General features: G+C 42.6%; 4 protein-coding genes across 5 annotated transcripts in view; 3 read left to right on the forward strand and 1 right to left on the reverse strand.

The window, feature by feature from the left end:
• The window catches only part of LOC138784164 (uncharacterized), a 29121-nt gene extending 28938 nt beyond the window's left edge, over positions 1-183 (forward strand). The window contains exon 6 of the mRNA XM_069959676.1: positions 1-183. This exon is cut by the window's left edge and continues 559 nt beyond it. Coding sequence (XP_069815777.1) covers positions 1-183 — 183 coding nt within the window.
• A 2055-nt stretch (positions 184-2238) lies between these two features.
• On the reverse strand, positions 2239-9180 carry LOC138784165 (uncharacterized). The gene is made up of 6 exons (XM_069959677.1): positions 9091-9180; positions 7076-7176; positions 6818-6964; positions 4210-5232; positions 3742-3848; positions 2239-2387 (listed from the first exon to the last, which is right to left on the reverse strand). Exons 1-4 carry the CDS (start codon positions 9178-9180, stop codon positions 4344-4346), a joined length of 1227 nt encoding a protein of 408 aa, XP_069815778.1. The 3' UTR covers positions 2239-2387; positions 3742-3848; positions 4210-4343.
• A 14756-nt stretch (positions 9181-23936) lies between these two features.
• On the forward strand, positions 23937-210389 carry TMEFF1 (transmembrane protein with EGF like and two follistatin like domains 1). 2 transcript variants are annotated; one of them, XM_069960267.1, is made up of 10 exons: positions 23937-24434; positions 112049-112161; positions 119759-119888; positions 140527-140553; positions 156254-156350; positions 190431-190579; positions 192698-192763; positions 194293-194416; positions 207411-207569; positions 209050-210389. In XM_069960267.1, exons 1-10 carry the CDS (start codon positions 24272-24274, stop codon positions 209132-209134), a joined length of 1113 nt encoding a protein of 370 aa, XP_069816368.1. In that variant the 5' UTR covers positions 23937-24271; the 3' UTR covers positions 209135-210389. The 2 variants fall into 2 exon arrangements, with proteins under 2 accessions (XP_069816368.1, XP_069816370.1); XM_069960269.1 differs by lacking the exon at positions 23937-24434 and adding an exon at positions 28703-28861.
• A 436-nt stretch (positions 210390-210825) lies between these two features.
• On the forward strand, positions 210826-223787 carry CAVIN4 (caveolae associated protein 4). The gene is made up of 2 exons (XM_069958159.1): positions 210826-211326; positions 217425-223787. Exons 1-2 carry the CDS (start codon positions 210922-210924, stop codon positions 218073-218075), a joined length of 1056 nt encoding a protein of 351 aa, XP_069814260.1. The 5' UTR covers positions 210826-210921; the 3' UTR covers positions 218076-223787.
• The last annotated feature ends 1594 nt before the right edge of the window (positions 223788-225381 follow it).

Below are 225381 nucleotides of genomic sequence, written 5' to 3' on the forward strand. Positions count from 1 at the left end.
AAACCCTCTCAAATGAGTGCTAGTTCTGCTACTCGTAAAACATTTTTGGAGCTTTTAAATTCTCCGACTGAGCAATCCTCTTCAATCACCCAAATTACACATGCCTCACAGATGTACCAGCACACTAGTACTTCTGATGTTGGCCATTCTGAGGCCCCATACTCCTCTCCACTTCAATTTTAAAGTATTTGAAGTACTCACTGTTACACTAGGGAAGATGGCACTTTGAATAGGTAGATAATGTTGAGAGTTAAATTACTGTTATTATGCTATGTTAGCATATTGGTTTCTGTATATTTTTCTATGTGTCAGATAGTGTGTTATTATTGTGTGTGGAATAATCAGTGGACACTAGCCATGTAGTGGTGTGAAGTAAGGTACAGTAACACACTTCTGTGTTGTATATAGTGTGACTTATAGACCTAATAGATTGCTGCTGATATGCGGGAGCATGTAAATTTCACAAGTATAGCCGTATACCCACTGTTCACCACGTATCAAAATTTTATGTAAGTACAAAAATATAGTATGTTTGCAAAACCCCTACAATTTTTTAGCTAAACCCTGACTCAAAGTGCACTACTGTCTATGTGCCAGAGGTTACCCAAGGGAATACTAAATTAGGCTCTCTAAGAATATTAATATGGTATAGTATATATGGTCATGTAAATATGTTGGTTGTGAATAGTGATGTATACTGTCAGTATATACCACTATTCACAAACAACATATCTTCCTGACCATATATACACAATCATATACCTATTTATAGAGAGCCTACGTACTGTTAAATACCTCATTTACCTTAGCAAACTTTAATTCCAATATGGCAAATTTATCCTGGACAGACTTTGCAGACTGGTTAGGTCCAGCATTGGTGAAGTGGGTGGACAATGCCCAAACCGGGTATACCATGCAAAAGTCTCTGTTGTCCCTACTAAAAAAACAAATGTGGCCTGGAAAACACTTTCTCCTACGTGTATCATAATGTCTGTTGTCACTATATACAGCTTAGAAAATTTCTGACCTAATGCAATTACATGGCTAAAGTTCAGTTGTTTACTATTGGCAGAAAAGCCATTGGCCGTATTGTTAATGGGCCAATTTTGTGATACACTGTTTACATTTATTGAAATTCTGAGAGGGCAACTGCTATACATGTTACACTATTTCTGCAATGTCCCTGTTTTATTGCTCTAAGTAAACTTACCTTAGTAGACATAGGGTAAAGGTTGTATGGTTTAGACTTAAAAGAAGAGCGGACCGGGTACCTGTTAAAGTCCATCCGAAACCCATCGTAGCACATTGGATTAGTGGTGGCGGCTGAAGTTGGATAAAGCTCTACGGTTGTCTGAAAAACATGGATACAGCCATTGACTATATCCATGTTTTGCACCTATCCTTAGGGCTTCATCCAACGTCAGCAGTCAACGCTAAGCAAAGGGCCAAAATTCCACTACAGATGGGCTCTACCATGCTCCTGGATCGATCTTCTGTATTAGACTTGCATTGTGGCATAGGATTATTAGGGCCACATTGTATGTTTAGAAAAAAAGGTGTGCCAAGTGCATATTGCGCATCCTATGGTGTTATTCCAGTGTCTGATATTGCAGTAGACACAAGAGTGAAATTGTGCGATTGTGAAAGTACAGCCCATACGGGTACTGGTATAGTTTCTATTTTGTTGAGTGTTTTATTGTTTATTGTTTACTGAAATACCTGAGCTTAAAGTGCCTTCATTTTGTGCAGACTTGTCATAGTTTTTGTCCGCATGGCTGCCATTCTTCAGCTCACCACCAGACTGCTGAGGACTCCCCCATAATTACCCATTCCATGATGTGATGTCCCTTGATCTATTTCCATGTGGCAGACTTAACGAAGCTAAAGAGCAACGTACACATTATTGAAAATAGTTGAGATGAGTTCCATGGCCAGGACAGAGGAATCTTTTTAATTGTCTGGTTGGCCCTGGTGCTCACCTCTATTAGTTTGCCTCATGTTTGCCCTCAACTTTAGGCTTTCTATGGTGTTGCCGGGGATGGATTCAACAACCTGGTCTACTTAGGTATACTGTTTATGGTCAGCTCCACCAGCAACAATTGCGCCATACAAAATTTGGATTTCGGCTATCATTTTCCATAACACTGAGCCACGGTCAACCACCTTTTGGTTAATACCTAACACAGAAATACCCCCCATTCCCACTTCAGGAAGCTGAGACTTCAGTTTGTTAGGTATATAATTTTTTTTTTTAATAATCTGGACGTTGCCACTAAGACATGTGAAAAAAACAGTTAAAAATACATCTGCAAAATTGTTTGCCTTTCCTTTCTTCACATCATCTTTTCTAGAGCAAGGTAGCCATGCGACTGCAGACAATTTGTGATCTAGGAGAGAGGAAATGTCCTGTTAAATATATCAATACTTTTATGGTTAAAAATAAAAGTTACACCTGTGAGGAATGTTTTCTGGACTTACTAGTTTGTACTGTTTGTTTTGCAATAAAAATTTTTAAAAAATCAATTGTTGACCTATTTGTTTAGATACGGTATGGATGTACATTTTTTTTTTTTAATTGAGTGAATTTTACTTTGTTAATTGCTTGCCTACAGGTCAGGCCCCCTCCATATGTCCTGAAAAACCAACCGGATTTGCTATCAGAAAATCTTGGCGGGTTTGAGGAACCTGGGCGTTGTATTAGTCACGTACACCCTTCCGGATTTTTCCGGAAGGGTGTATGTTCTGGAAAATTAGACCTTGAGAAAATAGGACATGTTATATTTTTGTCAGGAATTGCGATCTGGACGCCCCCATAGAAGTCTATGGAAGCGAGGAAATCATGGGCACTTTCCTGATGTACATCAGGAAAGGGTGCGTGATTTTGGGTTGTTTGCGTGGCGGCTGGCACCCTGCAACCTCAGCCCAGCACCACGCAGCCCAAACATCATGCTGCCTGCCCCCTCCTGGACCTAAGGGCCCGTCGCTCTCACCTCCTCAACCACCCCACAGATGTCAACGCACGCAGCCCGTAAACTGACCACCCGCCTGGGCCAGACCAGACGCTGATTGTGAGATCCGGCCCCCTGAAACGGTGTCAACCTCCCCTCACCCCGGCTTGAACAGCGCCGGACAGGTAAGTCCCCCCCACCCTTCCCCCCCTCTCCGCCAAACTAAAACTCCTACCATGTCCTAAAGGTCATGATGGGAGTTGTACTTCTGCATACTGTGGGCATCCATGTTGAAGTACAACTCCCATCATGACCTCTCAGCAGATCATTATGGGAGTTGTACTTCTGCAAGCTGTGACCATTCCGTTTGCAGAACTATATCTCCCATCATGTCTATTATTGTCTTATCCATTGGGAAAACCTGAAGGTTTTTCCTGATGGTTTCCTGAAGGTAACAACGGATTACTGTCTAGAAATCCAGATACTTTCCTGATGGCATTTGAGGCCTCTTGATCAGGATTTCCTGACAGTCATAAATGACACAGACGTGTGAATGGGGCCTCACATTTTCACTATGGGTTCAGGGATGAATTGCGGCAAACCCCCCTTGGTGGTGCCTCTTACACATTTTGCTGCATCACAGCTTTGGTCCTGGGCCCATGTCCCCTGTTAATATCTTACGGTTGGACCGTTTCCAAAAAATCCATAGTGTTAGTCCACCCAAATTACCACCACATCAGAATGAAAAGCAATGCAGGTAGGTAAAATTTAGCCGTTCTAAAACACTACTCACCTAGTCAATTTATACTCCCCGACTCTCAACATATGTGTACTGTAGTAATACGGATGTAGGAGAAACCACGGTTAACTTATGCAACCTTTGGTGAGCAAACTGCTTACCTATATGGAAACAGAGGTAATATTTTACTTTACAAAGTGGAGTGACCAGCATGTTCTCCAGTTATTTAGTTAGGGTGTGTTTATAGATACAGATTGTTTGCTAGGGGCAACTGAGCCTGTTGCAAGTAATACCATGTTAGATAAATCTCCCCCAATGTGATCATAATATCAGAAAAATTTTGTAAATTAATCTGATATTTGCCACACTCTAGTACTACTGCATAACAAAATTTGATATTGTCCATTAGTTATTCAGTGTGGCAAATCTGTATGGCCATGGTTATAGGCAAACAGCGATTGCGTGATTATCAATTAGATAGTTAAGCAATGTTCATGTAATTTAGCAAAATTTATCACTTACCACGCTGTTTAGAGATGGATGTATCCACAAACTGCAGTCTTGGCTTGTAATTGAAAGGATTTTACTCTCAAACGTCCTCATAACAGCCTCCTGGTCCTGGTTTAGGATTGCCTCCTATGTGCCTACCGGATTGACTACTCATCACCAACACAGGAGTATTGCCAGGGCACGGCACCTTCGGAGCTCATGAAGTAGTCAGCGAACAGGTCTCGAGTACTTACCACCAAATTGGATGGATGATCCAGCTGCCAGTTGACAGCTGGATCTAGACAGGCTTGCTGGCCCTCCACAATTTCATCCAAGATGTTTCGCCTGGTGAAATTGTGGAGAACGCAACAAGCCTTGATGATATTGTCTACTGTCTGCACATCCAATTTGATGGTAGTAGTTAAGACCCGCCACTGACTAGTCATGATTCCAAAGGTGCATTCCACGACTCTACGTGCTCTGGACAGCCGAAAATTAAAAATTCGCTTCCGGGTATCGAGTTCTCTTCGTGGGTATGGGCGCAACAGGTTACTGAGTAATGGGAATGCCTCATCCGATACCATAACGAATGGAACTGGATCCGTGGTGCCCGGAAGTGGCTGATCGGCTGGGAGCCTTTCGCCCGCTCGGAGAATTTGCAGTCCAATCTGTGAGCTTTGCAGCACCCGAGAGTCCCCAGTACTGCCATAGGCACCAACATCAATGGCAACAAAACGACAGTGTGCATCAGCCACCGCCATCAAGACCACCGAAAAAAACTTCTTATAATTATAGAAGCGTGATCCTGAGTGCGGTGGCTGCTGCACCCTGACGTGTTTGCCATCAACTGCACCTAGGCAGTTTGGGAAATTGGCAACAGTCTGAAAGCCTGCTGCAACCTGTAGCCAAGTCTCCTCGGTAGGGCTAGGCATCACCATGGGCTGCAATTTCTGCCAGATGACGACGCATGTGCACTTCACAATTCCAGAGATGGTGGAAACACCAACTCGGAATTGAAAGTGTAGGGATGCAAAGCTCTCTCCTGTGGCTAAAAATCTGTTGATGAGAGTAGGGTTTTTTTGAGGGAAGAGAAAAAAAAAAGAAAAAAAGGCAAACTTAGTGAACACGAAAAATACACATATTTTCCTAATTTTGCACCATTTCTAAAGATAACAACTAGATGTGTGCAATACAATAAATGGGTAACGTGGTCCATTGGGTGGCAGAATGACACATGGTTTTTCGAACCCACACTGAACCAATGTAACCAAGCTACATAATTTTGGCCAGATTAAGGTTGGTGATAGAAAATGGAAAACTAGATGTACAGCCTCAGTTGAAACAATGACTTTACTATAACTAATTTAACCCAGGCACTTAGGGGGTGCCCATGTCAAAGGTAATTTTCCATTGTAAACTAGCTGCATATGAGGTGAACGTCTCTCTTGATTGTGTGGCAACCACTCAGATGTATGTATTTAAGGTACGTTAACAAGTGTGGCTTTTTTACCAGCTTTTGATGTGGTTGATTTTTTTTATAGGAAGGCAATAGTGCTATGGCCAGCATAGATCATGACCCCAGTCAGCAGCATAGTGGAAAGGTGACAGATAGTACTAATTAACGGCCCTCTTCTACAGGCCAAGCAAGGCCAGACCAACCATGTAAACAATAGGCGATATGCTGGTTTGGTGCTTGTTCACTTGTCCTATTCCATGGTCCGATGATAGTTCACCAAGAGCTGCTGGGACATTATTACTGTTGTCCTTGCAGGCCGTGCACCATATATTAACTGTCTGGACTTCTTATCCGGTACGTCTTCCTCCCCGGGTCCCGTGCACTAGTTTTCCAAAGTGGACTGTTAGCTGACAGGCCACTCAGCCAATCAAAGGCCGCGGTGGTCTCGGCCTGTGATTGGCTGAGCGCTGTGACAGCTGACAGGGCATTCTGAATGTAGAGCATGCGGGACGCAGGGAGGGAAACGGACTGGATGATTAAAAGGTAATGTATGGCGGACTTCTCAAATTGTTGGTAGGCCAGCGTGCACCGCTATTTGACCATAGCGAATTGCGGTGGTTGACCAATGATTTTAGGTCTGTAGCATAACAAACGATCAGCCAATGACACGATCATCGGCTGATTGTTATCTCTGTTGCAGCAAGCGACATTTTACCTAATTGGGCCAAATTACCAGCTTATCTCTCCTGTGGAATAGGGCCCTAAGTTTTTCCACCAAATAGTAGGAGATTGTTCAAACATGGGGTACCGTTTAACTGAATCAGTCCCCCCTGGCAACTAATGAAATCCAACTTTTCCGTTTTCATACCGTCTGACTGTGGAATTTGATTGTTTGCTTGTGACAAAAGGGCCAATTTCACTTCACACCATGTATGATAAAGCTCCTCCTTTATGTATCAGCGGCTTAATGTACTATTGTTTGCCAGTTGCTAGATGACGCCAATTTATATATAATTTAATTAACATCTGACTTTAATGGGCCTGCCAGTCGGGAAGACACCCACGACATTTATAAATCCCCACAGCTACCATCCCCTAGTACCCCACTTTAGTGGGACCTAAACATCTGTACAATATACGATACAGTCATGATACACATCATCATAAACTGAAAGCAAAACTCACCGCAAGGTGATGAGTAGTCTCTCCTCAGCACATATTGCCCGTCTCATATTTGTGTCCTCAAATGTTAATTCTGGACCCACCAGCCTCAGTAGGTCATCAAACTGCTGTACTGATATCCTGCAGTAATTTTTAAATTTATCGGGATATCTGTGAAGGGTTTAATTTTTATAGACATATATTAAAATTTGCACCTCTAGAACAAAATTTTCTCCACAGCCACTAACGTCTCCGTTAAGATAATTAACCTACACAACATACCTCCGCAAATTGACATACAGGCGGTGGAAGACTCCAAGACTGTCGTGCTCCTCTATTAAAGGATGAACCCAATAGCGTCGTGGCAGTCTTTGGATTCGTTCCTAAACATAATTACAAAACATAAGTTTAAGATTACACAACCAATACACATTACAATTACTAACCACTTCAAGACAGAGCACGTGGAAGCACCAATTTCCCGGTCAAATGAATGCACCTACACAGAGCGACTGACACATAATGACTCGATATACACACTACATACTAACGATTATTATCCCCACAGACAGCTCACCACATAATGACTCTATATACACATTATATACAGCAGAGTATTACAGCCACAGAATGACCACCCCATAATGACTGCATACCAGCTTATCGTTCATGGATCAAATACACAATTGCCTTAGTGAGATCGTAGTCAAAGCAACGGCCTCAGTGGTAATTTGCTGCAATTGCATAAGACTCATGAAGCCCCGAGAGTGGGTCCCATTTGTGCATGTAAATTATATTCCAGACCCCTCTGAGCCCACTAAATAGAATATATAATCCAGTAATTAGCCTGTTAGTTACCCCTACAACAAGTAGACAGTATCCACCCATGCAGACAGACCCCAGTATAGGTAATCTCCCTGTATGTCATATCCCCCCCTATAAAAGGCATCCCCTTCTCTAGCAGATACGTAGCTCAGATGTTTTACTCATGCCCAACCACCACTGCCATCCACCTTCTGCCCACGGTGAGTTAGCCCCTTCCCCAGTGGGGACAGTTGGGAGATATTAGGGGTGGAGGAGTTTCTATATCATGCATAATCCCCTCCAAATATAATGTTTAATGCATGGGGGAGGGGTACCTGTATGATACAGTACACCCCATCATCATATATTGGTCATGGCCAGGTTCCCATACATACAGAGGGGGAGGGTTTCTGTATGGGCTCCAGGCCCTGAACAGGGGGGGCAGTAGCATACAGGAAACCCTTCCCTGTATATGGTACAGTTGCATGTGTACTCTATATGGAGAGGTGGGTGGCTGTATGAGCATATGGTCCTGATGGGGGGGCCGTCCCTTTTTGTCCAGCCGCTCGGCTCCTTGCTTCTTTTGTGGAGCAGGGAAGCTGCTTGTGCCGCTCTGCTCCACTTATGAAGGAAGGAGATTTATAAAGTGACAGTGGGCCCCAGGGGGTGAGGGCACTGGGGAATTGGACAGTTTGGCCACCCCTAACAATGGCCATGGATAGGGGGAGAGAGGAGGAGAAGGTGGTGAGAGGAGGTGATGAGGGTGAGAGGAGGTGATGAGGGTGAGAGGAGGTGATGAGGGTGGGAGGAGATGATGGGGGGTGAGAGGAAGGAGTGAGGGCAGAGAGGCGGAGAAGGGGGCGTGGGGGAAGAGGAGGTGAAAGGGGGTTAAATTTGATGTGGGAGGCGCTGGTGGCTGGATGCTGCTGCGGAAAAGGAACAGAAGTTAGGGCCGTTACTATCAGCCGGGGACCACAGTAGGCGCTAATAGTGAGATCTGCCAAACTCCACTCAGCTTGCCATAGTACCCAGACTCCCCTCCCGCAAAGCTCTCTTCAGAAACCAGCATGGCACCCTCCGCATGGCAGTCCATCAATTGGGTCACAGGATTCACGATGCAAGTCTCTGTGGCATCTGTGAAGGAAGGGAAATCTGGGTACTATGGCAAGCCATGCAGGGTACAGCAGTGCCTCCCGTGGTCGCCGGCTGATAGGAATGGCCAAGAATTCTTGTGCTCCACCAACAAAATTACCCACACAGTATGCTAGTACCGGGGGTGAGCTGCTGCTAGAGGAAGGGAGATCAGAGCAAGGTGCGGGTACACTGCTGAGTGATAGCTGTGTCCCGGCACTTACACCAAGAGTTTATTTCTCAAGTTTCATTCACGGACATTTACCATTTGTGAAATAGTGTGCCTTGACAGTCCCCATATGTAATATGTCTCAACACAGGTCTTACAGTTGTGAGTGTATTTCAACTTCTTTAACATTTACCTCACAGTGGTCAGTCACCAGGCGCAATGCCAATTGAAGAAGCATTTTCAAGTAGGGCCTCCTCAAACGAAGAGGACGAATGACTGACATGATCGACCAAAAATTTTTGTGTGTGGTAACGTATGGTACACTTGCTACCTCACAAGCTCTCACAGGTAGAAAGACCCAATCCAGTCACGAATATTTTTTTTTTTCTAATCAACATCTATTCACTAATCTTTATTTAACCGACGATAACACTAATGTTAACATTATAATACGCAGAATTTTATAATCGCGAACCGCGGCTACACGCGATATTTCCGCAAAATAAACCGCACATATGTACCGTGCGGTTTAGATGCGATTTTTTGCGGAAAGCTCGCAGCTAATACGCCCGTGTGAAGCTACCCTTACGTAGTGTGAACATAGCCCAAGGTTGTAATTAATTGAAAGGTTGACAGTGAGCACTAACATTGTTCATAGAACATCTAGAAGTACCTTTTATTTTTTTTGTCTTCCAGCTTCTGTTAAACTAATGAAAGCATTAGACATAGTGGAGGTTTATTGATACATGATGTTCAGGGAATCTCTTGCTTTAAAAGTAACCTGAGTATTTCTAAAATAAGCTGAATAACAGAACATGCATTATAAATAGTGCTATTTCTATTCATGTTTAATATATAATCATGGTAACATCTTCTTATAGCAACTGCTATAAATATAGTTTTAATTGCTGTCACTAGATTTAGAATACCTTTTATTAAGACCGCCTCTGTTTAGCTTTTTATCTGAAAGCATTCCTCTTGGTTGCCAAATAACATACACATACAACCTGGCATAAAGAAAAGTGACACCATGATAATGAGTAGTTTACTATAGTGAGCATGATGCCAGATATTGTATTAGAATATATAGCTGTTGCATGGAGTGGCATTAAATTAAAGGGGTAGTGCGGCCCTAAAAAATTATTCACAGCTGCTCAGCCGCGATTGGCTGAGCATAACTGCGATTCGGCCGTGCGTCCGAAGATGACGTTTGGCACAAGATGGCGGACGGCCTCGTCACGGATCAGGTAATGTATAATGCACCACACACTTCCGGGTACACGGGTGGGGGTGGTGGGACACGGGGAAGGGGGCGATTCACAGACATAACATACATTACAAAGTTGTATAACTTTGTAATGTGTGTTATTCTGTGAATAATTTTTTAGAGCCACACTACCCCTTTAAATCATCAGTATGTGGTACAGTAGCTGTTCTGGCTAGCCTTCATTCAGCCTGTGTAGGGTGTTTTCCCTTGGAACACTTACGTTAAGTACTAACCACTGCATATTGTGAACACACAACAAGACCTGCTATTTTAGAGATGCTCTGACCCAGTTGTCTAGTCACCACAATTTGGCACTTGTCACATTTGCTCAGATCCTTACACTTGTGACCACTACCCACTTTCTTTGCTTGGGTAAGTATAGCTTACCCAACTGCAGAATAATTATTTATGTTAATGTGTTATGACCAGGGCATAGGCATGTCACTTATTACATATTATGCTGTTGTGGTACTTTGGGTTCATATATATTGGTTTCTCTTTTTATAGTATACAATTTAAACTCTCCCCCATAAAGCTCTCCACAGTGCTGCACTGCCTTTCGTCTCCTTCCATACCCGTCCACCACACTACCAAGATTGTGCTTTCAATGTATCTGTCAGTATCAGGTATGGCAAGAGGCAGTCAGACAAGACACAGACAGTGAGCCCTAAGCTGACCCCGCCCACTGTTCCTGCCTGCGTGCCATAAGTCCTAGACGACTGCGGACAACCACAATGACAGTCTCTATACTCAATAGGGTGAAACACAGGACAGCGACAGACAACAAATACAATGAATCCAAGGTCAACAATCCAGGTCGGTAACGGCGGGCAGCAGAAGTACAAGGTCGGCAGACAAGTCAGGTTAACGGGAACAAGCCAAGGGTCAGGGCAGGCAGCAAACAGGATAGAGTGGATACAAGCAGAGGTCAGAGTAAAGCACAGGGAAACAAACAGGAATCATTAGCCTAGTGGTTAAAGTAATCGCCAACATCTTGCTGTTGATCACCCAGACTATTGAGGAACCAGAAGTCCTATTAGACTAAGCGATTTTTAACAATTAAGGACTAACGATAAACGATTACAAATGAGATTGTTTATCTCTAACCTAACCTAAATCGTTAACCATATTGCACAGAATGATAGTCATTAGTTACGATCGTTACTATGATCCTTTCTGCGATCGTTACTATGTTCTTTTACTGCATCTGATCCCAGCCGCCGGACATTATACATTACCGGGTCCCCGTTCCTGCTTGCTTCAGGGCTCCCGGTGTCTTCACGGCCCGCCCGGCCAATCAGTGCGCTGCGGCAGGGCAGCGCACTGATTGGCTGGGCAGAACGTGTCGGGAGCCGCCGAAGCAAGCAGGAGCGGGGACCTGGTAATGTATATCCTGCCCGCCCCCCCTGCAGCCCCGATCGCCCCCCGCCCCCCCCCCCCGGCAGCATGATCACCCCCCGCGACCCCCGGCCGTACGATCGCCCCCCGCAGCCCCGATCGCCCCCCCGCAGCCCCCGGCCGCATGATCGCCCCCCTGCGATCGGGGCGATCGTGCGGCCGGGGGCTGCGGGGGGGATCATGCGGCCGGGGGCGATCGTGCGGCCGGGGGCTGCGGGGGGCAATCGTACGGCCGGGGGGTGCGGGGGGCGATCATGCTTGATCATGGCCATGTTTTTGTAGTGCTGGATAACCCCTTTAATGATTCTTCTCCTGGTCTTGAGGGACAGTAACTGCCAGTTCTTCTTCGTTTCAGTCACGTCCACGGAGCAATGTCAGTGGCAGACAGATGAGCAGTCACTTGTCTGGGGTCTTTTAAAACGGTTTATGGAAGGTTTTTTTTTTTAAAGATTTGTCTGTGAGCCAGATGCAGCCATCAAAAGAGCCATAGGTTTCTGACCCCTGCTATATGTGATGGCCTACCACTAAGCTGTTGGTGCCCCTTGTATTACTATTAGGAGGGACAGACTCTCAATGTAATACATACTTCATTGCAGGGTGTTTGGATAATTAAATGCTGCATTTACACGGAGCATATCGTTCATATTTTTGCAATAACAATCGCATAACACAGCAAACAATCAAGCGACGAGCGAAAAATCATTTATTTTGATCTTTTAACATCGTCGTTCGCTGTTTGCTAAAAATTCGCAGATCGCTTCGTGTAAACAGTCTTTCAAAGATTCACCCTATGTGAAAGATGGGCTTAAGTGATCTTAAAAACGATCGCAATAACAATTTTTCTTACAAATTTTTTAACGATTTTCTAACGATTTCGTTGTCTAAACACTGATCGTTATTAAAATCAAACCATTGCTTAAAAATCCTTAAACGATCAATTGGCAGAATTTTCGCTGCGTGTAAACGCAGCATAAATCTCTTACCTGCAGTCACAAGAAAAGGCCAGTAGTCCCAACCCCAATGCACCAAGCTGCCTCATTTACAGGTGTATCAAAACTCGTCTGATCATGTTTCTTCTGGCTTTGGAGCATTCACTGGTAATCTGAATAATGACTGATTTAGGGTACATTCACACGTGTGGTGTTTTCAGCTACATGTTTTTGACGCTGCATGTTTTAACTAGCATGGGTAAAGGCAAAAACATGCTGCTAGAACGCTGTACATGTGAATGTACCCCTAATTATAAAAACGTCAGGAAGTATGAGGGGATGAGCAATGGCTGTGGTAAGTTCACAGCTGTCTCTATTGTGATTTACTGAGCACAATTTCCATTCTTGTGTACTGACAGAAGACATCTAAACTGTGACGCTACAACTATTGTGATTGGGAAGACAATGGAGTGGTAAGGACAGATTGTTATGCTCCCTTTATAGAGGGGGGATGAGGACACAAGACAATGCTACAAATGGTACAAGCTGTCGGGGACAGGAGAGTGCACAGACCTTGTACAGTTCTATCAGCTGTTCCAACTCTTATTACTAGCACTTACAGCATTGATGTAACTACTCTTTATAGTACACATATATTCTTACAGTAATGTACCAGCTACCTGGCAAGGGAAGTAAATGGGGCACTATTTTGGAATGAAAATGTATGCTAAAAATGTTATCTACCTAAGACAACCCTTATTGTTGGTCAGCTTGCCTGTTGCTGCTGAGTTCTCAGAAGTGGATGCTGCTTTGGAAAATAGAGGTGGTGTGAAATCTAGGACCCCCACTCCCATTCCTGATATTGTAGAGGACCTGTCACCACTCCAGGCCTGTCTTTTGTAGCAGACACATGCTTTGTTCCTGAACATAACAATTCTGGAAGATCTTTTCCTATGTGATGTGTAATTCCTCTCTTTTTTTGAAAACTTAAGAAATACTAGCCAACTGGGTGCTGCGGTTTGGGGGGTGTCCCTACACAGTCTGGCAGTGTCAGTTCTGATTGGATAGTGTCAGACAGCACGCTCCCAACACCCATTTGGATATTAAGCCATACATTTCAGGTACAAATGAAAGCACATCACAGAGCTATAAGATCTTCCAGTACAGTTATAGAAATAATACTACATTTCTATCTTATGATTACTGCCATTTCTATAGGGTATTGGGTAATGGTAATATCCATTTGCACATAGAGGGAAATTTCAGTGTACTCACAGTTCTTGGCTTAAACATCTGCAAAGATTGTTGCAAATTTTTCCATACAAAGTGGCCACAACAGAAATATTATGTTCGGGGTATCTGTTCCCCCAAGTTATATGCAAAACAGCCCTGTGGTCATATAATTATAACTCCAATATCTGAAGGAAAAAAATGTCCACTAATGGGCACAGATAAAACGTCACTTTAAAATACAGTACCAATTATTAAAAACTATAGAACACACTCCTCAAAAATATTATGTGAATAGGTATGCTAGTCCAATGTAGTAAGGAAGCAGAAAAAATGATGGCCATAGTGGGCTGGATAGGAGCGTGCACTCTGATCTCTTCTTAGGAAGATACTAGCCCTGTCTTTTGAGGGCGCCCTTCTCCTTAACAGGGTGGCCTAGACCATGGTGGTAGTCCCTACCCTAACCTCAATGCTAGGAAAAAAAAACAAACAGGGTGTAATCACACGTCAATATGTTTACAAACAAAAGAGATAAGACACCACCAAGAACAATCCAATGGGTTTCCCCTGCCAAATAATGCAGATTCATCAGGTAGCAGTTGGTGTCAGGCAATTATTGGCAACAAGAAGCAAGTCAAATATCTACAATGGAGTACATTTACTGTCTATAACTTATGCATAAATCGTGACATAGATAGACTATGTCAGGATAGTAAGTGCAGATATATGATGCTAGATGCTTAGTGCCATGGAGACATTGTCGTAAGCAGTGCCACAATATGGTTATGAATTATGTAACAAAAGATAGACAAAACAGAAGTATATACAGATGGTATGTAGTCCTCTCAACTCCAGACAGTGGGATGTCAAGAGATGGTATTGCATGAATCATCTGTAGATATGATGATGCTCACACAAATAGGCAAATGCTTAACAGAGTCTTGGCATAGATACTGTTATCACAGCTAGGATACCAGCACATTGGTAAAGTGCACAAGCTTCACAGAGCCACGGTATGGGCACTGCCGTTGTAATAAACATATCAAATACAGTATACAATATAGTATTATAAAGTTAGGGAGCCAACAACAATAATGTGCTATGATAAGAGATACAGTGGTGCCTTGGATTACGAGCATAATACATTCCAGGACCGTGCTTGTAATCCAAATCCACTCTTAAACCAAAGCAAATTTTCCCCAGAAAAATTATTGAAATGCAGACAATTGGTTTCAAACCCCCAAAATCATTTTTTATTCAGAATAACACGTAAAACTAATGAAGCAAACATCTAGAAACAGCTGAATATGTTATATTATAAGTTAGTGTACAGTATAGCAATCATCATGTGGAGTATAATGTATAGTAAGTGCATAAACCTGATAACACAGCAGCAGTTTGTAGATACAGGATGGAGCTGCAGATCCCCATAATGCAGTAGTGCAGTACAACAGGCTAGAATAGAGAAGCAGGGCTGCTGTCAGAGGTCTGTGTGGTCACATGACAGTAATAGGGAAGGGGGTGTCCTGCATGGACCAATCAGGACTGACAGAGACTGTAGGGAGCATGAAGGAATGAGCAGGACATATGTGGGCACATACAGGCAGCGCACTCTGTCCAGGGAGAGAGGGGTTAAAGCTATGAATATATTACGTCTACATTCCTGTCCCCTGATGTAAGCCCCAGACTGAAGTGGATCTGCCATGATTTGTAAGGTGAGGGAGGCTTCCTAGGTCAGACTACAGTGCTGTAGACCCCGCTATGCAGACCATGTCCCTCCCCAACTCGCCCTCCCACCCAGTACAGGGAGCCCTGAAACCAAAGCAATGCTCTTAAAGTGACACTGTCACCCCCTTTGTGAATTCTGACATCTCTACACAGGTGTAAAGGGTTAATTTAGCGGTTTTCATACCTTATTTTATATCATACGTCATGGTGCTTGTTCAAGTAAAAAGTGATCTTTTATCAACAGCAGATTGTATTAAGTGGGCGTGGCTTGCTGCATTAGTGCCAATTAGCCCCGCCCACACCTGCACCGTTTACCCCCTTGACACCCATTGGTTGGTCGACATAAAGGGGGTGGGGTCTAGACCTTTCGGCCAGCCTGTTCCAATGGGCGGCGAGGTAGCAGGGCCAACTTTGGTGTTGTGGGCGGGGCTAAGTGGCACTAATGCCGTGAGGCCCCGCCCACTTAACACAATCTGCAGTTGATAAAAGATGACTTTTTACTTGAACAAGCACCATGACGTATGATATAAAATAAGGTATGAAAACCGCAAAATTTACCCATTACACCTGTGTAGAGATTTTAGAATGCAAAAAGGGGGTGACAGTGTCACTTTAAACCAAGTCACAATTTTTTAAAACTGTGAGCTCTTTTTGCAAAACGCTCTCAAAGCAAGTTACTCTTAAACCAAGGTTCGACTGTACTTATCAGGGCTTCCATCCCTATGTTCCCTCAGATGTGGCATGGATGATACAGATCCACGACCCTGTTGTCAGCATTCCTCCATATACTTGCCTGACACCAACTGATCTCTGATGAACCTGTGTTATTTGGCAGGAGAAACGCGATGGATTGTTCTTATCGGTGTCTATGTCTTTTGTGTGTAAATATATACACGTGTGAGTTCACCCTGTTTGTTGTTTTGTCCTTGCACTGAGGTTAAGGTAGGGACTGCCTCCGTGGTTGGGGCCACCATCGCCATAATTTTTTTCTCTCCCTTACTTGGTGGATTGGAGCATCACACATATTCACACTGAAATATTTTAGTGGAATCTTTTTCCACAAAAAACAGTACAGCTCTAAAATGGAAAATTAAAAATGTTATATCTCTTGGATCACAGAGAGATAAAAACAAAAAAACTAAAAAAGCCCAATTGTTAAGGGGTTAACCTGAAGACTTATTTTTTAATTAATATTTATTAGAAAATGAATAAATAAATAATGAATACTTATAGTTGTTTCTTCTGGACAGGGGTGCAAACTGCAATGTTTGAAGGGGTTATCCAGCGCTACAAAAACATGGCCACTTTCCCCCTACTGTTGTCTCCAGTTTGGATGGGGTTTTGAAACTCAGTTCCATTGAAGTAAATGGAGCTTAATTGCAAACTGCACCTGAACTGGAGACAACAGTAGGGGGAAAAGTGGCCATGTTTTTGTAGCGCTGGATAACCCCTTTAAGCTAGCAGCCTTCCTGATAAACAGATGTAAGAGAAGTAAAATATGTCACACCCAGTGGTTACTCTAAGGGTGCCTTCACACATACCGACTCGCAGCAAAAAACTCACTGCGAGTTTCTGCTACGAGCCGAGGTCCTGGAAGGCCCCTATGACTACATACAAGCAATGGTCTGAAAGACCGCTGCGTGTACGTAATGCAGCCGCCCCCTTAACCTCTTTGGCTCCCGCACCGATACCGCACTGCTGTCTCCATACATTACCTGGCTCTGGCTGCACGGGGTCCTGCTCTGCCGCCTGGCCAATCAGTGGCTGCGGCTGGGCAACACACTGATTGGCTGGGCGGCAGAGCAAGACGCCGGGACCCCGTGCAGCCAGAGCCAGGTAATGTATGGAGACAGCGGTGCGGGACCGGTGCGGGAGCCGAAGGGGTTAAGGGGGCAGCTGCATTACATACACGCAGCGGTCTTTCAGGACCTCGGCTCGTGGCAGAAACTCGCAGCGAGTTTTTTGTTGCGAGTCGGTATGTGTGAAGGCACCCTCAGAGTACTTTCACACACCAGATCTGCAGCAAATTTCACGCTGCAAATTGGCAGCAAAATCCGCTGCGGATCCATTGCCATTGCCAGTTCATCCCTATGAGAATATATATATAATAATGGCCCAAACATAGTCAATAGCTGACTATGTTCTGGCCATAATCTGTATGGGTCTGCTGCCAGTAAGTATGCTTTGGTATATGCTGGTAACCCTTTTTGACAGGATGTCACTATTTACCAATGGTTTGCTGTGTAGACACAGTTTGCACTTAGTAGATGTGGGGAGGACAGTGCGTCCGTCAGTGGTGGTGCCCGAGGTAGTGGTAATCTAGATAGATAGTAGAAAGGACCCAGCACTCACCAAATAGTTCTGCTAATTTATGATTTGATTTGATGTCTGTACACTAGACATCAGGTTGAGTAAGGATGCTTTTCAGCCAAGCATGGCCTTCATCAGCTTAAGGAGTACAGTACAGAGTGGTAACAAGCAGGTTTAAATGACAGCAAAAACCGCCAAATCACGTGGGCGGGGCAAATGTGATGATGTTATAGTGACACACAGTGTAAACAACATCAATAAATGGGAGAGGGCTGGGAAGGGTAAACAATAGTGAAACAGTAATGAGGGTGAATGAAACACTAGGAACAGTGCTGGAATATGGGATGAAATACAGAGACAAAAATATGCATCAACAATATGCATTAACATTGTGTTAGGTCATGTCCAAGGAGCAGAGCAGTAGAAGGGGACGGCCGGCTGTAGCGATTGCATCAGACAGCGTCAGTAACATCAGTAGGACAGGGGAGAAGCCAGGCTGCAGCGCTCCTGTCATAACTACCTAACTACAGCTACCTAAAGCTACCTACCTACAGCTACCTACCTACACCTACCTACAGCTACCTACAACTACCTACAGCTCCCTACATCTACCTACAACTACCTACCTGCTGATTGGAGGGGGTATGGTGTCTTTATTACCAGGCACAGGGACTTGTACTTGGCTTCACCAATTAAAGGAGAAGTCCGGCCAAAATTAATTTTTGATATGTTGTTACTTATGAAAAGTTATACAAATTTCTAATGTACATTAATTATGGGAAATGCACATATAGAGCTATTTCCCTTAATTTAGTAGATCAGGAAGTGTTAGAAATATCTCTGAAGAAGTGACGTCACGACCCAGGGTGTAATTCCTATGGAGTGTCCAGCAGGGGGCGCTCTCTATATAGAAGTCTATGGGACTTTATTGTTTCTATGGGTTTCTATGTAATGTAATGTAATGTAATGTAATGTAGTGTACAGTGCTTTATTGAATGAATACATCTATGGAATACTTTGGGGAGCAAGTGTCCTTGCTCCCCAAAGTATTGCATAAATGTATTCATTCAATACATTCAATACACAGTAAGCCCGCCGATCCGCCGCATTTCCGCCGAATTTCCGCCGATCCGCCACACGCTGATCCGCCGCATTCCCGCCGATCCGGACCATATACATTGAACTACAGCTCCCATCATCTGCTTCTAGTATGAACAGGTGATGGGAGCTGTAGTTGGGTAAGGGATATCACATGCCGCCGGGCGCAGGGGGGAGCCGCTCAGTACACAGGAGCGCTCCCCCCTCCTCCTTCCGTGATAACTTCCGCCTATACCAATGCTGACTCCCTGCCTGGCCGCCGCTCTCCGCTCACATATACCGGCTCCCGGCATCAGCGCGGACACCAGGATGCATCGGGAGCCGGTATGTATGGGGGGGAGAGCGGAGAGCGGCGGCCAGGCAGGGAGTCAGCATTGGTATAGGCGGAAGTTATCACGGAAGGAGGAGGAGGAGGGGGGAGCGCTCCTGTGTACTGAGCGGCTCCCCCCTGCGCCCGGCGGCATGTCATATCCATTACCCAGCTACAGCTCCCATCACCTGTTCATACTAGAAGCAGATGATGGGAGCTGTAGTTCAATGTATATGGTCCGGATCGGCGGGAATGCGGCGGATCAGCGTGTGGCGGATCGGCGGGAATGCGGCGGAAATTCGGCGGAAATGCGGCGGATCGGCGGGCTTACTGTGTATTGAATGTATTGAATGAATACATTTATGCAATACTTTGGGGAGCAAGGACACTTGCTCCCCAAAGTATTCCATAGATGTATTCATTCAATAAAGCACTGTACACTACATTACATTACATTACATTACATTACATTACATAGAAACCCATAGAAACAATAAAGTCCCATAGACTTCTATATAGAGAGCGCCCCCTGCTGGACACTCCATAGGAATTACACCCTGGGTCGTGACGTCACTTCTTCAGAGATATTTCTAACACTTCCTGATCTACTAAATTAAGGGAAATAGCTCTATATGTGCATTTCCCATAATTAATGTACATTAGAAATTTGTATAACTTTTCATAAGTAACAACATATCAAAAATTAATTTTGGCCGGACTTCTCCTTTAATCTTTACGTGTCAAAGAAAGCTAGATGTACAGAAGGGTCTATGTTATTTCTACAGCCACCCCCATCCACTCTTTCCTCTCTGTACAGCTTTCTGGCCACCCATTTACCCGTATTATTTATACCCCCCGTATCCCCTTATTATTTATATCCCCCTCCTCTTCTCTCCTATTGTTTTTTTTTTTTAAAGTGAGCAACTGCAATCAGAGAAGACATCACCTGTGAGTCATTAGTAACTGCACTGTAATCACTTATATAGTGTGCAGAGCCTGTGTACCATTGGTGTCTAAATGGGTCAGTATATGGTTTGCACTAGTGTACTGACACAGCCCTGCAGTCACTACAGTACATAAGCACAAACTTTTAAACTGCCTAGGAGCTCTCGAGAACATAAATGATGGGGGGTCCAGTCTGCAGAACACTCTCCGTGTATGGACAAAATTCTACAGATGTTTGAATGTCCCCTTAGTAACTACTGTATGTGGTGGTAATGGTGTTGCCACGGTGGGGTGATAATATTTGTTTCTTATATATAGGTATTATTGGTAATATTGTTCTTGGTTTTCTGGATTTGGTTACAGTGTGAGAGTATGGTGATAATATGGTTATCAGTGTGACGGTATGGTGATAATGTGGTAACAGTGTGACGGTATGGTGATAATATGGTAACAGTGTGACGGTATGGTGATAATATGGTAACAGAGTGGCGGTATGTGATAATATGGTAACAGTGTGACGGTATGGTGATAATATGCTAACAGTGTGACAGTATGGTGATAATATGGTAACAGTGTGACGGTAGGGTGATAATATGGTAACAGTGTGACAGTATGGTGATAATATGGTAACAGTGTGACGGTATGGTGATAATATGGTAACAGAGTGGTGGTATGTGATAATATGGTAACAGTGTGACGGTATGGTGATAATATGCTAACAGTGTGACAGTATGGTGATAATATGGTAACAGTGTGACGGTAGGGTGATAATATGGTAACAGTGTGACAGTATGGTGATAATATGGTAACAGTGTGACAGTATGGTGATAATATGGTAACAGTGTGACATATGGTGATAATATGGTAACAGTGTGACGGTATGGTGATATGGTAACAGTGTGACGGTATGGTGATAATATGGTAACAGTGACAGTACGGGGATAATATGGTAACAGTATGACGGTATGGTGATAATATGGTAACAGTGTGACGGTATGGTGATAATGTGGTAACAGTGTGACGGTATGGTGATAATATGGTAACAGTGACAGTACGGGGATAATATGGTAACAGTGTGACAGTATGGTGATAATATGGTAACAGTGTGACAGTATGGTGATAATATGGTAACAGTGTGACGGTATGGTGATAATATGGTAACAGTGTGACCGTATGGTGATAATATGGTAACAGTGTGACGGTAAGGTGATAATATGGTAACAGTGACAGTACGGGGATAATATGGTAACAGTGTGACAGTATGGTGATAATATGGTAACAGTGTGACGGTAGGGTGATAATATGGTAACAGTGTGACAGTATGGTGATAATATGGTAACAGTGTGACGGTATGGTGATAATATGGTAACAGTGTGACAGTATGGTGATAATATGGTAACAGTGTGACGGTAAGGTGATAATATGGTAACAGTGACAGTACGGGGATAATATGGTAACAGTGTGACAGTATGGTGATAATATGGTAACAGTGTGACGGTAGGGTGATAATATGGTAACAGTGTGACAGTATGGTGATAATATGGTAACAGTGTGACGGTAGGGTGATAATATGGTAACAGTGTGACAGTATGGTGAAAATATGGTAACAGTGTGACATATGGTGATTATATGGTAACAGTGTGACAGTATGGTGATAATATGGTAACAGTGTGACGGTATGGTGATAATATGGTAACAGTGTGACGGTAGGGTGATAATATGGTAACAGTGTGACAGTATGGTGAAAATATGGTAACAGTGTGACAGTATGGTGATAATATGGTAATAGTGTGACATATGGTGATAATATGGTAACAGTGTGACGGTATGGTGATAATATGGTAACAGTGTGACAGTATGGTGATAATATGGAAACAGTGTGACGGTATGGTGATAATATGGTAACAGTGTGACGGTATGGTGATAATATGGTAACAGTGTGACGGTATGGTGGTAATATGGTAACAGTGTGACGGTATGGTGGTAATATGGTAACAGTGTGGCGGTATGGTGATAATATGGTAACAGTGTGACATATGGTGATAATATGGTAACAGTGTGACGGTATGGTGGTAATATGGTAACAGTGTGGCGGTATGGTGATAATATGCTAACAGTGTGACAGTATGGTGATAATATGGTAACAGTGTGACGGTATGGTGATAATATGGTAACAGTGTGACGGTATGGTGATAATATGGTAACAGTGTGACGGTATGGTGGTAATATGGTAACAGTGTGACGGTATGGTGATAATATGGTAACAGTGTGACAGTATGGTGATAATATGGTAACAGTGTGACATATGGTGATAATATGGTAACAGTGTGACGGTATGGTGGTAATATGGTAACAGTGTGATGGTATGCTGATAATATGGTAACAGTGTGACGGTATGGTGATAATATGGTAACAGTGTGACGGTATGGTGATAATATGGTAACAGTGTGACGGTATGGTGATAATATGGTAGGGTAAATGTTTTTGTTCTATTCTCTATTAGTGATGTTCTGGGGTCACTTCCCTACACTGAGCCCCCACAGATCTATGTATTTTTATATGCCACAAAGCATCCAGTGTATAATACACATAGGACCCAACTACAACAGCTGCACTACACATAGGACCCAACTACAACAGCAGGCACTACAACTCTCAGCATTTACTGACAGTCTGCAGCCCTCAGGATATGCTGGGAGTTGTAGTACAGTAGTACAATCCTCTGATAACTGCCGCTGTAGACAGATGTTTTGCTGGACGTACCAGGCTGATGGTTGTCACCCACAGATTGCAGCCACCAGGAGACTCTGCACACAGAGATTTATTATAGGGTTGTCCTCTCAGAAACTACAACTCCCAGCATACCCTGAAAGCTGTATAAATGTAGGGGTTTCTCAGAGTTTTAGTTAGACTGAAAATGTTGTCCACAAGGGATTTGTAACAGATACAGAAGAATTCAGGAAAGGACGGGGTCAGCATGTTGTGTCTCACTGGTTGTATATTGGTGGATCCCAAGGATCATTTCCTCTGGTGGGCCCCAGGTACCCTTGTCCGACACTGTTATCACAACTCATTTGAAAATAATTTCCGGTGGGGGTCCCCCATGCCCCTGCTGGCTTTTAGAAAATACCGGACTTCTCCTTTAATATGGTGAAATTACTTGTGGAGAAACTGGAGGAGAACATATAAAATCCCCCCCCCCCCCCCTTAGTATTTCCATAAATAGTTTCTCAGGCTAGTACTCTCTGGTGTCAGCCATAGCACATACATTTATTTCTTTATTCATGGATGTGAATTAGCAAAAACATAAAAGCAGAAATGATATTGTACCACAGTTGTCTCTCTTTGATGTCAGCCGCATCATACCCAGTTGGGTGAATCTGATATCCTGCATATTGGCAGAAGGCTAGTAACACTAGTGGGGGTGACTGTGTTAGAAGAGCATACACTATAATACCTACCAATGCAATGGGTGCTATTCCCAGTATTATGTGGCCACCCAGGAGTTGTAGTGGTTAGCTCAGCTTCCCAGTGTAGCATTGATCATGTGACCCCCTCTCCAGTCATGTAGCATGCATGCACAGCTCAGTTCAGTAGTAAGTTCTTATGATGAACATCATGTGGGGTTTACTACAGGCTGCAAGGAGAGGCAAGGGGGCTGGAGTCACGTGGCCCCCCCTTCATCTTCTCCTCCTCCCCCTCCTCCTCCCCTCCCCTCCTGCCCCACTCGGTCTCTTTGTTGTTAGGAGAAGCCACACGTATTGCAACCATCTAGTGGCTGGTGACAGTCGCTCTGCTGCTTGGAACAATAAGCCGGGCGGGCGGGCGGTGAAGGGGCAATCAGGGAAGGGAGGGGCCCGGCAGCCGCCACTGGGAGGTAACACTGCTCCTTTCTCTCTAGCATGGTCCTGAGGATGGCTGACAGCCTCCTGTGAGGTGCTGGGGGAGGTGGACTGTGCCCTATGTGCTGCCCTGGACATCCCTGGCTCTTCTCATATCCCAGGAGTAACCGAGAGACGGCTGCGGGGGATGAAGAGTGAGAGCCCGCTGCTGCCGTGCGCCGTGTGCACTCATTGATGCTCGTGGCCTGCCCGAGCCTGCCGGTCCCCTGCTCTCTCCAGCCGCTTGTAGCCCCAGCAGCATCCCGCTCCTCCTCGCCATGGACGCCTCGTCCCCCCCTTCCTCCCGGCGGCTGGCACCTCTGGCTCTGTGGTCCACGTCTTCAGTGCTGGTCTTCTTCCTCGCCTTCTCCGGCGTCCAGGCGTCCAACCAGCTGCCCAGCGAGTGCCAGAACGGCAAAGGCAAGGGCATCAACTGCTCAGGTACCGTGCCCGTGCTTGTGTACCAGCCTAGCGGATGGCAGGCAGTGCTAGTGCTGGCTCTCCCCAGAGCTGCCTGGGGGTCCTCATATGTCTATCTATAGGTCCACATCTATCTATCTATATGTTCCCATATCTGTATCTATATTTTCTCATATCTCTACCTATATTTCCTCATATATCTATCTATAGGTCCCCATATATCTACCTATATTTCCTCATATATGTATCTATAGGTCCCCATATAGCTATCTATAGGTCCCCATATATGTATATATAGGTCCCCATCTATGTATCTATAGGTCCCCATATATGTATATATATAGGTCCCCATCTATGTATCTATAGGTCCTCATATATGTATCTATATGTCCTCATCTATGTATCTATATGTCCTCATCTATGTATCTATAGGTCCCCATATATGTATCTATAGGTCCTCATATATGTACTTATAGGTCCTCATCTATGTATCTACATGTCCTCATATATGTGTCTATAGGTCCCCATCTATGTATCTATAAGTCCCTATATATGTATCTTTAGGTCCCCATAGAAGCCCCACAAATCACATGGCAAATACCATCTGGCTGCTTCTATTATATCTGTGTACAAATGAATACTGTATCATTGTAAGAATTACACAATGTAACTGGGATGCCCCAGTCTTTAGACTATCTATGGCATATGTGAATATGGGAGCTTTTTTATATATGGATTTCTGCTCATAGGACTTCCTATTGTTTCAAATAAATAAATAAACCAGGGGTCCAGAGTGTAAGGCAGCAGCACTATTGTTTTGGTATATCCCTGTCTTTGTGAACAATAGGATGTGCGGCTCCCTGTGTGCTCTTCCAGTGTGTAGGCAGATGATCCATCAGAGCTTGGCCACTGGCAGGTGCATGGCAGGAGTCATTAATAAGCAAGCCGCACCCCTTGGTGGATTTTACTGGGCTCTTTCTGTCACTTTCTGGTGGAAGTGGCCAAATGAACCCGGAATTGGCCACGTGATGTGACCCTTAGTATTATGACAGAAAGCTGATTGTTGTGGGCACATAAAATAAATTATATGAAGCCTCAGCATCTGCTTCTGTCCAGTCATCATATGTCAGGGCTTTTGTGCCCATCAGAACCACAGTCCTGGTGCCAGTCATAGAAGGGTAACATTACATTGGGGAACTCTTCAATGTCCTCTGTTTAGGATTCATTGATGCATGCCTGTGCTGCTGCTGCTGTGTACTTGACTTAATATGAAGTTTTGGTCAAGCTCATTTATTCGTGTTGGGTTAATTTCTTTTCATCCCCTAAGGGGCGCTTAACAATGGCATAATAACTGCAACGTATGCTAATCACTCATAATGGTGGATTTCTTTATCAAAGTCTCCTGGATACAAGGCGTAACCTAATATGTATTAATGCAGGCACATAGAAGCCATGTAATTGAATGGAGTCATAAAATAAATATAGGACTGATTTGTTTCCCTCACTGGTAGGCAGAACCACTTTCATTGCTACGTGGATGTTATGCTTGTTGGCTGAAAATCAACATCTGTTAGCTTTGCTAGCATGTCAAATTTTATACAGAGAAATGAATCTATTTATTATTAGGGCTGTATTGTAGAGCAGGTATGTATTGTGGGGGATTCAAGCAAACGGATAGCTTTATTTCTGAACATATTTTATAATAAAAAAAAATGACATAAGAGATACGATTGGAAATAATTGTCCCATGTACAATTAAAAAACATAATTTACATATGTTGGAAAGCTAGATGACAACCAGTATGGTTACCCACAGCTGGGTTGTCCTAAGTAGAATATCAGCCTGTGTAGCTTCATGGGAGAAGATGGATGACTACATAGCTGGCTGGATTTGACATTTTAGAGTCTAGAAAAGCTAAGGTATATCCCCTGATGAAGACAGACAGTGGATAGGCCAGTGGTAGGGCTGGTAGATCATGTGCCCTTGGTGCTGTGTGCCATGGCGGGGATGTAACATGCCACTTTGCATTGTCCAGGATATTTAGATACAGGGGTAGAGCAATGACTGAACAATGTGAGGTAAAGCCTGAATGGTGAGGTGATAGTCTAGCAGTAATGACTTCTGGAGGAACACTCTATAACAATATTTTCTGCGTTTTACCCTTATATTACATCTGTATGAAGTGTCCTATTTCTCCCTTAGTTTTCCATACAGAGAGGTTATCAGGTTAGCAAGTTCCACTTATTAACAGCTGGGTTTAACACAGTATATAGGTCACTATTAAAATGTGTATGACTGTACCAGGAACAATTTATCCTATTTCCTACTGTGAAAACCTGCAAGGAGAAGCTTCTTTAATTCAAAGATTGACACTTTGCTCGGCTGGAAGGAAGTCTCAGCATGAACTGACCTTGTGGTCCCGGATTAGAAAATCAATCTGGAAAAAATTACTTTAAAGTTCAAATAACTGTATTAATAGTGCTTGAGGAAACATGATCTAATACAAGAATGATAAAGACAACTGCTTAACCTTTGTATAAGTGAACCCCCCCCCCCCAACTACATTTAAAGAGCATTTCCCCTAAAACAATAAAGTCTTTGAATTGTCCAGTTTTGGTCTTGAATTTTCTCTTGAGCTATATCCCAAATACCAATGTGCATAGAAAGCATGGGTTGTATCACTGCAGAGGAATCAGAGTAAGTTAGGTGACAACTCACGTAGCAGATGTAATTTTGGCCATATTGGTTGTCACCAGATTTAGCTATAACTGAAAATTGAGATTTTTACAATTCTATTAGGCCTGTTTTTCATACATTCTTATGTATGAGAAACATTGTTTCACGCTCAGGTTTTATCTACCATAGACCTGTCAGTTACCAGTTCTATTCCTCGTGAAAAAAAGGCAATTTGGTATCATATTTTCTTATGGAATATATGAATGAATCAAGGACTGGGTGTTTTGATTCCCCTTGTCAATAAGGCGAGTGTGTACACAGTCTGACAGTATCAGTGCATGGTGACACGCCTATTTGACATGCACAATTGTTCACTTATACATATGTCTCCCAGTCCCCTGCTGCTGCCAGTCCGTCGGTGCTTTGGTCACCATTGCTCACTGCTATAGGTGATGTGCTGAGATGCAGGAGATGTCTTATTTGCCGATCACTGACTACAGTGGTGACCTGCCTTAGCAAGTGATTGGCATTTCCTGTTTGTCAACACAGAATGGCAGCAGCAGGAATCAGGCAGCAGGTGAGAACTCATCATTTAAAAAAAAAATATTATTTTCTCAATGGAAGACGCTTTAAGGTTGCCTTTACACACCAGATCCGCAGCGTTTTTCACGCTGAGAAATCCGCTGCGGATCGAATGCCAGTTCATCTCTATGAGAATACATACTCACAGCTGGATGTCAAGTATGTAAGTTAACCCCCCCACACCGGCTGGAACATACATCACCTCCTCCCCGCTCTGGCTTGCTTCGGGGGCTCCCGGCGTCTGCTCGTCCCGCTTGGCTGAGCGGGACGTGCAGCCGAGAACCCCCTAAGAAAGCCAGAGTGGGGAGCAGGTGATGTATGCTCCGGCCGGTGTGGGGGGGTTAACTTACATACTCGCAGCGGGCAATCCCACTGTGATTACGTATTCTCATAGGGATGAACTGGCACTGGATCTGTTGCGGATTCGTTGTGTGTGAAGGCATCCTTAACAAAATCTGTTGAAAATGCATAAGCAGGTATTATTGTCAAAAGTCTCATTACACTGCATTGAATTTATTCTCATAAGGCTATGTTTGGGTCGCAGATTCCATTTTGGGCAAGAAATTGGAGCACAATGAACACCAATGGACCCTGAGAGTTCCTATTGGCCTAAATGGGGTCTGTCTGGTTTTTGTCTGGTGTTGATTTATTTAGCAGGATTTGACCAGACAAAAAATACTTTTTTTTTTGTCTTGTCTGATCCTGCTTAAGAAAGGAAATCTGAATCTGAAAAGAATAAGAAAACCCTCTTAAAGAGTTTGTCCAGAGACAGATTTTTCTATAAAAGCTTACAAAAAAACCATGTCATACTCATCTACCCCAATCCTCTACAGCTATTAATATCTCTTTGTCCCTACTTCGTTACCATGTTTTCCTAGTTTTTGTGATGTGCCCTCCCCACGAGAACAGCCACTCAGCCAGTCACTGACTGGGACAGGTCACTACTGTGACCAGTAATTGGCTGAACAGGCAGTTGTTATGGGAACAACGCATTATAGTAACCTGGTAGGTGAGGCCTGGGAGCCATCAGAATAGCAGTTCTCTGTTATCTGTTTAGCATCCTCAGCAGTTGCAATGTGTTTCCTGTACATTATTATAATTAAGGAAGAATTCATCTTCATAAGGAGATATCCATAATCGAGGCCTTGGTTGTACCATTTGACAACAGTAACCTGTGCTGAGTACTAAGGTGAATCTTCGGTGAATCTTTTGACATTACTCACCCTATCTAGAATATAAATGACAATAAGAAAGTTAATCCATCAATTGGTTGTTGTAAGATTAGAATCAGTGCAATGAGTATCTGAGAAGTGGCACATACATGGGGAGATATGGAAAACCTCTGGAGCATCAGAGAATTTTAGAGACCTGGTCTTAATAGTTGAATGGGTAACAGCGTCACTTTTATCCGTACCACTTTTCATACATTTCCTGTTAGACATTGCTATATAATAATATGTAATAAGTGGGTTTTATGGTAGTGGGATGTATTTATTTTCTCTTGGCAACAAAATTTACAACAATCATGTTGTTTCTTAAATCAGTGCGGTTTAAGTGAAGAACGCGTCCAAGATCCCAATGTGCAGTGGAAATGTTCTTTGCGCTTGAACAGCTCTAGACAGACCTCATTTGCAGTCTGTTTTGCCACCTGTTCTGTAGCTAAACAATATCCTTCCTATAGGTCTCAGTTTGAGCAGGTTTCATTTTACCAGCTTTTGTTAAATGGTAGTTACATGGTTTCAATTAGAGTGTTGACAGTCATCTCATACTGAGCATAGTGAAGTGTGAAGAATGCAGCACCAGAAAGCCTGCATATTTCTGTATAATGTACATAGCCATTAATCAATACCAAACATTTGCTAAAAACTCATATAGAACACAGACATTATTGAAAAAAAAAGGATAAGAAATATAAGCTGAAGCTTTTGGGCCCCAGTGCATAATCTATGACTGGGGTGATGTGAGATTTATACTAACGGAGCATTTGTGTCCCATTAAGCAGTAAGGCCTGGGTGTAACAGCTTACTTTCTTATCAATACTGCTCCCCAACACTCACTTCTTCCCTCTCAGCTTATCTTGGAACGTATACCTTTCAAGACAAGAGGGCACGTGTGCATGTGCAGTTATTGGTCATGTCCGCACATGATGCTTTCATTGTGCTATCACCCCCCCATCTCTTGTCTCAGAAGGTAGACTTTAAAGACACACAGACAGAGGAGGTTAGTGTCCAGGAACACAACAGTTTGCGAAACCCGAAACATCTGTCATTTGACTCCTGGTGGTGGGAGAAGTTGGATGCAACCCTAGGGCTGCCTGGAAACCTTGAATACAGCCTATGGCTGTGTAATGGGTCTAGGAGATAAATATAAATACCCCCCCCCCTCCCAACAGGTACCAATACAGAGAGTTATTTTAGCTTGGAAAACCTCTTTAAAGGACAACTCCCGCGGGACCCCAAAAAAAAAAAAAACACAGACACACACAGACACCATACTCACCATCTCTCCGGTGACGATCGCCACTCGATTCGCCCGCCGTCCGCCTCTCCGTCGCCGCCGTCCGCCATCCAGCGATGTCTCCGACTTCCGGGTCCAGGGGATGGAAAAGGCTGCCAGTGCGCTTGCGCACCGGCAGCCTTTTCATTGGCTGGAGCGCATCACATGGCTTCCAGCAAGCTCAGCCAATCAGGGCTGAGCAAGCTGGAAGCCATGTGATGCGCTCCAGCCAATGAAAAGGCTGCTGGTGCGCATGTGCACCAGCAGCCTTTTCATCCCCATTCACTTTGCATGAAGACGCCGAGGAGGAAGAAGACCCGGACCGCCCCTCGGCTCTGACGTCGTCGTCACCAGATGCCACCCCGGAGAAGAGGACCGTGACGATCGTAATAGGTAATGTATACATTCTTTAACTTCCGGGGTGGGGGGTCGGGGGTCCGAAAGTGGGGGAAGGGGGCCAGGCCGGGTATTTAACCACATTACAAAGTTATATAACTTTGTAATGTGTGTTAAATGAGCAAAAAAAAATTTTTGTGGGAGTTGTCCTTTAATGTCATGTTTCACGCTGAATTAAAGATTTAGACAACCCCTTTAAATTTGGTACAGAAGTCATGTATTACAAAAGCATGCTTAAACATTAAACCTAACTCTAATACCGTAACAAAATACAAATAATTATTACATATCTACATTACAGTATACACTTTACATTGTCTGCTATGGTTAATTGTAATGCGGGCACACCAGAATGCGCCCGCATTCCAATTAAAAAGAAATGAAGTTCATCCGACTGCTACTGCATTACGGGCCGGGGTCAACTTTATAGACATCGGTCGTTCTGTGACACGGCCACTGTCATACAGCGTGTGAACCCAGCCTAAAACAGCTTAGGCAAGATGGCAGCCCCTATAATAATGGACTACAACTAAAATTAAAACAATAACAATTAGAAAATAGAAACAGATGAGAAACAAGAACATATTCCAGTATCTGTATCCAGTTAGTAAAGACAAATCTAGGCAATACATTCTGCTTAAAAATTTATTATATTTCATTAATAAATTCTAGTACTTTATTTGTTAATCAGCTCAATAAGAACTGTATCTAGCAGCAGTTATTGGTTCCAAATCAGCTTTAGGCCATGTTCACACTTTGTATGAGACCGGCCGTTCCGTGACTCCGTCCAGGTCATGGAACGGCCGGTCTCAGCCCGGATCATCACGGCCGGTACTTAAGTACCGGCCGGATGATCTTTCCTCCGTGGAGCTCTGATGCGGGCGCATCGGCGCGCCCGCATCAGAGCTTCCCATAGCACACAGTGAAGCAAGTGGCCGGAACCGCTCGCTTCACTGTGTGAACTGACAGGTCCTTCTGTGGGAGGAATTCATTGAATTCCGTCTGCAAATAATGGACCTGTCAGTTGTTTGCGGCGCCGTATGGGAACCGTCCGGAGTGCACACGATGTGTGTACGCTCCGGCCAGGATCCCATAGCAAATAATGCTATGTTCCACCCCGCAACTCTACGGCTGTAGTTCTGCGGCGAGAACTTTGGCCGTAGATTTACGTAGTGTGAACATAGGATCCGCACCTACAGGATCCGCACCTACAGGATCCGCACCTACAGGATCCGCACCTACAGGATCCGCAGCAGATTTGATGGTGCAGATTTGATGCTGTGTTCAGTTAATTAAATGAAATCTGCTGCGGATCCGGTGTGAACGTACCAATAATGGTTTTGTCTTCTGCCTTACTTTTTGGGCCTGTTATTGTGTAAGTCTGGACCTACCAGGGGATTCACTACTCTACTTTGGTTAGCTCCATTTTGTCTCTCTTTTTGCAGCTCTTTTACTGTATATTGTACTCTGCATGTAGGGCCACTTGAGGTTTCCTAGCAGCCACTTGCCTTCTGGGTAACTACCAATTCATGTGGGGAGGATACCTTGAGCTACTTTCACTCATTCTAGGCTTTTTACAGTCACTTATAGTGAGACAATAGAAAATATGGGAAGATGGTGCGTGCATGCAGATTCAGGGTGCCAAGAATGCAGAATAAAAGGGAAATATGCAAAAAAATTCTATGTACTCCACTAGAAGTTTAGGGTAACACATTATATAGAAAGAAAACAAATACAAGATGATTTTGAATATGTTGGTCTTAGTATCAGATACCATGTAAAATATAATGCATTCCATATATCCCATATTGGTATAGCCAGTTCAAGTGCATTTGATAAATGGCAAAAAGCTAAATTCCAGAGAGGTTTTGTGTTATTTATAACTGCAACAGTGCTTTAAAGCGCTAAATAGTTGTGGCTTTTAGTGATCAATAATAGTGTACTCCTCCTCTCCTTCCTTCATAATACTCGTACATGAATCAAGGAAAAATCTCAATCCTCCATAACGGGGCATATGTAAAGTGAAAGGAAATTGACACCTGGAAGCTGAATTCTTAGCATGGACAGGTATGGGAGGGGGATATAAGGAGGTGTTACAGCTTGCTGCACAGCAGGAACTTGGGAAAGCCTCTTTGACTCTTGATACTGTAGAATAAAACTATTTTCTTTTCTTTCTTTTTTTTATTGTGGGGTCAGACCTGAAGGGCGCCCGACCCAGTGATTACACATCTTCCCTTACCGTCCACCCTTTCTCTTATTACCTCTCTCTTATTTTACTTATCTCAACCCAACGGGTGCCAGCATAACTGACCCCCCCCGCCGCACCAGGAGCCAGGGAGGCCCGACCATAATTGACCAGACCGAACCTTCTCCACCACCTCGTATTAGGCCAAAAATACGAATGTCCATTAAAGAAAAATCAAGTTAAACTTAAACACCCTCAACCAACCACTTTAAGCTCCATCCCTGCCAGCCCCATCCTTATCAAGGGCAACACTGATCTAAGATGGAGCAATTCTCAATCATTCCCATTATCCACGGACCCGCCACACAGGTCCCATGAACAACAGCCCTCTGCAATCCACGGGTTCCCACAGCCCATATATTATGGTCTGTAGTCTCCCCCAGACAGCCAGGTTAAGCACGTTTTCATCCATACAGACATTTCTTTACAAAATATTAGTATACCACTTGGCCTCATGCCTTGAGCCTCAGCCCACTCACTGCCGAGCTCACCGGCACAATCAGTTGCTAGTATTGTAATGGCAGATTGGAATGCACAATGACGCCCTAACTTGACCCCCCCCCCCCCCCCAAAACTACCAAATCTCCACTATATATATATCTAGCTACACAGCGCCCGGCAAGTACCCCACAGGTTACATTCCATTCCTTTATTACTATCATGTCATATTGTCACATATAGATTCAACTACCATAAACAATCTCTCTTTTCTACATTCTGGAAGCACAGCTGGATATATGAAAGGTACCATGTGTCTTCTTGCCCTAATAGCTATCTAACAGTTTCAGCAGTTTGATGTAGACTGCAGCTGACAGATTCCATTTAAAGTATGAAATTAGACTGTATTGTGAAGGTAGTTCTATTACAAGAATTGCAGCCAGTGTTGATTTTCTGTATAATAAATAGCTCATCTATTGTAATTCACTCATCCCATAATTATTTAGAGCCCATGCTGCATTATGTGTAGAAATCTACAGTACTATGTAGGCTTTCTGCTGCTTTCTATTACTGCTATTATATGTTTTTGCTTCTGTACAGTCAGCTTGTACTGTATTTGTTTTAGCTGACAAGAAAGAAAATGATGCTGTTACCCCCCATGGAAGTAAGAGACTTGTCTGAGTAAATGGCTTTTTAATCACTTCTTAGGCGAATTGAAAGGCAAATTTACTCAGATGCTTAGATTTTCTGTGTTTTCCCTGAGAAGATTGTTTTGAGGGACAACTTGCTTGGAGCTGTGAGCAATTATTGATTCTCTGCTTCAGTGAAGCTTTATGTCAGATCTTTTTTTATCAGCCAGCCAAGAAAGCAGGAGCGGACTGGGGTCCTTTGTTAGGCTGGAGACCAGGCCCGCTTTTTCCTTGAGGTCATTAGGTGGGATCATGTGCTGACTGATGTTGCTGCCAGCAGTTGCTTACTAATAATATATTTTATGTGACTATAGTATCTGTCACATGAGCGCTGTTCATGTCTATTTCTAATTCCAGCTGGATGGATTGTGTACAAAGCTCTGCCTGTTATGTAGATTGAAATATAGAATTTGTTTGGAGGTTGTAATAAAACCAATGTTTATATGCTAAGGTGTAAAAAAACATTTAAATCTAATATGGTTCTGTGGCATTATCATCAAGAAACTTTTACTCTCCAAAACCATCTCATTCCTAGTATGGTCATATAGCTAATAATATGGTGCAGGGCTCCAGATGGCTATTAGAATGATTGGGCAATCAGAAAAGGACCAATAATTTGCAAATGACAACAAGCAGCACTGCTGCCTTTCCTGGACTGTAGCTTAAAAAACATCAGTCTTTCTTGGTGCCACCTCTTTTCTGCTGTACTGCTGCTGCTGTTTCTTTCCTTTCTCCTCGCATAGTACCCTGCAAACCGAGTGTATCAGTTAACCCACGTGCCACCTATAATATAGTACATCTTCTATAACAGTGCCAGTCTGTTCAGTCCAGTGCACTCAGTCAAGTGCAGACATCCGCACTATGTCATTGGCATAACAGAGAGCAGTATGTGATCTCATGTGATTGGTAAGGATGAGCACAACTCGAGCATGGTCGAGTCCGATCGCTCGGTTATTGATTACCAGTGGCTGAAGAAGTTGGATGCCTTCCTAGGGAGTCTGCAAGCTCAAGTTGCGCTCATCTCTAGTGATTGGCCGAGAGAATGGAAGTGACAGAAGTAAGAGAACGGATGTCTAGGTGTTAGCACTGGTGGCGAAGGAATGCTGAGAGAGTGCTGAAAACACAGAGACCTTCCTGTATTACAGTGTCACCCCAGTACTGGATTCTTAGTTTACACTGCTTATTACTGTTCTGTAATGTCCTCCATCCTGCTGCTACCTTTGAGCATTTGCTGTAGAGAAGTAGGGAGGCAGGAACTCTTGTTGTTTGTGTATCCTGTCCATGGAAAAGATCTTAGTAGGTAGTCTCCACCCACTCTGGAGCTAGATAAGCTGTTAATTAGATATAGAGCTTGCAGAGGGGTAAAACAAGACAGAAAGTGGGCAAAAATAGTGTTTATTCCTCATGTACACAAAAAAACATGACAGTTTGTCTAGAAGTACAGGTATACTTTAATATTCTATACAATAAAGGAATGTACTTATGAAATAAAATTCCTTTAAATGACATTGTGCTTTGATGTTTGTCTATGCCCCATAAATTGCTTGTAATGGGCTTAGATAAGTAGTGCAATGATGAAAATGGTGGGATAATTCTGATTAGACTAAATTCACTAGTTAAAGTTTTGTGGAATTTTATGTCACTTTACTGTGATAATACCGTTGAGTATTGAATAATATAGGAAGGCTGTATTCTCTCCATAAACACCAACATATTATACACAATAGGAATACACAGATTTGATCCTATAACATGATTAACCTAAAGGAATATGATGGCGGCTTCTAAAGCCTTCTTAAAGGGGCTAGTTCCATAAATACAGGGAACTGAATGGACATTGGAAATAGGATAGCTATTTGCCTCACATCACTAGAGCTAACAGACATCTCAGAAACAGAATGGCACCATCTTCTGTCAGGCTAAATGGCCAAGCTGAAGATTCTGATAACCTGAAGTACCTCAATAAGACAGAAGAGTTTTTTTTAAACCATGTAGGTCACCAATCCCAGTCTTCTGTATAAAAAATGGTATTACCTTTAACCACGTCTGATACTTTTTTCCTCCATTATGATTTCAGCTCTGCGATTTGTGTAGCTATTAGGATTTATTTGCCACTTTAGTCCTTCAAAGTCTTATCCTCTTTGTAACATTCTGACTTTTTGAAATGAACACTTGACTTGTTCTCATTTCTACAATATCCCTGTAAAGATAGTAGCTTCAATAGGTAAAGCTTCCTGGATGTGAGCCACAGGGCCAGTAGGAAAGAGCCAGATAGAAGAGCTTCACCCCATGTCTTCAATTATTTACTATAACTTTTATCTGCTACACAAAGTCCCACAGTAATGACACTGTTTCCTGATTCTGCACACACAGAACACTGTGCTCATTATGTCTTCGTGTCACTGAATACAGTACAGTGCATTTGCATATGCTTTATATGATAGTTATCTCCAGTATCATAGATGTGATGAGCTCTGAGAACAGAATATAAAAAGTCAATTCATTTTTTCCAATAATTCTCAATAAAATATTGGTAATATTACATTACTAAATAGACATAGACAACATCTGTTTCATCATCTGTTCTTGCAAAAGACATGTACATACAGTGTATTCTAGAGGGTTTTTACACATTTCTAGCTGTCTCTGTAGGGGTATGCAAGGGGGCAGTCATAGTCAGACCCTACTCCCTAGGGAGCCCATAGGCTTTTCTATATATAAGAAGATCAGTAGATATATATTTGGCAGGGGGCGACCATGTTACACATTTTATGTTAGCGCTCAGGATCTTCATGTTACACCCCCCACATGCCATCTATAATAGTGTATTGTAAATCAACCCCCAGCACAGTGCCAGTCTGTTCTGTCTTGAGCACTTTCTCCGGCACCATGTCATGGCATATCAGAGAGGAATATGTATTGTCCAGTGATAGGCCAGGGAATTAAGGGAAGTTAACAGCCAATCTCTGATCACCATGTGCTGTGGGACCATGATGGGGCTCAGTAACAGCAGTGAGAGACCAACAATCACATTGTCGCCTCTCTGAAGGGTTCATCTTTCAGAACTATGTCATTTTTCATTTTATTCTTTTGAAGGTATAGATATGCTTCAGAATCAAATTGAATAACTTTAGGAAACGAAATATATCTACCAAATATAACATATTTTTGGACTGCACTTTATTTTGTTTTGTAGGGACAGTTCCCTTTACGAGGAACATGTTTTCATACCATGGTTATAATATATGGATGTAGATGGATAAAACTTGTACGACTAGGCTTAAAGGGTTCACTGCTTTGACAATTTCTTTTTGTTAAAAGGGTACCGTTACATATAAGCTGATCATTTCGCAACCTGCTACGAAGACCCTCTACTATCACCTGTAACTGGACATCAAGTGTTAAGGCCCTATTCCACGGAACGATTATCGTCCGTATTCGGCCGATATCGGCCGCTACGGACGATAATCGTCCCGTGGAATACAGTGCAACAATCAGCCGACATCGTTCATGTCGGCTGATCGTTGCAGTCGCTTGTTTTTCAACATGTTGAAAAACGAACGACTGATATAGCAGCGATCTGCTGCCGTCGCTCCGTTGAATAGGAGCGTCGGCAGCAGACGCTGCTATATCCTATGGGCTGCCCGGACGATCAGCGATCACCCGGGCAGCCCCCCCGCAGCTCCCCGCCGCCCCTCCCGCACTCACCCGCTCGCTGCAGCCGTGCTGAATAGCGGCGGCAGCGAGCGGGGAACGAGGAGCAAACGAGCGCTGAGAGCGCTCGTTTGCTCCTCTAAACGACCCGTGTAATAGGCCCTTTATATCAGAGTGGTAATGAAGTATTGAACAGTTCCCATTAAAATCAATAGGCTGACTGATCTCCAATCTCACTGATGAATAAGGGTTTGGAATGTGGGACCTTCCTTCCTTAGGGCCCTACTACATGGGGGGGGGATCAACAGTCCAGCAGACTGATAATGCCTTCTATAATAGGACTAGTGATCAGCCAACAAACGAGCAAAAAAAAAAAGCCCATTGGCATTTGGGGCCACTTTATATAGTAGGGGATTCTGGCTGATGGCTGATTGCAAAGAGGACAGTGCAGTTACCCCATTGTTTAGTAGGCTCTGTAAATAGGTGCTGATCTAAGCTATGCAGCAGCTTGGGCCATGTAATGCAGTTCTTACCTGGCAATTCCTTCATGGGATATCTGAAAATGTATTTAGTAAACCAGTGAACCCCTTTGAGATCCTACACTATTTATAATGTTTTCCTTTCACTCGATTACTGTTCACATGGTTGAGCTGCCTGTCCTCCCAGACACTTTAGGACAGGCTTTGTAATCCACACACACGACATATAGTAAATGAAATATTCAACTGATGTAACACTTATCTGAAGAGATTCTTTGGCCAAAAGCTTTGCTTCCTTATCGTACAAGCTCCTGCTCAACAGCTTTTAAGGATTCTGCTGATATTTCAGCTGTCAATGTCACTCAAACAGGCCAGGAGGAAAGATGCTATTGTATACCTCCCATCTCAGGGGGCCTATAGAAAGGGATTGCCTGCATGCTAATGATTACATCCATGGACTCTCCAGGGAATACAGCAAACCTTTACTTTCATCCCATTTCATATTAATCATTACCTTCCTGTGACCAGCTAATATTGAGCCAAAGTAGAACATGACATAAGACATCGTAATTTGTGACGAGTCAGCATGTTTTCATATATATAAATGAATGTTATTTAGGAGGGTGGAATTGTGACATTTACCTTTGTTTGCTTCAATATGGCGACTATGGTGCATTGTTAGTAATGGTGAGAATTACTATATAGTTTATAGTGACTTCTAAAAGAATCATATGACTGTGGTAAGGGTATGGTTAAATTAAACCACCCCATTAGACCCTACATTAAAGGGGTTATCCACCACTACAAAAACATGGCCACTTTCTTTCAGAGACAGCACCACTCTTGTCTCCAGTTCAGGTGTGATTTGCAATTAAGCTCCATTCACTTCAATAGAACCAAGCTGCAAACCCCACCCAAACTGGATATAAGAGCATTGCTGTCTCTGGAAGAAAGTGGGCATGTTTTTGTAGTGCTGGATAACCCCTTTAAGAACAGCATAGTATATCAGTTTGATTGTTTTCACAGTGTGTTCTTCAGACGTACATTCACATGTACTGTGTGCAGCGTGTTGCTGGTGTTTTGTCACCAAGAAATGAATAGTGTGAACATGCAATGTTTCTTTTTAAATGTTGGCACCTGAAGTAAAAAACATGTAGCTGAAAACACACAGTGCCAAACGCCAAACACGCTGAGAACACGGTGTGTGTGAATATACCCTTCAAAGGGTTCAGTACATTCATGTAATGTAGTTTATTTTGACTAAAACTCCCAGGAACATTGCATCTACACTACATTGCATTTACAGTATATTGCCTTGTTTTATTCAGGTATTTTTTAAAGAGACAATGGGCTAGTATGGCTTTAATGTCATTAAAGCTGTAATGGGACCTCTTTATTATAGTGACTAGTGGGGGTCCCAGACGTCCACCAACACATACTTATTTTCTGCATATATTATTGTGTGATAAATTGGTTCTGAATCATAGCATAAAGGGAACCTGTCAGGAGTGCTGCTGAAACCATCGGCACAGAGACAGGCTCCCTTATTACAGCTCACTCTGCTTTCCTTTTCCCTGACCCATGGTCTTCATTGATAGATCATTTCCAATACACAAACATGGAGACACCTGTCAATCAAGCCCTGTAGGGTGGGGAGAAAGGATCTAGTGATCATCCCAATGTCACAGCATTTCAGGTAAATCCTAATTTGTTGTAACAAGGAAGCCCGTACCTGTTCCATGCTGGGCTTGCCCTGACTGGTTCCCTATACACTTATACATTCACCTTGTAGAATCTCTTCATTGTGTAGATATTGGCTTGGTTTTATTTACATTGTATTTTTTCTGATGTTTAATATTTCTATAAATAACATCTGTACATACTAGTGGCAACAAGTGAATGCGTTCAAGGTATGGCTTCCACAAGCTGCATGTTTGCTAGGCTAAGCTACTCCATTCCAGCTGAATGCTTCCCAGTCACATTACATTTGAGAGGGTTTAGGGATGACGTATTCTTAAGAAAATTTAATAACTTCACTTGGGGAATGTATATTTAGTAACAATAACCTTTTATAACATATTAATATCAAGTTTAATCATGATATATTAATGCAGACGGTAAATCCTTCTCCTCAGATCACATTACATTGGGACTGTTCTTGAAGCCTAAAAATGTGGGTGTGAAAATAGATTTTTTTGCATTTTTGTTAGAAGATTCTCTCATTTTGACCATGAAGTGCCAGTTACAAAGAACTCACTGCTGCAGATTTACTAATCCTGCTTAGGCTGGGTTCAGATGTACTGCCTTCACAGTGGATTTCACACTGCAATATTCACTGTGAAATCCACTGTGATACTCTGTGTACAATTGCAGTCTATGACCCTGCATTCTAATCTGCTGCTTGAATTAGCTACCGGGCTGGTAAAAATAATAGACAGCATATGCTTACCTGCCCACGTTCCAGCTTCAATCTGGTTCCGTCTCATGGACAGCCCATCCAGCCCCTGCAGCCATTGATTAGCCGTCAGTGGACTGAAGCAGGACGGCCGGCAGTTAAGCATTTGCTCTTTTATTATTTTTACCAGCCCGGTTGCTAATTAGTTAAATATGGTAGCCTCAGCCTTAAATGGGGTATTCTCATCACCTAAACTTTTAGTAAATTATAAAAAATGCAAAAGTGAGCTTTCTAGAGGTGACACACGTCTCTAGGGTTTGTGGATTGTCTATGTAGGTGTGTATAAAGTTGGAGACACACTGATGCAGAGCTGATTCGGTTCTGCACCACTGCGTACTGACGTCAAATGGATTTTATGCTGTTCTAGACTTCCTCACAAAGATGTAGGAATTGGTAGAAGGAAACCTCAGTTTGCAGTTCATAGTGCTCAATAGCAATAGCAATAGCTGGAAAACTGGAAAGTACAGAAAGGTTAGGATATATTCCTACATGGCAGAGGTTTTTGCAACTGTGCCACTCCGCTGAATAAGTCTTGTAAAGTTAATGCACTCAATGCAGGCACTAACCCATTTAAAAGTATGGAATGGAGCTTTGAATCTCAGAAATTTTTAGCACGCATCTGCCACATGTGACCACATAACCCACTGGGTTTAGGCATATAGAGTTCATTCATATCTAGGTAAACTGGTGGTTAGAAGCACCAGCGATGTTATACAGAAGGTAAACAGATGAAGGCATGGAGCCACAATATGTAAAAAAAGGTGAAATCATTGTTGGAAAGCATGTACATGCCTAAAGCAGCAGGGGGCAGCAGAGAGTAGCTGCAGGAACTCCAGGACAAAATCAGATGACTGTTACCCACAAGTAAAGAAACGCTAATGAAAGTGGATGCTGGCCTAGGGTGCTGTGCTGCATAGTGCCAGGTGCCAAAGTTAGTCTGACTGCTTATTATACATCTATGTGTATGAAGCTCTGCAAATTAGACATTGTACGTTTTTATATTAAAGTATGTAGTGTGGCTCAGTATACAGAAAATTCTCTCAAGGGGATTTTCAGGAAAATGTAATATTTACATAGTTACATATAAAGTTACATAGTACTGTTGACAAAAGACATATTTCCATCAAGTTTAACCCTATGCCTCCTTGTGCAATAAATTGACAAAGGATATTGTTATCGCCCCCTGTTCTTTCAGCTTCCAAGGATGTCTCATTCCCCTGCTCAGATTAGTGATTGGATCAGGGAGCAGGATATCATTGGAAAAAGAAAGGACAGAAGCACAGTGCAAAACAGAAATTTTTAGTTGTTAGCACTAAACTTTTCTAGATCTGTCAAATAGTTACCTGCACAAAAAAACAAAACAAAAAAACCCTGCTATCAATGGTAGGTGTAATTGGTATTTTAAAGGACAACTCCAGCGATTAGCTTTTTTAGCTTATTTAACACCCATTACAAAGTTATATAGCTTTGTAACGTGTGTTAATTAGCTATGTGGCCCTGTTCCCTCTCTCCCACCCGTGACCCCCCTCCGCCAATCGGTCCATAGTGCCGTCCACAATTACAGGTCCGCAGTTGCAGACAGAACTAAGGACATGTGAATGAGGCCTAACACTGCATCTTGGGTTCTTAGCATGTCGGCCTCTGCAGTTAAATCTGGACAGGGAAATAAAATGTATTGTTCAAAACGGACAATTCTTTTTCATTGTGATAACTTTTTTTTTATTCATGTATAACTGTAGCTGCACAAATCGTGTACCATATTTCTCTACATGATACCACACAATTATGCGTCTTGGGGGTGTGACTATGTAGTCATAATTTTATGACCTATGAATACACCCATTTCATGTTCACCTTTTCTTGTCAAATTGCTGCAAACTTACCAAATTTTAGGTATTTTATAAATATTTGCCAGGTAGCAGAACATTGAGAAATTCTTAGTTATCCTAATGCATACAGCTACATCTCTTACACCCGGCCCTTACGTGGAATCTTTAGTTCATGAATGATGGTTAGACATAGAGTTACAAATAGGAAATTGAAAGTAGACCGTTTTGTTTGATCTATAGAAGTATCTAAGAATAATATATTCGTTCTCATAAATACCATAAAACTGAATGACTCTTTCTTTGCTAGGACAGCATCTCATAAGTATTCTCCACATAGTCTTGCAACCTGACACAGCTTGTTCCTTCAGGGATTATTATTGGCACAGTGTGTTTAAATATGTATATGCATGTTGTCTTCCTCTCCCAAAGAATATAAATTCTCATCCCAATTATCGTTCATGGTTCACCGCATTCTGCACTTTTAAGAACAGACCTCACCAATGAACCAAGACTGGCCAGGACATTTATCACCTGCTTGTTGATTCACCGTTGAAGCAAATTGGGCTACTAGGATTAATTCACGTCAGCTTGTTTTAAGTCAGTGAGCATAAATTTCTGTGTTTAGGATAAAAAAAAATCCACATAATTTAAAGTAGGATTTAATCTCCTGAGCTAATTGAAGAAGGTAATAAGTTATAAATTATTCTTGGTGAGCGTCCAGGACCATGTCAGATTGTTGTGAACAAGCTAATGCATGCTCTGTGCTCATTGTTCTATTAAGTTTCATTAGTCAGCAAATGCCATTTATTGGCCATACCATGAGAAGAATACTCAGCAAGGATTGTGTACCAAAATTGATGTATGCAGTATACCTCATAGTCTACTTTCTTTCACTTTAACCTTTTTTAGAATGTGCCTTAGAGTTCATTAAGACAGAAAGAAGAACTGATTAGCTAAAGCCTTGATATTATTCTTCATATGTGTGTAATTTAGCTTTAATATTGAATTTATTAACACTCATTTATTATTCATTCATCAATGAATAATTTATCAGACTGGAAATGCTTTTTGAGCAGCTTGCATTAGAAGTAAGTTAAGAAGTGTGACTTCATATGACATCATTGCAGAGTGACAGTCTTGCTTGTAGCATCCTGTGCCAAGAGCTATTTGCTTGGGATATAGTTTGCAGTGCCTTAACAATTATCATACTTAAAAAGGAAACTTTGGTATTACTTTGATCCAAGTATAAACTTTTTATGGTCTTAACATCAAGATGCTTGTAGTTGGAGTCATGGCATATAAACATCAAATGTCTTCTGCTTTTGATCCAGCCTTCAGGCACTGACACAAGTAGGGTAAGCAAATTAAAACTAAATACAGTACTTTGATGAATTGATGTTCTTCAAACTATCTCTTTAGTAGTCAATTTACAGATTTTTTACCAAATCTTGGAGAGATACATGAGTCATTCTCACAGATTTGTAGCCTTATAGTCTGAAGTCACTTCCTGGAACCCTGAAAATATGAATTTGGTATGATCAATTTCGATATATAGTTCGTTTACAACAGATCAATATTTTTGGTCCAATTTGCAAATTTAAAAGATCTAATGTAATTAAATTCATGTGATATGTTTTGTAAACTCTGTCGCTGGAATCACAGGCTGTGAATTAAAGTGTCACTGTCGTGAATTTTTTTTTTGCAGAAATCAATAGTCCAGGCGATTTTAAGAAACTTTGTAATTGGGTTTATTATCCGAAAAATGCATTTTTATCATGAAAAAGCAGTTTGAAGCTCTCCCCCCTGTCTTCATTGTTCTCCTATGGAGAGAGCTAAAGAAAAGACCAAAACAGGACAACAAAGAGTTAATCTACAAATACCTCACCCTGTATCTCCTCTGACCATCAGCACTGACCTCTCTGAGCTCAGATTACAGCTGTCACCCAGCTCCGTGCCTGTAATCCTCTGTTATCTCCTTTCTGCTGCCGGCTAACTCCCTCCTTCCTCCTCCCCCCTCCCCTCTCCCTAGAGCAGACAGGGGACGTCTCCTGCAACAAGTCACAATTTTCAGATTTTTCAGAGTGGATGAAAAAGAGGAAGGAGGGGGGGACCTGGGAAAAGGCTTTTTACATGCAGATAATGGCAGATTTGGCTAATAAACCCAATTACAAAGTTTCTTAAAATCGCCTGGACTATTGATTTCTGCAAAAAAAAAAAAAAATACGACAGTGACTCTTTAAGCCAAAAAGATTAACTTCTTGAACGTTAACTCTAGATTGGGATTTCTTCTGGTGATCATCATGGCCCCTGTTGGATCAGAATTGGGGGTAACTTGAGACCCATGCAAATAGGCCCAGCATGACTTGCATCAGCCATTTAAATTCTACACACTTCATGCCGGCATATTTTAGATTATTATATAATATGTCACCATATTTTACCGCACTAAGGAGCCACAAGGCTTCTCTCCATAATAGATCTTTTTGTTTTACTATGATACATGTTTTCTCATACCAATCAATAATAATCAATACAATGCACTTTTGATTATTTTTTTGTAGGAATTTTTGTAGCAAATGGCCATAATGTATTTTTTATCTTCTGAATTAGCAGTAGCAAAAGTAAATTTTTAGCTCTTCAATGGGTGGACCCATTAATAAAAAATTTTAAGAGTCTGAAAATGTTGATGAACTCCACTGATGTGCTAATAAACATGTGTTACGGTTAATGATATGCAAATGAAATTTATTTTTAACATACCCTGTCAACTCTGCATTTCTACTTATTATGTAAAGTAAATCAGCATTGAACTTGGCACTAATGGAGCACTAATGAAATTAGTTCATTAAGTAGTGCGTAGGAATTAAATATTAAATTTTGGTCCAATCCTATAACTATATCAGCATTCAGTTAGGTATATATTGTAACTAAATCGAACGGGAAACTGTGTGATGGTATATGCGTTAGCAGTCTGCCGATTAGATGCTGCAGCCGTCACTCAGAGCTAAAAAAGCAGCCAGGAACGTGTTCAATGCATGGTGCTTGGCACATTAAAACTAGGTTTTCACCGCCATTTAAACTGCCTAACCATTACAAGAGATGTGTTTACTTTGTTATCTTATACTTATTTTAATATAATAATAAAAAATAACCTATTACCTCCAGAAAAACCTTATGAATAAGAGAAGACTATACTAGTATATAACCTTTGTTAAATTTGTATAATTAGGGAAATTAAAGCACTAACCCTCAAATATTGTAATTCAGCCATGCCCCTATTAGGGTCCTATTTCACAGGCCGATGGGGGCCCGATCAACAATGTAAATGAGCACCGATTTGCTAGATTGGCTCGTTTACTGGGCCTATTCCACGGCCTGACAGTCATTAGCAGGGGCTGCAGGGACATCGTTACCGATGTCCTTGCAACTCTTGTTTCATACATTACCTGTCCAGGCGCAGGTCTTCTCCTTCTCCCCGTCCCGCGCCGCAGCAGCTTCGGAGCGGCCTGTCTGAACTGACAGACCGCTCAGCCAATCACTTTCCGCGGTGGTCCTGGAGCGCTCTGTCAGCTCAGACAGGCCACCCCGAAGCTGATGCTGCAGCCCGGGACCGGGAGGAGGAGAAGACCTGCGCCTGGACAGGTAATGTATGATGTTTGTGAAATCGGTGGTCGCCCGCCGCGCCCACTATTCCACGTAGCGATGCGCAGGTGGCGACCGATGATTTTAGGTTTGAACCTAAATGAACGATCAGCCGATGACACGATCGGCTGATCGTTCTCTCTATTCCACGGAGCAATAATCGGCCGAATTTGAGACTTTTTGCTTGAAAGCTGGAAGAATCCTCTTTGAGAAGCTGACTGTATGTGTAATGGATGTAAACAGAGGATGTGTGCTGCTGTCTTACTTCATGCTGATATTATTATATGAGCAGCAATATAATAAAGATGTATATGTATTATGGCACAGGAGGAGGTTAGAAGCAGCAGCAACAGAGGTAAGATCTGTCACAGCTTTCTCCTGTGTGGTTTAACCACTGCTGACTGTAAAGAAGATTCAACCACTGCTGACTGAAAGATGATTCCTTTACAATCTACTGTGTCCATGTCTAGCAGATTAACTATGTATCAGCTATGTTCTCTTCTAGCAGATTAACTTTTTACAAGCATCAACTGTATGTCTTCCTCCTTTAGCTGTACTAAATCACACACAGTGAAATCTCACTTGGCTTATATTTAATATTTCTGTATAAAATAAAGTTCAGGCTCTTGATGAGAGGGGAGGAGAATTTTCTCCTGAATTGAGTCTGCCTGATTCACCGGCCATTGGGATGAATTTGTGAAGTATTTACCTGGTTTTGATATAGAAGCTGATTCTACCATTGTATTCTATCGACCAGAAAGTCATAATCCTGCCACCACATCTGAACCCAAGGCTGCAGATTCAGAATGCTATAGAGCATCTCCTATACCTCCCAGAAAAGTAAAGGAGAGATTTTGATCTCTTTGCTAAAGTGAAAGTAAAACCTGTTTACCTCTAATACTGTAGGAAATCGCTGGATTTGTTAGCGATATGCATTTGGAAAACATATCACAATTTAAAGTGCTGTCACTTTTTTTCTGAACCAATAGTTTCTCTTTAAACTAGTAATATTAAATGGCTGTGTATTCATATTGTGGTTCATGAAAGTTGAGCTTAATTGCCTCATAGTGGTTTCACTGCCTACTCATGCACAGTCATATTAAGAATGTAAAAGCTAGGTCTTTAGGTAGTTTAGCCTTTTAAATATAATGCATTTTGTCACACTCTATGATTTAATAAATAAAAAAAATGTGTATTTCCTATTGTGTTTCTGAAATCTGATTCTCTTTTTTTATTCCATAAAATATCAATTACATAATTACAGTTAACATTTTGGTAATACAACCTTTATTTTTAGAACAGGTAAAATTAAAAATAATAGTAATAATAGTAATATTAAGTTGGAATTTTTATTTACATATGCTTTCCTTCCTTGCTCTTTCTACCATCGCTGGTCTTGTTGCACAGCCACTTCTTATGCTTGGGTTCAGACTGGTGAACAACTGGAGTTGGGCATAGCAAGGAAGGTAAGTATATGTTTTCTTATGTTTTCCCTTATTTTTAAATAAAAATTTGATATCATAATACCCCTTTAAGCACCAAATGCAAAAATATGAGCAGTCTGATCTATCTGTAAATATTTTAAGGTATATTATATTTGTGTCTTAATGGCTCAAATGGATGTATAAAAAATACCAAAATATTGATAAACTCTTTGTAATCCCAAATTACTCCAAACTGTGTTATTAAGTGTAGACATAGACTTAGAATATCTGGAATTAAGTGAAATATTAATTTTCCATCACCTTTATCCATATATAAACCATCCTATATAAATATTCCATCACCTTTATCAAAATCCAACAATTATGTATTAACTAGAAAATGTACCCGGCGCTGCCCGGGTATAAAGTGTCAGTGTGTTAATTAGATTTGTTCTAAGGTGCCCAGGAGGCCAAGCTAAAGGTATTATTTCATCTGAGTTAATCAGTGTAATTAGTGTATACCTGTAGTGCATAGTTGGAGGGGTTCTGTATACCCACAATGTATAGTTTTTAGGGGTCTCGCATATCTGTAGTGCATAGTTGGTAGGGCTGTATACCTATAGTGTATAGTTGGGGGGGTCCTGTATACCTGTAGTGTATAGTTGAGGGAGGTCCTGTATACCTGCAGTGTACAGTTGGGGAAGGTCCTGTATACCTGTACTCTATTGTTCGGGGGTCCTGTATACCTGTAGTATATAGTTGGTGCCGTATACCTGTAATGTATAGTTGGTAGAGGTCTTGTATACCTGTAGTTTATAGTTTGAGGGTCCTGGATACCTGTAGTGTATAATTGGTGGAGGTCTTGTATACCTGTAGTATATAGTTCGGGGGTCCTGTATACCTGTAGTGCATAGTTTGAGGGTCCTGTATAACTGTAGTATAGAGTTGGTGGAGGTCCTGTATACCTGTAGTGTATAGTTTGGGGTCCTATATACCTGTAGTATATAGTTGGTGGAGTTCCTGTATACCTGTAGCATATAGCTTTGGGGTCCTGTATACCTGTTGTATAGAGTTGGTGAAGGTGCTGTATACCTGTAGTATAGAGTTGGTGTAGGTCCTGTATACCTGTAGTGTATAGTTTTGAGGTCCTGTATACCTGTAGTGTATAGTTTGGGGTCCAATATACCTGTAGTATATAGTTGGTGGAGTTCCTGTATACTTGTAGTATATAGTTGGTGGAGGTCCTGTATACCTGAAGTATATAGTTGGTGGAGGTCCTGTATACCTGTAGTGTATAGTTTTGGGGTCCTGTATACCTGTAGTGTAAAGTTTGGGGTCCTGTATACCTGTAGTATATAGTTGGTGGAGGTCCCGTGCACCTGTAGTGTATAGTTTTGGGGTCCTGTATACTTGTAGTGTCCTGTATACCTGAAGGGTCGTATTTACCATTAGGCACCCATGGTCTGGTGCATAGGGTAGCACCTTTCAGTGGGGCAGTACCCTCCCATTCAGACTTGCCAGAAAATCTGGTTTCTTTTCGAGGGGGGTATGGCGGTATTGGTCAGGTCTGGTATAGCGGTGTTATCCAGTCACAGTATGGCGGTATTGGTCAGGTCTGGTATGGCAGTGTTATTCAGTCACAGTGTGTCGGTATTGGTCAGGTCTGGTGTGGCGGTGTTCTCCAGTTACAGTGTGGTGGTATTGGTCAGGTCTGGTATAGTGGTGTTATCCAGTCACAGTATGGCGGTATTGGTCAGGTGTGGTATGGCAGTGTTATCCAGTCACAGTATGGCAGTATTGGTCAGGTCTGGTATGGCAGTGTTATCCAGTCATAGTATGGCGGTATTGGTCAGGTCTGGTATGGCAGTGTTATCCAGTCACAGTATGGCGGTATTGGTCAGGTGTGGTATGACAGTGTTATCCAGTTACAGTATGGTGGTATTGGTCAGGTCTGGTATAGCAGTTTTTTCCAGTCATAGTATGATGGTATTGGTCAGGTGTGTTATGACAGTGTTACCCAGTCACAGTATGGTAGTTTTGGTCAGGTCTGGTGTGGCGGTATTATCCAGTCACGGTATGGTGGTATTGGACAGGTCTGGTATAGCGGTGTTATCAAGTCACAGTATGGCGGTATTGGTCAGGTCTGATATGATGGTGTTATCCAGTCACAGTATAACAGTATTGGTCAGGTCTGGTGTGGCGGTGTTACCCAGTCACAGTTTGGCAGTATTGGTCAGGTCTGGTATGACAGTGTTATCCAGCACAATATGGTGGTATTGGTCAGGTCTGGTGTGGCAGTGTTACCCAGTCACAGTTTGGTATACCTGTAGTGCCCTGTATATAGATGTACTGTATAGATGGAGTAGGGGGTCCTGTATACATGTACTGTATAGATGGAGTAGGGGGTCCTGTATACATGTACTGTATAGATGGTGTAGGGGGCCCTGTATATACCTGTACTGTATAGATGGAGTAGGGGGTCCTGTATACATGTACTGTATAGATGGAGTAGGGGGTCCTGTATACATGTACTGTATAGATGGAGTAGGGGGTCCTGTATACATGTACTGTATAGATGGAGTAGGGGGCCCTGTATACATGTACTGTATAGATGGAGTAGGGGGCCCTGTATACATGTACTGTATAGATGGAGTAGGGGGTTCTGTATACATGTACTGTATAGATGGAGTAGGGGGTCCTGTATACATGTACTGTATAGATGGAGTAGGGGGTCCTGTATACATGTACTGTATAGATGGAGTAGGGGCCCTGTATACATGTACTGTATAGATGGTGTAGGGGGCCCTGTATATACATGTACTGTATAGATGGAGTAGGGGGTCCTGTATACATGTACTGTATAGATGGAGTAGGGGGCCCTGTATACATGTACTGTATAGATGGAGTAGGGGGCCCTGTATACATGTACTGTATAGATGGAGTAGGGGGTCCTGTATACATGTACTGTATAGATGGAGTAGGGGCCCTGTATACATGTACTGTATAGATGGTGTAGGGGGCCCTGTATATACATGTACTGTATAGATGGAGTAGGGGGTCCTGTATACATGTACTGTATAGATGGAGTAGGGGCCCTGTATACATGTACTGTATAGATGGTGTAGGGGGCCCTGTATATACATGTACTGTATAGATGGAGTAGGGGGTCCTGTATACATGTACTGTATAGATGGAGTAGGGGGTCCTGTATACATGTACTGTATAGATGGAGTAGGGGGCCCTGTATATACATGTACTGTATAGATGGAGTAGGGGGTCTTCCAGTTATTTCTGTGGATGTTGTGAGGCAGCTTCCCTAGCAACCATTGCTCCCTGTGAAAATGAAAGCAGTAATCCTATTGGTTGCTAAGGCTCTAACTGCCGTGTCTGCTGCAGCTAATTATATCACTTGTGTTTGCAGTGAGGAGATTTTCCCATTCATCTCTATGGAGCACTCTTTCCCCTCCCCCTCCCCTCCTGTACTTCTGGCGGGGACGGGACCTTCGCAATAACCTTTCGGTTCAGGCGTTTGGAAGTCTATAGAGGACAGAGAGACAGACAGAAGGACAGACAGACTTTGATTTTTATGATATAGATGTGACCAGTGGAAGATCCTTTGCCAGGGAACATTTTAAAATAAAAAGTAAATAATCATAAAGTTAAGAATATTGCCCAAATATTTATTTAACACAAACTTGTCAGCTGTTTCATGCTGTCCGAACTGAAAGCAGCATGAAACAGGCATGGGCACCCTTATTACAATGTACTGATGATTTACTATGAAAGCTGAATCCATAGTTTTAAAGATTATTTGGGTATACAACCAAAGCAGGATCAGCCAAACTAAGCAAAGCATGACTATGTTCACATGTTGTTTTTTTCTGTCCTTTTTTATTCTCAAAATGATGTCCGTCATTTTGAGTACCAAATGATGTCCGTCATTTTGCGTTTTGGGCGCTCATCATGTGAACATAGCCCATATTTGACCCCAGCTCATGGTTTCTTTGAAATGGCGCAGCTTCCCCCCACTAACCTTGATTGATATATCTCTCCCTACACCCAAACAGCTGGTTTGGTGGTGAGAAGCCACAAGGGACTCTTTGATTACATGTGGCTCAGACTGCAAGAAGGTCATACAGGTTCCCCTTAATCATTGTTTTCAATGCCATATAATCTGTGCTTCTATTACACTAAATTTTTCATTATCAATCCAGAGAGAATACTTGGCAATCCAATCTTCATAAACTGAGTGAATATTTGTTCAAAATTCAGAGTGCAGCAATTCATAGGCACAACATTTCAGCAGCTACTTGCTGCCATTTTCAAGCATGGCAAATACCTGCCAAAACTTTGTGTCTATGGATTGCTGCACTATGAACTTTGTATTAATATTCACTAGTTTTTTTGAAGATTTGAGTGCTGTGGATTTTTTTCTCACTTAGAAAATGTACCTTCATAACACTGGGTACAAATAGAGCAAGAAGCCAAATATAGAGCTGTAATGGCGACAGACACTTTTAAAAACCAGTAGTTTGTGTAGGTAGGAGACTGTAGAAAAAAATTGCATTACCTTTATCCTACAATTTACATGGGAAAATAACACGGTGTACTAACACTCTGAGGATAATACTACAATTTAATTCTGGTTATAGGCTGGATGGATGGAGAACACATATAATAACAGGTTTTAAGTGAAACAGCACTAAATGCTTTGCCTTTCACCACTTTGCTTTGCTCAGTCATAATGTGGGATATGGGGAGGTAAAAATACATAAATACAATTATAGGTGTTACAGTTTTGCTTGCTATTTCCAACACATAGCCCCAAGGCTCTGCAGTCATTGATAATATATATATATATATATATATATATATATATATACATACACATTTTTCTTAGACTTTTATTAAACTTTTTCACCTTTTAATTTGGTAGTAACATTTATGCAAGATTTTATAATGACAATTCCTTACATTAGCTGATATGTTAAAGAGGTACCCCAGGCTAGGTGCATTTTTACTGTATGGCCGTGGAGGGGGTGGATGTAGACGCTGCCATCCACTTACCTTCCCGGTTCCAGCGCCGGGTCACGGATCGCGCTGCCTCATTTTACCGTCCTGTTGCCGCTTTGTGGTCTGAGCTGCAGCTTGAGACATGACGTCTCAAGGCCGCTCAGCCATTCAGTGGTCGTAGCGGAGTCCTGCCTCAAGCCACGTGATCCGAGACCTGTTGCTGGAACCGGTAAGGTAAATGGACAGCGGCGTCTATATCCACCCCCTTCCCAGCCATACAGTGAAAATACCCCTAGCCCGGAGTACCCATTTTTAAAGCGGTACTGTGGCCATTTAAGATTTTTTATATAGTGCTGGGGCTGCATAGAACATAATACACATGCAATTCTTACCTAACCATGCTTCCCCTGGGGTCCTCTGTCACTGCCTTCTCATTCCTTACTGGGCACTTTCTGTGCTACTTCCTAGATCAGCGTTTCCCAACCGGGGGGCCGAGAGAACCCACCAGGGATGCCACTGAATTCCGGTGGGAAATGTGACACTGTCCTTTTAATATTGCTAGAAGCTGCAGCTGCGCAGCTTCTAGGGATATACCGATCAGTTTGATGTTCCGCCCGCTCAAGCATTCAATTGAGCAGAATGTAGGAGTCTGGGTCCTGCTCCTACATTTACTCTCATAGGCGGCCGAAACTTCATGTCTACAGCCTATGGGATGCCAGGACGTGACCTCTCTAGCAGGTGTGATGATGTGACGTCATCACGCCTGCCGGAGGTTCTGTCCCCGTGGCTCACAGGATGGAGCCCAAAGAGAAAGCAGACCTGCTCCCTGCAGCCACACAGCCCAGATAAGGTGACTATGATGGGTTTTTTTTATTGGTGCACAGCAGGTGGGGTCACAGCATGGGGGACATTATTACAAGGGGAAGAGCAGGCAGGGGGCATTTATACTGAGGGGAAAAGCATGGGGGGCATTATTATGATGAAAGGCACACTAGGGTGTATATTATTACTATATGGAGGGCACAACAGTTGTCATTATTACTATGTGGGGGCACAGCATGGGGCATTATTAGTATAAGAGGCACAGCATGGGCATTATTACTATATTGAGGGCACAGCAGGGGTGTTATTACTTTATGGAGGGCTCAGCAGTGGGGGTATTGTTTCTACAGTATATGGAGGGCACATTAGGGGGAATTATTACTATATGGAGGGCACATTCGGGGCATTATTACTATGTGGAGGCACAGCATGGGGCATTATTAGTATAAGGGGCACATCACGGGGGATTATTAATGTATGGGGGTACACAGCATGGGACATTATTACTATGTGGGAGCACAGCAAGGTGGATTATTAGTATAAGGGGGCACATCAGGGGGCATTATTATTGTGTGGGAGTACACAGCAGTTCGGACGGCTATAGGAGGGAGAAAGGGAAGTTGCTAGAAATGTGCAGAGCCTAAGATGTCTGTCTGACAGGTTCTGAAGAGATGAATTGTAGCTGGAAGAAATCATCACGGCTGTCTGGACCGGATGGAGAGGAAAAGGGAAAGTAACGTCTCGGATGAAAGAAGACGTCACCTGTGAGTCACTAAATAGCGTTTTTTATGTTGCGTAGAACATTAGTTAGTAGGGGTGCACTGAGCTAAATTTTTTCTAAGGGGTGCCTCAAAGTGGGAAAGGTTGGGAAGCCCTGTCCTAGATGGACTCATCTTGGCAGTGACAACCTGCTCAGACAAGCACTGACTAAAGCAGAACAGCACCGCAGCCAGTGATTGGCAGAGCGAGCTGTCATTACAAAGATGCCCATTTTGGAAATTGCGGAGGGAATGTTTGAGGGAGACCCAAAAAGGACTCAGAAGGACCCCTGGGAGGGGATGTTTAGGTAAAAATGGGATGTTTATTTCTAAGCAAGAACAGCAATATATCAAAAATGTAAATGGACTGAGTACTTCTTTAATGCTTTGCAGCATGTAAGACTGACCATAACATTTATGACATTTATTTGTATCCAATTCTCTACTATATTAAAGGGAATAAGTTTCCCATTTCTAGAGATAAGAAAATAATAGGTGCTATTAATCTATTTTGCAAAACAATTGGTAACTTGAATAGCGTGTACATGACCTGCAGATTCATTACCTTTTCCTCCATTAGTGCTGTAGTATGTTGAACACATCCGAGCTGTCTGCTACTTAAAGTATCAATGTGTATGTGAGGTAAAGGTTAATGAATGATTATGCCATTACAAGCTCACCCGTCCTAAGAAGCCACTAAGCCCACAATGAATACAATTGATTGTAAGGGAAGTGTTTGACTTTCAGAGGGGAATCAAAGAGTATTAGGGAAAGTTTCCAGTTGTCTGTAGAAACTGTCATTGCAAGGCAATAGGGCAACCTTTACCCTGAAAACACATGGCTCATTAATATAACGGGACCTAAAATTTTATCATTAAACATTTTGACTTTTAATTGATTAAACTGAAAGCTGTAATGTGAAAAATGATTATGATGATTAGGAAATTATTTTGATCTGATCTCAACTCTACAGAAAGAAAAGTTAAAGAATCTCATTAAATCACTCAATGAAATTTGGTAATAAAAGCCTTAATTTTAATGCACTTGATCCTAGCTTTCACAGGGTTGTTTGGGCTATAAGCTTCCAGGCCTCTTATAGTAACATTTTAAGGCATATCTCCCCACAAATGTTCCACCTACTGCAGACACCCCAAAATTTTTGACTGTCCCCTATATCTTTTTGTTAAACGTTGGTATATAACACTTCCCTCCTTAATTTAGTACAGCATGCAAGCTCAGCCTAATGTGCCCTTCTATGGAGGAGTTGGGAAACCATTATTTTATGCGATGGGTAGAATTCATAGTAGTACAATACCAATATGGTGTATGTGATAGATCTCACAAGAAAGATGGCACTTTTTTCAGTTATAATATTGCAACCTTAACCATATCATTTCCTTTATATGCTTGTGCAGTATTAAGCTATATAGTAACTTGATTTATAAGTCCAATCTGTTTGTTATTCTTGTAGCATAATATTCAGTGATACGTCATTTACTGTTTAAAACCAGCTTATGAGACTTATGTCTTATGTACTTAAGGCCAATTGGATTAAATGGTTTTACATCTTTTACCAGACTAACAGATGTATACTAACACTCATAATCTTCTGAAAATCTTGATCTTGCACCATACTGGCTAGACAGCCTCCTCAGTGACTTTAAGGCAATGGGGGATATTTATCAAAGGGTGTAAAATTTAGACTGGTGCAAACTGCCCACACCAACCAATTACAGTTCCTCTTTCCTTTCACCAGAGCCTGGAAGCTGAGCTGTGATTGGCTGCTGTGGGCAGTTTGCACCAGTCTAAATTTTACACCCTTTGATAAATATCCCCCAGTGTGTCTTAACAGAATGACCTCTTGATAAAACCAAGTTTTCTTAATTTTAAACTTTATTGTTTTTTTATTTTTTTATTTTCCATATATATAGCATAGAATGGCATAGAATGTGTCCAAAGACCAGCTATAAAAATGGTTGAAAAAAAGTTTAGGTGTATCAGCTCACCTGATAGACATGAATTTAGCACAAATCTTAAGAGAGGGGTGCATGGATCCTAAGTTCCAGAAGAACTCAAGAGGACTAATGTGGGAATCCAGCACTCCAATTTGTGTTTCTTAAAAACCTGTAACTAGCTATTCCCGTGTTTTGAGACCTGCAACCGAGGCTCCACGGACCTTTCTTGCATATTTCTTTCTTGCATATTTAACCTTGTAACTTTATTCCACACAGGAACACACAGCATAACAACGCGTTTCGCGTTTGCGTGCTTAATCATGCCCTAAATACTGCTAGTGCATACACAGGTTAAAACCAGACATCATACAGTGTAATGAAAGCATAAAATGGGATATGTATGGTTTTTATTATTATAGGTTGTGGCATCTTATTTTTGGGAGGTAGTTTGTAATTTCAAGCTGTTTTGAGTGACACATTTTCACCAACATAGCTGTGTTATTGTAGTGAAGCTAAATGGGGTAGTGGAATAGTGTGGTGGCTCAACTTCTGTCAAGCTGTTTTAATGCCAGCACATTGCACTTCCACGTTTCAGTAGCCGTGCCATAAGGGACAGACTGGTTGTCAGTGACACATAACCTATAACAACTTCTACAAAGTTTTATATTTATTTGTCAGGCATCAAGTCTCTATAAACCAGCCTTTCTCACCTTGCTCAGGTCTTCAACTCTAATTTTTTTTTAACACTGAATAAACGGCAGAGAGTTGGCATAAGCCATGCAGAAAGAAATTGTAAGCACATCATTAAGATATACTTGGTTATATACTTGGATATAAATGGTTATTGAAAGATACAAAGAGTGTCTACAATATACAAAAGATTTTCATTTTTCCATCAGATTTATCCTTTAAATACACAGGTTACTGGCCTGAATACTCATCATTAGTCTTACTGCCATGTAACCTTCAGCCGATTGAACAACAATAAAAACAAGCACATTTTTTTCCCAGAGTAATACAATAGTAAATATTGAGTTTAGTGGCAGCAAAAAGGTTTTTCAAGCAAATCTGATTACAGAGGAAAGATACTTAGTGGAAGTCCATTGTTCCATTACCCTCAATGCTGTACTGATATATCTGAGGCTTCTTCATGGCATTGTGTAGCTAGCTCATTTACCAGGCATATTGCATATTTCAAGTGTAATAGAGGCAGAGTGACCTGCTGTCATGGAGCCCAATGTGAGCTCAACAGCTCACGATCACTTTCTATGCATGCAAGCATGAAATATAATTGGCATTCATTTTATACTTGTAGCTGCTAATGTTTGATGAAGAGGAGTACAGTAATGAAATAGGCACATTTAAATATAATACCATTACCTGAGCAGTAGAAAAAGTTGAACTGAAATTCAAAATTAATGAAAAAAAATGGTTTAATAATAGTATCTGCATATATATACACTCTGCTTGCTAACACAATGACTGGCTTTTAACATGTACCTGGTTTAATTGCTGTTGGATATCTCTTCGGACAGAAAAATCAATATGGCTGCTCAGCTGGTTGAAATCCCTTGGGCTTGTGGAAGCAGCTAGTCATCAGTAGGATGGGGGAAGGTTTTTCTTGCTGAATAAAATTCCGTCCTGCTGGGGCTATGTAGATGACTAACTTCATTTTATTACTGGAAATATTAAAACTTTTTTAAAGGTTGTTTTTGCTGTATACTATATTGTTCCCCTCTGTTCCTTTTCTCCTTCCTATTCAGTTTATCCCGACAGGTATGGGATCATGTAAAGAGCATGTGTATAAAAACCACTTCAGTTGCCATCTCCTGTGAAGTTGCTTAAAATTCTGTTCAGCGCTGTCTTATGCTCTGCCATCATGGTGTAGTCTGTCGAGGTAACTGACTAGTAAAATTAAAAAAATTACAAAAAGGATCAAAATAGTTGTCATATTTATTAGTGGTTCTTTAAGAAACAAGGATGGATGCAACTTATTAGTTTAAAGAACAAAGAAGTTTAAGAGTCACAATTATGTTTCTGGAAAACTTAACCAGTTAAAGGGGGTTATCCAAGCTCACAATAGCTGCTTTCCAGAAACGGCACCACTTGGGTGTGGTTTTATAGCTTAAAGTGACTCTGTACCTACAATCTGACCCCCCCCCCCCCCCCAAACCACTTGTACCGTCAGATAGCTTAGCTTAGTTAATTTACAAATCAAAATAAATTTCTGGCATCTGTTGATTGGAAAATATTTATTTCTTCTGAATAACCGTGTAAAAGGGTTATCCAGGATTAGAAAAAGAAACACAGCTACTTTCTTGCAAAAACAGCACCACCCCTGTCCTCAGGTTGTGTGATACTGCATTTTAGCTCCATTCACTTTTATTAAAGTGACTCTGTATCCACAATCTGCCCCCACCAAACTGCTTGTACCGTCAGATAGCAGCTTTTAATCCAACATCTGCTCTGGGGTCTGTTCAGCAGGTGATGCAGTTATTGTCCTAAAAAAACAACTTTTAAACTTGCAGCCCTGTGTCAAATTGACATGGCCTAGAGTGTCTGTACCCAATCTTGCACCGCCTCTCCGGCCCTCCTCCCCACCCTCCTCACCATAAGGAATGCCCCAGGCAGGATTGCAGTGTTCAGTCATGGTGTATAGGAGAAATGCTGGCCAGGGAGGGAGGGGAGGAGTGAAGGAGAGGTGGTGCAAGCCTAGGGCATAGACACTGTAGGCCACACCAATTTGACAAAGGGCTGAAAGTGTAAAAGTTGTTTTTTAGGACAATAACTGCATTCCCTGCCAAACAGACCCCAGAACAGATCTTGGATTAAAAGCAGCTATCTGACGGTACAAGCAGTTTGGTGGGGTCAGATTGTGGATACAGAGTCTCTTTAATGAAAGTGAATGAAGCTAAATTGCAGTACCACACAACCTGAGGACAGGGGGGGTGCTGTTTTTGCACGAAAGTAGCTATGTTTCTTTTTCTTATCCTGGATAACCCTTTTACATGGTTGTTCAGAAGAAATAAATATTTTCAAATCAACGGATGCCAGAAATTTTGATTTGTAAATTAACTATATAAAAAAATTCTAACTTTCCTGTAGTTATCAGTCACCGTATGCCCCAGAGGAATCCATATAATCCTTTCCTGATACAGTGCTCCCTGCTGTACTGTAAGCTTAATGTACAGGTAAATTACAAATATATATAACTTTCTCCCCAATTAATATTTTATCTCCTATGGAATACCAGTATAACCTAATTGGTTTCCATACTGTAATAATATTCTCCTGTGTAAGGTCCTAAATTGTAATACACGTAGAATAAATAAAATGTCAATTTACCCAGCTATAATCTTAAGATATCCTTTACATGGATTTTTTTCCAGGGCTGGACCTTTAGTAGATATACTAGAATCAATTTAGCAAATTTTGGAGTCACTTTAGAGCAATTGTATTGTAGAATATGAATGCACCTGAATGAATGACGATTCATCTGTAGACAACAGCATCTGTATTGGTGGTGACATATAATGTTGTTATATCAAACTTTAGATATGCATAGTGACATCCCAGGATTGTTTCTGTTAAGTTTCACAAAACATTGTTTTGTTCTTTATATTTGTGTCTATGTATTCATACTAAGTAGAAAAGTGTTCAGCATTGTTTACTGTAAGTAACTGTTCTAGAAGGTTTAGTGTGTCTTTAGTTTCTGCAGAGGTTTTTCTATAATTAACCATCAAAAAATAGATAGATAGATAGATAGATAGAAACAATGCTAACATTTACTTTTTGCAGCAATTAGACTGGATAGCAGTCATGGGCTATATGATTATATAATAATACTGAATATATACCTTGCAGATATCTGGCAAACTGTATGACATTCATTCTACCAAGATATTCTAACTTGATTTAATCTCTGCTGATGTAATTAGGTTATTGCAAAAGCACTGTTAAAGGGCCATTTCCTTGGCGACTAAGCACCAGAAAGAGCGGCTGTGCACTGCACACAGACTGATAAGCTAAAATTATTATGTTAATTTGTTTTCCCTAAGACCCATTGGCATCACAACATATGGGGTAAATTCGCCCCTGCGAGCCCCTGGGACGAAGGAATATTTAATGAAAAAATAACAATTAAATTTTAATCCCCTCCTCCATGAGGTATAAATAGGCTCCACCTCCCCCTAGACCTCAGTCTAATTATAAAGAAACATAAAACACAGGGAGGGAGTCTTGTGATGCCAATGGGTCTTAGGGAAAACAAATTAACATAATAATTTTAGCTTCCCTTACGTCCCATTGGCATCACAACATATGGGGAATTAGCAAGCATTATCCCCAATGGGCGGGTTATTTATTACGTCCGCATTAAGAACAGATCTTGCAAAGGTTGTTCTTGACAAGAAAGAAGTATCCAGCCTGAAATATCTCACAAAGGTTGTCAAAGACGACCAGGTAGCTGCCTGGCATATGTCCTCAAGTGGCACAGCGGCACGCTCTGCCCAAGTGGAGGCCACAGCTCTAGTAGAGTGAGCCCTGGTAAATTCTGGTGGATCCAGATCAGCAGAAGAGTAACATAAGGCAATGGAGTCACAGATCCATCTGGATATTGAAGGTTTTGAAGCCTTTCTCCCCTTGTTCTTTCCTGCGAAAGGGATAAAGAAATTCTCGTCTTTACGAAAATCACCTACTCTATGTAGATAGATCTTGATAGCTCTGGATACGTCCAATAAAGAAAGATCCAAGTCTTCTTTAGATGATCCAGTAGGAGAAAATACAGGCAATACTATTGGCTGGTTGATGTTGGCAAATGAAGCCACCATAGGCAGGAATCCTGGAAGGAACCTAAGGATAACTTTGTCTTGGGAAAAAGTCACGTATGGAGGTGCAGAGCCAAGGGCTTGAAGTTCTCCAACTCTCTTAGCAGAGGTAATGGCTAGTAAAAGAGAAACTTTCAATGTTAACTTGAAGTCTACTTCCTCCCAAGGCTTAAAGGGAGGAAGACACAGGCGTCTCAACACAAAGGATAAGTCCCATGGGTCTACCTGCTTTACCAGGTTAGGCCTAGTCTAGCCTTAACAAAATTCTTTACCTCCAAGATCTGAAAGAAACGTGAGTTTAGGTGTGCAGAGAGGGCTGCTATCTGCACCTTGATGGAACTAGGTTTTAATCCTTTATAGAAGCCTTCCTGTAAAAACTCCAATGACTGTGGAGTAGAAGGTTTAAGTCCATCAATACTCCTGCTTACACACCAATCTTGAAAATCTTCCAAATCCGTGCATAAGATTTATTTGTAGTGCAACTACGAGCGTGAGAAAGGGTATACTATACCTTCTCAGAAAAACTAGAGTCCAATACGGTCCTCTCAGTCTCCGAGCTGTCAAGCTGAGGCTGGAAAGATTCCTGCACAGATGTTGACCCTGGAATATTAGATCCGGATGCAGAGGTAATCTCCAAAATTCCCCTCTGCTCATATTCATGGGCAGGGTGAACCATGCCCTCTTCGGCCAGAAGGAAGTTATTATTATCACTGACAACTGATCTTCATCAAACTCTGGGAATCATGGCTATGGGAGGAAAGATATACGCCAGCTGGTATGTCCATGGTATTGTCATTGAGTCCACTACCGTGGGATTGTCTGCCCTGTAAAGGGAACAGAAATTCCTCAGTTTGGCATTGCTTGCTGATGCCATGAGGTCTCTCTGAGGAAGCCCCCACCTCTGGGTTAACTGAATGAACACTCTCCTTGAGAGAGACCATTCCCCCGGTAATGTCAGGCCTCGACTTAGTCAATCCGCCAATATATTGTCGACACCCCTGATATGAATCGCAGAGAGTCTGGTTATTCTGGTTTCTGCCCAACAGAAAAATCTTCTCTACTTCCCTGAGGAGAGAAGGGGATCTGGTACCTCCCTGTTTAGGTACGCCACACAGGTCATGTCGTTCATCCGGATTCTGACTGCTCTCTGTAAAATAGGAGGAAAAAAATGAAGAAGAGCTAGGTAAATCGCTCTAAGCTCCCTCACGTTGGAGGGCAGAGCGGATTCCTGTTGACTCCAAGATCCTGCAGTCGTGATGACTGTCAGATGAGCTCCCCAACCTGTTCCTGAAGCATCCGTCGTGATGGTTATCCAGTGTGGTTCTGAAAATAAACTCCATGTTTGACTTGTCTCCACCACATTAGAGAATGTCTTGTTTGAGTCGATAGAACATGCATCGCATCCAAGTCCTTCAGTCCTCGGTTCCATACTGTTAGTGCTTCTCTCTGAAGAAATCTCATGTGCCATAACGCCCATGGCACCGCGTCCGCAGCTGAGGCAAGGAGCCCTAAAAAGCGCATTTATGTTCTTATGGATACCTGACGAGGAGGAATTAGGAATTAAGTCTGATTTCTCTATGTTGATAAGCCAACCTAATTGTTGAAGTATGTCCTGGACATAGTTCAACTGAACTCTCAGAAGATCCTGAGTCTGAGTCATAATCAACCAATCATCCAGGTAAGGGATAACTTTATCCCCTGTAAATGGAAGCGAACCATCATGGTGACACTACCTTTGTGAAAACAAAGGGTGCGGAGGTATTCCGGGTGGAAGGACTTTGAATTGTAAGTGTCTTACCTTCCCCTGGATTTGGATGGTGAAGGCTCTCCTGTGAGCCTTCAGAATCGGTACATGAAGATATGCATCCGGTAGATCTATGGTGACCATAAAATCTCCCTCCTGGAGGATAGATTTTACCGATCTTATGTTCTCCATGTGGAAAGTCTTCTTTACGATGCATCTGTTGAGATATCGCAAATCTATAATAAGCCTCCAATTTCCGGATGGCTTCAGCACTAGTAACACTGGGGAGTAAACTCCCTGACCGATCTCTGATAGAGGAACATCCTCTAGAGCCTCAATGGAAAGGAGGCGAAGAATTTCTGTCTCTAGGACTAAGTGTCTTTCTGGCTTAAGATTTCTTGACAGAAGAAATCTTGGAGGAGGAAGAGATGATAAATGAAGGACATAACCATTTTGAATAATATTTAACACCCAGTGATCTTTTCTTAATTCTTCCCAGGCAGGGAGAAACAAACTCAGACGTGTTCCCACTGGACAGCTTCTGCGTCAGAAGTCTGGTTTCTTGTTGGTGTCCTTATTCTGCTGCTTCCCGGAACCTCTTCTGGAATAGTTTCTTCCTCGACCTCTGTACTGGTATCTCCCTTTGCCTTGCTGAGGAGATTTTGCTCTGCGAAAGGAATCACCGCTCTTATAGGACAATGGTAGGGACTTCCCCTCCTTGTCAGACAATTCCTCCATTAATTTATCCAGCTCAGAGCCAAACAGCCTACCTGGCTGGAACTCCATATTACAGAGCTGAATTTTGGAGTTAGCATCTCCAACCCAGGGTTTTAACCATAGCGCCCTTCGGCAGCGGTTGAGAGCGTACTAGTTTTTTTACGCTAACCTGGTTCCCTGAGATGCATCATCGCAGAGGAAGTCAATGGCCATAATGACCTTTTTTAAGGAGCGAAGGACCTTGTCCCTTCTAGCTCTACCTTCCAATTTTCCTGGACCTTGGTCAGCCATATTCTTAGGCTTCTAGAAACCTCAAAAGAAGAAATGGAGACTGCCCCTTGGGCTGCCGCTGCCGTATATGATCTCTTGAGGGCTACCTCCACCCTTCTATCCATCGGATCCTTAAGATTGGATCCGTCCTCCGCAGGCAGCACAGTACATTTTGACAGTTTGGCTATGGCCGGGTCCACCTTTGGAGGCTCAATCAAGTCCTTACATTGTTCTTCCTTGAGAACATATAAGGTCTTAAACCTCTTGCTCAAACCAGGAGCCTTTTCCGGTTCCTTCCATTCCGCCTGTAACATAGACAATGAAGTCTTACCCTACAGAAAAAGCCCTAGGCTTTTTTGAGGAGGACCAATCCTATCCTCTTCTATTTCCTCAGGGTGTATTTCAGCTTGCACAGCTTAGCAGAGCTTGTGAATTCTATCAGCTGTGAAATACCCCCTGAATAATTCTTTCTCATCTTCAGAAGTAGAAGAGGTTTCAGAAGAAGATGATGACTTAACTTCATCAATCACAGTAAACTGAAAATGACCATAATCCTACAGCCATAAAGTAATATACTCAAAGGCTGGGAGTAGAGAGAGAAATACTCCATTTGGTCTTTAACTTAGGACACGGGCGGCGATTCTCATTAGCCGCTAAAGTCTTTTGCACATAGTCCTTGACCCATACAACTACATCCTGAACATCAGGCTCCTCATAGGTTTAGGTCTGCATGAAGGACAGCGTACTTAGGCATTATAAATATTTTTAGGCATTCATAAATATTTTTATGAAAGAAAGGATGAATCTTATCTGGAAAAAATGATCCTCCTACGGTATCCATAGCCGTCAGGTAGTGGAGTCTCACACTCGGTACATGAAGTGCTTCCTTAGAAGGTCTTTTGCCAGCAGCAGGACTGGTCTCCATTTCAGACATCTGCAAATAATCAATGTATTACAATACATATAAACCACTAGCCTGGCTAGAGTGATATCGGAAAGAGACACTAGGTGGCAGCAACACTTACTTTTAAGTATATAGAAGAGAGATCACAGCACTTTGCACTCAGATGTTTTCTATTAGATCCAAATGAGCCACAGAAAATCCTTCCAGAGGAAGACAGCCAGACCTAGAGGTAGCAACAGCTTACCCTCTGCCTTGGACACACAGCTAATCCGGCATGCAGAGAGTGCGCCGCTGCCGGCCCCCGGAAGTGACATGACGCCGACGCCGCAGTGCTGAGACGCACGCAGCGCCGATGCGTTCCACAGTCGAACGCGACTGGAAGAAAAGCCAGCGGCTCGGGTGACACGCAGAGTGCGTTCCAAGAAGCACTAGGTAAGAAAAACTTAAAAGCTAAGACCTGCAGAAGCAAATATCAGGATACTACCTGGACACCGGCTCCAGCGGCATCCCAGCAATCATTACCTGGAGAGAAAACCTGAATGCAACAGGTTAACAAAGCATAAAAACGGAGGAGGGACAAAGTCCCCTAGGGCTAACAGCAACGAAGTAAAAAAAGACTGAGGTCTAGGGGGAGGTGGAGCCTATTTATACCTCATGGAGGAGGGGATTAAAATTTAATTGTTATTTTTTCATTAAATATTCCTTCGTCCCAGGGGCTCGCAGGGGCGAATTTACCCCATATGTTGTGATGCCAATGGGACGTAAGGGAACCTTGCTTTTGGCAAACATTTTTACATGAGGCTGATAGAAAATCTCAGATAAATGATAAACTGAGAACTCTCACATCAGACCAGGGAAGATAAAAATATGAAGCCTGTTTTAGGCAGATAACCAGGTGGAAGTGTATATATGCAGTGTTGCTTGCTATATACATGAAATTTTGCGGGCAAATGGCGATACCTCATGAATATGTAATTTTCTGCACAATGCTTATCTATGTTAGATTTAAAAGGATTTAAAAGGAAAAGACATCAGTTTTCCATATGCTTAATGCAGAGAATTCTGCTTTCTGTGTGCATGTTACATTTCATAATGGCTGGTTTCACCACTAAAGGCCCCTAAAGCATCCATGTAGGTTAAAGGAGAAGTCTGGTCACCAGGAAAAAAAATCCAAATGCTGGGTCAGGCCATATTAAGACGCTGTATGACACAGGCCTTTCCATTACCTGGCCGTGTCACGGAACGGCCGGTGTCAGATAAGATCATCCCAGCAAGTACTGCAGATGATCTTAAAGTGACACTGTCACCCCCTTTTGTGCATTCTGACATCTCTACACAAGTGTAAAGGGTAAATTTAGCAGTTTTCACACCTTATTTTATATCATAAGTCATGGTGCTTGTTCAAGTAAAAAGTGATCTTTTATGAACTGCAGATTGTGTTAAGTGGGCGGGGCCTCGCGGCATTAGCACCACTTAGCCCCGCCCACAACACACCGTTGACCACGCCCCCTTGGCGACCATTGGTGTGTCGACCTAGAGGGGGGTGGCGTCTAGACCTTAAGGTTAATAAAAAAAATGCAGTTAATAAAAGATGACTTTTTACTTGAACAAGCACCATGACGTATGATATAAAATAAGGTATGAAAACTGCTAAATTTACCCTTTACACCTATGTAGAGATGTCAGAATGCACAAAGGGGGTGACAGTGTCACTTTAAGCGCCGCTGAATTCTGATCCGGGCGCATCCGTCCATGCATGCATCAGAATTCCCCACACCACATGATAGAGCGTGCCGCTGAAGCCGGACGCTCCATTGTTTGCACTGATAGGGTTTTCTGCGGCTGCTATTTAATTGATTGTGGTCGCAGAAAACTGACATGTCAGTTTTCTACGGCGCCGCTAGGGATCCCGGCAGGAGTGTATGCTATGGGGGTATTTATGAAGACCAGTGTACAAGTATGACGGTGTTATATTAGGCCCCGCCCCCTTTTTCCTGGTAGGATTCACTAAGAGGTGCACGCTTCTTAGTGAATCCGGTCACCCGAACCTGCTCCCGGCGTGCTAAATCTACACCTGCTGGAAGCAGGTGTAGATTTGAATCATGATTTACGCCTGCGAGTAGGCATAAATTATGATAAATATGGCGCGGGAGGAGGTCTCACCTCCTCCCCATCTTGTCCCGCCCTCCAAGCTCCCCTAGCCCACCCAGCGGGGCGTATGGCAGGCGTACGCCAGGAAGAAGGGGCGAATCTGTACCTTCTCCCTGGCTTACGCCTCGGGCGGACATTTCAATAATGTCCCCCTAAGTGTATACACTTCGGCTGGGATTCCCTCAGCCTTCAGCACAATGTAGGTTCCGCACTCCCTGGCATACACCTTCCATACGAGCAGGGCGTATAGCAGGCGTACGCCAGGGAGAAGGGGGGAATATACACCTTCTCCCTGGCTTACGCCTCGGGCAGACTTTTCATAAATGTCCCCCTAAGTGTATACACTCCGGCCGGGATTCCCTCAGCCTTCAGCACAATGTAAGTTCCGCACTAATCACGGACGTTTTAACAATGGCCATGATTAGTACGGAACTTACATTGTGTGAACATAGCCTCAGGGGGGAACATAACAAACTATCCAGACTTACCTCTCCCTGTGCCTTGCAAGCACTGAATTGCCGCTTCGGGACCCTTCCCAGGCTCCGGGATCTCCTAAAAAGCCAACGTCAAAACTCGATGGACAACTTGATGGACAGCCCGCTCAGCCAGTCAGCGACTGGGGTGGGACCCCACTCCAATCACTGATTGGCTGAGCGGCCTGTCCATCACAGTTGTGATTTCATCAGAACTCGGGGAAATACCTTTATGTTCTCCCCTGCCCCTGCCTCCAGTCATATTATGTAAATGCCCAGACTTCTCCTTTAATGGTTTTAGGTTTAAGGAATTATATTTGTAATAAGAGAGGTGTTTTCTAGGGCTTTACCTGACTATTGGCATGGCTCAGTGTACATTTTTAATAGCTGTCCAGCTACTGTCAAGAAGGCTTGTCCAGCCATCAGCTATTCTTCCTGTTCTCCCAATACACACTCATGCTCAGGCCTTGTGTGCTTGTGTTATCAACAGAGAGAGGGGAGAATGCTTCCACTTATATGGCCTTAACCCCTTCCCGAATATGGACGTATTGACATGTCCTGCGGCGGTTGTGGAAGTCCAGAGAGGGTTCACTCTGTGACCTCGCTCTGCAGCCCATGACTGCCAGCGGCTATCAGTAACTGGGAACCACAGGTATTAGCTGGCGTGGCAGATCACCACGCCTGGCTAAATAAGCCATTTAAATGCAATGACGTTGATCCCGACTCGAGAATCCATAGATCTGGGCTGCAGTAGCCCAGAGTAATACAGCACTGATCTAACCCCCCCTTCCCCATTTTATAAATTATAGCCAGAAATATTAAATTATTGCTTTCCTGATCTTGAACAGTAAACAGTGTAATTGCAAAAACCCGCCAAAGTGCAAAATTCACGATTTTTTTGTCTTATGAAATCCAGCAAAATTTTAATAATTGTAAAGTTGCATATACACAAGCAAGCTACCGGTAAAAAGTACAGATCATGGCACAAAAAATGACACCTCACACAGCCCTATAGACCAAACAATAAAAGCGTTGTAAGGGTCAGAATAGAGCAATTTGAAGAACTTCTAGTTTTTTAAATAATGTTTTTTTTTTTGTTTTTTTTTAAATGCTTCAAATAACATAAGTTATGCAAGTTACATATCATTGTAATCGTACTGATTTGCATATAGATGACATGTCAGTTTTATGTCAATATTTTTTTTTTTTGCAAATGACAGGAACACTTTAATGGCCAATAATGCCGTTCACAGACCTTTACTAGAAGGTACATCATTTGTAGGTGCACACAGCCTTCATCACCTCCTCCACACCCTCTCTTGCTAATTATTAATCTTATTTGTAACATTGTGTTCATGAACCGAAAGGAACAGTGCAATAAGTGGCAGAAAGGGTAGAGCTGCAGTACGTAGAATTGTTGTAGCTCCTTTAACCCCTTAAGGACAGAGCCTGAAATGGCCTTAAGGACCGGAGCAAATTTTATGAATTTGACCAGTGTCACTTTATTCATTAATAACTTCGGGATGCTTTTACCTATCCGGCTGATTCTGAGATTGTTTTCTCGTGACATATTGTACTTCACATTTCTTGTAAATTGGAGTCGATACTTATAACGAATCTTTATGAAAAAACCCAAAATAGCGTGAAAAATTGTGAAAAAATGCATTTTTCCAACTTTAAAACTTTTCTGCTTATACAGAAAATGGTTATACCACATAAATTATATATTAAATAGCATTAGCAACATGTCTACTTTATGTTGGCGGCATTTATTAAACTATATTTCATTTTTTTTAGACAATAGGAAGCTTAAAACATTAGCAGCAAATTTCCAAATTTTCAGTAAAATTTCAAAATCAGATATTTTTAGGGAACTGTTCAGGTTTAAAGTGTATTTGAGGGGACTGTGTGTTAGAAAGCCTCACGAAGCACCCCATTTCAGAAACTGCACCCCCTAAACTCTGCAAAAGCACATCCAGAAAGTTTTTTAACCCTTTAGGGGAGTCACAGAAATAAAAGCTAAGTGTGTAAGAAATTTGAAAATTTTAATTTTCTGTGCAGAGATTTTATTGTAATCCAATATTTTTCATAATTATAAACCTATTACCAGAGAAATGCACCCCAATATTGATTGCCCCATTTCTGCAGTTTATAGAAATACCCCATATGTGGCCCTATTGCGCTATTTGACGCAACCACAAGCCTCAGATATAAGGGAGCGCCTAGTGAATTTCAATGGCTCCGTTATTTTTGGTCATTTTTGACTGTACCACTTCAGGTTGGCAGAGGCTCTGGGGTGCCAAAACCTAAAAAACACCCCTAAAGGGACACCATTTAGAAAACTACACCCCTCAAGGAATGTAACAAGGGGTGCGGTGAGCATCTGGACCCCACAGGTGCTTCACAGATTTTCCAAACAATATGGCTTGAAAAAAGACTAAAGTATTTTTTACACTAAAATGTTGTTCTAGCCTTCAATTTTTCATTTTCACAAAGGGATAAAAGGAAAAAAAAAACACAAAACATGTAGCACAGTTTCTCCCGAGTACGGAAATACCCCACATGTGGACATAAAGTGCCAAGCGGGCGCAGGACGAGCCTCCAAAGGGAAGGAGCGCCAATTGGCTTTTGGAAGCTGGATTTCACTGGAATGGATTTCAAGGGCCATGTCGCATTTACAGAGCCCTCGTGCTGCCAAGACACTGGAAACCCCCCACAAGTGACCCCATTCTGGAAACTACACCCCTCAAGGAATCTAACAAGGGGTGCAGTGAGCATATGGACCCCACTGGTGACGGGCACAAATGTGGAAAAATGTGACGTGAAAGTGAAAATTTTCATTTTTTCACTTTCATGGCACAAATGTGCCCGTCATCCAGGGGTCCATATCCTCACTGCACCCCTTGTTAGATTCCTTGAGGGGTGTAGTTTCCAGAATGGGGTCACTTGTGGGGGGTTTACAGTGTTTTGGCAGCACAAGGGCTCTGTAAATGCGACATGGCGTTCATCATCCATTCTAGCCAAATCCAACCTCTAAAATCCAAATGGCGCTCCTTCCCTTCGGAGGCTTGCCCTGCACCCACATGGCGCTTTATGTCCACATGTGGGGTATTTACGGACTCGGGGGAAATTGCTCTACACATTTTGTGTGTTTTTTTCTCTTTTAACCCCTTGTGAAAATGATAAATTCAAGGCTAGACCAACATTATAGTGTAAAAAATTTAATATTTCATTTTCACGCCACATTGTTCCACATTTGTGCCCGTCACCAGTGGGGTCCATATGCTGACTACACCCCTTGTTACATTCCTTGAGGGGTGTAGTTTCCATAATAGGGTCACTTGTGGGGGGTTTAACTGTCTTGGCAACACAGGGGCCTTTTGAATGCAACATGGCCCCTCGAAATCCATTCCATCCAAATCCAGCCTTCAAAAACCAAATGGCGCTCCTTCCCTTTGGAGGCTTACCCTGCACCCGCATGGCGCTTTATGTCCACATGTGGGGTATTTCCGTACTCAGGGGAAATTGCTCTACACATTGTGTTTTTTTTTATCTTTTAACCCCTTGTGAAAATGAAAAAATCAAGACAAGATCAATGATTTAGAGTAAAAATTTTAAAAAAATTACACTAAATGTTGGTCTAGCCTTGATTTTTTTCCATTTCCACAAGGGGTTAAAAAAGAAAATGAACACAAAACGTGTAGGGTAGTTTCCCCTGAGTACGAAAATACCCCACATGTGGACATAATTTGCCATATGGGCACAGGGCAAGTCACCAAAAGGACAGAGCGCCATTTAGAGGCTGGAATGGGGGATGGAGGCCATGTCGCAATTACAAAGCTCCTGTGCTGCCAGAACAGTAGAAACCCCCGACAAGTGACCCCATTCTGGAAACTACACCCCATAAGGAATCTAACAAGGGGTGCAGTGAGCATATGGACCCCACTAGTGATGGGCACATGTGTAGGACATGTGCCGTGAAAATAAAAAATACCATTTTTTTCATTTTCACGTCCCAAATGTGGCCGTCACCAGGGGGCCATATACCCGCTGCCCCACTTGTTAGATTCCTTATGGGGTGTAGTTTCCAGAATGGGGTCACTTGTGGGGGGTTTCTACTGTCCTGGCCGCACAGAGGCTTTGTAATTGCATCATGGCATCCTCTAATGAGAATGGCGGCCATACCTACTTAGCTGGGGAAAAGGGACAATTCTAATTTATTTGGGGGTATTAGGCCAATTATTAGTTTATAAGGTTGGAAATGACAGGTGTCCATCAAATTCAACCTGTGTTGATCCAGAGGAAGGCAAAAACCCCTCGTGAGGCAGACGACAGTAGCCTCATCACAGGGGAAAAATTCCTTCCCGACTCCATAATGGCGATCAGAATAATCCCCGGATCAACGTGACCCCTGAAATAGGAATAAGGGACAGAATTTAGATAATGTAGAACCCCAGTGACGTGTGGTGCGCCTTGAAGCGATCCTGTATGCAGAGGCCGGGGTGATCAGGACAGGTGTCACACTGGTAAATGGTGTCCTTCCTGATCCCCCTGTTACCCCACACTCTGCACTTCTTCTGGGGTCTCCCGTTCTCCAGTGTGGGGGACGTCACCTGGAAAATGTTGTCCTGGTGCGATACGGGGTCCTTCATATCCAGAAGTGCTGGGTCCGCTCCATGGCTACTAAATATTAGGGCGCTATTACTACTTCTGATATGTTCGGATCGTTCGGATCGAAGCTACAGTAGCTCGGGCAGCGAGGGACCGGAAGAGGGGGTGCTGGTATAAAGGTTATCCCCGTACGGGTGGTGGTGACCTTTATCCAGCAGTGGGAAGATCAGTTCCCGGACGATCTCCCCACTAACTCCGAGGATGGGGGGGGGGGCATCTGGCGGCTGGATTCGAGTGTCCCTTCCTTCATACACTCTAAGGGTACGTGCACACTGCGGAATCGCGAAGGATAACCCTTTGTGCATTCCGCAGTTGGCACCCGCCGGCGGACTGATGCAGGCGCACGTCTCCGTCCGTGTCGTAGACTCCATTCTATGCACGGGCGGATTCCGCTCTGCGTCCAACGTGTTGATGGAATGACGGATAATGGAATCCGCCCATGCATAGGATAGAGTCTATGACACAGGCGGAGACGCGCCCCTGCATCAGTCCCCCGGCGGGTGCCAGCTGCGGAATGCACGAAGGGTTATCCTTCGCCATTCCGCAGTGTGCACGTACCCTAAATCTGTAAGTGTACCCAGAGGTACTCTCACAGAGTTTGTAGAATTTCACGCCATACCGTCATCTCTTATTGGGACGGTACTGGCGGAAAAGACGTGTCTGGGGGGCAGCGTACGCTACGCTACCCCCAGACACGTCACTGGATGATGAGGATGAATGGAGGAAAGAAGGATCCCCCCAATTCATCCTCACTGGCTGTTTCGGTGTCGGAGGCAATAATAATGTATGCGTCCGACACCGAAAACACCCTGGGGGCCATCTTTATATGGGGATTGGTATATGGGGTATGTAGTGGTGTAGTGTAAAACTTTATTCAATGTAGTGTGGTGTAATGTAGTGTTTTTTTACGTGTTTTTTACAGTAAGTATACAAAAAAAACCTACGCCAAAAATGGTGTTGCTGATGAATGCCGCACTTATGTTCGGCACTTATAAGCAGACCGTGGCAGTAGGATATAAAAAAAAAACACCCTACGCCAAAAAGGAGGAGTTGCTGATTAGCAGCGCACTTTCGTGCGATGCTGATCAACACTCAGCGGCGATAGGGTGCAGAAAATAGAAAAAAAAAAAATTGGGAAAAAAATTTTTTTTTTTACTACATTCTGAACATCCCTGTAGTGGCTGATACGTGTATTACACTTATCAGCCGCTAGGGGGCAGCAGAGCGCAAGATCCAAAAATAGACGACGCTGGAGCCGGAAAAATACGAAAATAGACGACGCTGGAGCCGGAAAGAGACGATCGGGACTCACGGAAGAAGCCGAAGTCCCGACAAGATGAAGAGGACGCCGGGAACCCGGAAGACGCCGATCAGGACCCCGGGACAGGTGAGTAATGTACAAATACCTGCTCCGGACCCCTCAGCTACCTAGCTGAGGGGTCCGGAGCAGGTATTTATTACTTGTGGGGACTTTGATCGCCGTGAACGGCCGGCCGGCTGGCCGGCCGTTCACGGCGATCGGGACGGTGGTACCGTGACCACCATTACTTTTTACAGTAATGGCGGTCGGTGCCGTCCTCGGACAGCACCGACCGCCATTTTTTTCCGGGTCATCGGGCCACCGATGGCCCGGAAAGGTTCCGATCGCCGCTATGGGCTTATCAGCCAATAGCGGCGATCGTCGGCATGGGGGGGGTTAACAACCCTCCATGCCGACAGGGAGAGATGGCCTGCTATGTATTATAGCAGGCTATCTCCCCCGATCGGGACCCGGCCGGCCGCGGCGCCCGTTTAAAGGGATGACGTACCGGCACGTCATGGGTCCTTAAGTGACAGTGATCCATGACGTGCCGGTACGTCATGGGTCCTTAAGAGGTTAAAAAGTACAGTTTCTAAAGTTTATAAAATGAAACTTTATTAGTAAGTAAAGCTCCATCTGTGGCTGCAATTTATAGGATAGGCTGGTTACCTAGCTTTCATCATGATCCCACATCAAGCCATGTATCCATTGTATGGGGTGGCATTCTGTTTAATGAAATGTGATGTTCCATTACTCTGCAGCCATGATTTGCTAAAAGCTCTTGCCTTTGATGTCATTTACTTCCTATGTTATGACGGATTTGTTAGTTTTCCACTTTGTTATTTTTACATAGATGGAATTCTGTCTGTAGCTCATGATTTGAGATGCCTGGAGCTGTCCTTTACCTCTTGCCCCACACTTGAAGGAACTGGAGATAAAACAGTGGTACACATTCCCTTGCTTTACATCTATTATGTATGTGACACAGAACACTATACTTTTCATACCAGTCTTCACGTATTTACTTACATACAACTTCAGGACCTACAGACACAGATTCTTAATGGAAATTTGCTTGCATATCAAACTACAGAGCAAACGCCTCCTTATTTCATTCACTCAACACTCTCTAGATCATTTTCTTAAGGATCTAGACAAACAGTAACAGACTCAGCAGAAATCCTTGTTAAGTCCCAGAAGGACTTTAAATTTCCGCCTATTACCGTTCAGTGGTTTCACCTATTGATCTTCTAAAATAGCAGTATGTTGCTGGTGCCTGCTAATGTTGTGGCAATGAACAGAGCTCAATGGTTAATACAAAAAAACTGTTTCTGGACCAGAAAGCTCAACGGTAAGCTATTCTTATTCCATTTATGTTTCACAAAAAATAAACTATTCAAGCTTAAAGATATAACAGCTAAAATTCCGGTAATAGAGGCTTATTTTCTCTATAAGGATGCATAATGTGATAACTTGACATCTTCCTAAGACATATATACTGTACAGTAACACACTACAATATGATACCTATGAATTCACTTTGTCTTAGTTCATTCATGAATACGTTATTGTGGTCTTGTACATATTCTCATGTTTTACATTCACATAGCGACTCTGCTCTTTGAACTCTTTATTGGGAAATGTGTCACCACTAAAGATCCCGTTACATTAGAGTGTCATAGCAGTGTCCTAGTGAATAGAGCTGGTGTGCACAGTTATACCTACTAACTGGGCTCTAAAAGTGTCAATCAGAAGGCTTCATATAGATTACTATAAATACATATTACCTATTGGCTTCCTCTCACCTTTCAACAAAGATATCTCAAGATGACAGCTTATGTTCATACTCAATAATATCAAGGCATATGGCATATGTAATACTACACTTGCCATGAAGAGGTTTGTCTTCATAAAACAACCATTGGAGATGTCAGGCTACCCTGTTGCTCTTACTCCTACATCATGGAAAGACCTTTAGGATCTTATTCTGGGCTCCTGATCAGCACATTAAGAGGGGTTCCTGTTTATGGGTAGCTTTACACGTTCGGATCACAGTGGATTTCATGTTGCAAGTTCCCCAGCAAAATCTGTTGCGATTCCCGCAGTGGATACTGTACGTGATAAGCTACCCTAAATCTTCTAGTTCATGGTTTTGGACAGATTCTTATCTTGAATTGATAGACTTAAGTCCCTATTACACACGGCGGCAGCGAGCAGGTGCTGCTGCCACCACCCCTATTTCACAGAGCGATGACAACAGATCACTGCTATCCCAGTTGTTTGTCTTTCAACATGTTGAAAGACAAACGACAGCAACGGAACGGCCGGTCTCTCACAACGTGTGAACATTGCCTTAAACTGAATCTGTCAGCTGTAATTCATGTTTCAAACTGCAGACACTGTTAGGTCAAAAAGACACATGGTGCCATTTGTATATCCAGTTGAACACCGCTGTGACACTTTGGTGAATAACAGCATTTTTCTACGTTGTGGAAACACAGACAGATATATGAAAGGTACCATGTGTCTCCTTAACCTAACAGCTATCCAACAGTGTCAGCAGTTTAGAACCTGAATTGCAGCTGACAGATTCCTTTTAAGGGTGCCTTCACACGTACCGCATTGCTGCGTTTTCATCGCTGCGTCTTTTACAGCGCGTTTTGATTTTCACATGATTTTCATGTGAAAATCAAAACTGACATGTAAAAATCGCACCAAAACGCAGCGATAAAAACACAGCGTTAATTCGGTGATACGGTACGTGTGAAGCTACCCTAGAGAACAAAACTTGCATAAGCTTGGGGCATCTTTTTCAGATAGTGCTATATAAACTTCACATGCAAAAACTTTTGGGGGGAAAAAACTAAAAATGTAATGCAGTATGTTTTATATTTCACTACTGACTTTAACATGATATCTGGCCCCAGTGTTTTTATACTATAAAATTCACTGAAAAGAAAAAATATAATGTTTTTCAGGAAAATGCTGTGTGAGAAACCAGCTGTAGGGTATTCCTGCAATAACATTTTTAATCTAATCTTTCTTTGATTCTATATTTCAGAAGGGGGAAAGAATGGAAATAGATACTCCCATAGAGATCAGTCCCCTGCATATACTGAGACTTTCAGGGATTCCTGTTACACTAGCTACATAACACTTCTTTAACTCTATCCATGCCCTGACATCTTCATGCATGTACTTAGTTATTCTAGGAAAACCATGTGCTCTTTGTGTGAAAACCCTAGGTCCTATATTGCCCTATTAACTATAAAGCAAAAAGGTAGAAGTCAGAGTGGAAAGGAGGGGCTTGCATGGCGGGCTGAGAAGACGCACCGCGCTGAGCTCCTGCAGCCCTGACTAAAATCCTGACTGCCATCCTGATACCCGGCAACCAGAGTGGCACCCAGAAGCTGCCCCAGGTCCCCTGAACGTACCGGAAAGGGTCTGGAGTGTATGCCGACAACTAGAACGGCTCCATCCGGTCCTGTGCCTCTGCGGCCTTCCTGCTCCCTGGCTGCGGCCGCCATCTTCCCTGCTGGAGCGCGCCGGACGGACTCGGCATCGGCTGTCCGGGTCCTCGCTGGGCCGTTTTTCCTGCTGCTGAAGAAGATCGGAGGTGGGCTCTGTGGCGTCCGGATCCCGACTCTCCTTTGGAGGGGTCCTCCCGGTCCAACGGACCCGCCGCCATCTACCGCGAGCCTCCGCTTCTATCCTGCGCCCGGCAGTCTGTCACGTGACCGGCATCGCTCCGGAGCTGCGGTCGTCGCAGACAGAGGGATCTGAGGCGCTGGTGAGCAGGCTGGAACCTGCTGTCTTCCCCGATACCGAGTAGTGGCCGCCATCTTGAGACCGCGTGCAGCAGAGGCTGAAGGGGACAGTGCGGTGGTGAGTGGGACTGCTGTCCTTAGTGTGCAACTGACGTGCACATATAGTGTGCTCCTGTCCTGTGAGGCCCCGGACTGCTCGAGCTTTGCTGGCCCAGTCAGGTAGCCACTTGGCCCCCCTGTTCCCCTACCTCATCATTATAGTGGGAGAGACTGAGTGCCCACCTGCACGCTGCTACATAGGTGCCTGGTGACCCCAGCTATTGCCCGGTGCTGTGTACTGTATTGTGCTGCTGTAGTCTGCTACCCACAGCGAGTGACTGAGACCGTATTCCTGCTCCCTCTGCTGCCTGGGCAGTGCGTTTCAGATGAGAGGGAAGAGAAGTAGCAGGCGCAAGACTACACAAGGCGTGGACAATTCTGAGCCGGCTACTGTGGCTGCCTTGCATCCCGAAATTGACATGCATGCGGCTGAGGATGAGGCCGCAGGCTCCTCGAAACCTAAGGCGCAAATCGGAGCCAGAACAGCGCAGCGACTTGGGCAATTCTCTAGACCACATTCTCCTGAAAACTCACCGTCATCCCCGCTGTCTCTGTTTGAGGGATCTCCGAGCCCGTCGCCTCAGATGTCGCCGGCTGACCCCACTCAGGAGGCTTCTCAAATGGATCATAAATTTGCGGAAATCTTACAGGCCATTAATGTCTGCCAATCTACCCTGACGTCCAAAGTTGACGACCTAAAGCAGGACTTTACCATCATTAAACATGATCTCCAGAAGCTTCGGGAGCGCACTTCGGAGGTCGAAAGGCGCACCTCTGATCTGGAGGACACTCTGCGCCCTATCCCGGCGCAAATAGCAGACTTACAACGTTTGGTCTCACTGGCAGCTGACCGCTCAGATGACCTCGAAAATCGGCTGCGACGCAATAATATTAGGCTGGTGGGTCTCCCGGAGCGCTCTGAGGGAGCGGACACAGTCGCCTTCTTGGAGAATTGGCTGAAAGATATACTGGATCCATCGACCTTCTCCCCCCATTTTGCCATTGAAAGGGCTCATCGGGTCCCCTCAAGACCGGCTCCGCCTGGGGCTCCCCCGAGACCGCTGTTGGCCAAACTCCTCAATTTCAGAGATAGAGATGCTATATTAAGGGCGGTCAGGCTCAAGGGAGAGGTTATCTACAACAACACGAAGGTCTCCTTCTACCCTGACTTTTCAGTAGCGGTTCGGAAACAAAGGGCAAACTACACGGAAGTCCGCAAGATCCTTCGAGAAAAAGGCTTCTCATATGCAATGATCTTCCCGGCCAGACTGCGGGTAGTTGATGGACAGACCACCAGATTCTTCAACAACCCTGATGATGCTCTTGCTTGGGCACGGGCCGCAAGAGGGGGAAGAGTCGGGAGTCCGAGGCCTCTGAATCCGTGACCGTTACATGGGGCATAAATAATGCTATAACGAAATGTGCCTTTCTGTGTAGCTAGAGGTAAAGCTAGACTTAATAGTTAGGAGCTGTAGGAGCTAAGTATAAGTATATGTTTAGTTCAATATCTCCTTTTCATGTTAGCTGGTTGTGTTAGCTGACTCACTCTACTCTAGAGTTGTTGGGTATAGGTCTACACGAGTTGGGATTAGTGCTAGACAGGGTTCAGGATACCCCGTGGTATTCTATAGTTAGGAATGTTGTTGTTGTTTTGTGTTCCTCTATTAACGGTTGTTTTTTCCTTTTCCTTTTTATACATGCATAGGTGGAAGTCCTTGTCTGTGTGTGACTGGTGTGTGTTTGGTCTGCGACCTCCTGCTCCTCCTCCCGGCTCCAGGTATTTTGGGGTGGCGCCGGTGGTGCTGCCTCCCTCCTTTGGACGTGTATCCTGATGGCGGTCATTAAGGTATTGGCCTGGAATGTCCGTGGCCTTAATTCCAAATTCAAGAGAGCCGCTGTGATGGATTTCGTGAAGAAGTACAGCCCCCATGTGGTCTGTCTTCAGGAGACCCATCTCACTGGACAGAAAGTGTTAGCCCTGAGGAGGGCATGGATAGCGCATGGCTACCATGCCTCCTATTCTAATTACTCCCGTGGGGTTTCGATCCTGGTGGCCAAGTCGCTCCCGTTTACCGCTTGTAGGGTGGAATGTGACCATTATGGCCGCTATGTGATACTGCACGGGACGGCGGCTGGCTTTACGTTCACGTTGGTAGCTGTGTACGTCCCTCCCCCATTCCAAATCTCACTCCTTGAATCTGTCACTTCTATAATCTCCACGTTCCCTTCAGCCCCCACACTAGTGATCGGGGATTTTAATGCAGTGCCCAATCCCTCCCTGGATCGTATGTCTGGATGTGATCCTGCTAGTGGGTCGTTGACTTCCTGGTGTGATTCATTCGGCCTACACGATATATGGAGGTTAAAAAATCCTTCTGCTAGAGTCTACTCCTGTTACTCGGCCTCACACAAATCTTTATCCAGGATTGATTTGGCTATGGGGTCTCCAGATCTCCTTCCGCTGGTCTCTGATATTATGTATACTCCGAGAGGTATATCTGACCATTCAGCTATAGTTGTGGTCCTTCGGACTCAGCCTGCACCTCAGTCTAGACTGTGGCGTCTCCATCCGGCCTGGCTGCAGACTCCAGAGGTGACTGACGCAGTTCAGAGGGCCCATACTAATTACTGGGAGATCAATTCCTCTCACCCTAACCCTCATGTTAGATGGGATGCGTATAAAGCGGTGATCCGGGGGGCGTTCACATTGGGAATTGCTACTTTCCGGAAAAGACTACGCGCCCGGGAGGAAAAATTGGAGGGGAGACTGGAGGAGGCCGAAACTCGGTTCACCTCGGATCCAACGGAGTCTCACAGACGCGCATGGCTCCAACTACAGAGGGAGCATGTTCTTTTGCAAACTGACAAAACCAAGCGTCGTGTATTGTCCACTCAGGCCTCTGTGTTTGCCTTTGGGGACAGGAATGGTAAGCTCCTGGCTTATTTAGCCCATGCTGAGAGCCCATGCGCGTCTGTGCCCTGTATCTCCACGGGGGCTGGTTCTTTAATCTCTCATCCAGTCGCGGTGAATACTATCTTTAGAGATTACTATGCTGACTTATATGATACTCGTCTCCATTCTGATGGGGAGCATATTAAGACCTTCTTGGACTCTCTCCCCCTGTGGAGGCTGTCCGTGGAACAGGCGGCCGCCTTGGAGGCCCCCATCTCTCTGGAGGAGGTGGCCTCAGCTATCGCCTCCCTCCCTCCGGGTAAGACCCCGGGGTTGGATGGACTGGTAAATGATTGGTATGGAAGCCAAATAGAACTTCTAAGTCCGCATCTCCTCTCACTATTCACCGAGGCTTTGGAGATGGGTTCTCTCCCTGCTAGTATGAGAGAGGCCTTAATTGTAGTACTCCTCAAACCGGGGAAAGATCCCTTACTCCCTGACTCATACCGCCCCATATCTCTTCTCAACACTGACATTAAGGTCCTTGCCAAGATACTCTCCAATAGGCTGCGTGGAGTCATCTCCTCCTTAGTACACCCTGACCAATCCGGTTTTATGCCCGGTAAGGCTACGGACATTAATGTCAGAAGGTTATTTCTTAACATAGATGCCTGTAGACTGGGGCGTCAGTCGGGGTTCGTTCTCTCACTGGACACAAAAAAGGCATTCGATTCAGTCGAATGGCCTTATCTTTGGGAGGTGTTGAGAAGGTGCAATGTGGGCCCGGTTTTCCTGTCCTATATCCAGTTATTATATTCTGACCCCATAGCCCGCGTTAGGACAAATCTGGATGTCTCTGCCCCCTTCCCCCTACGTAGGGGCACAAGGCAGGGCTGCCCGTTGTCCCCATTCCTGTTCGCACTGGCCATAGAGCCCCTGGCTGTAGCAGTTAGACAACTAGTCTCTATCAGAGGGATCCCTCGTGGCTCCTTGGTGGAGAAAATCTCCTTGTATGCGGACGATGTCCTCCTCTATCTGGCGGATGATGGTCCGTCCCTCACTGCATTGTTGTCTCTATTGCAGCAGTTCGGGGCTTGCTCTGGGTTGTGTGTGAACTGGGATAAATCGCTCCTCTTCCCCCTTCCAGGTTCAGTGTCGTCGCCTCGGGCTTACCCTGTCCCCATCACTGTTGTCCAACAATTTAAGTATTTGGGAGTGGTAGTCTCCCAAGACGTCTCGGATTATAAAAAGTTGAATTTAGATCCCCTGCTAGCCCATACCGAGACTAAGCTGAAGCTGTGGGCGCCTCTCCCCCTCTCGCTTCTCGGGCGAATCAATATTGTTAAAATGATCTACCTCCCTAAATTCACCTATCTATTTCATAATTGCCCCACCCCCCTGTTGCTCTCTTACTTCAAACAACTGGATAGTGTCTTGCGGGCCTTCTACTGGCAGGGACAGTCCCCCCGCTTCAGCCTCCTTACCCTACAGGCACCCAAGGAGTGCGGTGGACTGGCCGCTCCTAATTTCTATGCTTATTATCTTGCCTCCCAGTTGGTTTATGCCCATTGGTGGCTGGACTTGGACTATAGCAACGCAGCCACGTCACTGTATGGGGCTCTAGCGGGTTCATATGAAGGACTGGCGAATTCGCTGTACAGATATAAAAAGCTGGGTGATGCTCCCCTGCTTCCGGTGAGGGCGGTGGTGGTGGCGTGGGCTCAGTCCCAGAGGAAATTGACTGATGCTACCTCTTGGTTGTCACAAAAAACTCCTCTGTGGTTGAATCCCCATTTGCCGCGCTTTGCCGGACACCCGGCGATGAGATATTGGACAGATAGGGGATTAAAATATCTGGGACAACTATTCTCTGGGTCGTCTGGGCTCCTGTCGGCTCGGGATCTGCAAACATCGCTGAACTGCCCTTCAATCCATCCATTTAGATACTTGCAGTTGGGACAGTTGGTGCGGGCTGAGTTTGGGACAAGTACTGTCTCCCTAGCGGAGTCTACTCTGGAGACCTTGTTGCGAACGGAGGATCTGGATAAACCCCTGACTAATATCTACGCCCTTCTTCAGTCTGTGAGCCAGAAACCATATGATAAAGCATATACTAAATGGCTAGCGGATATCCCTGAACTCACGGCTGATGACTGGGAGGATGTTACGGATTACTTTCTGTCCTCTGTTGTGAGTGCCCGAGATATTCTGATACAGTTCAGATTTTTGCACCGGGTCTATTACACCCCGGCCCGCTTGAAACTGTTGGGAATGGCATCTGATGACAACTGTTTCCGTTGCCAGAGTGACACGGGAACTTTCTTACACTCTGTGTTTTCGTGCCCTAAGGTGCTACCTTTCTGGTCCTCGGTACTATTGTTTTTACACCAACATTTTGAGTTTCCTAGGATTCTATCTCCCCAGGTATGTTTACTGGGTGTTATAGATACCGTGGTTTTTGGTACGTACCGGCGTCTTTTTTTCCGGATTTTATTATTTTGTGCCAGGAAGGTGGTGATTATGGCATGGAAGTCTCCTGAAACCCCGTCGCTCTCGCAATGGAAAACGCTAGTGAATTCCTATGTTCCCTTATATAGGGTGCTGTATCAAAAGAGGAACTGCCCAAAAAAATTCGATAAGGTCTGGTTGCAGTGGCTGGCGGTACCTGATACTGCTTCCCCGGTGCAGGTTTGATTGGAGGGACCAGTTCCCCCGCGGGGGTTGGGATGGGGGGGGCGGGTAGGTTGCAGTGTGTGGATGATGAATGAATGTGTTTGTGAGGTGTGGTTTGTTCTGTTAGTAGTGAGGCTTAGGAGTTGGGTCGCTCCATTCCTGCTAAACTCAGCTGATTGGGCTGCTACGAAGGACAGAACTTAGTCCTGGCCTTGAATATCCTGTTATACATACGGACTGTCGGCTAACAGGTTACGTTTTCTCTTTCAATCTCGTACATACCATCTGTGCAAAGCTGTAATGCCTACATGTACAATGTGCGACCCCGGGTCTATGGACAGCCTCTAGTTGGTTGTGTGAAACGTGCTATGCTATTGGATTGTTATTCCTTAAAATTGTAAAAATAAAACCTTTTAAAAAAAAAAGAAGTCAGAGTGGAAACCTTTGTGCCAGTGGTAATAATCTGGTGTATGATTTATGACAAGCTGAGACAGACACATACACAGTACATGTTTCCTGTATCAGTAGGATGATTTATTATTACTTTTTTAATACTGTGATCCCCTTGCCACTATATTCATGTGTTGCTCTGTTACTGCTTGAGGCTATGTTCACACTATGTATCAGTGCGGCTGTATTTTTTATGCGGCTGGAAATGTGCGGCTGAAACTACGGCCGTGGAAAAAAATAGACATGCGGCTGAAAACATACGGTCATTTACTTGGAAATCTGGTTCAACTAAAAATAACAAATAAAATCTTTAGAAACTGATGCAAACACCTCTGGATGCATCTGGGAAAGCAGGGAAACAGTTTACATGAATTGCTATTAACGGGGTTTGCGATCCTCTGCACTAATGCCGATGTCTCTCATGGTTAATATATTTAATTAATAAAACACATTTTTGTTGTAATAAAGTCCCTTTCATTGTTTAATAATTAAATTTAAACGAATCCATCATTTTGCAATTAAATATACTGTTGAAATAAATATATATATAAATAAATGTATATTTATATATATATTTATTTTTTGACAGTATATTTAATTGCACAATGATGGATTCATTTAAATTAAATTATTGAACAACGAAACTGATTTTATTACAACGAAAATGTGTTTTATTAAATAAATATTAATTAGTACAGGAAGCTCCATTAAGCGTTAATTCATATTGCCGGCAATAGAGCATTCTGTACTAATCATCACTTTACTGTAATGAAAACATCAAATGTTTCTTCTAATTATGTTATCACAATAGCATTATTAGAAGAAACATTTAGAATTATATGTGCGCTCAGCTGATTGGCTGATCGGCTGAGCGCACATATAAAGAGCCGGTCTGCAGTACAGTGACTTCATTGTGCTGCGGACCAGCGAAGAGGACACATCGGGGTGAGTATACAGCTCTCCCCACCCCCTCCCCAGCACTGCACCCATCCCAGTAAAGAAGGGGGGTCACTTAACCCCTTCCTTGCTGGGATGGGTGCAGTCTGACATCAGTCTGGCCCCCAAGGGGTTAAGGGAGGATGTATTGCATCCCCCTTAACGCCTTGGGGGCCAGACTGTAAGCAGCGATCTGTAAAGATGCTGCATACTGTAAGGAGCACAACACCGCTCACAATGATGGGTGTTGTGCTCCTGTTTGTGTGTTTTTTGTGTGTTTCTCCCTTTTTGTTTTTCAGATATCGGTATCCTGTGGATTACGTCGGATTCGGTGGACTACGTCGATGACCAGCCGTTGTTTGGTGTTTTTTTTTTAATAAAATGGTCAATGAGGGGTGTGGGGGTGTTTTTATTTGAATTAAAAAAAAATTTCACTTGTGTGTTGTCTTTATTTCTTTACTTTATAGATTTAGTAGTGGAAGCCGTCTAATAGACGGAATCCATTACTAAGTCGGGGCCTAGTGTTAGCCGGTATAAAATAGCTAACACTAACCCCCCATTATTACCCCAGTACCCAATGCCACCAGGGGTACTGGGAAGAGCCGGGTGCCAGTGGTCCCGGAGCATCAAAATCGGCGCTCCTGGACTGGGGCGGCAGCAGGCTGGTAAGATTTAGGCTGGGGAGGGCCTAAACCAATGGCTCTTCCCACCCTGGTGTTACCAGGCTGCTGTCGCTTGGTTTTTAACCCAGCTGGTTATAAAAATAGGGGGGACCCTATGCGTTTTAAAAAAAATAAATAAATAATTAAAAAAACACGCATAGGGTCCCCCCTATTTTTATAACCAGCCGGGTTAAAAACCAAGCGACAGCAGCCTGGTAACACCAGGGTGGGAAGAGCCATTAGTTTAGGCCCTCCCCAGCCTAAATCTTACCAGTCTGCTGCCAACCAGTCCAGGAGCGCCAATTTTGACGCTCCGGGACCACTGGCACCCGGCTCTTCCCTGTACCCCTGGTGGCATTGGGTACTGGGGTAATAATGGGGGGTTAGTGTTAGCCATTTTATACCGGCTAACACTAGGTCCCGACTTAGTAATGGATTCCGTCTATTAGACGGCTTCCACTACTAAGTCTATAAAGTAAAGAAATAAAGACAACACACAAGTGAAAATTATTTTTTATTCAAATAAAAACACCCCCACACCCCTCATTGACCATTTTATTAAAAAAAAAACACCAAACAACCGCCGGTCATCGATGTAGTCCACCGAATCCAACGTAATCCACAGGATACTGATATCTGAAAAACAAAAAGGGAGAAACACACAAAAAACACACAAACAGGAGCACAACACCCATCATTGTGAGCGGTGTTGTGCACCTTACAGTATGCAGCATCTTTACAGATCGCTGCTTACAGTCTGGCCCCCAAGGGGTTAAGGGAGGATGTATTGCATCCCCCTTAACCCCTTGGGGGCCAGACTGATGTCAGACTGCACCCATCCCAGCAAGGAAGGGGTTAAGTGACCCCCCTTCCTTACTGGGATGGGTGCAGTGCTGGGGAGGGGGTGGGGAGAGCTTTATACTCACCCCGATGTGTCCTCTTCGCTGGTCCGCAGCACAATGAAGTCACTGTACTGCGGACCGGCTCTTTATATGTGCGCTCAGCCGATCAGCCAATCAGCTGAGCACAAATATAATTCAAAATGTTTCTTCTAATAATGCTATTGTGATAACATAATTAGAAGAAACATTTGATGTTTTCATTAAAGTAAAGTGATGATTAGTACAGAATGCTCTATTGCCGGCAATATGAATTAACGGCTTAATGGAGCTTCCTGTGCTAATTAATATTTAATTAATAAAACACATTTTCGTTGTAATAAAATCAGTTTCGTTGTTCAATAATTTAATTCTAACGAATCCATCATTGTGCAATTAAATATACTGTCAAAAAATAAATATATATATATATATATATATATATATATAAATATACATTTATTTATATATATATATATTTATTTTAACAGTATATTTAATTGCACAATGATGGATTCGTTAGAATTAAATTATTGAACAACGAAAGGGACTTTATTACAAAGAAAATGTGTTTTATTAATTTAATATATTAACTATTAGAGGCATCGGCATTCGGCAATATTGCCGGCTATTTTTTAAGTACTCCGTACGGACTGCCTGTCAATCCACGGCCGTGAATTTGCACAGTTCCAGCCGCAAACAATGGTCTTGTTCATTTTTTACGGGTCCGTTTACGATCGGGCCGTAGGCTTATACATAGTGTGCACTGTGCAGCCGTATATCGTATACTTTCCAGCGTACACATGAACCGGAAAAATACGGCCGATGATTTACCGCCAGCAATACAGCAGCACAGATACATAGTGTGAACCTAGCCTAAATGTATTATTTTAAATTACTTTATTTTTTTTGGTTATTTTAAAGGTAATATGTAATCTGAAAATGACCAATTGTTTACATTAAGTTTTCTATGGTAAACATATATTTTTTGTTTTGTTTTTGGCAACATTATTTGTACTTTTCTATTTTACTATTTATATTATAAAATAATCCTAAACTTCTGCAGTTTTCATTCTGGCCACTTAGCCTAATAATAATAATAATAATAATAATAAAGGTAAAATTTTCTCCTGTTTCCTTACAGCCAGGATTTTAATGAAAATATCGAGGTGATACAGACACCTTAAAGTTATATTAGATTATTTGCGTATTTTCCATCCCATCTTTCTCCCCACACAATGCTGATCCACTGTGTATTAGAGACTCTGTATCCATCATCTTTGAAAACAGTATCCCTTTTGCAGCTCTTCAGGTTGAAGTGTTTTCTGTATAGTCTCACTGTCATTAGTCATCTCATAGCATATACTTTAGCTATAGAGCATTTTATACTCTCTAATTACCTACATATAAGCAGCAGCACATTAGAAATAAGGTGATGAACATGCTGCCATTATAAAAGCCCCAATGAACACATCTTAATTGCTCGCTGACCATTCCAAAGGCAACACTCCAAGACAGTAATCTTCATTACTCTCAGATGACAAGCACAGGCCATTATTCAGCTGTTTATAATCTACGATATACTGTAAAGATATCCCTGGGTATAATGTTTTCGAAATGTGGCTTAAACATTTCCAGTCTAAGTACAGTAGATGCATAATATCACTTTCATCTTTTTGTTTTTCTGATCTGATTTCATTTCTGATTAAAGGGGTTATCCAGTGCTACAAAAATATGGCCACTTTCTTACAGAGACAACACAACTCTTGTCTCCAGTTCAGGTGTTGTTTGCAATTAAGCACCAAAACCCCGCCCAAGCAGGAGACAAGAGCGGTGTTGTCTCTGAAAAAAAGTGGCCATGTTTTTATAGCGCTGGATAACCCCTTTAAGTGTCAGTTCACACTATGGAATATAAACAGTATTTCAAGTGGACCCTGCACCGCAGACCCTGCTTGTGGTTTTGCCTGTCCTATTATTTGAATAGGATGTCTCACACACACTCCGCCATCCGCCCAAAGATTCCCTCAACACTACTTACAAGCAAAGATTAATTTTTAAAGCATACCAAACAAAAGTATACATTCAAATGGTCTTTAACCCCTTCACATCAACAATACATTTATATACGTTGCTGCTGCAACAGGGGCATATATATATACACGTTCCTGACAGTGAGGGGCTTTTGATGTATGCGGGACTACTGCAGTGTGAGCGGTCGTGCACACATCAGTGTGTCCAGGGCAAGGGATAATGACAGGCAGCTGCGATCCTGCAGCTGCCTGCCATTAACCCCTTAAACACCGCAATTTATAGCGATTGAGGCGATATAGCCATACTGCAGGGGTCCTGATCGCTTGTACCGATGGGCGGGGGTAAGCCACATACCTCCATCCTGTCAGATCGGCCATCTGTGTATAGAGTCTGCTTTCAGGCAGGCTCCATTCACAGATCGCCGATAACAATGATCTATGCTATGCTATGGAATGGCATAGATCAGTACATGCAATCTAATGATTACATGTTTTACAGTGAAATATAAGTGTAATTAACAAAATAAGTTTTTAAAATGATTAAAAAAATCCTTATAAACCCCCCAATAAAAGTTTAAAGGGAACCAATCACTTAAAAAACGCAGGTAAAGCTATGGGAATGTGCTGTAGCAGCACCCAGCACACTACCCAAACATGCTTTTATACCCCCCGTCCCTGCAATGTACAAGCCAAAAACATACTTTATAAACTCGGCACCCTGTATGTAAATTACCCCCAAGTAGTCCTCCGGGCGGGGAGCTGCGGGCAAGTAGTCACGGTCCCTGGGCGTTCTGCAGTGCTAATCATGCCCCTCTGGGCGTGATTAGCCTGCATAATTGTGGCGGCGTCATCAGAGGCACGCTGTCTCTAACGTTAGCACGCCTACGTTCTTGCTGTGCCGCTCATGCGCAGTACAGCGGGTCCGGTCTGCGCCGTACTGCGCACGTGCAGACAGCCTCAAACTCATTGCTGGAGATCCGGCAATGAGTTTGAGGCTATTTTGCACCTGCGAAGTACGGCGCAGACCGGACCAGCTGTACTGCGCATGAGCGGCACAGCAAGAACGTAGGCGTGTTAACGTTAGAGACAGCGCGCTTTCCATGACGCCGCCACAATTATGCAGGCTAATCACGCCCAGAGGGGCGTGATTAGCACTGCAGAACGCCCAGGGACCGTGACTACTTGCCTGCAGCTCCCCGCCCAGAGGACTACTTGGGGGTAATTCACATACAGAGCGCCGAGTTTATAAAGTACGTTTTTGGCTTGTACATTGCAGGGACGGGGGGTATAAAAGCATGTTTGGGAAGTGTGCTGGGTGCTGCTACAGCACATTCCCATAGCTTTACATGCGTTTTTTAAGTGATTGGTTCCCTTTAATATACCTCCTTGCCTATTATAAAAATATGTAAAAAATAGTTGTCCGCTTAAAGTATAACATTATTGTTCCCACACAGTGAACAGCGTAAACAGTAAAAAAAAAAAAAAAAAACACCAGAATTGCTGATTTTTTTAAAATTATATATCAGGAAAAAATTTATACAAAGTGATCCAAATTTTTTTTTTTACACCAATATGATACTAACAAAAACTAGAGATCGTGGCACAAAAAATGACATCTTCAACCAGCCCTATAGGTGGAAAAATAAAAGGGCTATGGCTCTTAGAAAGCGGGGAGGAAAATTGCATTAATTTGACCTGGACATCCAGGCATCAATGACCTCGGTCATGAATAGCCATACTATTCTTATTTACTTTTGCTTGATATTAACAAACAGATATCTGTGTCTAATTTGCATATCTGTCTTTAGATCACTGTTAACTGAAATCCCATTGTAATTCTGTTTGACTAGCCTATATATTATTCATATAGCCTTATATATAACACTGGGTGACAGCCATGATTGATAACACTAGTCACTAATGTTCCCTTTCAAGTTGTTTTCTTTTAGTTGTAATATGCATAAGCAAAGCAGATGACAACACATCTGAAAAGCAATTCCGTTCCAGTGTAATTCATCATAGTCAGTTGTAGTTTTCTTCTGCATCTTATTGCCAGCACAGAAGACACCATATGTTGACAAACTCCAGACTTTTTGAGACCAGCATGTATCAAATGAGTAACTTAACAGAACAAATACTTGCAAAGAGGCACTATGTAAAAGCCAGATGACTGTGTTAGTAGAGTTCAGAAGACGTATCAGAAAACACTTCAAGGAGTGGAACATTTCCTATACAACACTCTTTGAGAGTGAAGCTGCTAAGTCTGGTGTTACCAGTCACTTTGCTGCAGAAAAGATTTTACTCAATTGCCACAAAAAGTCACCAGAAGTCATAATTTTATTCTTGGAAAGGCAGACCTCTTTTTTCTGGATGATTTTAGTAGTTCCAGTCATAATAATGTATTCAGCAACACTTAGCATAGCAATTAATGCAGCCTTACTGGAAGCAAATGAGAGGTCTGGAACAATAAATTCTGCCCTGAAGGACAGTGATGGAATGAGTGATGGAGGGAAGACTCCTGCCAGAGACACCATTACCGCCTGTCATCATACCAGGCTTCTGCTGTGTCGTGTAAAGTGGATGCATACAAAGGATGTTTGACATTCTAACCTCTGGACCATATATATATATATATATATATATATATATATATATATATATACATAATATGTCAGTCTGAATGCAGCGATATGCAGTTTACATAGATTTTCTAATGTTTTACTATTTTTTTGAGCAGTAAAACTTTTTTTTTAAAGATAGGTATGATTAAAATGGTCCTATTGTGACTCTTATAACGGTTTTAGTTTTTCACCTACTGAGCTGTATGTGGTGTCATTCTTGTGCCATGATCCCTAGTTTTTATTAATACCATATTTGTGTAGATAGGATGTATTGATCACTTTTTATTATTAAAAAAAAAATAAAACTTAATAAAAAATCTGCAATTCTGGCGTTTGTTTTTTTTAGCGCTTTTTGTTCACGCCATTCACTGTGCAGGAACAATAGTTTTATTTTAATATATCGGACAATTACGCATGCTATGACATAAAATGTTATTTTATTATTTTTATGTGTTTTATTTATAAAATATTAAAGGGGTGATTTCAATTTTTATTGGAGGAAAGGCTTTGGCATATTTTTAAAAACTTTTTTTTTTTTACACTTTTCAAGTACCTTTAAGGGATTATTACATGCAGTCATTAAATTGCATACACTGAATGATGTGATACCATAGGATAGTATTGATCACTGTAATCCGACTGCACGGAAGTAAGGAGAATACCTCTGGCAGTCAGGCAATTGCAGGGGACCCAATCGGTTAGTGACAGGAATGGCTGGACACAAAACAATAACTCACAGACTCATATGTAAGGGCTTATTCACATATTTCATAGTGCGTCCAGACTCATAATTACCGACAGCACATTCATTTAAATGGCCTGTTCACATGTTCCCATAGGTGTATGAGGCTGTGATCCTAATTCTCTATTGAACAGGTCAGTGCATTGCGGACACCCTGAATCTGCAGCGATGGACAGCCTACAGAATGTGTGAATGAGGCCTAACAGGGATTATGAGTTTAGGATGAAATACTCTTAGGATACTTTCACAAATACAGTATCGCAGCAGATTTCACCTTGCAAATTCCACAGTGAAATCTGCTGCAATACTATGTACTGTTCTCCCCTGCCCCTTAATCCACCGCTGCCTAGGTAATACATAACCCATCCCCGCTCAGGCCTGTTTCTCCAGCTCGCGGCTCCCTGACGTCCCGCTCAGCTAATCAGGGCACTGTTCTGCCGCAGCCAAGGCTGAGTGGGCCATCAGGGGCCAGGAACCGGAGAAGCAGGCCTGAGCACGGACGGGTAATGTATTAACCAGGCACAAGTGGGTTAAGGGGGCAGAGGGGCTATATTATTTTGATGCAGAAATCGCAACGTAAAATCCACTAAAATACTTTACGCGTGAAGGCACCTTAATTTACTGGTTAAATTCATTTTTTGGTGACCATCAGATACTGTATTTCTACCCATGTTACATCCAGTTACTGCCTATAGCTGCTCATTCACATGAATCTACACTTTCAGTAATCTAGTATTTTAGTATATTATAGCATATTGTTAATGGAAACAGAACATCAGTGGGCATTGGTTGTTTGCCATTGTACTCTCAATGATCTGGCACTCTTTTCTCTGTTAGATTTGGTGTCTAAGCTGAATATCTGATACATTTGTTACCGTTCTTTATATTGCTGAAGTGCCTTTTTGTGGCTGTAATCTGTATGGTAATAACTGCACTGTGTGCTCCAGTAGCAGTGTGTCTCACGAGTGTAGTACATTATATATAAGGGGCAGTGGCATTTTGCACCTCGACTCTTTGATTTATAAAGCTCTCTACAATGAAGAAAGCCTCCACAAATCAAATACAGCATTGTAAAGCAAATCTATCAAAGCGTCTTGAAAATATCTGCCTTTTAGAATAATGGATGGAGGAAATGTTTCTAACTACATGGTAAATCGAGACCTATGTGTATTTTAGAAGCAGTTTTATGGTTTTGCCATGTGTTTATGTTAGGTCTATAATCCATTAATCTTTTGACTACCATGAAATGTACAATTTATCCTTTAAGAACGGATTTAAGGACCAAAATGACATTATGTCCTTAAACAAAGCTCTATACTTTCCATTTACATTTCACTAGGACAAAGAGAATATGTTAAGACTTACTGTAGCCGGTATACTCCTTCTATGTGACAGCATATATATGTTTCCAGCAGTATTTTGGCCAGAATCTTTTCAAACAAAAACATTAGTGGAACTAAAAGAGCAAAATTATAATTGATAGATTTGCTCAGTTTTTGTGTTTTTGACCCACTCCTGGTTTTGGTTGAAAAAAAACTGACCAAAAGACCAAAAGAGAAAAATTCTATGTGTGAACTTCATTTATGGGAAGTCTCATTAGGTTATGTTCCTCCAACGTCATTTTAAAGCATAATAACGGCCATTGTTTGATAATGACGGCCATAAAAAATAATCATGATCATTATTGACAGCCATCATTGAAAATTAACAACTATTATTTTACATGAAAAAAACATTGTGAGAACATAGCCCATCTTAGACCTAAAGGGGAAAAGTTATCAAACATGGTGTAAAGTGAAACTGTCTCAGTTGCCCTTAGCAACCAATCAGATATAACCTTTCATTTTCCGAATAGTCTGTAAAGAATGAAAGGTGGAATATGATTGGTTGCTAGGGGCAACTGAGCCAGTTTCACTTTACACCAGTTTGATAAATCCTCCCCAAAGTGTTTACAGTTCAGTGGATAAAGAGAAATGACTGTATGGAGCTTTATGGAGAGATCATGTGCCTCAGTACTGACATTTTCTGAATGGTCTGAAGTTTGATTTGAATACCACATACAACCAGCTCTGTATTTGTGTGCTAGTGGTCTACAACATGTTCCAGTATCCTGGCATATATCAGTGTATTATGCATAGAAGTGATAGTAACCTGGCAGATCCTGCCTTCCAGTATAAGTTCCTGAAGATAGAGGACAAGAAAGACAGTAGTATCTTATTAAAATTCATATTGTGTTCTAAATTCATGCATTTATTAATTCAGATGTACGACTGACAAAGAGGGAGGCATCTTCCCAAACATCACTTGTGTATGCATTGCTTATGTCTCATGCTCTAATAAATACGCCACTTTAGGGCATTATGCCTCGTGGAATGCATTGATCTAGCTAAGTACTACAATCTTTGCGAAACAATTGAGATTTATATTGCGCTATAAACCTATACGCTTAGCAGGCATGGGAGTCATATTTGTGTAAATTGAGCTGGAATCCAGAAAACATAAAACAATATTTGCACTGAGCTTTGCTGTGTCCATAAGAAGTGATATCTATGATATGATAATTATATGTTTGTCCGAGTATCCAGGGCCTGGATTCCTAGAAGGGCCCTACTGCACAGACGTCGGGGCTCACCTGAGCATTCTCTGTTGAGCCCCTATGTTTGTGCTAAACTGCAGTCTGAGCGGGCCCACCAGCCAAACTAAGGCAGGGGACACCCACATAAGAAGCTAGTAAGAAGAGACATGCTGATCCGGTCCAATCCTGCACTGATTTGTATCTGTGACCATAACTACCTTGTTAATAACAAGAGTTTGCTACAATTCTCAAATTGCCCCACATTCATAACGTTCTCAGGGTATGATGAGAGTTATAGTTTGTGAAAGGACAACCCCTTGAGTTCCCTCCTCCCCAGTAGGCATTCCTCTGTATGTTAAACCTGGAGTTTATCTCCCCCCCACACACACACACCACAAACACCAATATAGTAGGGACATTACCCAATATAGTAGGGACACCAGTGTAGGTAATCCCCCCTTTACTTCCCCACACCCCACCAGATAGCATTTCCAATTTAGTCATCTGTACCAATAGTGCGGTATATCTGTCCTTGCATTGCAGTTGTGGTTGAACTACGTTTTGCAAGTAAAATAATGGATCTACACACAGCATTCACTATTGCTTCGGCCGCACGCTCCATTGTGTGAACTGACATGTCTCTGCGGCCACTATTTAATGAATAGCAGACGCAGAAAACGTACATGTCAGTTTTTTCGTGCGGCCGGATGTATACGCATAGTATACAGCATAGTATACGCTCAGGCTGGGATTCTATTCATTCAGATACAAAGGTTTGTTTAGCATAAATCACGGCTGTTGTTGCAAATTGCAACAACGGCCATGATTTATGCTAAACAAATGTTGTGTGAACATGGCCTTAGTCTGTCTCCTTTTTTACCTGCTACTGTAGAAGAGCAGTGTCAGGCCCCATGATGCAGGACAAACTAGAGAATCTATTCACAGCATGTAGCAGAGGCAGGCAGAGTCAGTGAGGTATATGATTCTGCAGCTTATCAGTATATGGACTCCCCTGTATTTCCTGGTCCATTGAGGTAGCAGCAGGTTTTTTTCCCAATGGAGAGACATACAGATAAAGCTGAGTGAGGATGGTATGTATCTGATATGTGATGTCATCATGCTGTTCAGAGGAAATTAGCTGACACAGGAAAAACCACATTTTGTTACTCAGAAAGCCATGTAAATTTCTGTCTGTCAAAGTAGTGGTCACATGACATTCAGTAATAAAACATATAGATGCCACTGAGCAGGAATGAAACAGGTGGCACTGCAGGAATACTAGTGGTAATTGTACATTATATGAGCAAAAAAGCTGAAGGAATTCCAAACATTAACATTTATGGCCATATCCATCTAATTAAAAATAAAAAAAGTTTGATCTGTAAATGTGATCTTACCACTAAGTCACTAAAACAAGTGCCCTTTGCTTTCTTTCTTGTTTCAATATTACTAACATACTTATATAAAAGGTGTCCAGACATGCTTCACCAGCTCTCATCTCTTACCTCCACTGTGTAAAACAGGAACCTCCTTTCCCTAAATTGTAGGGCATTCTAGCAGACACACCCTATAGGTAAACCATATAAGTATACCATGAATTTTTGAGTTTGGGGTACTCCATACTGTGCAGGCAGAATGTTAGGCTACATGTGACTCTAAGACAGAATGTCATGCAAATGTATTATACACCCTTAGTAAATTTTAGATCCATTTCAAGCAAACCTGATTCTCAGGGCACGTGTGACTTTCTAGCAAAAGCAATCAGTTGGTTACAACACATTGAAGAAGTACTGTGATTGTGCCCTTCATGCGCCAGCTGTTTGGCCTAATTGGCAGAGACCTGGCAATCACACAATCATCATAAACAAGTAAAACTCAAATTATTTTTAAACATTTTCATGGAAATGCAGACTCTGTTGAAACGTGAAAAGAAATTACCATCATTACATTCCCATTTTGCACCTTTCATTCTGGCATCATTACCTTTCCTTACTGCCTCTATGTTTAGTGTATTTGTATTGTTTCCTATCCAGAGTTTCATAGAAATTGGTTAGGGGCCGATTAACTCAGGGCAGCTCTGTCCTATTTATTCAGTCTTTTTTTGACCAAGCAGTAGTTTTGCAGTATCCCTTACATGTAATCCGTTCTAACTGCTACCCTGCTGGCACCCCGTTGTTTTGTTGCTTTAGCCTCCTGCCTTCCCTGATGTCAGCAACACCACATTCCCTTCCCTCATTCTTCTGAGTTTTCTGCTGACTTAATTAACATAGGTCTTTACCTTCATTGATGTGAAGCTTTCAGATGTTTTCGGTTTTTCAGTATTCCCAGAAATTAATTAAAACTGTGTAAAAGAAAAACTGTCTTTGTTGCTCATACTAACAAATAGCAGATTCTTTTAAATAACGTCCGTTCTGCCATGAACAACCATTATTAAACGCTACCTACGGCCGGAATTAATGATCATGACCGGCTGTAGGTAGAGTTAAACACAGACGTTGTTTGTACAGTGTGTGAACATAGGCTTAAACTGTCCTGTTAAAATTAAAGTGCACCTCCATTCATTATTCAGAAAAAAAAATAGTGCAGCACTAAGGATCTGGGAAGTAATTTGGAGAGGCACAACCCTCTATGTAAGGTCTCACAGTTGACAATGCATATCAAGCAAAAACCAAGCCATGTGATATAACATGGCCCAAACCTCTTAGTAAATGAGAGCTATTCTAATATATCAGCGTTTACAGAGCCTATTACACAGCTCAGTAAGTGTGCGGCCAGGGCTGCATGTGTACTTGTTTATCAGCTTAGAATATCTATATGACCAAAAGGCTATTAAAAAGGAGAAGTCTGGCCAAAATGATAAATCAGCTGCAGGCAGGGGAGTGCGGGAACATAATAAAGAAGCTCTACTTACGCATCACAGGCTCACTGACTGGCAGAAGGGCCAACTTAGCCAGTCAGTGGCTGCAGCTATGTCCCTTCCCAGTCACTGACTGGCTAAGCGGATGTTCCTAAGCCGGGTTGTGGCGTTGCAGGAGTGGGAGATCCAGGAGCCCGGCTGTGGTCAGTAAGTCAGTAAGAGCTTCTTTTTTATGTTTCAGCAATCCCACCTGCAGAGGATATTTCATTTTGATTAGACTTCTCCTTTAATACAGTCTTCTTTACAGAGGGAACTGAAAAAAAAAATTGGGAAAAAAATGCAACAAGAAGTTGAAATTGAATGACACTTTTTTAAAGATCGGATTTAAGTGCTCAACAAATGGCCTTCATACTCAGACCCAACCATCATTGGATCCTAAACAGAACTTGGATTCCTCAATAAAGACAATATGGTTGTAGTCTGTAGGAGGCTAGGTTTCTTATTCATGACACCATTGCAAAAGAAGACACCATGACACCAAATTGCCATCTGTTAAAGGGGTAGTGCGACGCAAACAGTTATTCACAAAATAACACACTTTACAAAGTTATACAACTTTGTAATGTGTGTTATGTATTTGAATGGCCCCCTTCCCCGTGTTTCCCCCCACTTACGCTAGACCCGGAAATGTGATGCATTATACTCACCGCATCTCGTGTTGACCGCCGTCCGCCATCTTGGGACAATGACGTAGGGAGGCCTGCCGAACCGCTCCATCCGTCCCTCATGCCGGCCCCCCTCTGCCACGTCATTAGCAGCTCAGCCGCGATTGGCTGAGCAGAACTGTGCTCAGCCAATCGCGGCTAAGCACAGTTATGGTGCGACAGAGGGGGGCCGGCATGAGGGACGGATGGAGCGCTTCGGCCGGCCTCCCGAAGACTACGTCATTGTCCCAAGATGGTGGACGGGGGTTGACGCAAGATGCGGTGAGTATAATGCACCACACTTGCGGGTCTAGCGTGGGTGGGGGGAAACACAGGGAAGGGGGCCATTTACATACATAACACACATTACAAAGTTGTACATGAGGATTTACATTTATTATAGTTCAGACATTACATCAGTCTTAGTTGGAGGCGAGTCCTCACCCGGAGGTGTTTGGAAACCACTTTATAGGGTTGTGTGTATATGTGTTGTTGTATTGAGATAGTTTCATGGCTTGAGAAAGGCTTGTCCGTTGTTACACAAGCCGAAACGCGTTGCCTCAATAAACCGCTACTTTGTATCATTATCCCACTGGTTGGATGTTGAATCTTGTGGACATCACAATACATCTGCGCCACGACACTTAAGGAGCACTTTGGAGGTTGGGGTCGGTCCTTTGACTCCCCTCAGAACTCTTATTAAAAAGTTGTATAACTTTGTAATGTGTTATTTTGTGAATAATTGTTTAGCGCCGCACTACCCCTTTAAGCACCTAAAAAAAAATTGTCCGCAAAGAGACAAGAGTGTACAATTTAAGTGCCATCTGTAGAGGGTAGAGGTGGTCTGTCTGGGCCATTTGGAGCCTGTGTGCTTTGTGTGCCTACATGTAACCACTGGTCCCAACACCTTTCAACAGCTTGGTCAGAGAAGCCTTGATGACAGGCAATTCATAGAAATAATATAGTGGTAGTCAGCTCACCTCTATGATAACACTATGGTCTCAGTTCATGAAGTGGGTGCACGGGTCATGATGGGTGCACGATAACAAATCGCAAGTCCAGAACAGAAAAGATGGTTAAGGGTCCCAGCACTGCAAGTTAAAATAATATTTCCTTTATTTCATCAAAAAATGTTTCTATGCATATTAGACCATGGTTAAGCACGCATGTGTGTAAAACGCATTGGTTTACTATGCAACATGACAAGTGATTTTATGTATTTTTTTATATGAAATATGAAAGGAAATATTATTTTAACGTGGAGTGCTGGGACCCTAACCCATCTTTTCAATTTTTCTAAATGACCATTCTGTTTTTCTTAGTCCAATAAGACAACCCATCTCAAAGTCTTTCAACTAGGCAAAATGCCATCCTCCTCTCCCAATACCAGCAGGTATAACAGGCGCAGCTACTCCCAACAGATGAAGTATAAAAAACTACTTTATTGAAATAATCAAAACATATATAAAAGGCTCAGCATTATGCATTTCTGGACCGGTCTCTTCATCAGATGCATCTTCAATAAAGTAGTTTTTTATACTTCATCTGTTGGGAGTAGCTGCGCCTGTTAATCCTGCTGGTATTGGGAGCGGAGGATGGCATCTTGTTACGGCCCTGGCATGGGTTTATGGATTATGGGTTTACGCATGGAGAGTTATGCCTCGATCTTGCACAACTGGTGAGAGGGGACCCGGTTTCACTCCGTTACTGGAATTTGATCCATCCTATTGCATCTGGTCCTGCACATGGAGCGCTGTCTTAGTTCTCTTTTACTATAACTAGGCAAAATATCTTCTATTGCATTGTAGAGGCATGTCTAGCAGTCAACAATCTCTTACCAAAAGGTACACTACTCAAAGTAGCCTCTGTGAGTTTATATTTATGGCAGTGGGGGAGCACATTTCTAGAGACAATGGAGAGCTGTCTTTTGTCAGACTCTCGTCTTCCACCCTTCCCCTGTACTGGCTCCTTGTGGTGTGCTTATCCTTCTATAGTCACCTCCGGGTGTCTTTCTGCGCCTACTGGAATTAGCTTACACAAGAAAGGCACGCCTACACTAAGGTGGTAATGTTCCCATTTAAGCCCACAGTCTCCGTTGTAGCTAGAAATGCAAATTCAATGAATAGAGTTCAAACAGGTAACTAAAAATCCGCTTTAATTATCCTTTGTGTTCTCCAAAAAAAGGTGGGTGGATTTTTTCAGCTAACACATGGAAGATGTAACAATCTGGAAAGACAATGTAATAACTGCTGGTCAATCTGGCTGCATCCCAATATTTACTAAAGAAAGCCTTTCCATATCAAATGTAAATACATACTCCAGCTTTCTTTTATTGAATTACATGAAATAGCCTTATAACTGGGTTGTTTACATGAATGTTCTGACTTCAAGAGGTTTTCCCCACAAATTATTATTAAATTACTCTGTTTGCTCAAGCAGAACATCATTTTTCAATTGATCTCATGGAAAAGTGTTCACCTATCAAGATATTTCTGTTACAAACTTGTTATAGGGTCTCCAGCTGTTCTTTTGATTCCTCCTGAAAATGTATATTTAATAAGGAGAATTTAGTATTGTTTTCTGACTGTCTAACATGCTAATTACACTGTGCAAAGTGTACTTTTTGACTCATTTAGTATTTTTGTGCACGCTGGTTAGTAAATCCCTGTCCAGATGTAAAATGCAAAAGTAATTTACACTTCTGATGTTTTTGTGTAGCTTGTGCCAAAAATGGCACCAGAGATTTGTTCCAGAAGAAGACAAAAATGTGACGATTAAAGGAGAAGTGCAGCAAAAATTTTTATTAAAGTATTGTATTGCCCACCAAAAGTTATACAAATTGATATACACGTATTACAGGAAATGCTTATAAATGTACTTTTTTCCCTGCACTTACTACTGCATCAAGCTTCACTACCTGGATAACATGGTGATGTCACGACCCAACTCCCAGAGCTGTGCGGGCTGTGGCTGCTGGAGAGGATGATGGCAGAGGGATGCTCAGTGTCCCTCCAGTGCCCTGTGTCCCTCAGTGTCCCTCTGCCATCATCCTCTCCAGCAGCCACAGCCCGCACAGCTCTGGGAGTCGTGTCGTGACATCACCATTTTATCCAGGAAGTGAAGCCTTGATGCAGGGGCGTAGTAGCTAGGTGTTCAGCCTAGGCGGGGGGGGGGGGGGGGGGGGGGCGAGTGAGTCTTAGTGGGCCCCTAACCAATTATGTTACCCATAAGAAACCTCAGTAGATGACAATGCTTTCCGAATAATAAAGGGTATTTTCTACTACATTATTCATGGTGAACAGAGACTGAGAACAGTGGAAAAGACTTACTACATTTCACATATATAACCATGTAAAAATTAAAGGGGTTAGCCAGTATTACAAAAACATGGCTGCCTTTTTTCCAGAAACAGCGCCACTCTCCTCCAAAGCTTGGATGTGGTAGTGCAGCTCAGTTCCACTAAAGGAGAATCAAACCAATTTGTAATACCACAAACAACATAGAGGAAGCTATGGTACTGTTCTTGTTTTCTAGTTAGCTATCCATCTATTCTTCTATTTCTTTATCTCAAATCTATCTGTCTAATATCTATTGGGCAGCATGAGGACTACACTATAGCTGATGGTCAATAACCAAATAGGCAACACCTGAAGGGTATACCCGCAGTACCAATAGAGTAAATGTATAGTACAAATGCTGGGTAATAACAATAAATAGTCCCATGCAGTTCAAGGCAACTATACTAAATAACCTTTATACAAAAAAGCCAGACTACTGTAACATAACTAAATGGAATAATTACTTTACTAATCCATAGAAAGAATACATGACAATACATTAAATATGTAGGAGAAATCTGCCCGGATAATCATGGTGTACAGGGTATATGAGAGCAGCCAATTTATCCTCCATGTAGTATTTAGACCCAATTTTAGCCCTCATATAGTTTGCAGGGTCCCTCTGTGCTCTCAAATAGTAAAAAGGACACCATCTATACCCTACCATGGTAGATTACCCCCCTTGTTCCTCCATATAGAAGAAAGACCCTCCCTGTGCACCCCCATATAGTACTCAGGTCCCTCTGTACCTACATATTGAAGTTCAGCTTCTTTGTTCATCTTCCCTGTGCATCCCCCATAAAGTAGTCAGGCCCCTCTGTACCTTCATATTGAAGTTCAGCTTCTCTGTGCCCTCATATAGTTAGACCCCCTCTGTGCATATATCTATTACCCCAAAAGGTAATGTCCTCCATGCAGGCATCCCCTCCAGCACCATCTCATGAAGGTAGTCCCCCCGGTATGTATTCCCCATGCAGCCACCCCCATTATCAGCAGTAATCTCCCTGGTAATCCTCCTGGTGGTTACACACCCCCACCACCACCACTGTGAGTAGACTACCTCCAAACTAGGTACCCCCTTTTCAGTTAGCCAGCACATCCCATACCCCTCCCTGCTCTCTGAGCGCACAAGTGACATCACTCATGTGTTGCAGCTCTAAGGCAGGTAACGGCCTCTTGTGGCCACAACAGTGATTGGCAGGGTGGAGAGCCAATGCTCTCCTTGCCTTGTCAATTACCCTGCTGCATTCAACTGTATATATGTTCTCCTCGCATACAAGCGTATACAGTTAAATATTCAGACACAACATTCGGTATCCGTGTGGGCCCTCCAGGAGCACTGGTTGCTGGCCAGGGGCCACCTACAGCCAGTAGACATTTGTTAAGTCTGTCTGCAAAATAAATAGATTTTGCGGACAGCATTAACTGGCAAAATCTTCAGTGGGCCCCCTGCCTGTGTGGGCCCCCTGCCTGTGTGGGCCCTCTGCCCCCACCAAATTACACTACTTCCTTGATGCAATAGTAAGTGCAGGGAAAAAAAACACTTCCTAAGTGTTTCCTGTAATAAGTGTATATTGGTGATTTGTATAACTTTTGGGGGGCAATACAATACTAAACATTTTTGCCAGACTTCTCTTTTAAATTTCCCAGATGTATCCCGTGCCGGTGCTAAAAAGCTTCTTCTAGTGCACTGGTTCTTACTTGATTTCCTGTAGAGTGACAGGAATCACTCTACCATTAGTTTACAAGAGGATTTGTGAAATGGGACTAAAGAGCCTTTTACATGGAGTTATTAAGGGCAGAAATCAATTTGATGGGCCACACATCTCACTCAGCTGATTTATACACAGGGGATATGTAGATGACAATGATGCAAGTGAAGGGCTGCACAAACGATCCAGCAATCATTTGTGCGGAACTGGCCATACAGTCGTTAAGCTGTGTAAAAGGTTTAATAAATGAGTACTGATCTGCTAGATAAGTGCTTGTATTGTGCATGCCTCTGCCTGTATAAACCCTAAGATATTGAGCATGTGTGACCACCAGCAACCTACACATTAGGACACTCTGAGAGGGGATTAAAATAAGGCAAGGGAGCACCGTAACAAGTATATAACAGCAACATTCAGATACCAGATACAGATGTACTTTTAAAATTACACCAACTTATGTTGCCTTCTCTTACAGAATGAATTAATATGTATTAGTAGGAGAAGAGTCCCTTTAATTTATGATTGCAATGTCCAAATATTGGCGCAATCTGTGGAATAAAAGGTCTTCTACTAATGGTCTAAAATATTTAAGCTGGTTGTAAGATGTGCTGTGGGGACAAGAGTGCTGAAAGGATTTCTAGGTTGTTAAGAGCGACACATTTAATTCTGCTTATTTTCTGCACATCCTTTCTGTAACCTCTATGCCTCTTTCTTCTGACAAGGACTAAGGGTACGCCCCATTCTTTCATTAAATGTTTTACTAGCATCCCTTAGTGTCTCATTTCTCCACTTTTAAAGCCTTCTGCTTCTTTCATTTAGTCCGGTATTGTCTAACACTGCATGCTTGAATTGTAAACTTACCACATCCCTCTTCAATGATTTCATCTGTTCTGGGTCATGACACACATGCCTTTAAAGTGCACAAGTATAAAATTAACTGAGGTTCTGACTTTTTTTTGCCTTAGTGCAAAATTTAAATTTTAATAACGAAAAGCATGAGAGTGGAAGTAGATGCAGGACAGTAGTTCGGAGAATAAGCAAGTAGATAGGGCAAATACAATGCAATAGCTGAAAAAGCAAGATCAAAGCAAGGTCCAATGTCTAGAGCAGCACCTTGATGGGGAAATGCCTATCCAGTTATTTTTATTTATTTATTTTTATCCCAACCCCTGCTGTACTTCATGGTAGAAGCTGCAGGGGTCCGTGGAGTCTATATTACATTATAGAGGGTCTACCTGTTGTCGTTATTACATTATGATGTTCTGTCTGGGTCTTTTTTACATTATAGGGGCCTGCCTTGGGCCTTTATAGCATTATAGGGGGGTCTGTCTGGGGTCTATTTTAGATTGTGGGGGTCTACCTGTAGTCTGTATCATATTACGGAGGTCTGGGTCTGTCTTCTGTCTGGGGTATCCATTACATTACAAGGTCTATATTACATTATTGGGTTCTGTCTGGAATTTGTTTTACATTGGGGTCTGGGGTCTGTATTACATTATGTAGTCTTTCTGGAGACTGTTATACATTATGGGCGTCTGCCTGGGCTTTGTAATACATTAAGAGCTTGTTTGGGTCTGTTTTACACATTGAGGGTCTTTCTGGTGTCTGAATTACAAAATTATGGTCAGAGGTCTATTCTACATTATATGGGTCTGTCTGGGTTCTGTATTATGTTGTGGGGGCCTGCATCGGGTCTCTTACATTCTGGGAGTCTTTATTACAATATATGGCTTGGAATGAGGTCTGCATTACAATATAGTAGTCTGGCTGTGGTGTGTATTACATTATGGGGTATCTGTCTAAACTTTGGATTACATTATGGTAGGTATGTCTGCGGTCTGGATTACATTACAGGGGATCTTTATTATATTATGGTGGCCTAATACTGGGGTCTGTATTATATCGGGGGTCTGTTACTGAACTCTGTTATTTTGGGGTCTGCATTACTGGTCTGATACCAGAGTTTGTGTTATACTGGGTATCTGATACTTGAAATTGCATTATGTTAATACTGGGGCTTTTATTAAATTGGGATCTAATATTGGGGTCTGTGTTGTGCTGGGGTCTCATACAGGGGTCTGTATTACACCAGGGATCATATACTAGGTATTTTACATTATGGGCTGCAATAAAATATGGTGATCTGATGTTAGGGTCTGTTTACTCTGGGGGGTCTGAGTTTAGTGCTTGAATTGCTTTTGGAGGGCTGCAGTTATGGCTAGGATTAATATTGGGAGAAAATCAGTGTCAGTGCCTATGGCAGCATGAGAAATAAATACCAACCTGTATTTAAAATGCTTCCCATTATGCTGTTCATGTATATGTATGTTACCATATTAACCTAGATATACTGGGATATATAAATATCTACCAACACCCAAGTAAGTAAAAATAAACATGCGTGTGAATGCATGGAATGCTAGTGTTTAATTATACCTGACTTAGATGTATGCAATGGTTTTTGATGCATATGTCTATTATATTGGCACACATTCATACGCAATGTTAATTACATACTTGGATACCAGTATGGATATATTTTTGATCATCATATTACCTATCTTAGATTTTTACACATCTCAGCATATCTAGATTATTTTGCATTAATACATGTATCTCTTTTTACAGCGCTGCAGAATATGTTGGCGCTATATAAATAAATGCATTATTAATTAATGGTAACACTATGCTGTCCATTATTTAAAAGCAATGCGTTCTTTTAATGATAATTCCTTTTTAACTTTTTCCTGTTACCATTACCATGTGGGGTTGCAGTCTGTTCTAGGTGGTGCCTGTGCTTTGCATTTTTGAGCCATCTACATTACTTAAGAGTTCACTGAGCTCATGGGACACAATATTACAGTTTTATCTTAATATCATCTAAGACAACCCAGGTCGTCATGACAAGCTACAGATAAAAGGTTGTATAACACAATGTTGGGATGGCATATTTTATCATAATAGTTTGTATGCTACAATGAAAAACTGTGCTGTAAACATACAAAGCATGCATACAGCCTAGTGAATTGTGAACAATAAACCATTCTATACACACACGGCCTAGACACAATTTGGAGCCATTTCTCTGGTGACCGTAAACTGTCAGGGTAGCTTCACACACAACGGATTGCAGCGGAAATCTCGCTGCAAGTTTTGCAGTGAGATCTGTTACGATCCAAGGTCCTGTCAGTTCCTATGTAAGTACAGATCTCAGATCTCTCGGCAGATCTTTCAGACCACTGCGAGTATGTAAATCAACCACCTCCTTAACCCACATGTTGCCGGCACATACATTACCTGTCCTTGCTCTTACTTGCTGCACAGGCTCCCGGCTTCCTGCTCTTCTGCTCAGCCAATCATTGGCTGCGGCTGAGCAATGCAATGATTGGCTGAGTGGGAGAGCAGGAAGCCTGGAGCCCAGGCAGCAAGCAAGAGCAAGGATGGGTACTGTATGCACCTGCAACATGTGGGTTAAGGGGCAAGTGGTTTACATACTTGCAGTGGTCTGAAAGATCCGCTGCAAGTATGTATTCACATATGAACTGACAGGACCTTAGATCGTAACAAATCTCACTGCAGCAAGATTTCTGTTGTGTGTGACGCTGCCCTCAGGTAGATTTTACCTCCTGTCTTATCATTGAATGCATGTTTACATTGGATGGATATATTAAGATTTTAGTGGGTGAGCTGTCATTGACTTTTTTCTAAAATACAGTGGCCATAACTATAGGAGTAAAGTAGTGTGTCCCAGCCGGAGTCTCCTAAACCCTGGCCATGAGTTCCCCAGAAGACATCCTAATTTAGTAGGAAGGCAAATTCAATTTAACCGACTCAAAGATTGATGGCCAAGTAGACAACACTCTTGAAGGGAATGTATTGTCTATATTTGTTTTTACTGATTGGATCCAGATACTAGACCATGTCCTTTTTCTCTAAAATGTTTCTATTTTTTATTGTAATTTTTATTTCTAGTACATTATTATGAGGGCTGCCATGTTTTCTGTGCTGTTTTTAACTGTATATAGTGATAAGCTTTACAGCAAGCCTCATGGACATAGACACAATGAACATCTCCTATTAGACCCCATTCTTTGTATAGAACACATTAGTGAGCATGCTCTGCAACATCTGTGATCTGTAAAAAGGTCTTTTCTCAGAGTGGAGGAAGCAGAACAGCTACTGTCTTCTCTATCTACTTGTGTAGACTTAGTTTTAAGCCTAGTACCTAAAATGGAAACTCATGGATTTTAGGATTATTTTACAATATGGGTAGTAAAATGAAAAATTAGAAAAAAATTACCAAAAATACATTTACCGTAAACATTTGATTCATACAAAAGGTCACTTTTTGATGACACATTCCCTTTAAGACAGAAGCCTTAGGCTGTTAGAATCAAACTTTTACTACATAGGAACAGGAGTGGTTCCCCAAGATCAGAAAATGGGTCTCAATACTGCCTCCCCTCCCATACACACACACTAAAGGCTGTACTCCACGGCCCAACTCTGAGAAGCAAACCAGTGCTCGTTTGCACCTCGTTCCCCGCTCGCTGCTGCCGCTATTACACGCGGCAGCAGCGAGCGGGTGAGTGCGGGGAGGGCCGGGGGAGCTACGGGCGGGCTGCCCGGGTGATCTCTGATCGTCCGGGCAGCCCATAGGATATAGAGGCGGTCTTCTGCCGCCGCTTCTACTCCATGGGGCGGCGGCAACAGATCTCTGCTATATAAGTCGTTTGTCTTTCAACATGTTAAAAGACAAACGACTTCAACGATCAGCCGACATGGACGATGTTGGCTGATCGTTGCCTCCTAATATGGCCGATAATCGATCAGTGGAATAGGGCCTTTAGGGTCCATTTACACAGAAAGAATATCTGCCAAAGATTGGAAGCCAAAGCCAGGAATGGATTTGAGAAGAGGAGAAATCTCAGGCTTTCCTTTGTGACCTCATCTCTGTTTATAGTCTGTTTCTGGCTTTAGGCTTCAAATCGTTGGCAGCTAATCTGTCAGATAATCTTTCTGTGTAAATGTACCCTTTGCTAGGGCCTGGGTTTAACTGCTCCATCTGCACGCCCTATAACAACTGGTGAAACGAATGCACTTTGCTAACCCAGAAACAATCATATAACAATGTGATGATTATATAAAACATACTTAATTAAAATATTGCATGTTGAAAGTAATAGTATCTGATGTTTGATGGCAAAGGCTAATTCTAGCACATAGTGGTGGTGACGTATTGAATTTATCTTGTGTAATTTACCTTCCATTGAAATAATTAGAAACACATCAAAGCCATCAATTGGCACAGCTGTGTCATAATTGCTTCTAATTCACTTAGAGATATGTATCTTGGGCTGTGTGGATGCCAGCTACAGCACATTTTCTGTGTTCCAGAAACTATACAAGGCAGATTTATAGAGATTTGTAGACTTTTCTTGCTTTATATTATATCTTGCATCTTCTTCTTCTCTACAGTTCTCTTATATACTGTAATTGTGCAAACATATAATGGAAATCAGCGGTGTATGGGAGGGCAATGATCAGGGCAAAATTAATAAACTAGTATGGGGAGGGGGCAACCAAATGTACAAGTAGTGGCTTAGAAGTGTGATAAGAATGTTTTTGGACTTCCAGTAATGTTCTGGAAGGTGTCCAGTTGTAACCAGCTCAGTCGCACCGCAGTGATTTGACCAACACAGTTCTTTCTTGTCTTGCAACAGAGGCACTTGAAGCTTAGTGGTTTCAATAAACTTATGTACACAAAACGTAAGTTCACAATGTTTGGCAGTTCTCAGAGGCCTGGACTTGAATCACTTGCTGTAATAACAGAAGGCTTGGGCAGCTGAGTCTTTAATCACAGTCTCAATCGCTGTCCTCTAAGCTATAAGTTACACTTACAATATCATATTTAGTTCTTAAGCCAAGGGTGTAATGTCTCAATCCCATACAAGGTTGTAGCACGGGCTGTTGCTGTAAATGTTCAAATCACTTAATAGTTCACAGAAAGGAGCAAACCGCATAAGTCCATCAAGGTAGATCACGTGACGTTTCAAGGCCTATGCCCCCTTTGTCAAGCCTAACGTCACTGCACCCCACCACCACTTATCAAGGAATCCCTGCATTTTATGGCCTCATGTTTCACTGGGTGATGTTTATTGTTACTAAACTGTTTTGTACATGTCGAGGCCTTGTTCACACAATGTATGTTTTGTATAAATCACGACCGTTGTTGCAATTTGCAAACAAAGGCCGTGATTTATACAAAACATACGTTGTATGTGCATGAGTACACATAGTTTACGCTCCGGGCCGGGATTCTAACCAGCCGCACGTTAAACTGACACTCTTCATTGAATAGCGGATGCACAGAACATGTTAGTTTACACAACACGCTCTGGACGCATGCTCCATTGTGTGCGCCTGCATCCCAATACATCAGAATTGAAGATCATCTGGCCGTTACTGCAAGGATGATCTTCAGTAACACCAGCCGGTGTTATATCATGTGTGAACTTGAAACTGTACTAAATCTATACAAGCAAAGAAAAATCAAGTTTGTTGTTGGTGTCATTTATTATGGTTACTGTAAACATCAGTTCAACAATTCCAGTCTTTACTACACTACCACATCCTCATCATTCCTAGTCTCACAGAAGGGCAGGGCCGGGACAAAGAGTAGGCAGGGGTAGGCGATGGCCTAGGGCGCAAAACTACAGGGGGCGCAGTCTGGATGGGTAATTAATTTTCTTACCCATCCATCCTGTCCCCCGCTCGCCCGCCAGCCCACCCTGCACTGTAACCAGGGCCGCATTGACGGGAGTGCTGTAGGGGCCAGGTGACTCACAGAGAGGGGACGGTGCTGCTGGCTGTATACTGCATTGCTTAGTGAGAAGAACAGACTTTTACAGAGCTGTCCTTCTCACTAGGATGCAGTCTGGGGTCGTGCTCCCTCCCCTGTCAGCAGTCTGTAGGTCTCACCGGCTCTCACCTCATGGCTTCAGTCTCCTGTCTGTGCAGGACAGGAGGGGGAGGGGCGGGAGAGCATAGTGCCGGTGAGGAGGACGACAGAGGAGCTGCAGGTGCTGGGAAGTTAGAAGGAGATCCCTCATGAAATGTAAGTGCCTGCATGGGAATGTGTGTGTGAGAGTGGATGTATGCATGTATGTGTGAGAGTGAGTGAGTGTATGTGTGTGTATCCCTCCCAGTACTTGCTGGCAGTTGTAGTGTTGTCACAGGTTAGCTGTCAGCCTGTGACAACACTACAACTCCCAGCATGTACTGACAGCTTGCCTGTGACAACACTACAACTCCCAGCATGTACTGACTCCCAGGATCCCAGTGCATGCTGGGATTTGTAGTGTTGCCACAGGTTTGTAGTGTTGCCACAGGTTGCCAGTACATGCTGGGAGTTGTAGTGATGTCATAGGCTGTCAGTGCATGCAAGGAGTTGTAGTGTTGTCACAGGTTAGCTGTCAGCCTGTGACAACACTGCAACTCCCTGCATGTACTGACACAACACTCATCCATACCGGTACTACTACACCCCTTATCTATACCTGAACTACTACACCCCTTATCCACTCTACCTCCACTACTACACCCCTTATCTATACCTGAACTACTACACCCCTTATCCACTCTACCTCCACTACTACACCCCTTATCTATACCTGAACTACTACACCCCTTATCTGTACCTGAACTATTACACCCCTTATCCACTATACCTCCACTACTACACCTCTCATCTATACCTGTACTACTACACCCCTTATCCATAATACCTCCATTACTACACCTCTCATCTATACCTGTACTACTACACCCCTTATCCACAATACCTCCACTACTAAACCCTACCTAAATGGAGGCACAAAGAAGATCTCCTATACTGTATGGGGGCACATATTTGGCAAACCAATTTATATGGGGTGCTTTGGGGGCTTGTCTACTACATGGGGGCACAGGGGGAGCACTGGCACAGTGGGAAGCAATACAGTTGCTGTCTCAAACCTTCCCCGCTGCTGTGTGATCCCGTGTCTTGCTAAAAAAACATTTTTACCCCAGGGAGGTGGGTCTGTGACGATGTCTGTGCACGCCCTGCTCTCTGGCCACTGCTGTATCTTCAAGCTGCCACGTCCTCCAGAATAAGTGACAGCTGGAGGAGTGGAGACGACCTGAAGATGCAGCAGCCATAGAGCAGGGCGTGCACAGACATTGTCACAGACCCACCTCCCTGACACTCTCAACCTGTGATAAAAATGTTTTTTAGCAAGGCACCGGATCCCACTGCAGTGGTGAAGGCATGTACAGTATGTGTTGCAGTAAAATGATAGAATCAGTCGTTTGTTTTTCAACATGCTTGAAAGACAAACGACGCAACGATCAGCCGACATGAACGATGTCGGCTGATCGTTGCCTACTATTCCACAGGACAATTATCAGCCCGACAATCGTTCCTTGGAATAGGGCCTTTAGGGAAACTGACCGCCGATTCTGATAACGCTGGGTTCGGGGGGGGGGGGGGGGGCGCAATTTGCCTTCTCTGCCTAGGGCACCAAAACTCCTTGTCCCGGGCCTGCAGAAGGGTATCCCATACTAGCCCCTTTTAACGGGCTCAAGTCAGATGGCATACTAATGAAACTTTCCTGTGACCATTTTTCCAGACATACAGTATACAGTATGGCAATGTACAAGAAAAAGCATATTGGTTTACATAAAAATGAACTTTTGTTAGAAGGGCACCTGTCAGTGTTAAAGGGGCTCTTGGGAATTTTGTTGACACCTTTATTTACCTTCCTTACACATATACTGGTTGTATGTGTACCTAATGTATTTTTTGCTGATTCAGCTCATCTGTCTATTACCTCATTTGAAAGCACCGTAGTTTAGTTATGCAGACCAAAGATAAAAGTCAGCTAGGTAAGAAATGATCTTTATATGCATGGTATACAAAGCATTTTAGATCCTAATGGAGACACGGAAGCTGTCGTGGGACTATGACTAGCTGCTTAAGTGCCATGTCTTGCACAGACAAAGTAATCCCGGCTTTTTGCTTGTTTGAGGACTTAAAGCTGCTGCTGACAGGGGATAAATACTTCAGACTTGACCTCTTTCATATGAAATGCTGTACCCTGCTTCTTTTTTCCTATTTTTCTGTGGATTAAATTAACCTGAGCTGATTTAAGCAATTTATGTTGGACGTTTATATTCAGTTTATATTCAGTTTATATTCAGTTTGCTTGGGAATTTAGTGAACAAAAAAAAAATTTGAGGAAAGCAAAGTGACCTCAGCTGAAATATGGCATTCTCCCTTCTGATTGTTGTTTTTAGATTTTTCTTTTTAAAGTAGTAACATTATTAGTAGGAGTTTTTTATATTGTGGTTTTTATATAGTGTTTTCCCCTGATGAAATAAAAATAAAAATGCGGCTATACTCACCTGCCCTGTTCCCCCTTTGCTGCTCTGATCCCGCCTGGTCCCCACTGCCCTCTTCCACTTCCTGGTTACTCTAATGTTTCTTCAGCAGGAGCTGCCCATTCAACCATTCAATGGGCTAAATGGGCAACTCCTGTCCAAACTAAATGTTACAGGAATCCAGAAAAAGAGGGAAGCAGTGGGGACAGGGTGATGTTAGAGCAGTGGTGGAGTGGGGCAGGTTCATATAGCAGTTTTTTCCCACTGCAATGGGATGCAGATCACAACTTTAATACATATTATTTATATAACAAACTACTGGCACATGCTTAGACCGTCTAGTCTTGACACAGTTTTAAATACTGCATTAGACAGCTTTAGTAAATGTGCCCCATGTTGTATATATAGACAACATATATCTATTTTAGATTACATTTTGAACCCTCACCATTTTTAAGTCACTGATTGCTGACAGTGACTACTACAGTATGTCTTGTATGCCAGAATATGCTCCAGTTGTTTCTAGTCTAGACTATTCAGGTGTTTTGCACAGGATTTATTGATCCAATTGTTTTAAAACTCTCATATGGATACAGTATATGGGATTATACTATTCTCTGTAGCGATAACTTAATCACTGTTAACTATGTCCTTTCCTTATATTACAGAACTGAATATGAGGGAGTCTGAAGTACGACGAGTTTGTGATGAAACAACCTGTAAATATGGAGGAATATGCAAAGAAGATGGGGATGTTGTCAAATGTGCCTGCCAATTCCAGGTAAAGATAATCACAGTTCTATACGCCCCACCACCACTGTGAGAAAACCTTAAAGGGGTATTCCCCCCCAAAATTATTTTTGCATTAATACGTTGCCCACCCGTAGCTTTCCATCTTTCCAATATAAAGTTATTACGGATTCTGCACAGATTTGCTGTTATCCAGCTGCATTCACCTCCATGGATTGCATAGAATCATCAGACCTCAGTCCACACCGACAGGCTCCCTGCTCCTGGCCCCCACCCTCTGTGTCGGCATCACATGTCCTCAGTCCCAGCACAGTGAAGTGACTGAGAACACTGATGCGGTGGCTGCTGTTACAGAGGGAGACAGTGATCAGCGCAGCTGTGACTGTATCCCTCTCTAACAGCAGCCACCGGGTCACCCCCAGCCCAGAGCTCACCCCCTGTGTCCAGAGCCACCCCACCGTCCAGCTCTCACCCGGAGCACACAGCTCCCGCCCCACAACCAACCGCCCCCCCCCCCCCATCACCCGTGGCATCCCTCACTCACCCGAGGCATAGCCTCCGCACTTACCCGTGGCACCCCCCGCCCCCGGCAAGCTCCGCCCCCGGGATCGGCCACTGCAAGCTCCGCAACCACCCGCCCCCCGCAAGCTCCGCCCCCCATTGCCTGCGGCAAGCTCCGCCCCCGCGATCGCCCGCGGCAAGCTCCGCCCCCATCGCCCGCAACAGGCTCCGCCCCCCCAATCGTCCGCGGCTCTGCTACACTGTCCACCCCAACTCAGCTCTGCTACGCCGTCCCACCTAACTCAGCTCTGCTACGCCGTCCCCCACAACTCAGCTCTGCTACGCCGTCTCCCCCAACTCAGCTCTGCTACGCCGTCACCGCCAACTCAGCTCTGCTACGCCGTCACCGCCAACTCAGCTCTGCTACGCCGTTCCCCCCAACTCAGCTCTGCTACGCCGTCCCCCCCAACTCAGCTCTGCTACGCCGTCCCCCCCAACTCAGCTCTGCTACGCCATCACCGCCAACTCAGCTCTGCTACGCCGTCACCGCCAACTCAGCTCTGCTACGCCGTCACCCCCAACTCAGCTCTGCTACGCCGTCACCGCCAACTCAGCTCTGCTATGCCCTCACCCCCAACTCAGCTCTGCTACGCCGTCACCCCCAACTCAGCTCTGCTACGCCGTCTCCCCCAACTCAGCTCTGCTACGCCGTCTCCCCCAACTCAGCTCTGCTACGCCGTCCCTCCCCAACTCAGCTCTGCTACGCCGTCCCACCCAACTCAGCTCTGCTACGCCGTCCCCGCCAACTCAGCTCTGCTACGCAGTCACCGCCAACTCGGCTCTGCTACGCCGTCACCGCCAACTCAGCTCTGCTACGCCGTCACCGCCAACTCAGCTCTGCTACGCCGTCACCGCCAACTCAGCTCTGCTACGCCGTCACCGCCAACTCAGCTCTGCTACGCCGTCACCCCCAACTCAGCTCTGCTACGCCGTCACCCCCAACTCAGCTCTGCTACGCCGTCACCCCCAACTCAGCTCTGCTACGTCGTCATCCCCAACTCAGCTCTGCTACAATGTCACCCCCAACTCTGCTCTGCTACAACGTCTCTTCCAACTCAGCTTTGCTACACCGACACCTCAGCTCTGCTACACTGTCATCATCTCCTTCATTGTCTCAGCTCTTCTACTTCACCATCATCAGGCATAAGCATTGCATGATGGGAAATGTAGTTTCCTATCTTGGATATAGATCGGCTTTTAGAAAAACTTGTAACTCAGGAACAGCAGCAGCTAGAAAGATGGGAGATGGCTCAAAATACTGAGGGGGACTTGGTGAGTAAGGTCAGCTAGGTTTGGGAGCATTTCATTTTTTTAGCTCTTGGGGGGAGTACCCCTTTAACCCCTTCCTGACTTCCTCAATTTTATTTTCTTCCTCTAAGACCTATATTGTTCTTATTTTTACACTAACATGGTATGAGGTCTCATATTTTTGTGGGACAAGTTGTACTGTTTGCAGGCACCCTTTAATGGAGAAGTCCGGCCAAAACTATTTTTTAATATGTTATTACTTACGGAAAGTTAGACAAATTTCTTATGTACATTAATTATGGGAAATGCACATATATGGCTATTTCCCTTAATTTAGTAGATCAGGGAGACTTCCGATTCTCTAAAAAGAGATGACGTCACGAACCGGGGGTATGATTACAATGGATCGCCTGCAGGGGCGCACTATATATAGAAGTCAATGAGTACCATTAACTTTTATATATAGTGCGCCCCTGCAGGCGATCCATTGTAATTATACCCCCGGTTCGTGACGTCATCTCTTTTTAGAGAATCGGAAGAATCGGATGTAATCAATCAGTAAATAACAGTAAGCACGCCACCGAATGCCCGCAGAACCGCCGCTCTGGACTATGCTCAACTACTACTCTCATCAGAGAGAGTAGTAGCTGGGTTCTATCACCGCTGCCACCACAGCAGCTATCGTCCCCCTCCGCTCCCCCTCCTCCTCCGGCCAAACTTTACTCTATGTGATCGCTGAATCCCCGCTGGCGCCGCTCTCCGATCATGCATGCCGGCTCCTGGTGCTTCCTGGTGTCCCCGGCCGGGACAGGTAATTATAGAGCGGCGCCGGCAGGGATTCAGCGATCACATAGAGTAAAGTTTGGCCAGAGGAGGTGGGGGAAGCGGAGGGGGATGTGAGCTGCTGCAGAGTGATGAGCGGCTCCCCCTGCGCCCACCAGCAGCAGCGGCAGCGGCGATAGAATCCAGCTACTACTCTCTCTGATGAGAGTAGTAGTTGAGCGTAGTCCAGAGCGGCGGTTCGGCGGGCGTTCGGTAGCGGCAGGCGTTCGGTGGCGGAGAGCGGCGGCGTGCTTACTGTTATTTACTGATTGATTACATTTATGGAATACTTTGGGGAGCAAGGACACTTGCTCCCCAAAGTATTCCATAAATGTATTCAATCCAAAACACTGTATACTGTATTACATGTACATACACATCCATTGTAATTTCAATGGAGTGTCCAGCAGGGGCGCACTATATATAGAAGTCAATGGTACTCATTGACTTCTATATATAGTGCGCCCCCTGCTGGACACTCCATTGTAATTACACCCCCGGTTCGTGACGTCATCTCTTTTTAGAGAATCTGAAGTCTCCCTGATCTATTAAATTAAGGGAAATAGCCCTATATGTGCATTTCCCATAATTAGTGTACATTAGAAATTTGTCTAACTTTCCGTAAGTAATAACATATTAAAAAATAGTTTGGGCCGGAGTTGTCCTTTAACTTACAACACAATATATTACAAAGCAAGAAAAAAATTTATAGGGCAAAATGAAAATATGCAAAAATGCAATACCAAATACGGTATGTTTTTTTAATTTACATTTTACTATTTAGAAAATTAAAAAAAGGGATAATTTAATTGTTAAAAGGGTTGTCTGGGCATAGGACTTTTGTGCTATAAGCCCGGGGACTTCTGTGACTTTGTAAGCCCTCTCAGCCAGTTAGCAACTAAGGCAAGTTACCACTGCAGCCGCTGACTGGCTGAACGGGTCTGCAACATCATGACCCCAGAACTGGGAACAGCAGGAACAGAGCGTTTTGATACCGGCTTCAGTCCATATCTGTGACCCGTGTTAATAACTAGATGATCCAACCAATAAAATAAGCAAAAAAAAAAATCTTTCTTTTTTTAAATAATGGAAGTCAATGGAAGAACTGATCAATATGGATGCATACAAATGCACCAATTTCTTTCATCCTTTTTTCATCCGTTTTTTTTACAAAAAAAAAAAAGGATGAAAAAAGCGTATTGCAAAAAGTAGTGTGAACCCAGCCTTACAAATAGGGATGGTCCGAACCTGCCGAGGTTCGAGTTTGTACGAACCTGAACTCTCAGCAATGATTCCCGCTGTTTTCCACCTCCGTGGAGAGGGTGGATACAGCCGGAGGACCGGCTGGAAAACTGGGATACAGCCATAGCCGTTCGTACGAACACGAACCTCGGCAGGTTCGGACCACCCCTACTTACAAAGTAAAACATACCCAGAACAGTAATTGAAGGACCTTCAGCGATGTCACAGTCATGTGATTAGTCAATGACATCACTGCAGGTCTTCCAGCTCCAGGGTAAGTTCCCTGGGGTTATTACTAGAGATGAGTGAACCTTGAGCATGCTCGAGTCTATCCGAACCCGTGCATTCAGCATAGCGGGGGCTGCTGAAGTTGGATAAAGCTCTTAAGCTGTCTGGAAAACATTAATACATGGATATGTTTTCCACATAGCCTTAGGGCTTTATCCAAGTTCAGCAGCACCCGCTATGCCGAATTCTCGGGTTCGGATAGACTTGTGCATGCTCGAGGTTCGCTCATCTCTAGTTATTACATATAGGAATGTGAAGGTGATGCAAGTCAACTCCAGATTCCTCTCCTGCCCATCGCTGATCTCACTGATCGGTGTCTGGCAGGAGGAGGTAGAGGGCTGTGCAGCGATCAGTAGCTGCACACCTCATCCAGCCATCGGGCACAGCTCGGAATCAGCCCTGCGCCCGACCATCAGGGTGGTCCGGAGTCATGGTGGTCTGACAGTGTCGGGCCACCCTGTCTTCGGAATATAAGTCGCTGGCACAAAATATTTTCTTGTGTGTTATAAAATGGAAAATAAGAGCGACTATAAGCAGGTAAAACCGCTCAGTGCTGAAGATTGACTTGTGTAAAAGGACCAGTGATTAGCCGACAGAATAGAAATTGTAAAAATTTTAATCTTAAGTTAAAAAAAATCACCTGAAAACATGATAAACATAAAAACTTGATAAAATAACAGATATTCTTCCGATGATACATTCACTTTCGGTATCAGATAAAATATCCCAAAAAATGTATTTACACGAACACTTTAAGGAACTTTTTTCAATGTCTGATTTGTGATGTAAATTAGTGGTAGTGAATTTCCTGCACCTGCTTTGCTGCTTTGTAATTATTATGTAGAATTTTGGTCTTTTAGCATTTTCATAAGAAATGAATCATTCAGTGTCAATTGTGGTTAATACATTTCTAAAAGATTTTTTTTCTCTAGCTTCCAAATCCTTTAACCCATCCAGATGTCTGTAAGAAAATTCTGCAGGTGCATAATTATAATAATTATAATTATTTGATGCCTTTCTGCCAACAGAATAAATCATAGCTTATAAAAGATAATCTCTTACTTATCACACTCCTAGTCTAAACAGGAAAAACACCACATACTCCTGGTCACTAACACATCATAGAGGAGCTAACTACATAATACCCAAATCAGCTGCACCTGTTGTGTACTACCTTTATACATAGCAGAGGTGCAAGATTATAAATACCTGTTTTTCTGTTACTCGATTCTAGGAAAAAAAAATTAACCCTCTCATAGGTTATTTGCTTTAAAGTAGTTGTGATTGACAACTTGAAATTGTTAAAAAAAAAATATTAAAAAAAATATACGTGTCTTACAAAAAAATGACAGAAGTCAGTATATCCAAAATAGTGGTTGATAGGGCATTCTATACAAAGAAGGTTGCATGACATGAAAACCACACAATATATCATCAGTCACTCTACAAGCTTCTCTGCCCCACTCATTTCCACCCTCTAATAGGAACACTGCTACCCTCCTATTTATTTAACTGTTTTGATATTTCTACAATTTGTGGTCTGGGATTGAATTGGCCTTGTCAACACCAGTAAACACTCTTCATTTTGAAAGTCATCCTGCTGGACAGGAATGTGTTTTATGGTCACCTGCAATGTCTTAGAAACACCATTTGTACTGCAGTAAATAAACCAGTGAATGTCTTAGCTTATGGCCATGTACTTTGGCAGACTGAAATAGATATATTGCTTACTTTGCTTTATCCACATTTATTGCTTAAGTTCCCCATTTATATTACTAATATTTATAGTGGAGAACTCTATTTCTTGGCTGACCCCTGTTAAGGCCTACTTAAGCTGACTGTCTGCACTATTCTGTTGTACCATTAAATACATAACCACGGTGGTTACTATTAAAAAGTTTACAGATGTCTACATTTTGCACCTACATAGTCGTTTGACACTTTCAGAACTTTGAAGAAGTTTTAAATTTTAAGATATTTTCCTGGAATACCCCTGTATATTCTGCAAAATGAGACAAAGACTAACTGATCAGTTTGACGGCCACTCGGTTCTCATGTATTTTTTGCCCAAATTCTGGCTTTTACAGCAGTTCTTTACATAATATTCTTGATAACACAAGTTGAAACAATACTGCTACTACTAATAATAATAAACATCATATTTGCAAACACCACACCATGAATAAATATTCAGATATAAGCATTGTTGCCATTCGCTACCTCAAGCTGACAGTCCGTACTCAAATCCCACTCCCTGCCCACTGCCATGCTGCTTGGTATTCTATTATGTCACTCTGTACTTGATCTGTGTGTGACTTTGCAATTCTTTTCCTGATCCTCCTGTGCCGTATTGGCTCTCCTGTGCTTGACCCAGAATCTGTGCTATCTGCCCCAATCCTTCTGCCTTTTCCTAGCGATACTGTTTTGCCACCTGCCTACTACCTACTCTTGGTTTGCCTTTTCTGACCCGTTAGCTCCTCATACCTGTATCTACTGGTCCACTGGGCCAGCTGTTACCCACACTAAGATCACTACTGGGAACAACCTGGTACCTTTTAGCCATTAGATCCAGCTTTCACATCCAATCATCCACATCAAGAGTTGGATAATAGGTGAAAACCAAGAGGGTACTTAGATTTCGCTTCAGAGTTTGACTCATTATACACAATAAAGATAATTACATAAATAGCACCTGAAGGACAGCCTCCCTATAACCCTAGAACATGCACTATATACAGAGAAAACAAGGCATGTACAGTATAAGTAGACTGGGAAAGTTTGTACATCATTTGTAAAAAAAAAAAAAAAAAAAAAAGATAAAAAACATGTGATCTAGGTAAGTTGCTGCCAATCTGCATTCCCTACTATCTGCTACAATCTAACTTTAGGTTGAGCATACTTACAGTATCTCTTTATATGGTGTTTTCAGGCAATACTGTACATCCTTTGCAATTCACGTCTCCATCTCAAGGCCATATATGTAAGGACAAATTCTAAATCAAATCCATCAATCACATGAGTGCCTTCTCTGTGAGTGCACATGACCGGGAAACACTGGACTTCCTGATTTTAGAAAATCAGAACATGGGAACTGCTGGGTTTTCCATGATAACTAAAAAAAAAAAAAAATTATGTAAATAGCAAACTTGGTTTATATCACATCTACTATTGCTTTATATTATAAGACAGTGACACTTTAAGAATATTTTCAGATGACACAGAGCTCTAAACAATGATAAACAAAAAAATTAATTGAAAGTTATCTGTGTACTGTACGCCTTACATCTTGCCAAGGAAGCTTTTTTTCTTCTTCGGTTTTGTCTACTGAGCTCCTGCAGAAGGTATTACCTGTAAATAGTGTTAGGAAACGTAACAATTATTGTTCCCTGTGCACCAAAAGTCCAGTTTATAGGTGTAACTTTATGGTCTCTTCTTACCAGTTTAACAAATGCCTCTTTATTTTGCAGTGCCACACTAACTATGTGCCAGTGTGTGGATCAAATGGAGACACTTATCAGAATGAATGCTTCCTGAGGAGATCCGCCTGCAAACAACAGAGAGATTTAACAGTAGTATCAAAAGGGCCCTGTTTTTCCGGTAAGAACATGTATCATCGCCATAAATTTGTCTTTTAAGCTTAGGTTAGGTATAAATAAGTCCTACAGAAATAAGACTCTTAATCAAAGACTTTTTCCCCTGATCCGTCTCTTTGCTTCACATGATTTATACAGCATTTACAGTGCAGGAAAATCAATTCACTCTTTGATTTTATCCCACTGTAGTAAGGGCAGAAATATAATATAATGTATGACCACCAGCTTACTGCATTTATATAAAGCCATATAAAATGCCATTTTAATAGGCCCCCAGATATGGCAGCCACAGATGCACCATTTCTTATGATAATGGGGATAATAACTACTTCCTATGTTTTTCTGTTCCATTGCATACTTGTATTTACCATTCACGTCCTCAAGCTTTTTTCTATCTTAGTGGGCTCCAATGCAGTGTTCATCCAAAGCCTTTTGGTTTGTCAGCAGAATGCCAGGAATGTCAAACCTTAAGTGAGTAAATAGGATGATGCATAATTAGGCAATATTGTATTCTACCAAGGGCCTGGATGGTATCTCCATGAGCACTGTCATAGTAAGCTTAAAGTGACACTGTCACCTCCTTTTTGCATTCTGACATCTCTACACAGGTGTAAAGGGTAAATTTAGAGGTTTTCATACCTTATTTCATATCATACTTCATGGTGCTTGTTCAAGTAAAAAATAATCTTTTATCAACTGCAGATTGTGTTAAGTGGGCAGGGCCTCGTGGCATTAGCACCACTTAACCCCGCCCACAACGCCACAGTTGGCCCCGCCCCTCGCCAGCCATTGGAACAGACTGGCCGAAAGGGTTAGACCCCACCCCCTTTACGTCGACCAACCAATGGGCGTCAAGGGGGCGGGACCAACTGTGCTGTTGTGGGCGGGGCCAAGTGGCGCTAATGCCGTGAGGCCACGCACACTTAATACAATCTGCAGTTGATAAAAGGACACTTTTTACTTGAACAAGTACCATGAAGTATGATATAAAATAAGGTATGAAAAACGCTAAATTTACCCTTTACATCTGTGTTGAGATGTCAGAATGCACAAAGGGGGTGACAGTGTCACTTTAAGGAACTTGTCTGCTATCATTCACATTCAAAACTGCTGACATTGTTAGAAAATGTTAGGTTGTTAGGTCAAGGAGACACATGGTACCTTTCATATATCTGTCTGTGCTTCCAGAATGTAGAAAAATGCTTTTTTCCCTGGTATAAAGAGTCAAAGAGACTTTTCCACGCTCATGAGTAGCTGCAAGCTATTGCCTCTTCTCTTCCCCCTCTCTGCTTGACATCTGGAAGCAGAATCCCAAGCAGGATCAGGTATGGGAGGAATTTAAAGCGATTCTGTACCCACAATCTGATCCCCAAAACACTTGTACCTTCGGAAAGCTGCTTTTAATCCAAGATCTGTCCTGGGCAAGTGATGCAGTTATTGTCCTAAAAAGCATCTTTAAAACTTGGTGTGGCCTAAAGTACCCATGTCATAGGATTGTGACACCCCTCCGTCCCTCATACCCGCCCTCCTCACCATTAGGAATGCCCCTGGCATTTCTATTCCTCACCTGTGTGAACACAACACATGGACTAGATCGTTAAGGCACCTGTGCAGTGTTCAAACAGGTGAGGAATAGGAGAAAATGTTCTAGGCGCATTCCTGATGATGAGGAGGGTGGAGAGGAGGGATGGAGGGGTGTTGCAATCCTATTGCACACACATTCTAGGCCACGCCGATTAAAAGTTGTTTTTTAGGACAATAACTACATCACCTAGCAAATTGACCCCAGGACAGGTCTTGGATTTAAAGCAGCTATCTGGTTTTTGGGGTTCAGATTGTCGCTTTAAGCAGGTATTACAGCTTGCAGCAGATCAGGAGCTCAGGAAAGCCTCTTTGACGCTTTTTACTATAGAAAACAAAACATTCTGAAAGCACAGACAAATATATGTCTTTACAGCTGTCAAAGAGTGACAGCAGCTTTATACCTGTATTGCAGCTTTAAGTGATGTCACCTAGAATCTCACGACCCATTCACAATTACATTATTACGACATAGAAACTTCTAATAGTGGTGGTTCACACATTCGCCAGAGCAAGTAGACACTTCTCTAGGCCGGCTGTTTATTACATTGACAATTCATTTTATTGACCATTCATTTCAATGGCCACATGTAGTTCAAGGTTTAACTTGCATAGTACATGGCCAGTTGTAGCCTACTCTGGCTAACATACTGAAGCTGATCACAAGGGTTTCTGAACAGATCACCATGTCAGAATTAGTTTAAAAAAGATTCCTGGGATCTATCTCACATCTGCATTTCTACTAGGGAGAGCTGAGAAAGTTTCGAATGCAGACACAAAAATCTTAGTAATAATTGATGCACCCATTTTAAATGACATTTCTATAGACGTCACTACATGTTGATTCAATAATTCAGCAGCAGCATTTGTTTCAATGCAAGAACACCATTGCTCTAAGTGAGAATCCTGCAGCAAAGAATGATAACCATAAACATGCAGATTAAATTGGTCAGTTTACATTTGGGCAAAATAAGCAATAAAGGAGGTCCCCTACCTTCAACAGCTTCTAATTTATATGGTAAAATATAAGGTCCAGACATCTTTATAAATTTGGGTACTGCACATAACGGTAAATAAAATAGTTGCCTATCAAGTATCCAGTAAATTAGGGTGCAAGGATACTGTTGAATAAAGGAGTGGGTTGGTAAAAGCAAGGGAGACAGTTTAGGGAATTTGATATGCCTACATGAAATTGTCTTTTAAGCAAGCTTAAAACTGTGCATATTGGAGACGTAGAGCCAAGCTGTTTGTCAACAGTACACCTGGACCATCTTTCCTTACTTCTCTGGTCATTTACAGGCCAGCACATACACTCCTCTGCTATGTCATGACATCTTTCAAGTAAAAGTGCACTGGACTGAGGAGGCTGGCAATGTGCTGGGAGATAATTTACACAGTATACTACTATAGATGGCATGTGGGGGCGAGAAGAGGGTTATTAATACTCTGGATTTGAAAGGTACTATTTAAGCAGAAACAAAAACAGATCAACAGCATCAAAAGGAAGAAGGGACATCATAAAAGCAGCCCTTGTCTAAGCAGTGTACTACTGATGATGATGACTGATGGCAGTGTGTGTGTGTGTGGGGGGGGGAAATTCAGAAGGCAGCACCAGTTGCGGAACTACCGCCATAGCAGCAGTAGCTGCTGCTACGGGGCCCGGCTCATCAGGGGCCAGTGTGCAGTGTGTGATATCTGTGATTTCTCCTGGTTAGCTGTGCAGGACGTTTGTCCTGACACTAGCTAACCAGAGGAGAACGGTCTTTGTAGAAATGCCAGGGAAACTCACCAGCAGGTGGTGGCATCACAAAGTACAGGAAGAGAGAGAGAGAGAGACTAGCCCTCTCCCGCCGGGACCTCTGTCTAAATAAAAAGCAGCCATGTGACTGCAGCTCCTGTAGGACTAAGAAAACTCCTTATGCATAGTAGTACCAGGCTATATATATATATATATATATATATATTACATGCAGTAACAGGCTGGTAGGTAGGCAGGCAGTTACAAGTATGGTATCAAGTCTGATATGGAGCTTTTATCCAGTCACAGTATGGTGGTATCACGTCTGGTATGGCGGCATTATATAGTCACAGTATTGTGGTATCACGTCTGGTGTGGCGCTGTTATACAGTTACAGTATGGTAGTATCAGGTCTGGTAGGTTGCAGTTGTCCAGTCACAGTATGGTGGTATCCGCTTTGGTATGGTGCAGTTATCCAGTCACAGTATGGTAGTATCCGGTCTGGTTTGGTGCAGTTATCCAGTCACAGTTTGTTGGTATCCGGTCTGGTGTGGCGGTGTTATCCAGTCACAGTATGGTGGAATCAGGTCTGGTGTGGCGGTGTTATCTAGTCACAGTATGATGGTATTGTTTAGGTGTGGTATGGTGGTATTATCCAGTCACACTATGGTGGTTTCAGGTCTGGTATGGTGGTGTTATATTGTCACAGTATGGTGGTATCAGGTCTGGTATGGTGGTGTTATACAGTCACAGTATGGTGGTATCAGGTCTGGTATGGTGGTGTTATACAGTCACAGTATGGTGGTATCAGGTCTGGTATGGTGGTGTTATACAGTCACAGTATGGTGGTATCAGGTCTGGTATGGAGGTGTTATATAGTCACAGTTTGGTGATATTATTCAGGTCTGGTATGGCGGTGTGCTTTAAATGTGCATTGTCTGAAGCTGTTGCCTACCAATCCTGTGACGAGAATCGCTACAGATAATATGCAGATCATTTAAAGGGGTATTCCCCCCAAGAACTAAAAAATTAAAATGCTCCCAAACCTAGCTCACCCATCCCCCTGAGTATTTTGAGCCATCTCACATCTTTATAGCTGCTTCCGTTCCATAGTTACAAGTTTTTTAATAAGCCAATCTATATCCAACATGGCGCTGGCCAGAAAACTACATTTCCCATCATGCAATGCTTATGCCTGATTGGTCCATGATGTAGCAGAGCTGATATCTAAAAGATATAGCAGAGTTGAGGTGAGGCAGCGACATGGCAGGATTGAGGCAGCGGAGTAGCAGAGTTGGGGCAGCACTGTAGCAGAGTTGGGGCAGCACTGTAGCAGAGTTGGGGCAGCGGTGTAGCAGAGTTGGGGCAGCGGTGTAGCAGAGTTGGGGCAGCGGTGTAGCAGAGTTGGGGCAGCGGTGTAGCAGAGTTGAGGCAGCGGTGTAGCAGAGTTGGGGCTGCGTGGAGCAGAGTTTGGGCAGGGGAGTAGCAGAGTTGTGGCAGCGGTGTAGCAGAGTTGAGGCAGGGGTGTAGCAGAGTTGGGGCAGCGGTATAGCTGAGTTGAGGCAGCGGTGTAGCACAGTTGGGGCAGCGGAGTAGCGACGGCCGCGAGTGAGCAGGGGGATAGGCCGGCCGCAGTGTGCACTTGCCGGGGGAAGGGGGGGTGATGGCCGCGGGTGAGCAGGGGGAAAGGCCGGCCGCAGTGTGCACTTGCCGGGGGGGGGGGGGGGGGGAGGGTGACGGCCTCGGATGAGCGGCCACACTTTGCACTTGCCGGGGGGGGGGGGGGGGGCGACGGCCGCGGGTGTGCAGTGGTGAGCGCCCCATTGAAAAGTTTGCTATGGGGCACAGCCATTTCTAGTAGGAACACAAGTATTTTATTTATTTATTTTTTTATTTCTCTTTATTTTACTTTTCTAAAATTAATTGCCAAGGGAAGATTACACTTCCAGGGGATGCAACCCCAGTTTCACATATTACAAAAGACAATTCCAATAACAAAGAATTTAAAATCCAACCAGCCACTCCCACCCTATCCACCCTTCCCGTGATGGCGGGGGGGGGGGGGGAGAAAAAAAAATCAAACCAGTGTCAGCCATAACTTCCAATAACTAATAAGTCACCTATGTGCCTTTTTCCCTCTAAGGCTATGTTTACATTACATGAACATCCGGCCGTTCCGTGACCTTAAGTACCGGTTGGGTGATCTTTCCGTCCACGGAGCTCTGATGGAGGCGTATCAGCGTGCGCCCGCATCAGAGCTTCCCATAGCACAGAGTGAAGCAAGCAGCCGGAGCCGCTCGCTTCACTGTGTGAATTGACAGGTCCTGTCAGTTTTTTCCGGCACCGCACAGATCCCGGCCAGAGCGTATACGATGGGTGTACGCTCTGGCCGGGATCCCATTGAAAACAAGGCTATGTTCCACCCTAAAAACTACGGCCATAGTTCTGCGGCAAGAACTACGGACGTAGTTTTACGTAGTGTGAACATAGCCCAAACAAGAACATTTCATATTTACCAATTTTTACCGAAAACAAATTCTGATGAGTACAAATTCTAAACGAACCCTTATCCCGTGTCTTCACCCATGCATTATGTATTTCTAAATAAAAAAAATTATATGTATGTGGTACTCCAAACTCATTTTGAATTGTGTCAAATAGCTTCAATATTCCGTCTATAAATAAAAAATGCCCTTTTTTTTCCCCCAAACTTTATAGTTCCATATCTTCTCAAATTCCTTAAATACTCCGTTTCCCCATTAACCCCCAAAACCTTTTTAAACACAACACAAGTATTTACAAAATAGACAGTTGTCAAGAGCTTTATGGGTGGTAATACATAAGAGAAAAGCCTTAATTTACCTTTTAAGCACAGCATGGACCCTCTAGGGGAGGGAGACAGGTTTAGCTTGAATGTCCACGTTCTTTTCTGTGATTAATAATATCTAAGTCTGACCTTCAATTCCTATGTTTCTTCTGCTAGAGATTAAAATACATTAGTCATTTAGCTGCCAAAAACCACAAGTATTTAAAGAGCAATTATTGTGACCATACATATTTACTGCCATACTTTTACTGACCAAATCCTACATACCACAACCAATAATACCAGTATATAAGGGGCAAATATTACTGCCTGCCACACAGTGACCACCACTATTACCACCATACTGTTACTGACCAAATCCAATATACTAGGACCAATAATGCCAACAGTGAGACAAAGAGACAAATATTACAACAATATAATGACTAAAACCATCACATACAGACTAATGGCACCACTACTGGATAAAATCCACTGTACAAAGATCAATATCACTTCATACAGTAACCATATAGAGGTAGATACTAGACTTACACAGGCTCTGCAGACCATATAAGTGCAGTTACCTCCAGTGACTCACTGGGGACATCTTCTCTGAGTGACACATGGGAGCATCTTCTCTGAGTAAATCACAGGGGCTTCCTTTCTGATCGGAGTCGTTCACTTTTCCTTTTCTTCTCCTTCATAAGGTCTTCTCCCAGCCATAACTCACCTTCACAGAATTTGTCATACAAACACCATTCACCATCATCTTCCTCCACATTTGTATTGCCCCTCTGTGCCCTCATATAGTGGTTAGACCTCTTATGCACCTATATAGTACTTAGGCCACTCTGTCTCTACATATTCTAGTTTGGCCCCTCTCTGCCCCCTGTAATAGTTAAGCCACTCTGTGCATCTATATTAATAGGTAGTATCCCTCATGTTCCCAATACCCTTGCCAGGTAGTCTCCCTGGTAACTAGCTGCAGTTGACCCCCATACCCCCAGGATGCAGTATTCCCTGAATCTTCCTGATTGTAGGCACCCCACTGTAGGTACCCCCCCCCCCCCCCCCCCCCACCTAGTAGTTAGTTCCCCTTCCAGTATGTATTATTTCTAATGTAATAGGCATGCAAGTGATTAAGGAGTGAAGGGCAGACCTGAGTCATAACACCCTATTACATGGCCTGAGGCATGCTGTTTGCTTGTTTGTTGGCTGTTTACTGGCCCTATTACAATTTTTCCCCGGATTTGACAGTGGGATTGATATCAATCAAAACATTCACAGGATACATTTGTTGCTGTCAATTGTGTCAAGAAGGCGTGGCCTACCACTGCTATATCTTACAAGCCAAAGCTCAGGGAGTCATAGGCCCTGATATCTTGACACTATCTGAGACCTGAATAAAGTTTTTTTTAAATGAAAATAATAAAGCAATAAAGGTATGTTCTGAATGTTATTTTATCCAGTGGTGTCATTAGCTGGGTAGGTGGTCAGGGGTCGACAGATTTGCTTTAAAGGAAGGGAAATAAATGCTATTTCTGGATTGGGAAAGCATTTCTTGCTGGTTGTAGTCAACATTAACTTTAATATAAATAGATAGGCCTTTAGTGCAGAGGTGTGTAATATGGAGGTTGTGAAAAGAGTTGTCCTGGGTTATTAGATAATGTGGAGATCAGGTAGGTGAAACAATCCCATTTGAAAAGGTGCAATACATACAGTAACAGTGAGAGGTAAGACTTGCTGATCTTACTATTGTAGTCTGCAGTTACTGCCAGAAGTAATATTCTGGATTTGGTAGACAGAATACAGAAATTTGTCCAGACTGGTGAATAAAACAAAGCCATGAATCTAAGCAAAGGTCATGCATTATCACTAGTGCAGAGGAGAAAGGGTGGAGTTGCCCATGGTGACCAAACATGACAGCTGGAATCTGACTACTTGCCACTACTATTTATAATCTACCACCAACGCATTGTTGAAAGATGGGTAAGAGGGACTGCAGCAGCTGTCCAGTCAGCCATCATTTCTCTACACATTTTCTATGCACAGGGATCACAGTGTTTCTCCCAGCACCTGCTCCTGTACTGCACATACTGTATATACTGGTGATTCTGCATTACCTAGAAGAGCTTTTAAAGTAAGATTGCTTATAAAACTGCTATGCTGTGCTATAACTAGTGCAGGGCCTGACAGGTTAGTAGATGATACTCACAGTCTCTCCTGCACTTCCTCCTTAGATCCTGAACTAGATATAACTTGGTGTATTATTTTTGGCAAGTGTCCCTTTAAATATTAGTATAGTGCATTTATACTTTGTTAGTAGACATGCTTCATTTCCATGCCACCTGAATGGCACCAAGTTCAAAATGATGTTTCCTTTTTCTTTCAATCAACTGATGTCAGAAAGTTATATGGATTTGTAATTTACTTCTATTAAAAAATCTCCAGTCTTCCCATACTTATTAGCTGCTGTATGTCCTGCAGGAAATGTATTTTTTTTTTCAGTCTGACACTGTTCTCTGTTAAAATCTCTGGCCAAGACAGGAACTCTGTCTCCATTTTCTATGAATCCCCATAGAAATCTTTACATATTATTAGTTACAGTAGTAATAAAATATCTGATAAATAGTTTTTACAGTATATACCATTTTACAATTTTTGTAGTCTTCTAGTAAAGGTAGAAGTAATTTTCTTTACTTCTGTTCTTCTGTCACCGATCCAGAACTATTCCTGTCCAGTAGTAGCCAGCAGAATTGTGAAAATTCTTTAGAGTTCTACTGGAAGCAGACAACAATCTTGTTGACAGGCACATGCTAGATTCACAGTACTTTCAAGCAGTATGTTACAGCTATCCATCAGTATCCCGCCAAGAAAGGGATGCTGATATATACTGTGGTGTACTGCAGCAGGCCCCACTGATTTTAACGACTTAAACATATGAACATAGTCAGCCAAATGCTATGTTCCCACAATGTTTTTTCTATGTGTGAACAGCTGAAAAATAACGTCCGATGTTTGCAAAAGACGACCAAAAATAGTCGTCATGAACATTATTTGGTGTCTGCTTCAAAAGACACCTATCATTTAATACACTAGGCCTCATTATCTAACAATTTTAGGCTATGTTTAAACTACGTAAAAGTACGGACTTTGTTGCCGATGGCAACAACGGACGTTTTTTTGGCGCGGTGGAACAATGCCTTACTTTCAATGGGATCCCGGCCAGAGCGTATACACATCGTATACGCTCCGGCCAGGATCCCATACGGGGCCGCAAATAACTGACATGTCAGTTTTCTGAGGCCGGAATTCAGTGAACTCGGGCCGCAGAAAGTCCTATTAGTTCACACAGTGAAGCGAGTGGCTCCGCATTAGAGCTCTGCGGCCAGAAAGATCATCCGGCCGGTACTTAAGTACCGGCCGAGATGATCCGGCCAGAGACCGGCCGTTCCGTGACCCTTGTGAACGTGTGAACATAGCCTTAAGCTCTTATGCTGTCGTTTGTGTCCGTTTTTTCGCATCAAATTCATTTAAGCGTCACTATCAGCAGGTTAGGGCCAATAAACCTGCTGATATCAGTCAGCCACTCTTTACCTTAGGACTCCGCTACTGATCTTCTTATTTCTGTCCTTCCGGTAAAGTGCCACCTTTTGATCATTTCGGTTATGCTAATCCACATGTTGGGAGCATTCTGGGCATTCCCCGTCTGCCTGGAGAACCTGCTCGGCCCACCTAGCCTGCCTCCTCCTGGGCCGCCCACTATGCATATTTATATATGCATAGTTAGGCTGCTTGTTACTGCGCATGTGTAGGAAGCAGCCCGTAACAAGCGGCCTAACTATGCATATATGAATATGCATAGTGGGCGGTCTGGGAGGGGCAGACTAGGCGGGCCGAGCGGGTGCTACGGGCGGACGGGGAACGCCCAGAATGCTCCGAACATGTGAATTAGCATAACCAAAATTATCAAGAAGCGGCACTTTACTGGAACAGGCAGAAATAAGATCAGCACTGGAATCCTAAAGGTAAAGAATGGCTGGCTGATATCAGCAGGTTCATTCGCACGAACCTGCTGATAATGACGCTTTAATGTGGTGCACGTCCTATACAATTCTGGAAGGTTTTTCACAGGACAAAATTAAAGCCTGACCATCCCACCACTGTAGAAGTGGCTGGTTTTTAGAATAGAAAAACAAGTAAAAAAATGACCATTTGCTTAGTATTGTCAGTTGTGGCAGGGTCTGAAGGACACACCCACAACACGCCCCACTTGGAGGGTTTTTGGACGAAAATTATGGGTTTGTCGGGTTTTTGGAAGAATTGTGTCGGAACTAGAGATGAGCCAACCTTGAGCATGCTTGAGTCGATCCGAACCCGAACGTTCGGCATTTGATTAGCGGTGGCTGCTGAACTTGGATAAAGCCCTAAGGCTATGTGAAAAACATGGATATAGTCATTGGCTGTATCCATGTTTTCCAGACAACCTTAGAGCTTTATCCAAGTTCAGCAGCCACTGCTAATCAAATGCCGATCGCTCGGGTTAGGATCGACTCGAACCCGAACCCGGTTCGCTTATCTCTATTGGAACACCAAACCGACAGGGAAAATGGACAAAAAAACATAAATTTTCTGATGGGAATATGTTAGTAAATCAGCCGGACTGTATGCAAATGACATTCGTTATTCCATAGACTTCAATGCCATTCATTGAAGTGAATTAAAATGATGCAATAACTGACTTTTTTAATACAAAAAGCGGATGCCTTTTTTAAGTTAGTGTGAACATAACCAACCATACACTAGTTTGTGAGGACCATGCTAGGTCTGCTGCGCCACTGTGTCGCAGTAAATTAGCGTATACCAGCCAGAAGCAGCACAAATATAGTCAGTAGCTGACACTGTCTGGACCATTGAAATCAATGTTTACAGACAAATTATAAGTAAATTAATTTTTAAACTGTGAAATGCAATTTAATGATTTTATGTACGCCAAAATGTAAGGGATATGTGAGAGCTTCACAAAGTTGACAGTGCATCTCTGAAAGGGCCATTGTACACTTTACATATTTTATGGGTTCTTACCATTTGTGAAACTTCCTTGTCATGGAAACATGGAAAGAAGAAATTAAGTATGTATTTGTGCCAGAGAAAGAACAGTGTTAATCTTTGTTATTGCAAAGCATTATGGGGAGGGTAGCAGTAAAAAACATTGGAAAGTCTGAGACATAGCTGCAAATTAATAAGAACCCTAAGCTGCAAATTGTATTAAGTGTGAAGGAGATTTCACTGATGTGACTCACCAAACAATAGCTGAGATAAGAGAGTGAGAAACCTCAGTGAGGTCACATGTGCGCCACTGAATGGATTTATAGCAATCTCCTTCTCAATTCAGCACACTGCTCAGTCTGCGTTTGCCCTTTGATTTCTGTGCATTGTTATTCTCCACATGATTCACTTATTTACAGATTAGCTTCAACAGGAAGAAGGTAGACAAAAGAAAAATCTCTTGCAAGGACAGGCCAAAAAAGCCATCCAGTTCTATTTTCAAGGTAGAACATTTAGCTTTATAATAGGACTTGCTTTTAGCTGACTTGGGTCTGATTATTATTACTGCATTGTCCTGTACACAATGCTTTGGCCATTAGCTGCTCATTTGTGCACCTCTGATTACTGTCTGTTTAGTTATCCGTCTATGTGTACTCAAGAGAACTCGCATGCCATGACAGCACTGACGACACACAATGTTTGCTCGAATGTTTGCTCTATGTTCATTCGGTTTCTGCACTGAAGATTATATAGACAATTTTAGTTTTTATAGGACCCATGCACAGTACTTGCTGGGCATTGAGCTGTTGCCTGCAGTTGCATTTCTCCGCAAAGGCACATTTTAAAAATGTCACATACATCTGCCCTTCAACGTTTAAGATTTAGTACCAGTATTGGCAAAGAGGGATGTTAGTAGGACAGGTCCATCCACAGCTTGTTCAGTCCAGACCTTTTTTGTTTATGTGTTACCAATACCAGAGTTTTTTTTTCCCTTGTGCTCCTCCAGTGCTTTATTACATCTATTGTTAATATTTTCACCCTGTATAAAATTAATGCAACAGTGCATTTACATTTTCCCTATATCATTCTGAGGCTGAGTTTAAAAGTGGTATCCTAGTTAGTCTGTGTGTTCATTATGCCTGGTAGACAAATCTAACCTGCTGATAGCCCCCTTTTTCTCTTACCTTCCTCCTCGGTGCTGTTCCCGTGCTGTTAGCAGTTTAATCCTTAGGAGTTAGGAGAGCTACCCCGCCCCAATCTCACAAACCTTCCGGCTCCGTCTAGTGATAATCAATAGAGCGGGCCAGCCAGCTTCCGCGATGGGGGTGACGCAGTGCTCCTAATGGTGCTCCAAACCGAGGATGACACTGCTAACAGCACAAGAACGCACCCAGGTGGAAGGTATGACTCAATACCTTCCTCCTTGGCGCCAAGCTCGCAATAGTGGGCTATCAGCAGGTTAGATTTGTCTAACAAGCTGATAGTTACCCTTTAAATTACTGACCAAATACTACATGTTTGCAAGAAAAGATGGTGTGGTGGGCACCTCATATCACAAATCAAAATAGCTAGTCAAAAAATAGGAATCAGTAACAACAAAGAGAAAGCGACTAGACTAACACAGACATATGCACACTCAAAATTACAAAGAATGAACAATAGTTTATCAGAGAACCAACAACAGCCAATATGTTAAAACCACTTAAAAAGCCTGAAAGGCTGAAAGGCCAAGATGTAACTACATAAGGGCCCCCACAATACAAGGAGCAACACTATACATTGAAACAAAAATGAAGAAAGAAATATAATGAACCAATAATATTAAATCAAATGATCAAAGCAATATCATACATCAATAAATTAATCCATGATGTAAACAATGACTGCAGTCGCAGAACTACCCTGGCACACAGCACCTACACTCACGCGTTCCGTTTATGCCACCATAACTTCATCAGGTGTTGTGATAAAAGGTAGCTGATGTTGGTATATATATATATATATATATATATATATATATATATATATATATATATATTAGGGCTGGGCAATAATGGCCTAAATTAATATCGCGGTTTATCATACATATTGCCGCGGTAACGATAAATTGAACGATAATTATGACGCACCCATTTGAAACACGACATTTCAGCGTCTCCTATGCCATTTTCAAGTGCCACTTAGGAGACATAGGAGACGCCAAAACCCTGTGGTTTACTTATGAAGTTTGCTGCACATCATTATATGGAATAAATCCACATTTTCACATTTGTACTACCATCAGAGTGCTGTGGAGTATTTTTTACTAGCTGATTTGATCCAAGGTCTAGGATTCGTCTGCTGGCACCCACAGTGCTGCCTATATTGTTTGCTATAGCTATCTATCGATCAACCTGTCTATCTAAGATAAATAGATTATAGATAGATAGATAGATAGATAGATAGATAGATAGATAGATAGATAGATAGATAATATATAGATAGATAGGAGATAGATAGATAGATAGATAGATAATATATATATAGATAGATAGGAGATAGATAGATAGATAATATATAGATAGATATGAGAGAGGAGATATATTATAGATAGATTATATATAGATAGGAGTCCTATCTATATAGGTCACGTGAGCGCAATAGCTCCAAACATGAAATTGCTCACTACATGTAAAAAAAAATGTGCAAAAAATACCGCAAAGGCAAAGCTAATGTACAGCGAAAATGACTAATACGGTCCCAATATTGAAAATCTGTCCCTTTGAAAAGGTTAGAAAAGATGGATAATAAAAAGGTGGTCACATGATTAATGCGCAGGTGCAAAATAGCCTCGAACTCATTGCCGGACCTCCAGCAATGAGTTTGAGGCTTTCTGCACCTGCGCAGTACGGCACGGACCGGACCCCCTGTACTGCACATGAGCGGCACAGGCTTGCTGACGTTAGGGACAGTCGCGGTGACGTCGCCACAATTAAGCAGGTGATTACTGCTCCGGAACGCCCAGGGACCGTGACTACTTGCCGCAGCTCACCGCCCAGATGACTACTTGGAGGTAATTTACATACAGGGCGCTTACTTTCTAAAGTAAGTTTTCGGGCTGTACACTCCAGGGATGGGGGGTGTAGAAGCAGGTTTGGGAAGTGTGCTGGGTGCTGCTACAGCACATTCCCATAGCGTTATAGCTGTTATTTAAGTGAATGGTTCCCTTCAAATGTTATGCTCCTGGTGTCTAGTGGGTCAGATCTCCCCCCCCCCGCGCGATGTGATCGCAGGGGGGAGATCCGTTCTTCTGCCCGGGCCGGGCCTCATCGTCGCAATGACGCTGATTCCGGCTCGGCTATACAAAGTATGGATCATAGCGCAAAAACTACAACTCACACAGCACCAGAGACCAAAAAATAAAAGCGTTATAAGCATGGTAATAGAGCAATTTTAAACACATTTAGTTTTTTTTTCAAAGGTTTTAATTTTTTAAAAGCCATCAAATAAAATAAAATTTATACAAGTTACATATCGTTGTAATCGTACCGATATAAGGAACACAGATAACATGTTAGTTTTACCATAGGCTGAATGGCGTAAACAGGAAACTCCCTGGAATGAAAACAAATTCCTTTTTTTCAATTTGACAGCGCAAATGATTTTTTTCCTGTTTCGCAGCATATTTTATGGGAAAATAATGCCTGTCATTGCAAAGTACAATTGGTGTCGCAAAAAATAAGGGCTCATGTGGGTCTCTAGGTGAAAAAATGCAAGTGCTATGGCCTTTTAAACATATAGGGGGACATTTATGAAGTCCAGCGTTTTTTACGCCGGGCTTACAAATGTCCCTGCAGCATCGGAGCTCAGGGGATTTATGTAGAGACGCATTGCCTCTACATAAATCCTGTACGCACGGAGCCCGTCCCTGCGGAAACTTTGCTCTGAGCTGGCGTAGGTTTTAGTATGAAAGGTGGCGCAGATGGGGCAGATGCAAAAAATACAATTTGCGAATATTTTTCGCCGATTTGCCCTATCTGCGCCTAAAAAAGGCATTTAAGCCTTTTCATACATGTCCCCCAAAGTGGAAAAAGCAAAAGCGCAAAAACGAAAATTTGCTTTGACCTTAAGGGGTTAAGACAGGAAAATTCACTAGTAGCTTGAACTTTTTGCAGCTCTACCCTGCTTATTACTAGCTGCTTCTTCAAACTTCAACATATATAAGTAGATAAGTTATATAAGACTATATAAGTGTGTAAGTTAGAGAAATGCATTGTCTTCAAGGAAAGGTTTAAGCCTTCTTAGGGTGAAAGCACATTTGCTTCATGTTTTTGAGGTGGCAGCAGTAGTTACCAACATTTCACATTTGCAGCAGACAGTGCTTTACTGCTGTTGCCTATAGAGGAATTATACAAATGCTGCTCTCCCACTTTGGTGCCCAAATATATTACATAACTTTGTCAGCTTTCCAATCTAGGGCTATACAATGGTAACAGACAGTGGTGTGGCTTACAACAACCACAGCTGCCACCTCACAATCATGCAGCGGCAGTTACTTCTCTCTGACTCAGACTTTTACTAAAATGTTAGAAAGTTCTTTGTAATTTCTCACTCAGGGAATAGAACTTCTCATCCCCAATCTGAGGGAATGCATCAGTGGACACAACAAAAATGTATAATTTATGCAAAAAAAATAAATAAAAATAGGAATGCTGTTTTATAAAAAAAAAAGTACCTGTGTATTGAGGTATGCAGATTTCCCTCTTCATGGTTCTAACAGTTCATGACACTTCACCAAGCAGTGTCAGAAGTCAGAAGATAACTATTTATACAGGTGACCCCCTCAGGATTTCATGCACTGCCTATGCCATGCAGAGAGAGCAGATGTATTAGCATTGTAGAACACTTTGTCAGTTTTCGGGATGTAGGATGCTGACCCATTTACGGACAATAGATTGCTTCAATTTAGTTTAATAAACATGAAAAACCTGCAAGCAGATCAATTAAAAGGAGTAAGATTTTTACACTGAGCATTGTTTTACACAGCCTATTAATAGTCTTGCTGATGACTAGAAATCTAATTTACTAGAAAACTATCTGATCACTAAATGCTAGAAATGATAAATTAATTATCTTGTAGGTTGCGCCTTGTAATTTAAATTTCAGGCTCCAGAAAACAGATAAATATGCAATTAACCTTTTTCTAGTTTTTTGGGTGTAGAAACATATTTGGCATTCCCAATTAAGCTGTAGTGAGATCCGCTATTCTAGCTTATGAATATATTAAATACATAATGTACAAGCCACAAATACACGAGATTCAGTCTATCCTGAGAGGCAGTTACTAGTAGGGAACATTAACTAAAAAAAACAACGTGACTATGCGGCAAAATAGCTGTTTTAGTGATGCAAAGTGCAGGAATGAAACCTCTAGACAATTGAAACAGGACATTGCTGTTTTATGGTACTGGTATTTTGTGATACTGTGTTCCTGTACAACTGCTTAAAGAGCAAAAGGGAACTGTGGCCAATGCTTTACTGTCCACTTAAAGTCACAGCCTGTTATTTTTGAAAAGTTTGCCTGAGATTTTTGCACAGTCAGTAAAGAGTTAAAGGAGTTGTCAGTGTAAATTGCTATTTTATGATGCTGCCGGGGCTGTGGGGGACATTACAGAGCTGTATATTTACCCCTCCTATTGCACCGCTGCTGCCAATTCCAGGCTGCCCAGTGTCTCCAACAGTCCTCTTCTTCAGAACTTCTATGTCCCCCACAGCCCCAGCAGCATCATAACATTTACAATGGACAACCCATTAATCTCTTTGCAGACTATGTAAAAAACTTGACAATTTTTTTTTTTTTTTAAAACACAAGTTACAACTTGAAGTGGGCAGTAAAGGTTTGGTTACAGGTCCACTTTCAATGCTTCAGGCCAGGTCATTGCCCAGGAAAAGACCGGCGACGCACGACCCTCCAGGCATCCACTAGATTGGATCACTAATGCTCAGTTCTGTCGCAGTTACCTAATCTGGCAGTTAGTTTTCACTTCACATACAAGCAAACGGGTTTGTGAGAAAGTGTCTGCACTGTTGCATGGTAGAGTAAACAAGGTCCATGGGGAAGAAAAATGGTACAGGGATGTAAGATCCCAACAAGGGTCCCAACAGAAGAGACATTTGTAATGGCTAAGCCCCTAGGCACTGACTTCTGACGTAAGACGACAAAGTCCTCAAAGCCCACCAATAGGTCATGTTTTGAGGATTTCCTTAGCATTTCACAGGTGATATAATTAGTCAGTGTTCATGTAGAGTTGGATAAGACTGCAATGGAGGGCTTAAGGAACTGTTAACTCTCATGACTAACCATTTTTTACTGTCTTGTTTATATATGGATAACTGGGCGACAGTCCCTAGCTTGAACAGGTGAAACACAAAACGCAGACAAGACGGAACAAACACAGTTAATCAGGGTCAGGAAGCAAGGTGGGCAACAGATGGTCGATGCGGTACAAAGTCGAAAGTCAGAGGAATAGTCGGGAAGCCAAAAACCAGAATCAGGAAACCAGGAATTCAATCAGGATAAATGCTAGGTCAAGGGACACTCAGACTTAGACTCTGTTGCAGGCAAGGAGGATGATGGGGGGAATAGTGTTATGAAGGCTGGTGTCCCGTCCCCAGGGCGTGATTGGGGCAGAGACTCCAGTCCCCCAGCCCCTAACCAGTGCTGACTTGCGGTGCCGGATACCAGTCAGCAATACTTTAATAACACACCTCTGCCACTTGGCTGGTGGAGGTGAAGCTCCTGACAGGTATTAACTAGAACAAGATATAGAATAACTTGTTGGTAACAGAGTAACTGACATTAGATCAAGTTCAGGGGCCCCAACAGACAAAATTTTCTAATTTCTGTGGGCTTGACCTTTTCGCAGGTTCTGAAGAGGCACCAAAGAGATAAGAGCATCTCTTTGTTTGGTTTGCTCCCATCTTAAAGGAACTGTAGACTTGTTAGCAAGTTACTTGAAACAGTTATCTGTCTAGGCTTAAGGTTTGGTGTGTGGCCTAGCACTAAGATCTGCTAAGCTGCAAAGAAGGGAGACACCTCCTTACACTTTTCTGGCCTAGACTAGTTCTCATGCGCAAAGAGGTGCACCTGGGAAACCACTCCCTCAGAGCACCCTTCACACTGAAGCTAACTGCAGCGGTGCCATGTGATTGAATCTCTACTTCCATACACCTGGTAAATACACAATGGTTTTAACCCTTGCACTGTCAATATACCTCAGACAATTAGTTAGATGTTCCTCAGTCACATGATGACTTTTGTCTGGGACCAGGACACTGCAGTTATACCTGGTAGATGCTAGTTGGATAGGGGATGCTGTTACACATTTTGCATTGGACCTATAAACTTCTAGTATCCAGTAGAAATACATTTTGGAAGCACAGAAAGCATAACGCATTATATAGTATTGTCAGAGTCAAAATGAGGATCCAGTGTCTATTTATTAGCATAGTGCTCCAGATGAAGAAGCCGAGAGATTTGAGGATATCCAGTACCTTGTTTATGCTGCACCAATCACCTAAAAACAGAGCAGACAGCTTTGTGCACAGAACGTACAATGCCCCATTTCTGCTGGCAGTTGTAATAGCCGTATTGTTCTTTTAGAAATGGCTGTATGAAATTGAATTGAATCTTGCTATTATTTTACCAGTAAACACAAGAAGCCGCAAACAGATAACCTTTTTACACACAAGGATAGGTCAATTCATACCTTATTTCTCTCCCTTTTGCCACAGTTCACGAAGATAAGTTTTCCTGTGATAAAAAAAGAACCTTTTTTTAATGAAAAAAATAACTGTATTTATAAAGTTGTGCAAATGCACAAACATGTCTAATAATGCTTTTTGCACTCATCAGTCAAGCCAGTGAAGGCTTGTTTTAACTTTATCATAGAGAATATATTATGTACTATAGAGAATGGACATAGCACTTACACCAGCTTTCTGCTAAGAACTACGCATGTTTAACAGTTACAATATACAGGATAAATAGATCAGAATATGATTATCACAGGTATGATCATCATCTCTAGCTATTGTAGATTATCTGTCCATCAGGAAAAGTAAATGCTCAGTAAAAGTTTTGCAGTCGTTCTGTCCCTGCATTTAAGTATGAGGACACCCAGTTCTCAAATAACTACAACTTGTGCTTCCAAGAATTGATTAATACTTGAATATATAGACGTACAATGCAGAGCTGCCAGTGTTCTAGAATATATTATCTTTATTAGCTTTTTGGAAATGTTTCTAAAGCTCCCCTTTAGAATTGCTATGGGGCATTCAAAGCTCAACCCTCCCAAGGATTGGGCTTGCAGACCCTGACAATGTTATCATATGTGGCCATTACATATAGACAATTCAGAAGATAACCCCAATTTTTGTAGGTTCACACATAACACATCTTAGAATCTAGATTTGCGGGGGAAAAAATCAGCTGTAGACAATGACCTGCGGTGTGGGCTGTGAAATTGGCTGCATGTCTATTTATGTTGCTGAAACTTTGCAAATCTGTTGCAGATTTTCCCAACTGAGATCAACAAGGAAATCAAAATCTCTGATTGCTAAGAATTTTGTTGTTGATTTCTCACGCATCTACAGAAAAACCTAAAAAGATCTAGAACAAAAAACATTACACAAAGTTTAAAATAAAACTCCCCACTGCACTCACCTCCACTGGTGCCCCATGGCAATGCTTTCCTGCTCCCCTGACTGGTCGCTGTTATAGTGGCCCTTCAGTAGAGATGTGTTACATTGACACATGGTTTCTGCTCTGTGCGGGTCCCAGCTCTAAGGTCCACAGTTACTCCTTGGAGTAGGCCGCTAGCGCTGTGAGGGTGCCTTCACACGTGCAGGATTGCAGCAGATTTCATGCTGTGAGTTCCGCAGCAAAGTCCGCTGCGATCCTGTGTCCTGTCATTCTATATGGGTTTACATACTCGCAGCGTATTTTTCAAGCCAGAATAGTAAACAAGCTTCCCCACCCCACTGGCTTTCTTCCTTGCACCTTGCCTGTTCATTTCTAAAAATTCTACAAGAGTAATCCTGTCTAGATTTTGGGAATTGCTGGAGTAATAGGTGCTGACTTAGCAAATAGAAGCTTGTATTTGGGAGAGTTTAACTTATACAGAACCGGTACAGAGGAGGGCTTAGCACTGTGCTTTGCATATTCAGGTCTTGCCATTACTTCATAAGTATGCATGAGTATTCTTAGAATTTTCATATGATGCTTTATAATTAGCATTGTGCCAGGTTTGTCTCTATACGTACAGTATAATACCAGATGTATTTTATGATTGTGTGTAGACAGAATGCCTAACAGCTGGAGTAAGATGGTAATAAAATGTAGATTTATACATCAACTCAGAAATAACAGCAAAACAAATTCTGTTTAATTAATGTTTCATTTTTTTCTTTCTTTCTGTTCCTTAGATGCAGCATCTGGGTCCGGAGAAGGTGGTAAGTTTATATTTAAATTCCAAATTGTATCTTAAAGTTAGAAGAACAGCTATATCATACACAACCTAACTGAGCCTACCTACATGTGACTATGCATCTTCAGTGCACATTAGGCAAAGGGGAGGGGTAAGCTGCAACCAGATAGCTCTGTCGGTGGCTTATTTCCCTGGGAACAAAGGTGTTGGGCAGTGAAACTTCCTCAAGTCCAATCCCTATTTTCACCAACATTATCTTTGGTTGGAGTTTTGGAAGGTCCCCATACTTTATTACACCTTCAATACATTTTATGCTGTTTTCAGCTGTCTTTTTAATTTGTCTTCATTTTGTGCAGGATACATAAAACCTGTAAATGTTGTCAAAGTCAGCGCCCTTAAATAGGTTTTATAAACCAAAAAAGTTTCCTTCTGTACTGAAAAAGCAATCTCCCAGCCTCCCCCCTCACTTCAGAAGAAGCAGGATTTCTGTTTCCATTATGTGGCTATGGAGAGGGGAGGGGCTGTTAGGAGTGACTGAGCACGGAGCAGTCTTGCAAAGCACTACACCCTGCAATTTTCTCTTAGTAAGCTCATAGATAAGCACTGACCTCTCTGACCCCAGAATCCAGCGTTTTAGGTACCCAGACAGTCTACAAACAGCTGACCTTCATGTCATCTCTTCCTGCTCCCTCATATCCCTCGGCCCCTCCCCCCTCCATAAGGATAGAATGGAGAGAGCAGAGCCCGTCTTCACTGGCTTCTCTGTAATGAAGAGGTGTTTGCCTGATAATGCACAGATAAGAAGTCAGGGGGGGAGGCTGGGAGATTGCTTCTTGAGTACAGAAAGAGGCTTTTTTGGCTGATAAAACCTATAACAGAGTTTCTTAAAATCGCTTATACTACTGATTTCTGCAATAAAAAAATGACAGTTACGCTTTAAACCCCCGCGGTCCGGGTACATACTGTAGCGGTGTCATGGCCGCGGCGGCGTCCCGTGCTCCGGGACGCCGCCGCAACCGCCATCTAGCTCAGGCAGCTGCCGGGGTCCTGGTGCAGGGACCCGGCGCTGCGGTCTGTTCGGCCCCGGGGGGCGCCTCACCTCGTCCCGCTCCACCTTCCGTCTGTGCCGGCCGGCGCGCGCGTCCCCGCCTCCTAGGGCGCGCGCGCGCCGGCTGTCTCAGATTTAAAGGGCCAGTCCGCCCCTAATTGGTAGTTGCACCCAATCACTCCCTATAAATCCCAGCATGCCCTGTCCCCTGTGTTGGAGCCTCTACATGCTTCCCATAGCATTTGGCCCAGCTCCCTGTTGTTCCTGATACCTGTCCGCTACCTGGTCCCTAGTCCTTGTTCCTGATTCCTGTCCGCTACCCAGTCCCTACTCCTAGTCCCTGGTTCCTGCTTCCCGTCTCTCTGCTGTTCCTGTGTTCAGCCTGTCACCTGCGGTACGCTTACACGCCACTGTCAGTACCTGCTCCTGTCACGCCTCGCCTGCCGTCACCAGCAACCAAGCCAGGGGTAGCGACCTGGGGGTCGTCTGCCGCAGCAAGTCCATCCCGCTTTGCGGCGGGCTCTGGTCAAAACCAGCGGCCCCTTAGACTCCGCTCCCTGGTGAGGTTTGTGCCATCGCTGGTGCCGGTCCAGTGGATCCACTACTCCCGGCGTTACAAGTGGGTCCCCGCTCCGGCTTGCCTCTGGGGCTTCCGGTGTCTCCCAAGCCAATCAGTGTGCTGCAGCAGGGCAGTTTACACACGTCTCCAGGGCTTGGATTGTCCCTGGAGACATGTAAACTTATAAACTTATTAACTTATTAAGCTCAGCGCCCCCGCGTCCTGCCCTCTAATGTAGCACAACCCCCCACCAACACACACACACACAGATCAGTGATGTCAAGTTAAAGGGGTATTCCAGGGAAAATTGATAAATTGGTAATGGAAAGGGTTAACCAAGGTTAACCCTTTCCTAATATACTTACCTGTCCTTTATTGCTCCCCCAAGGAGATCTGCGGTCCGGCCACGTGATCTTCCAGATTATGACTCGTGGATCCTCTTCTTCCGGTTCGGTGACGTCACCATACCCGGCCGGCGTGTGGCTCTCTGTCTTATTAGCGGCAGAGCACTGAACCCTGACTGGCTTGGTAGCGTGTAGCCAATCAGGGTTTAGTGTTCTGCGTCTCCACACACACCAGTTACATCTGCAGGGTCGGCGTCATTGTGAGGGGTCCCTGCGGGGTGCCATCCGACATCACTCTGCAGGACACCCCTCACCCCCCCCCCCCCCCCCCCCCCCCGTGTCAGCGATGCCGACCTGAGTCCCAGGAGGGGAAGGGATATGGCGGGCAGCATCGCTGACCCGGGGGGGGGGGGTTTCGAGGTCCTGCAGAGTGATGTCGGATGTCACACAACAGCACCCTGCAGGGACCCCTCACAGTGACCGGCCCCGGTGTAAGCATGCTGCAGCGGCGCTGGACCCGATCTCGGCGCCTTTTTCAAGCAGCTATCCTCAGCTGACAGGCGCTGTGTACAGAGCAAGGAAGAAATCTCTCCTGCCTCACACACAGCGCCTGTCAGCTGAGGATAGCTGCTTGAAAAAGGCGCCGAGATCGGGTCCAGCGCCGCTGCAGCATGCTTACACCGGGGGTGAGTGATCTGTGTATCTGAATGATTACACAGGGAGGGGGGCCGGGGGGATCACAATGATAACACAGGGAGGGGGGCCGGGGGGATCACAATGATTACTCAGGGAGGGGGGCCGCTCACTGTGAGGGGTTCCTGCAGGGCGCTGTTGTGTGACATCCGACATCACTCTGCAGGACCTCCCCCCCCCCCCGCCAGTGTCAGCGATGGCGCCCGCCGTATCCCTTCCCCTCCCGGGACTCAGGTCGGCATCACTGACACGGGGGGGGGAGGGGTGTCCTGCAGAGTGATGTCGGATGGCACCCCACAGGGACCCCTCACAATGACGTGCTGACGCCGACCCTGCAGATGTAACTGGTGTGTGGAGAGGCAGAACACTAAACCCTGATTGGCTACACGCTACCAAGCCAGTCAGGGTTCAGTGCTCTGCCGCTAATAAGACAGAGAGCCACACGCCGGCCGGGTATGGTGACGTCACCGAACCGGAAGAAGAAGAGGATCCACGAGTCGTAAGCTGGAAGATCACGTGGCCGGACCGCAGATCTCCTTGGGGGAGCAATAAAGGACAGGTAAGTATATTAGGAAAGGGTTAACCTTGGTTAACCCTTTCCATTACCAATTTATCAATTTTCCCTGGAATACCCCTTTAAGTTATCGACAGATGAGAACACCCCTTTAAGTGATTGTGTATTATTTTCATCTGTAAGAATATATGCCAATAATTAAACTAATTTCCTTTTGCTTGTTTAGGGGATGTTTAATATTAAGCTATTAAACAAACATTGTTTTGTGTCATATCTGGGATTTGTGCATGTACCACGGAATAAAGAAGCAACATGACCATCCATTAGGTGTGGGGATTCTATGCTTTTTGCCAGGGGTCATATAAAGTGAACATGGGTATGAAGACAATAAAGTGAAGCTTCATTTTTAGTTTTATTGGCTTTATAGTCAGTACACGTAAAACTTTATTACACATTCAATACATTTTATGCCGATCTCAGTTGTTTTTTAGTTTGTCTTCATTTTGTGCAGGATACATAAAATCTGTGATTGTTGTTAAAGTCTCTTTGAATAAAATGATTTGGATGTTAATGCTTGTATAGGCATCAGGTATCAGACAGCCCTAGGTAATTGTACAATCCAGAATTAGAATTCAAATAAACCCATAATAGGTTCAGTTAAAGTTGGTTGTCATCTTGATGGTTCATGAGTAGGAACAGTAAAAAAAAACAAAAGCAAGATGCAGACACCTTTGATTGATCTCTGTGCTGAAGATGTGTCCTCCTACTTCAAAGACAAAATAGATAACATCCATGAAGAGCTCCTTTCTCAGGCTGGTATTACACGGGCCGAGCAGGGCCCGATAATACCTGTAAACGAGCAGCGATCTGCTAGATCGCCGCTCGTTTACTGGGCCTATTACACAGCCCAATAATCGTTAAACAAGGGCTGCAAGGACATCGTTACCGATGTCCTTGCAGCCCTTGCATAACGATATACATTACCCATCCATGTTCCAGGGCTGCTGCTGCGGTCTTCTTCTCCCCGGGTCTCGCGCGCTCTTACATCAGAGTGGCCTGTCAGCTGACAGGCCTGTGATTGGCCGGGCGGCCTGTCAGCTGACAGGCCACTCTGACGTTACAGCGCGCGGGACCCGAGGAGAAGAAGACCGCAGCAGCAGCCCTGGAACGTGGATGGGTAATGTATATCGTTAGTCACCGCCCGCGCACCGCTATTACACGTAACGGTACGTGGTCAGCTCCCGACAAAAATAGGTCAGAACCTACATCAACGATCAGCCGATGATCGTTGTCATCGGCTGATCATTGCATTAATTACATGGAACGATAATCGGCCGAATCGGGCCGATTCGGCCGATTATCGTTCCGTGTAATAATACCCTCAGTCTATAATAACTGTAGATCCCATTCCCTCTCATATTTCCTCTTCATCACTCTCAGCTTTTGAACCAGTGGCAGAGGATGAAGTCTCCAAGGTCCTCTAGGCCTCTTGCCTAACTACCTGTCTGGTCTAGTGACCCTATTCCCTTACACCTCATCCAGGCTCTCCCTCTTGTCACTACACACCTAGCCTTTCTTTGGGAATCTTTTCCTTGTTAAAAAAATATAATTATTACTACAGATCCATATTTTTACACAAAGGACTTTTGGTCATGTGAAGGATGCCTTATTATCATATACCCAGTATATAGCCCACTGCAATTTGCTGGGTAGCATTCAAATAAATTAATAAAAGTTTTCTGAAGTTACAGTTTTCATATTGTACTTTACTGATGTGAAGAGGACTTGGCTTTTGTTTAGTCTACCAAATTATTAATCAGCAAAATGAGATTCTCTGCAATTAGTGATATTGAATAAACACTCTCTGAATCTAACAAACATAGTCCCTACAGCACAGCTTGAACTACTCAAAATATTCATGATTGGCTCTTTCCCCTTCAGCATAATCTGTGCTGGTAAGTACGAAAAACTTGACATTTAGCTCCTCTAATAATACCATGAAATAGAGGAGCTGGGCGCAGAGCTTTAAAAAAGCAGATGCCTTTAAGTTTGAAAAATGCTCACCACGGTGTCCCATGACAAGCAGATTTAGCACAGTGTCAAAGTTAATATACACCACGAGTGTTTGATCCTCATGTTTTAAAGTCCACAATAAATCACATACCATGAATCAATTGGCTTCCTATCCCTTATGGGCAGCTCATCTTATAAGGGCAACTGTCTAACTCAAAGAAGGCCACGTCTCCACTTATAATTACTGCACAAAGGTTACCAGGAAAGTGTGAAAAAGGAGAACTGACACTTTTATTGGCTTATGGTATAATTAATAATTGATTTAAACATTTACAATAACTAAAAATTCAAATTTGCATGCTCAGTTTTATTAGTTGGAGTACACCTTGTAAGTACTGCTTTATTCTTTACATAACCACAAGGTTCAGCGTAACTTCTAACATCAAACTGGTAACATGACCTCTTGTACCCACTAAACATATGTTATTATTGGAGATTTCCCATTGATAACATTTGTCCAAGCACCACATGCGATTGACATTTATCAGGAAAAAGAAAATGGAATCACATTCATGGGGCATGGAGGTTGCAACAACATGACAATTACCGAGTAGTTCTTGCACACGTCAAACAAATAAGTTCTTGAATTCCCAAAAAGATAAAACTTGACCATTTTTAGACATGTCTATTAGAAAATACACAAATTTTCATAAATTTTCCAAACTTACCAACTATATGACAACAGCACTCATAGAGACATACTACACTCATCCTATTATTGGGAGAGGGCCTCAATTAACCATTACATTATCCATTACTTGTCCCTTGTTTTCTCATTCATTTGTATACATATTGGCTACAGTTTATTTTCAGTAGTGTTCTTCTATACAGTCAGTGTTTTTATCTCCTTGGTGACATTTTTAGGCTCTGGATACCCCTCTTTTTTCAGGTATATAAAAGGTATACATCAACTCCTATTAAAAAACAAACAACTATCATGTAACATCTGGCTGCAGCATTAAGGGTAAAAAAAATGCATAAAAACATCAGTAAAACCTGAATGCGCTATATTGTTGGACTTGATCCATTTCATCTGCTTTGTACAGCATGTGTATACAAGCAGCAGCACCTACAGCTCTGCATTCTGCAGGTGTATGTTAATTAGTTTTGCAACATGCACGTAAATGGTTGGCGCTGTGCTTTCCAGTACAGTTTGTATTATGATAGCACAGCAGATAAACACTGTCTGAGATGATTGTTTAGGAAGCATTTCATTTCCTACAAACATTGCTTAAGAGGATTTTGTCAGAACTCAATTTGCTGCTTCATCGTCTTCTTGGTCAGTTTGAATTGCCAAAGCAGAAAGTAAACATTACATGTAAACCTGTGGGATTAGATAAATGATGGCTGGCAAAGACTGTCATAAATCCTAATAGAAATCAGAATGTATCGATCATTGGCACAGATCCATAGCAATCTGCTATCGACCAATAGCATCCACTGCTTCATTCTCAATCCCTTGGAAATAATTATGCTCCATTTTATACTTAAAAGCATACGCACCAATCACAGACAAAACATGTTCATTTAAAAGTGGAACATTCTGTCTTCATAGAACATATCCCAAACCTGCATTGGCCAAGGATTTGTCTGGTGCGGTTCTAATGAGACATAAAAAAAGGCACAGTAAAATAAAAGCTATGTGCTAGAGATGAGCAAACTTGCTGAAAGTTCAGGTTTGCACAAACTCAAACAATGTGCATTTTATTTCTACTGCCTGGAGAAGGTGGATGCAGCATGAGGACTGCTTAGAAAACGTGGATACAGCCATAGGCCATGTGTGAAAAGATGGAGCCAATTTGTAAACAGATGGAAAATACGGCCGTATTTTGCAAAATAAGGTCGTACAAAATTAGCATGTTCAATATTTGGACAGTCATAATCAATTTCGGCTGTTATTCTTTGGGCACTGCCGAACTATTTCCCATTGATTTTAATAAAGCACATTATTATATTGAAAATAGGCTCTTATTTTGACCTCAAAATCATGGTTGTATTTTTCTTTTATTTTACATTGCCTGAAGAAAAAAAAAACACTAATTTGTGGGAAGAAGGATATGCAGAGAAGCTCTCTAGCTTTTCCAATGTTTTTGCCTTAGAGCATGATCAAAACATAACTGGGGATTTAGTTTGCCAAGCCAGAAATTGTCTCCAGACGTAGAAGCAAACCATCTTGTTATGGATGCACCTCGAGAGTGCTGTTATTGACTGTCTGTTCCGAATCAACAGTTCAATATAACAGGACTGTGGCAGGAGGACACATGTGTTAGACATGTGCCGTCCAACGCGCAGCATTAAAGAGTTCCAAGCACGTAAGGACAGAAGACAAGTGATGTCCAAGGTGGATTGTGATAAACAGTAGTATAAAATGGAATCACTTGCTGTACTGTTGTGAAAGATGGTGGAATGGGCACTTCTGGCGTACCATACGGTCCAGCTGCTCCCACATCCGTTCACAACACTTTTTTCCAGTCTTCCTCTGTCCAATGTCTGTGTTCTTTTGCCCATCTTAGTCTTTTTCTTTTATTGGCCAGTCTCAGATATGGCTTTTTCTTTGCCACTCTGCCATGAAGTCCAAAATCCTGCAGCCGCCTCCCTACTGTAGATGTTGACACTGGTGTTTTGCGGGTACTATTTAATGAAGATGCCAGTTGGGGACATGTGAGGCGTCTGTTTCTCAAACTAGAGACTCTAACATCAATTAGCCTTCTGAGCCAATGAGCAAACACATTGTACCATTAGAACATTGGAGTGATAGTTGCTGGAAATGGGCCTCTATACACCTATGTAGATATTGCACCAAAAACCAGACATTTGCAGCTAGAATAGTTATTTACCTTATTAGCAATGTATAGAGTGTATTTGTTTAAAGTTAGGACTAGTTTAAAGTTATCTTCATTGAAAAGTACAGTGCTTTTTCTTCAAAAATAAGGACATTTCAATGTGACCCCAAACTTTTGAACGGTAGTGTATGATGTGATTTATGGCCACCGTTGTCTAGCAGCTCTCATCTTTTGTGATTGTATAGAGAAGTTGTATTTATATAGGATGCAAGTGGGAGAACACTGTACCAGAGACCGCCAAAGGGTAGAATTATGTCTTATGAATTAAGGGCATAATTGGTTTATCAACAAGAGGAATATTGCACTATATTAGTAAGGGAGGCTCAAATGCAATCATCTACCCACTTAACGTACTGTATACTGCTATGTTGGCAAACACCTGATGGATCACTTGATTAGACAGTAAGCTTGTTATCTCTATAGCATAATAACATTCTGAATGATACATTAAATTGATAGAAACTGATGTATATGAAAAGAGATCACATATATTGTGATCTTTAATAAATTATTTGCATTGAATAACTTAAGATAAGAGTCCTAAGCTGTTACACTCCCCGGACATATCATTGTATGACCAGGAGTTATACCAAGACACATCCCTCTATGGCCATGTGCAGACATAGGATATTGAGCCTTATTTTGTGCATTATCGTTGGCCTTAAGTGGTCAGTATTTTACCAAAAGCAGCAGTTGAACCAACAGAAAAAAAAATACTGTTTTTACAGTCTCCTGGAAAACATTGATACAGCCCAGGGGCGTAGCTAGGATTCATGGGGCCCCTTAGCAAAAAACTGTACGGGGCCCCATAAATCCTGTACGCCCCCCCCCCCCCTGCCTGCCAAAGACAGACAATGACGCACATATACACACACAGAGGCACCATTAATGAATATACAGATACGCCACTGACATACACACATATATACGCTGTAAAGTGATTACACTAGTGCAGATGTATACACCATGAGTAGACTGTACACAGGGAAATCATCTCAGTGTAATAAGAAATACTCAACACGAAATAAAAGAAAATGCAGCAGATATTAGTGGTGGGTTCTTATTAGAGCCCAACATTAATAGAAACTGCTGCAGGACATCTTTGGGAGCTAACCTGTCAATCACTTGAGACACTACGGACATACACAAACACACACATATACACCAGTGTTACATACATTGCTGACATACACAAACACACACACACACACATATAGCCACAGATACATACACATACTGACATATACATATATACACAGATACATATATTCACACACTGACATATACATATACCCACAGATACATATATACACTCACTGACACACATACACAGCACTTACAGCTCCCAGGCTTTCCCCTCCTTCTCCTGATCTTCACATAGAAGTATTCAGGACCTTTGGGTCATGTGACCCAAAGTTCCTTCATCCCTTTCCTGTGCCGTGCAGGGCCTGGCAGGTTCTGCTCCTCTGTTCAGCCCGCTCACCCAGCACTACTGTGAGGGGGCTGAACAGTGCAGTGGCGGGTCCCTCTTCCACTGGACCCCTAGGGGAGCGGGGCACAGTGGTCGGATGACAGTGTCAGTACCTACCATGAAGGCAGGGCAGGCTGAACCCGAACATAAGGCAAGTTTGCTACACATGATGTCATGGCTAGAATTCCCCCCCCAGTAGAAGAGTATTTTGTGCGCTTTTTTTGATTCAATACTGCAAGTCTAGTGGATTAAAATAGATGAACACAAGAAATATGGATCTTGTGTGTCAACATTACTGCCTCTAATTCTGTTTTAGGAATTACATAGGAATAATCATAGGAACATGACAGCTAGATTACATTATTGGTCTGTGCAGTCATAAGATTTTAACCCTGTAGAACGTTTGGGGTTAAAGTAATAATCGGATTGGATGGAGCAAGTGATCTGTTTTAAAACAAAACAGAATCTGTGCCACTGAGTCTCAAACAAAAGCAAACCAGACACCACACTAACATCTTCCAACATATATGCTTATTTATGATGCCTATTGACTTTCTTCTTTTTGTGGGATTTACTTGAGCTGAAAATTTGACTATGCTTTTCAGTACTGTAAAAAAAAAAAAAACACAGAGGGGGACATTTATGAAGACCGGCGTACTCGTGGGTGTAGATTTTTGCCACGATTTCTGAGAGTCCACACTTCCTCCCTGCCCCAGCCGCCCATCGAGCGAGCGGGGGATACAGCAGGCGTATGCCAGGGAGAAGGAGCAAATCTACGCCTTCTCCCTGGCGTGCACCAGGGGCGCAAGATTGATAACTGTCCCCCAGTGCACATTTTTTAAATGTCTATTTATGTCAGTATATCCCTTTAACATACTTCAGAAAGAGCGTATTTTATCTATTAAATAGCATAATTTGTAAGGAAAAAAAATACATCCATCCAGTGTTGATTCAGCAAAGGGAAAAAAAGATTAAACAGTGAAAGTAGCTTCTCTCGTGGTGTGGTCTGAAGACCCTTTTAGTGGGGACAAGCAGGTCTTGACCTCTTGGATCAGCACTTGTTTAATGAGGCTTTACATGGCTCAATTTTCAAGCAAATCATGAAGACCGAAACATTTACAAAGTAGTAATTTTACATAATTCAAATAATCTGCGCTGAAGACCTGGCCTCCTTCTTCAAAACCAAAATTGACACTCTACGCTCCGATATCACCTCCCAGCCACAAAGTCCCATAGCTCCTATTACTTCTCTCATAGATACCCTTCCCTCTCCTACTCCCTCATCGCTCTCAGCTTTTGACCCAGTGACAGAGGAAGAAGTTGCCAAGCTCCTCTCCTCCTCTCGTCCCACTACCTGCCCTAGTGACCCTATTCCCTCACACCTCCTCCAGTCCCTCTCTCCCGCTGTCACTACTCACCTTACTAAAATATTCAACCTCTCCGTCTCCTCTGGGATCTTTCCCTCCTCATTCAAACACTCTATTATAACCCCACTGCTGAAAAAACCTTCTCTAGACCCATCTTGTGCAGCCTACTATCGACCTGTTTCTAATCTCTCCTTCATCTCCAAATTTCTAGAACGTTTGATCTATTCTCGCCTTACCCGCAATCTCTCTGACAACTCTCTTCTCGACCCTCTATAGTCTGGCTTCCGATCCCTTCACTCCACTGAAACTGCTCTCACTAAGGTGTCAAACGACCTCCTGAAGGCCAAGTCACTAGGAAACTACTCCTTGCTGATTCTCCTGGACCTCTCAGCAGCATTTGACACTGTGGACCACCAGCTTCTCCTCTCCATGCTCAGCTCTCTTGGCCTCAAGGACTCTGTTCTCTCTTGGTTCTCTTCCTACCTCTCTGACCGCTCTTTCAGCGTATCCTTCTCTGGCTCTACTTCCGGTCCCCTACCTCTTACTGTTGGAGTTGCCCAGGGGTCAGTCCTGGGTCCCCTCCTCTTCTCCCTCTATACAGCCCCTATCGGACAGACCATCAGCAGGTTTGGTTTTCAATACCATCTTTATGCTGATGACAGCCAGCTATACACCCATACCTCCCAACTTTTGGAAAGAGCAAAGAGGGACATGTGCGCCGCGGTCCCCATAGCCACGCCCCATAGCGACCCTCCATAGCCACGCCCCCATAGTGACCTCCATAGCCACGCCCCCATTGCGACCCTCCATAGCCACTCCCCTACAGTCACCACATCCTGCTTACTGAATAGTGCCCTATACAGTATCCAATCCCCCCAAAAATGCCCTATATAGTATCCAATCCCCCATTATAGTGCCACACATAGTATCCAATCCCCCATTATAGTGCCACACATAGTATCCAATCCCCCATTATAGTGCCACACATAGTATCTTATCCCCCATATAGTGCCACACATAGTATCCCATCCCCCATTATAGTGCCACACATAGTATCCAATCCCCCATATAGTGCCCCACATAGTATCCAATCCCCCATATAGTGCCCCACATAGTAGCCAATCCCCATATAGTGCCCAACATAGTAGCCAATCCCCATATAGTGCCCACATAGTAGCCAATCCCCCCATATAGTGCCCCACATAGTATCCAATGCTCCATATAGTGCCCCACATAGTATCCAATGCCCCATATAATGCCCTACATAGTAGCCAATGCCCCCATATAGTGCCCCACATAGTAACCAATGCCCCCATATAGTGCCCCACATAGTAGCCAATCCCCATATAGTGCCCCACACAGTAGTCTATGCCCCCATATAGTGCCCTACATAGTAGCCTATGCCCCCATATAGTGCCCCACATAGTAGCCAATCCCCATATAGTGCCCCACATAGTAGCCAATGTCCCCATATAGTGCCCCACAGCCCCACATAGTAGCCAATCCCCCCATATAGTGCCCACATAGTAGCCAGTCCCCATATAGTGCCTCACATAGTAGCCAATCCCCCATATAGTGCCCCACATAGTATCCAATTCCCCATATAGTGCCCCACATAGTAGCCAATGCCCCCATATAGTGCCCCACATAGTAGCCAATTCCCCATATAGTGCCCACACAGTAGCCAATCCCCCATATAGTGCCCACACAGTAGCCAATCCCCCATATAGTGCCCCACATAGTAGCCAATGTCCCCATATAGTGCCCCACAGCCCCACATAGTAGCCAATCCCCCCATATAGTGCCCACATAGTAGCCAATCCCCATATAGTGCCTCACATAGTAGCCAATCCCCCATATAGTGCCCCACATAGTATCCAATTCCCCATATAGTGCCCCACATAGTAGCCAATGCCCCCATATAGTGCCCCACATAGTAGCCAATCCCCCATATAGTGCCCACACAGTAGCCAATCCCCCATATAGTGCCCCACATAGTAGCCTATGCCCCCATATGGTGCCCCACATAGTATCCAATGCCCCCATATAGTGCCCCACATAGTAGCCAATGCCCCCATATATGCCCCACATAGTAGCCAATCCCCCCATATATGCCCCACATAGTAGCCAATGCCCCCATATAGTGCCCCACATAGTAGCCAATGCCCCCATATAGTGCCCCACATAGTAGCCAATCCCCCATTTGTGTGGCCCGACCAAAAAAACAATAAACCAGTAACTCACCTGTCCGCTGGTCCCAGCAGCTCCTCTCCCGGCAGAGCGCGCACTCCCGTCATCCTCCGGGGCAGGCAGCGGGGTACAGAGACACTGACTGTGCCGGAAGTGACCTGCAGCCTCTATATGAATCACTTCCGGCACAGTCAGTGTCTCTGTACCCCGCTGCCCGCCCCGGAGGATGACGGGAGTGCGCGCTCTGCCAGGAGAGGAGCTGCTGGGACCGGCGGACAGGTGAGTTACTGGTTTATTGTTTTTTCGGTGGGGCCACATATAAAGCGGGACACGGGGGGCCGTTCCGGGACCGCGGGACAGCACCCAGAAAACGGGACTGTCCCGCGGAAACCGGGACAGTTGGGAGGTATGTACACCTCCTCCCGTGACATCTTCCCTGCCTTCCTGCAAAATACTAGTAACTGCCTATCCGCTGTCTCTAACACTATGACCTCTCTATTTCTCAAACTTAATCTCTCTAAAACTGAACTTCTGGTATTTCCTCCCTCTAACAAACCTAAACCCGACATCTCACTCTCAGTCTGTGGTACTAGCATAACTCCTGTGCATCAAGCTCGATGTCTGGGGGTTATGCTAGACTCTGATCTATCCTTCACTCCCTATACCCAAGCTCTTACACTCTCCTGTCCTCTTCATCTCAAAAACATCTCCAGAATCCGTCCATTTCTCACCACTGACACAGCTCAGACTCTGACTGTCGCCCTGATCCATTCCCGTCTTGACTACTGTAACTCCCTACTAATTGGTCTTCCTCTCTCTAAGCTCTCCCCTCTCCAGTCTATTCTTAACGCAGCAGCCAGGCTCATCTTCCTCTCCAGCCGCTATACCGACGTCTCCCCTCTGTGCCAGTCACTGCACTGGTTACCCATTAAATGCAGAATCCACTTCAAGCTCTTCACCCTCACCCATAAAGCTCTCCACAACTCTGCCCCTCCATACATCTCCTTCCTCATCTCCACCTATCATCCTTCCCGTGCTTTGCGCTCTGCAAATGATCTAACCTTAACATTTTCGATAATCAGAACCTCTCATTCCCGCCTCCAAGACTTCTCTCGTGCTGCACCAGTTCTCTGGAACGCCCTACCTAAAGACATCAGACTCATACCCAATATTCACAGTTTCAAGTGTGCCCTGAAGACTCATCTCTTCAGGCCCGCTTATAACGTTCCCTAAACTTGTTTCCCCCTTCTGTTGTTTCCCTTGCTCTATCTCTGACGGTTCCTGCACTTTATATGTTTACTTGCAATCAGACATTGGCGTTGTTGCTGGCTCATCCTGTATTTCTAACTATGTAAAATGGCTGGACCATGGACAAATAAAGCACTGGTGTCAACCCAAGTTGTAGTTTGTAAGCTCCAACGAGCAGGTCTCGTTTATACTTTGTATTTTTAGGTTATTTTTATTTATTCTAATTATTTAACTGTGTATTATGTACCTCTGTACTGTATGCATAAAAAAAAGCGCTGCGGAATCTGTTGGCGCTATACAAATAAATTTATTATTATTATTATTATTATTATTATCTGCAAATCTATTATGCCAAGCCAGGTGATGCCTTTGATGGAAGTAGCATAATAAGATAACCACAATGGATTGGTGTGCTGTAGGTCTATATATTTAGGGTAAATTCACACGGGCGGATCCGCTGGGAGTCTCACGCACGAGATCCGCAGCTAATCCGCAATACACGTATTATTCTTATTATTATTAATACGTGTATTGCGGATTAACTGCGGATTTCGTGCATGAGACTCCCGGCGGATCTGCCTGTGTGAATTTACCCTTTATCATTATGCAAACTGTTTAAACTATCACCAGATTTCATCATTGTAGTCTGCACATCCACCCTATACATAGGCATTCTGCAACCCACTAATGATTATTCTTATAGTCACATATTTCAGGTATCTAATATGAAATTATTCCACATACATGGATAAAATAAATGCAAAATACATACATAATTCGTGTAACTATATTTTGCTTCTTCCATGATTTTTCTTTTTGCATGAATAACGATGTTCCAACTACATATATAGAGAATGGTATAGCTAGTATTATTCAGACTTTATTTCTGGCTTACTATGGGCTTGAAGTTTTGAGGATTTGGAGATACTATAACAATACTATAAGGAGAAAACTATTACATATTACCATCATTATTATACAATACATGTAACATTTTCTACTGGTTGGTAGGTTTCTTTTATGGTGTCATTTATACAATGCAAGATCAATTATTTTTTTTCTCATAAATAAAACAAATTCTTCTTAGCTATTATCTTAACTATGGTATTACCTTATTTTGTGGATTACTGGACATACAGACGTAGCAATCTGTCCTGGCTAATGTACAGACAAACTTTCTTCCTTATTGACAAGTCAATGTCATCACTGGACCATTAGCAAGGGAAGCCTCTAGGATCTGGGGCTGTCTTGTTTTTGCCATGACTCAGCTCAGCAGATCACAGTTATAGCTAAAAATTGTCATTTAGTTATAATTTTGATATTAATTTCTGAAACTTTATGAAATTATTTAATCTCTGTTAATGTTGTTTTTCAGAATATGAAGGATCTGGGACTGAGGTTCATAGGAAACATCCTAAATGTGGTGCTTGCAAATATGGAGCTGAATGTGATGAAGATGCAGAAGACATAGGGTAAGCCTCCTTTTTTTTACATTATTGGATGTTCTGCAGATTTATGCTCACAGAGTTGTCATACTAAGCAGATCCATATTGAATATCATCCATTAACTTCTATAAAGAAATCTGACCCTTTGCAGCTTGGAATTCCCAGGGAACTACTGAGGGTTGTGCCCGACAGTAAACAGGCCGGAGGTTAGGACAGGCAGCATACAAAGTCAGGAAAGAAACCAGGTCCACAACTGGGTAGTCAGAACCGTAGGACTTTTGAACTTCACAAGAACCTGGGAACCTTATTGCTCAAAGAGTAATAGAAGATGGAACCTTAGGTGTTTTGTTTCCAAGTGGCTCTGTTTTGGGTCTTGGGCTAACTTGAGAAGCAAGCAGGCAGGCAGATATTTGGGAGCTACATCATTAGCTGTGCCTGTTTCCTCCATTTACTTACACTGTGCTGATATACTGTATAGTTATAGCTATCAGCAAAGTGTAGGGATCATCACAGACTGCCACTTATTGCAGTGAAATGGTAGTCTAAAGTCACAGCAACACACCGGTCACCATGACTTGCACCAGAATCCTATTGAGGAACAGACAGGGCTGAGTGTAGCAAATCAATTGTGACAATAGCTTTAATGTGTCAGAGATTTGTGTACTTGTCTTGTCTTCTTCACCAATAAGCTGCAATGGTACAATATAAAAGATTATTTTTGTGAAGCCAGGATTAGAAAATGCATTTGAGGATGACTTCAAATACACAAAGTCCTATGTGTTTTTTCACAGTATGTTCCAATAACAGAGAAAACAACACTCTGAAAAATCTATAATTATGGTCAGAGTGACATCCGGAGCCACCAGTGTCCATTACATGAATACATCCCTTTTGTGTCTGGGTTATGATGGATGTAATGACTTTGCTGCTGTTAGGTGAGCCTCCATCAGATCGGCAGTAAAAGCTTTTATTCTCTATAAAGGCTCTAGATTAAATGCTGTGGAGTGTGTTAGAAAATCGAATGTCAAATTTCTCACATCATACTTTCTTGGTTTGGTCTAAACTATTTACCAGCCCAGTTTTAGTAGGTGATGTGTAAGTTGCAAAGTTGAAATCATTATCATCTCTAAATATTGCTGAGGAGTAAATTGTATCAGCTGTAAATGATGCAAAGTAGCTGCAATGTGATGCAGGGTGGAAAATGGAGCCATGCAGCAAATCCCTCTCACTGGTGTATTTTACCAAAGGACAGGTCAGTAAATTATTCCTTCATGTTCTGCAAGCATTTAGCTCCCCAAGTCCACACTGCCATGTCTTGCGTTATGTAATATACAGTATATTGGTAAGAAATGTGTAGGTTGGAAGGGGTTAAATATGCAGCTGACCCCGTTTTAATAAAAAGTAGGTAGATGCACTGAAATGATCAATAAACAGCACCAATAAACCCATTTGCTGAGACTAACAATAGAAGATATGCAAATCTGTGAATATTTTATATATATATACTGATCGTTTCTCTTTAAGTTTTTATTCCAATATATAATAGGATATTAAACTAACCTTATTGTTTTTCCAGTTTTTTTTAGAGCGTAAGGTCCCGTTCACACTGAGCAAAAACGGCAAAATCCCACCGTGCTCAGTGTCCTGCAGTGCTCGCGCGTCCGCTTCCTCCCCTCTCCGCTGAAATTGACATTTCTTTGAGCAGAGAGCGGTGGGAGCACCCTCCCATTCACTCACTGCAGCACACTGAGCACGGCGGGATTCCGCAAAGGGGGCCTAAAGCAAAGACCCAGTTACTAGTCTAACAAAACCACTAGTTCTGTCAATATTACTGTTCTTTTCCTACTTATCTGAATACCGTTTACACATGTCCCTCTCTACGTAGTCCAGAACTTGGAGCCATCTTTCATAACTGCTTATGGCTTCACTGGTGGTGCCTGACTTCAGTATGGGAATTATTGTCTGTGGCTACAATTGTTACCTGTGTTAGAAGATTAGATACTACCATCAGTGAGATTGGAAGATTGATGGATGTAGAGATGAGGACATCAGTTCAAATAGAAAGGGGTAAGACAGGAAGTGGCAACATTAGGCTGTTGTGCAGCATACATTAGTTGCAGAGACCTTGAATGTATACAGCTAGAGATGAGCCAAGCTCCTAATAATAGTTTCAGGTCAAATTGATTAAATCATTTATCAGATTCTATTGGCATTCAGTGGCCAATTGGGATTCTGTCGTGCCAGATGCTATCAGCAGAGGTGTAACTTGAAGCAAGTAGGCCACAGGGCTTCTCCACTTTAATGCCTAATTTACAGAGCTGAGTCCCCCAGCTCCATGTAAATCTATAGCACTGGATCTCTCACTGGAGACAGGAACTATATAGATGGAGCTGGACACTAAAGTTCCACTGTATGTAGCATGGAGAGCACAGCTTGGGACTTGGGATACCGAATTAAAAAAAGATTACAGAAATGGCACAGTGCTTAATCCAATTTCTTAAAAATACACTGGAGGTGCACTTTAATTCCTTAGCGACCCATGACGTATCTGATGCATCATGGTGCCACGGGGGGTGTTCCCGGCTGACATGTGCAGCCGGGCAGTGCCTCTATTAGCCGGCGTGGGTCCCGTTGCCGCGTTGGCTAATTAAGCCTCTAAGTGCAGCTGTCAAACCTGACAGCTGCACTTAGAGGCTTTCCTCCGTGCATCCCTGGTGTCTAGTGGGATGGATCTCCCCCCGTGATGCGATCGTGGGGGGGAGATCCGTTCTCCTGCCCGTGCCAGGCCTCAGCGTCGGAATGGCGCTGATCCCGGCTCGGCAATAGATTGCTATGGCCTGCAGCAGGCCATAGCAATCTATGACCGATCTGATCGATCTTTGCTGTGTATATACACAGCATTGATCTCTATGAGAGATCAGTGCTGTCTATATACAAGTCCCCCAGGGGGACTTCTAGTTAAAGTAAAAAGTAAAGTAAAAATGTTTTTTTATTAATAAAAAATCCCCTCCCCTAATAAAAGTCCAAATCACCCCCCTTTTCCCATTTTATAAATATAAATAAACAAATAAACAAACATGTTTGGTATCGCCACGCGCGTAATCGCCCGAACTATTAATTAATCACATTACTGATCTTGCACGGTAAACGGCGTAAACGCAAAAAAATTCCAAAGTGCAAAATTGCGCATTTTTGGTCGCATCAAATCCAGAAAAAATTTAATAAAAAGTGATCAAAAAGTCGTATATGCGCAATCAAGGTACCGATAGAAAGAATGCATCATGGCGCAAAGAATGACACCTGACACAGCCCCATAGACCAAAGGATAAAAGCGATGTAAGCATGGGAATAGAGCGATTTTAAGAGACATATATTTGTTGAATTTTTTACAAGCCATTAGATAATATTAAAGTTATACATGTTATATATCGTTGTAATCGTAACGATTTGAGGAACATGCATAACAAGTCAGTTTTACCATAGGGCGAACGGCGTAAATGCAAAACTCCCCGAAATCAAAACAAATTCCTTTTATTTTTCAATTTGACAGCGCAAATGATTTTTTTCCGGTTTCGCAGCATATGTTATGGAAAAATAATGCCTGTCATTGCAAAGTACAATTGGTTTTGCAAAAAATAAGCGCTCATATACGTCTCTAGGTGAAAAAATGCAAGCGCTATGGACTTTTTAACATAAAGTGGAAAAAGCAAAAGTGCAAAAATGAAAATTGGCTTTGACCTTAAGGGGTTAATGGGGCAGTTTTAGGGTACAAACCCACTTGACGTATTTGCTGCGTGAATCCGTCTTAAAAATAAGCAGGCAAAACGCAGGTTGGCTTTATACAATTGTTCAGTGTTAAAATACGCAATTGCGTATTTTTGAAGCATGAAGCTACATGCGTTTTTCGCACAGGTTGTTAACAACTGATGCTTTGCTAACAACAAGCTTCACGCTTCAAAAATACGCAACAATTGTATAAAGCCAACCTGCGTTTTGCCTGCTTATTTTTAAGACTGATTCACGCAGCAAATACGTCAAGTGGGTTTGTACCCTTAAGCAATATAAATAAATATCTGAAGTCTGCACCATCAATTACACAGCAAATTAGGTGCGTGTGAACAAACCCTTAATTATGTTCTATCTTATTGACATTGACCTGGCCTGTGTGAAAGGGCCTTAGAGGAATCTGTTGGTGTTTAATGAAGAGGAGATGTAAGGGGGATACCTTGCATTCTCTTGTGAAGAGTGGTAGGATCTTCATCACTAACTTGCATTGTCTGTGGTATACCAATACCAATGTTTTTTCCATCCTACAGCGGAGATAGTTATGGGTGTTGCATATGTGCTAGCATGACAGTCAGTAATAATGTTGGTAATAATGAACACACAGCTTGCTTGGTGGCTTCATACTGCCTGAAGATACATGGGACTGTCAAACCATCTTCCCACTGCAGTAAATGTAATTGAATCGTGTCCATGTGGTTTGTGAAAAATGAGATCTGTTAGCTGAGTTATTCTCTGCACTTAGAAATCACATAATATGTCATGTAGCAACATCCAGGAATACAGAGAGAAACCCATATACTGGTGTGCAAAATGCATCTAATTGGCAGAAAATGGGGTAAAATGGCATCTGATTGCAGCACAGTATGTAAAGGGACAATAGCTGAACCTGTCTGCTGCATGAGACGCCTCTCTTCACATGCTATCAAAATGCATAGAAATCGGTTTCTGGGATGTCATGCAGCAAAATCTCTAGTAGTCGCACTCTCTGAAACAAGAACCTCCAGCCAGTGACCTTATATACCCTTGTGAGCTTAGGTCAGCCATTTTATCTGTGTGTGCCCAGTCTTCAAGTCCCAAGCTATGGTATTGAGAAGCAATAATGTACTTTCATCGTCAACTTGACATATTTTGGCCACGTATGTAAGATGTCTTACTTACTGTCCGGATGAGCTTCTTGAAGTGTAGGTGAAGCAACTTTAATATTATAGTAGTGTACAAATAGTACTATCAGTACCGGAATAGCTCCTGGCAGGAGTGGGATCCATTAAGAACATAGAAGGCTTCAAAGAGTCTCAAATTTCCTGCTGCTTTCATGTGAGTCCATCAGCAATCTATAGGCAGCTGTATGAGATATATTACCACTAGTAACACTGTAGTAGAGAATGCTAATGCCATGTAATTATATGCAGATTTATTCCTTACCAAAAGAATATCTGCCCTAGATGGCTGCATTTCTCTGTTTAAACAGTGCATTTATTTTTTGCAAAAAGAAGGAGTGGATTCCATGAGAGGAAAGCAGGGGTGATCTCCCAGATTATCCATTCAGCACCCTCCCAGTCAGCTAGAGTTTACAAGCGCTGCAAAGAGCATAGCGGGACATGGTTAGTCAGTGTAGGCGGAAAAGGGCAGGTCTCTGCTAGAGGCACCCTAGCATGTGCACAAGGCCGTCCGGGAAAATGGCAAACTAAGCAACTCTGCTAAAGAAAGGTAACTGGCAATATAACTGCATGATAAGTGTATCTCAATGGGCAAATGTTGTCATTACTGGACAACCCCTTTAATAATGTTTAGTAATACACCATACACCATTAACCCTTTTGGCTTAGATAACAAAAGCCCATTTTACAAATCTGACATCTGTCATCTTATGTGGTAATAACTTTGGGATGATTTTACTTGTCCTTGTCATTCTGGGATTGTTTTTCGCGAAATATTGTAGTTTGGTTGCAACATTTAACTTTATTTGTAAAAGAAAAAATATATATATAAATTCTTTTCTTGTAAGAAGGATACTCATACCACATAAAGTAATTCACATTTACAATATGTGTTTTTTATGTTGGTATCATCATGTTGGTACCCCACCGAGCATTGACTGGTGATCTATCCTGTGGAAAAGAAATCAATCTATTTTGCCCAGAAAATCCCTTTAATGCATTTTAAATGGTCACACATTAAATGCTATACACATCTTCTAGTATATATTAGATATTGCTGTCCTCTTAAAGAAGCTGTGTCCATGCAACTGGTATATTCTATTTAAAATGTACACTGACTTAAAGAAACACAAATAATGCCCCAGGGGCAATAGTTGCTGCCAGTCATGGATGGAGCAGCATATATCCCCGGTATCCCTAGAAGACGATATTACTGCTCGTACTGCTGCCTACAAATACAGTATAAGCACAAAGATGCATATAGTATTTGAGCATATGTGCAATAGGTAGTTTTTTTTCCTGAGATACATATTTTCAATCTTTTTTCTGTCCCTCCAGAAATAACTCTTGTTGGTTTTTAATTTCTACTGGATTGCACTAGAGAAAGAAGGCTAAAACTAGAACAGATGGTTGTCATAAAGAGGATACCAGCAGGGAAAATTAATGTACCAGCGTATGCTAACTGGTATGTGGAATTAAATGTTTGGATCTCAAAATTAGAATACAGGAGTTCTTGGCAAACAGAAGCAAAACTCTGAATGCATTTTATTTGTAAAATAGTCATTCAGAGAGATTGCTACAAGGCAATGGATTCTTCTTTATAAAGATGAGAGGACGAATGTGTCTCAACAACAAACGGGACTGGGAGCAGGCAGCCGTCTAAGGGTACTATTACACAAAGCGATTTTTCGACTATGAACGATAAATGCACTCAAACGACTGCTATGGCGAACGACTTGAAATCGTTCACCCAATTACAGGGAACGATGATCGTTACTTATGATCGTTATTGTGTTTGTCCTGTCATCGCCACTGCGTTTGCCGCTACTGTGAACGACTGAACGGCGTCTTGTTACATGCGAACAATTTGCAAACGATCAAAGATAAAAATAGGTCCAAATTCACTGAGGGCCATAACTACTACTACATGGAAAAAGAGGGAAATAATAACTATATTAGGGCACAGAAAGCCTAACTACTATATAGATGCACAGAGAAGATGAACTTCAATATGAAGGCACAGAGGAGCCTGACTACTATATTGGGGGAGCGCACAGGGAGGGCTAAAATTGGGTCTAAATACTACATGAGGACATGAAGTGGGCAACAGTGTGGAGCAATACACATAGGGATGGTGCCTTGTTGAGATGCCTAAAATGTTTGTCTGGCAGAGACTAGACATCGCCAGGAGAAGTCTTCATGATGGCAGAGCCAGACAGAGGAAAAAGGAAAAGTAAAAAACCTAGCAAACACGTCACTTACATTTAATGCAGAGAAGACACCCCCTGTGCTTTGTCTGTCCAAGCATGATGGGAATTGTAGTTTTGAAAAATCTGGAGGGCCTTGAGTTTGACACCCCTGGTATTAGTCATTAGGGTGTGATGATGGAAGTAGTTTTTATCTTTTGTCTTATGTTAACTATATATATATATATATCATATGTTTATTTATTTTTTAATTATTCTTATTATTTTTTATACATCGTTACATTTTCTGTAGCCTTTAGCTGCTTTTTGTATTTTGTATAGTTGTCCTGAACTGTATGAGACTATTTATTATTAGGGTACAAACCCACTTGACGTATTTGCCGCGTAAATCAGTCTTAAAAATAAGCAGGCAAAACGAAGGTTGGCTTCATACGATTGTTCTGCATTAAAATACGCAATTGCGTATTTTTGAAGCGTGAAGCTTGTTGTTAGCAAAGCATCAGTTGTTAACCCTTTAAGGACATGGCCCATTTTCGTTTTTACGTTTTCGGTTTTTCCTCCTTGTGCATAAAAGGTCATAGCACTTGCATTTTTCCACCTAGAAACCCACATGACCCCTTATTTTTTGCGTCACTAATTGTACTTTGCAATTACAGGCTGAATTTTTGCATAAAGTACACTGCGAAACCAGAAAAAAATTCAAAGTGTGGTGAAATTGAAAAAAAAAACGCATTTCTTTTATTTGGGGGAAATGTGTTTTTACGCCATTCGCCCTGGGGTAAAACTGACTTGTTATGCATGTTCCTCAAGTCGTTACAATTAAAACGATATATAACATGTATAACTTATATTGTATCTGATGGCCTGTAAAAAATTCAAACCGTTGTTAACCAATATACGTTCCTTAAAATCGCTCCATTCCCAGGCTTATAGCACTTTTATCCTTTGGTCTATGGGGCTGTGCGAGGTGTCATTTTTTGCGCCATGATGTGATCTTTCTATCGGTACCTTGATTGCGCACATACGACTTTTTGATCGCTTTATATTACATTTTTTCTGGATTTGATGCGACCAAAAATGCGCAATTTTGCACTTTGGGATTTTTTTGCGCTGACGCCGTTTACCGTACGAGATCAGGAATGTGATTAATTAATAGTTCGGGCGATTACGCACGCGGCGATAGCAAACATGTTTATTTATTTATTTGTTTACTTTTATTTAAAACCTGGGAAAAGGGGGGTGATTCAGACTTTTATTAGGGGAGGGGGCTTTTTACTATTAACAACACTTTTTTTTTTTTTTTTACACATATACTAGAAGCCCCCCTAGGGGACTTCTAGTATATACACTTGGATCTCTCATTGAGATCTCTGCAGCATAGATATGCTGCAGAGATCCATGAGATCGGCACTCGTTTGCTTTCGGCTGCTGCAGCCGAAAACGAACGAGTGCCGAGCCGAGGACGGCGCCATCTTGGACGCGTCCCCGGCCGGCATCAGTAACGGAGATCGCTCCTCCGGGACAAGGTCCCGGAGGAGCGATCTCCCCCACTAGACACCAGGGAAACGTTGCCTCCGGTAATCGGAGGCAGCTGTCAACTTTGACAGCTGCCTCCGATTAGCTAATTAGCGGGCACGGCGATCAGACCGTGCCCGCTAATAGCAGCGGTCCCGGGCTACTCGCGGCACCCGGGATCGCGGCACTTCAAAGCGGGGCCGCCGCGCGGCCCCACTTTGAAGTGCAAGTGAGGACATATGACGTACCGGTACGTCATGTGTCCTTAAGAGGTTAAAATACGCAATTGCGTATTTTTGAAGCGTGAAGCTACATGCGTTTTTCGCACAGGTTGTTAACAATTGATGCTTTGCTAACAACAAGCTTCACAATTCAAAAATACGCAGTTGCGTATTTTAACGCAGAACAATTGTATAAAGCCAACCTGCGTTTTGCCTGCTTATTTTTAAGACTGATTCACGCAGCAAATACGTCAAGTGGGTTTGTACCCTTACCAAGCATTTGTACTATACATTTACTCTATTTGTATTGCGGGTATACCTTTCCGGTGTTGCCTATTTGGTCATTGACCATCAGCTATGGTATAGTCCTCACGCTGCCCAATAGATATTAGACTGATATGAGATATAGAGATTGAAGAATGGATGCAGAGGGCCCACCTCATCAGGGGGCCCTGTGGCCTGCTCTTGCAATACTTTGGGCCCCCTAAGCTGTCATCTTTTGCAGCACCAGGTGGCAGAGCAAGCCTCCCAGGTTCTGCAAATGTCAGTTTAAGGGTGCCTTCACTCATACCGACTCGCAGCAGAAAACTCCCTGCGAGTTTCTGGTATGAGCCGAGGTCCTGGACGGCCCCTATCACTACATACAAGCAATGGTCTGAAAGACCGCTTCGTGTATGTAATGCAGCCGCCCCCTTAACCCCTTCGGCTTCCGCACCGCTAGCTCCATACATTGCCTGGCTCTGGCTGCACGGGGTCCCGGGGTCCTGCTCTGCCACCCAGCCAATCAGTGGCTGTGGCTGGGCAACACACTGATTGGCTGGGCGGCAGAGCAAGATGCCGGGACCCAGTGCAGCCAGAGCCAGGTAATGTATGGAGACAGCGGTGCAGGACCGGTGCAGGAGCCGAAGGGGTTAAGGGGGCGGATGCATTACATACACGCAGTGGTCTTTCAGACCACTGCTTGTATGTAGTGATAGGGGCCTTCCAGGACCTCGGCTCGTAGCAGAAACTCGCAGCGAGTTTTTTGCTGCGAGTCGGTATGTGTGAAGGCACCCTAACAGAAAATGCTGCTGACGAGCACTTGCAGTTATGCAGTTATGACTACCCTTGACGGCTTAGTGGTCAGTTGGAAAGGCGGGGGTGGGGGGTACAATCATAAGTTTGCTATGGGGCCCAGCCATTTCTAGTTATGCCCCTGAATGGATAGATGGCTAATTAGAAAACAGAAACAGCGCCCTATGTTGTGTGTGGTGTTACAACTTTGTTCCATTCTCTTTTAGGGTATGTTCACACGTACCAGATCTGCAGCAGATTTCTCGCGAATTAGCAGCAATACCCGCTGCGGATCCTGTACTGTGAAGCTGAATGGGTCCCATACCGTTGCGTGTATGGGACCCAGCCCCTTTCACCCCCTGCGCCGCCCGCAGCCCCGGCCTTGAGCATTCATTACCTTCTCGGCGCCACAGCAACGTGTGACGCTCCCGACTCCCCTCGCTCCCCATCAGCCAATAAGAGGAGCGAGGGGAGCTGGGAGCTTCACTCACAGCCGCGGCGCCGAGCAGGTAATGTATGCTTGGGGCTGCGGGTGGCTGGGGGTTTTAAAGGGTCCGGATCCTATACAGGCAGCAGATCCGCTGTGTGTATGGGACCCATTCAGCTTCACAGTACAGGATCCACAGCGGGTCTCGCTGCAAATTCGCAGCGAGAAATCTGCTGTGGATCCGGTACTTGTGATCGTACCCTTAGTGTAACTGAGCTGCACTACCACACTCAAACTTTGGTGCGCTGTTTCTGGAAAAAGACAGCTATGTTTTTGTAATGCTGAATAACCCCTTAAATTTGTTATATGTGTGAAATATAGAAAGTCTTTTCCACTGTTCTCAGTCCCTGTTCACTATAAGTCATACAGCAGAATATACCCTTTATTATTCGGAAAGCATTGTCATCTACTGAAGTTTCCTATGGGTAACATAATGGGTTGGGGCCCACTGAGACTTACTTGCCCCACTTAGGCTGAACCCCTAGCTACACCCCTGGCAGAGCCGTAATAATTGCTGCCTCTAGCAGATCAGGAAAGATCTTATGCTTCATGGAATAGTTGACTATGTTCTTAATTGTCAGGGAAAGCAGATGAGGACAATCCCAGAGTAGTGACATTGGGTCTGGGTCCAGGTCACATGTTCTACACTGAAAGATGCTTGTGATCTCTGATTCACTACCATATAAATTGGGTTTTAATATTAATGTGATTTAGACGGTTAATGTCATCCTTTGTTGTCTTTTGAATGCTAATTCAGAGAGCAGAAACTGTGTCTTATGGTGCATGATGTTTCAGAAAGACTTTTTATTTGCGCCATGGAGAAATAACATAAAAAGCATGAGGTACAGGCTTGTTGTATTGCTGCACCAGGAAGTTAGGGTCTCAAAAGGTGGGTGACTTTCCTTTGAAACAAAGGTTGTTCCTGATGTCTTGCAGATGTAATAATATTTTTATGGTTTTTGATAGCTAGGTTGTTGAATAAGTAGTCAAAAAGTGTGATGGTCTGACCAAAGTGATATACTGTAATAGAGTTGAGCGCAACTTGAGCCCGATCATTCGACATTTGAATACCGGTGGCAAAATAGCTGGATGCAGCCCCAGGGAGTCTGGGTAAACATGCATACAGCCTATGGCCATGTTTTCCAGGGCTTCATCTAACTTTTTCAGCCAACAGTATTCAAATTCCGAATGATCAGATTCAAGCATGCTCAAGTTGCGCTCATCTCTAACTACAACATTTCTGGCCCGGTATGCAAAAAAAAAAAAAAAAAAAAACTATTTTCCCAAAGGAAGAGAGCTTGCTCTCTGCTGCCACCTATTAAAGGGGGGGGCTCCCTAAAAGTCAGTGTTGAACCCTTTCGTGGAGCCTTAAAACACCACTGGGGTTTATTAGTCAGGCAGTCATCCTACAGACTGCTGTTTTGTGTTTTCCATTTAGCAGTACATAGCAAGATGTTGGATTGCTAGCACAGAGGCCTTTGCCATTGGAGTGAGAGGGTTAAGAGAGCAAGCTCTCTTTATTCTGGAGAACTACTTTGAATATTTTTTCTCAGTGGAGCATTGCATGGCCTATAAGGCTGTAATCCAACATACGGATTCAGAATGCTTCCAAATATAGTGGAAACCATTCCCCCTGTCTCCTTTAGTAGCCATGCAGTGTTACCAATATTCCTGGAAACATTTCAGCGGCTGGGAGCATGGTTTTCAATACATTTGGAATGCATTCTGTATGAATATGTAGAAACAAAACCAAAGGGCCTTATTACATGAAGTGATTATCTTTATAAGTAAAAATTCACTATAATGACCACAAATGAGTGATTATCTGCCTGTGTAATAACACCTAGCAATCAAACGAGTGATAAATTGTTCATAGTTGTCTTTCAACATGTCAAAATTTCAGATCGTTTACAAACGCGCTCATATAGGGATCGTTGATTGGAGAACATGAAAATGGCTTAATCAAATACGACCTTAAGTTGCTAAGTGGCTGCTTGAGAGAAGCCTAATTTGTCCATAGTAAGTAGCAGATAGGTACCCCACCTAACTAGTATCTTGGTATTTCAGCTTAAAGCATGGTGCCTACATTTTCTTTAAACTGTGTTTCAGTTTTAAAAGTTCTCCAGAGGAAAAAAAAGAATATTTAAGCCTTCCAGTACTTATCAGATGCTGTATGTCCTGCAGGAAGTGGTATCTTCTTTCCATTCTGACACAGTGCTCTTTGCTACATAATAAATGGAGACAAACATCCTTCACTGTGTAGTTTGGCTTCCGAACAGTTCTTTCTTATTTTTCCCTGCAAAAACATGTGTGCCTCTTATCATCAGTTGTGTCTTATAAAGCAAAAAATATGGACCAGTGCATCATGTCTAATTTCAGGGGAAAACATTGCACTCAGTACAGTAGGGTCACCTGGTCTGCCCCCATATTAGCCATGGCAGTAGAGTTATTTTACCATGAAATGGTAAATGTCAGGAAATGCTGGCTGATATAACTCTACTTAATCCATATAAAATATGTATTACTGTTTTATCTAATAGCTAGCTGCAGCTTAGAAGGCACAGCATGTCATAAACCCCATAGAAACCCAGAAAACCTCCTCAAAGGCAGATGTTTCCATCTTATTGAGCCTTATCAGTATAAAGTCACAACAGCTGAATGCAAGTAGATTATGTGCACGTATATCTCAGGCCCATGCTGGGCATTATAAACCATGGAAAATCATCTGACTCATGAATGTAATTTGCTTGCTTTCCCCATAGCACATAATAATGTGAAATGCGTTGTGTAGTTTATTTAAGGTTAGGGCGATTGTAATAGGAAAACATGTCTGCTTTCTTCCAAAACATTGCCACATTGGTCCATGGTCCAAACTCTTAAGACTCCTCCTTTACTTACTCTGTGCATAGATTTACTCTCTGAAACACTAGCATGGCTATTTGCCTCAGGAAGACCTGTATCCATATAAGTTTTGCATGCTGTCCAGACCTTGGTCACTGTTGTTGCAGACAACTTCTCTCTATCCAATGGCACTGTTCACACACACACAGTATTTTTGTTCAGTATTTTGCAACCAAAACCAGGAGTGGGTTGAAAACACAAAAACTGTAAACATCTTTCCATTATAGTTTTCTCTACCAGTTTCACTCCAGATTTTGGCTACAAATACTGACCAAAATACTGACAGAAAGACTGAGCAAAATACAATGTGTGAACATGGCCAATGTGATTCTTAACGTATATAAAAATACTTAATTAGCAAGGCCGTATTAACAGCTGCTGCTGCCCTAGGCACTAAACCTAAAGACGCCCCATCTTGGGGAGCGTGGGGGAGCCTGGTTTCAGCCACATGCATTTCTCTACATGGAGAAACATTGTCTAAATCGCGTTTTTCATGGTTTTTAACTGCTTAAATCATAAATTTCCACATTGAATCAATGATTAGAGCTGTCTGCATATTGTCTGAAGGTATTCTCACCACAGGATTGGTAGGTAATAGCTCCAGGTGTCACAGCTATACCAGACCTGACCATACTGGCAAGTTTGAACAGGAGGTGGGAGACTGTGTGGGAACATACCTTAACCAGAAAAAAAAACGTAACTAAAGTTTTGGCCACTAGGGGAAAATTTATCAAGGGCTTTGTGCCTAGTTTTAGGTGAATAATTGGATTTTTGGTCTATGTTCTATTTCAACAGGCAAATATTGTTTAGATGCAGTTTTTAATCTGCCTGTTTTGAGTATTCACCCAAATATGTGCGGTCAGTTTACCATTTGCAACTTTTTAAAAAGTCACAAAAACTGATGCAGGCCTACGTCTAGTCAAACCACCTTAGAATAGTCACACACATTAGATCTCTTAGTAAATGTCCCCCTAAGTGTCTCATATCTCTGCAATATGCTGTTCACTGCCTGTTGTCAGGGGAAATTTGTTTCTAATAACAGACTGACCAGGACAAATTACAGGAAGTTGAGGCGGGGCTTACCATGTATTCTGTGCAGGAGAGGAGCCTCAGAGGGCCAGTCTGCCTGCTAAAGATCATCTGCATTATTACTCAAAGGTAAATGAAGTTTAGGGCAACTGTCCCTTGTGTAAATATGTACTGTTGTATGGGTACTACTTTACAGACCCGCAGTGCAATATACCCTATTAGTAGCAGCCCAGTACTTGGTGTAAGCATTCCCTTGCTGTGATCCTGCTGCTACTGTATCTTTCTTTTCTACACACATAACACTTTGCAAAACCAGTTCCTCCTTCCACATGCCGTCTAGTACAGGCACAGGCCATGACATAGTACTGAAGAGTATTTGATTTGTTGTGCTTTGCTGTGACTAGCTAGGGAGAAGTAAGGGAGGAAGTCCCTGTGTGTGGACTACTGACAAACAGCCCAGCTCTGGCTCTGCCCCCGGAAATATAGAAAATAAGAAATTGCTGGGCATAATAACTGGGGCTCTCCGGCTCTATAATAACAAGATTACTCTATGAAAACCATGCAGGTTTTTAAAAATCTTTTTAAACAACAGGTCCGCTTTAACATTTTCTTTCAGTGGTTAAATCTGTGCTGAGTTAATGCAGAGTAGAATGCTTGTGTCAAGAAATGTAGTTCTTATAACCCATATAACCTCTATTAATTGCCATTTTTTTGTATTTTATTGTCTCAGCAAGTAAAATATTAATATTAGAGATGATTTTTCTTTTTATTATTCAATGTTGCCTTGGTATACATTTAAAGGAATATCATAATTTATCTTTTTTTGTGCCAATCCAGTTAATATGGCTGATAATTTATTAACACTTATTATTCATACTCCCCTTCCCTTCCTGATCACAGATGCGTCTGTCCAATTGTTTAAAGCAGTTGATCTGCGCAGCCCCTCTTCTCTGTACAGCTTGCTGTATCTCGCCTCCTTTGTCTTCTTGTGAATATTGAACATGCTCATCTTTTGTAGAGCCCTTCTAATTGCTCACTTCATGTGCCACTGACAGACACTTTCTAGCCTTTGTGTGGAGCTGACAGTATACGCCTTTCATACTGGCACTGCTTCTCCTATAGGTTTAACCAGGCCTTTGTGCATTGGGAGGCTTATTCAAAGGAAAGCTGGTAATGGTGCCAAGCAATTGCACATAATGTGAAGGGGGAACAATTATGAAAGTTGTGAGGATATTACATCCAGGAAAGACAGACAAAAGGAAAGATGTTCTCTGCCTTTTAGTATTTTTGTATTTCTTTATTATTTATGTACACTGATCATCCATAATATTAAAAAAAATATTAAAAATAAAAACCGCACGTCATTTTTTATGTAGTAAAAGGTATTCTGTTTCCTGGTCCTCCCTGGCACAAACGCTACAGCATGCTGGTTTTGGCCCCCTCTTCTCCTCCAGGATCCTCGCCCTCTATAAATCTCCTTCTGCCCGTCTTAGAATTAATGCAACTCTGTCGGATCCATTCACCATTCATAATGGCACGCGACAGGGCTGCCCCCTTTCCCCTCTTCTTTACGCCTTGGTAATGGAACATCTTATGGCCCTGATACGCACCGACCCCGACGTCCGTGGCATCGTGATAGGGGACCAGGAATATAAATGTTCTGCATTCGCTGATGACCTGCTGGTCTACATTGCTAACCCTTGGGTCTCACTCCCCTCACTGATGGCGCGGATGTTGGAGTTCGGCGCCTGGTCCAACTATAAAATCAACTTTAGCAAGTCTGAAGCTTTTAACGTTTCTCTCCCAGATTCCTTGGTTTCTAGCTTACGCACCTCCTTTCCATTCGCGTGGCCGCCTGGTGGAATCACCTACCTGGGCGTCAAAATACCATCTGACCTTTCAACTCTCTTCGCAGCCAACTTCCAACCCCTCCACGCCCGGTTCCGCACTGACTTAACGGCCTGGGACAGGAGTGAATTCTCCTGGTTTGGGCGTATAAGCATCATTAAAATGACCCTACTTCCCAGGCTCCTCTATCTCCTGCAGACCATCCCCCTCCTCATTCCTGCCTCCTATTGGCACCAAATCCAGAGATGCTTTGGGGCCTTTGTCTGGGCCGGTGGGCGCCCTAGACTTAACCGGCGACTGCTCACCAGACCCAAGCTTCTAGGGGGCACGGGTCTCCCGGACTGCCAGCTTTATTACCTTTCATGTGCCTACGCCAGACTGCTTGACGTGGTGCACAATAGAAATTCAAAACTCTGGGTGCGCCTAGCGCAGGACATTTGCCCCAAGGCCCTCTCTACTCTCCCTTGGACCTGGTCCCCATCGGACCCGCTAACACTCTCCTTTTCCTCGCAGCACACTCTTGCCATTCTCTCTTCATCATGCCCGGAGGAATCCTTGGTGGACCGGGCGGGCCCGCTTCTACCCATTACCGACCATCCGCTTTTTGGGCCGGCTGCTTCACCTGCCCCTTTCCTTGGCCACTCCAAATCCCGACCCCTACGTTTTTGCCACGTCCTAGCTGACGGCTCTCTAAAACCCCTGGCTTCTATCCTAGGAGAAGCCCCCCCCTCTAGACGAGCTCCCTTTGAGCATCTTCAGTTACTCCACTTCCACCAGACCGTTTTACAGGGCAAACAGCTACACCGTTCCACCACGGACTTTGAAAAACTCTGCCTCTCCAACATGGGCCCCCCACATGCCATTTCTGCTATCTATGGGCTGATGGTCTCTGCCCGATCGCAAGCTATACCCCACTTCTGCACGGCATGGGAGTCAGAACTGGGGAAGCCTACCCTGGGGGAGTGGTTTGCTGAAGTTACCCACATTCAACACATGGAGCACTTACTGGCTTCTTCCCCTACCGACACCTCTAAATATACCGCCACATGGGGCCCTTGGCTCTCTTTCCTCTCCTCCCCTCAATACCGCTCCCTTACCTGTTAGGCCGTACCACTCCCCCCCCCCCCCCTCCCTAGAGCTACCCCCCCCCCCCCCATCGTCCCTTCTCTACTCATTATTTCTCCACCCTTCCCCCACTTGTGCTCCCTACGGCAGTCTGCTACCCTGCCTTTATAATTATGATTTTCAGTATCATAACTAGCGCCACTGATTTGGCTCCTTCTGGTTAAGCATTCACCCATGACTCATCATTTTATACTGTATTGCACTGTATAAGCGATTCTTATTAGACCACTCTCCTGGTCAAGTGTTGCGCTTGCAGCGCACTTCTGTTATTTTGACTACTGTTTTACTGTTTGCTTCTGATCACAGCCTTTGTTGTACAATGCTGATATTTCAATAAAGCCCTTTGGAATCAAAAAAAAAAAAAAGGTATTCTGTTGATGTGAATTAAAAATGGAGAGTCATGATTTTGACTGGACGACTGAATAAAATGTATAGTTTATACCCATTACACAGGGTAGCTAATTTTAGTGCTAAGTGTGGTCAGTATGTCCCCACAGTTACAATGTGTAAATGAAGAATGCTATAATGTTAAAACCGGTTAGTAAGGAGGCGGCATGATAATGCCCCACAGAGGTGTACAGGCATGGCTCAGGATTAGGGATTTGCCAAAAGGGAAAGTAGGAAACTTACTAGACCTTAAAGACTTAAAGGGGTGCTCCAGCGTGGGGGCCCTTTTTTTCGGGGACCGGGGAGGAGGTGGCTGAAATAAAAGACATCCACTTACCTCCCCGGTTCCAGCGGCGGGTCCCGCATCACTGCGCTCCGGTCCCCGGTTCCCAGCCGCTTCCGGGTGTCTGACGCCGCCCGAGACACTACGTCTCAGGGCCGCTCAGCCACTCAGTGAAGGAGGCGGGATCCGAGCGCACTTCAAACGGATCCCGCCTCCTTCACTGAGTGGCTGAGCGGACCTAAAACGTCACGTCTCGGGCCCGCGTCAGACACCAGGAAGCGGAGTGCAGTGATGTGGGACCCGCCGCTGGAGCGGGGAGGTAAGTGGACATCTTTTATTTCAGCCACCTCCTCCCCTGTCCCCCCAAAAAAGTGACCCCCTGCTGGAGCACCCCTTTAAAGCGTAACTGTCATTTCAGTGCCATTAAATATCAACAGTTCAAGCGGTTTTAAGAAACTCTGTAATAGGTTTTATAAACCAAAAGAGTTTCCTTCTGGACTGAAAAAGCAATCTCCCAGCCTCCCCCTTCACTGCAGAAACAGCAGGATTTCTCTGTCCATTATGTGGCTATGGAGAGGGGAGGGGCTGTTAGGAGTGACTGAGCACTGAGCAGTCTTGCAAAGCACAACACCCTGCAATCTTCTCTCAGTAAGTTCATAGATAAGCACTGACCTTTCTGACCCCAGAATCCTGCGGTTTAGGTGCCCAGACAGTCTACAAACAGCTGACCTTCATGTCACCTCTTCCTGCTCCCTCATCTCCCTCGGCCCCTCCCCCCTCCATAAGGATAGAATGGAGAGAGCAGAGCCCGTCTTCACTGGCTTCTCTGTAATGAAGACGTGTTTGCCTGATAATGCACAGATAAGAAGTCAGGGGGGGAGGCTGGAAAATTGCTTCTTGAGTACAGAAGGAGGCTTTTTTGGCTGATAAAACCTATTACAGAGTTTCTTAAAATCGCTTATACTACTGATCTCTGCAATAAAAAAAAATGACAGTTACGCTTTAAGGGGACATCTTTGGCGTTTCTATGGAATGGCAGTGCACACCCATGACCGCAGCTCCATTCTGACGGGAGACTCAGGACTCCTGTTCTTGAGACTGTTTGGGCTCTTAGTGGTCAGACATTTATTTTCTAACCTGGGAATACATGGTAACCATAGGACAACCCTTTAACAGACGTGATCATGTCAGCCAGAAATCCTGTGCATTGTTCCATCTGTTAGTTAACAGACTACTGAGAGCTTTATAATCTGTAGCCTTTTATTGTATTTCCTTTATAACCACAGATCTCTCCTGTTGTATTTTCTCCTGCTTTTTCTATAAGAGCAGGTAGTTAATATCTGCACTCTAGTAACATTTTAAGGTGTTCTTTATTTAAAGCATAGCTGTAGTTTTAGGTAACTTATTAGGATAAGCTGTCATGTGTGTACCAACTGATTTGCACTATTTCTGGCCATTATATAACTTGTTAATGGCATTGTTCACCAGTTTTCCCTCAAAAGGCTTCATCTGTAATTGTCCCAAGGCTAGGTGCTAGAGCCTAGTCTCTGATGACTCCCATACAATGTACACACATAGGAGGAGACCCTTGTGTATAGCCTGTTATAGTCTATAAATCTGTCAGATAAATTGGTCCGATATCTGTTAATGTAATAGGGTCCCTAGTGAACTGCTAGCTTTTCAAGCCTCAGGACTGAATTCAGCTTGAATTCAGAGTGAATGGTGAGTTAAAGGGGTAGTGCGGCGCTAAGAAATTATTCACAAAATAACACACATTACAAAGTTATACAACTTTGTAATGTATGTTATGTATGTGAATGGCCCCGTTCCCATGTTCCCCGACCCCGCCTGTGTACCCAGAAGTGTAGTGCAGTATACATACCTGATCCGTGTCGACCGACCCCGTCAAAGACGTCATCTTCGGGAGGCCGGCCGGCCCGCTCCTGCAGTCCCTCCTGCAGTCCCAGACGGGGTTGGTCGACACGGATCAGGTATGTATACTGCACTACACTTCTGGGTACACAGGCGGGGTCGGGGAACATGGGAAGGGGGCCATTTACATACATAACATACATTACAAAGTTGTATAACTTTGTAATGTGTGTTATTTTGTGAATAATTTCTTAGCGCCGCACTACCCCTTTAAGTAGTGGTAGGGGGAGCAGGAAAGAGATTGATAAGAGAAGAAAAAAGCATTTTTCTCTGATAAGATACATTACAAAGTTTCTTAAATGCACTTGTAATATTCCTATATGCAACATTTGTGGAAACAAAAGTAACTATTTTATTCAGTTGATAGCTTTTTATTTATTTTAATGTCACTGTATTTGAATTCCTAAAGGAAGTCTAATTTTGAGCAATTGCATTGGTCATAGCATACCCACACAGTTGTCATGGCAGCATAAGCTCATGACTTTCAGCTTTTTGTTATAATGGAGAACAAGGGACATGATCAAGGCCCTTCTACCATAATGGAAAAAGGCATCTTCCTTCCCTCAGGCTATTGTTAGATAGAAGCAGAGCGCAGTACAGCCATTGTCTACTGAACTACAAAGCTATAACATATAGGAGACAGGAGGTGAGACTCCAGAAAACAAAGGAGAGAAAAGGTGGGTGGAGAGAAAACTAGCCTCAACTATGAAATGGGTAAACTATAAACCATAAAACACTGCACAATGAAAATGCCTATAAACTGTATAGAAAAGCAAGACCTAAAGCAACACAGCCTACAAAACATTTTTCCTTGAAAAGGAGAGGATGTCATTGCTAATATTGCCAAGCAAGATTAAAATGGAAGGAGTTGGGCATTTAGTACAATGACTAAAGCAAATGAAAACGCATAAAGAGGTTGCAATAAATATTACTGCATAATTAATCATTGGTGTGACAGAAAGATGGCAAGGGAAAAATAGAAGAAGTACTTTGAAAAATATGACGTTCCGAATATTTGGGAAAGTTATGTACCGTCCACGGCTGCAGAGGCAGCTTTATACCTGGGAAAATGGAGTTTAACCCCCCCCTGCACACGGCAGGGAGAGGTACATGCCACAAGCTGCACAGGAGATTTATACTATGCTCCAAGAAACCAAATCAGCCTAAATGGGCTTACTGGTTCCCTTTAAAGTGTAGTGAAACAAGAAATACAGTGTGGAATGGACTGGCACAAGTCTAAATTTTACACCCTTTGATAAATCTCCCCCTAGGTGTCTTCATTGTACTGTGTAGACTGATCTGTGAATGAGGTGCAAGTAAGGGCCCTATTCCACCGGCCGATTATCGTTTGCATAATTGTTAACGATTAACAATCTCAAACGACCGCTATTGCGAAAGACCTTAAAACGTTCACTCATTTCCATGGAGCGATAATCGTCACTTATGATCGTAATTGCGATCGTTTTTTCTTCGCTATTGCGTTCGTATCTATTGGGAACAACCGAAGGATGTCTTATTCAATGCGAACATTTTGCAAACAAGCAGTGATAAAAATAGGTCCAGGTCTTATAAACAATCAACGATTTCTCGTTTGGTCGTTAATCGTTAACTGCATTTCAACCGAACGATTATCGTTTAAATCCGAACGATTTGACGATAACCTGAACGATAATCGTCCGGTGGAATAGGGCCCTTAGCTTGGGAGGCCCCAGGGCAGATGTTACCAAAGTACAAGAGGAACACTAAAAAAAATTCAAAAACCTGTGCACTATTGTAAGTATTTTTGGGGTGCCTTTTAAGTGCCCTAATCAATACTTTTTGGTGCTTTTTGTTGATCATGACCCAACCCCATTTTACAGCCGACAATTAGGAACACAACACCAATCATAGCACAGAGTCTTTCGGCAGCACAAGGATACAATGAAATGTGGGTGCACGCCTCACCAAACCGGACCAGGCTGGCATCAGGTAATCCAAAACAAAGTAGTGGAGACAGCACTTCCAAATATAGTCCTTGAAGAGTTTATTACACACCAGTGCGACGTTTCGGCACACTGGTGTGTAATAAACTCTTCAAGGACTATATTTGGAAGTGCTGTCTCCACTACTTTGTTTTGCAACACCATTTATAGTTGATACAACTGCACAGCCATGGGGAGATTTATCAAAGGGTGTAAAACATACACTGGTGTAAACTGCCGACAGCTACCAATCACAGCTCAGCTCTCAGCTCTGGTAAAAAGAAAGAGGATACACCAGTGTATATTTTATACCCTTTCATAAATATGGGTGAAAAAGATGACCATCCACACTGCTGATGTATTTAGGAAAACTTAACATAGAAATATAGGGTATAAGGGTATGTTCACACTGAGTAAATCAGGTGGAGTTCTGCGGTGGCAGGCGGGATTCCGTGGCAGAATTCTCCACGTGGAATCCCGCTAGCCTCCATGTCATACTGACAGTCTATGGGAGGGTTTGCGTGCCTCCTCTCTCTGCGCGAAAGAATTGAGAGAGGAGGCACACAAGCCCTCCCATAGACTGTCAGTATGACATGGAGGCTGGCGGGATTCCATGGTGGTGAGATGAGACACCACTGCAGCCAGTGGCTGAGGTCCTGCTCAGATATGTTGTCTTGGAAGCAGGGGCAGGAGAAAAAGAGGGGGGTCCAGAAGAAGATGCAACAGACACTGCAGGGTATTGGTGTAGGTAGATAACTTTTCTAATTTTTACAGCAGCACCAGCTGAACATAAAAAAAATTGGTTAATCCTTAAAAATCCTTTTTAACACCTAGACGACCCTGGACGTAGGGTTACGTCATAGAAGTCTGTCCCCAGACGACCCATGACGTAACCTTACGTCATGGGTGTTATTCCCGCTATGAAGCGCGCTCCGGAGCGGAGCGTGCTTCATAGGAGGTGGGGGCCGGCTGCAGTGAGCAGCCGGGACCTCACCGGTAATGACACGCTGCAGCGATCGCGCTGCCGCGTGTCATTAACCCCTTAAACGCCGCGACCGCAGCGTTTAAGTGTAAGTGACAGGGGGAGTCCCCTGTCACTTACCGATCGGGACCCCCGCAGTGTGACTGCGGGGGTCCCGATCGTTGAAACGGACTGCTGGAGGTCTCTTACCTGCCTCCATGCGGTCCGATCGGCGATCTGCTACACTGAGCCTGCACAGGCAGGCTCAATGAGCAGAGCGCCGATAACACTGATCAATGCTATGCCTATGGCATAGCAATCATCAGTGTAAAAATCAAACTAATGTATGTACAAGTCCCCCAAAGGGACTTCAAAAGTGTAAAAAAAAAAAAGTTCAAAACACTAACACACTACCCCAAAACCCCTCCCCCAATAAAAGTCAAAATCACCCCCCTTTCCCATTATATAAATAAAACATATAAAAATGAATAAATAGATAAACGTATAATATACCATAGCGTGCGTAATTGTCCGATCTATTAAAATATAACAAGCGTCATTGTGACCGGTAAACGGCGTACACGAAAAGAGGGGGAAAAGTGCGCAGATTACCGATTTTATGTTACATTATATATTTTAAAAAATCAATAAAAAGTGATCAAAACGTCCGATCTTCACAAATATGGTATTAATAAAAACTAGAGATCATGGCGGAAAAAATGACACCCCATACAGCCCCATAGGTGAAAAAATAAAACCGTTATAAGCGTCACAATAGGCCCATTTTATTAATATTTAATTGCCAAAAAAAAGGATTTCATAAAAAAATATATATATAACATTAGAGAATCTGTGTAACCTGCATATGGTTGTGTTCGGACTGACCTATAGAATAATAGTGTCATGTCGCTGTTACCATACAGTGCATTACGTAGACACAGGAACCCCCCAAACGTTACCATGTTGCATTCTTTCTTACGATTTCACCTATTTATATCTTCATAAATAATATATTTGGAATTCTATCATACATGTTATGGTAAAATGAATGACGCCATTACAAAGCACAACTATTCCTGTAAAAAACAAGCACTTACATGGCTTGTAGATAGAAAACTGAGAGTGCTAGAGCTCTTAGAAGGGGAGGAGGGAAAAACGAAAGCACTAAGATCAAAATTTGCGCGGTCCACTGGGTCATTTTGGGCCTGGTCCTCAAAGGGTTAAAGAGGATGTACCACCAGGTACATCCTCTTAATTCTGACGCAGGGATAGAACGGCGCCGTCACTGGGAAGCCGGTGCCGCGGTCTGTTTTTCGATCCGCGGCCCGGTTCCCATGTACGGTGCCGTTATGTCCTCGGGTCCTGGGCCGGTGCTCAAGCCTGGCTTGAGCACCGGCCCAGGACCCGTGGATAGAACAACGGATTGAAAAACGTACCTCGGCACCGGCTTCCCCGTGATGGCGCGCCGTTCTATCCCTGTGTCAGATTAAAGAGGATGTACCTGGTGGTACATCCTCTTTAAGATGGGGGAATGTGTACATTACATTACAATATTACATTACATTATTCTTGACCTATTTACCAAGGTCAAGAATAATAGTAGGGCCTTGGCAAACTTACTTTCACACTCCTGTAACCATTGACTGTGTTTTGTGGGTCCTATTGTTAATATTCCTTAGTGTCTTTGTACACATTGATACATTCATTACATTCACATCCATTTATCTCCCCTGTGGGAGATGTCCTGTAAAATCACAACAAACTTGCCTCAATTGGCCAGACATTTGACTTTTCTGTTAGATTACTCTTTCCTCAATTTTCCTAAGTAACCCGCTTAGCCTTTTCATTGTTATATATAATTCAGACTGTCAGCTTTTTTTCAAGGAAAGTTATCTGGAGACTATGGGCAGGCACTCAACCTTTAGCTTTGTTCATATCCGCCAGTCTTATTAATCTTCGCTGCTTGAGCTGGGCTGGCTGCGGCAGTCAGCACATTATGTAAACATTGCTATTGACAACATCCAAGCAAGGCTCGCTTGGCTTTGTTGGATAATTTTTTTTTTTTGTTAATAATTAAACAAATCCATCCTTGTGCTTCCAGCCACCTCATTTAACCAATGCATTCTTCTTAGAAATGCGATTAAGAAAGGCACGCCACTGAAGAGAACTACAGATTTGATATTATTATTATTAGTAGTAGTATTATTAGCAGAATGCAACAAGATAATTAAAGGTTAAAAAAAACTACCTTCCTGAGCACACTTATAAAATGAAAAAAAATCCTTGACAAAATTATCCGACTGTTGTAGATTTTGTAAAACATGGCCACTATTACTGATGTGGTAGATTTCTGGTGCATTCTCCCCAATGAAGATCTAGAACAAAGTATAGGGCAGTACATGCTAATGGAGTTGCAAAACCTTGTCTAAATTGAGCAAATGTGTCTGCTACAGATTTATGTCAATGATTTGCCATAAATTTTAAATCTCACATCAGAGATTGCTATTACAACGGTTTGGACTATATAATAAGGTTGTGAAATGTGTTATGGCCTACTAGTCACACACGTAGAACATGACCTGTTTATGGCCTTTTCACGGGGACCTGGTTTATTTTGCCTGGCTCACACGTAACAGTTATATGGAATATCTGATCATAAATTCCTAATTGCTTCTAGACCCCTGAGGATTTTCCTAATGATCAGAGTGTGTGTAGAATGAGTCCACATAGCATAATCCACAGGCTTTTTATTGATTGATTGCTCAATAGGAAAGAAAATCTTATTGTTCATATATAAATTCTTATGCTGTTCCTTATGTTTGGTTTCTGTTACACATTCAGGCTGCGTTCACACTACGTATATTTCAGTCAGTATTGCAACCAAAACCAGGAGTGGATTAAAAACACAGAAAGGCTCTGTCCACACAATGTTGAAATTGAGTGGATGGCCGCCATATAACAGTAAATAACGGCCATTATTTCAATATAACAGCCGTTGTTTTACAATAACAGCAAATATTTGCCATTAAATGGCGGCCATCCACTCAATTTCAACATTGTGTGAACAGATCCTTTCTGTGTTTTTAATCCACTCCTGGTTTTGGTTGCAATACTGACTGAAATATACTGACTGAAATATACATATACTGACTGAAATATACGTAGTGTGAACCCAGCCTAAAAGTATCAGATATACCTAATTTATTTGGAAACAACCAAGTTATATTTTTTTTACATATATGTACTATAATATATATATATATATATATATATATATATATATATATATATATGTTATAATGTACCAACGGCAACTGCTTTAGTCTCATGGTTCTGTGTAAATAAATTATACCACACCATTCTAATTTTTCAGCTTGCTTTCTTATTTTCTTATCATCTTTGGTTATATCTTTGCTAACAGTTTCTTCCTTTCTGATCCCTCTACCGTAACAAGTTGTTAAAGGGTTTTTCTTTTTCCCCACCTTGGCGGGGGGGGGGGGGGTTCTGGGAAGGGGAGTAAGAGGGAGCTTATGTAATGTTACTATATTTATATATGGAATTGTAAATGTATTTGTCTACTGAAATATAATAAACTTTAATTACCAAGTTAAAAAAATAAAATAAAGTTGTTAAAGGGTTATTCGGGGATTCATTTGTATTGTGGCTCAGGCTACCAAATAACCCCTAAAAAATCTCTTAATACCTTCCTTGCTTTCCTAACGCTGTTGCCATAGTGCTGGTCTTTACTGCGTAGCTCTTCCTTGTGTCGTTGTAGGCAAAAAGACCCGCCCACTAAGCCCACTAGCATTTCTGAAGCCACTGATAAAACATTTTTAAAAAATTCACTTTAAAGATTGGCTGCAGTGTCATGTGCCTAATGTGTGAGAATATCACTGCTTCATCCTCAGCGGGGGGAGTATAGGGTATTTAAATTTTAAGGTTTTTAAACATTGATTGGATTTGGAAAAGTTATTTTATTCAACAATCCGTCTATTAATATGCATGATCGAATACTAAAAAGTTCAAATTGAGAAGCGTACTGTGTGTATATATATATATATATATATATATATATATATATATATATGTGTATGTATATAATTAGTGGTGTAGACTTCTGTCTTAAAATGAAATAATTTCATCACTGCAAGGAGGAAGGAAGATATTAAAGGGGTCCTATACAATGTAACAAAATACAGCATACTCATTTTTCCTGCTCAGCACTCCGGCCTGCCTTACCCTGATGAGGTCCTTTCCTTGCTCTGCTGATGATATTCTGGACACAATGCAGCCTCAGTAATTGGCACCTATGTACCTATGTGTTTGGACTGTCAGCAGGACAGCAGGAAGAGCACGTCATCAGGGCCTGGGATTATTGTTAGCCCTCTAATGGCATTTTTTGATACCTTTATGTTTTCCCTAAATGATAGCTTAGAGGCAGAGCTGCTAACAATCTCAGTAGTTCACTGCTACACTGCCTATGGCTTCTCCACCTTTTTCTTCTCTATATTACACAAGATATCTTCATATTACACCCCCCCCCCCCCCCCCACACACACACACACACACAATGGACTCTTCCAGCTCAGAAACCAACTGCCAAATAGTGACCGACAACATCTCCCCGACCACCCTCATCTAATAGGGCCAGTGCTTTATTACAGATATATGAAGGAAACTAAATGTATGTGAGACAGGGTTTAAAATTTTGAAATAATTTTTTAAAGCTAGAGTCTGAGTTGTTACATTTTTTTCGACTTCAACTCCAGCTCCGGCCAAATCTGGCTCCGACTCAAACTCCACAACTCTGACTTCACAGCCCTGGTTGGAGGGCTTAGATCTTGAAGAGTCTGTCATCAATGTACTGAAAGGGAGCTTCTTCCTCAGTGAGCAGAGAGACATATCTATAAGCTATTAAGTGGCTGGAAATGCTGAACAACCAAACTATAATTGACTTAGCTTTATAGTAGTGAGTGTTTATTTTTCTGGCAAATGTATTACTGTCTTAGAGAGTGTATGTCTTTTTCTTTTCAGCCATTTCATGAGTTAGGACAACCCATTTATTTGTATTTTATTTTTCAATCTGTGCACAAATCAATTGTGGATCTTATACCATAATAATTCATGGCAATCTTCAAACCTCTAAAGGATGCTGCCAATGCAGCCTGTTTTCCCCTTTTTGCCTAACTCTACATTGAGAGCCATTAGGTTGTTTTTGTTTGTTTGTTTTTTTTACACATTTTGCTATTGCTTTTTGCTATTTTTTACATCTGCTGGAAGTTTGTTCCAAGTATCTACTACTCTTTCAGTAAAGTTATATTTTCTCACATTGCTTCTGATCTTTCCCCCAGATAACCTCTCTCTCTTTATCCACTTGTTCTTGCGCTAAGTTGTTTACTAAAACACTTCCCTCCTTAACCTTATTTAGTCCTTTACCATACTTAAATACTTTTAACATAGTTTTCCTACATTGTAAATGATATGCTAAATATAATGTACCACTTGCAACCTTAGTAGGATACCTACCTAATATGTGTATTTATGTGTTATGACATCTGCTAAAGACTACTTTATTCAATAATTGTGTTTATTCTGTTTCATGTATGTTTATTTTTAAGCAATTACTTTATTAAACTTTTTTTCTGTAACACAAGTAGACTTTGTATTATAAAAATAAATTGTTATGTATTAGGTGCTATGTCCATTGTATTGCTCTGTACCTGCTTGGCTCCTTTGGTCACCAAATGAACCTCTCTATATTTATTGAATACTTCATTTTCTCCTATTTTGGCCTAAAATTTTAGGGACTTAGCAACAAGTGACACATTTTCAACTTATCATCTCAAATTTAAATTAAGTTCCAAATTAATGTTGTTGCTTGATGAAGCACTATATTGCCTTTACCACCATCTTTTTCAAATTTACTTGTTAGTGTTAAGTCTCAGGTTCAGCTTTTTCCTGCCAAAGGTATTTTAGATTTCATGACCTCATCATACAAAGCTGCCAACTTGCTACTAAGGCGCTGGGTAACTTATTGTCTGTATGTACTGCAGCACTGTGATTGTGTCTGCCTCAGTGGGATAGGAGATAAATCTGCAAAGATGATCATTTGGTGTGTACTACATGAAGAGCATGTACGCAGCACCACAGATTCCTGATTGAAAGAAGCGTCACTGCTTGCTGTGGATGATCACATGACCCACCTTCTGCCACTGGTGCAGACAGTTGTGTCAGGGAATGGGCTGGTTAGGTGGCTTCTTAACAGTTTGCTCAGAGACTGCCAGAAATCACAACACAAGCAGGAAAAGAAAAGGAAGTAAGTGGTGGGGGGCCGGACCACATCATTTTGCGGGCCTTATACAGTGCGCAGGCCAAACGTTACCCTACCCTGTAGAAGATGAATGCATAATTATTTTTTCATGCAGTTGAAGAATTTTTCTCAATGATTCAGCCATGGAGAACCAAAAGGCACATTGAATAAGCAAAACTAAATGATAAAGGTGATAAGTTATGCTGCGTTTACACACAGAGATTTATCTGACAGATTTTGGAAGCCAAAGCCAGGAATGGATTTGAAAATAGGATAGATCCCAGTCTTTTCTTTATGACCTGATCCCTGTTTATAGTCTGTTCCTGGTTTGGGCTTCAAAGATCTGTCAGATAAATCTGTCTGTGTAAACGCACCGTAATGCTAAGTTTACACGAGGCGATTATTGGCCCGATCGTACGATTAACGATTTCAAAGTAACGTTTTTTTTTTTATAACGATCAGCGTTTAGACGGTACGATATATCGTTCGGAAAAATCGTTTTGCGATCGCACGCCCGCAGCCCACCCCCCGCTCAACCGCAGCCCCCTGTGCCGCCCTGATCGGCACCCCGCCGCTGCTTCGATCGCCCCTCCCCCGCCGCCGCTCCGATCGCCCCCCCCCCCGCCGCTCCGATCGCCCCCCCCCGCCGCTCCGATCGTCATCTCCGCCACTGCGATCGCCCCCCCGCCGCTGCTCCGATCGCCACCGCTGCGATCACCCCCCGCCGCCGCTCCGATCGCCCCCACCGCCGCGGCCAAGAGCAGACGTTACCTGCTCCGCGCAGCAGGTCTTCGGACATCCCCAGCTCCCCTCTTCAGTGCAATCAGTGCTGCCTTGCATTGATTGGCTGAAGAGATGAGCCGGGAATTTCAAACGGCTCCTCTTCAGCCAATCAGTGCTCCTCTTCAGCACTGATTGGCTGAAGGGGATCTGTTTGAAATTCCCGGCTCATCTCTTCAGCCAATCAATGCAAGGCAGCACTGATTGGCTGAAGGGGAGCCGTTTGAAATTCCCGGTTCCCCTCTTCAGCCAATCAGTGCTGCCGTGCATTGATTGGCTGAAGAGTGGAGTCGGGAATTTCAAACGATTTTTCGATCGCTCGCCGCGTTTACACGTACGATTATCGTTCGAATTCGATCGTTATTGCGAAAATTCGCCCGATAATCGCTCCGTGTAAACCCAGCATAAGGGTCCATTTACACAGAAGGATTATCTGACAGATTATCTGCCAAAGATTTGAAGCCAAAGCCAGGAACGGACTATAAACAGAGATCAGGTCATAAAGGAAAGACTGGATTTCTCCTCTTTTTAAATCCATTCCTGGCTTAGGCTTCAAATCTTTGGCAGATAATCTGTCAGATAATCTTTCTGTGTAAATGGACCCTAACATATGTCAATAGCTTAGAATATTAATAAGAAGACTTATAAACAGTATATAGTAACATCTATAAAATTACTAACAGAATAAACTAGAAAAGCTTCACCAATGTTTGTCTGTTTTAAAACTGCTGACCAGAAATCCCCTGTTTTTCCAAATGTTATATACTTGTAGGCATTTCACAACCTTGTGGAGTTGCACATAACAGAGTAGACTCCAGTAAATATACTTTTAGGGAGGAAGTCATTAAAGTCTGCACCTGATACACATCCATAAAGAGGGACAAATATTTAGCATAAAACACCAGGTTGTGCCTTTACACAAAGGGTTGTGGTTGGCACCAAATTTACTTCAGTCTTAGTGGAAATCTACAACCTTTCTAAAAACCTAAATGTTCTTAAAACCATCCATGTAACACATTTATTTTTTGGTCTATAGAGTTCTGTGAGGTGTTATTTTTGATGTGACTAAAAATCAGCAATTATGCTCTTTGGAATTTTTTGTGCTTACGCTGTTTACTGTGCGAGATCAGGGATGTGATCATTTAATAGTTCCGGGCAATTTTGTACACAGCAATGCCAAATATTTTTTTGTTTTTATTTATTTTTTACTTATAAAATGGGAAAAGGGGGATGATTTTAACTTTTATTATGGGAGGGGATTTTTTTTATTAGTGAAAAAACTTGAGGGACCCTGAGGGACTTTTAATACAACTGAATTGATCTCTCATAGAGATTAATGCAGTATATACATACTGAATTCATCCATGAGATTATTGCTGTGGGCTACTGGAGCCCAGAGCAATGGAGTGTCGAGTCGGGATCAGCGTCATTGCAACACTGAGGTCCGGCCCTGGCAGAAGAATGGATCACCCCTCCATGATTGCATTGCAGGGGCAATCCATCCACTAGACCACCATGCAAGTGCTTTTGAAGTCATTTAAATGCAACTGTCAGTTTTGACTGCATTAAGTGTCTAATTAGTGCGCAGCGACTGGCCACTAATAGCCGAAACCCCTCTCTGAACCACCCTAGCAGCGCTACGACATACATATATGTCAGGGGTCGTTAAGGGATTGAAATCGCTTCTACCATTTATACTTGATTTCGGCAAAGGGACATTTAAATGACAGTAACACTTTAAGGGTATGTTCTTGCACAGTACTATGCCATTGCAAAGCATTGATCAGTGTTATCGGCGATCTTCACATAGAGCCTGCCTCCAGCAGTCAGTGGAAATTATCAGAGAGCAGGTCCTGTCACTGTTAATTAAATCCTGCACTGTTGAAGGGGTTAATGGTGGGCGGCCGGTAGCAGCCAGTCTTCACCCTCTATAAAGCAAGCTCCTGAGCTTGTTTCATAGAGCCCCTGCAAATAATGGTGTAAATATATGCCTTGCATCATTAAGGCACAGACTTCCATTGCATACATTAACGTTCATTGTCCTTAAGGGGTTAAAGATGCCTGAAATAAACATATATCCATCCTAAGATAATAAGAATGGTAATACTAAAAGTATTGGAGTGGATTAGATAGGACACTGACAGTGTTCTATGTTTCTGTTATCTCCGCAGTTGAATTTGTATTGATTAGGACAGTTTTATTTGCTGTGTGTTGGTCACTGGATCTGTTTTATGGTTCACTGAATGCTTAGGCTGCATTTGTTTTGGTCTGTTGGATTGTGATATAGGTTGAACAATTGAAACTGTCTAATGGATGGATTCAGGTCAGGGTGCCTTATATCTCTGTCTCTATAGCTATTATATTATTAGGTGATACTCATGTCTGAGCTTAACCCTTGTACATGGCTGGCCATGTTTTACATCTACCTCAAGTGTGTTCTTAGATTTTTCTTAATATTTGTATATATTTTACAGTATAGTACAGACCTGATAGAATTTCAGAGCTGCAAATCCAGAAACAGTGCTAGAATAGGGATGAGGATTAAAGGGGTATTCCATTCAAATTAAAGTTTTAGTATGTTGTTGGGAAGAGCTTAACAAACTGGCTATTCTTACCTTTCCGCACTCCGTTGTCCTCCTCGTCATCTTCGGGTCCCAGCTGAATGATCCCGCCTCCATTTCCGAAACAAACACATCTGGCAGTGACAGCCCACTCTGGCCATCTTAGTCATTAATTGGCTGAGTGGGCTGTTAGATGGCAGTGGAGGTGGGATCATTCAAGCAGGACCTGAAGATGACGTAGGAAGGCATCAGGGGAGCTCAGAAAGTTAAGAATAGTCTGTTTGTTATGTTCATCCCAAGGGCAGCAACATATTAAAACTTTGATTTCAGCAGAATACCCCTTTAAGTTTCTCCCTAGCCTGATTCTCTTTATTAGACTTAGGCCATTATACTCAAGGCAGTTTAGTCAATCAGAACTGAGGTGAACATTAGCACTGCTCAAAAATTCTAAAACCCAAGACATAAAATAAGAATTTTATTTCATTACATTCATCTCTTAAAACTATACCAACCTTTCCATTTGGTACAAATAAACCATGTGCATACAAAACCAAATTTTGCCAATTTTGCATAACATTTAACCCCCTCCCCTTTTTTGGCCGACACCATTTTATGAAGCATAATTTTTAACGTTTTTTTTAATTTAAAGGACACCTGTCACCCCCCGTGCCGGGGTGACAGGCTCTCAACCCCGTTAGATCCCCCTATACTGACGTGATCCCGCTGGGTCCCGCTTCCTGATGCGATCGGGTCACAGAGATATGAGCGCCCGAAGCCCGGCGCGCGCGCTGACAGCAGAGTCAGATGCCCATAGAGAATGAATGGGGAGTCCGATGCTCCGTCATTCTCTATGGACATCGGACTCATCTCTCAGCGCGCGCCGGGCTTCGGGCGCTGAAATCTCCGTGACCCGAATGGCTCAGGAAGCGGGACCCGGCGGGATCACGTGAGTATAGGGGGATCTAACAGGGGGTCGGGAGCCTGTCACCCCGGCTGACACTTTGAGGCTGTTTTTCTTTTTGTTATATTCCAACAAACTGTGATCCAGAATCTGGATTCGCTGCCGTAGCCTCAGCCTCGTTTGGTCTAAAGTGCATGTGCATCAATGAAATAAAAATAGATTAAATAATTATACATGTAAATATAAACATTTATATATACAAATATACATGATAAATCAAATCAACCCCAAGTTACATAATTATAGAGGTATCATCAGCAACATATAGAATGCATATATTTTATGCTGAGTCCACCATAAAATACTTCCATATGAACAGAGCATGAAGTCTTGCCAGACAGAGCTAGATAGATTATTATGATAACTCCACTGATCTTCACCTCAGTTTTGATTGACTAACCTACCATAGTAAGAATATGGCCTGCTTTTATGGTTGGCTTGTCATTGGTTTCCATAGAGATCATTGATTTTATGCCATTGAGTTATATTGGTTTTCAGCTAGGACAATACATCTCAATCAGCAATTGCTATCTTTTAGTGCCGAGCTTATTACATGATAAATACATTTATGAATCAGTATAGTGACATTGACATTCCTTTGTTACATCATCATTCATTCATTTTCCTATTTTCCCCAACAGGTGTGTGTGTAACATAGACTGCAGTGGACATAATTTTAATCCAGTCTGTGCCTCAGATGGAAACTCCTATTCTAATCCATGTATGGTGAGAGAGGCGTCATGCATCAAGCAGGAGCAGATTGATGTCAAACACCTTGGAAGTTGTACAGGTACGAAAAATAATAATTATTCTATGTAGAACATTCAGTACCAATTACAGTTAGCAGATGATGCCATAACTCGTATAGTAGAATTCTAGTGTCTTCTGTTGTATCTTCTGTTTCATGCAAATAACCTTGTTTACCTACATGTATCAGATATTTTATGTAATACTAGAAAATGTACCCGGCGCTGCCCGGGTATAAAGTGTTAGTGTGTTAATTAGATTTGTTCCAAAGTCGCCCAGGAGGCCAATCTATGCCCTTGTTTGTTTGTTTTTTTTACTGTAGACACTCCACCCCCGCAGGTAGCCCCCATAGTGTATACACTCCCCCTCTTGCAGGTAGCCCCATACTGTATACACTCCCCCCCTTCTTGCAGGTTGCCCCCATACTGTATACACTCCACCCCCGCAGGTTGCCCCCATACTGTATACACTTCACCCATGCAGGTTACCCCCATACTGTATACACTCCCCCCTGCAGGTAGCCCCCATACTGTATACACTCCCCCTGCAGGTATCCCCATACTGTATACACTGCCCCCCTTGCAGACAGCCCCCATACTGTATACACTCCCCCCTTCTAGGTAGCCCCCATGCTGTATACACTACCCCCTTCAAGTAGCCCCATGCTATATACACTCCCCCCTGCAGGTAGCCCCCATGCTGTATACACCCCCCCTTCAGGTAGCCCCCCATGCTGTATACACTCCCCCCTTCAAGTAGCCCCCATGCTGTATACACCCCCCCAGGTAGGCCTCATGCTGTACACATTCCCTTACACCCCCTTACTGTATACACTCCCCAACACCACCACCCGGCAGGTAAGCCCTTTACTGTATACACTCTGTATACACTGTACACTGTTAGGGTACAAGCTCACTGGGCATATCCGCAGCGGATTTCTCGATGCAAATTCACAGCGAGACCCGCTGCGGATCCCTGCCCTGTACACCCTATGGACAGACAAACTAGCAGCAGGATTCTCCCATTCATCTCTATGGGGCGCTCTTCCCCCTCCCCTCCTGTACATCTGGCGGGGACGGGACCTTCGCTCTAACCTTCCCGGCACCCTATGTATCTGTGTGCCAAATTTGGGGTCAAACGGTTCAGGTGTTTAGAAGTCTACACGGGACAGACAGACAGACTTTCATTTTTATGATATAGATTGAGTAGACATGCAATAACTGACTGATACATCAGCTGTTTCCACATATTCACAGCACTGTAAAGTGACCACACACATGCTGTTGCTTTAATAGAAATTATACCATACACACCCATTTAAGGGCATGGAGAAGTAGCAATCATTGAGATTTCTCCATTTGGATATTTATGGCATGTACATTCAATGAGCTATAAATGTGTGTAATGGAGAAACTCCTATGAAGAGTCAACATTAGTTTAGAGAACCACACATGCAGAGAAAGGGAAAAACAAGGTGCCAGTGTATACCCCCTGGCTTTGGAGCAAAGTAACCAAGTAAGAGGGGGCTTAGCCTGGCAGCAGGGGTGCTGCTGAGCCGCTGTCTCTTCAGGAGCAGTTGTTGTGCCAGCAGGGGTTGCCGCACAGTGCCATGCTTATTAGAGCAGAGACCTACTTATAATGAGGTTACCATGACATAGCAAGTGGGCTAAAATGTGTGCTGAGAAGCTTTTCTTCATTTATGTTGCATAGCAGTAGATCTATTTATGTTGATGTGCGCCCCATGTCTTTTTTCTGCATTAAATATGGAGCTGTGCATAATTCATCAGTGAGTTATTTTGTATTTATTACCATTAGTTTAATGCAAAGCAAATTCATGATCCGGCTCAGTTAGCTCTTCCCTGAACAGACCGGGTGTAGGAACACAGCACAGAATATAGGAAGAAAGGTCCAGTAAAGACTAACACGCCAAAGTCCACAAACTGGACACATTTTGAGCTATCAGTTACTCATGAGATAAAACTATCACTGAATAAAGCTATATACAGTATATGACAACATTTTCTAAAGTAGATACACAATTTGTAAAGACACAGTATGGCCACAGATATGGTAATGGGCTCTTATTTTGCTAGTAGAAATATTTTAGCATTGATTCCTATGGCAGTCTCTCACAAGATCTAACACTATTTTATATATTCAGTCACAGATGACACTATTCCACCTGGAAAGAAAGACGATGGCTTACAGTACCGTCCGGAGGTGAAAGGTAGGCCTTCTCTGCCCTGTACTTCAGAAGACCCCATTGCTGACTCTTCATTTTTCTCTCCGCTCTCTTTGCTCTCTGTATCCAGAACTCAGCATAAGGCTGCATGAGACACCTGCAGTCGAGCATAAATCTAATGTAAATGTTAGGATGACATTTTGACAACAGCCAGTTGTTGTTTTTGCAGAATTTGACTATTTTATGAAGCACATTTATTTTGCTGGACAAAGGGTACTTGTAGTGTAATACACAGACGTGTCTCAGGCTGTCACGGAGCTGCAATCACTCCTGAAATATATATTTGGGGAAGTCAGGTTTTGGAATGCTGAAGAGCAGAATAAAATGCTAGCAATTGAAAGTGGATACCATTCACCACCTACAGAAGCAGCATGAAGGACACATAAACATAAAGCTATTGATACCTGGATATCTTAGTTTTGTTAACATGTGGCAGGTTTAGAGGGTACAGCATAGGCTAATATATGGAATAGAGAAACTAATAATGCAGGAAAAAAACACAGTTGTCACTCTTTTCGTGTGCATTTCATCAGTTTGCTCCCTGGTGGCTTCTCCCCACCCCACCAGTCCTGAATAGATCCCTCTCTGACTGTCACCCTGGACTGGTATATTTATGTGGCTACTTGTGCATATAGAGGCAGTTGCAATGAGCGCAGGCTATAGACTTCTGACCTGCTGTTAGTTTCCCTTTAATGCTTATGCCCCCTTTCATGAGAAATGTTGTAATTACATTGACCATTTACCATTAAGTTTGCGTGTTCTTGTAAGTGTAAAGCGGTCAGCTTACTGCCATGTAGTGGTATGTGCACAATATATCATGTTGTTTTTGCGAAGACTAATTATTTTCCCATTTGCATCATCTGCTTGATGGGTAAACGTGACAGGGCAGTGCTTTTGAACTTTCTGCGCATTAATGTTTATGCAGAAATTTACTAACAGATGTGCGCTTTTTTTTTAATAGATTTTGCATGATGTATATGCTAGATATGTGAAACATGAAAAAATTTGCACTGATAGTAAATTCCCTCTATTGTTTTATTTCGCTTCTATTGAGCTTGAGTTATTTATTGAACCAAAAGAAATTCACTGTATTAGGTAATGTAGATCTACAGTAGGTTTAGTTCAGCATGTAAAATCATCCTTAGGCTCTTTTTATATCTTATTTATTTAATGTATATTTTGTGTATTTACCCTGTTCACCTGCCAATAGCAAAAAGTGTGCATCAGGCTGATATATAATATGTCCGTTTACATCTTTTTTTTTTTTTTTTTAACATGGGTGGCTACTTATGTCCTTGTTTGACTATACAATGGCATATGTTAAAGCCTTTTTTTCAGAGGGGTAACTCTGGAATTACGCCCAATATACTCTATACCTTCAATATAAGGCTCTAGAAGGCAATAGAACCTACTAATTGTTTTTCTTTACTTTCATTGACATCAACAAGCTCTCAGGCCTCAATGTAACCAGATTATTATGCAGTTTCTCTAGTTAACATAGTGTTTTTTGTTAGATTCCAGTGATCAAAGGGAAGATGACTACATGGGGAACTATATGCCATGTTCAGAAAACTATAATGGATATTGTGTGCATGGAACATGCGAATTAAGCTATCCAACACAGAAAGCATCATGCCGGTGAGTTAGTATAAATGTACTTTAAGTTAAATTCTGAAGGCCATTTTGTTATTAAAGGGTTCATTTAAGATTGATGGTCAATGCAGAGGATTAATATCTGATCAGGAAGGTGCTGCCTCCTTCCACCTCTGCTGATCAGCTGTTTAGGTGTTCTCCATTCATTGTGTATGTTTTGAAGCCATGGCACCCTGCTGTTCAGACATTAATAGCCTATCATTTGGATAGGTAATCAATAACAATTGCCTAAGAAAAGCCTTTAATTTGACAGTGTTACAATTGTATGTAGGATATTCCCTTTGATCTTAAGAATAAGGACACAGAGCACGGATGGAGTGCTGCATAGTCCAGGGAAATATATTCCCATTTTTTGGGTTTAGTGAGGTCCCAGCAGTTGTATTCCTACCAATCTGTTTTTGTTCTACTAAGAAGGAGATTTATCAAACTGGTGTAAAGTAGAACTGGCTCTGTTGCCACTAGCAACCAATCAGATTCCACCTTTCATTTTCCAAGGAATCTGTGAAGAATGAAAAGTGTAATCTGATTGGTTGCTAGGGGCCATGTCACTTCCTGGAGCGGAGAGCGGTGGCAGCAGAGAAGCATACGCTCTCCTATAGACAGGCGATGGCACACTAAGTGTACAAAGAATAGTAACATTTTAAGCAATACTCTTGAGACTCTAGTAGATTACAGTCCAAACTTTATCAACAGAGCCTGGATAACAGTCTCACCTCTTACAGCATTTGTATGTTGGAGGATTTTAAAGAGAACCTGTCACCCCCCGTGCCGGGGTGACAGGCTCCCAACCCCCCCTAGAGCACCTTATCGTACCTGATCCTTCCGGGTCCCGCTTCTTGATCCGGTCGGGTGCCGGAGATGTCAGCGCCCGAAGCCCGGCGCGCGCGCTCCTGAGATGTGTCCATCACTCATAGAGAATGACGGAGCGTCGAACTCACCAGTCATTCTCTATGAGTGTTGGACTCATCTGAGGAGCGCGCGCGCCGGGCTTCTGACGCTGATATCTCCGTCACCCGACCGTCTCAAGAAGCGGGACCCGGCGGGATCAGGTACATATAAGGTGCTCTAGCAGGGGGTCGGGAGCCTGTCACCCCGGCAGCGGGGGTGACAGGTCCTCTTTAAGTGGTGGATACAGAATGATCATAAATGTAGAAATTCAGTTTAGCTGTATAAAAGTACTGTATGCTGCAGCTTATATATTTTCATGGTCAAACAATGTCATTGAAAACAGAATGAAATACTAACACTGTGTCCATTATTGTATTACAAATTACAATCTGTCTTAGAGAATGGTTACTATGACAACCCCAGCAAATACCACTCCTTTTGTAAGAATAATATGGCGATGTTAAGTAGTTCTTTTATTAAGAAACCTTTGATGTGATTGTCTATTGTATGAATGTGCTCTTATTATAACTGGTGTTATTATAACTCTCTAATATCTAGAGTAGTGCACATTATAAGGCGTTGTTCTGGAGATAACAGACACATTACATAGTCAGGGTAAAAGCATCTACTGTATATATTCAGTGGCGTCCCTGCTATTTTTTAGTTTTGAAATCTGAACTTACTACTTCTGTTGATATGATTTGCTCAAATCCTCGAAAAGGTCCTATATTATTAATTCTTCAGCGACTATAACTAAATGCTCAATGCTTTGTAGGTTCCCTTTATTATCAGGTTTATTGGCTATGTAGGAAGAATAGGTTTTCATAGAAAAAAAAAGTATCCAAAATCATGATAAAATATGACATACTTAAAGGGCTTATGCAGTATCAGAAAATTGTATTTAAATAAATCACCCATATAGTGTTAATAGTATTATCACACATTGTAATGGCTTCAGCGTGCCTTTGTGTGCTTCGCCTCCTGACGGAAATGAAAAATAAAAGAACTACAAAATGTGTGTTGTCTCCCAACTTCCCAACTTCTCCCTCTCTTAGTAGACGATGCATCATTCTCTGATGCCCCAAAAGGCTTGGCTGGATCTGATCTCTGAGCTCTAGCCCCACCCCCTGACTAATGTTAAAATCTCAGACCACCCCTTCCAGCCTGCATCACCATCTCCCTGTCATATACACAGATACCGATATATATATATAGCTTTAGTAGGACATTTAGGAACAGTGAGGTGTGTGGTCACACCATGCTGACTTGTGACAAATGTTACAGAGCAGACAGAGACAGGGGCAAGAGAGCAGACAAAAAGTTAATACATCTTGTGATCCAACCTTAGGCTGGGTTCACACACAGTATATTTCAGGCAGTATTTGGTCCTCATGTCAGGTCCTCATAGCAGGTCCTCATAGCAACCAAAACCAGGAGTGGACTAAAAACACAGAAAGGCTCTGTTCACACAATGTTGTAATCAAGTGGATGGCCGCCATTTAACGGCAAATATTTGCTGTTATCTTAAAACAACAGCCGTTGTATTGAAATCATGGCAGTTATTTACAGTTATATGGCGGCCATCCACTCAATTTCAACATTGTGTGAACAGATCCTTTCTGTGTTTTCAATCCACTCCTGGTTTTGGTTGCTATGAGGACTGAAATATACGTAGTGTGAACCCAGCCTTAAGGTGCAATGGTCTGCAGTTTTAAGTAGGGAAATGGCAGGAGTGCTGGGGGAGGGGAGTAGGCAGGGGGGAGGACTGTGATAAAAAGCAGAAGAAAGCACTGCACATAAGCAATGCACATATTGAAGACACATGTTTTTTGGTGGTTTCAGAACACGGCAAACATGTAAGCAACGTGGTGTGCTTCTGCAGCAATTTTTTTTTACCTACTGTATGAATACCATTATATGTATGCTGATGCAGATCCTGTCAAGCCATGTGACCTCCGCTCACATAAACATATGGCAGTGTCCACACACAGTAGACTTGAAGAACAGTCAGTTGAATAAAAGAAAAGTGTCAGCAAGGCCTATAGCAAACAATTGGGTTTCCACCATTATAGCTATTATTTAGGAGGCTATCTGAAAATGTGTAAAACAGTGTATTGCAGAGAAATAGAAGCAAAGATTTTGTAAATGCTACCAATTGGTAAATACTGCAGAACCCCTTTAAGAAGATTTAATCCGCTTGGACATTATATTTAACATTTCTTTTACACATCGGTAACCATTCGCGCAGTTTTCATTCTCAGTGCAGGTTTTTTGTCAGACCCAGAAGACCTAATTCCTTTCTTCTGTTTTCTGACGTAAATGTTTTTATAGCAACAGGAGAGATTGCAGTGTTTCTTTTGAACAATCCCGTCAATATTGAAGTCCTTCATTTACACATAGCTCTGGCGTAATATGGACACACTGAGCACAGCCTTCTTCATGCACCAGTGCTTTCTCAGCCACGCTGCTTGCTTGGATGTCTAGTTCATGTTTCATGGTTGTCAGGTTTTGATATCTGTACCTGCAACTATAGATTTTAAAGGGAATAATGTGCATTGGCAGCTTCTTGTGAAGTAAATGCTGCTCATATCTTACTCAGAACAGCCCATCATAGTAAGAAAAAGCTGCGTCAGATGTGGAGACAGGATCTAAAAAGAAAATAAGAGCATTCAGATTTACTTTGGTGAAGCAAAAAGAAAATATATAAAATGATGACACAGAGGGATGTAATTCATTAAGTAGTAATGTCGACATATGCCTAAGAATGCCACAGTAGAACCCAGCATCTAAGGCTAAACAGTTGCAAATTATACCGTAATATTATAGCTTTTTACGCCAGTGTAGCTCCCCTTTAAATGAGTGAAATCCTAATAAAAGAGATTGACAAAACAGGGTTATGTTTGTACAGCTATATGCAAGTGGTGATGATGCAAGACCAGAAGAATTAGGCACATAAATTAACACATAAATTAATACCAAGTTCTAATTCCATGCATATATTAATACAAAGTACTTAATCCATCTACCATTTAATTCAATAGAAAATAATGAACTGTGCAAAAAAAAATTGGCATGTCACTTCATTCTATGCAGTACCGCAGTGAAGCTCCTATTGAAGTTAATTTCAGGACAACCCCCCTTCATGCACTGACATCAGTGCAGAAAAAGGCATTGCTCAGCACTGCACACAGGTAAGGTTTCTGCCCGTGTGCACATGGCCTAACACTGTTTCTGAAAAGCCATAAGGTTATGAAAACCCAGAAAATAGCAGGTGTTGCTAAGATCTGTGTATGATCACAGTTTCAAGCACCTAGTTCCAATGTGTGGCATACTGGAGGGCTTTCAACAGTCCACAAGCGAGACTGAAAGCTCTTTTTTAGTCACAGAACCTCAGAAATCGAATCAAGTCAGTACCATATGAATTTGCATTGTTTCCTTTTTGTCAACATGCTAGTTATCCCTACATTACAAAATGAGAGGGACAGAATCTTTGAACTGAGAACTCGATTTATCATTCTGGCAAACTGCTACAGAGATGTCCTCACTGTACAACATTGCGTGTCCTAGTGATTGAAAGACCAATCATGAACTGGAATGACAGACACCAACAGGTGCACAGAGGCGAACCTCTGCACGGACAGGCCATCAGGTTTGAAGAATGGTGCATTCTGTACTATAAGTGACATTAGACATCACATACCAAGCCTAGGGAGTCAAACAGTGCCTACAAAAAACATCAGAAGATGTTTGAATGACATTGGGCTACAATCCAGATGGCCAGCTATAGTTGTTTCATTGACCTCACACCACCACTCTCAAAGGCTATCATAGGGCAAAGCAAAGCAGCCAAGGAGACTGGAATAAAGTTCTTAAGTCTCCTTAAGCCTTTGAGGACCAGGCCCAAAATGACCCAGTGGACCGCGCAAATTTTGTTCTTTGCGCTTTCATTTTTTCCTCCTCCCCTTCTACGGGCTCTATCACTTTCAGTTTTCTATCTACAATGCCATGTAAAAGCTTGTTTTTTACAGGAATAGTTGTACTTTGTAATGGCGTCTTTTATTCTACCATAACATGTATGATGGAATTCCAAATATATTATTTATGAAGATATAAATTGGTGAAATCGTAAAAAAAAATGCAAAATGGTAACATTTGGGGGGTTCCTGTGTCTACGTAATGCACTATATGGTAAAAGCGACGTGATACCATTATTCTATAGGTCAGTCCGAACACAACCATATGCAGGTTTACACAGATTTTCTAATGTTATATATTTTTTTAAATCCTTTTTTTTGGCAATTAATTTTTAATAAAATGGGCCTATTGTGACGCTTATAACATAGTAACATAGTAACATAGTAAACAAGGTTGAAAGAAGACAAGAGTCCATCAGGTTCAACCTAGGAGAATCCTACTGTGTCGATCCAGGAAGGCGAAAAACCCCTATGGGGCAGAAGACAACCGCCCCGCCACATGGAGAAACTCCCCCCCCCCCCCCCCCCGACTGCAATGGCAACCAGAACAATCCCCGGATCAACGTATCACCAGAAATCTAATGCCCATAACTTGTTATATTATATTGTTCAAGAAAAGTATCAAGTCCTCCCTTGAACTTATTTAATGAATCGGCCATGACAACCTCATGTGGCAGAGAGTTCCACAGTCTTACCGCTCGTACAGTAAAGAACCTGCGTCGATGCTGATGATGAAATCTTCTTTCCTCTAGACGTAGAGGATGCCCCCTTGTCATTGTTACAGACCTAGGAGTAAAAAGACCACTACAAAGATCTCTGTACTGTCCATTCATATATTTGTACATTGTGATCAGATTGCCCCTAAGACGTCTTTTTTCTAGCGTAAATAACCCCAAGCTTGATAACCTGTCTTGGTACTGTAACCCACCCATTCCCTTAATGACCTTTGTTGCCCTCCTCTGCACCCGCTCCAGTTCACCTATGTCCTTCTTATATACCGGTGCCCAAAACTGTACACAGTATTCCATATGTGGTCTGACTAGTGATCTTTAGCATCTATACCTCTTTTGATGCACCCCATTATTTTATTAGCCTTGGCAGCTGCTGCCTGGCACTGATCACTAAAGTTGAGTTTACTGTCCACCAATACCCCCAGGTCCTTTTCGGAAGTAGTTTTACCCAGTGTTTTATTATTTAGCACATAACTGTACTTATTATTTCTATGGCCCAAATGCATAACCTTACATTTATCCACATTAAACTTCATTTGCCATTTCTCCGCCCAAGCCTCTAGCTTCTCCAAATCCCTCTGTAATATGATATTATCCTCCTCTGTACTGATTACTTTACCCAGTTTAATATCATCTGCAAAAATGGAGATTCTACTCTGTAGCCCCTCTACAAGATCATTAATAAAAATATTAAAAAGAAGTGGACCCAACACTGACCCCTGAGGTACCCCACTAGTAACTAAAACCCAATCTGAATATTTTCCATCAATGACCACCCTCTGTTTTCTATCACACAACCAGTTACTTACCCATTTGCATACATTTTCCCCCAGTCCCAGCATCCTCATTTTGTAGACCAACCTTTCATGCGGCACAGTATCAAATGCCTTTGAAAAGTCCAGATACACAACATCCACAGCCTCCCCCAGGTCCAGTCTATAACTTACCTCTTCATAGAAGCCGATCAGATTAGTCACAGCAATAACAGTTTTATTTTTTCACCTACGGGGCTGTATGGGGTGTCATTTTTTCCGCCATGATCTCTAGTTTTTATTAATACCATATTTGTGAAGATCGAACGTTTTGATCAATTTTTATAGATTTTTTTTTATATATATAATGTAACATAAAATCGGTAATCTGCGCATATTTTTCCCTCTTTTTGTGTATGCTGTTCGCAATGACGCTTGTTATATTTTAATAGATTGGACAATTACGCACGCTACGGTATATTATATGTTTATTTATTTTTATATGTTTTATTTATATAATGGGAAAGGGGGGTGTTCAACTTTTATTGGGGGGGGGTTTTGGGGTAGTGTATTAGTGATTTTAACTTTTTTTTTTACACATTTGAAGTCCCTTTGGGGGACTTGTACATACATAACTCTGATTTTTACACTGATCATTGCTATGCCCTAGGCATAGCATTGATCAGTGTTATCGGCGCTCTGCTCATTGAGCCTGCCTGTGCAGGCTCAGTGACCAGAGCGCCGATCAGACCGCACGTGAGGCAGGTGAGAGACCTCCGGCGGTCCGTTTTAACGATCGGGACCCCCGCAGTGTGACTCGGTAAGTGACAGGGGACTCCCCCTGTCACTTACACTTAAACGCCGTGGCATTTAAGGAGTTAATGGCACGCTGCAGCGTGTCATTACCGGTGAGGTCCCGGCTGCTGATTGCAGCCAGCCCCCACCTGCTATGAAGCGCGCTCCGCTCTGAAGCGCACCTTATAGCTCAGGACGTACCGGTAGGTCCTTGGTCATCTGGGCACAGACTTCCAGGACGTACTGGTACGTCCTAAGTCGTCTAGGGGTTAAAGTGTCACTGACGTTAAAATTTTTATTGCAGAAATCAATAGTAGAGGCAATTTTAAGAAACTTTGTAATTGGTTTTATTAGCCAAAAAAAGAATTTTTATCATGAAAAAGCAGTTTGAAGCTCTCCCCCCTGTCCTTATGGTTTTCCTATAGAGAGAGAAAGTAAACGCAGCAAAACAGGACAACAAAGAGTTAATTTACATTCACATCCCGGGCTCTCTTGTCTGTAGTCACCACTGACCTCTCTGACCTCTGAATAGCACTGTGAATAGCTCCCCCGCTGTGCAATCTTTTGTTCTCGGCTCTCAGCTGCCCGCTAATCTCGCTCCTTCCCCCTCCCCCCTCCCCTTTTCATAGAACAGACAGATCCGACTAATGAAAAAACAGTCAAGATTTCCTGATTCTGAGCAGTGGATGACAGAAAGGAGAGGAGGGGGGGGGCTGGGAAAAGGCTTTTTACATGCAGATAATGGCATATTTGGCTAATAAATATAATTTAATGACCGTGACTTTTTAAGGATGTCCAGCTCTGACAGCCTGAGATTGAACTGGTGAACAAGTGGGAAACGCTATGAACAACCCTCCACAATGGAATATTACGTCAGTGCTACTCCCAGGATTATGACATGGACTGGCATAATGTACAATACAGTAGTGGTACACTAGTCTTTCAGGTACACTAACAGCTTGGCAGTACATTAATTTGGTCATGGAACCAGTGGTGTGCCCCATGTCTGAGGAACCATTTTTCAACACGACAACACCAGGCGGCATTTTTGTTGGGCTACTGTGCGCAGATTGCATGGCCTTTATATGCTACCTTGGCCTAGTCTTCATCAAGTGTATCTGAGACGTCATTGGACGGCAATTGCAAAGGGAGCTAGGTGTATATGATATAGCAGAGCTGGGTGTGTATTGTGCAGGCTGCAGAGCTGAATATGTATTGTGCATGCTGAAGAGCTCTGTGTGTGTTTGACCTAGCAGAGCAGGGAGTATATTGTGCATGCTGCAGAGCTGGGTGTGTGTTTTGGTTTAGTAGAGCTTGGTGTGTATTGTACATGCTGAAGAGCTCTGTGTGTGTTTAAGCTACCAGAGCTAGGTGTATATGATATAGCAGAGCTGGGTGTGTATTGTGCATGCTACAGAGCTGTGTACTGTATGTTTGAGTATAATTGTAAAGTGGCCCTGTCAATTTAGTGAACTTAGATCCCTTCACTGCCTTAGACCACAAGGGAAATTTGATGGGCATGAAATATTTTTTTATTCCTGTTTTCAGTTGTCTTAACCAGGGGTGCGTCTTATAAAGCAAAAAATGGGGTATGTCTGGGGTCCTTATCCTTAGCCAGACATTGTTCCTGACCTCACTTCTTCTTTGTCCTTCGGATTGTTTGCCTGGTACTTCCAATTTAACTCCTAGCTTGTCATCTGTTGGCCTGTTGCAATCAGAATACTCTTCTGGTGTCGTCATATGATGACTATCCCGGAAACTTATACTACGTTTACACAGAACGATTGTCGGGTGAATTTTCGCCATAACGATCGAATTCGAACGATAATCGTCGTGTAAACGCGGCAACCGATCGATAAATCGTTCATTTTGATCTTTTAACATGTTCTTAAATCGTCGTTCGTCGTTCGCAAAAAATTCGCCGATCGTTCCGTGTAAACAGTTCGTGCGATAGTCCGGCAGCGCCGCCCGCCGCCCGGCCCCCTTGCTCGCAGCCTGGCCCCCTTGCTTGCAGCCCGGCCTCCCGCTCGCAGCCCGGCCCCCCGCTCATCCGCAGCCCCCTGTGCCGGCTCGATCGCCTCCCCCGCCGCTCTGAACGCCGCCCCGATGGCCACCGCCGCTCCGATCGCCCCCCGCTGCTCCGATCGCCCCTGCCGCCCCAGCCACGAGCATACGTTACCTGCTCCGCGTAGCAGGTCTTCGAAATCCCCGACTCCTCTCTTCATGGCATTGATTGGCTGAAGAGGAGCCGTTTGAAATTCCCGGCTCATCTCTTCAGCTAATCAATGCGCTGAAGAGGGGAGCCGGGGATTTCGAAGACCTGCTAAGCGTATGCTCGTGGCCGGGGTGGCGGGGGCGATCGGAGCGGCGGGAAGGGGGGCGGGCGATCGGAGCGGCGGGGGGGGGCGATCGGAGCGGCAGCGGGGGGGCGATCGGAGCGGGGGGCAGGCTGCGCGCGATCGCAAAACGATCACAAAAATTTTTTTGCTGTACGATGTATCGTACCGTCTAAACGCTGATCGTTATTAAAAAAAAAATGTTACTTCGAAATCGTTAATCGTACAATCGGGCCAATTATCGCTCCGTGTAAACTTAACATAAGGGTCCGTTTACACAAAGATTATCTGCCAAAGATTTGAAGCCAAAGCCAGAAACAGACTATAAAGAGAGATCAGGTCATAAAGGAAAGCCTGAGATTTCTCCAATTTTCAAATCCATTCTTGGCTTTGGCTTCCAATCTTTGGCAGATAATATGTCAGATAATCTTTCTGTGTAAATGGACCATAAGACCTTGGGATCTTCCTGTGGAAAAATCACACCTTCTTACATGTATTACTGGTGAAAGCAAGGGGTTTCTTTAGTATCTGTGCCCACAATCTAGCTTTCTCCAAGTGGTTTCTGACCAACATTTGCAACACACAATGGTGATAAACCCCTTTAAGGTGAAAATTGTAAAATGTTTTGTAACAATAACACTGCTGAAACATTTCCATTTCGCATCTTGTTTAATCTCTTAATCTTATCAGGAAAAACAAGCACTGTATGATATTGTCATTTTAATATAAGTCTCTGAAATAGATGTGTTTGAATGCCGTAAGCAGAAGAGATGCCTGACGGGCAAAATATCTCAGACCTGCTGAGCCTTAAATTTTATTTCTACTGGGGCTTTTATGATTAAGATGTAGAAAAACTACATTTAATACACAAATGGAATACCCAAATAAATATACGGTAATAGAACTGGCAGTGGGCATCAATAATTCAGTGTATACTGTTTCCAATAAACATACACTTGAAATAAAGATGAGCTTGGTTCACTTATGGTTTTTGTCTTTAGGTACATTGGTTTACCCCTGAATCCTTCCTTCCTAAACTGAAGGAATAAGGTTTAATAATACTATATTAAGGTTTAATATGCTATAATCACCTAGCCAGATACATACATAGATCAAATTCTGATGGACATTAGGGATGATGTAACCAGGGCTGTGGAGTCGGTAAGCCGCAGCTCCGACTCCGACTCCTGAATTTTATCAGGACCGACTCCAACTTCGACTCCTGAATTTTATCAGGACCGACTCCGACTACCGACTCCGACTCCTGCTCCTTCATAAATGGCCAGTCATATACCAGGGGAGTTATTTATCACACTGGCTCAGCAGCTTCTTCCTAATGTCCTACATGATCCTGGGGCGACTTCTGAGGGAATAAAGGAATACTGTATATAAAGCAGCTTCTCCTGTGTGTGCAGTGGATGCAGCCAGTCTCCAGCCTCCATGTCCTGAACAACTCACAACTAGACTAGATGGAGCAGGTGATCTTTTCCTGCTGACAGTCTTCTATGTTTCTAACTAAATATTCACCATACACACAGAAACACTGCTAACAATGCCAGATGCATGTGATATAGATGTCATCCATAGTGATATATAGGAGGTGACACATAGTGATATAAAGAAGTCACACATAGTGATATATAGGGGTCACTGTGGCTGCAGCACACAGCCTGCTGCAGCCATAGCACACACACACAGCCTGCTGCAGCCATAGCACACACATAGCCTGCTGGAGCCATAGCACACACACACACACACACACACACACACAGCCTGCTGCAGCCATAGCATACACACACACACACACACACACACACACACAGCCTGCTGCAGCCATAGCATACACACACAGCCTGCTGCAGCCATAGCATACACACACAGCCTGCTGCAGCCATAGCATACACACACAGCCTGCTGCAGCCATAGCACACAAACACAGCCTGCTGCAGGTGTAGCATACACACACACCCACACAGCCTGCTGCAGGCGTACCATACACACACACAGCCTGCTGCAGCCATAGCACACACACACACAGCCTGCTGCAGGTGTAGCATACACACACACACCCACACAGCCTGCTGCAGGCATACCATACACACACACACACACAGCCTGCTGCAGCCATAGCTCACACACACAGCCTGCTGCAGCCATAGCACACACACACACAGCTGCAGCCATAGAACACTAAAGAAAAACACCACAATGAGGACAGAGGTTACTGCTACACTACTTATGTCTCCTCCTTCTCATCTATATTACATTGCATATGAGCAGCAGTGTAATATAAAGATATCCTATCATCCGGCATCAGCACAGATCACCCCCAAAAACAATGGACTCTTCCCGCTCAGAAACAAACTGCCAAATAGTGACCGACAACTCTTCCTCGACCACCCTTATGTAATAGGGCCAGTGTCCTATTAGAATGTTGCTCATAATATATATTAATGAGCAAAACTTATAAAATTCATATCAAAACTTAATTTTAAATTGTTCTAAGATTATTTTTAAAGCTGGAGTCGGTACATTTTTTCCGACTGCAGCCAAAACTAGTTCCGACTCCACAGCCCTGGATGTAACTAATAACGACAAATTAACCCAAGTTACATAATAGATATAGGGTAGTAAGGGTATTAATTAGGGATGGTTTGAACCCTTCGAGGTTTGGGTTCGTATGAACCCGAACGCTCTGCATCAGATTCCTGCTGTCTGCCCGCTCCGTGGAGCGGGTGGATACAGCGGGAGGACCGCCTGGAGAACTGGGTGCACTGCAGTGCACTGGTTGAGTATTAATTAGTAGTGACAAGTAGTAGTAATCAGTGCTCATACTGCAGAGACTGCAACATACACAGTGCTTCTGACTTAGCGTACTGTATATTCTAATGCATAAGGGTACACAGCACAGGGGGTGCTCTGTATCAGTAGAACTATTTTGGTGGCCTTACTTGATCACAGTTTGGGAGCAGGGACCAGGGCTTTAGCAGCCCTGTAGTTCCCAACACGGGCTGTGTTGTGCCTTACTGCTGCCGCTCAATGTATAATAGTATATAAAGAAAAAATTACACATTTATTTTTTTTTTTTAAAAAAACTTATATTTCAAAGTAATATTAAAGCAATGTATAAAAAATATTCTCCAGAGTTCCCCTTTAAACTGTGCCTACAACAGCTACTGTACTACTCATTATATCTGGTTATGACATCTCATGAGCTGTTTTTTATTACATATCAATCCAGTTGCTTTAAAGAGTATGTGCACCTTTGGGATTTCTGTAGAAGTTAATTAAGAACAGAACTGCTTACTTGGGCTTGGAGCTATAGAAATCTTATAGCTATGAGCCAAAGCTTTACATTGGTGTTTGATGGGTTGTCAGCACTAGGACTGACACTATCCTGTGACATGCTCTTTAACAAACTAGAACATAGAAAATCTGCAAAATAGTAAACATAGAGATTTTGACACACTAAAATGACTTGATTATGTTTTATTTCTCTCCAGGTGTGAATCAGGATATACAGGCCAATACTGTGATAAGACAGATTTCAACATACTCTATGTAGTGCCGAGCAGACAAAAGCTTACTCATGTCCTCATTGCAGCCATCATCGGTGCCGTACAGATTGCCATTATAGTTGCCATTGTCATGTGCATAACAAGGTAAAAGTTTTTTTTAATTACTTTTATTGTGTATATTTATTAGAAAAAGGGATTCCACAGGCCTTTTAATTAAAATTTTATATGTGGCATTACTGTATGTATGAACGTTTATAAAGCCGAATGTAACTCCAGGATGTGCGGTCTTCACAGCACATCTTCATTTTATACTACTTTCTTCTTCTACAGCCAGTGAGGAGTATGTTCTTCTCCATGCTGAGAGACACTGATGCTGAGGAGCGAGTGGTTTTTCCCTCCCTCCCTCTGCAGAGTCAGTTTAGGTGGGTTAGTACATGGTGGATTCAGATACAGAGAGGATTTTATCTGACAGCAAGTGGTGTTTTATAATAGTACAGGTAGAGATATATACAGAGGTAGTAGTTGCCAAATTAATAGGTAACACTCTACTATGTCTATTGATGGGCTCCCTGTTCCTTTAGTTACAGTGCTGTACTGAGCAGTTATGTGCAATGATGCATACAGTACAGTGTGCATGCAACACCATTGTATATTGGCCTGGCTGGTTGCAAGAGTAGGTGTATGTGGCACTACTGCAGATTTATATACATTGGAGGAATACTACTGGTGTATAACCAGCAGGAAATACCAAGGAAAGCATCTGAGTGCTGCTCAACTTCAAAAACATAGCAAGAAACAAAACATGCAGAGTAATAGAAAAAGTAAATAGACACTCACCCAATTAAAACTCCATAATTTTATCGATAATTAGAGATGAGCACACCTCGAGCACGCCTATGGCTGAATGCCCAACCATCAGACTGGCGTGCTCAAGTTGCTCTCGTTTCTCTTGATAATCCAAACAAATTGCCCTAATGTAGAGACAAACAGGTTCAGCAGAGGGGACTGGACGGCAACAAATAAAATTATGGAGTTTTAATTACCGGGGAGTGTAACAATACCTTTTTATTACCATACATACTATAATGAATTATACTGTACTATGAATTATAGTGAGCAGCGATGCATACAGTACTGTGTGCATCACAGCATGCCTCACAGCCACTGGCTGACTGTACTTTAACGAAACACAGTGATCCAGCACAGTGATTAAACACAATGTCATGCTGCCATGATAATAGTGGCGTATGCTACATCTGTAATTGCGTATCATCAGCCTAGCATGGAAGTAATGACAGGTTCCCTTTAGGGTCAATAGAGTGGAATATACCTAATAATAATTGGTGATCCAGGATGTAAGATGTCTGCAAATGCCCCGTACAGATCCAAAAGAATCAGGAGAGAATCGCTCTATGTAGTTCATCAGTTGTTTTTGGTTTTTTTGGCAATTATCCATTATTCCATGACAGATATATGGACTAGCTTAGCCACATGGGTAGTAGGTGCTGTAAATACTACTCTGGAATCTGTTGGCTCTATACAAATAAATATATTATTATTACTACCCTGAAGAGAGTTTTCAATACATTAAATGATTTAAAAGGTTTTCTGTTTTCAATTGCAGGAAATGTCCAAAGAACAACAGAGGACGTCGACAGAAGCAAAATCTTGGTCACTTCACTTCAGATGCTTCATCCCGGATGGTGTAGCCTCAGTGTTTTTTCTTTATTTTTCTTGTTTATTTTTTATACTTACATTGACCATGTGCTGTACATTTTTATTATATCTTTTTTTAAAGAATGGAAATATTTATTTCAGAGGCCTTATTTTTGGACATTTTACAGTTTAGCTTTGTTGGTTGTCTATTGTACTTGCAAAACATCAGCTCTGGCAGCAATGGACTGATACAGCTTTCATTATTTTTCTGGTTCTTTTTGTTTTTATATTACTTTCCTGGAAACACAATTCAGTATTTTTTGGCGTGTGCTTTCGCATGGTTGTTAATTATTCATATTTTGTTCTTAAAGCATCTCAGTTTTGACAACATTGGGGTCCAAGCCACAAATTGAGCAAAAGATTTGTTAACTAAGGGCAGGTCAATGGTCGATAAAGTATGATAAGAAGGATTTCAGGCTACAGTTTGTAAATTGGTAGGAGATACTTTAGCTTGAAAAAGACTAACTCGATCTGTACCTCCAATGTCTAAAACAAAATGGCGGATGAAATGTTCACTACATCCCCACGATTGGTTGCTCCTATGGAACACAGGCTCAGGCCTCCTGTGGTTGTAGATAATGAACAAACAAGAAAAATGTTAAGAAATACCCTACAAACCAGGCATGAGCTAAAGGTAACAATGTTTACAGTTTTTTTCTTACCAAGCTTCATAGAAGACACTGTGTTAAATAGATATTTCAATGTTTTATAGAATTAGTTATGGACATTTTTTTTTAAACACTGGCTATCGCATGATATGTGACTTGTATTCTGTGAGTAGTGGTAACATGTTAAATATGTTCTATGGTTTCTAATCCTGACATTTATTACCCATTAGGGTCTATCTTCAGGGGCTAGGGATTGCAGTAGGTGCATTGTTCTGTGGTGTCATTATCTGTAGCTGTTTTGTATTACCTTTTATTTATTTTTCAGTTATTGTGTCTGTGACTATCTGTATTTTCTACACCATTGAAATAAAACATGTCAATTGGGCACCAAAAAAATTGGCACCACACAAACAATCCCCATTGCTCCCGTGCCACCACTGACCCTTGAAAAATACCTTCCTTTTTTAATAAAAATATAGCATTTAATACTACTGGGAGAAAATGTTTCCTTGGCTCTTACATTAAGGTCCGCACAATACTTTTGTTACATTTAGATAAATGTTAAAATTCATGTAAAATAAAATTTGAAACTGTTGATCAGCATACATATGTTAATTTGAACACCATTACAAAAATAAAAGGCTGCTTTAATAAAAAAAAAATGCTTTCCCCAATATGTTTTATATGTAAGTATCTGTGCTCTACCCAGAATAGTTGGCCATTTATAGGAAAATGTGTGTATACTGTACTGGATATTAGTAAGGAAATATGTTTACATGTTTAGGCAAAGACATTACAACTATACCTGGTATTAAGGTCACAGTAATATAGTGTTTTTTACGCTACGCTGACCAGTTCTAGTATCTTGTTCATTCACCCTGTTTCAACAGATGGTTTGGATATCTCAGCTAAGTAGCTCTCGGTATTTTCTTTCACAGATTTATTACTCAGAGCATGCTTCCTAATTTTAGTGGTTTGGTATTTCATAAGGCATGTTCACACAGTGCTTGAGCGATGAGTAGTTATAAATGTCCTCCCAGCCTCCTGGGGTGGAGCTTTTTATTTCATGTTGAAGGTCTACTGAGGCAGCTGTCTCTTAGCTCTAATGCCAGAATTGCATTTGGAGTCCTAAACAGCAACCAGAGGACTTCAACTCCAACAAAAACCTAATCATGGATCATCGTGAAACGACTTCTGATAGCATTAACTTAAACCGTTTGTCGGTTGTATCGGAAGATGACGAAGACCACGATTCGGCCTTAACTATTGTGACAGTTCTTGACAAAGTGGCCACAATTGTGGAGTCTGTACAAGCCAGCCAGAAAAGAATGGAAGAACGTCACAGAGAAATGGAGAATGCCATCAAGACTATCCAGATTGACCTCCTGAAACTTGCACAGGCTCATAGCAATACCACCTACACTGTTAACAAGCTATTCGAAAAGACCCGTAAAGTAAGCTCCAATGTGAAAGACGTAAGATCTCGAGTAGATAAACAGAGTGATCAGGTCCTAAAGGTGGAATCCAAGCAAGAAGAGATGCTGAGAAAAAACAAATTCAGAGTTGTCATTTTCCAGGTAATGAAGCAAACTCAATTGCCTGTGGTGGGAAAGTGAATGTTTCATGGGCATTTTATCTAAAGAAAGGTTCAGGGTATTCAACACTTCCAGGGTACTTCTACCATTTTGGTTCATGATTATTAGAATTACATATACTTTCAAGTTATGTTCCATATTTGTTTGCATGCATCAATTTTTTAACACTCTTACCAAAATGTAGAAAATCTTTGTTAGGTCATAGTAAAAGATACACAACATCAACATTCTCAAGAGCAACTTCTCTAAAAGTTACTCCATAATTCACTCATTCATTTTCTGTTACTTGGGACCGATGGCATGTGAGGGTTTTACTGTAAGAGTATGGGGTAAAGGTTCTGATCATATATTCTATATTTAGATGTGTTCATTCTATCACCAGGCAGAGGAGATTAAATCGCTCTATTTGTTGCCTCCTTGAATAGTAACATGAGACAATTGAGGCCGTAAATATATAAAGAAAGCAAACTGCACAATTATTCAGGGGCCTGTGCAATACAATTCCATTTCTCTTAAAGGAAAATCTCAAAGTAAAGTCCATTTACACAGAAAGATTATCTGCCAAAGATTTGAAGCCAAAGCCAGGAATGGATTTGAAAAGAGGATAAATCTCAGTCTTTCCTTTATGACCTGATCTCTGTTTATAGTCTGTTCCTGGCTTTGGCTTCAAATCTTTGGCAGATACTCTGTCAGATAATCTTTCTGTGTAAATGGACCCTTAACCTTACCTTACGGTGCGTTTACACAGAAAGATTTATCTGACAGATTTTGGAAGCCAAAGTCGGGAATGGATTTAAAAAGAGGTTAGATCCCAGTCTTTCCTTTATGACCTGATCCCTGCTTATAGTCTGTTCCTGGTTTTGGCTTCAAAGATCTGTCAGATAAACTTGTCTGTGTAAACGCACCATTACTAATAAATATCTATTTAATGCAGTCTTTAACTGTGCTTGTATTGGACAGAACATGGTTTTCCATGAGTTTACGAGTTCATCTAGATGGCTTAGTTTTCTTTTATATAGTACTATGCTGTATTTGAATGAACATTGCAAATCAAGCATGTCCTGCAGAGGGCCTTATTTAGGATGAGATATATTATCTAGACCTTCAAAATTACCCACACTTTTTATATATATTTTTTTATAGTTTATTTAAGTAAGTTTTAGTAGAAGCTGACCTACATACATTTCTTAAAGGGAACCAATCACCTCAAAAACGCATATCCAGCTTTTGAAATGTGCTGTTAGACCACACAGCACACTTGCCACACGTTTTCATAGCCTCCTTGTCTCCCCCGTGTAAGCCGCAAAGTAGCTTTATAAAACTGGCGCCCTGTATGCAAATTACCTCAGGTAGTCATCTGGGCGGTGTGCAGCTGGCAGGTAGTCACGGTCGCCTGGGCGTTCCTCCTCTGTAATCACGCCCCTCTGGGCGTGATTATAATGGGCGAGTAGCTGTGACATCACTCGGGAACGTGCCGTGCCCGACGTCGGTGCGCCTAGGTTCTGACGCTGCCGCGCATGCGCAGTACAGCCGCTTCCATTTCGGCTGTACTGCGCCTGCGCAGAATAGCCTCCAACTCAGTGATCTCCGGCTCGCACTGAGTTCGAGGCTATTCTGCACAGGCGCAATACAGCCAGGATGGAAGCGGCTGTACTGCGCATGCGCGGCGGTGTCAGAACCTAGGTGCACGGCACGTTCCCGAGTGATGTCACAGCTACTCGCCCATTATAATCACGCCCAGGGGACCGTGACTACCTGCTAGCCGCACACCGCCCAAATGACTACCTGAGGTAATTTGCATACAGGGCGCCAGTTTTATAAAGACAAGGAGGCTATGAAAACGTGTGGCAAGTGTGCTGTGTGGTCTAACAGAACATTTCAAAAGCTGGATATGCGTTTTTGAGGTAATTGGTTCCCTTTAAGTGTTCTTTCAGTTTTAGACTAACAACTCACAAACATGCCAATGTCGCAAACATTTTATTAGTACTTAGGATTCATTGTGAATGTGAATTGTCTAAGCATGTTATCCCTTACCCATCCACTTACTTAATCCCCCACTAGTCTGGAGAATAAGGGAAATTGCGCTTAGGAATAAAAGGTGTGCCCTATCTGTGTACAGCCAGCCCTCTATTCATTCTCTAATGAGCCACCAAACATTTCTGGGTTCAGAAATTGAATTGTTCAGTGGCCCCATAGAAAATGTATGAAGCGCTGACTCCATTCATTCTGGGGCCAGTTTTATCCTAGTTCTTAGGATTGGTGGGGGGCCCAGCAGTCAGATTCCAAGGGATCTGTATGTTATCCCCTATCCTGTGGATATGAGATAACATGGTCAGATAGCAAAATATAAAAAAAAGCATACCAAACATTATATGTTTACCTCTCCGCGCTCAGTTGCAGTGTCAGTGGTGTCCTCCTCTCCCCCGTCTGTAGTCACCATTACTTCCAAGACAAGCTTCTGCCAAATTACTGCCCGCAGCGCTGTCCTGTGTCAGCCAGTGATTGGCTGAGCAGGCTGTCACTGTCTCAGGAGTAATGGTGGCTACAGACAGTGGGGGAAACTGGGGTAGCACGAAGGAGTAAGCATAAAATGTTAGTTATGTTTTCTTATATGGCAAAGAGATGTAAAAATAAAAAGTGCTAGTGCCAGATAACCCCTTTAATAGGAATCTGTCAGCACTCAAGATTTATCAAGATTTATCAAGATTTACCCGTACTCCTAATGATTATTGTTGAAATGATACATACCCCCCTAAATTAATATTCCTGAGGGGGAAATGTGTGTAAAAACTATAATCTAAAATCACCCTTCTCACCCAGCACCACTTCTCTGGATTTATCATCACACCTCTTGAAAAAACCTGCGCACCAGAGGCAGCCATGCAGCAGCTTCAGTTATCTGTCAGCACCAAACTGGTGTGGATTTTACCAACATTTTATTGTGAACAAACATACATTAAAAATAGGATAAGCGTGTACATTTTTAAGATTAGGAAACTGATATGGCAATCACAAATGAATAGCAAATGTTGCCTTGGTTTCATGTATTATAAAATTTTTAGAGTATTCTGTGAGCATATTCTGTGAACACATTTTATGGCATCAAAAAAACTGACATCATACAATAATAATAATATCATACAATAAACACAATTAGGGCTATATTACCACACAGTTTTTTTGCTCAGTATTTTGTTCAGTATTCTGCAACCAAAACCAGGAGTGGATTGAAAACACAGAAAGGCTCTGTTCACACACTGTTAAAATTTAGTGGATGGCCATGATTTAATAGCAAATAATTGCTGTCATTTTGAAACAGCGGCCGTCGTTTTGAAATAACAGATCAAGAGTCTTCAAAACTTTCCAACTATCCCTATTAATATATAACTTTATAAAATTAAACTTCTTTAGGCTATGTTCACACAACGCAAGTTTTTTTTATTAATCACAGCTGCTGTGGCTGATTTGCAATAACGGCCGTGATTAATGCAAAACTTAGGTTGTACTGCAGTCAGAGGGGATCCCAGCCAGAGTGTATACACATAGTATACGCTTAGGCTCGGATCGCTAGCGGCCGCACAAAAAACTGACATGTCAGTTTTGTGCAGCCGCTATTCATTGAATAGCAGCAACACAAGCCTGACAGGCCACACAATGGAGAGTGTGGCTCCAGCTGCACTCTCCATTGTGTTCAATGGTGAATTGAGATGCGGGCCCACACAGATGCGCCCACATCCCAATTCAATAAAATGAAGTTCATCCCGGCCGATACTGCAGTACCGGCTGGGATAAACTTCACTGACACTGGCTGTTCTGTGACACGGCCGGGTCGCAGAACGGCTGGTATCTTACGTAGTGTAAACCCAGTCTTATACAGTAATGACCCTTCTAGTGTGGAGACTGCAGTGGCAGGAATCCTCTAAGAGATACACAATGAAGGCCTCAGCTACCTCCTGTAGTGCCAGAACTGCTGAACTGTTGTGCAACTGGTTCCAGGTCCTTCCCTTGTTTGGGGTGATGGGGGAGAGTCCTATACAGAATAATGTGAAAAACTGAAGATTTCCAGCTTGTCCGCTAAAGAAGGGCGGAGTAGCTGCTCTACTGCAGGCAGACACACACACACAGGGTCCATCATATGGCAAGTGGTGAGATGGTGGAGGTGACTGTGACCAGTGTGTTCTGCTGAGAGTTGTAGTAGTTAGGTAGGAGGGTGGTCTGTCCAGTAAAGCTTTAGTAATACCTGACATGTCAGAAGTTACTCAAAATGACAATAACGTTTTAAGATGATGGAAAAGGATGGGTCCATTGGAAGGAAGAAACAGGTCCTCTCCAGCAGCCACAGCCTGCACAGCTCTGGAAGTCGGGTCGTGACATCACCATTTTATCCAGGAAGTGAAGCCTTGATGCAGTAGTAAATGCAGGGAAAAAAGCACTTTATGTGCATTTCCCGTAATAAGTGTATATTGATGATTTGCATAACCTTTGGAGGGCAAAACAATACTTAAATTAAAATTTTCGCCGGACTTCTTCAACTACTAAAAAACTAGTGTGAGCATGCACACTGTAATTACTGGAGGACATATCTGTACTGGAGTGCACTAATATATGTAAGCAATACACTTTGTTAACATCCACAGAAGGAATGTAAATTTGACAGCTTTTTTTAATAAACTTTAAAGGCGGTGTCCGACATTAACTGACATAACCTGTCCAAATTTGCCACAGCTGTCATTTACGGGCCACCCACTCTCCGCCACTGTCTTATGTTGTGTTAACACAGACATTTATCTGACAGATTTTTGAAGCCAAAGCCAGGAATGCATTTGAAAAGAGGAGAAATCTCAGTCTTTCTTTTATGACCTGTTCTCTGTTTATAGTCTGTTCCTGGCTTTGCCTTCAATAATGTGTCTGGCAAATCTCTCTGAGTGGCCATTTCTGGTGGGAGTGGCACGTAAACAGATATAAAAACTAAGGCTACATTCACATGTTCCTTAAGTTTGTGGGTCTGCAATTATGGACAAATTTAGGGTTCACTGATTTCTATTGGGCCATTCACATAGTCTATAGTTTTACTGACTCGTAATCTGTGCCACATAAATTACTGACAAGTCCTAGCACAGGCTGTAATTGCAGCACAGATTCAACTAGAAGTCTGTAACATCTGCAAACATTCCGGGTCATCTTAATTTTACAATCACCTTTCCATTTTTTGCGGATCACAAACAATAATTGCAGACATAAAATACAGTCCTAAGACAGCGGCGAAGAGTGGGTGGCCTAGGAACTGGGACACACTGTTGTGTCCCCCACAGAATAGTAGATTTTCCATTTGTGCCAGACAACCTCTTTAAAGGGGTAGTACGGCACTCAGCAATTATTCACAGAATAACACACATTACAAAGTTATACAACTTTGCACGTGCACGTGTACCCGGAAGTGTGGTGCGCTTTACATACCTGATCCGTGTTGACCGACCCCGTCCGCCATCTTCTTCAAAGACGTCATCTTCGGGAGGCCGGCCAACCCACTCCTGCCGCCCCCCCCCCCCTCTGCCGCGTCATAACTGTGCTCAGCTGCGATTGGCTGAGCACAGTTATGCTCAGCCAATCGCATCTGAGCAGCTCATGACGCTGCAGAGGGGGGCCGGCATGTGGGACGGCTGCAGCGAGTCGGCCGGCCTCCCGAAGATTGCATCGACAGAAGACGGGGGTCGGTTGTATAACTTTGTAATGTGTGTTATTCTGTGAATAATTGCTGAGCGCCGCACTACCCCTTTAATTATGGCCAGGGCTATATGGTGATCTTGGCCACAACAGGGGTCTGCATGGATTGTGCTGTGTTGGGGCTGAGGTAATTGAAAGTGGCCATGACTGTGACCCCGCAGTCGCAAGAAATCCATCTTGTAGCCAGGCTTAATTACCTCAGCTCTGAGGCAGCAGGATTTATCTAGAGCAACATAGTGCAACCAAAACGCAAACCTAAACATTGTCTTTCCTGAGCTTTCTATATTTTTCACTGTATTATATTTAATCAACTTATGGAACAGATTTCAAACTTTTACATTTCTATTGTATTACAGGAAGATGTTGAGTGTCCAACTAAAGTAAGCGTTGCTAAAGATTCATTGGATGGGGTCTTAAGGGATAAACTTTACCCACCAAATGACCTCTCTTCAGATGAGGAGTATGAAGTTCAAGAGTCCAGAACCTCACGACTTAAAAAATCTGGCAAGCAGCGCATTGATAATATTAAAAAAGCATTTTCTAAAGAAAATATGCAGAAAACAAAACAAAATTTTGGAAAGAAAGTCAACCGAATCCGCACAAGGATAGTGACTCCAGAAAGGAGAGAAAGGATGAGACAATCTGGAGAGAGGCTGAAACAGTCTGGAGAGAGATTCAAACAAACCATAGTAAAGGCAGCACCTAATAAAGAAACATTCAAGATTAAGAAGAAGGAAAAGCAGCGCACCACAGCAGAAGGTCAAGAAGGTGAGAAAGAAGATGTTGAGTCCGTTTCAGAAGGTCCCTTAGTTGAGCCCATCTCAGAAGTTACATACACAGAAGTGGTCACCGTTAAGAAGAAGAAGAAAAAGAATGAAGATAAAGCTGAACTTTTACCAGACCAAGAAGAGGAGAAACCCACCCCAGTCTCAGAAAAACCTTTGCTGAAACTAGAAACAAAATTAGATGCAGAAGAGACCCCACTTGTAGACATCAAGCTGTCATAGACATAAAAAGAACTTGTAAATTCTATGAAAATCTCTAACATGCCTCACTAGGTGTGTGCCCTCAAGCACCAAAAGGACAGTGGTGCCTCAGAATGGTAATCCTTCACAATTACTAGAATAAAATCCATTATATACACTTAGATTATATACACTGCATCATATTATCTTTAAGGGCACGATAGTAATTTCATTCAGCCACAAAAAGCTAAAACTTAATTCTAAGTCAAATTCTATAATTCCATCTGACATGTATTTATGTAAAAAAAAACTAATGACAGCAGAAAAAAGTGTGAATGTGGTTAGTTATAGTTAGATACTAATGGTAATAAAGAGTCATATAGGCTAGGGTGCTCCATGTTTGGTTAGTATAGGATATGAAAAAGGAACCAAGGCCTTTTCTTATAGCATGTTAGTGGATGGTTTTTGGATGCTGGGATTTTTTTAAAGACTGAAATGTTATTTTATATGTGTGAATTAAATACATAAAGATGTGTGGTTGTATATGAAGGCAATAAAGTGAATTCAGTATACTACTCCTTAAAAAAAACATTAAACACATATCAATATCAAAGACATAAAATATGTGCAATTACTGCAAGTCTAGTGGATGAAAATGGCTTCCAATGGATTTAGCTCTCCACTGTAAGTTTCTTTGGCTTTAGATGTGGATAAATAAATAAATCTGGTCATAATTTGTTTTAAGAGGGAATGAAGCATCAGTGGGAGTGTTTTCTGTCATTGTATTAGGCTCTATCAAGCTTAGTATTATGGTGTCTAGTTTAAATGGTATTTACACTATAATTATATTAAAAGAGGACCTGTTGCAGTATTTTAGAACCTAAACTAAGCCCATGGCTACATACTGTGGGGAAAAATTATCAAAATTATGTCTGATGTACACCAGGGAAAAGGCCGGGTGGCTTGTGCAATAATCTGCACCCTTTTCCTGGTATGCTCTGCACACCTGATGGGCAGGCTGGGGGCACGGCAAGGCGCGCCTTATTTATCATGATTTAGCAGGTGTAAATCATAGCAGAGATCTATGATCTATCTATCTGCTCTTTGTGCATCTCTAAGTAAATCCGGCATGGGAATTTATGTAAAATTTATGATAAATTTCCTGCTGTGGTTTAACCTCATTTCTGAGCAATTTTGCAATTGTCCCCTCCAGCATCGAGATTAAAGCTTTTTTGTCGATATACAAATTAGAATGTTCCCCTGGCCACACCTTGGCACTGCCATTTGCTTTACAAACCCACCTCTGCAGAATTTTATACTCCCCTTGCCATTTGATTGACAGCTGCTAGGCTGCCTTACCTACTCCGCCTCCAATTGTTTTGCAGGTGCTGTTCACCCATGGTGTGGCGCATGTGCGGTAAAGCTATATTCTCTTGCCTTCCTTTTCTAATGTTCAGCACTTGTAAAAAATATACAAGAGCAAAATGGGTTGTCAGCATAATACAGCTCTTGACTCTCTGGGCTCTTGCGACCAGGGAAACACCCTCTGGGCACTTGCAGCTAGTTTGTCTATAGAAAAGAAGGGCTTTAATCTTGACACTAAAGGGGACAATTGCAAAATCAAAGGTATATCCGGAATCAGGTTAACACACATTATCTAGCCATGGGCTTAGTTTACAGTAATATTTAAAATACTATAGACATGTCCTCTTTAATTTATAAAACTGCTGGCTAAAGCGGGATCTTTGTCCCTTATTTTTAGAATAGATAAGGGTCCCCAAGGACCCTATCAGAATGTGTTGGGGACATACCTTAACATTATATAATGAGAACCTGTACAGAACTATAAGTTAATAATGTAATATGATCCACATAAATACAAAATAAAAGTGGATGTTTCAATTGCCTGTACAACTTAATCTCCTGGGTGTGGATGATGAAGACTATATGAAGACTATATTATTTACAGGCAATGTCATTGTTTATAGCACCATGCTATCATCTCAGTAGCCAGCAAGCTACAACTAATCCCTGAACAAGTACATAGCGCACAAATGGAATGAAAAGGTACAGTATATGGCATGTGAACAGTATGTCTCAAAAGTATGTCAGACTTTTTTTTTATTTGCAAGGAAGTGGAAGTGATAATCACGAGGAAAGAGCTGTGAACATTACAGGCATCTGTTGGACCCATCTGTAAAACATGCAATAATTTAAAAAAAATGAAGAAAAAAACAGCACTGCCTGCTCAACAGCCCATGATCTGGATGTAGCTGTTTGTGAAAGAAAGCAGCCATATTATTCGAACCCCATGCAACCCATGTAAATTCATACATCCTCTACTAATACAAAAAAATTTGATCAAATGCAAAAACTCTTTAATAATGCCTGCCATAATTCTTTGAAAAAGAAAAGTTGTTTTATGGACTTAGTATATGATTAAAAAAAGGTATGGGAAATACTTTCTTTGGATCAGTGTTTTTGCTATTCTTCACTAGAGATGAGGACAACTAGAGCATGCTCAAGTCCGAACAATCACACTTTAGCATGCTTGAGTCACGCTCATCTCTATTCTTCACCAAAAAGGTTGGGTACATATGTCTCCAGTCTGCAGAGTTTTCTGAAGCCTTATTCTGTGAAGGGTCAATTACATATTGGCCATGTAAATGATAGAATTACTGGTGCTCATAATAAAAAAAATATAATACAGCTTGTTGTTTGGACAATTGCTGCTGTTAAGAATTGTGTTGTGTTTTGAATATATATGCTTGCTTTACAGTTGATCTCCCTACAGAATCTACAGTACATGGATGTATCCTGGCAGCTATATTTTACGGAACAGGTTATATATGTTCAGTCTCACTTATATTATTGTACAGTGAACATTTTGTTACTTCTTGGTTTATATTGTACTTAAAGTCGTTTCTTGAAAATAAAAAAACATTGTGGGGGGAGTTCTCATTGTGCGCCTCTGGCATATGTCACAAGAAGGGGCAGATTCTCAACTTTCCTGTGGCGTAAAAAAAAAGGAGTCCGTAGAGCCTCAGTTGCAAGTCTCAAAACATGGGAATAGCCATATATCCCTAGCCTGTTGCCAAAGGGGTGCCTCCAGATTGCCTTTAGATTTTTGGTGGTGTATGCCTGCCATATACCTCACTCACCTGATAGGCGGGCAGGCGTGCGGGGGGGGGACATGGTTATGAAAGTTTACACCTGGAAACAGGCATAAACTAGGCAAAAATCTACACCTGCTTCAGATCATCCGGCCTCACTCAGTAACTGGCTGAGCAGCCATCAATGCAGTCAGTTTTGGAAGTAGAAAGTAGCCAGAGCTGCAGTGGACTGAAAAACATCACAGTAGTAGCCCTTGGGAATGGAGATAGATGAGTATGTGGGTTTTCTTTCCATTTTGCCCCAGCAACATATAAAGTTTTTTAAGTCTCTGTGTAATCCCTTTCAATAGGTATTAATAGAATTTAATTATGTTAATAGTAGATAACAGAATTTTAAAAAATATTGTTAGGGACACATTGAAAAAAAAACAAACAAACTATACTTACCAACCTCGCTTCCTTGGGGAGCCCCCCCTTCCATCTTAATGTCCGACTGTTATGGCTGCTACTTCCAAGATAGACTTGTTTTGGCAGCCAATCACTAGCTGCAGTTCCCAGGAGCCAGAGCATTTAGGTAGGGACCATAAGACATTGGGGACCCCCGAGGGAGTGAGGATGGTAAGTATCTGTTTTGTTTTTTCAACTTGTTCTCAGCAAGATATAAAAAATAATATTATCCATTGGATTATCCAGAATTCAACTTTAATATTAAACCTGTCAAAAAAGCCCAGAAGGTATAAACTATTTGCAATAGTTCACACAGGCTTACATTAAAAAGTGTTCAAGGTGGCAGAAAAACAAAAACTGAACAGCCAGACCAATGCAATGGCACCAGCAGGAGATCAGTAGCAGCTGAGTACTGTACATATACGTCTTGTTTCACTGCCACCCTAAACACTTCTAAATGTTAACAAATTCTCCGGACAAGCCCTTTAATGGGGAAGATTTATCAAAACTAGTGCAGTTACCTATACCAATCAATGCAATGTCTGCTCTGATTTTTCACAGTCTCTATGAAACAAAGTAGTACAGTGATAATATTGGCTGCGGCCTGTCTATTTCTTTGGACTAGTTTGACAAACCTCCACCATTATATTTTTTTATTTCCATAAATGGACACATATGGTTATAAGATCCTAAACTTTGGGTATCAGTAATCTAAAGCTGATACAAAAGATATAACAAGATGGAAAGATAAAGTAGAGCTAAAGTCAGCATTTAATGATTTCTTTTTGGGTATATTCTAACATTTTGTTACCAAGTCGAGGCAACATCACAGCTGCTTATGGTGGCCCTTAGTCACCCAATACAGGCATGGATTTGGCTTCACAGTAGCTGCAATGTGGGAGCACACCTTTACTTTCAGTAAGGCTAGAAGCACACACTTCAGTTTTTCAAAAACTGCCGATGCAGTTTTTGTGACAAAACCAAAAGTTGACTTTTCTTTTCTGTTGGATCCTCTTTTGGTTTGGGAAAAAACACTGCAGAGGCAGTTTTCCAAAAAAAACTGATGTGTGTGTTTCCATCCTTCCATCCAGGAAAAATGAACTTTTCCCCTACCCACAGGATAGGTGAAAAGTTAGAGATCGTGGGGGGTCCAACCTCTGTATCCCTGCCAATCTCCATACCGGACCCCAGCTTCTGTATTATGAATAGAGTCGCGGGTACAGAGCGTGACCTGTGTCTCTTATCATTCCTATGGGGCAACGAGAAGAACTGAGTACAGCGCTCTTCCAGCGTGCTCGGCTCTTTCTGTCCCTCCATAGGAATGATTAGAGCCACGATTAGGGTGGATAGGGGAAAAGTTCATTTTTCCTGAAATACCCCTTTTATAGAACTGTAGAGCCAAGGCTATAGAAAACTTGACATAACAATGTGCTAAATTACATCAACTTTAATGTAGCATTGCTTCATCTGTATTGTATTCCTGATAATCTGGAAACTCTAACAGATTATGTGTTGCACATATGATCAGGCTGCAACCTTTAAATTGGATTTCTGAACTTAGTGATTGGTAAAATTAGAAACATATATGTAAAGAAGTACAATTGTGCTAGTTTTAAGTAATAACTAACATGCCTGTACAGATTTTCTCCCCCATGGATTTGATTACTTCCCGGTTTCCTCTCTGAACTGTGACTCTGCTGCCGTGCAAGAGCGCAGACACTTTCTCACAACTGCATGTGCAGTGAAGACCGACCGTCTATACGAATAGTACAGATTAGGAGACTGCAGTTTAACTGAGCATAAGTGACCCACCTTACTGGATGCTCAAAAAAGGGTCATAACCAAGGACAACGGGTTATCAAAACAATAATGGATTATATGGAGTATATATATCTCTTAAACAGTGTATTTTTAGAAATGCTCGTACGTCATTTTTTATTTCACATAATGCATGTTTAAACCTGTTCATCTTCATGGCACAACCCTTTTAAGTACAGTAAACCCCTCATACTAGCACTGATATATGGATACACTGAATTTGGACATGAAGAATATGGATTGTTTGCATCTCGACCTGTAATGTGATTACTTTGTTAAGATCATTAACAATTTATTATTGTACGCATGCTACTAGAAATGGCTTCATTTGAATTGCAAAATAATTATTATATGACAGAATCTGATTATTTGTAACACAGACTATTAATAAATTTCCATCTTTTGAAATGATTTGTCTCGCACAATTCACTGCAATGTTGCTTCTAGATCATAAACTAACGTTTCATTCGGTGAGGCACACATTTTGTTGAATGCAGAAACCTATGAATGATTTAGTTCATCATTGTGTTATTAATTAGCCCATCAGAGCCCAGAGTCATTAGATTCTACATATTTATTAACAGGAAAGCATAAAAGAATGACTAGAAAACAAGGGCCACAGGAGAGGCTAGTTACATCTCCCTACAGAGTCACAGGCAATCCTACATCATAGCATGCAACCTTATCATCAGACAAAACTGTAAGATGCATAGTGACTGGAATAATATTAAACCAGGGGTCTTCCACTGTCCTCTTGTAAACTCATATAGGCAAAAATGTCATAGGCAAATGTCTTAACATCAAAGGTAACCCTATACATATATCTACATAATGCCATGATTGCAGATATTCTGTGACTGTGCTCAGAACTGAAAGATAGTTAGGCCTCTTTCACACATCAGTATTATACTGTCTACAATCACAGACATAGTATAGTATCCATTGACTTTAATGGACCTCTATTACAGTTCTGTAAAAGGGCCTTTTTCACTCCTATATACCACTATAAAAATGTGCATATTACTATTAACAAACAATGCCATCCTACATAAGTAAAGTGGGCATATTGCTAGATTAAGCCAGTGTATAATCCATTTTATTTAACTGAGGTTGTATATTTGTTAAATAAACCACACTCTGGAAGAACATGCATGCATGAGTCGTTCGGCACAACCCTAATATGCACTCTGGATCAATGGGGAATGCTGTCTACCACCGATTTTCCAGGATGGATCCTCAGTGTCAATTACTGTAGCAGTATAGGGAAGAAGTTGGAAGTGAAATTCGTTTGGCGCAAACACCCGTTTTGGAACACCGGCCACGTTCCCCTGGGCTTGATCTAAATGGAAAGAACTACTGGAACTGGTGAAGATTCCATGTAGGCTTTTATTCACATGTGACGCGTTTCGAGGGCACAAGCCCCTCTTCATCAGGCATCAGATGCCTCTAAGATGTAGTTATTTCTGTGATGCAAGATGCAGGTGAATGACTTCTGACACAGAGATTACAGGAAACAACTTGAACAAATTTTCCTCCTTGATTATCTCCTTGTGAAGATAATACAGGAATTATAGCCTCTTCGGCAAAAGGATGTTACACAGCTTTTACATTCCTTGGTAACCATCCCTTTAAAGCCGTCCCAGCTGAGGAAATTTCAGATCAGCACCATTGTGTGCCACTTCCTGATTCTTTCTGGGATTACCACTCTTCTGGGATTACCACTCCCTAGGATTCCGGCCATCTGAATGATGGCACAGCTCAGAACAGAGAGCAGTGGTCGGGAACCTAGGCAATGAGCTACTACAAAAGAAAGCTATCTTGCATTCCCTATCACCTAACCAATGTATAGTTGATGGGTACAGAGTTTATTCACTGCTGCAATAGCATGTGTACTGCATTAGGGATGAAATGTTTTGATTGACGCATGCTTTAGTTGCTATGGGATATCGATCATTTAGGTTGGGGCTTCA

The sequence above is a fragment of the Dendropsophus ebraccatus genome, chromosome 2 (genome assembly GCF_027789765.1).
Source record: "Dendropsophus ebraccatus isolate aDenEbr1 chromosome 2, aDenEbr1.pat, whole genome shotgun sequence".
In the NCBI taxonomy this organism is placed as follows: domain Eukaryota; kingdom Metazoa; phylum Chordata; class Amphibia; order Anura; family Hylidae; genus Dendropsophus; species Dendropsophus ebraccatus.

What these genes read in the sequence shown, in the direction of transcription:
- LOC138784165 (XM_069959677.1), bottom strand. Translation starts at nt 9,180, where the DNA reads ATGTCAGTCATTCGTCCTCTTCGTTTGAGGAGGCCCTACTTGAAAATG. An exon ending in CTGTATGTCAATTTGCGGAG is followed by an intron (nt 6,965 to 7,075) that starts GTATGTTGTGTA and finishes AACCCTTCACAG; the next exon opens with ATATCCCGATAAATTTAAAA. An exon ending in AGACTACTCATCACCTTGCG is followed by an intron (nt 5,233 to 6,817) that starts GTGAGTTTTGCT and finishes TCTCATCAACAG; the next exon opens with ATTTTTAGCCACAGGAGAGA.
- TMEFF1 (XM_069960267.1), top strand. Translation starts at nt 24,272, where the DNA reads ATGGACGCCTCGTCCCCCCCTTCCTCCCGGCGGCTGGCACCTCTGGCT. An exon ending in ATCTGGGTCCGGAGAAGGTG is followed by an intron (nt 140,554 to 156,253) that starts GTAAGTTTATAT and finishes GTTGTTTTTCAG; the next exon opens with AATATGAAGGATCTGGGACT. An exon ending in ATTGTCATGTGCATAACAAG is followed by an intron (nt 207,570 to 209,049) that starts GTAAAAGTTTTT and finishes TTTCAATTGCAG; the next exon opens with GAAATGTCCAAAGAACAACA.
- CAVIN4 (XM_069958159.1), top strand. Translation starts at nt 210,922, where the DNA reads ATGGATCATCGTGAAACGACTTCTGATAGCATTAACTTAAACCGTTTG. An exon ending in TCAGAGTTGTCATTTTCCAG is followed by an intron (nt 211,327 to 217,424) that starts GTAATGAAGCAA and finishes ATTGTATTACAG; the next exon opens with GAAGATGTTGAGTGTCCAAC.